The sequence below is a fragment of the Myxocyprinus asiaticus genome, chromosome 45, assembly GCF_019703515.2.
Source record: "Myxocyprinus asiaticus isolate MX2 ecotype Aquarium Trade chromosome 45, UBuf_Myxa_2, whole genome shotgun sequence".
In the NCBI taxonomy this organism is placed as follows: Eukaryota; Metazoa; Chordata; class Actinopteri; order Cypriniformes; family Catostomidae; genus Myxocyprinus; species Myxocyprinus asiaticus.
Genome location: NC_059388.1, coordinates 1 through 209,877, shown reverse-complemented (window position 1 = coordinate 209,877; position 209,877 = coordinate 1). Strand labels below are relative to the sequence as shown.

Below are 209,877 nucleotides of genomic sequence, written 5' to 3'. Positions count from 1 at the left end.
TCTAATGTTTCCGGCCAAACTGAGAATAGAAATGAAGGTCGGTCACAAAGTATTTACATGTTCAAATCAGGCAATATCTTTTATAGAATCAATGTCTGAGTAAACCATTGGATGTTTCTCATGTGAGTGGGTCTGACTCACTGTACTTACTCTTGAGGAAGCTGGGCAACATTTTAGGTTTTTTGCATTGGCTCCGCCGAGCGGCTGGAGCTTGTTTTGTGAATAACACTTTTCCTTAAAGAAACTTTTGCATTGATGGAAGATTACTTTTGCATTGAAGTTCCCGGACAGATTGAGAGTGGACACTATGGATGACCGCAAAATATCTACATGCTCACACAAAGGATGTCTTTTATAAAGCTGACGGATTGTGTAAGTCATGGTATATACTTTTATGCAGCCTCCGAGTGAATTGACTCGATCATCCGGGGAACCAGGATGCTGGTTTTGTTTCTTTTTGTGTTGGTTCTGCCTAGCGGCTGGAGATTGTTCTATTGAATAACACTCATTGGAACAGCTGTGGATTAATCTATTCATTCTTCGTGCTTATTCCTCCTGCTGGCTGTAGTTTGTTTTGTTGAGTTTTTTTTATGGGACATTGGAATGATTACGTCATCCGCTGAACTCATAACAGCCGGCTCACTGAACATTCGTTTGTCTGACCGAGGAATCTGAACGGTTTTATATCAGCTGGAATTTGTTTTGTGGAAGATCACATCCATGAGACAGTTCTGTGAATGAATCTACACATTCTTTCTGTTCATTCTTCTTATTAACTGGGTTTATTTCACAAAGTATTTTCTGTTATGTAATTTTGCCTCACAAATTTGTGAGGCAAAATTGAGCAATCCGATGGCAAAGTTGTCATGGGGACTCGTGGGCGTTCATGGACCTTTTGAGTCTAGAGGGATTGTCGCCGGATGGCGCTCTCGTGCACGGGGTTAATGCTCATGTTTTTCTGTTTGTTTTGTTCTGGGGGATGTTCGGGGGTTGATTGTTTCACTAATGGGGAATGTGGTCTGTATAATTTTGTTTTTCACACACAATTTAGTTTTTTTTATTATATCAATATGTCAGTTGTTAATATGAGTGTACTATCTCTCTCCACATGGAATGTAAATGGGTTGGGGCACCTCATAAAAAGAAGGAAGGTTATTTATTTTCTTAAACGTAAGAAATATGATATAGTGTTTCTTCAAGAAACACATCTCTCCCCGCAGGAAGCTGAAAAATTTGGCAAGATGACATGTTTTCTTTAGTGTTGGCTCAAGTAAGAGCAAGGGAGTCATTATATTGATTAATAAACATCTACAATTCAAATGTCTCAAACAGACTAAAGATAAATTAGGAAGAGTCATTATTGTTTTAGCTGAAATTCAAGGGCAAAGGTTGATTTTGGCTAATATTTACGCACCTAACGCTGATGATCAGGGCTTTTTTAGAGATCTTGAAGGGATGTTGCAAGCTGCTGGCACCCCTCATGATATAATATTGGGAGGAGACTTTAATCTTTTGATGGATTCAGTCCTTGATCATAGTGAAGCAAAAGAGTGTAAACCCCCTAGAGCGACACTGATGCTTCACAGGATGTGTAAAAATCTTGGTCTTTCGGATATTTGGAGACTTTTGAACCCATCCGGTAGGGACTATACATTTTTTTCATCAGTCCATAAGATTTATTCTAGAATAGATTTTTTTTTTTTTATATCCAAATCCCTAATTTCATCTGTTGTTGATTGCTCAATTGGAAACATTTTAGTCTCAGATCACGCCCTGGTGAGTTTAGAGGTGATGCCACATATAGAGAAAAAGAAATCATATAGTTGGCGCCTTAATGTATCTCTTCTGCAAAATCCTGATTTCCAACAAATGTTAAAGACTGAAATCAATGTAACTGGTCCTCAGTATCCTCTGTGAACATGGCTTGGGAGGCACTTAAAGTGATTCTTAGGGGCCGGATCATACAGTATGCCTCATTCATCAAAAAATCCAAAGCACGAGAACTTGTGGAGTTGGAAGGAAATATTAAAAGTGCCGAGGCAGAGCTGAAGCACTGTATGTCAGCTGATGGCCTCAGAGAATAAACCCGATTGAAATATAGATATAACACTATTTTGTCGCGGAAAGTGGAGTTTTGGCTATTCAGGGCAAGACAGTCATACTTTGAGTCAGGTGACAAAGCAGGGAAGCTTTTGGCTAAATATATAAAGCAGAGAGAGTCTTTTTCTACTATTCCCTTAGTGAAATCTGCTGGTGGTGAAATATTTACCTCGGCCATTGATATTAATAATGCCTTTAAAGAATTATATATTGATCTTTATAGTTCCACGTCTTCATCTATTGATGAAGATATTAGAAACTTTGTGGAACCATTAGATCTTCCTAAACTGACGATTGAGCAAAAAAACTCTCTTGATTATGAGATAATCTTGGAGGAGCTTAGCGAGGTAATTAAGGCCTTGCCTACAGGCAAGGCTCCGGGGCCAGATGGCTTTGCTGCTCAATTTGTTTTTAGATCTTATTCTACAGAATTGGCTCCACTTTTGCTAGAAGCTTATACGGAGTCATTAAAGAATGGAAAGCTTCCGCCAACCATGACACAAGCCCGGATCAGTCTGATTCTTAAAAAAGACAAAGATCCAAGCGAGTGTAAGAGTTATTGTCTAATTTCCCTGTTCCAGCTAGACGTTAAAATATTGTCAAAGATTCTGGCTAACCGATTAAGTTATGACATCTCTTATACATATAGATCAGGTGGGGTTTATTCAGGGTCATAGCTCTTCTGATAATAATTGCATTTCATCAATATCATGTGGTCAGTGATGAATGATCAGACTCCGGTCGTGGCCATCTCACTTGACGCTGAAAAGGCGTTTGATATGGTAGAATGGGATTATCTTTTTAAGATTTTGGAAATGTACGCATTCAGGAGTACGTTTATTGGTTGGATTAAGTTACTTTATAGACACCTTGTAGCAGCGGTACAAACAAATGGATTCATTTCAGATTATTTTACTCTGGATAGGGGCACTCGGCAGGGTTGCCCTCTTTCCCCATTATTGTTCTGTCTTGCCCTGGAACCATTAGCAGCCACGATAAAAAAGGAGGATATTATTCCAGGGGTGGTGGCCGGAGGTATGGCGCATAAGCTTTTGCTCTATGCAGATGATATTTTGTTATTTGTGTCCGTCCCTACTCGATCTATGCCTTGCCTCCACAGAATTATTAATTCCTTTTCTAAATTCTCAGGATACAAAGTCAATTGGTCTAAATCCGAAGCTTTGGCTCTGACAGCGTACTGCCCAGTAACGGCTTTCCAGCTGGTCGCCTTCCAGTGGCCCAAACAGGGCATTAAGTATTTGGGGATTTTATTCCCAGCAAATTTGTCTGATTTAGTAAGAGCTAATTTTGACCCCTTAATTAAAAGGTTTTCGAGTGATGTGAGCAGGTGGTATTCATTACATTTATCTATGAGTGGGAAGGTTAATGTTATGAAAATGAACTGTATTCCAAAATGTAACTACTTGTTACAATTTCTCGCCGGGGCAATGGTGGCTCAGCGGTTAAGGCTCTGGGTTATTGACCAGAAGGTCAGGGGTTCAAGATGCCACTGTTTGGCCCTTGAGCAAGGCCCTTGACCCTATCTGCTCCAGGGGCACTGTATCATGGCTGACCCCAGCTTAGCTGGAATATGTGAAAACAAATAAATTTCACTGTATGTATGCAAAAATGTATGTATAATGTGTGACCAAAATAAAGGTTTCTATTCTATAGATGTCCCCCTCTCTTATTTCAAGTGATTTGACAGTATAGCGAAGTCCTTCATATGGAATGGTAAACGTCCCAGATTACATTTTAACAAGTTTGACAAAGGTGGGCTAGGCCTACCCAAGACTGCATTCAGTCTCAGATATTTGACTCATTGGTTGCTTCCACCTGAGAGACCCCCTCCCTGGTTTTGTATTGAACAGGAAGTTTTTGCCCCTATTTCGCCATTGCAAAGCCTTTCTATTAAACTAACCGGAGTAGTTAAGTCACACCCTGTTATCCTGCATTTGCACTCGGTATGGACAAAAGTGTCCAGTGTGTTTAATTGGGACATTTATTTAATGTTGCTCAGAGCATATGGCAGAACCCTAAATTATGTATTGAAAGGTCCCCTTTCTGCTGGTCAGAGTGGATTGTGAGGGAGGTTACTACACTCGGTGACCTATATGAGAGTGGAGTGTTGAGATCCTTTTGAAAATTTGGTTCAACACTTTGAGATGCCCAGATCTCATTTCTTTAGGTATTTACAGCTGCGCCACCTGCTTTGTAATATTTTTGGGAGTAGTTCATACCCCCCTAAAGCAGCAGATACTCTGGGAGAGGTGATTACTGCTTTTGGAAAAGGTCATGAGGCATCAGTGTATTACTCCCTGTTAATTCAGAGTCTGGGGGATGGAGCTTTAACTTCTATCAAGAGATTATGGGAGAAAGATTTAAACTTGGTATTGGAGGAGGAAGTGTGGGCTAGGATTAAAAAAAAAGTAAAGTCTGTATCTAGAGATGCAAGTGTTCACCTTATGCAATTTAAGATTTTACATAGATTCTATTGGACCCCCTCTAGATTATATAGGCTTGGTCTTCTAAAACACACCTACCTGCTGGTGATGCTAGTCAGAAGATGGAGACACAATCAATGTTTTTGGGGGTGTGCTAAGATTCAAGAATTTGGTTGAAAGTTCAGAGTTGTATGTGTGACGTTTTAAGCATTCAAATTTTACATTGTCCCAGACACTGTATTTTGGGTGATGAGGCAGTCATAAATTTGGGGGATAATCACATTAAAAATTGGGTTCTGACCAGCCTCATGATCGGCAGGCAAATAATTTTAAGGGGTTGGAAGTTGAATGGAGCACCCTCTTTTTCGGAGTGGTGTGGAAATGGGGAGGGTGGCTGCATTTGCAGTAGTGGTAAGTAGAAGGCTGGGGTTTAGGGACTTATTTGTGGCTGAAATCATTAGTGGGGCAATTATTTAGTTTTTTGGGGGGACTCTCTTAGAAAGGATGTGGAGAGTGTAGTTTAGTTTAATTATGTACGTATGTTTATTATTATTATTATTTTGGGTTGTGTGTGTTATTATGTGGGACCACAAGGGTGTTCGTTGGGTGTCAGGGTGGGATTGTATTAATAGGGTTTGAATGTACAATGTTGATTCCTTGTATATGCATTGGGTTTTTCTTTGTCATGTATAAATTAATGAATAAAAAATGTTAATTAAAAAAAAAAAAAAAAAAAAAAAAACATTTGTTAGTGAAAGTATTCAACTTATCAATATGGAGAAGAGATTGGGTAAACCCACCCCTTCAGTGTTAACACATGGAAAATCATGTGTTAAGCAGAGGTGTATTACAACAAATTGCAAATAGTTTGTTACTGTACTTAAGTACATTTTTTGAATATTTCTACCTTTTCTAAAGTATAAATATTTCTGTTGAATTTCACTTTTACTTCACTACATTTTAAGAGAAAATTTATACTTTTTCTCTGATTAATTTCTCCAGACCCTTTCATTACTTTTGCAACTGAACGCCTCAAAAAATGACACAATTGTAAATGTAAACCGAATGCAGCTTGGTGAATTAGATTTTTTTTGAATCGGTCAAATCATTTAAAAAAGCAAAAGGAACTATTCTGAACCAAAATCATGAGGGGAAACCTGGACAACGTGCGCTGTCCCCACATCAGAATCTAAAGAGAACAGACTGTTCATATAAGTTTTAATCTGTGTTTTTATGAAATTAATTGATACGTTGTCTTTAACATTATGAACGTTATCAAATACTGAAATTATGTGCAAAAAGATTTGCTCAAGTCTCCCACCTTCCCTCAAGAACTGTTCATATGTGTAACATTTAGTCGTTCATCAAACGATATCATGCCATTTAACATCTATATTTAATAAAGGTATCATAAATCAATAATGATCAAATGTGCTCATGAAAATGTAAAAAAAACAAAAAACAAAAAAAACACATTTAACCTGAAACAATTCACCTAACAATAGTTTAAAACTTTAATACTTTTACTTACTTTACTTATTTGACTTAAGTCAATTTCAGTAAAGGTATCTTGACTTTTACTTAAATATTACAATTGGGTACTTTAAGGTTGAATAATTTTGAGGACTTGTGCTTGAATAAGAAAATTTTTGCATACAACATTAAATTGGAGCATGTGTGAACAGAGTTTATTGTGTGAGTTGACACAAACACAAAAAAACAGATCATGTTTAAGGTTGCAAGTATTTATACCTCATAGAAGTATTTGTTGTACTGAAAAATGGGAATTTTGGGTTAAAGGCTTAAACGGCTTCATTTTCTCTATATACATATTTTTTTGCTAATATTTTGGGTGAAATTCACCCACATTATAAAATTTAAAGGATGTTTCAAACAGGACACAAATAACTGTGCAGGTGCTTAGAATAAACAGGTGACATTTCTTGACACACTTTGATTTGTGTGCTCTCCTGACATCTCCCAAGATCTTACTTATGTATTTCGTAACAATCATCTGAACATTGTCATTACAAGACTATATGTAAGCAAAATATTCCCCATACTGCACACACTCACTATGCCAACTAAAATTCATAAAAAATGTCACACATCGAAAAGACTTTATCATCATCACGATCATTATTTATTTGAGTAAAGGTGAGAAACATTTTACTCGTCATCATGAATAGCTTAAAATCCATTTAAATAATAAACAGATTCACTAAATACAACCATTAAACCCCGCCCTGCAAATGGAACCATATCAGCTATGGCTGTGGGCACAGGAAGTGGTCCAACAGAAAGTTCATTTGCTGCACAATCTCATGTTGACCACCAGTGGACTTGGGCTGGTTAGTTTGTGAACAGATTCTCCTGTGCGTGTTTACTCAGTGGTAGTTTTCAAACCGTTCCTTGAGCCTCTCCAGCACTGCACATTTTGGATGTCTCCCTCATTGAACACACCTGAATGAACTTGTCAGCTTAAATTAGTAACTAAAGTACTCCATGACCCAAACTGGGTGTGTAAAATAAGGGAGACTTCCAAAATGTGTAGCACTGTGGAGGCTCCAGGAACGGTTTGAAAACTACCACTGCGGTAGATAAAAGAGTCATGCATCCCCACGCTACAATAATAATGAGCTAAATCTATCAGACAGAAATTATGTCATTCACACTGTGTCCCTTGTCCGTGTTGATGCACTAGCTCATGTGTAGTGTTTCAATGTCTGTGTGTTTGCAGGTTAACTAATCTCCTGCAGGTCGGTTTGGGGTAGCGACGTGACAGACTGACTGCACATGGGTGATGACATCACTGCAGTCTCTCCAGCGGCTTTCCGTGAGCACGTAGAGCATATGTAGTCTTCATTCTCGGCCATTTCACAGGACACACCCACACACACCTGATGAAACCACTCGTCACAGCCACCGTCACACTGCACCCAGTCCACCTGAAACACAACACAACCACTTCATACATGCATTTAGAACACCAACACAATCTCAGCGTTTCGCTGTCCAACCCTGAGCGTTTTGCGGGAACAGGACACTGCACCGGCACTTATTCGAGGATATATGGGCTGCCCTGTGAAGGTCCACAATGATTGAAAGTCTTCTGATTGGCTAAACAAAGGATCTGACTGCGGACATCTTTTCCCCCGCTGTTTACCGAGCCTAGGGCGGTTACAGAGACAGGTGTGATATTTCATGGCACTTATTTCAGTGCAGTACAAAAGGTTTAAAACTACTGGATGTCATGGACTAGATGTGTATTTGCAATATTACAGTCCTGCGCTATTGAATACACAGTGATGCTCTCCCAGCAATCCAGTTACACTGAAGCGCGTCATTCTGCGTTCAGGATGCGCATAAGCGGTTTTGTGCCACTATGCATTGGAGCTTTTCTTATTGCTTTTCTTTGACAATTGTGCAATAAGAGTTAAGAGTTATTTAGCCTGTTTATTTGTTGAATATCTGTTAGATTCCATGTTGAAGTGCTGTGCTTAGTGTCCGTATATCCCTCTGAAACAGTCTGATCAGGGTCACGTGATCACAACAGAGTCTTTATTATACATTATTATCCATAATAACAACTAGTTAATTATGAAAATTGGTAGTTTTGCACATCCCTAAACTTGACTGACCTAAATAAAGTCAGGACAGTGAAAATCAGTAGACTACGCCTCACGTGTTCTCAACTTACATGGGCATAATGCAGAAGCAGCAGTGGGTTAGAAAATTAATTAATAATTGTTTTTTAAAAGAAGCAGATGATAACAGATGATAAGTGCATTAGTAGGATTGAGTCAAGTGCTCACAGAAGATATGTCTTTAGCTGCTCAGATGGAGTTGGGAAGGTCGTTCCACCAGTAAGGAAAGGTGGAATTGAATATCTGGGAAAGTGATTTTGTGCCTCTATGAGAAGGTACAAGGCGCCACTCATCTGCCAATCACAGGTTTCTGGAGGGCACATAGAGTTGTATATGGTCATTGAAAATAACCACAACAATCCTAGGTATCTATTCAGTACAGTGGCTTAATTGACAAGGAACAAGTAAGCATCGACTGAACCAGATATTCCCTCACAGCATAGTAGTAATGACTTTATGAAATTCTTTACTGATAAAACTGAGACCATCAGAAAGAAAACTGGAATTATGCAACCTTGTGCCACAGCACTTCAGAAGACAGTGTCTTTTAGTATTCCCTACGAGCAGCTTCAGTCCTTTGCTGTTATAGGACAGGAAGAGCTAAGAAAATTTATTAAAGCGTCAAAAGCAACATCATGTATGCTAGACCTTATACCTACTAAGCTCCTGAAAGAGTTGTGTCCTGTAATCTCAGAACCTCTTCTCAATATTTTTAACTCCATGTGATCTTTAGGGCAAATCCCCAGAACTTTCAAGCTGGCAGTTATCAAACTGCTTATAAAGAAACCACAGCATGATCTTGGAGAGTTGGCTAATTACAAACTGATCTCAAATCTCCCTAGAAAAGGTAGTGTTCTCCCAACAATGTTCATTTTTTATAGAGAAATGGTAACTGTGAATTATTTCAGTCAGGATTTAGGCCTCATTACAGAGACTGCACTTATCAGAGTTACAAATTACTTGCTCCTACTGTATCATCTGATCACGTATGCATCTTTTTTCTAGTGCTTTTAGATCTTAGTGCTGCCTTCGACAGATCATGACATTCTCTTGGATAGGCTTGATAACTATGTTGGCATTTGTGGACAGGCATTAGCATAGTTTAGGTCCTATTTATTCAACCGCTACAACTTTGTGTAAACGAGGTATTGTCAAATCAAGTATGGAATGACACAGGGCTCAGTATTAGGTCCTCTACTTTTCCTATTAGGTCCTCTAGATTTTTTGTTTTACTTTTACTGATTTAGAAAATTTGAAAACTACATTTGGAAAAACAGTGACTAATAGAATTTATTAATAAATGAGTGATAAAGTTTTACGTGAACAAGAAAATTCTGATTTGATTTAGAACGTGGTCATATTGAGATTATGTATACCTAATGTAAATGCTTTATTTTGGAAATCCATAATAAATTAATTTTGAGACCTACAAGATAACAAGCAGGTGTAATATACAATGTAATATGTCAAGCACATTTTTGGAGGGAGGAAGAGAGATTATATTTAAAAGCTCTTAAAACAATTGCTAAATCAATAGATGGTTGAAAGCACTGAAAACCATCTCATATTTAAAACATTTTTTTTTTTTATCAATTCATCCTTCAGCCATGTACACAATGCAAATTTCATTATATGTAAAAGAGCATGTAAACCTCTTTTTGGACTTAAGGTGTAGAAAGAATTTGGACATTGGTTGAAGAATGGTGTGGATGTTCAGTAAATGCAGTCAATGAATGGATTTATTATTAATAAATATAATGTATAACTGATGATGAGTTGTTGAATAGGCTTAATTATATGGACAGAAACCGGTCAATGCACTCACTTTTTAAGGAAACCTTGCCAACCGCACAAGAACATTCCTCATGAATGAATGAATAAATGAATAACTTGCACATGCACTTTTATTGTTTTCTGTCTCACTATTTGATGATGTTTTTGGGCGTTCTGTGGGCGAAGTCCACAGTTAACATTTAGCAGTATGTTAACATTTTAGATCATTCCAGGAATGTCTTCTTTAGGTACCAGTTTGATAGCAATCTGTTCTTTAAAAATCACATTAACAATGTTTGTAGAACAGCATTCTTCCACCTCAGAAATATTACTAAGTTACGACACATGCTCTCCATTTCTGATGCCAAAAAAAAAAAAATCATGGTTCATGACCTCAAGACTAGATTATTGTAATGCATTACTAGGAGGATGTCCTGCAGGTTCAATAAATAAACTAACTGGTTCAAAATGCAGCAGCCAGAGTGCTGACAAGAACCAAGAAATATGATCATATCAGCCCAATTTTATCATCGTCACATTGGCTACATTTTAAGTTTCGTATTAATATTAAAATTCTGCTTATTACTTACAAAGCATTGAATGGTCCAGCTTCTCAGTACTAAAGCGACCTTGAATACCTAGAATATCCAAATCCACAAAAGAAGGTAAATCCTTTTCCTATTTGGCTTCTAAACTATGGAATAGTCTTCTGAAGATGGTTTGGGACTCTAGACTAAAGACTCATCTATTTAGCCAGGCAAACATCTAATTTATCCCTCAACCTCCAGTTATGCTGCATTAGTTTGGTCTGCCAGAACTGGAAACACTTCTCATATTCTATAACTCTGCTTAAAGTGAATGGCATCTACGCTAATATTAGCGAGGTTAACAGAGCCTGCCAAATCCAGCTCCAGTCCAGTCCGATGTTCGACTCCCACTGCTATGTGTCTCTGAATGATGACTACTAACTGCTACTCACTGTCTACATCACTTCAATCTATTACGAAGGACTTTACAGAGAACGAACTGCTGCCAACTCCAACCGTACAACAAGGGATACTTCACTGGCCACTACCTACACCTCAGACTTAGGATGGACTTTATGGACAATGAACCGCTGCCAACTACCAGCTAGACTGCAAGGCACACCACACCAACCACTGCCTGCATCATCTCGGTCTTTAGGATGGACTTCACAGAGAATAAACTGCTATCAACAGCAGCATATGCCAGTTCAAAAAGCGAGTAACACTTCTCTGACCACTTCTTCAATCACTTCATTCTCCCAAAATGGAATACATAGACAATAAATGACTGCCAACTAGTTTTAAACATTGCCTATCAAATAGTTTCATCACTTAATCTGCTTAATTAATATATGACATGTACTACACAGATAATATACGTAGTTAACTAATATGTAGTGTATGTATAACATAATGTGTCTCAAAAGTCTATGTTCACTTGTGAAAATGCATTTATCCATTTTTCTAATTAAATTGTATTTATTTTTTTATTACAAATTATATAATGGACATAACAGTTTAAGTGAAAAGTTTAATTGAACGGGCAGTTTGCATCCCTGATCATCAAATACAGGCTTACTGTTTTCAAAAATAATAAGATCTATACATTCTTAAAACCAGATTCATTTAATTGAGAAGCAAAATGACAAAATAGTTTGTCTTGTTTTGTAACAAAATGTATTAATGTTTATGCTTTTAACAAAAAAAAAAAGTTTTTGCCAATGGGGTAGGAAAAAATGTTCTTACTCAATTGACAGTTTTTTTCTTGTTTTAAGCAAAAACCACACTAAATTATGTTAGATTTCTCAAAAAATCTAATGCCATTCTGCTTCAAGTAATTTTTTCTTATTTTAAGAATGTTTAGATATTTTTACCTTAAAATTAGACAAAATATGTCCAGACTGAAGCAAACAACATCAGAATCATGTATCATCACTAACCTTATCCTTGCACGGTCGCTGGCAGTTCTTGGCCGCACAAACGGCATTCTCGTCATTGGAGTCCTCCGCTCCTGACCAGTCGTACTTTGAGGGAATGTCCAGAATCTTCCTAGTCTTCTTCTCCAGCCCCTCCTTGTAAAACTCTGCCTTGGCAGCGGCTTTCTCCTTCCTCTTGCGCTCCTTCTCCTCTTTAGCGAGGCGTTTGGCAAGCTGCTTGAGTTCACGGGATTTGTCCGGGTTCAGCTTCAGTCTCTTCTTCTTGGGTTTGAGCTCCAGAACACGTTTCATGTCTTTAGTCTTGGGTCGGCCCTCCAAGCTGCTCGCGGCCAGTAGCAGCTCGGCTCTCTCCAGCTTCCTCTTCCTCTTCTTCTCAACATCTTTAACCTTCAGCTTGATGGGTTTGTCCAGCTGAGCATCTTCAGTCTGCAGGAGAACAGAAGAACCAGGGTGTGAAAGGACTGATTTTCAAGATATCAATGAACTGTTGAGAAACATCTGTGGCCAAATGTTTGCCTTCAGAAGACTTGGCATATGACGCAAGGTCACATGGACAACTTTCATGACACTATTGTATGAAAATCAGTGAACAAGAATTACTCAGCAGATGAAAGAACGTCATACAGGATTAAAACGAAACTTTTCAGGAGTTAAATGGGTTGCAGAATGTGCTTGTCAGTCCTGTTTATAAATGAGCTCTGGGTGAACAGAACAAAATGCATCACTAAGAAATGGAGTAACAATTGGATTTATTTGCAGTGTGAACGTGGGCTATTAAAAGGGAAGAGCGCCGCTGACCTCCATGAGCTGCAGGAATTTGTCTTCAGAGGGAGGGTGTGTGGCCTGCAGGATCCTCCAGATGTGCTGCGTCTCATCCAGAGAAACCTCCAGAAGATCTCCCTCCATCATCAGCTCCTCCAGCTGAGCTTTAGCCGTGGCAGACAGCTCCAGCACCGGCGGCTCAAGACTGCGCGGAACCAGCTGTGTTTTCCTCGGCTGCTTGCGTGAAGCGGCCGGATCTGAAGAGGAAAAGACAATGAGGCAGAGTCACAGCTGTTATGCTTTCACACTAAACTACACTGTGAGCTGTAGACGTATGTACTGGGCAGTGTTGGAGGTAACGCGATAAAAGTAACGTGTGCTACGTAATCAGATTACTTTTTTGAGTATCAAACTTTTTTTTTTTTTTTTTTTCAAAAAGTTTAGACCATAGTATCTGAGTTACTTTTTAAATAAAGTAACATGTTGCTTTTGTACACCTCTACTGTCCCTGTTTTGCAAGAAATCAGGAGTAAAAGTGTGAAACTTTAAGGAGGAGACATAGTGCATGATGGCATTGTAGTTCTATAGAGTGTGAGGCCAGAGACTATTTAGCAGAGAGAGACGAGTCACTTCTATTTAAATGAATGGGAGAAATCAAAATGCCCAACCACGAAGCTCTATAACCCAACAGTCAATGGATGTAGAAAGAAAGTCCCGCCTTGCAGGTAAAAGAGCCAATCACCTTTTAGATACAGACATCACCTGTCATATAATAATAAGCATTTCGTGTTTTAACGTAATATGAGGTCAGCAACATTCAGTTGAATGAAACGTGATTGATTCATGTGTTAATACACACTGCATAAAAAAAAAATAAATAAAAAAAATCAGTAAACATATTTAGGCAGAGGGATTATAAGACTAGTCTTCCACTGGCCACGACATGATACACAGGGTGAAATACTCGCTCAATTCACTGACTTATGCAGCCGAACTGCTCCGTGTTACAGCTCCCCTGTAACTGGGAGAATGGGATGAGAAAAGACTCTGGATCAGCGACTCCAAGCAAGGTTCTACATCGATTGTGTATGCAGAGAAAATGTCTTAAGTTTCTAAACATATTCTACACTTGTGTTTTATAATAAACAAGTAGTTTGATTCATGAAATAAACTGTTTTTATGACATTTTGGTAGCATTAAAACGATTCCATTCAAGTTGTATCAACATGTGCCTTTGAAGTTGTGGCGTCCGTACGCACCGTGGATCAGCTCAAAGCAAGCTTACACTGAGATGACTTAAGTGAAAAATATTCTTTTATTATCAGACACATTCCTTGAGCATGTTAGACTGGCATTCCCCACTGTGACTTTTGAAAATCATCTCAAGTTGACTCTGGCATTGTCGATGGGCACAGCACATGATGACATATCTTATGCAGGTTCAAGTGTTGGACTTTGCTGATTTAGGTAAGACAGTGGTTATTCTTCATTATTCATATTGGCTGTCATGTTGATGGAAAAACAAATCATGCATATTCCTGTTATTGATTCTTTATTATAAATATGACGTGAAGACCTACTTTCTAAATATCTGTTTGTTTACTATGTTGTTTTGACATGATTGTTGTACAGTATCTAGCATGACCTGTAATGTCTCAATATGCAATGCATGACATATTTGTATGGAATGCATAGCATAGCTGAAGAGAGAGTGGCTGTGAGAAAAAAGTAACGAAAAAGTAACGCTTTACATTCCATAAAAAATAACTTTAATAATAAAATAACTTTGTTACTTTTATAAGGAGTAACGCAATATTCTAACGAGTTACTTTTAAAAGAAATGTTACCCAACCCTAGTACTGGGTGTCTTACTCTGAGCGCAGGACTTGGATGCAGACGAGTATGCATGCTCAGCACAGAATGACGGTGTTGTTGGCCACATGTGACTGACCACCTCCTCCGATTTGACTGGAATCTCCTCATCACAGAACAAATATGGCTTCACTTCTCCTGAATCCTGATACACACAAACACATGAGACAAGAGTGAGATTAGACAGAGAAACTAAATCATATATATGAATTTCAGGAACTGTTTTTGAAGTCGTATAACTGCTCTAAATAACCTTGACGTCATATCCATAAGTCTCTCTGATGTCCTCGTCTGAGTCCGTCTCTTCATCGTCGTAGTCCATCGAGGGTCGTGATGTGGCCCTGCTGAAACCTGCCTGCTGAAACGTCTGGATGTGACCCTGACAATCACACAACAATCAAAAGTGATGCAGCACCCTCATCATTCATAATCCACAGTTCAACAACATACAGTAACCACCAGAAGACTGTTGTACAATCAATGGCTTTGCTCCAAAAACTAGTGAGCTGCCTTGCTGTCTACATAGGTCAATTCACACTTCCCCATCAAACACAGTTTTCCTGTCTGTTGTTGCAGTGACAATGACAATTTTATATTTACCAACAGCAAATTTTACAATGTTTGAAATGTTGCTGATTGCTGGTTGGTGCAGTGTGAATTAGCCTTAAGGGGCCGTTCAGACCAAAAACAAATTTTGTGCTAAAAAAAAAAAAAAAAGATGCAGCACAATGAGTAGAAGACAAAGCAGGTGTGTTGAGATGCGTTTGTTTGTTTGTTTTAACTTGACATGGCATCTAAAAAATCTGGTGCTCCTGTGTGAGATTCTAAAAAAACACTAAGATGCGGTGCGATTACCAATGACGTTCATCTAACGTACGTTTACATAGAAAAACTGTGCAGATGGACGTGTTCGTGTGAACGGACCCCAAGGCAGCATCCTAACTGAAATGGAACCTCATGAGCGACACAATGCACGATCGAATATTTTACATTGCACGTTACGTCGCAATCTCAGCGTTATCTGCTGTCTAAACGTGAAATTTAACGTCATAGATTTATTACCAGTATATCAAACGTTTGTATGTATAATCATAAACCCCTGCAGATAGAGTCCAGACATCAGACAATTTCTAGTCTAGATATGTTTTTTTTTTTTTTTTTTTCAATTTAGATCGGGAAATGGACATGGAAAAAGGAAAACCATCCAAAATGCTTTGAAACTGCAGACTTTGGCCGCTTGGACATCGGTATGGTCTCCATTAGGGCTGCACAATTGATTGGGTCCCACTATATATTAGATGTCTTTACTGTGTTCTAACATTAAAATACATACAATACAATGTACTTATTGTGTAACAAGATGTTGTGCAGCAATATTCTCATAAGATTCACATTTTCTGCTTCTGAAGTTGAGGTACGGGTAGGTTTAGGCGTTAGGGTAAGGGTTGGGTTAGGTTTAAGGGTTAGGGTTAAGGTTAACAGTAACTACAAATGTAATTAAATTCAGATACTTTAAATGTAAGTGCAATGCAACAACACATATGTACATAATAAGTACATTGTATCAAATGCTTAATTACATAAAGTAGTTAAAGACACCTGATATAAAGTGGGTCCACTGATTGAACTAAGATGGCTAAAATGCAAAAGGCTATATTTTAAAATATAGTCTGCATTCAGCACTGCATGAGCGAGTGCCGCTCTCTAGCAGCTGTGTGCGGCATTATCAGATGATAAATGTTTATCATATTACAATTCAAACCGCAAAGCTTGTCAAAATGATCCTTTCCCAAATGTTGGCTTGAAACAAGTCACATATCAAAGCAATACTCTGCAATCTATCTGAATCATCGTAGTAAAAGAACGAGCGGTGGAGGTTTGTGATTCTCCATATTATTTGATATGAAGCGTGTATAACGGTCACGTCCGTAACGCATTCTAATGAGCATTTAGAGTAAAAAATGGAGACGGTTTGTTCATGATACTTAACATGCGCACAACACCAAGATGGTCTAATTAATGTATCTACATGCTTGACAAAGTCGAACCATAATCGCATTAAAAGACGAATGATTGTTTTATTCTGACTTTTAAAGTGCTTGTAACATACTGACTGATTTGGAACACTCTGCATAAGCAGCACCTCTGTGTATCACAAAAGAAGTGTTCCTCACGCAAAGTGCATCAGAGACACTACTGATTTCAAAAGAGTTTGAGGTTAGCATGTTGCTAAGCTAATGACGTGACACTCTAATAAGAATAAAAATACATAGCACACACAAATATTGAGTAAATTGTTTAGCTTTTTTGCTATTGATATAGATGTCCTTTGATATCGAATAAATAGTTAAATAATCAACACTTCTCTTCATCCCACATCGTGGATAATTTGTTTCATTAAGCTTAAGAATTTGGCCAAAAAGAAGGCGTCTTGGAACAGTCTTCACGTGGAAGAGTGCCCATCATGGCTTAAATGTGGCTTTTGTAGGCAGCTCACAAATTTATGGAAGAGAGTTAATATATCATCAGTATTTGAACTCTTGCCTGCAGGTCAGGGTTGGCTGCTGCCTTCTGCAGCTCTGCATTGATGATCTTCTCTGTCTTTTCTCGAGCGGCGAGCTCCACCATGCGTTGGCTGAGCACTGACAGCTTAGCAAGGGCTGAGGAGAGCTCATTGGTGGCGAGGGCTTGCCGAGCACGATCCTGCCAGCCCATGGCTCTCTCGGTCAGGCACTGTAGCGCCTCGCCCTCCGGCAGACGCACCGGAAGCTTCTGCAGTGACACCAGCAGTGACAGAATGGTTTCCAGTCTCGGTCGCCTGGAACGCTGGCACAGAGGGCAAAGAAACTTGGAGTCTTTGCTGGAGCCCTGCCAGCCCGCCCCCGTCTTCTTCTGAGTGCCGGCTTTGGGCAGGGGAACGCAAGCGCCATGGAACCAGTCTTTACACAGCTCGCACTGCAGCATGAAGCCACTGGCTATCTTACGACACAGACAGAACTTCACCTCCTCGATGTGCTCCACCATCGCCATCTTGGCTAGGTTGGCAGCGCGGAGCGAATGGATGGCCTCCACTTCCTGATGTTCTCTGGCTTTGAAGGAGGCAACGACTGTAGCTGGGTCACGGGTTTCCTCCAAACTGTCCTCCAGGTCGCACAGAGTCTCCAGCTCCAGACCACGATCCTTCTCCAGAAGCTCTTTCACACGTTTGCGCTTGCTCTTACTGGTGCCATACACGCCAATGTCAACACGCGGACTGAGAACCTGAAAGAGTCCGCCACCAGATGAATGGAATAACATATTTACTCAACTGTACAGGGGTGTAGGTGGAGTTGTGTGTTACCTGCAGTAAGGTGTAGGTGGAGTTCTTTTTCAGGAAGGTGCGAGCAGTTCTCTCTCTCCAGGCTCTTGCAGACGCCACCTGCGACTCCACCTGTGGTAGGGCTTCTAACCTCACAGGAATGGAGCGACCCCTCGCCAACAGACCCTCCAACTGCTCCAGGTAGGCGTAGTTACTGCCGTTCTGCTCATGATGGAACAGAGACATAAATCATATTACTTGCTACAACAGTGTATGTGCTAAAATTAAATAGATTTGGGCATGATTTTGATTATAGTAAAGTGAAATGTTGGAAATTCACCCAATTATTCACCTGTTTCATGTGCAATTCATATTTTAGTTCATATTTGATTAGAAAAGGCTTACACTTGATAAACTGGCAAAGAGAACACACATTAAATTCACTTTATCCAACATGTTTTTAACCAAAACTAAAACCCAGCATCACCTGAATGGCTTCCACTTTGACCGTCCACTCTTTGGCTTTGTGCAAGGCATCTTTGAGGGCAAGCACATTGGGCAGGTATGCTGGGATATTCTTCGCCTCCATTACGATACTCTCCAGCGTGAGTAAACTGTGGCGAGGCCTGTAGAGATGACATTTACAAACCACCATCTGTGGTGCTTGAAATGGTCATTCAGGCATCTTATTGCGCAAGTTGCAACCAAGACAAATCACAGTCATTAAGTTAGCCGGTTAGGAAGAATTAGCTGGCTAGCGGCTACATATAGTGCATCATTTGGGACACATCTATAGCCCTGCTGTCATATAAACCAGTAATAAGGCTAGGTAGCTGGCACCTATCTCTTTGGCTAATATGATATAGTTGTGTACCAAACAGCTATCAACTAAACACAACAGCAGCTCCGACATCAACACCATTGCTGTATATTTATATACTATTTAGCTAAAAACATTTTTATGTTCCATAGCACTGTCACATTCAACCAACAAGAAAGTATTTCTTCTTCTTGTGATGTTTATTGGTGGTTGACAATCCATCTTATAATGCATTCCCGCCACCTACTGAGCTGGAATGTGGAGCATCACAAGAAAGTCTTCAGTGGAGTCAAACATCCACTGAAGATGATGAAATTGGCTATATTTAATCGAAAAGAGGTAATAGACCTTATGTAAGATTAAATCCTAAACTGAGTATACTTCTTGAATTTACAATTAAAAGGTAGCTTACCCTGTGCAGTTTACTTGCAAAGAAACAAGTTATGTTAGGATAGGAGGTCTAACAGGAATGTGGACTGCATTAATGGCATGAAATTTATATTGTGATAAATATCAATATCGAACAATATGAAAATAAATACTGTGGTAATATTTTTGACCATAATGCCCAACCCTACATTTAAGATTTTTATATTAAATGATAAAGATGTTGTTAGCTGTTCATGAAGTCACACAGGTGACTTCATGAACAGCTGAAAAGTAGGATCACAGTGCCTTGGATTTCGTAGAGCAAAACTGGACCTGGCTCTCTGTGACACATCATCTCCTCCTCAAACCCTCATGTACCTCTACGATCTTTTTGAAATCAATCAATTATCAGCATTCTCTGAAGCAGTGTAAACTCTTTAGCATTTGGTGTGTTTGCACAACAATACAAAGAGTACAAATTTTAATGAGAGAGTTTAGATCAGATTATGACGAAGACTGCAGGACTGTTACCTAGCCTGCAGGCATGCTCGCGCCCGCTCCTCCCAGTGCTCTGACACTGTCAGCAGCTCCTGCAGTTCCGCCATGGCCTTCTCCACAGCGTGATGGGGAGCCAGACCCACGCCAGAGTCGATGAGGCGCTTCATGAGCTCCAGAGTCACGCGCTGCGGCTCCATCAGAGTGAGCCTCACCTCGTCCAGCCAGCGTGCCTGCTGCAACTCCTGCTTGAGTCTCGGCAGCTCCGGCAGCTCCACGTCCAGACCCGAGCCCAAATCCACCAGAGCCTGCAGCTTACTGGAGTCAGGAGTCACATCTGCTAGAGCAAACTGAGCGCGCTCGTGAAAGTACTCCACGTTCTCCAGCAATTCCTGCGGCAGGGGAAAACAATAATGAGTCTCCTCCATAACTGCACAATAACTCTATCTATCCATCCATGCAACCAACTCTTTCATTTCAGAGCACATGCATAACAAGATACATACAAAATATGTTTAAAAGGCTAAAGTATACTACTAAAATGGCAAGAAAAAGTATATGAACCCTTTGAAATGACCTGCATTTACTATATATAAATTGATCTGGTTTGATCTTCATCTAAATTACAATAATGAACAAACACAATCTGTTTTAACTAATAACACACACATTATTGTTTTATTCTTGTACATACTGAATACATAATTCAAACATTCAGTGTAGGTTGGAAAAAGTATGTGAACCCCTAGGCTAATGATGTCAACAAAAGCTAATTAGAGTCAGGAGTTGGCAAACCTGGCATCTAATTAATTAAACGAGATTGAAGGTGTGGGTTAGAGCTACTTTGACTTATAAACAGGGTCTGAAATTGACTTTTTAGCCCACCAGCCAAGGTGGCTGGTAGATGAAAAAATGTACCAGCCAGTAAGATTTCTTACCGGCCATTTTTTTATGTAATGCATTTTACAAATGGAATTTACAGACTTAAGACAAATAAACAATACTGTAAGCACATGTAAAAGTGAACTGCTTTTTTTAAGAATTGTATTGTTTTATTATTTATTAAATATGTATTTGCCTGATAGTCCATTTAGAATTATTTTTCTTATTATTTACTTATTACAACAAAACTAAATTTGTATTTTAAACAACTTGTTGTCATATGAACAACCAATAAGTGAATCTAACCATGAGCCTCAAGTATAACACAGTGACAGTTGTTGGTTTATTTGGAGTGAATCCAACTGATTCATACGTTTTTTTTTTTTTGTTTTGTTTTTTTGATTCACTAAAAAGACCCGGCACATAGATTTACTGCTAACTACGAATGCCCTCATACCATTTTTTTGGAAAATGAGTACCGATACTTCCCTTTCAGTACTCGCCGATACCGATACCTATTTTTTTGTTTTATTTTTTTTTCCTGAAATCCATATCAACAGTTTATTTAAATTTTATCATCAAAATGGTGTCTACATAAATTCATGAATTAAAACTTTAATCAAATGAAAATAGGACAATTCATTTTCAGCATAATATTGTATTATTTTTATCAAATGAGGTTTTATTCAGAACCTCTCAGCACAATCCAAAATACAACACTGCATTTATTTTTGTCAAATAAATTGCTGCATAACAGAGCATCACAGGTGTGAGATACTGCTTGAATATTATACAATTATAATTATTATATAATATAATATAATTGGTAGCAGTAGTAGTATTACAGTGAATATTACTTAAACATACAGTAGTGATATATTTCTGTGGTACTTTTTTCCATTTAAATGGAGCTTTTATTTAATGGAGCCCTTTCCATTTTTGTGTGTTTTAATGGAAGTTTTCACCTCCGGAAAAGCCGGTTGCTACGTGACTCAAAGTGATTATTAAGCTGCAAATGGGTGCTATTTAATTAAATAAATATGTAGTCTGTATGAAGTGAATTAGCGCTCTGCTCGCGGTCATCTGCTACAAACAGAGCATACAAGTGTGAGCCAAGGAGCACGTAAGAGCAGCCGGCGTCAGCACAACACCAGCTCCACACATTCAAAGGCACTCACATTTGAAATATATATAAACTCAGCAAAAAAAGAAACGTCCTCTCACTTTCAACTGCTTTTATTTTCAGCAAACTTAACATGTGTAAATATTTGTATGAACATAAAAAGGTTCAACAACTAAGACATAAACTGAACATGTTTCACAGACATGTGACTAACAGAAATGGAATAATGTGTCCCTGAACAAAGGGGGGGTCAAAATCAAAAGTAACAGTCAGTATTTGGTGTGGCCACCAGCTGCATTAGGTACTGCAGTGCATCTCCTCCTCATGGAATGCACCAGATTTGCCAGTTCTTGCTGTGAGATGTTACCCCACTCTTCCACCAAGGCACTTGCAAGTTCCCGGACATTTCTGGGCGGAATGGCCCTAGCTGTCTCCCTTTGATCCAACAGGTCCCAGACATGCTCAATGGGATTGAGATCCGGGCTCTTCACTGGCCATGGCAGAACATTGACATTCCTGTCTTGCAGGAAATCACACACAGAACGAGCAGTATGACTGGTGGCATCGTCATGCTGGAGGGTCATGTCAGGATGAACCTGCAGGAAGGGTACCACATGAGGGAGGAGGATGTCTTCCCTGTAATGCACAGCGTTGAGATTGCCTGCAATGACAACAAGCTCAGTCCGATGATGTTGTGATGCACTGCATCATCGCGAGGATGATCAGCTGTCCTTCCTGTCTCCCGTCTCACAGTACGGACATTGCAATTTATTGCCCTGGCCACATCTGCAGTCCTCATGCCTCCATGCAGCATGCCTAAGGCACGTTCACGCAGATGAGCAGGGACCCTGGGCATCTTTCTTTTGGTGTTTTTCAAAGTCAGTAGAAAGGTCTCTTTAGTGTCCTAAGTTTTAATAACTGTGACCTTGATTGCCTACCGTCTGTAAGTTGTTAGTGTCTTAACGACCGTTCCACAGGTGCATGTTCAGTAATTGTTTATGGTTCATTGAACAAGCATGGAAAACATTGTTTAAACCCTTTACAATAAAGATCTGTAAAGTTATTTGTATTTTTACAAAATGATCTTTAAAACACAGTGTCCAGTGAAAAAGGGACATTTCTTTTTTTGCTGAGTATGTATATATGTATATGTATATATGTATATATGTATATATATATATATATATATATATATTAGAGGTGTAACGGTACACAAAAGTCACGGTTCGGTATGTACCTCGGTTCGATACGAGTTCAGTACAAAAGATAAAAGCAACACATCCCAAATGCTATGTTTCTTTTCATTTATTTTGAACAGACAGTAGTGCAAATAACAGTTTGTTCCACCTAGCGGCATTTAGTTCCCCCTGAGGTAGTTGGCACAGTACAGCCTCCTTTAGTCAATCGCTATAGACCTCCAAAGTTCATGTGGCCTTAAGATTAGCTCAAGAACAGTGCGTAGAGAGCTTCATGGAATGGGTTTCCATGGCCGAGCAGCTGCATCCAAGCCATACATCACCAAGTGCAATGCAAAGCGTCAGATGCAGTGGTGTAAAGCACGCCGCCACTGGACTCTAGAGCAGTGGAGACGCGTTCTCTGGAGTGACGAATCACGCTTCTCCATCTGGCAATCTGATGGACAAGTCTGGGTTTGGCGGTTGCCAGGAGAACGGTACTTGTCTGACTGCATTGTGCCAACTGTGAAGTTTGGTGGAGGGGGATTATGGTGTGGGGTTGTTTTTCAGGAGCTGGGCTTGGCCCCTTAGTTCCAGTGAAAGGAACTCTGAATGCTTCAGCATACCAAGAGATTTTGGACAATTCCATGCTCCCAACTTTGTGGGAACAGTTTGGGGATGGCCCCTTCCTGTTCCAACATGACTGCACACCAGTGCACAAAGCAAGGTCCATAAAGACATGGATGAGTGAGTTTGGTGTGGAAGAACTTGACTGGCCTGCACAGAGTCCTGACCTCAACCCGATAGAGCACCTTTGGGATGAATTAGAGTGAAGACTGCGAGCCAGGCCTTCTCGTCCAACATCAGTGTCTGACCTCACAAATGCGCTTCCGGAAGAATGGTCAAAAATTCCCATAAACACACTCCTAAACCTTGTGGAAAGCCTTCCCAGAAGAGCTGAAGCTGTTATAGCTGCAAAGGGTGGGCCAACGTCATATTAAACCCTATGGATTAAGAATGGGATGTCACTTAATTTCATATGCGTCTAAAGGCAGATGAGTGAATACTTTTGGCAATATAGTGTGTATATATATATATATATATATATATATATATATATATATACACACACACACACACACACACACACACACACACACTGCCTGGCCAAAAAACAAAAGTTGCAGTTTGGATTTAAGGCAGTGTCATGATCTGGGGTTGCTTCAATTGGTCAGGTTTTGGCTCAGCAAAACTAAAATGAAGTCAGCCGAGTACTTGACTGTACTGAATGACCAGGTTATCCCATCAATGGATTTTTTCTTCCCTGACGGCACAGGTATTTTCCAGGATGACAATGCCAAAATTCATCAGGCTCAAATTGTTAAAGAGTGGTTTAGGGAGCATAAGGAATCATTTCACACATGAATTTGCCACCACAGAGTCCTGATCTTAACCCCACTGAAAGTCTTTGGGATGTGCTGGAGAAGACTTTACGGAGTGATTTGACTCTCCCATCATCAATACAAGCTCTCTGACAAAAATTAATGCAACTCTGGACGGAAATAAATGTTGTGACATTGCATAAGGTTGTCAATGCCATGACAAATGCACGCCATAATCAAAGCTAAAGGCAGTATTGACGATGGGAGAGTCTGATCCTCCACCAAATTTCACAGTGGGTTCGAGACACTGTGGCTTTAAGGCCTCTCCAGGTGGAGGATCGGTGATGATCTGGGGGTCCTTCAGCAAGACTGGAATCGGGCAGATTCGTCTTTGTGAAGGATGCATGAATCAAGCCACGTACAAGGTTATCCTGGAAGAAACCTTGCTTCCTTCTGCTCTGACAATGTTTCCCAACTCTGAGGATTGGCTTTTCCAGCAGGACAATGCTCCATGCCACACAACCAGGTCAATCAAGGTCTGGATGGAGAACCACCAGATCAAGACCCTGTCATAGCCAGCCCAATCTCCAGACTTGAACCCCATTGAAAACCTTTGGAATGTGATCAAGAGGAAGATGGATGGTATCAAGCCATCAAACAAATCCGAGATGCTTGAATTTATGCGCCACATTACAGCAATGTGAAAGACTGGTAGAGAGCATGCCAAGACACATGAAAGCTGTGATTGAAAATCAGGGTTATTCGACCAAATATTGATTTCTGAACTCTTACTAAGTTAAAACATTAGCATTGTGTTGTTTAAAAATGAATATGAACTTGTTTTCATTGCATTATTCGAGGTCTAAAAACACTGCATCTTTTTTATTTTGACCAGTTGTCATTTTCTACAAATAAATGCTCTAAATGACAATATTTTTATTTGGAATTTGGGAGAAATGTTGTCAGCAGTTGATAGAATAAAACAAAAATGTTCATTTTACTAAAACACTTACTTATAAATAGTAAATCCAGAGTAAATGCAGTGGTCTCTTAATTTGTTCCAGAGCTGTGTGTGTATGTGTGTATAAATATATATACAGTGGTGTGAAAAAGTGTTTGCCCCCTTCCTGATTTCTTATTTTTTTGCATGTTTGTCACACTTAAATGTTTCAGATCATCAAACAAGTTTAAATATTAGTCAAAGATAACACAAGTAAACACAAAATGCAGTTTTTAAATGAAGGTTGTTATTATTAAGGGAAAACAAAATCCAAACCTACATGGCCCTGTGCGAAAAAGTGATTGCCCCCTAAACCTAATAACTGGTTGGACCACCCTTAGCAGCAACAACTGCAATCAAGCGTTTGCGATAACTTGCAATGAGTCTTTTACAGCGCTGTGGAGGAATTTTGGCCCACTCATCTTTGCAGAATTGTTGTAAATTTTTGCCACATTGGAGGGTTTTCGAGCATGAACTGCCTTTTTAAGGTCATGCCACAGCATCTCAATAGGATTCAGGTCAGGACTTTGACTAGGCCACTCCAAAGTCTTCATTTTGTTTTTCTTCAGCCATTCAGAGGTGGACTTGCTGGTGTGTTTTGGATCATTGTCCTGCTGCAGAACCCAAGTTCGCTTCAGCTTGAGGTCACAAACAGATGGCCGGACATTCCACCACCATATTTTACTGTTGGTATGATGTTCTTTTTCTGAAATGCGGTGTTACTTTTATGCCAGATGTAATGGGACACACAGCTTCCAAAAAGTTCAGCTTTTGTCTCGTCAGTCCACAGAGTATTTTCCCAAAAGTCTTGGGGATCATCAAGATGTTTTCTGGAAAAATGAGACGAGCCTTAATGTTCTTTTTGCTCAGCAGTGGTTTTCGTCTTGGAACTCTGCCATGCAGGCCATTTTTGCCCAGTCTCTTTCTTATGGTGGAGTCATGAACACTGACTTTAACTGAGGCAAGTGAGGCCTGCAGTTCTTTGGATGTTGTTGTGGGGTCTTTTGTGACCTCTTGGATGAGTCGTCGCTGCGCTCTTGGGGTAATTTTGGTCGGCCGGCCACTCCTGGGAAGGTTCACCACTGTTCCATGTTTTCGCCATTTGTGGATAATGGCTCTCACTGTGGTTCTCTGGAGTCCCAAAGCTTTAGAAATGGCTTTATAACCTTTTCCAGACTGATAGATCTCAATTACTTTCTTTCTCATTTGTTCCTCAATTTCTTTGGATCTCGGCATGATGTCTAGCTTTTGAAGATCTTTTGGTCTACTTCACTTTGTCAGGCAGGTCCTATTTAAGTGATTTCTTGATTGAGAACAGGTGTGGCAGTAATCAGGCCTGGGTGTGGCTAGAGAAATTGAACTCAGGTGTGATAAACCACAGTTAAGTTATGTTTTAACAGGTGGGGCAAACACTTTTTCACACAGGGCCATGTAGGTTTGGATTTTGTTTTCCCTTAATAATAACAATCTTCATTTAAAAACTGCATTTTGTGTTTACTTGTGTTATCTTTGACTAATATTTAAACTTGTTTGATGATCTGAAACATTTAAGTGTGACAAACATGCAAAAAAAATAAGAAATCAGGAAGGGGGCAAACATTTTTTCACACCACTGTGTACATATATATATATATATATATATATGTGTGTATATATACACATACACACACATACAAATCAAATCACTTTTATTGTCACACAGCCTTATACACAAGTGCAATGGTGTGTGAAATTCTTGGGTGCAGTTCCGATCAACATAGCAGTCGTGACAGTGATGAGACATATACCAATTTACAATAACATCAAATTAACACAGCACAATTTAAAGTCTAATATACACAATTACACACAACACAATATACAAATAATAACATACACTGTACAGTATACAATACACACAATACAGATACACATTGTTCAAAAAAAGAGTATATATAGTAGTATATATAGAATGTACAGTAGGTTGTATTGTACTGTATTGACATGCAGGCTGTCGGTTGATAGTAAGTTGTTAAGAGAGAATATAATATAATAATAATATAATTTATGACAGTCCGGTGTGAGATATAAGAGTAAGAGTAATAAAGTGCAGTGCTGATGTATTTTGATCATGGGAGATCAAGTTCAAAAGTCTGATTGCTTGGGGGAAGAAGCTATCATGAAGTCGGCTGGTGCGGGTCCTGATGCTGCGATACCGCCTGCCTGATGGTAGCAGTGAGAACAGCCCATGGCTCGGGTGGCTGGAGTCTCTGATGATCCTCCAAGCTTTTTTCACACACCACCTGGTATATATGTCCTGGAGGGAGGGAAGCTCACCTCCAATGATGTGTCTGGCAGTTCGCACCACACTTTGCAGTGCTCTGCGGTTGTGGGCGGTGCTATTGCCGTACCAGGCGGAGATGTGAGTTCCTCAGTGATGTGGACACCCAGGAACTTGAAGCTGCTGACTCTCTCCACTGGTGATCCATTGATGGTGATGGGACTGTGTTTTCTGTCTTTTCTTCTGAAGTCCACCACAAGCTCCTTTATATTACTGATGTTGAGGGAGAGGTTGTGCTCCTGACACCAGTGTGTCAGAGTGTGCACCTCCTCTCTGTAGGCTGTTTCATCATTGTCAGTGATCAGACCTACCACCGTCGTGTCATCAGCAAACTTAATGATGGCATTGGAGCTATGTGTTGCCACACAGTCATGTGTGAACAGGGAATTACAGGAGTGGGCTGAGAACACAGCCCTGTGGGGCTCCAGTGTTGAGGGTCAGTGATGAGGAGATGTTGCTGCCTATTCTTACCACCTGGTGTCTGCTTGACAGGAAGTCCAGGTTCCAGCTGCACAGCGAGCTGTTTAAGCCCAGAGCCCGTGAGTTAAGTGAGTTTCTCAACAAGCTTGGAGGGCACTATGGTGTTGAATGCTGAGCTGTAGTCTACAAACAACATTCTCACATAAGTGTTCTTTTTTTTCCAGGTGGGAGAGAGCAGTGTGTATTGTAGATGCAATGGCATCATCAGTGGAGCGGTTGTTGCGATAAGCAAACTGCAATGGGTCTAGAGAGAGAGGCAGCACAGAGCAGATGTAATCTCTGATTAGTCTCTCAAAGCATTTGCTGATAATGGGGGTCAGAGCAACAGGACGCCAGTCATTTAAGCAAGTGATTTTTGATTGCTTTGGAACAGGCACAATGGTGGATGTTTTAAAGCATGTGGGGACTACAGACAAAGAGAGGGAAAGGTTGAAAATGTCCGTAAAAACACCAGCCAGCTGGTTCGCGCACGCTCTGATGACGCGGCCCGGAATGCCGTCTGGACCCGTGGCTTTGCGGATATTCACCCGTCGGAAGGATCGGGTTACATCCGCTACAGAGACGGAGAGTGAACTAACCTCTGTAGCTTCAGCCGCGAGAGCTCTCTCCACGAGGGTGGTGTTATTTCCATCAAAACGAGCATAAAATGTATTTAGCTCATCCGGGAGAGAGGCAGCGGTGTTCATGGCAGAGTTTTTATTCCCTTTAGAGTCCGTGATGATGTTAATTCCCTGCCACATGCTTCTAGAGTTGGTGGTGTTAAACTGTCAATCTTGTTCCTATACTGCCATTTTGCTGTTCTGGCATAACTGGCTTGTTTATGCTCCTCCACGTTCCCGGAATTGAAAGCGGAGGTCCGCACATTAAGTGCCGCGCGAACATCGCTATTTATCCATGGCTTCTGGTTCGGATAGATCCGTGTTGTTCTGGTCAGAACCACGTCCTCCACACACTTTTTGATGTAACACATTACGCTATCAGCGCAAAGCTCGATGTCGTCATCAGAGGCGGACCAGAACATCTCCCAGTCCGTGTGATCAAAACAGTCCTGTAGCATAGAGTCTGACTGGTCCGACCAGCACTGGACCGTTCTGAGGGTGGGTGCTTCCTGTTTCAGTTTCTGCCTGTAAGCGGGCAGAAGCAGAATGGAAGAGTGGTCCGATTTGCCAAATGGTGGGCGGCGGAGGGATTTGTAGCCATCCCGGAAGGGAGAGTATCAATGGTCCAAAACCCGGTCCCCTCGTGTGTTGAAACTAATGTGCTGGTGGTATTTTGGTGCGACTGATTTGAAACTGGCTTTATTAAAGTCCCTGGTCACAATGAACGCGGCCTCAGGGTGCGTGGTTTCCTGCTCACTTATACTCCCATACAGTTCCTTGAGTGCCCGGTCTGTGTCGGCTTGTGGCGGGATGTACACAGCAGTGATAATGACCGCTGTGAATTCCCTCGGTAGCCAGAATGGTTGACACAGAAGCATGAGAAATTCCAGATCAGGAGAGCAGAAAGACTTGATAGAATGTACGTTCCTCTGATCACACCATGATTTGTTGATCATAAAACATACACCACCACCTCTGCTTTTACCTGAGAGGTCTTTCACTCTGTCTGCTCGGTGCACGGAGAACCCCGCGGGTTCAATGGCTGAATCTGGAATCTCAGCAGACATCCAAGTTTCCGTAAGGCAGATAATGCAGCAGTCCCTCGTCTCTCATTGGAAAGAGATCCACGCTTTCAGCTCGCAGAGCTTGTTGTCCAGAGACTGAATATTTGCCAGTAGAATACTGGGTAGCGGGGGTCAATTTGCGTGGCGTCTTACTCTGATGAGAACGCCGGCTCTGTTCTGGATGTGTCTGGACTGCCCAGACAAAGGGCTCCGCTTGCGTGTTTGTAAACAGCGGGTCGGCATTGAGGAATTTGAAGTCCGGTTTACGGTGTGAAATTGCTGAACGAATGTCCAAAAGTGTTTGTCTGTTGTAGACAATAAGGCAGACAACATCCAAGACAAAAAACATAAGAATTGTGAACAAAACACTACCATGATGTATCGGAGCACGCAACGCAGCAGCCATACTCGGCGCCATCTTGAGTCCAAAAAATAAATAAATAAATAAATAAAATAATGTATGTGTATACATACATACACACACACACACACACTCACTGGCCACTTTATTAGGTACACCTGTACATCCACTTATTCATGCGATTATCTAATCAGCCAATCGTGTGGCAGCAGTGTAATGTATACAATCATGCAGATATGGGTCAGGAGCTTCAGTTAATGTTCACATCAACCATCAGAATGGGGAAAAAATGTGATATCAGTGATTTAGACAGTGGCATGATTGTTGGTGCCAGATGGGCTGGTTTGAGTATTTCTGTAACTGATCTCCAGGGATGCAACAGTTTCTAGAATGTATAGAGAATGGTGTGAAAAAAAAAGAAAGAAAAGCTGAGCAGCAGTTCTGTGGATGAAAATGCCTTGTTGATGAGAGAGATCAACGGTGAATGGCCAGAATGGTTGGAGCTGACAGAAAGGCTACGGTAACTCAGATAACCACTCTGTAATGAGTAGAATAGCATCTCAGAATGCACAACACGTCGAACCTTGCGGCGGATGAGCTACAACAGCAGATGACCACGCTGGGTTCCACTTCTGTCAGCCAAGAACAGAAAACTGAGGCTTGCAGTGGGCCTACCATTTGTGTACCTCAGCAGAAATCCAGATTTGTCAGACCAGGCGATTTCTTTTCAGTTTTGGTGAGCCTGTGCCCACTGCAGCCTCAGTTTCCTGTTCTAAGCAGACAGTAGTGGTACCCGGAGTGGCCTTCTGCTGCTGTAGCTCATCCACCTCAATGTTCGACATATTGTGTGTTCAGAAATGCTTTTCTGGATAGCACTGTTGTAACGCGTGTTTATTTGGGTTACTGTCACCTTTCTTTCAGCTTGGACCAGTCCTCTGACCTCTGTCATTAACAAGCCGTTTTCGCCCACAGAACTGCTGCTTGCTGGATTTGTTTTGCGCACCATAAGCTTTACACTCTAGAGACTGTTGTGCGTGAAAATCCCCGGAGATCAGCCCATCTGACACCAACCATCATGCCATGGTCTAAATCACTGAGATAACATTTTTTCTTCATTCTGATGGTTAATGTGAACTTTAACTTAAGCTCCTGACCCATATCTGCATAATTTTATAAATTACACTGCTCCCACACGATTGGATGATTAGATAATTGCATGCATAAGTAGATGTACAGGTGTATATAATAAAGTGGCTGATGAGTGTATATATATATATATATCATTAAATAAGTCTTTGTGGTTTAATAATCACACTTGGAGATAACATGATTTTAATTTGTGCACTGAATGTTTACGAAATGTCACTCGTACATCAGATGGTATCTGAGCATTTTTACGATCATTAGTACAAGTACATGTGCATGGTATCCCTACTGTTAACTGAGACTTTCGAAGAGCAGCGGGACTAGCTAATGAGATCCGTCCCATGTAAAGACCTGAAACCTTACTGACTGAAGACCAACAGAACCCCCTTGATGACAAAACTGACAAAAAAGCACCCGCCAGGGTGGCGTATGACACCGCAAAATTCACCAGCCAAATAGAAAATGTACCCGCATTTGGTGCTTGGTGGGTGTTTTTTCGGACCTTGCTTATAAATAGCACCAAAACATTTTACATTTGCTATTCACAAGAAGCTTCTGCTGATGTGGACCATGCCTTGCAAAAAAGACATCTCAGAAGACCTGCAATCAAGAATTGTTGCGTTGCATAAAGCTGGAAAGGGTTATAAAGTTATCTGGAAGAGCTTAAATATTCATCTGTCCACAGTTAGCCAAACTGTCTATAAATGGAGACGATTTAGCACTGTGGGTACTCTACCAATAAGTGGCTGTCCAGCCAAGATGACTCGAAGGGCACAGCGCAGAATGCTCAATGAGGTAAAAAAGAAACCTAGACTAACAGCTAAAGACTTGAAGGAATCATTGGAACTGGTTAACATCTCTAATCATTAGTTTACCATATGGAAAACATTAAACAAGCATAGTGTGCATGGCAGGACACCACAAAGGAAGCCGCTGCATTCCAACAAAAATATTGTTGCGCACCTGAAGTTTCCCAAAGACCACCTTGATACGTTACTGGGAAAAAGTTTTGTGGACTGATTGAAGGTTGAATTGTTTGGGAAGAACACGCAGCACTACATATGGCATAAAAAGTGCACCATATACCAACATGAAAACATCATCCCAAAGATGAAGTACGGTGGAGGGAGCATCATTATTTGGGGCTGCTTTGCTACTTCGGGGCCTGGACTGCCTGCCATCATCAAGGGTAAAATGATATCCCAAACTTATCAAGATATCCTACAGGATAATATCAGGGTGGCTTTTCGCCAGCTGAAGCTCAGTAGAAGTTGGGTAGTAGGACAATGACCCTAAACATTGAAGTAAATCCACTACAGAATGGCTTCAAAAAAGAAAATCCACCTTTTGGAGTGTCCCAGTCAGAGTCCAGACCTTAACCCAATAGAGATGCTGTGGAATGACCTCAAGAGAGCCGTTCACACCAGACATCTTAAGAATATGGCTGAGCTGAAGCAGTTCTGTAAGAAAGAATGGTCCAAAATTTCTTCTGAATGTTGTGCAGGTCTAATCCGCAGCTACCGGAAATGCTTGGTTGAGTTTATTGTTGCCAAAGGAGGATCAACCAGATATTAAATCCAAGGGTTCACTTACTTTTTCCCACAGCACTGTGAATGCTTAATGGGATGTGTTCAATAAAGACATGAAAGATTATCTTAAGCATATTGTGTTTGTCTATACTTGTGACTTTGATAAAGATGAGATCACATTTTATGACCAATTAATGCAGAAAACAAGCTAATTCCAAGGGTTCACATACTTTTTCTTGCCATTGTAAGTAAAAAAAAAAAAATGTAATACTAATACTAGTGGCTCTAATGGTACTAATGTATACGTGGAAGGTCCGTCAACTAACTTTAACTTGTCGAGCCTGACTGATGATGCAGGGCAGACGGTACAGCTGCTCCACAAACACTTTCAATTCCTCCACGCTCAATTTGCTGCGAGCTCGCTGTGCGCTGCTGTCAGGACGTTCTCTTCTTTAAACACACACAAAATAAAAAATAAAACAAATTAAATCCTCTTTACACCAGTTATTACCATGTCTCTTAGGTGATTTGATCTCAAGAGTTTAGTGTAAAGGGGTCTTCAAAATGTATTGTAATCCAATAACCACAATTGCTAATGTTTTTAAGACTAGGGCTGGATATAACCATCTACTTCACGGAACACCTCATGACACATATATCATGATTAATTACACCAATATGCACTATGTATATAACTGTATTGTGATTGAAACAAATGCACAAATTATTGATATAATATTTGAGATGTGTAACATCTGTTTATCTGTTTGATCCCGGCAACATATCTGGGCTGACCACTGTGATCGGATAACCCAAGATGCATGTTAATAGCAGGTGTATCAACATCTGTGAAATATTTTCAAAAATTTTCATCTTCATTCTACCAAGCACTGCACTGATGATGTCACTATTGACTGACTTGTGTCTGTGTTTGTGGCTGAGCAACAGTTGAGCCACAGAAGAACACGTCTCGGCCTCTTTCACCGTGTCTCTGAGACCACGGAGCAGATTGTTCTCGGGGTACTTCCGATCTTCAGCGTCCTCCAGCAGAACTTTCAGCTCGATCAGATCTGTTAAAACATCATTCATCAGTTTGGACTGATAAGACTGTCAGGACTATGGGAGTCCAGAATTTGTTGAGGTACACAAGACAAAAAAGGTTCGGAAATAGTGGAATACACCTTTCTTGCTCTTATTATCAGCTGCCAGTGCTTCAGTGACTCTCTTTGCCCAAGTGTCGTAAGATTGAGCACGTGACCTCACACCATAAAGCATTGAGGGAAACTCGTCCTGATTATACCGGTACCTGTAACAAACACATCTCACAGTAAATAAATGCAAATGACATAAGCAATGCTAATGTACAGTAGAGCTGTGCAGTCTTACCGCAGACATTTGTTGCTGGCTGCACAGCTGCAGAGCTCTGCTGCGTGGTGCAGACACGCCAGGCGCTCCGGGCTGCAGGCACAGGTAACAGCAGACAGGAAACAGGTGGTCTTACACCTCCAACACTGACGCTCATCATCAGGCAGTAGTTCAAACACTTCCTGCTCTGAGGACAGCACACCCTGCAGGACAGGAAGTCAAAATAAAATTGCCCAATGAAGATGAGTTAAAGAAGGGTCATATTTCTCTTGGTTTTCCAGTGGGTGATCTCTCACCATCTCCAGCACGGCTGCTCTCAGTCTTGACTCCTCCTCCATCATGTCGGCGAGCTCTCGGACCACTGCTGCGGCCAGCTCCACGTCTAGGCTGTCGGGATCAGTCGCCATCTTACACACCAACTCCTCGTGTGAGAATACACAGTATCGCTGCAGACGCCGGTAATGTGCCACACACTGACGCCCCATGGGCAACTATAAATTCAAATAATCGCAAATCAATATATATAATTACGTACAGTCATATGGTCGTTATCAGAAAATAAACATCATCTTTCATCACTTTGTGTCCTGATCACCCTATCCGGTTTATTTTGCGATAGCAATCAGCTAACTGTTCATTATCCCTTACATATTAAACAGTTTCAGTAAGAGCTCTAGAGAATGTAGATGTACCCAGTCTGCCGTGCAGAAATTCACTGCTTCAGCAAAGTTGTAACCCTGATTGAAACCACTGTGATAGGCTCTTGGGAAGGTCACGACAAACTCTCCTGCACACTGATTGGTCCGATACACCTGTTTGATAAAGAAAGCAGCACATGACTTGTGAAGGACAACTAAAGTCTTTTATTTGGAAAGAGAGACTTTGAGCAAAGAAGTGACGAGTGTTTTACCGGGACGCCGTGCTCCATGAGAACATTGGGGTTCATGAGTGTGACGAGTTGATGCAGAAGATCCGGCTGCGAGTCAAAGAGTTCTGGAGCCACTTTCTTCATTACAGACTCCAGCTGCTCTGCTGCATGTGCTGGAACTCCATACCACGTCTTCGGTTCACCCCTGAGCCACAGACACACGTGATATGTATTACCCTAAATCGGTGCATTCATTTATCGGAGCAATTGTTTTGAGATCTGTCTCACCAGTGCAGGAAGTTGATGGAGTAGCTCCAGTGGTCCTCTATGTGCCAGCAGAAAGATGAGAAGCACATGCCCACATACAGCCAGGGAACCTTCATCCCAGAGATGTCCCCATTAATGTGAGAGAGGACAGACTGTTCCAACACTGGCATGTTGTTCAGATTCCAGCCGGAGTTAGCGTACTCCTGTATGGAGAAGACAACATCAATGACCTCAACATTCACACAAGACAGTTTTAGAATTACTGCTCATATTTCACCTCAAAATCAAAAGACAGTATATTTTATAATACATAAACACACACACTCTTGCTTTTGTATAAGATGCAGTCTTACGTCCTCATCTCCAAAGAGTTTTCTCTTTCCGTCTCGTACAGGGAATCCACTTCCCACGTCTTTAGAGCTTATATCAGCACCGTACTCCACAATCACATCCTCCTCAATACTGCTCACTAAACGCCAGAACTCCTTCTCCACCAGTTCTGTGGGCACCATCTGCAAAGAAAATACACACACCACAGTGTACATCTACAACATACTAATGAAATGTGTGCAATCACAACGGTCTGCATTATGCAGAAAAAACCTGTAAAAGTGTCAAACTTGAGGTTAGACTTTTTGTTCTAGGTGGATGAACTTCTGGTTATGATGTTATTCCTGAGAATGGAGTTTACAGTAGGGCTGTGCAATATGGACAAAAAAATCATTTTGCAATTTTGTGACTAATTTTACTTCCAATTTTTGCAAATGTTTTTATTACAATTTATAAAATGCATTTCACTGTTCAAAAATTAGGGATGTTCCAAAACCATTTTTTGTGGACGAGTATGAGTACCGATACTTCCTTTTTGGTACTCGCCGATACCTATTTTTATTATTTATTTTTTTATTCCATATTCAGTTTATTTACATTTTATCATTGAAATGGTGTCTAAATAAATTATTAACTTTAATCAAATGAAAATAGAAGAATTTATTTTCAACATAATATTGTATTATGTTTATCAAATTAAGTGATTTTATACAGATTCTCACCGCACAATCCAAAATACAGCACTGGAGTTAAATCCAATTAAATAAAGTGCTGCATAACAGAGCATCACAGATGTGAGATATTGCTTAAATATAATGTAATTACAATTGATTTATTTTTATTATTATTATAATTAGTAGTAGTGGTGGTGGTGGTACAGTGAATATTACATACCTATACAGTAGTGATATATTTCTGCCATACTTTTTCCTATTTAACTTGAGCTTTTATTTTGGTGGAAGTTTTTATTTTGAAGCCTTTTCTGTTTCTGTGTGTTTCTGACGTTAGCTTCTCACCTCTGGAAAAGCAGGTCACCATGTGACCTAATGTGATTATAAAGGCTGCTATTAAGTATGTAATAGGGCTGGGGTGTGAAACTAGCACCCGCCACCCGCCAAATGCGACAAGGCAGAATCTAGTTCGAAGCTCCTCGTCCAAATGTATTTCATGCGCGGGTAATTTTGCTCATCTACCCGCAACAGGTGGGCAACCTGTAAGACGTCTCAGAGTGACACGTGACAAGAAATGCTGTTAGTCAAAAAGACACGCACTTGAAGAAACACACTTTATTATATTTTTAAGAACAGACAAAAGAAAAGCCGTCAATGCTCGTGTATGATTCGCTGTTTATTCAGAGGCGTGCAGCACGAGCTGGAACAGGTCTTGTGTCTCGAGGAACAAGCGCATGTAAAGAGTTATCACTCCTTTTTCTCTGTTTCATTCCTCTGAAAACGGTTTGCGAGAATAATGTCCTCTACAAGAATGCTGCAAATGATCTCCGATCATCTCGTGAGGTGCTGTGAGTTTAGTTTGCTTTATTTCCACGGAGCAGTTCTCTCTTACACATTGTGAACGCAACAGTAATATATAGTAATATATAAAGAATCAAAGACGAAAGTGATTAAATCATAAAGTAATACAAGACATGTTCACCTTGAACCTAAAATTGAGTTTTATTTTATTTTCTTTAGACAGCATAAACTGTATTAATGAAATGCAATACAAACACATTCGATATGAACACACATTTGGCAGCATTTTTTGGGAACACAAGGGAATTTATTAGGCTTATTTATTTTGATCATTATTGTCTTTACATTTATAATTGTCTTTAGTTCTTAATCTGTAGGCTATTAGTAATTTCCCATCTGTGTTGATGGATGCTTGCGTGATGGCAAATGGAGCGGTTGAAGACAGTAAATGTTTGGATTTGGGGAGGTGGTTAAATAAGATTTTTTGATCACTTTGTTATTTTATTGCTTTTTTCATTTAGTTAAAAATGCAATTTGAATTTAGAAATGTCTTTTATGTTTTTCATGTTTCAATAAATTAATTACATTTAAGCAAAACCAATAAAGTAAAAAATTCACCGACCCTCGGCAGGGGGGTTGACGATGTAATCATATATCGTGATTTTGTATGTAACTTTGTCTGTGTTCAAATACTTTCTTCTATCTCAGCTTAATATGCACAGACATCTATAAGTAAGCCATTCATAGGTTAATTTTGTTGAAAACTGTAAACACTGAGTCTCTGTGGCTCTATAAACATTCCTGTGTTTATATGTAGTCTGTATGTGCCTCACGCTACAAAGTGAAGTAGTGCTCTGTTCGCTGTCATCTACTACAAAAAGAGTGCGCAATGCTCATGATGTTTTCTGTGGATGAAACAAGGAGCTCTAAAAGGTATGAGCAGACAGTGTCAGCACAACACTGGCGCCACACATTCACTTTGAAGCATGCAGCACATGCAAACTATATATATTTTTCTCATTAAATCGCAGCTTTTACGGTTTAATTATCATACTAGGACAAAATGTGATTTAAATTCGTGTGCTGAATGTTTACAGAATGACATTCTTATGTCAGACGGTATCAGTTTTTGGTATCGAGCATTTTTACAAGCACAAGTAACATGTAAATGAGCGCTGTATTGTACCCGATTCTGAAACCAGTATCGTATCGGGACATACAGTACCTATAAAAAATACATTTCTATGCATAAATAATGGTGCTAGTTATTTATTTGTGCCTTTTTGTTTTTCTTTATTTACATTTCCGATTTTCATTTTGTTCTATTACCAGTACCTTTTTTGGTCACTGCATTCTGATTGGTGAGATCTTGTCAGTGTACAAAAGATGAGCACCAATCAGAATGGTGATTTAAACATCACAGAATTTAGGAGTTGAAAAATAATAAAATTACATCTAGCTGTGATTTAGAAATTGCACATGCTCATATCGTGATTTTATTGCATTTGCGATAAACTGTACAGCCCTACTCAACTGATAGTTATGTCACGTCCCTTCTTGGTATACTTACTGTGTGAACATTACCATGCTGACTGGCTCGATGTGGTCATGACATGGAAGTTCTGGCAATCTTTGGCAAGATTGGAACTCGTATTACAATAGTCTCATGTTTAGATAAATAATGTTTTGTGGCAATAGTTCAGAAACAGTGCTATTGTAATGTTTATTGCCTGGCACAATTTACTTTTTCATTTAAAAATACAAAAAATTAAATTTTTCCACTTTTTCCATTCACTGAATGCAACGGTTTCTGAAGGTTTTTGTGTTCCACTGAATAAAGTTCGTTTTGGAGCAACATCACAAAATGTTCCTTTTTTTGGGTGAACTGAACACAGAACATTCATTGAAATAGCTGAGAAAATTAGTGTGAGACTAAACCCTATTTTGTTCCTGAAGGATGTTGTTTGCGTGTGCAGCTCTTACATGAACGGGCATGTTGAAGTAATCTGATTTGAAGTGGTCGGCCATCTCGCCAAAGCTCTGGAGGGTGTATTCACGGACGGCCTGCTCAAAACCAAATGCCTCCCGAGGCTTGTTACACTCCTGCGAAGCAAAACCAATTATTAAATTTCCTTATTTATGAAAGTGTCTGCATTTCTTGAGCAGTGCAGGCTACCGTACCTCCGCCACACATTTGGGGCAGCGCCAGTCTCCTTTAGGCACGTCCTGCAGCGGCGGGATCAGACAGAAAGTGTGGTAACTGTCATCACAGCCATCACAGAGGAGGAGGCGTTCCTCTTCATCACCCCGCCCACACGCCATACACATGTACATGTCAATCTAGAAAACACATCATCGTCAATCAGTCATGTGTCCATTCTAGAACTCATTCAACCTCACTAATAAACTAGTCTGTTCATGGAAAGATTCTCAAAGCTCAAGTGTAAGAACTAAATCATGTTATAACGCACACAGCAGGGCTCAATACTCACATAATTGACTTCCAGAATCTCTTTACATGGACGCATTTTAAGAGCAAATGCTTGAGCCTTCATGTGTTTCTGTCTCCTGATAAAACCTTCATCATCTATATCAGAAGACACACACACACTTTACATGCAAATATCTCTTTAATAGCAACAAACAAACAAACACATCCAAACATAATTTATTTTTAATAGAGGGCGACTGATATATCACTATTTTTTGCTGATTAATCGGCCAAGTCCTTTAATGCACCATTGCAACAGCCATTAAAGCGCCGCTTATTCGGACGTCAAATCCTCTGCTGTGATCAATGATCCTGTTATTATGCATAATCCACAGATTTATTTGTGAGGTGTTGTGGAGGAGTCGTTCTGTAGATTCTGTCTGACACTGCATCAATTAATAATTTACCCAGTACAAAAGGCTCATCAAACTGTTGGATGCAGTAAACTACATGTACTGCAATATTTAGATTCTAACAGCTTTGTGCTTTTGAATGCAGAGCAAGGATCACCCTGTACTTCAAGCGCTCTGGTAACATTGAAGGGCGTCATTCTGCGCCTGGCATGCGCATAAGTGGTTTTGTGGCACTCGGTTATGGAGTCTTTCTTGTTTAACTTTGTTTTATGTGTTGAGGTTATAGTTATTTTGCCAATATATTTGCTGAATATCCATTAGTTACCCTATTAAAGGGCTGAGTATAGCATTCAAATGTCATGTGTCATGTCAGACACAACTGTTCTTCAATAAACATTCTTTCTAAGAAAGAAATGGGTTAACACAGCTAAAAACTATATATCAAATCACAATAATAAAAAGAAATTGCAATACAGATTGAATCTTCATCTAAATATCGCTGTAATATCAAATCTATCTCTGGAGGTCTGTAGCAATTCCCACCCCTACTGGGCACACAGACATTTCAAAAGAGTGCCTGGTGTATTTTGGGATTGTTTATAGTTAAAATATTTTTTGTGGCTATTATTGGGATTTTGTATGCATAATAAACTGCATCTGTGATTTCATTAAAAATGGAGCCTATGTCTGTGCCTGTCACAGTAAGGAAAGACTAAATAAATGTGTAGAAATCGATTTTACAAACAATCGACAAATTAATCGGTTATCTAGCATTTTCCACCACCTTTGTTAGTTATCATTTTGGTGAAATCCAATATCGGTCGACCTCTAATTTTCAAGCCAACATGAAACAGCATTCAGAACCCATTTGACTTCCATAATGTGATGTATTTCTGATTGAAACAGGATATTCAACAAGTTTCTTTTTCTGATTAACATATTTTTTGATTTTTTTTATTGCTTCATATAAATAACAAAGAAAAGCAAAACATATATACACAGAATCAACATTTAACCCCCACTATTACCCCTCCCCCTCCCAATCCCACGCTGACCCTCAACAACATCTCTATGGTCACACGATTATAGACACACACATACACACAAAAACATAAAATAATAATAATAATATTATATAAAATAACACACACATTTAAAGCTAAACTTCTCTCTCCACTGCCCCTCCCCGAGAGACCTCCAAAAACGGCAAATAGCTGCCCCATTTCCCATCAAATGAATCCCAACTCCCCAGCCTTCTACATGACGCTTCCGCGAAAGCCGCCACCCTCCTCATCTCCATACACCATTCTTGAAATGAGGGCACTCCAGCCAACTTCCATCCCCTTAAAACAATTTGTCTGCCGATCATAACACTGGTTAGAACCCAATTTTTTGTGTGTTTATCCCCTACATTGATGACCGCCCCATCTCCTAAAATACAGAGTCTGGGGCAAAATGAAATCTGAGTGCCTAATACATCACACATAAAACTCTGAACCTTCAACCAAAATTCTTGGACCAAAAAACATGAGTTGTGTCTCTATCTTCTGATTGGCATTGCCAGCAGGTGGGTGTGTCTTTAAGACCAAGCCTATACAATCTAGAGGGGGTCCAATAGAATCAATGTAAAATCTTAAATTGCATAAGGTGCACCCTTGCACCTCTAGATACAGACTTTATATTTTTTAGAATCCTAGCCCACACTCCTTCCTCCAATACCAAGGTTAAATCTTTCTCCCATAATCTCTTGATAGAAGTTAAAGCTCCATCCCCCAGACTCTGAATTAGCAGGGAGTAATACACTGATACCTCATGACCTTTTCCAAAAGCAATAATCACCACTCCCAGAGTATCTGCCGCTTTAGGGGGGTGTATGCTACTCTCAAAAATAGTACAGAGCAGGTGGTGCAGCTGTAAATACCTATAAAACTGAGATCTGGGAATACCAAAATGTTGAACCAAATTTTCAAAGGATCTCAACACTCCACTCTCATATAGATCACCGAGTGTAGTAACCCCCTCACAATCCACTCTGACCAGCAGAAAGGGGATTTCTTCAATTAAACTCTCTGGACACTTTTGTCCATACCGAGTGCAAATGCGAGATAATAGGGTGTATCTTCACTTCTCAGATTAGTTTGATAGAAAGGCTCTGCAGTGGCGAAATATGGGCAAGAACTTCCTGTTCAATACCAAACCAGGGAGGGGCTCTCTCAGGTGGAAGTGACCAATTAGCCAAATGTCTGAGACCGAATGCTTAATAATAAAACAAAGTCTTGGGTAGGCCTAGCCCACCCTTGTCAATTGGCCTATGCAACTTACTGAATTGTAATCTGGGATGTTTACCATTCCAAGTGAAAGACTTCGCTATGCTATCAAATTGCTTGAAATAAGAGAGGGGGAACATCTACAGGGAGAGACTGTAGCAGGTAGTTGAATTTTGGAATACAATTCATTTTAATAACATTAACCTTCCCAATCATACATAAATGTAATGAAGCCCACCTGCTCACATCGCTAGAAAACCTTTTTATTAAAGGGTCAAAATTAACTCTAATTCATACGAATTTGCTGGGAATAATATACCCAAATACTTAGTGCCATGTTTGGGCCACTGGAAGGCACCCAGCTGAAAAGCCGTTACTGGGCAGTACGCTGTCAGAGCCAAAGCTTCAGACTTAGACCAATTAACTCTGTATCCCGAGAATTTAGTAAAGGAATGAATAATTCTGTGGATGCAAGGCATATATCTAGTAGGATCGGAGATGAATAATAAAATATAATCTGTGTAAAGCAAACGCTTATGCGCCACACCTCCCGCCACCACCCCTGGAAAATCATCCTCCTTTCTTATCGCGGCTGCTAACGGTTCCAGGGCAAGACAGAACAATAATGGGGAAAGAGGGCAACCCTGCCAGGTGCCCCTATCCAGAGTAAAATAATCTGAAATGAATCCATTCGTTTGTACCGCCGCTACCAGATGTCTATAAAGTAACTTAATCCAACCAATAAAAGTATTCCCGAACCCGTATATTTCTAAAATCTTAAAAAGATAATCCCATTCTACCATATCAAACGCCTTTTCAGCGTCAAGTGAGATGGCAGCGACCGGAGTCTGATCATTCGCCACTGACCACATGATATTGGTGAAACGCCTAATGTTATCAGAAGAGTTACGGCCCCGAAAATAACCCATCTGATCTATATGTATAAGAGATGTCATAACTTAATCAGTTAGCCAAAAGTTTTGACAATATTTTAACATCTAGCTGGATCAGGGAAATTGGACGGTAACTCTTACACTCGCTTGGATATTTGTCCAATCAGACTGATCTGGGCTTGCATCATGGTTGGCGGCAGTTTTCCATTCTTTAATGATTCCGTATAAACTTCTAGCAAAAGTGGAGCCAGTTCTGTAGCATAAGATCTAAAAAACTCAGCGGCAAAGCAGTCTGGCCCAGGAGCCTTGGCTGTAAGCAAGGCCTTAATTACCTCGTCAAGCTCCTCCAAGTTTATCTCAGAATCAAGAGAATTTTTTGCTCAGTCGTCAGTTTAGGAAGTTCTAATGGTTCCACAAAGTTTCTAAAATCCTAATCAGTAGACGAAGACATGGAACTATAGAGATCAAGACAGAATTCTTTAAAAGCATTATTAATATCAATGGCCGAGGTAAATATTTCACAACCAGCAGATTTCACTGAGGGAATGGTAGAAAAAGACTCTCTCTGTTTTATATATCTAGCCAGAAGTTTTCCTGCCTTATCTCCTGACTCAATGTATGACTGTCTTGCCCTGAATAGCCAAAACTCCACCTTCCATGACAAAATAGTATTATATCTGTATTTCAATCGGGTCAATTCTCTAAGGTCATCAGCTGACATTCGGCGCTTCAGCTCTGCCTTGGCACTTTTAATATTCCCTTCCTTCCAACTCCACGAGTTCTCGTGCTTTGGATTTTTTGGTGAATGAGGCATACTGTATGATCCGGCCCCTAAGAACTGCCTTAAGTGCCTCCCAAGCCACGCCCACAGAGCATACTGAGGACCAGTTGGTCTCCTTATAAACATTGATTTCAGCCTTTAACATTTGTTGGAATTCAGGATTTTGCAAAAGGGATACATTAAAGCACCAACTATATGATTTCCTTTTTTCCATATGTGGCAACACCTCAAAATTCGCCAGGACATGATCTGAGACTAAAATGTTCCCAATTGAGCAATCAACAACAGATGAATTGAGGGACTTTGATATAAAAACAAAAAATCTATTCTAGAATAAATCTCACGGACTAATGAAAAACATTTATAGTCCCTACCAGATGGGTTCAAAAGTCTCCAAATATCTGTAAGACCAAGATTTTTACACATTCTGTGAAACGTCAATGTTGCTCTAGGGGACTTGCACATTTCTGCTTCACTATGATCAAAGACTGAGTCCATCAAAAGATTAGTCTCCTCCCAATATTATATCATGAGGGGTGCCAGCGGCTTGCAACATCCCTTCAAGATCTATAAAAAAGCCCTGATCATCAGTGTTAGGTGCGTAAATATTAGCCAAAATCAACCTTTGTCCTTGAATTTCTCCTAAAACAACAATGACTCTTCCTAATTTATCTTTACTCTGTTTGAGACATTTGAATTGTAGATGCTTACTTATCAGTGTAATGACTCCCCTGCTCTTACTTGAGCCAGCACTAAAGAAAACATGTCCACCCCATATCTTCCCAAATTTCAGCTTCCTGCGGGAAAGATGCGTTTCTTGAAGAAACACTATCATATTTCTTACGCTTGAGAAAAAAATAGACTGTGTGTGTCAAAAACAAACCCCGAACTTCCCCCTGAACCAAACAAACAGAAAAAAGAAAAACGTGTGCATTAACCCAGTGCACGACAGCGCTAACTGGTGTCCATCTCTCTAAACTCAAACAGTCCATGCACGCCTACGAGATCCCCCGCGTCAAATTTGCCATCGGATTGCTCAAGTCCAGTGTTTCTATACAAATTTTGTGAGATAGAATTACACATACAAACAGATAATCTATAAAACAAACTCTAGCCAATAGGAGGCATAAGCACAAAGAACGTGCAGATTCATCCACTAAACAGTAACGAAGGAGTGTTACTCCACAAAACAAACTCCAGCCGCTAGGCGGAACCGGCACAAAAAAGGCGCTCAGTTTCTTCGGACAGTCAAGTGAATGTTCAGTGAGTCGGTCCTTTCGGCTACAACGTGAGTACCACAAAATAACTTACTCCATTGACTTTATGAAAGACATCGCTTGCTGGGGACATGTAAATGTTTTAAGGCCATCCTTAGCATCTATTCTCAATTTGGCTGGGAACATCAGTGCAAAAGCGAACTTCCATTGATGTAAAAGTTTCTTGCATTCCTTGAATTGATCACGTTTCACTCTTGTCAAATTCGCAAAGTCTGGGAACAACAAAATGCTGTGGTTCTTCCAAAAAAGCCTTCCTTTATTCTTCGCCATGCACATCACATGATCTTTATCCAGTGATCTCAGAAATTTGGCCAGAATTGATTGGGGCCTGTCTCCCTCAGCGGATCTCCGAGCTGGAACCCTGTGTGCTCGCTCGATTTCCAGCTTATGGCCTGTTATGTCGAGCAGACTCGGAAAGAGCCCGTCCAGGAATTTCACCATATCCTGACCCTCTTTGGCTTCAGAAATTCTGACGATTCTGACGTTATTCCGCCGGTTGCGGTTCTCCATGTCCTCCAATGTCTCCCAGATGCGCTCCAAATCCACCTTTGTCACTAGCAGATTAGCAGCTAATTCCCTCTCTGATGACTCCAGATAATCGATCCGTTTCTTGACATCCCCTACTCTTTTGACCACCTCAGTGAATTTCGTCTCCATGGCAGTGATTGATCGATGTACTACAGCAAGATCTTCCAAGTCAGCAACGACCTTTGTCAGCAATGTTCAACATTTCACCGGCCAAATCGGCTCCCGGGCTTGCGGCCTTCTCAGGGGCGTCAACTTGATCATGTAAGTGTCTTTTAATGTCTCCAGAGCCTGAGGTTTTTGAATTCTTTGACATATTGACCTCCTAGAACAGTTATGGAACAGAGTGTATCGAATCTCACCGATTTATATCATTAAAAGTGTTAAAACTAGCAAAGTGCGCAGAGCTTGCTGTTCACACATCCGAACCTCGCATGGCGTCACGTCACTATTCCAACAAGTTTCTTTTTCAAATGTATCATTATTTACAATTATTCCTGTAACCTATATTCCATTTACATAATCAGACATTAAATTACTGCATTGCTGATTTTAGAAATATGCATTACCTATAACAGTGGCAAAAATGGCCTTTGCACACCTGAGGCGACGAGTTTATATGAAACGTATCACAGACGATGTGGATGAAATGGCCTTTCACATTAAAAGTGATGCGAAAATTTGGCGCTAACCGACAAGCAATTTTACACCTGTATGGTAGGTGACGCAAAGCATCTTTCAGCTCATTGCCCTTTCACACATCACGGATTAGAAGAAATACCATGGCATCACAATATAATAAACAAGCAATCAATTTCTCTAGTGAGCTAGATGAAATAAAACGCATCTCTCTACAAGCTAAGCCAAGACTGTGTTGTTGATTTGCTCAACAAGGAAGAAAAGATTCAAGACACTTTCACAAACTATTTCAGTTCACCTGCTGGACACAGTCTGAGGTTTTAAAATCACTGCGTAACGAACACACATAATGACTGTTAAAACAATTGTTGTCAATTGGAACAATACTGATTGTATCTTATTGCCATGTAGTTCTACTTGTATTAAACATTTGTTCAAATCTCTGCATGTTATGAATTAAACGTGACTACTTCTAAACACAAAACCCGTCTTCAGTCTGACCCATAGTAATTAGATACATTACTGTTAACGGCTTTAACTGCAGTGGCTCCTGACATGTGATTCAAAGCAAATTTTTTATTGGTTAGGGCATTTCATTGGCGGACAAGAAAAAAAAAATCATTCAGTAGAAAAAAAGAAAAAAAGAAAAAAAAACAAACAAAAAAAACGTGCTTTGTCAGCGTGCTCCAGGTGACGCTTAATTTAAATCCATAGTTTCTATTCAAAAGGTTCATTCCATTTGTTGTGCAAAGGCCTTTACACTGTGATATAGAAACCAAATGTTCTGTCACTAGTCACTTTATTGTGTAAATTAATGCCAAAATAGCTATTTGACTAATGGTTTACTTTGATCACTAGTCAGCTGAAAAGGAAAGACACAGAACAACATGCACTGATGAAAGGTTGACAATAAGACCAGTATTGTGTATAAAGACAGTAAATGCTGTTAATCGTGCTGTCACGTTGACACTAATGAGTAGAATGAGAGTTTAAAGTGAAAGTGTCACCAGGTGTGATGAGCTCAACAGTGAGTATCTGTGGAGCACTGCTGAACATCTGCACAGCTTTAGGTTCAGTGTTTTCTCTCTGAAACACACAACATACATCGAATCATTCAGTGTTCATCTGTTTTCTAACATTTGATTACAGTTGTATCAAGAGATGGTTTAGTGCATCTGCAAACACTAATGATATCTGTATTCACCGTCTCAGAGACTGGTGTGGTAAAATGTGGAGGTTTTTGATGAAAAAATAAAAATACACTTGCTGAATACAGTAGAGAGTGGTATAATCGAACATGGCGATGCCAGATAATTATTTTCATTTAACTGATTCCGTTGAGGTTAAAGGTCATACGTGTTTGGAACAACATGATTATGTTGGTGAGTAAATGACGGCAGACTGAACTATTCTTCTGACATAAATGTAAAGTTCTATTCTGATGCACTGACACGACTTTAAAACGCTGAGCTCTGCTGTGACGTGACCAACAACAGTTCTGTGTGTGTATTTGGTACGTTTTGAGATTGAGTACCTCAGAACAAGAACATTCGTTTGTAAAACCTCATGTGGATTTCATTCTGTCAGTCTAGATGTCAAATAGAAAAGTACAGAAGTAGTCACGCAACGCTTGTGTACTTGAAGACATGAAGCACATCTGAAGCTGACATGTGAAACTGACCTCGTCTTTCAGGTGTCGTGGAGAGCGTCTCTCAGCTCTTCTCTCCTGTTCATCCTCCTCTTCCTCTCCAACACCTTCATCAACAGCATCAAGAGCTGCTGGATAAAGCCTGTGAACAGTCTACACACATACACAGACACACACAGGTATTTTGTGTCATTCTTGAGGCTTGATCCAGTCACCATTCATTGACATTATGTAAAAAACAATGACAAGTATTTTCTTCAAAATATCTCTTTTTGGAACAACGTGTTGGTGAGTAATTGATAGACATTTGATGACAGAACATTCACTTAAAGAGACACACTCACTGTTAATGAAGCTCCGGACTGGAAGAGTTCGTATGGATACAGGATCCGCTCAAAGTGAGAACGCAGCAGAGATCCGATTCCCCTCCCGGACGGGAAGCCCATGCGACTGCTGATCTTAGACCAGCGCTTCTCCTTACAGACAAGCTCAAAACCGCCTTCTGCAGACACAAGCTACCAAACACACACACACACACACTACGTGACTTCAGCTTTTAGAAAACAGATCGCTGCGCTCCTGAATGCTGATTGGTCGGTATAGTGTTCCTTATGGTATTTACTTAATAAAATAATTTTTTAATGAAACTTTGTCCTTAATATTTGTAATACGTAGCAGCTGTTTTATAATATATCACTCGAGGTGGTGTTATATTGTGAATATAGTCACTCTGCTGTGTCTAACAACAGCCTTGAACTGTGACGATATTCACAATATCACACAACCTCTCATACATTATTGCTTCAAGGTCCCATGAAATCAAAATAAGAGTACCCCAGAAGTTTTCTTGCTTCAACAGGAAATACGTAGAAATGACTGCAGCTGTCAAGCCACTTAATGAGGTCTTTAAATGTATTTGATATGTGTGTGTGTGTTTCACCTTGCTCAGCAGGTACAGATCCAGCACTTTTCTCTCCACATGAGGAAAAAACAGTTTACAACCCTGAAGCTCCCAAAACTTGGCGATCTGATCCAGGAAATTGAGCTTGACTCTGGTGAGTGCCTGAACAGAGGACGACAGATTGAAGTACAGTGTTTCCCCTAGGATTTTTTGCAGCAGTGGTGCTGTTGTGAGTTCGTCAACAAACCTGCAACACCGGACCCTTATTAACGCATGTTGGTCAAAGAATAGATTAAAATGGGTGTCAAACTCAATTTCAGACTGGGCCACATCAGGGTTTATTTGTGCCCTCAAAGGGCCCTGTTAAAAAGTTGGCATCAGCACCTGTGCTTTGGTAGCACCCATGCAAATATTATTATATGTTATGTGCATTAAAATGCACATTTGACAGTACAGCATTGATTTTGAGGTTGGGATGCAGATGAAAATTATTATAATTATTATAATCATAAATAAATTGAAATATTCTGACAGTGTGAGTAAGTTGGGTCTTCTTTACAGATTCCTTTCATCAGGCTCCTACTGATTAAACTACAGTCATCCCTTGGAATTTCTGAAGGCAAACAAAACAACTTACATTTTCCTAAAATCAGAGAGCATTACAAGAGTACAGATTTTACACAGATGGAAAACTGATATCTTAGCCCGTAATGCACTATAGTTCTTCCATTGTATCCATAGTTTTAACAATATTTGTAATAGTTCATGGTAACCATGTAAAACTATGCTTGGCTCCTCACTATGTGTTACACCTGCAGCGCCTGCTATCTCTCCTGTATGCCGCCAGAGGTCGCCATCCCCAGAGTACTAACTTCTCACGAACTGCATTTCCCATAATCCTCCGCTCAGACTGATTACTCTCACATCTGGTTCACATTAACTCTGGTTATTTAAGTTCCCTGTTTTCTGGCATTCAGGGCGAAGTCTTGTTTGCCTTGTCAACATTTCTGAGCGTTATTTACCCATCCTGTTTTCCCTGTGTTTTGACTCCTGCCTGTTTCTCGTATTTCCCAGCCTGCTTGTGAGTTTTGTGGATTTATTGCCTGTTTACTGGATTTCCCTTCTGCCTATCGGATTTATTTGGTTTGCCTTTCTGGACTGTTTACTTGTGTATCGAACTATTGCCTGTTTACTGGATTACCCTTCTGCCTATCGGATTTACTTGGTTAGCCTTCCTGGACCGTCTGCCTGTGTACCGAACCACTGCCTGCCTTTTTTCTCTGTTGTTTTGTTACTTTGTTTTACTAAAACTGCATATGGATCTTAACACTCCTGCCTCGGCGACCTTGCTACAGAAGACTTCGCCAAACTTAGATCCAGCAGCTTTCCAACAATTACACAAGCTTGTTTCAGCTTGTGTCCTTGCTACACTAGGATTATTAACCAGGATTACTAACTATGGTTTCTATATTAAGAACTATGGCATTTTTGTAATGAAAAAAAAAAAAACAGCAGCCTAAATACATTTAGAAAGTTTTTCTGCCACAACTACCATAGTTAATACATTACAGTTAGTATTACTGCAGTAAATCCATTGTACATTTTTGTAAGCATTGTGATCTGTGAATTGAAAAGCCTTCTAATTTATGTTTTGCATTATGTTTAGAATGTGGGGGCTGTTTGTTTTAAACTAGTTTCATCACTGAGACATAAGAGTTTTGCAACATTCTGTACAGCATTCAAATGGGTTTCACAATCCCCACCGAGTATCTCACAAGCACATTTACAATAGTCTGTGTGGTTGAGACCAGTCCGCGAATTACCGCACCTTCTCTGCCCTCGTGCTGCTATGATTAAGCTGTGTTGATAATTGACCCATGTAGTGCTGTATTATTCCGCTTTTGAAGCGAGCAAAATGCACTCCAAATCATACAGATGACAGTGGAAGGCTCATTTATATTCACAAGGAAAGTGCTAACTGATTATTCAGTGAAACGTTGCGACCCCTGCCATCCTACGTTTTAGAAATGAGCTCTCGGGCCACATGAAATGAAGTGAGTTTGAGTTTGACACGTGTGTCATGTGACGACATCACTGTGAGTATGTGTGTGTATTTGAGCGTGTATGTGGTGGGGTCTCTTGCGCAGTGTAGAAAGTGCACAGCTGACTGGGGCTGGCACACATTATGTTGCGTCAAGAAAATTAAATGAAACATGTGAAATCCCACGAGTGGCACTCATAATTGCAGTGCCGCTGCAAAATGCAAATAGGGGAAACACTGGAAGTATACATCATCGTTAGAAGTGTTTATTACATCTGTGTGTTATAAACGTTTAATAAACTCACCTCTAGTTCATTGAGTCGCTGGATTCGTGGAGTGAAGCAGAAACTCCGAACGTCACAGGCAAAAGGAGGCTGCCAACCCTACAAATAGGTAATATTTGTGGCTTTATGCATTTGGGTCATTGACATAAGTTTTTCCGAAATTATAAAAATTTAAATCTAGTTTAAAACACGTGTCAAGTTTGTAGAAATTTAATATTTGTGTCCATGTTGGTTTCATAAACTTTTGAAAAAATATTTATAGCATTTTCTACAAAACAATTATTTAATGACTATAAAAATGTCATGTAAAAGGTATTAAAGTACTTTCCTTGCACCTTGCAAACATGTGAGTGTACCCAACTATCATTTAAACAATGTTATTTTAAGTATATATACACTGGCAGCCAAAAGTTTGGAATAATGTGCATATTTTGCTGTTTCAGAAGGAAATTGGTACTTTAATTCACCAAAGTGGCATTCAACTGATCACAAAGTATGGTCAGGAAAGTCTATAGTCACAAAGTCATTTTTGATCAAATCTAGACAGCAGCCATCACTCCAACACCTTATCCTTGAGTAATCATGATAAATTGATCATTTGGAACAGAAAATCACTTGCCATTATATCAAACACAGCTGAAAGTTATTTGGTTCATTAAATGAAGCTTAACATCGTGTTTGTGTTTGTTTTTGAGTTGCCACAGTATGCAATAGACTGGCATGTCTTAAGGTCAATATTAGGTCAAAAATGGCACAAAAGAAACAGCTTTCTCTAGAAACTCATCAGTCAGTCATTGTTTTGAGGAATGAAGGTTATACAATGCTTGAAATGGCCAAAAAACTGAAGATTTCATACAAAGGTGTTCACTACAGTCTTCAAAGACAAAGGACAACTGGCTCTAACAAGGACAGAAAGAGATGTGGAAGACCAGATGTACAACTAAACAAGAGGATAAGTACATCAGAGTCTCTAGTTTGAGAAATAGACGCCTCACATGTCCTCAGCTGACAGCTTCATTGAATTCTACCCGCTCAACACCAGTTTCATGTACAACAGTAAAGAGAAGACTCAGAGGTGCAGGCCTTATGGGAAGAATTGCAAAGAAAAAGACATGTTTGAAACAGAAAAACAAAAAGGTTAGAGTGGGCAAAGAAGATGGAAGCAGAAGAATCTATATTAACCCAGGTTTTTAAAGGTCTTTGAAATGCATGATAATATGATTTAAAATCAGGAAATTACAAACCCCCGTCGAGTTTCTTATGTTGCATTGTTCCGAGTCGAATTCTGGGTTTTTTCTTATTCCATATCAATTTAGATATTGCCATATTAAGCTCTTTGAAAAAGTATTCACATGCTGCTAGTGGCAACATAGAAAACAGAACATTTACTCTAGAAGTACATTCATTTTAATAGTAGAAATTCTACCGTGAAGCGCTAAGCAGAGAGGTGACCACCTATCTAAATCCTCTTTGATCTTATGTAGGAGAGTTTGAAAATTATATTTAGAAATAGAATTTATTGGTGAAGATATTGTGATACCCAGGTATGTAAACTGCTTAACAATGGGAATCAAGGGAGGTAAGCCAAAGGATTCTTGAAACGCTGCATCAATGAGGGGCATTACTGCTGATTTATTCCAATTAATTTTGTAGCCCGAAAGAGTACCAAAGGCATGAAAGAGATTTAAGCATTCGGAAACGGACTCAGAAATATTTGAGACATAGAGCAAAATATCGTCTGCGTAGAGAGAGATTTTATGTGAGGTGTTTAAACAAATAATAGGTTGTATAGTTGGTGACTGACACACCACTTGAGCCAGTGGCTCTACTGATAAAATAAAAAGCAAAGGCGATAATGGACAACCCTGGCGAATACCTCTACCAGGAGTGAAAGAAGAAGACAAAGTGGAACCTGTAAATACGCAAGCTGAACAGTTGTTATAGAGTGTCTTGGCCATTTTTATAAATCCCTGTCCAACCCCTACATGCTCAAGAACTGTCCAGAGAAAACTCCATTCAATCCTATCAAAGGCTATCTCCGCATCCAATGAAATGAATGTGGAGGAAGCCAAACAGGAGCTAGATCTATGAATGATGTGTAATAAATGCCTGATATTATCTGCAGAAAATCGGTCTTTGAGAAAACCGGACTGGTCATAGTTGATTACCTTATCTATACATTTATTCAATCTTAATGCCAGAGTTTTAGTGAAAAGTTTTGCATCAGTGGTGATTAGACTGATTCTAAAGAATCCTTGCCCTTCTTAAGTAGGGGGGTTATAAGGGCTGTGTTTTGGTCCCTATGAAGGGTTCCATTTTCTAGAGCAAAATTAAATGAATTTAAAATAAGTGGAGCCACAATATCCCAGATAGCAGAGATTAATTCCGGTGGAATTCCATCAATACCTGGAGGTTTATTTTTAGACAGAGTCCAGGGCAAGTTTCAGCTCCTCAACTGATAAAGGGTAGTCAAGCATATCTTGATGATAATCGTCGATTTTAAACTGTTCGAGAAAAGACATATGTTGCGGATAACTGGCAGAAAAGTTAGAAGTATATAACTGTTCATAATAATTCTTAAAAATCTGGTTTATATTTTCAGGCTGGGTGTATAAAACATCTTCTTTCCTTATAGTATGTATATTTGCTCTAGACACATTCTGTTTAATCCGTAATGCTAAGAGTTTGCTAGGTCTCTCGCCATTAAAATAGTATGACTGTCTGGTGCATAATGAACTCAGCTTTGTATAAAAGTAGCCCCTTTAGTTCTGATTTAAGTGCACACAATTCCTCCGCTTTCTGTTGGCAACAGGAATTTTTAAGGTCCTGTTCCATCATCTGAACCTGCCTCTCCAGCTTGTCCTTGCGGCTATTCCTAGATTTCTGATGAAAAGAGGAAAAAGCAATACATTTTCCCCTAATAAACCCTAACCCTCCCACAGAGACTGGGGATTATTAGCAGAACCGTTAAATTTAATGAACTCCACTATCGAGGTACGCAATTGCGGTAAGAATTTTTTATCATGAAGTAGAGATGTATTGAATCGTCAACGTATGTTCCCTGAGGACAGAGAGAATGGAAGAAGGCACAAAGTTACTGGGGAGTGATCAGAAAGAAGGAGAGGTAAGATGTTAACGTTGTCGATATATGGTATATAAGCCGGTGATATGAGCAGATAATCGATGCGTGAGTAACTCTTGTGATGAGCTGAAAAATAAGTATAGGCAGAATCAGACAGTGAAAACTGGGACCTGTCAAATAAGGGATCGTGCACCACATTGAAGTCATCATCTATCACAAGGTGATAATCGTTGAGACATTGAGTATAATACTGGTGAGCTGTTGATGTTCGTTTGGAGCATATACTGAGATAAACGCACATTTAATATTAGACCAAGTACCAAGAACATACGCAATGCGACCATTTGTATCACACTTGGAGCATTGTATGGGAAAAGGCAAGGCGCCGGGCTACCAAAATCATAACCCCCTTATTTTTCATTATGGATGAGGAAGAGGAGACTAGTGCCCGACCGATATATCGGTTGGCCAATATTATCCTTTCACCAATATATCGGCGTATATTTTACCGATATGAAAACTTTTTTTCAGAACATATAATGCAGAAAACAATGCTTTAGAATTGGTGTCATTACGTAGTTTGTCCAGCAGAGCGCGCTCCGACTCCATTGTTTACAGAGCTGATCTGACGGTGGCTCTGCAGACAGGGCGGAGTTCAGCGGTGTCTCTATGTTAACTAGTTTGATAAATACATACTGGAAACTTAATAAACAATGACCCCATCATTTTCCCTTTTCAATATACAGTTGCAATCGAAATTATTCAACCCCCCCAAGACAGTAAGGATTTACAAAGGTAATCTTTTCTGATGACCCAGAATTTTTAAACTTTACATCTATATCAGTTGAGTGACACATTCAAAGTCATAGTGTGATTATATAACCTAATATTTGTAAATAGCAGGATTTTTTTTTAAAATACAGCCATGTCATAATTATTCAACCCCTATTGCATGTAGCTGTTTCTTAAATATGTAAGGCTACAAAAGTAATTGTTTTAAAACAAAATTAAATCATCAATCTGCAATGGCACTTAAGTTTTAAAATTTAAGTTTAGCTTTTAAGCAAAAATGTATTTCTATGCAAAAAATGCACTTAAAAATAAGCTGTCTCAAAAGCTAATAGAGACTAATTTAAAATATCTATTCTGGAAACGATGTACATCACAGGCTTTTAAATGGGATTCCTGTATTAGTGCTACAGAAGCCCATTTAGATCTTAAATAATCCAAACATTTATTTCTTTTAATTGCGCCATTTAAACCATTAACATTCCAAGATACTATATTAAGAGCCATAGACCAGTCCTAAATGTATCAAAAGACCCATCCCTGTCAGTGATCTATATAAATTATTACCAAAGAAATAGCAATATTAACGTATATCAAATTGAATTTGTAACAAAATAATGTGGACTTACATAGGTAGATCATGGCATCTGGAACATTAAAGGAACAACAACAAGACCTTAATGAAAAGGCAGTAAGCAAAGAGGTAGAACAAGCTCTACTGCCTGCCTGCATAATGTTAATGTCTGGATACATGGCCGCTATAACAGTCGATCGCTTCAGTCCAAAGTCCGACTCGGCATTCAAGTTCAGCGGTGTAACGTTCGTCAGAATACAATACAGTGATGTCTTAGTCGGCTCCTGGGTCCTCCGTATTGACGTCCACTATCATTCCAGGCGGCGCATCAGCCGATGCGGACGGAGGCGATGCAGATCCCTGATACTGAATGGCATAAGACTCAATCTCAGCCGGAGTTTCAAGCAGGGAAGTAGATCCGCGATGAGTTACCTTGATCGTAGCGGGGTAGATCATGAACGAGGGGATCCCAAGCTGTGTGAGTTTTTTCCTAGACTGGTTCATCTCACACCTTTTCATGGCAGTTTGGTTACTGTAGTTGGGAAAAAGAGAAGTAGGCTGCCCTTATGGAGTATTTGGCCAGCGGCTCGGGCTCCTTTGAGGATCACATTTCTATCCTGACAACAAAGCAGTTTAATGATCAGTGTGCGTGGACCCTTCCTGTTACTATCGCCGGTATAGATGTGATGAACCCTTTCTATCTCTACTGATCTGCTTTTAAGAGAGGGAATCCACTGAGATAGATGTGCTTGCATGAAACCAACTAGGTCACTGCCTTCTTCACCTTCTTTAAGGCCGACAAGACTGTTACATTGACGACGCTTATCTTCCAGTCTCGCCATTTTGTCTTGAAGCATGTCTACGGCTAGCTTAACTTCGACTGAATCCTGCTTTACTTTCCGAACTGCCGTCTGAATGTTTACAAAGTTGTTGTTAATCGATCTCATCTCCTTCTCCAAAAAAACAATTCTTTCAGCAACTGGTTGAAATTCCTCCTTTAACATTTCCCAAATGATGCCAAGTTGAGCCTTTAGTTCGTCAGCCACCATGCTGCGCAGCGCCTCATTACCCGGCTCTTTTAGCCGTTTTTTTCTCCGGGGAGGATGGTATAAGTTGGCATTTAGACATCATACACTGACAAACAAACCCGAGAAGCAAATATAGTTAGTTCATGACGAAACGATAACTTAAAAGGATGACATATAGGCACCGAGTTGGATAGCTCCAGACTTAAACGGCCATCTCTGTCAGCAGGTCACGTGATCTCCCCCGTAATTTTTCATGCTATTAATGTCCTGACTATACATTGTGATCAGTTGAATGACACTTTGGTGAATAAAAGTACCAATTTCTTTCCATAAGAGCAAAATCTGTACATTATTCCAAACTTTTGGCCACCAGTGTATATATACAGTTGTGCTCAAAAGTTTGCATACCCTTGGAGAATTGGTAATATATGTACCATTTTTAAAGAATACAAGTGAGCAGGCAAAACACATTTCTTTTATTTCTTATGGGATTCATATTCAACTGTAGGTTATAACAGAATGGCACAATTATAAAACAAAACATGGCAACAAAGAAAAAAAATGAAATGACCCCTGTTCAAAATTCTGCATACCCTTAGTTATTAATACTGTGTATTGCCCCCTTTAGCATCAATGACAGCGTGCAGTCTTTTGTAATAGTTGTCTATGAGGCCCCAAATTCTTGCAGGTGGTATAGCTGCCCATTCATCTTGGCAAAATGCCTCCAGGTCATGCAAAGTCTTGGTCGTCTTGCATGAACCGCACGTCTGAGATCTCCCCAGAGTGGCTCGATGATATTAAGGTAAGGAGACTGTGATGGCCACTCCGGAACCTTCACCTTTTTCTGCTGTAACCACTGGAGGGTCAATTTGTCCTTGTGCTTAGGGTCATTGTCATGCTGGAAAGTCCAAGAGCATCCCATGCGCAGCTTTCGTGCAGAAGAATGCAAATTGTCTGCCAGTATTTTCTGATAACATGCTGCATTCATCTTGCCATCAATTTTCAAAAGATTCCCCATGCCTTTAGAGCTCACACCCCCCCAAAACATCAGTGAGCCACCACCATGCTTCACAGTGGGGATTGTATTCTTTTCACTATAGGCCTTGTTGACCCCTCTCCAAACACAGCGCTTATGGTTGTGACCATAAAGCTCTATTTTGGTCTTGTCAAATTACAGTGTGACAGAAGCTGTGAGGCGTGTCAAGGTGTTGTCGGGCATATTGTAACCGGGCTTTTTGTGGCATTGGCACAGTAAAGGCTTCTTTCTGGCAACTCGACCATGCAGCTCATTTTTGTTCAAGTATTGTCGTATTGTGCTCCTTGAAACAACCACACCATCTTTTTCCAGAGCAGCCTGTATTTCTCCTAAGGTTACCTGTGGGTTTTTCTTTGTATCCCGAACAATTTCTCTGGCAGTTGTGGCTGAAATCTTTCTTGGTCTACCTGACCTTGGCTTGGTATCAAGAGATCCCCGAATTTTCCACTTCTTAATAAGTGATTGAACAGTACTGACTGGCATTTTCAAGGCTTTGGATATCTTTTTATATCCTTTTCCATCTTTATAAAGTTCCATTACCTTGTTACGCAGGTCTTTTGACAGTTCTTTTCTGCTCCCCATGGCTCAGTATCTAGCCTGCTCAGTGCATCCATGTGAGAGCTAACAAACTCATTGACTATTTATACACAGACACTAATTGCAATTTAAAAAGCCACAGGTGTGGGAAATTAAACTTTAATTGCCATTTAAACCTGTGTGTGTCACCTTGTGTGTCTGTAACAAGGCCAAACATTCAAGGGTATGTAAACTTTTGATCAGGACCATTTGGGTGATTTCTGTTATCATTATGATTTAAAAAGGAGCCAAACAACTATGTGATGATAAATGGCTTCATATGATCACTATCCTTAAAAGACAGTTTTTTTTTTGCATGATCAGTCCTATTTTCAAAATCAATGCCAAAATGTCACAATTTCTGCCAGGGTATGCAAACTTTTGAGCACAACTGTGTACATATATATATATATATATATATATATATATATATATATATATATATATATATTGCAAGCCGAAGAACACTATCCCAACCGTGAAGCATGGGGGTGGCAGCATCATGTTGTGGGGGTGCTCTCTACTATTATTCTGACATTTCACATTCTTAAAATAGTGATCAAGACAGGGAATGTTTTCTACGATTAATTGCCAGGAATTGTGAAAATAAAAAAAAAAAACAGAGACGACCCTGTAAGAAATTTTGTTCAGGTCATGTGGTTTAACCCTGAGAAAACTTCTTGATATTCATGACTCGAAAATTTATGATATATACAGTTGAAGTCAGAAGTTTACATACACCTTAGCCAAATACATTAAAACTCCTCCAATTTCACAACTCCTGACATTTAATTGTAGAAAACATTCCCTGTCTTAGGTCAGTTAGGATCACTATTTTAAGAATGTGAAATGTCAGAATAATAGTAGAGAGAATTCTTTATTTTAGCTTTTATTTCTTTCATCACATTCCCAGTGGGTCAGAAGTAGTGGCTGGATATATCGCTGAGGCCGATAAATCAGCCGATATTCTGACTTTAATTTTCGGCATCAGCTGATAAATGTTCCCCTTTGGCCGATTTGTTTCTTGAGGGCGCCGAAAATCGCCTGCTTGCATGTGAAGTGACTGAGACATGTAAACGACCAGTCACAGTTCATTTTGTTATTATGTGCCATCCTGTTACTACAATAATAGACCGGTGTGTAACACAGTCTCATTTAAAAGGCCCGCATATCAGAGCCGCAGCAGACACGTTTGAGCTCATAATGTTAAAGTGCTCGACTGTTTTATTCTCCCTCTCTCCCCTCAACAGTTCCCTGTAACTTTTAACTGACTTGTCTAATGATAAAAAAGGCAAATATCAATCAAATTAATATAAATCTTCCTCTGAAGCACGTATTATAACAGTCTCTCCTCAACAGTTACCTGTCACTTTTCTAATGATAAAAGGCAAATATAAATAAAGCTTCTATTATATACCATCTGCAAATATGCAGATATTTTGTTTAAACAGATGTCATTCACGAACCTCACAACAATCCAGCGTTTTCTTCCCATCGAGCACTCATCTAATAGGTTCCTCTGAAATGCGTATTCTATCAGCCAGAAAGAATCAAAACTTCAGGTTCAGGATCAAAAGTTCCTCTGATTCACAAATCATGATGACAATCCAACCTGGCGATCCAGGCCATTTAAACTGTCAGGAGACTGCTGCTCGTGCTGCTTTCTAGCAAGTGAGTCCACTGTTGGCCATGATTGGAATGATCTCAGGAGGCTATTTCTAGTCCTGAAAGTGCAGCTCCTATCTACTTGAATGGGGAAAGACCAAAATCTCCAAAACGAGTGGTCAAGATTATGATCAAAGAACATATTTAAAATCAGCAATAAAATCAGACAAAACTGGTATCATAAATTGTGCTTCTTTACCTCAGATAACACTAAAAAACAAACATTTCCCAGCTTTTATAGCTAATGCGCATGCACGTTCTCGAGTTGATAGACAGGGGATGTCTGTATCTAAAAGGCGATTGGCTCTTTTACCCGTAAGGCGGGACTTCCTATCTACATCCGTTGATCATTAGCTGCAGTTGGGCATTCTAATTTCTCCCATTTATTTAAAATAGTCTCTGGTGCAACTTCAAGGTAAAAGCGCTTCATGTGCACTATAAGTAAATGTCTTATTCACTATGCACTGTATGTTCAATTGGTTTGATTAGGTATTTTTTGAGAAAATGCAATTGCTAACGTGGATATGCCATCCATGGTTGCTGGACTACTGTGTGTACTGTTATTTCCTTCCTAATATATTAACAATTTCTTCATACGCAAATAAATTACAAAAATTTGATGACTAAACAGAAATCAGAAGAAACTGCTATCTACCATTTAAAATACAATATTCTTTTTTTTAGATACTTTTTTAACAAGTTAAAATTTTGTGTGAAATTGAGTAAATATAGTGCTGAATAAGAGTTTTTTTTATTTATTTGTTTTTTTAGTAACTTTATGTTTATGTTATTTACTACATAAATGTGTGTTATAGCAGCATTGTATCGACCTATCAGCCACCCTCTGGATACTGGCAATTAAAAAACCCATATTGGTCGACCACTAGTCAGAAGTTTACATACGCTTTGTTAGTATTTGGTAGCATTGCCTTTAAATTGTTTAACTTGGGTCAAACATTTTGGGTATCCTTCCACAAGCTTCTCACAATAGGTTGCTGGAATTTTGGCCCATTACTCAAGACAGAACTGGTGTAACTGAGTCAGGTTTGTAGGACTGCTTGCTCGCACACGCTTTTTCAGTTCTGCCCACAAATTTTCTATCGTATTGAGGTCAGGGCTTTGTGATGGCCACTCCAATACCTTGACTTTGTTGTCCTTCAGCCATTCTGCCACAACTTTGGAGGTATGCTTGGGGTCATTTTCCATTTGGAAGACCCATTTGCGACCGAGCTTTAACTTCCTGGCTGATGTCTTGAGATGTTGCTTCAATATATCCACATAACTGTCCTTCTTCAATATGCCATCTATTTTGTGAAATGCACCAATCTCTCCTGCAGCAAAGCACCCTCATTCTTCACGAATGGGATGGTGTTCTTTGGCTTGCAAGCCTCACCTTTTATCCTCTAAACATAACAATGGTCATTATGGCCAAACAATTAAAGTTTTGTTTCATTAGACCAGAGGACATTTCTCAAAAAGTAAGATCTTTGTCCCCATGTGCACTTGCAAACTGTAGTCTGGCTTTTTATGGCGGTTTTGGAGCAGTGGCTTCTTCCTTGCTGAGCAGCCTTTCAGGTTATGTCGATATAGGACTTGTTTTTTTGTGGATATAGATACTTGTCTTCCTGTTTCCTGCAGAATCTTCACAAGGTTCTTCGCTGTTGTTCTGGGATTTATTTGCACTTTTCGCACCAAACTACGTTCATCTCTAGGAGACAGAATACGTCACCTTCCTGAGCGGTATGATGGCTGCGTCGTCCTATGGTGTTTATACTAACATCCTATTGTTTGAGCAGATGAACATGGTACCTTCAGGCATTTGGAAATTGCTCCCAAGGATGAACCAGATTTGTGGAGTTCCAGAAATTTTTTCTGAAGTCTTGGCTGATTTCTTAATTGATTTTCTAATTATGTTAAGCAAAGTGTCACTGAGTTTGAAGGTAGGCCTTAAAATACATCCGCAACAGTGCTTAAACTGTGCTTAACTGCGTCAGATATAAATAAATAAAAAAAACTCTGTCATCTTTTGCCCTTGCTACAGTATATAGATCACCTGGGCCTTATTCTGATTTCCTTGGTGAATTTGCAAATTTTTTATCAGATCTTGTAATTACTGTAGATAGAGCTTTTTTGTTATTAACATTTTATTGATTCCATACACAAAAACCAATAAACACAACATAAAATACGGAATAAGTTATATAAATTAAAATCCCTCCCCCCACCCGACACAAACACGCATTACAGTGGTCTCTTACAATTATAACAAAAAATTTGAAACAAACTAAAAAAATGCTTTCAAAAAACAAGGAGTGCACATACACATCAAACTAAAAATTAAAAATCAAAAATCCCTCTCCACTGCCCCTCCCCGAGAACCCTCCAAAATATCCAAATATCCACCCCACTTCCTATTAAACAAATCCCACTTTCCCAACCTTCTGCAGATCGCCTCCTCAAATGCCGCAACCTCACTCATCTCCCCGCACCACTCCCGAAACGAGGGTGTCCCAGCCGTCTTCCACCCCCTGAGTATTATTCTCCTGGACACCATAACTCCGGCCAGGACCCAACCTCTCAAGTGGCTATCCCCAAAATTAATGACCTCCCCATCACCCAGAATGCAGATTCTGGGGCAAAATGAAAACGATGTCCAACACATCACACATAAATCCCTGAATCTTCAACCAAAATTCCTGTATTTTAACACATCCCCAAAAAACATGGGTTGTGTCCCCGTCTTCTGATTGGCATCGCCAGCAGGTGGGTGTGTCTTTAAGACCAAGTCTATACAATCTAGAGGGGGTCCAATATAATCGATTCAAAATCTTAAATTGCATCAGATGCACCCTTGAATCTCCAGATGCAGACTTGATGTTTTTTTTTAGAATCTTAGCCCACACTCCCTCCTCCAATACCAAATTTAAATCACTCTCCCATAATCTCTTGAGAGAAGTTGAAGCTCCATCCTCCAGACACTGAATTAACAGGGAGTAAGTAATACACTGATGCCTCATGACCTTTTCCAAAACAGTTATCACCACTTCTAGAGTATCTGCCCTTTTAGGGGGTTGTATGCTACTCCCAAAAATAGTACAGAGCAGGTGGCGCAGCTGTAAGTACCTGAAGAACTGAGATCTAGGAATCCTGAAATGTTGGACCAAATTTTCAAATGATCTCAACCCACAACTTTCATATAGGTCACCGAGTGTATTAACACCCCTCTCAATCCACTCCGACCAGCAGAAAGAGGACACACCAATACGCAACTTTGGGTTTAGCCATATGCTCGAGGCAACATTTAAATAAATGTCTGAATTAAACACTCTGGACACTTTTGACCATAGAGCGTGCAGATGCGAGATAACGGGGTGCGACTTAACTTCTCCAGTTTGTTTAACAGAAAGACTTTGTAATACTAAAATAGGGGCAATAACTTTGTTCAATTCCAAACCAGGGAGCTGCTCTCTCAGGTGGAAGTGACCAATGAGCTAAATGTCTGAGACCGAATGCATAATAATAAAACAAAATCTTGGGTAGGCCTAGCCCACCTTTGTCAATCAATCTATGTAACTTGTTGAAATGTAACCTGGGACACTTTCCATTCCAAATGAAGGACTTCGCTATACTATCAAATTGCTTGATTTAAGAGAGGGGGACATCTAGAGATTGTAGTAGATAGTTGAATTTTGGAATACAATTAATTTTAATAACATTAACCTTCCCAATCATCGATAAATGTAATGAAGCCCACCTACTCACATCACTCGAAAACCTTTTTATTAAAGGGTCAAAATTTGCCATTGAAAGGCGCCTGGTTGAAAAGCCGTTACTGGGCAGTATGCTGTCAGAGCCAAAGCTTTGGATTTAGACCAATTAACTCTGTATCCCAAAAATTTAGAAAAGGAATTAGTAATTCTATGGAGGCAAGGCATAGATCTAGTGGGGTCGGAGATGAATAATAAAATATAATCTGCGTAAATTAAATGCTTACGCGCCACGCCTCCCGCCGTCACCCCTGGAAAATCATCCTGCTCTCTTATCACGGCTGCTAAATGTTCCAGGGCAAGACAGAACAATAATGGGGAAAGAGGGCAACCCTCCGAGTGCCCCTATTCAGAGTAAAATAATCTGAAATTAATCCATTTGTTTGTACCGCCGCTACAGGGTGTTTATAAAGTAACTTAATCCATCCATTAAAAGTATTTCCGAACCTGTATATTTCCAGCATCTTAAAAAGATAATCCCATTCTACCATATCAAATGCCTTTTCGGCGTCAAGTGAGATGGTAGCGACCGGAGTCTGGTCATTCGCCACTGATCACATGATATTAATGAGATGCCTAATGTTGTCAGAAGAGCTGTGGCACCTAATATACCCCACCTGATCTATATGTATAAGAGATGTCATAACTTTACTTAATCGGTTAGCCAGAATTTTTGCCAACATTTTTACATCTAGCTGGATCAGGGAAACTGGATGGTAACTTTTACACTCGCTTGGATCTTTGTCCTTTTTAAGAATCAGACTGATCCGGGCTTGTGTCATGGTTGGGGGAAGCTTTGCATTCTTTAATGACTCTGTATAAACTTCTAACAAAAGTGAAGCCAATTCTGTAGCATAAGATCTAAAAAATTCAGCGGCAAAGCCATCTGGCCCCAGAGCCTTGCCAGTAGGCAGGGCCTTAATTACTTCATCAAGCTTCTCCAAGTCTATCTCAGATTCAAGAGAATTTTTTTTGCTCAGTTGTCAATTTATCAAGATAGAACTCTTTAAAGGCATTATTAGTATCAATGGCCGAGGTAAAAATTTCACCACCAGCAGATTTCACTGGGGGAATGGTAGAAAAAGACTCTCTCTGCTTTATATATCTAGCCAAAAGCTTCCCTGCTTTGTCCCCCAACTCAAAGTTTGACTGTCTTGCCCTGAATAGCAAAACTCCACTTTCCGCGACAAAATAGTATTATATCTGCATTTCAATCAGGTCAATTCTCTGAGGCCATCAGACGACATTCAGCACTTCAGCTCTGCCTCTGCACTTTTAATATTCTCTTCCAACTCCACAAGTTCTCGTGCTTTGGATTTTTTGGTGAATGAGGCATACTGTTTACTGTCAGTCTGTAAACTTTATAAAAGACATCCTTTGTGTAGGCATGAAGATATTTTGCAGTCATTCTTAGTATCCATTCTCAATCTGGCCGGGAACTTCAATGTAAAAGCGATCATCCGTCCATGCAAAAGTGTCTTGAAGGAGTCATGCTACAACCAAACTCCAGCTGCTAGGTGGAGCCAACGCAAAAAGAAACAAAAATGGTGCCCAGCTTCCTCAGACAGCCAGAGTAAGTACAGCGAGTTAATCCACTCTGGAGCTACATTAAAAACCCCCAAATGGCTTACTTACCCATTGTTTTTATAAAAAGACAGTGCTTGCTTGGGACACGTAAATACCCTGCGACCATCCTTCGTTTCTATTATCAGTCTGGCCGGAAACATCAGTGCAAAAGCAATCTTCCGTTGATATAAGAGTTTCTTACATTCCTTGAATCGATCGCATTTCTCTCGTCGAATTCGAAAAGTCCGGGAACAAGAAAATATTGTGATTTTTCCAAGAAAGCTTTCCTTTGCTCCTCGCCTCGCACAACACGAGATCTCTATTGGATGATCTCAGAAATTTGGCCAGAATTGATCGGGGCCTGTCTCCCTCAGCAGATCTGCGAGCAGGGACTCTGTGAGCTCGCCCGATTTCCAGTTTATGGCCTGTTATGTCGAGCAGACTCGGGAAGAGCTCGTCTAGGAATTTCACCATATCTCTGCCTTCTTCATGCTCAGGAATTCCAACAATCCGTATGTTATTCCTTTGGCTCCTATTTTCCAAATCTTCCAGTTTTTCCAAGATTTTTTCCACGACTATTTTGGTCGCGGGCGGATTAACGGATAATTCCCTTTCTGATGACTCCAGATAATCGATCTGTTTCTCAACATCCGACACTCTTGTAACCAACTCAGAGAACTTTGCTTCCATTGCCGTAATCGGTTGACGTATTACAGCGAGATCCTCCAAGTCAGCAACAACCTTCGTCAGCATCACCGAGATGTTGGACAGTTGACGCTGAACCTCTTCTCCCATCGCGCCTTCCAAATCGAGTCCCCGGTCTGCAGGGCCGCCAGAGGTTTCATCTTGAGCATGTAAGTATCTTTTAATGTCTCCAGAGCCTGAGGATTTTTACTTCTTTGCCATGTTTACCTCAAAGAATCGAATCTCACTGGATTATAACATGGAAATAATAAAAAACCAGCAAAGTGCGCAGAACTCGTGATTCACACGTCTGCTTCTCGCATGGCATCACGTGATCCCTTGTAGATAGAGCTTTAATTGTTGGTGACTTCAACATTCACATAGATAATGAAAATGACACTTTGGGATTAGCATTTATCAATATTCTCAACTCTCTTGGAGTCAGACAAAATGTGACAGGACCAACTCATCGCCATAATCATACGCTAGATTTAATTCTGTCATATGGAGTTGATGTTGATACTACAGAAATTCTACCGCAGAGCGATGACATCTCAGATCATTACCTCGTCTCTTGTATGCTGCGATCAGCTAATGTTAATCTACACCACGCTATCGTTCAGGTAGAACTATTCTTTCGACCACTAAAGATAGCTTCACTAATAATCTTTCGGATCTATCTCATACACTCAATAAGCCCCGAAGTCTATAAGAACTTGATGAAATAACAGAAAATATAAATACAGTCTTCTCTAGCACTTCTGATAGTGTCGCCCCCTTCGATTAAAGAAAAAAGCCCCGAACCATGGTACAATGATCACACTCATGCTCTCAAGAGTTACTGATCAGAAGGTTGGGGGTTCAAGCCCCAGCACTGCCAAGATGTCACTGTTGGGCCCTTGAGCAAGGCCCTTGACCCTATGTGCTCCAGGGGCGCCGTATCATGGCTGACCCTGCGCTCTGACCCCAGATTAGCTGGGATATGTGAAAATGTATAATGTGTGATAAATAAATAAAATTTATTAAATTAAAAGAGAGTAGCTCGGAAAATGGAGCGAATACAAAATTAGAGGTATTTTGCAGTGCATGAAGGATAGTGTCTGTAGCTACAGACAGACACTAAAAGCTGCCAGGTCAGCATATTTTAGCAATAGAATAAGCAATAGAATAGCAGTAGAAAGCAATAGAAAATAACCAAAACAATCCTAGGTGTTTATTCAGTACTGTGGCTAAACTGGTTAGGAATAAAGCCTCAGCTGAACCAGATATTCGCGGCACAATAGTAATGGCTTCATAAATTTCTTTACTGATAAAATTGAAATAATCAGAAATAAAATTGGAATTATGCAATCATCTGTCACAGTAACTCAGAAAAAAACTGTCTCGTAATTTTCCTCATGTGCAATTTCAATCATTCGCTGTCATAGGTCATGAAGAGCTAACAAAACTTATCCAAACAAAAGCCACAACATGAATGTTAGATCCAATACCAACTAAGCTCTTAAAAGAGGTATTCCCTGTAATCTCAGAAACTCTTCTTAATATTAACTCCTCGCTATCCTTAGGACATGTCCCAAGAAACTTTAAAATGGCAGTTATCAAACCGCTTATTATGAAGCCACAACTTGATCCTGGAGAACTGGCTAATTATAGACCGATTTCAAATCTCCCATTTATGTCGAAAATACTAGAAAAGGTAGTGTCCTCCCAACTATGTTCATTTCTACAGAGAAATAGTATGTATGAACAATTTCAATCAGGATTTAGGCCCCATCACAGTACAGAAACTGCACTTATGAGAGTTACAATTGACTTGCTCTTATCATCTGATCGTGGCTGCATTTCACTTCTAGTGCTTTTAGATCTTAGTGCTGCCTTCGACACGATAGATCACAACATTCTCTTGAATAGGCTAGAGAATTATGTTGGCATTTGTGGAGTTGTATTAGCATGGTTTAGGTCCTATTTAGCAGACCGCTACCACTTTTTCTATGTAAATAAGGAATTGTCAAACCAAACGAAAGTATGTAGTGCCACATGGATCTGTTTTAGGGCCTCTGCTTTTCTCATTGTATATGCTTCCCCTGGGAGATATTATCAGGAATCGTGGAATAAATTTCCACTGTTATGCCGACGATACCCAACATTATGTTTCTTCAAAACCTGACGAAATTTCACAATTCTCCAAATCAGCAGAGTGTATCAATGAAATTAGAGACTGGATGGCCAGAAATTTCCATCTACTCAATTCCGACAAAACAGAGGTACTAATTATTGGACCAGAAACCTCTAAAAACAAGCCACTAAAATATAATTTGACTCTCGATGGATGTACTGTTACACTGTCTTCAACAGCGAAGAAATCAGGTGTTATATTTGATACTAATCTGTCCTTTGAAAATCAAATTACCAATGTTTGTAGAACAGCATTCTTCCACCTAAGAAATATTGCTAAATTACAACACACGCTCTGTTGCTGATGCCGAAAAACTAATTCATGCGTTCATGACCTCAAGACTAGATTATTGTAATGCATTACTGGGAGGATGTCCAGCAATATCAATAAATAAATTCAATTGGTTCAAAATGCAGCAGCCAGAGCACTGTCCAGAACCAAGAAATATGATCATATTAGCCCCATTTTATCGTCGTTACATTGGCTACCTGTTAAATTTCTCATATTAATTTTAAAATTCTGTTAACTACAAAGCTTTGAATGATCTAGCTCTGCAGTACTTAAGTGACCTTCTACCACGCTACATCACATTCATTACGATCACAAACTTCTGGCCTGTTAATAGTTCCTAGAATATCAAAATCAACAAAAGGAGGTAGATCCTTTCATATTTGGCTCCTAAACTATGGAATAGTCTCCCTAACACTGTTTGGGACACAGACACACTCACTGAGTTTAAGTCTAGACTAAAGACTCAACTATTTAGCCAGGCATACACCTAATTTATCCTTCAACTCACAATTAGGCTGCTTTAGTTAGGTCTGCCGGAACCAGAAACATTAATCATGATCTATAACTCTGCAATAAATTGAATGGCATCTATGTTAATATTATTATATTTGTTTCCCTGTGTCAACCTCGGGACTCCTATCCTGAGGTCACCAGAACCGGCTGGATCCAGCTCCATTCCTGCTTTGTGTTGGACTCCACTGCTACGTGTCTCTGAGTGATGATGACGAAATGTAGCCGGTTCCAGCCAAACATAACTTCAGTCTATTACGATGGACTTCAGAGGATGAACTGATGCCAACTCCAACCATAAGACATGGGATACATCATATGCCACTGCCTGAACCTTGGACTTAGGATAGACCTCACCGAAACTACCGGCCGGTTGAACTGCGATGCACCTCACTGATCTCTGCCTGCATCACCTTGGTCTAATGATGGACTACACTCTTGAAATGGAATACATAGACTATCACTTAATTGCCAACAAAATCCTTCATCAGCCAACTAACAAAGGACAATGCATCTGAGTGAACTAATGCAGTTAATCCAGGATGAACTTTAAAAACATTAGTCATTAATCTTACAGTTCTTACAAAATCTTTGTTTAAACACTGACCCTTAACACTTCAAATCAAATAACTTTATTGTCACTAAACCATATACACAAGTGCAACAGTGGGTAAAAGTCTTGGGTGCAGTTCCAAGCAACATAGCAGTATGACAGTGATGAGACATATACCAATCTACAATAAACATCAGGTTTACACAACATAATTTACAAAACTAATATACACATAATTACTCAACAAAATAAACAAATAATAATATACAATATACAGTATACAATACACACAATATACAACAAAAATAATATATATAAATCTGCAGTAAGGTTGTATAGTGTTGTATTGACATTCAGGCTGTCGGTTGATTGTCAGTTGCAAGTGTGTTGTTAATAGAAATATAATTGTGACAGTCCAGTGTGAGATTAATAAAGTGCAGTGCTGATATATGTTGATCATGAGCGATCAAGGGTTCAGAAGTCTGATTGCTTGGGGGAAGAAGCTGTTGTGAAGTCGGCTGGTGTGGGTCCTGATGCTGCGATACCGCCTACCTGATGGTAGCAGTGAGAGCAGCACATGGCTTGGGTGGCTGGAGTCTCTGATGATCCTCCGAGCTTTTTCACACACCGCCTAGTTAATTAAGTTAAACTTACTTAGCTTAATAATTTTAAACCATGATTTGCACTATACATAATTAAGAAATATTGGCATTATATTCATGATGTTAGCCAGAGGGGAACTGGCCCCCACAGTGAGCCTGGTTTCTCCCAAGGTTATTTTTCTCCATTAACCAACATCTTATAGAGTTTTGTGTTCCTTGCCACAGTCACCTTTAGCTTGCTCAAATACAATTTGGGTTTCTAAATACAAATATTATTTAATTACTTATTTTTAAACACAATTCACAATCGTATTTTATCAAACTACACAATGATGACTCCAAGACATTATAGATATTACAGTTTCATTTTTCTGTTAATGCATGATTTTCTGTAAAGCTGCTTTGAAACAATGTGTGTTGTGAAAGGCACTATGTGGAAAAATGACTTGACTTGATCTAAAGGCACAGTTAGTGTATGTAAACTTCTGACCCACTGGAATTGTGATACAGTTGTGCTCAAAAGTTTGCATACCCTGGCAGAAATTGTGACATTTTGGCATTGATTTTGAAAATAGGACTGATCATGCAAAAAAACTGTCTTTTATTTAAGGATAGTGATCATATGAAGCCATTTATTATCACATAGTTGTTTGGCTCCTTTTTAAATCATAATGATAACAGAAATCACCCAAATGGCCCAGATCAAAAGTTTACATACCCTTGAATGTTTGGCCTTGTTACAGACACACAAAATGACACACACAGGTTTAAATGGCAATTAAAGGTTAATTTCCCACACCTGTGGCTTTTTAAATTGCAATTAGTGCCTGTGTATAAATAGTCAATGAGTTTGTTAGCTCTCACATGGATGGACTGAGCAGGCTAGATACTGAGCCATGGGGAGCAGAAAAGAACTGTCAAAAGACCTGCGTAACAAGGTAATGGAACTTTATAAAGATGGAAAAGGATATAAAAAAGATATCCAAAGCCTTGAAAATGCCAGTCAGTACTGTTCAATCACTTATTAATCACTTGGGGATCTCTTGATACCAAGCCAAGGTCAGGTAGACCAAGAAAGATTTCAGCCACAACTGCCAGAAGAATTGTTCAGGATACAAAGAAAAACCCACAGGTAACCTCAGGAGAAATACAGGCTGCTCTGGAAAAAGATGGTGTGGTTGTTTCAAGGAGCACAATACGACGATACTTGAACAAAAATTAGCTGCATGGTTGAGTTGCCAGAAAGAAGCCTTTACTGTGCCAATGCCACAAAAAAGCCTGGTTACATGTTATATGCCCGACAACACCTTGACACGCCTCACAGCTTCTGGCACACTGTAATTAGGAGTGACGAGACCAAAATAGAGCTTTATGGTCACAACCATAAGCGCTATGTTTGATTAAGGGTTAACAAGGCATATAGTGAAAAGAATACCATCCCCACTGTGAAGCATGGTGGTGGCTAACTGATGTTTTAGGGGTATGTGTGCTCTAAAGGCATTTTGCCAAGACGAATGGGCAGCTATAACAACTGCAAGAATCTGGGGCCTCATAGACAACTATTACAAAAGACTGCATGCTGTCAATGATGCTAAAGGGGGCAATACACAGTATTAAGAACTAAGGGTATGCAGACTTTTGAACAGGGATCATTTCTTTTTTCTTTGTTGCCAAGTTTTGTTTTATGATTGTGCCATTCTGTTATAACCTACAGTTGAATATGAATCCCATAAGAAATAAAATAAATGTGTTTTGCCTGCTCACTCATGTTTTCTTTAAAAATGGTACATATATTACCAATTCTCCAAGGGTATGCAAACTTTTGAGCACAACTGTATAGTCAATTAAAAGTGAAACAATCTGTCTGTAAACAACTGTTGGAAAAATTACTTGTGTCATGCATAAAGTAGATGGCCTAAATGACTTGCCAAAACTATAGTTTGCTAATATGAAATCTGTGGAGTGGTTAAAAAATGAGTTTTAATGACTTCAACCTAAGTGTATGTAAACTTTTGACTTCAACTGTATATGTTTTAATAAGAAATAATAAAGGATTATTCAGCACTACTCATGGCAACATTTCTTTATTCAAGAATTTCGGCTTTTAACCCTTTAGCTCGAATGGGCCAGAGAAAAAGCAATAATTGTAAAAATATTAATAGATACAGTCTTGGGAGTCACGTGACGCCATGCGAGGATAGGACGTGTGAACAGCAAGCTCTGTGCACTTTGCCAGTTTTAACACTAATTAAATGACAAAAACCGGTAAGATTCGATACACTCTGTTCCATAACTGTTCTAGAAGGACAATATGTCAAAGAATTCAAAATCCTCTGGCTCTGGAGACATTAAAAGACACTTACGTGCTCATGCAGACACCCCTGAGCAGGCTGCGAGCCTGGAAGTCGATTTAGACGGGGAAGTGCGGGAAAAGCGGCAAGAGATGTTGAACATGTCGGCAATGCTGACGAAGGTCATTGCTGACTTGGAGGATCTTGCTGTGATACGACGATCGATCACTGCCATGGAGAATAAATTCTCTGAGGTGATTACAACAGTGGGGGATGTCAAGAAACGGATCGATTATCTGGAGTCTTCGGAGAGGGAATTAACTGCTAATCCGCTAGCGACCATGGTGGATTTGGAGCATGTCTGGGAGAAGTTGGAGGACATGGAAAACCGTAGCCGGTGGAATAACGTCCGTATTGTCAGAATTCCTGAGGACGAAGAGGGTTAGGATATTGTGAAATTCCTGGACGGGTTTCTTCTGAATCTGCTTGACATAGCAGGTCATAAGCTGGAAATCGAGCGAGCTCACAGGGTTCCTTCTCGGCCAGCTGAGGAGGGAGGCAGGCCCCAATCAATTCTGGCTAAATTTCTGAAAATCATCCGATAAAGATCTTGTGTTACACAAGGTGAGGGAGTAAAGGAAGGCTTTCTTGGAAGAACCACGGCATTTTCTTGTTCCCAGACTTTGCGAACTCGACAAGAGAGAAATGTGATAGATTCAAGTAATGCAAGAAACTTTTACATCAATGGAAGGTCACTTTTGCACTGATATTCCTGGGCAAATTGAGAATAGATGCTAAGGATGGCCATAAAACATTCACATGCCCACAGCAAGCAATGTCCTTCATAAAGTCAATGGAGTAAGTCACCTTGTGGTACTCACGTTGCAGCCGAATGGACCAGCTCACTGAACAGTCTGAAGAATCCGCATGCTCTTTTTGTGCTGGTTCCACTTTGCGGCTGGATTTTATTTAGTAGAATAATACACCTTTAGGACAGTTTTATGGATGAAGCTACACGTTATTTGTGTTTATTCTGCCTATTGGCTGGAGTTTGTTTTATAGTTTATTTTCTGTTGTGTAATTCTGTCTCACAAAATTTATATAGAAACACCAGACTTGAGCAATCCGACGGCAAGGCTATCATGGGGGCTCTCGTAGGCGTGCATGGACTGTTTGAGTTTAGAGGTAGTTGGCTCTGTCGTGCGCGAAATTAATGCGCACGTTTTTCTTTTTTATGTTTCTTTGGTTCTGGGGAATGTTCGGAGTTTGACTGTTGCACTAATCTTGGAAAGTGGTCTTTATAATCCTGTTTTTGACACACAATCTATTTTTTCTTACGTCCAGATGTCAAATGTTAATATGAGTGGACTGTCTCTCTCCACGTGGAATGTGAATGGGTTGGGGCACCCCATAAAAAGAAGGAAGGTTATATCTCTTCTTAAGTGTAAGAAATATAGTGTTTCTTCAAGGAACGCACCTTTCCCCGCAGAAAGTTGAAAAATTTGGAAAGATATAGGGTGGGCATTTTTTTATAGTGCTGGCTCGAGTAACAGCAGTTGAGTCATTGCACTGATAAGTAAACATCTACAATTCAAATGTCTCAAACATAGTAAAGATAAATTAGGAAGAGTCATTGTTGTTTTAGCAGAAATTCAGGGGCAAAGGTTGATTTTGGCTAATATTTACGCACCTAATGCTGATGATCCGGGCTTTTTTATAGATCTTGAAGGGATGTTGCAAACTGCTGCCACCCCTCATGATATAATATTGGGAGGAGACTTTAATCTATTGATGGACTCAGTCCTTGATCATAGTGAAGCAAAAGAGTGTAAACCCCCTAGTGCGACATTGATGCTTCACAGGATGTGTAAAAATCTTGGTCTTACAGATATTTGGAGACTTCTGAACCCATCTGGTAGGGACTATACATTTTTTTCTTCAGTCCATAAGATCTACTCTAGAGTAGATTTGTTTTTATATCTAAGTCCCTCATTTCATCTGTTACTGATTGCTCAATTGGAAACATTTTAGTCTCAGATCACACCCTGGTGCGTTTAGAGGGGTTGTCACATACAGAGAAAAAGAAATATAGTTGGCTCTTTAATGTATCCCTTTTGCAAAATCCTGAATTCCAACAAATGCTAAAGGATGAAATCAATGTCTATATGGACACTAACTGGTCCTCTGTATCCTCTGTGGGCGTGGCTTGGGAGGCACTTAAGGTGGTTCTTAGGGGACGGATCATACAGTGTGCCTCATTCACCAAAAAATCTAAACCACAAGAACTAGTGGAATTGGAAGGGAATATTAAAAGAGCTGAGGCAGAGCTGAAGCACCAAATGTTGTCTAATGGCCTCAGAGAATTGACCTGATTGAAATACAGATATAATACTATTTTGTCGCGGAAGGTGGAACTTTGGCTATTCAGGGCAAGACAGTTATACTTTGAGTCAGGGGACAAAGTAGGGAAGCTTATGGCTAGATATATAAAACAGAGAAAGTCTTTTTCTATCATTCCCTCAGTGAAATCTGCTGGTGGTGAAATATTTACCTCGGCCATTGATTTTAATAATGCTTTTAAAGAATTATATCTTGATCTCTATAGTTCCACATCTTCATCTACTGATGATGATATTAGAAACTTTGTGGAACCATTGGAAACTGACGACTGAGCAAAAAAATTCTCTTGATTCTGAGATAACCTTGGAGGAGAGCTTGGCGAGTTAATTAAGGCCTTGCCTACAGGCAATCTCTTATGTTACAGATCTGGCTCCACTTTTGCTTGAAGTTTATACGGAATCAATCAAGAACAGAAAGCTTCCGCCAACCATGATGCAAGCCCGGATCAGTCTGATTCTTAAAAAAGATAAGGATCCAAGCGAGCGTAAGAGTTACTGTCCAATTTCCCTGATCCAGCTAGACGTTAAAATATTATAAAAAATTTTGGCTAACCGATTAAAGTTGCTATATGTAAGATTGACAACAAGTGTTTGAAATGGGTACTGCAGTCCAAATTCAAAATATTGGAGAGTTGTCTGTCCTGCCCCAGACTCTAAGCTCATGTGGGTTACCAGAATGCTGACATGCAAATTAGCTAACTCAGCATCTGTTTTAAAGAATTTCTGGGCTTTAAGCTGTCTCTATTTTCCAAAGGCATCTCCAATATTTATCCTTGATTTACTACGCCTCTCATCATGGTGGTACTTAGATGGATGGCAAGGCTTTTTAGGTCGGGTGGAATCTGTTATCTCTGATCCAGTTCGTTTGCTGGCTTCCATGGCTGCAGCACGCAGTGTTTTTTGCAGGCAAACTTGTTCAAATCTGGCAACTCGGTGGTGTCGAAATACTATTGGTGAGTGGGCAATGGGCGGGATCACATAGGCCAAAACATAAACAGAAATTCCGGCCCGGAATGGAAACTTCAAAAGTAGAATATACTGGCTGTAGCACTGTTATCATAAGAGACAGTATTTCAACTTCCTAATCTTCTAATGACATATTATAGTAATTGTATGATTTAGTACAGTAAAAATATTACATATAGCACCTATAAGTAAAGTTATGACATCTCTTATACATATAGATCAGGTGGGGTTTATTCGGGGCCTTAGCTCTTCTGATAACATTAGGCGTTTCATCAATATCATGTGGTTAGTAGCGAATGATCAGACTCCGGTCGCTGCCATATAACTTGATGCTGAAAAGGTGTTTGATTTGGTAGAATGGGAATATCTTTTTAAGATTTTGGAAACGTACGGATTCGGGAATAATTTGATTGGATGGATTAAGTTACTTTATAGACATCTCGGTAGCGGCGGTACAAACAAATGGATTAATTTCAGATTATTTTACTCTGGATAGGGGCACCCGGCAGGGTTGCCCTCTTTCCCCATTATTGTTCTGTCTTGCCCTGGAACCATTAGGAGCTGCGATAAAAAAGGAGGATGATTTTCCAGGGGTGATGGCGGGAGGTGTGGCGCATAAGCTTTTGCTTTACGCAGATGGTATTTTATTATTCGTCTCCGATCCTACTAGATCTTGCCTCCACATAATTATTAATTCCTATTCTAAGTTCTCAGGATACAGATTTAATTGGTCTAAACCTGAAGCTTTGGCTCTGACAGCGTACTGCCCGGTAACGGCTTTTCAGCCGGGTGCCTTCCAGTGGCCCAAACAGGGCATTAGGTATTCGGGTATTTTATTCCCAGCAAATTTGTGTGATTTAGTTAGAGTTAATTTTGACCCTTTAATAAAAAGGTTTTCGAGTGATGTGGGCAGGTGGGCTTCATTACATTTATCTATGATTGGGAAGGTTAATGTTATTAAAATGAATTGTATTCCAAAATTCAACTACCTACTAAAATCTCTCCCTACAGATGTCCCCCTCTCTTATTTGAAGGAATTTGATAGCATAGCAAAGTCCTTCATTTGGAATGGTAAACATCCCAGATTACATTTCAGAAAGTTGCATAGGCCGATTGACAAAGGTGGGCTAGGCCTAACCAAGATTTTGTTTTATTATTATGCATTCGGTCTAAGACATTTGATTCATTGGTCGCTTCAACCTGAGAGAGCCCCTCCCTGGTTTTGTATTGAACAGGAAGTTCTTGCCCCTATTTCGCCATTGCAAAGCCTTTCTACCAAACTAATCGGAGAAGTTAAGTTACACCCCGTTATCTCGCATTTGCACTCGGTATGGACAAAAGTATCCAGTGTGTTTAATTCGGACATTTATTTAAATGTTCCCTCGAGCATATGTCTGAACCCAAAATTATGTATTAATAAGTCCCCTTTCTGCTGGTCAGAGTGGATTGTGAAGGAGGTTAATAAGCTCGGTGATCTATATCAGAATGGAGTGTTGAGAATCTTTGAAAATTTGGTTCAACATTATGGGATACCGAGATCTCAATTCTGTAGGTATTTACAGCTGCGCCACCTGCTCTGTACTATTTTTGGGAGTAGCATACACCCCCCTAAAGTGGCAGATACTCTGGGAGTGGTGATTACTGCTTTTGGAAAAGGTCATGAGGCATCAGTGTATTACCCCCTGCTAATTCAGAGTCTGGGGGATGGAGCTTTAACTTCTATCAAGAGATTATGGGAGAAAGATTTAAACTTGGTACTGGAGGAGGGAGTGTGGGCTAGGATTCTAAAAAATGTCAAGTCTACATCTAAAGATGCAAGGGTGTGTCTTATGCAATTTAAGATTTTACATCGATTCTATTGGACCCCCCTCTAGATTGTATATGCTTGGCCTGAAAGACACACCACCTGCTGGCGATGCCAATTAGAAGATGGAGACACAACCCATGTTTTTTGGTTGTATGTTAAGATCCAAGAATTTAGGTTGAAGGTTCAGAGTTTTATGTGTGACGTATAGGGCACTCAAATTTTTGCCCCAGACTCTGTATTTTAGGCGATGGGGCGGTTATTAATATATGGGATAAACACATAAAAAATTGGGTCCTAGCCAGTGTTATGATTGGCAGGCAGATTGTTCTAAGGGGATGGAAGTCAGCTGGAGCTCCCTCATTTCAAGAGTGGTGCACAGAGATGCGGAGGGTGGCAGCATTCAAGGAAATGTCATGTAGAAGGCTGTGGAACTTAGATTCATTTGATAGGAAATGGGGCAGCTATTTGGCCTTCTTGGAGGGCTTTTGGGGAGGAGCAGTGGAGAGAGAAGTATAGTTTTAAATGTGTGATTATTATTATTATTATTATTATTATTATCATATATATATTTCTTTTTTCTCTCTTTTTTTGTGTAAGTATACACATGTGTGACCACAAGGATGTTTGTTGAGGGTCAGGGTGGGTTTGGGGATTGGGAGGGGGAAGGGGTAATAGTGGGGATTAAATGTTTTCTTCTGTGAATATATGTTTTGCTTTGTCAACTGTATGAATCAATAAAAAGTGTTAATCTGAAAAAAGAAAGTACCATACAGATATTGGTTAGATTTGTCATCCAGAGCACTTCCTGCCCTACCAGTGATGAAAATAAGCCTACAGGAGCTGCACATCTAAATAATGCCATTTTAAAATCAAACACAAATGGCAATCGCAACACATTTTTCTTTCATGATGTGCCACATTTATTAGTGAAACAGTATATTCAAAATATTGATCGGAAAGTAAAACAAATCTGACGTGGTTGGATGAAATGGGTTGAAAAATAAGACAAAAAGGAAAATTGTTACAGAGTCTGAGCAAGTTATTATATTTTGATGAAAGGCTATGGAAACAAACTTGTATCTTCTTTGGTATAACACGCACTGGTGAATCACACACCAGGAACAAGTGACCAGGAACATTTATTATAGGTGTCAGCCAATATATCGGTTTTACCGATATGCCGGCGCTATAGTTGCTTCTTGGAATTATTGGTTATTGGCAAAAATCAAAGCCGATAGTTACCGATATAATTTGTATAAGGTTATAAAAATTAGCATTCCGAACAGGTTTTGTAGTTAAGTAGATATATGTTAATCATAAGTTAATGTTAATGTTCATGTTGATTTTGACTGACAGCGTCCTTAGAGAAAAGGGGAAAAGTCTGTTTTTATTACCGGATTGCTGATGACATACTATTGATGAATGATAATCTATTATTGATGAATTACTGCTCATACAGTATTTATTAGCCTATATGACAATGCTTACTATATAGTGTTTGTATTGTAATACATTGTAGATGATTGAAATTCAGGGCTCCAGACTAAAAAATGACTTAGGAGCCATTGGCTCCTAAACTGAAACATCTAAACTGAAACATTAAGGAGCAAATGGCTGTGTTAAGTCACCAAATCTTGCTGTTTACTGTTCAAAAACAAGATAGAAAGCAGAAGAAAAGGAAGACAGCTATTAATCAGAGGTTTAATAAAGAGTATATAGCTACAGTATATAGTTGAGAAGATAAATTTGCATTCCCTTGTCTCATAAATGTTCACACCCCTTTCATAATTTATACAAATATAAGATAAATGTTTTATTTTATTTAATACTGCTCTTCACAGTATTACAGATAATTACATAACATATTGTTATTGTTATGCATATAGTAGTGTGTTGTCTTCTTGAGCATCAATGAATGTTTGCACCTTGTGTAATAGTTGGGAACAAGTCCCTCAATTGTCCTAAGTGTCAAAAGCTTGATATATATACAGTATATAAATAGTTTTACAATATTGCCTTAGTCTTTAACTGTTACCAGATGGCCCAGACACAGAGACTACAAGAGTGCAAATTGAATGAAATCCTAGATGCAGTTTATTGTGCTACTCCAATCCCAATCAATAATTACACAATACGGGACTTTTAATTATAAAGAAGCCCGAAATACACATGGGACTCTTATTTTGAAATGTCTGCACTCCCAGATGTGAGCTCACTGACGGCTGATTCGCTGAGAAAGTGAATCTGATTCAAACTGCTAACCTGAGCTCCTGAGTTCAAACACTCAGTTCTTTTCGGGTGATTCATGAAAAAGATCTGGTTCAAAAGAGTCATTTGGTCACGACTCTCTTGCGCTGGGTTTGTTGTTGCGTGTGGTGCAGCTAGCTCGTCAGAAACAGAATGGGTGAATAGTGGCGCGTGACACACTGGCACCCTATACATGTATTCAATAACTCACAAGATGATATCTGACAAAACTGCATATGAACGCACACAACCCGACTGTTGCCAATGGCGACTAGATTTTAAATTACAGTTGCAATAAATTATTTTTGGTCGCATTTGTGACCATTTTAATCGCAGTCTGGAGCCCTGTGAAAGACTACATGTTTTCTTCCCCCTATTGTTTGTGTGAGCTGGGAGCACAACCCTTTTCAAACTAAGAGTCCTCAGGCTTGTATTTCCAGCTTGTTTACAGTTATGGACCAAATTTGTTTTTTTGGTTTATGGTTATTGTTGGGATTTTTAATTGCAAAATAAACTGCACATGGGATTTAAGACAAATAAATAAATAAATAAATACAGTCTTGATCATCACACAAAATAGGTCTTGTTTGAAAGCTTAGAAGCTCTACCTTCCAGTGCATGTAGGCATTATGACTTTGAATTTTAAGTGCTTTGAAATTTGCTGACAAATCAGAAGCGTTACATTTTGATAATTTATTTTTAAAAATTGCACTGTACATATTATTGCAATCAGTAAAAACATCAAACTCATCAAATAGCCATGCGTCTTATGTTGTTGGAAAGCTCTCAAAAATGAGAATGCAACCAGCCTATTTGTTTTACTCACAGACAAAAACTATAGCGAGTAATAGAGGTCAGCCGATAGTGGATTTTGCCGATATGATAACTAAGGTGGTTAAATAAGCCGATAACTGATTTATCGGTCGATAGTTTTTAAAAATAGATTTAGAGAATGTTAAAAACTTTTCTTAATCTTTCCTTACTACGACAGGCACAGAAAGAGGCTACAAGAGTCCAATATGAACAAAATTCCAGATTCAGTCTATTGTGCAACCAAATCCCAATAATACCCAGGAACATTTTAAAATACTTATTACTATAAATTTTTAATTTATTACAAATTTATTTCAGGACTCTTATTTTGAAATGATGGAGAATTGGCTTATTTAGAATGCTCTATATTTAAGTATTGACCAAATTAAGCTTTTATAGCCTATATTCACCAGATTAAGGATTTTATATATCACTAGGTGAGTTTTTTAAAATTAGTATTGAGATGTTGGAGACATGATGTATGTGCCGCAGGACACGTTTCTATATAGTCGCATTTTTCTTTGCATGCTCTTGCTTCAATTTAGAATACTTGTTGATTTATCTAATCAAAATAACAAAATATGCATTGAAGTGAGGATAAAAATATGGATGAATATTATCAATGATGAAAGATGTAGATATAATAAATCCACGCAAGGTGTCAGTAATTGTTTTGTATTTCACTTCTAGAGGCTGCTGTTATATTGTAGGAATAAAAAATTAAAATAAAAAATAAAAACTATCGGCAACTATCAGCTTACATTTTTGATGATAACCGATAGTTCCAAAAGCAACTATCGGCACTGATTAATCATTAAAACCAATATATCGGCAGGGCTTTTCCTGGCTCAAAATGAGGCCTGATCATGTGCACACATACACTTGTACCATGCCTTTCACTGGCTGAAGCAAACACTTAAGCAACATATTTTAGGTGTTCTAATAATTAGATGATTGAAGAAAATGACAATTATCAACTTATAACATATTTAATTAAAAAAGCTAACCTGTTCAACATTAAATTAATTAAATACAACATAACAGCTAATGTGTTCATTTATAGTTAACAAACAGCAAACTTGATTAATCTCTAAAACCGATAATAAGATCATCTCTGATCTCAGGTATGTGGGTAGGTATGGTGGGAAGGGACGATGTGTAGAGACCAATCGGCCACTGTTTTACAGCTTGGATTGGACTGATCGCTTAGATTGAGAGGTCTTGATTTACCATGCGCACAACTGAAACAGTGCTGGATCTTATTACTTGTTCTTATTCTATGTAATTATGTTTCTGGTTTATTGTGGCATTTACAAATGTAAGTAGATCTTAGGTTCAGTAAAACCCTCAGGTCACCTGTTTGATAAAAAGGCTACCTTGGTTCCAAATGCCAAAACTTGCTTTGAGATAGCAATACAAAATTTTGCCCAGATACAGTTGACATGATTGTAGTCATCATGTCAAGCATGAATAATTCACAAAATGAATAAATAAACTGCATCACTTTCTCAGCATTGTAACAAGTGCCTCCAAACATGAGATGTACCTGTTTGCATTTTTGAGAAAATCAAGATTATGCATGGTTAGTCATTTTTAAGTCACTGAAATAAGGCCATGAAACACATAAAAGATTTTGTAGACTCCAGTTTTTGCTCACAAAATTAACTTTTGTGGGACACTTTTTGTGTTAGAAAGGCCGTATCGGATCACGCTCTTCTTCTGAGGTAAATTCACAGCGTGTCTTCTTCCAAAAATTATAATGAGCTCAAACGGGAAAGACTGTACCTCTCGTTGTTTTCATACAGATTACACAATCAGAGAATATTTGTTTTCAATTTAAATTGGTTCATTTAAAAGTAGGGCTGCCCTCTGATAGTCTACCAAAGGTTAGTTGATGAGAAGAATCTTTGTCGACCAAGTTTTGATTGGTCGTTGGTCGCAGAAAAAAACTCCACATAAAAACAACGAACACCGGTATTAGTGCTGGTTGGACGCTAGGTGGTACTATGGGGTAATTTTCGTTAAGCAGGGTTAAGGTTAAGCCTACACAATAAAGCAAGACACCTTGATTTCAAACATAGAACTTTATTTTTTATTTATTTTAACTAAAAATTCAAATGAAACTGGAAAAAAATAAGTGCAATTAAAATGTGTGTTCAACTTTTTGAAAGACAGTTGTGAAGGGCAACATCTCTCTGGCAAAGAACCTACTTCATCTGTGCATTCTCTACTTTCTATTTCGATGTTTGGGAAAATACATCATGTGTGTGAATACATTCGTTTTGTTCCCTCATTCACGATATATATATATATATTGCAATATCCAACTACATCGGCAACCCCTGGGCTGAGGGATCGGAGAATATTCTTGCTTTAGTGATTTTGCATTGAAAATTTAATTAATTTATTAAAAAAAACGAAAAACTTAAAATCAAATACATTTCTAAATTCAAATTGCACTCCAAACGAAATGAAAAAGCAATTAAAATAATGACGTGATAAAAGAATTATATATATATATATATATATATATATATATATATATATATACACACACACACACACACACACACATATATATATATATATATATATATATATATATATATATATATATATATATATATATATACACACACACATATATATATACACACACACATATATATATATATATATATATATATATATATATATATACACACACACACACATATATATATATATATATATATATATATATATATATATATATATATATATATATATATATATATATATATATATATATATATACACACACACACACCTTTCCATTTACCGTCAGGCAAGAATCCGTCTTAACATCATGGCAGAAAATTACTTACACAAATAAAGACATAAAAACAGTTATAAATGTAAAAATAATAATGATGATAATAATCACTGAAATATAAATCATGGTTCGAGGTGTTTTTTTTATTATTTTATGTTTTAATCACAGATGTATAGAGTTGCGTTCACAATGAACTGTTCTGTGGAAATAAAGTGAACTGAACTCAAAACACCTCCTGATCTGAGATGTCTGAGGTCATTTGCAGCACTCTTAGACGATACTGTTCTTGCAAAAAATGTTCAGAAGACAGAAACAAAGAAAGAGTGAGAACCCTTTACATGCGCGTGTTCCACGAGACTGCACGCCTCCGTATCGGCGTGTCATACATGCGCATAGACGGCTTTTCTGTCATCTGTTCTTAATAATATAATAAAGTGTTTCTTCAAGTGTCTGTGTGTCTACGGGCAAATCATTTGTAATATTAATTTGATAATAATAATAGCCTAATAATAATAATTAATAATATTAATAATTTAATACATTAATGGGAAAATGAGGCAAATATGGTCTTGACATGGTTAAAAGCATCGGGGATCACTCTGACCATCGTGGATCCCCGAGATCATCGTCTGTCGGCACAATCCTAATGTGCATTTCTCTCTATAAATTAAGTAATGTCCGGACAGTCTGCTTGCTGGTTTTTCCGACACATTCAGGATCATTACCGCTTTTGCCGGTGTCGCTGCGGCTCGCTTCGTGCGTGCGCTTATTACTCTCATTATTACGGTTTAGTATTTCTCTGTAATGTAGAACAGTGTTAGCAATGTTACTTATAACATGCTTTCTCAGCCCTGGAACTCAAACCATTTTCTGATGCCCGCCCAAAAAAATATATAAGTAATTAAATTAATATCATAAACGTGCGACTAGTCGACTAATGGCTTAAACTAACGACTACTAGTCGACTAGGAAAATCTTTGGTCGGGGGCAGCCCTATTTAAAAGTAGACAATTCAAGCTTTCTATAGACATATTTCTCATGTCTGCGAGGCAAGTATACGCTGAGTTTCGGTTCATTTTCGTGACGCGCTCCAGACAGAAGTTCACGGAGACCGAGACGGCAGAAAGCGCATCCTGTATGATTTCTTTATTTTACAAAACCACAAGGTTTTGCTGTTATTGTAAGTGTACACAAATAAAAGTAAACCCATTCTAGTTTCGAATGATGTCTTACTCTTATCTGTATGACCAAATATGACGGAGTACTTCTTTCTGCTGTTATCAGGGAAAAAGTCAGGTGATCCCGCCGGCGCCTCTAGTGACCACAGAGGATTGGCTATATTATCAATATAAAAAAACAACTCAAACAGGAGCAATTCAAATATTGAATTTTGGGGGCATTCCCGACCCTGCACGACGTTATTTTGAGCCAACGCCTGATTAGCTTGCTTGTTGTTAAGCTTAATGGAGGGCTATTGCCTAAGTTCTGCTGGCTCTATGGAGATTTTTATATAGTGGTTTAATTTCACAGCAGTGGCAATGTTGAAGTTTAGGGCAAACATTATCTTTACCTGGCTGTCACAAATGAAGGCTGGTCAGGTGGACTTCGGTGTTGTGTGGAGGCTGTGACACAGAATGTCAAAGAGAGGCAGGGGCTTGTGTGGTCTCGCAGAATTACAACTTAAATGCAGATGTCAGGCACACGTTTAATTGAGAATTGATGCCAAGGGCCAAATTTAAATTAAAACTAAAATATACATAAAAAAATAAGAAATGACTTGCAAAAAGGGCACTTATCTAGTGAAAGAGGCCGGGTGCTTGAGCACCACTTGGGGTCTATTTGTGCACTTGACTGCCTGCCTGAGTTTCGTCGACAGTCGGAGGCAGCATGAAATTTGATGGAGGCGGCCGCCTCATAATTCTCTATGCAGGAAAAACCCTGTATCTGTCTACCTCTTGTAAGTAATAGCTAAGTTTATGTCTTTGACAATTATGTTAATGTTGCTTATATGCCTATATATATGTTTACAATTCATTGTAAAAAATGTTAAATAAAAAATAAATAAATAAAAAATTTTGCTTATATGCCACATTTCACTTATAACTTCAAAAAACGGAACATAAAATATCATACCATTACTTAGAGGAGGCGATTATCTTTCAAATGAGCGCACACACAAGGTAATGAGATGCATAGATCATTAGATAATCCACATGAAGCACAATGTCACAAATGGCCACCAGGAGATGGCGCCAAATACATGACACTGACTCGATGACTCAAATGACACAGAATGAAACTCATTCTGTGAAATCTCATTACTAAAATCATGTCTGCATGCTATGCAAACCTTTAGTCACTGTTGTGTTAGCATGTGTAATTAGTTCTCATGTACAATTATTCTGTTCTATTTGTTTGGAGAGGCTTTTGGACACATGGACACGTTTTAGGCAACTAGGATAAATTATTTTGTAAGCTGTAACTTTTGATTGCTTTTGATTTTAAATATTAAAATGACTCTGAACTTAGAAATTAAAAACATGTTCATCATAAAAGAGCTGTATTCAGTAACTGTTTTGTGTGAACTGCATTTCTAATGTATTTCTGAATAATTTATTCGATCCTGACAAAAATGTCATCATTGACACATTTAACAACATTCACTTTAAATTATTAATAACACAATAACAAAAAATGACAAACTGATTTTTATCTGTTTCATCATTGTTTAGCACAAAATAAAAAAAATATTTGAATATATTGTAAAATTAATCTACTCTATAGTATTATGATGTAATAACCCTGATAACACAAGTACATCACCCAGACATCTATTTGATGTGTGTCTGCATCTGGAAGACGTATTTTTTTAACGTTATTTGTTCATCTATAAAACGTCTATACGGCGAATGTCAATAAGTATGTCTTGGATGTCAATAAGACATTCATCAGATGTCTTTAAGACGTTTATGATTTAGACTGTTTGTAAAAACCGATCTTTTTAAGATGTTTAACAGATGATAATTAGATTCCCAGAGAGCACATGTGCATCTCTGAGATGTCTGTTTAAGAGTGTTTCGTCTGGAAAGCATCACAATCTAACGTCTTATAGACGTATTGTAGATGAGCAAACAACGTAAAAAAATACATCTTCCAGATATAAACACACACATCAAGGTAATGTACGTGTGCTATCATGGAAGTGAGTGTTTGTGAGGACATATCTTGAGTTTTAACGTGTTAAAAATGAGTGTTTATGTACCTGTGGCGGTCTGATCTTGCAGATGCCAGTGTTCTCGGCGATCTCTCTGATTTTATGAATGAATCCGAACGGGTCACTGAAGTCCTGCCAGCTGGGCTCGAACACCGGACACTCCGGCGGAGCCACAAACTCACTGAACACCGACATCTCAGTAACATGTGAAGAACACACTGATCATTTCATACAGTGTTTTATATCACCGTCTGGAAGATGATGTCTGTCCATTCAGCGACTACAGTCCAGTTGGAGAAGGGCGCAGATCATCCGTGTGTGTTGTATTATTGTTATTATTATTATTATTATTATTGATGATGATGATGATGTAAAAACAGATGAAGAGCATCAGTTCCATCACTTCATTATTAAGCGATCACATCCGTCCGATTATTGACTGATCCGTCAGTTCAGTCGATTGCGGATTAATCTTTGATAATCAGATGAATTCATCATATAAAAACTGTTAGCTTCTTCAACTGCCTGCGATCTATTTCCGGAAGCGTCACCTTTGTACTTCCTGCAACAGTACTTCCGCTTAACGCCCTGTTGCGTTAAAATAAAAGCCGCAAAAGACTTCACAATTTTGTTACAATAAAATACCATTTTCACAAATATCTCAGAAATGTGTTCATTTAAGGGTCTGCTCTTACTTATTTCTGATAGATTACTGACATTTAAACACTTTTCCCATGTTTAATGCTAGTTCAGGGTTATAAATATACATTAAAGGTGCTTTAATATGACATCTTGGACTTACAGTAACACCTCGTGATGTGGATGCAGCATCATTTAAAATCAATAGTTTTCAGTTTCAGATGCCATTGTAGAAACATTCACAGTCAGCCATGATTACTTTAATCAATGAGTGAAAGTGTCACATAACAGGGCTCTTACCAGTGTTGGGCAAGTTATTTTCAAAAAAGTAATCCACTACTGATTACTAATTACTTTTTGGAAAATTGTAATTAGATTACTAATTACTTTACTTTGAAGTTACTTTCTTAAACCAATCAAACCCGTGGAAAAAAAACAAATGTGACACTAATAGCTCTTTTAGTACTTTAATATTGACTGAAAACAATAACACAATTACAGCAATATGACAAAGACAGCAACTTGGCTAAAGAGATCCAATGCATTTCTAAATATGCAAATTAACTTTCTTATCTCAAATATGCTGTAGTCGTATCTTCCGGTGTGTGTGTGTCCGCCTGTTGTCTACAACCTGCTTGGCTGTGTGTGGCATGTATGTGTACAGTATGCTTGTTTACCTGTGTTTGTGTTGGTGTGAAAGACAGAAAAAGAATATTAAATACAAACACATTTGCAGACAGATTTGATAGTGTATTTGAAAGCTTGTTTCTTTTCAGTGTGAATATACAGGTTTGCTTGTGTGTTGCATCATGCATGTGTATGTGCAGGGTTGGGGAGTAATGGGATACATGTGACGGGATTACGTATTTAAAATACAAAATATAAGTAACTGTATTCCACTACAGTTACAATTTAAATCATTGGTAATTAGAATACAGTTACATTCAAAAAGTATTTAGATTACTGAAGAGATTACTTTGCATTTTATTGTCATTTGTTTCATTTAATATTTAGTCCTTTCAGATGAAAAACATTTATACATATAAATGATGCGATCCAAAGTGCATTTGAACAGCGGTGAAACACTTTCTTATGATGTGTTACATTCATACGAGCAGACAGAGAAGTAAGTTTGAAGTAAGTTTGGAGCAGAAGAAATAGAAATAAACCTTGTGCAAACTGTCAGCTTTATGCTAAGATAAAATGCTATTTCTAGCCATTTTACATGCACATGTTACCAGGCACGATCATGTTTTTTTTATCAAGAAAATTCACATTGCATCATAATATCTTTTTTCTAGTGAGACCTTTGATATTAGGGCAAAAATCATATTCTTGTTAATAATTTTTTTATTGTTTTCCTGTAAAAAATATCAAAAAATTCTTAAAACAAGATAAATTTGATTGATCTTGTTTTAGAAACAACACTGCATAAGATATTTAAAAACTTCGTTTTTTAGAGAATGTATTTTTAACATGTGTATTTTGTCTTACTGTACTGGCAGAGTTTTTATAGTCAAAACAAGTGAAAAAAATCTACCAGTGCTGAAGAAATAATCCAAAGTATTTAGAATACATTACTGACCTTGAGTAATCTAACAGAATACATTACAAATTACATTTTACAGCATGTATTCTGTAATCTGTAGTGGAATACATTTCAAAAGTAACCCTCCCAACCCTGTATACAATCTAGAGGGGGTCCAATAGCATCGATGCAAAATTTTAAATTGCGCACCCTTGCATCTTTAGATGCAGACTTGTATAGAATCCTAGCCCACACTCCCTCCTCCAATACCAAGTTATATCTTTCTCCCATAGTCTGTTGAGAGAAGTTGAAGCTCCGTCCCCCAGACTTTGAATTAACAGGGAGTAATACACTGATGTCTCGTGACCTTTCCAAAAGCAGTAATCACCACTTCCAGAGTATCTGCCACTTTAGGGGGGTGTATGCTACTCCCAAAAATAGTACAGAGCAGGTGGTGCAGCTGTAAATATCTATAAAACTGAGATCTGGGAATCCTAAAATGTTGAACCATATTTTCAAAAGATCTCAATACTCCACTCTCATATAGGTCACTGAGCGTATTAACCTCCCTCACAATCCACTCTGACCAACAGAAAGGGGACTTATTAATACGTAATTTTGGGTTCCGCCATATACTTGAGGCAACATTTAAATAAATGTCCGAATTAAACACTCTGGACACTTTTGTCCATACAGATTGCAAATGCGAGATAAAGGGGTGTGACATAACTTCTCCTGTTAGTTTAATAGAAAGGCTTTGCAATGGTAAAATAGGGGCAAGAACTTTCTGTTCGATATAAAGCCAGGGGCTCTCTCAGGTGGAAGTGACCAATGAGCCAAATGTCTGAGACCAAATGCATAATAATAAAATAAAATCTTGGGTAGCCCTAGCCCACCTTTGTCAATCGGCCTGTGTAACTTATTGAAATGTAATCTGGGAAGTTTACCGTTGCAAATGAAGCACTTTGCTACACTATCAAATTGCTTGAAATAAGAGAGCGGGACATCTACAGGGAGAGACTGTAGCAGGTAGTTGAATTTTGGAATACAATTCATTTTAATAACATTAACCTTCCCAATCATAGATAAATGTAATGAAGCTCACCTGCCCACATCGCTCAAAAACCTTTTTATTAAGGGGTCAAAATTAACTCTGAAAGGCACCCGGCTGAAAAGCCGTTACTGGGCAGTACGCTGTCAGAGACAAAGCTTCGGATTTAGACCAACTGACTCTGTATCCTGAGAACTTAGAAAAGGAATTAATAATTCTGTGGAGGTAACGCACTGATCTAGTGGGGTCAGAGACGAATAATAAAATATCATATGCTTAAAGCAAAAACATATGTGCCATACCTCCCGCCACCACCCCTGGAAAATTATCCTCCTGTCTTATCGCGGCTGCTAATGGTTCCAGGGCAAGACAGAACAATAATGGGGAAAGAGGGCAACCCTGCCGGGTACCCCTATCCAGAGTAAAATAATCTGAAATTAATCCATTTGTTTGTACCACCGCTACCGGGTGTCTATAAAGCAACGTAATCCATCCAATAAAAGTATTCCTGAACCCATATATTTCCAAAATCTTAAAAAGATAATCCCATTCTACCATATCAAACACCTTTTCCGCATCAAGTTAGATGGCAGTGACCAGGGTCTGATCATTCACCACTGACCACATGATATTTATGAGACACCTAATGTTCAAAATCAAATAAAAAAAATCAAAATCAAATCACTTTATTGTCACACAGCCATATACACAAGTGCAATGGTGTGTGAAATTCTTGGGTGCAGTTCTGATCAGCATAGCAGTCGTGACAGTGATGAGACATATACCAATTTACAATAACATCAAATTAACACAACACAATTTAAACATCTGTTATACACATAATTACACTCAACAATATACAAATAATAACATACACTGTACAGTAAACAATTCTCTTTTTTTTTTTTTTTTTGCTATATAGATACACATTATTCAATAAAAATAAAAATATATTTAAAAAAGTATATATATATATATATAGAGAGAGAGAGAGAGAGAGAGAGAGAGAGAATGTACAGTATTGTACTGTATTGACATTCAGGCTGTCGGTTGATAGTCAGTTGTTAAGAGAGAACATAATATAATAATAATAATATAATTTATGACAGTCCGGTGTGAGATATAAGAGTAAGGGTAATAAAGTGCAGTGCTGATGTATTTTGATCGTGGGAGATCAAGAGTTCAGAAGTCTGATTGCTTGGGGGAAGAAGCTATCATGGAGTCGGCTGGTGCGGGTCCTGATGCTGCGATACCGCCTACCTCATGGTAGCAGTGAGAACAGCCCATGGCTCGGGTGGCTGGAGTCTCTGATGATCCTCCGAGCTTTTTTCACACACCGCCTTGTATATATTTCCTGGAGGGAGGGAAGCTCACCCCCGATGATGTGTCTGGCAGTTCACACCACCCTTTGCAGTGCTTTGCGGTTGTGGGCGGTGCTATTGCTGTACCAGGCGGAGATACAGCCAGTCAGGATGCTCTCCACAGTGCAGGTGTAGAACCATGTGAGGATGTGGCGGTTCATTCCAAACTTCCTCAGCCATCTCAGGAAGAAGAGGAGCTGATGAGCCTTCTTCACAATGACTTCAGTGTGGACGGACCATGTGAGTTCCTCAGTGATGTGGACACCCAGGAACTTGAAGCTGCTGACTCTCTCCACTGGTGCTCCATTGATGGTGATGGGACTGTGTTCTCTGTCTTTTCTTCTGAAGTCCACCACAAGCTCCTTTGTCTTACTGACGTTGAGGGAGAGGTTGTGCTCCTGACACCAGTGTGTCAGAGTGTGCACCTCCTCTCTGTAGGCTGTTTCATCATTGTCAGTGATCAGACCTACCACCGTCGTGTCATCAGCAAACTTAATGATGGCATTGGAGCTATGTGTTGCCACACAGTCATGTGTGTACAAGGAATACAGTAGTGGGCTGAGAACACAGCCCTGCGGGGCTCCAGTGTTGAGGGTTAGTGATGAGGAGATGTTGCTGCCTATTCTAACCACCTGGCGTCTGTTTGACAGGAAGCCCAGGATCCAGCTGCACAGCGAGCTGTTTAAGCCCAGAGCCCGGAGTTTCTCATCTAGCTTGGAGTGCACTATGGTGTTGAATGCTGAGCTGTAGTCTACAAACAGCATTCTCACATAAGTGTTCTTTTTTTCCAGGTGGGAGAGAGCAGTGTGTATTGTAGATGCAATGGCATCATCAGTGGAGCGGTTGTTACGGTAAGCAAACTGCAGCGGGTCAAGATTGAGTGGCAATACAGAGCAGATGTAATCTCTGATTAGTCTCTCAAAACATTTGCTGATGATGGGGGTCAGAGCAACAGGACGCCAGTCATTTAAACAAGTTATTTTTGATTGTTTTGGTACAGGCACAATGGTGGATGTTTTAAAGCATGTGGGGACTACAGACAAAGAGAGGGAAAGGTTGAAAATGTCCGTAAAAACACCAGCCAGCTGGTTCGCGCACGCTGTGATGACGCGGCCCGGAATGCCGTCTGGGCCCGCGGCTTTGCGGATATTCACCCGTCGGAAGGATCGGGTTACATCCGCTACAGAGACGGAGAGTGAACTAACCTCTGTAGCTTCAGCCACGAGAGCTCTCTCCGCGAGGGCGGTGTTATTTCCCTCGAAACGAGCATAAAAAGTATTTAGCTCATCCGGTAGAGAGGCAGCGGTGTTCATGGTGGAGTTTTTATTCCCTTTAAAGTCCGTGATGATGTTAATTCCCTGCCACATGCTTCTAGAGTTGGTGGTGTTAAACTGTCCTTCAATCTTGCTCCTGTACTGGCGTTTTGCGGTTCTGACTTGTTTATGCTCCTCCGCGTTCCCGGAATTAAAAGTGGAGGTCCGCACATTAAGTGCCACGCGAACATCACTACTGATCCATGGCTTCTGATTCGGATAGATTCTTACAGTTCTGGTCGGAATCACTTCCTCTTCGCACGTTCTGATGAAACACATTACGCTATCAGCGTAAAGCTCGATGTCGTCATCAGAGGCGGACCGGAACATCTCCCAGTCCGTGTGATCAAAACAGTCTTGTAGCATAGAGTCTGATTGGTCCGACCAGCACTGGATCGTTCTGAGGGTGGGTGCTTCCTGTTTCAATTTCTGCCTGTAAGCGGGCAGAAGCATAATGGAAGAGTGGTCCGATTTGCCAAAGGGTGGGCAGGGGAGGGATTTGTAGCCATCCCGGAATGGAAAGTAGCAATGGTCCAAAACCCGGTCCCCTCGTGTGTTGAAACTAATGTGCTGGTGATATTTTGGTGCGACTGATTTTAAACTGGCTTTATTAAAGTCCCCGGTCACAATGAACGCGGCCTCAGGGTGCGTGGTTTCCTGCTCACTTATACTCCCATACAGTTCCTTGAGTGCCCGGTCTGTGTCGGCTTGTGGCGGGATGTACACAGCAGTGATAATGACCGCTGTGAATTCCCTCGGTAGCCAGAATGGTCGACACAGAAGCATAAGAAATTCCAGATCAGGAGAACAGAAAGACTTGATAGAATGTACGTTCCCCTGATCACACCAGGATTTGTTGATCATAAAACATACACCACCTCCACTAGTTTTACCTGAGAGGTCTTTCGCTCTGTCCGCTCGGTGCACGGAGAACCCTGCGGGTTCAATGGCTGAGTCTGGAATCTCCGCAGACATCCAAGTTTCTGTAAGGCATATAATGCAGCAGTCCCTCGTCTCTCGTTGGAAAGAGATCCGCGCTTTCAGCTCGCAGAGCTTGTTATCCAGAGACTGAACATTTGCCAGTAGAATAGTGGGTAGCGGGGGTCGATTTGCGTGGCGTCTTAATCTGATGAGAACGCCGGCTCTGTTTCCCCTTTTCCTCCTGTGTTTCCGCGGTCGTGCTGCCCAGACAAAGGGCTCCGCTTGCGTGTTTGTAAACAGCGGGTCGGCATTGAGGAATGTGAAATCCGGTTTTCAGTGTGAGATCGCTGAACCAATGTCCAAAAGTGTTTGTCTGTCGTAGACAATAAGGCAGACAACATCCAAGACAAAAAACATAAGAATTGTGAACAAAACAAACAAAACATTGCTATGTTGTGTCGGAGCTCGCAACGCAGCAGCCATACTCAGCGCCATCTTGAGTGAATTAATTAGAGGGAATTAACCGCTAATCCACCCGCGACCAAAGTTGATTTGGAACATCTCCTTGAAAAGCTTGAAGATTTTGAAAATAGAAGCCGCAGGAATAACGTTCGAATTGTTGGAATTCCTGAGCATGAGGAGGGCAGAGATATGGTGAAATTCCTGGACGAGCTCTTCCCGAGTCTGCTCGACATAACAGGCCACAAGCTGGAAATCGAGCGAGCTCACAGAGTGCCGGCTCACAGATCTGCTGAGGGAGACAGGCCCAGATCGATTCTGGACAGATTTCTGAGATCATCCGATAAAGATCTTGTGTTGCGCCAGGCGAGGAGCAAAGGGAAGTTTTCTTGGAAGAACCATAATGTTTTCTTGTTCCCAGACTTTGCGAGTTCGACAAGAGAGAAACGCGATCGGTTCAAGGAATGTAAGCAACTCTTACATCAGAAAAAGATCTCGTTTGCTCTGATGTTTCCTGCCAACTGAGAATAGAAACGAAGGTCGGTCGCAAAGTATTCACATGTCCAAATCTGGCAATGTCTTTTATAGAATCAATGACTGAGTAAACCATTGGATGTTTCCCATGTGAGTGGGCCTGACTCGCTGTACCCAACTCTTGAGGAAGTTGGGCGAAATTTTGGGTTTTTTGTGTTGGCTCCGCCTAGTGGCTGGAGCTTGTTTTGTGAATAACACTTTTCCTTAAAGAAACTTTTGCATTGATGGAAGATTACATTTGCATTGAAGTTCCCGGCCAGTTTGAGAGTGGACACCACGGATGACCACAAAATATCTAAAATATCTACATGCTCACACAAAGGATGTCTTTTATAAAACTGACGGATTGTGTAAGTCATTGTATATACGTTTATGCAGCCTCCGAGTGAATTGACTCGATCATCCAGGGAACCGGGATGCCTGTTTTGTTTCTTTTTGTATTGGTTCCGCCTAGCGGCTGGAGCTTGTTCTATTGAATAACACTCCTTCTGTTCATTCTTTGTGCTTATTCCTCCTGCTGGCTGTAGTTTGTTTTGAGTTATTTTAATTTTTTTTAAATTTTTTTACGGGACATTGGAATGAATACGTCATCCGTTGAACTCATAACAGCTGGCTCACTGAACATTTGTTTGTCTGACCGAGGTATCTGAACGGTTTTATATCAGCTGGAATTTGTTTTGTGGAAGATCACACCTTTGAGACAGTTCTGTGAATTAATCTACATGTCCTTTGTGTTCATTCTTCCTATTGACTGGGTTTATTTTACAATGTATTTTCTGTTATGTAATTTTGCCTTACAAATTTGTGAGGCAAAATTGAGCAATCCGATGGCAAAGTTGTTGCAGGGACTCGTGGGCGTTCATGGACCTTTTGAGTTTAGAGGGATTGTCGCCGGTTGGCGCTGTCGTGCACGGGGTTAATGCGCATGTTTTTCTTTTTTTTGTTTGTTTTGTTCGGGGGGATGTTCGGGGGTTGATTGTTTCACTAATGGGGAATGTGGTCTGTATAATTTTGTTTTTGACACACAGTTTTTTTTTATTATATCAATATGTCAAATGTTAATATGAGCGGATTGTCTCTCTCCACATGGAATGTGAATGGGTTGGGGCACCCCATAAAAAGAAGGAAGGTTATTTCTTTTCTTAAACGTAAGAAATATGATATGGTGTTTCTTCAAGAAACACATCTCTCCCCGCAGGAAGCTGAAAAATTTTGGAAGATATGGGGTGGGCATGTTTTCTTTAGTGTTGGATCAAGTAAGAGCAAGGGAGTCATTATATTGATTAATAAACATTTACAATTCAAATTTCTCAAACAGATTAAAGATAAATTAGGAAGAGTAAATATTGTTTTAGCTGAAATTCAAGGGCAAAGGTTGATTTTGGCTAATATTTACGCACCTAACGCTGATGATCAGGGCTTTTTATAGATCTTGAAGGGATGTTGCAAACCACTGGCACCCCTCATGATATAATATTGGGAGGAGACTTTAATCTTTTGATGGATTCAGTCCTTGATCATAGTGAAGCAAAAGTGTGTAAGCCCCCTAGAGCAACACTGACACTTCACAGGATGTGTAAAAATCTTGGTCTTACAGATATTTAGAGACTTTTGAACCTATCTGGTAGGGACTATACATTTTTTTCATCAGTCCATAAGATTTATTCTAGAATAGATTTTTTTTTTTATATCCAAATCCCTAATTTCATCTGTTGTTGATTGATCAATTGGAAACATTTTAGTCTCGGATCATGCCCTGGTGATTTTAGAGGTGATGCCATATATAGAGAAAAAGAAATCATATAGTTGGCGCCATAATGTAACCCTTCTGCAAAATCCTGATTTCCAACAAATGTTAAAGACTGAAATCAATGTTTATATGGAGACCAACTGGTCCTCAGTATCCTCTGTGGGCGTGGCTTGGTAGGCACTTAAAGCGGTTCTTAGGGGTCAGATCATACAGTATGCCTCATTCATCAAAAAATCCAAAGCACGAGAACTTGTGGAGTTGGAAGGAAATATTAAAAGTGCAGAGGCAGAGCTGAAGCACCGTATGTCATCTGATGGCCTCAGAGAATTGACCCGATTGAAATACAGATATAATACTATTTTGTCGTGGAAAGTGGAGTTTTGGTTATTCAGGGCAAGACAGTCATACTTTGAATCGGGTGACAAAGCAGGGAAGCTTTTGGCTAGATATATAAAGCAGAGAGAGTTTTTTTCTACTATTCCCTCAGTGAAATCTGCTGGTGGTGAAATATTTACCTCAGCCATTGATATTAATAATGCCTTTAAGGAATTCTATATTGATCTTTATAGTTCCACATCTTCGTCTACTGATGAAGATATTAGAAACTTTGTGGAACCATTAGAGCTTCCTAAACTGACAACTGAGCAAAAAAACTCTTGACTCTGAGATAACCTTGGAGGAGCTAAATGAGGTAATTAAGTCCCTACCTACTGGAAAGGCTCTGGGGCCAGATGGTTTTGCCGCAGAATTTTTTAGATCCTATGCGACAGAACTGGCCCCACTTTTGTTAGAAGTTTATACTGAATCATTAAAGAAGGGAAAACTTCCTCCAACCATGACACAAGCCCAGATCAGTCTGATTCTTAAAAAGGACAAAGATCCAAGCGAGTGTAGAAGTTACCGTCCAATTTCCCTGATCCAACTAGATGTAAAAATATTGTCAAAAATTTTGGCTAACCGATTAAGTAAGGTTATGACATCTCTTATACATATAGATCAGGTGGGATTTATTCGGGGCCGTAGCTCTTCTGATAACATCAGGCGTCTCATCAATATCATGTGGTCAGTGGCGAATGAACAATCTCCGGTCACTGCCATCTCACTTGATGCTGAAAAGGCATTTGATATGGTAGAATGGGATTATCTTTTTAAGATTTTGGAAATGTATGGGTTCGGGAGTACATTTATTGGTTGGATTACTTTACTTTATTAACACCCTGTAGCAGCGGTATAAACAAATGGATTCATTTCAGATTATTTTACTCTGGATAGGGGCACAATGCAGGGTTGCCCTCTTTCCCCATTATTGTTCTGTCTTGCCCTGGAACCATTAGCAGCTGCGATAAGAAAGGAGGATGATTTTACAGGGGTGACAGCGGGAGGTGTGGCTTCTGCTTTATGCAGATGATATTTTATTATTTGTCTCTGAACCTACTAGATCTATGCCTTGCCTCCACAGAATTATTAATTCCTTTTCCAAGTTCTCAGGATACAAAGTCAATTGGTCCAAATCCGAAGCTTTGGCACTGACAGCGTACTGCCCAGAAACGGCTTTCCAGCCGGGCACCTTCCAGTGGCCCAAACAGGGAATTAAGTATTTGGGGATTTTATTCCCAGCAAATTTGTCTGATTTAGTTAGAGTTAATTTTGACCCTTTAATTAAAAGGTTTTCGAGCGATGTGGACAGGTGGGCTTGTGATTGGGAAGGTTAATGTTATTAAAATGAATTGTATTCCAAAATTCAACTACCTGCTCCAGTCTCTCCCTGTAGATGTCCCCTCTCTTATTTCAAGCAATTTGATAGCATAGCGAAGTCCTTTATTTGGAATGGTAAGTGACCTAGGTTAAATTTCAATAAATTACATAGGCCGATTGACAAAGGAGGGCTAGGCCTACCCAAGATTTTGTTTTATTATTACGCGTTCGGTCTTAGACATTTGGCTTATTGGTCGCTTCCACCTGAGAGAGCCCCTCCCTGGTTTTGTATAGAAAAGGAAGTTCTTGCCCCTATCTTGCCACTGCAAAGCCTTTCAATCAAACTAGCCAGAGAGGTTAAGTCACACCCTGTTATTTTACATTTGCACTCGATATGGACAAAAGTGTCCAGAGTTTTTAATTCGGATATTTATTTAAACGCAGCCTCAAGCATATTGCGTAACCCTAAACTATGTATTAATAAGTCCCCTTTTTGTTGGTCAGATTGGATTGTGAGGGGGGTTAATGCACTTGGTGACCTATATGAGGGTGGAGTATTGAGACCTTTTGAAAATTTGGTTCAACATTATGGCATTCCCAGATCTCAGTTTTATAAGTATTTACAGCTTTGCCACTTACTCTGCACTATTTTTGGGAGTGGCATGCACCCCTGTAAAGCAGCAGGTGCTTTGGGAGAGGTGATTGCTGCTTTTGGAAAAGGCCATGAAGCATCAGTGTATTACTCCCTACTAATTCAGAGTCTGGGGGATGGAGCCTTGACTTCTCTCAAGAGAGTATGGGAAAAAGATTTTAATTTGGTATTGGAGGATGGAGTGTGGAATAAGATTCTTAAAAATATCAAGTCTGTATCTAGAGATGCAAGGGTTTGCCTTATGCACTTTAAGATTTTACATAGATTTTATTGGACCCCCTCTAGATTATATAGGCTTGGTCTTAAAGACACACCCACTTGCTGGCGATGCCAGTCAGAAGTTGGAGACACTACCCATGTCTTTTGGGGGTGTGTTAAGATCCAGGAATTTTGGTTTAGGGTTCAGAGGTATTTGTGCGACATTTTGAACACTCAGGTTTTGCTGTGTCCCAGACTCTGTATTTTGGGTGATGGAGCGGTCATACATTTAGGCGACAATCATATAAAAAATTGGGTCATGACCAGTCTCATGATCGGCAGACAAGTAATTTTAAGGGGTTGGAAGTCAAATGGAGCACCCTCTTTTTCAGAGTGGTGTGTGGAAATGGGGAGGGTAGCTGCATTTGAAGAGGCGGTAAGTAGAAGGCTGGGGTTGAGGGACTTATTTGCAAAAAAATGGGGCAAATATTTAGTTTTTTGGGGGGAATCTCGGGGAGGGGATGTGGAGAGTGTAGTTTAATCATGTAAGTTTATTATTTTATTTATTTGTGTATATGTATATGTGTGTATGTATATATATATATATATATATATATATATATATATATATATATATGTATATGTGTATGTATGTGTATATATATTTTGTGTGTAGTGTGTGTATATATATATGTGTATATATATATATATATATATATATATATATATATATTATTTTTTTGGATTATGTGTGTGTTATGTGGGACCACAGGGGTGTTCGTTAGGGGTCAGGGTGGGATTGTATTAGTAGGGTTTAAATCTAAAATGTTGATTCATTATATATGTGTTGAGTTTTTTTTTTTTTTTTTCACTGTCATGCACATGAATCAATAAAAATGTTAATTACAAAAAAAATTACATGAAAAATTACTATTACAATTTGGAAAATAAATTCAGAACTTCTTAAACTACTTCAAAGAGTTCTCATCAAAAAATCCTTTGCAGATCCTTGGCATTCTAGCTGTCAGTTTGTCCTGATACTCAGGTGACATTTCATCCCACACTTCCTGTAAAACTTGCCATAGATGTGGCTGTCTTGTCGGGCGCTTCTCACGCACCTTACAGTCTAGCTGATCCCACAAAAGCTTAATGGGGTTAAGATCCATAACACTCTTTTCCAATTATCTGTTGTCCAATGTCTGTTTCTTTGCCCACTCTAACCTTTTTGTTTTTCTGTTTCAAACATGTCTTTTTCTTTGCAATTCTTCCCATAAGGCCTGCACCCCTGAGTCTTCTCTTTACTGTTGTACATGAAACTGGTGTTGAGCGGATAGAATTCAATGAAGCTGTCAGCTGAGGACATGTGAGGCGTCTATTTCTCAAACTAGAGACTCTGATGTACTTATCCTCTTGTTTAGTTGTACATCTGGTCTTCCACATCTCTTTCTGTCCTTGTTAGAGCCAGTTGTCCTTTGTCTTTGAAGACTGTAGTGTACACCTTTGTATGACATCTTCAGTTTTTTGCCAATTTCAAGCATTGTATAGCCTTCATTCCTCAAAACAATGACTGACTGATGAGTTTCTAGAGAAAGCTGTTTCTTTTGTGCCATTTTTGACCTAATATTGACCTTAAGACATGCCAGTCTATTGTTTACTGTGGCAACTCAAAAACAAACACAAAGACAATGTTAACCTTCATTTAAAGAACCAAATAGCTTTCAGCAGTGTTTGATATAATGGCAAGGGATTTTCTAGTACCAAATTAGCATGATTACTCAAGGAAAAGCTGTTGGAGTGATGGCTGTTGAAAATGGGGCCTGTCTAGATTTGATCAAAAATGACTTTTTTCAAATAGTGATGATGCTGTTTTTTACATCAGTAATGTCCTGACTATACCTTGTGATCAGCTGAATGCCACTTTGGTGAATTAAAGTACCAGTTTGTAATCTGTACATTATTCCAAACTTTTGGCCACCAGTATGTGTGTGTGTGTGTATATATATATATATATATATATATATATATATATATATATATATATAGATAGATAGATAGATAGATAGATAGATATAGATATAGATATAGATATATAGATATACATAGCCATATACAGTACTGTGCAAAAGTCTTTGTCTTAAAATGGTTATTTATATCTTCAGCTTTAGTGTGTCAATAGGAAATATAAATGTTAAACTCACAAACATTTCTTTTGCAAATAGAAAAGATTAGAATCGAAGAACAGAGAGCCCTGCAACAGATGTCATGGCTCCCACAAAGCCCCCCTCTGAACATCATGTCAGTCTTGAAGCTTGGTACATCCTATCTACCAACAACCAAGAAAACTGCATCTAGGTGTACCTAGGAGAATTGGTGCTGTTTTAAAGGCAAAGATGGTCACACCAAATATTGATTTAGCTTTTTTATGTTTACCGGACTTTGTATGACATGAAGTGATAAATGAAAACTATTTATGTCATTATTTTTGAAGACATCCTCACTATGCAACATTTTTCACAAGTGCCTAAAACTTTTGCACGGTACTGTGTGTGTGTATATATATACACAGTATAAAACATATATAGAAGAATTACTATTAAGAAAAATTAAGAATGTGGCCCTCAAGGCTATAGGGATCCAGCTTTGTGGCCCCTGAGTTTTCCAAAGATAAGTACCCCTGCTGTACTATGACACAGGCATTATTTACACTACTGCTGTACGAGGAAACAAATTGATCATTCTGTTAATCTTTATCAAACCTGAATCCAAAGTCACATTCATCTCCTGGTATAAATGGATGCTAAATTGCATTCAGAAACAAAACTGCTTATTTCATGCAAAACAGTAATTTCAATAAGAAAGAGAGATGTTAAATCTGATTTTGATTATTCTGACCTCAGACATTTTGTGTGTCTTGGGGACAAATTTAATTCATGTTCCTTGCAATGACAAGATTGTGGAGAAGTTGTCGCGACTGGCTGTCACATACATAAATGAAGACAGACAAACAGGCTACAAATTTGCCCTTAATAGAATCTCAAACGTCCAGGTTCATCCACAGGTTGGTAAGCAGTGATGTTATTTTTACCAGTGAAAATGCAAACACAACATTAGGAGATTTACTCAAATTATCAAATTAATTATTAAAAACACAAGTCATATTTCATCCAGTTTTTTCTTTGTACTGATAAAGATTTCCCTAAAAAAACATGGCAAATATTCTGGAATATTGTTATACACTTTCAAACCATTGCTCTTATTTTTAGATTTTGCTAGAATTTTTGCTCATTTCCACTTTCATGTGTTGTAGGATCTAGCTGGAAAGGTCTATTATCTGGATTTAGACATCCTTGAGACCAAGTGCCATGTTCTCAGTCCTAAATCGTGGAAACAATGTGATATAAGACCTTTCATGGAAACAGTAAGATTGACACTAAGATAGTTGTATATCTACTGCATCTCAAGGGAATTTTGGTGGAATTTATAGTCTTTTGTGAGACAGCTGGCTGTTTACAGCGTACACTAATGTACGTACACAAATATTGATTAAGGGTCAGCAGGACTTTGCAGAACATTTATTACTACATTACAATTTTTAACTACATGCAAACCTATAATTTAGTAGTTATTGTAGATGCTTATGTTAGTGTTTGCCCCATTCTGAGTTTAAAAACGCTGTGTAATTTACGATGTTAAAAATGGTTACATGCATTTGTTACCTTAAGGTTCCATTTCTACATCTGACACTTAAAATTTCTTGGTGTAATTTACTGTATTCAGGTTGATTTAGTCATTTTAAAGGGACACTATGGAATTGCTGACTTTCTGTCAACATGGTTGAAACATAAAATTGCAAAATACTTACGGAGGAACATTATTATGTTTTGTTTTTTTAAGTCAGTTGTGCTTTGGCACTGCGCTTCTGTGTGAAAGTATATGATTGTTTGATATATGTATGCATGACTCAGGGTAACATAAACTAGTGAGGCTTTGAACACAGTTATTATTTTAAATGTACTGGCTCAATAATGGTATTTTGTTAATGTTTAAAGAAAAAAATTAAAAAGAAATCCTCCATAGTATACTCCATGGTTAAATTATTTTGACTTGAATTAAACCAGTTAATTTAGATGTTAACACATGAAGCACATATTTAGCTTTTTTAGCCTGAGAAAATATTTTTTTACAGTGGATCATTGCACCATAAAACTTGCATTTTGCATCCTTACATCTAAGTGGTATATATATATATATATATATATATATAGAGAGAGAGAGAGAGAGAGAGAGAGAGAGAGTGCCTTGCAAAAGTATTCAGACCCCTGACCAATTCTCTCATATTACTGAATTACAAATGGTGCAAGGAAATTTCATTCTGTTTGAAATTTTATTTTAAAACACAGGGACTCAATCAATTATTGTTAGGTGACATTGGTTTTATGTTGGGAAATAAAAAACATTAAAAAAAAAAACTGAAATATCTTGCTTGCATAAGTATTCAACCCCTGTGCTGTGGAAGCTGCCAGGTTACACCGATGAAAGAAGTTGCCCTAATGAGGACACAGTTACTTTACCATTGGCATCCACCTGTGAATCATTAAAGTTGTTATCACATTTTCTGGATAAAAAAAACACATGTTGAAGGATCATTGGTCAGGCTGTGAATCTGATGGAAAATGCATTCCACAGAAGTTATAGATAAAGTAATAAAAATGCATAGATTCGGGAAAGGGTACAAAATAATCTCCAAATGTTTGGATATCCCAGTGAGCACAGTTGAATCAATAATCAGGAAGTGGAAGCTGCACCACACCACCCAGGCACTGCCAAGAAAAGGCCGTCCCTCAAAACTCAGCACTCTAACAAAAAGGAGACTTGTGAGAGAAGCCACAGAGAGGCCAACAATCACTTTGAAGGAGCTACAGAGTTCAGTGGCTGGAAGTGGAGTAATGGTGCACAAGTCAACCATATCAAGAGCACTGCATAACGCTGGCCTGTATGGGAGGGTGACAAGAAAGAAGCCATTACTCAAAAAGTACCATCTGAAAGCACGTCTGGAGTTTGCCAGAAAGCATGTGAGTGACTCAGCTGCGATGTGGGAGAAGGTTTTGTGGTCAGATGAGAGCAAGATAGAGCTTTTTGGCCAAAACTCAAAGCGCTATGTGTGGTGCAAACCTAACACTTCCTATGCCTCAAGACACACCATCCCTACAGTGAAGTATGGTGGTGGCAACATCATGCTGTGGGGATGCTTCTCATCAGCAGGGACTGGGCATCTTGTTAGAATTAAAGGAAGAATGGATGACGCAAAATATAGGGAAATACTGCAAGAGAACCTGCTTCGGTCTGCTTAAAAACTGAAGCTTGGGAGGAAATTCACCTTTCAGCATGATAATGATCCCAAGCACAAGGCCAAAGCAACATTGGAGTGGCTCAAGAACAAAAAGATAAATGTCCTACAGTGGCCCAGTCAAAGTCCTGATCTCAATCCTATTGAGAATCTGTGGCACTATTCGTAAATTGCAGTCCACAAGCGTCACCCAACCAACCTGGAGCAAATCTGCCGAGAAGAATGGGCCAAAATCACTTCATCACTGTGTGCAAAGCTGGTACATATGTACCCCAAAAGATTTAAAGCAGTAATTGCAGCAAAAGGTGTCTCGACCAAATATTAATGTGTGGGGGTTGAATACTTCAGTTTTTTATTTTTCATAAAAATATTTCCCAACAAAAAACAATGTCACCTTACAATAACTGAGTTTGAGTTTCAGTGTTTTAAAATAAAATATCAATCAGAATGAAATTTCAATGTACCATTTGTAATTCGGTAATATGAGAGAATTGGTCAGGGGTCTGAATACTTTTGCAAGGCACTGTATATATACTGAAAAGTGACAAAAGATGACTAATCCATGTCCTACCTCAAGTAAATATATTTGAGTAATAATGCAGATATTTTGCAGAATTTCTGATAGTTTCTTTAGAAAATATAAGGTATGAGAAAAGAGTGTTTTAGATTGGTGTCTGTAGAATGTTTGTGTGTTCCTTGTGTTGTAGCAAATATCTGGAAACTGCAATACCACGGTACTGCACACACCTGATGGCTTCACTTACCTCTACAGCTATGTCTGCACGCTGGTTCCAGGTCCACAATTCATTTCCATTTGTCATTTTACCCATTTGGTGAAGTTCACATTTCAAATTCATGACAATTACAAGAAGAGCTCACTGCATATTAGAAAGCTCAAGACATGGACAGCTTAGGTGAAACTGGATACCCAATTTGTCATAAGATTGTAATCTGGCACTTCACTCAAAAAGGGTACACTTTGGTTTCCCACTACTTATTTTAAAGTAACAGAGGCACAAATTATTCTGTAGTGGTGATACAATATTATCTAACATAAAATTAACATAACATGAAAAGTAGCTAGTTTTATTTCACAAATTATGAAATTGATGTTTTACATTTTTTTTATTGACTGTTCTTGCATAAAATCAGAACATACATTACTACATACATACATTACATTACCTGACCTCATTACTAAAAAAAAAAAAAAAAAAAAAATGTTGCTAACTATTTGGGGGATCCTTTTTAGGTGTGTTACTTGAAGACAGCATTGTGCAACAATGAAAAGGAAACAAATAGAGGAGTTTATTTATTTAAACATTTATGGTGAAAGTGAGTAACATTTTGCAGATGTTAGAATACTAAAATGTTAAAAACAGCAGTTTGATGTTAAAGACATCAAATATGACTGTAAACAAAAACGTCTCGGTTACTGTCATAACTTCCGTTCCCTGATGGAGGGAACGAGACGTTGTGTTGATGTAGTGACACTAGGGGGTCGCTCTTGGGAGCCCCAAACACCTCAGATCTTTGAGAAGAGGCCAATGAGAATTGGCAAATGGAATTTGCATGCCACTCCCCAGGACATACGGGTATAAAAGGAGCTGGAATGCATCCACTCATTCAGGTTTTGTGCTGAGGAGCCGAGACAAGGTCCCGGACATTTCAGCGGGTAGTACAGCATTGTGGCAAGAGGGACACAACGTCTCGTTCCCTCCATCAGGGAATGGAGGTTACGAAAATAACCGAGATGTTCCCTATCTGTCACTCACTCGACATTGTGTCGATGTAGTGACACTAGGGGTCCCTATACAAAATGCCACAACTAGCTGAACTGTGTTACGTGAACTGCCAATGCAGGTGCAAGCAGGCTACTGCGTGCGTAATAGCAGATGCACTCAGACTGCACGTAGCCTCCCCCAATGCCCCAAAAATCATTGTATAGTTCCCCACATCCCAGAGGGGGGGAAGAGACATATCTAGTATGGGAGCAGGCCGCGCCAGCCGCGGCCTTTTCTCTATATATTTTCTCTCCACAGAGTTTTTAGTTACTCGGCTGGGGCTTTTTAACGCTCAATATATGCGCCGGGGAAGGTGTTCTTTTCCTTTCCTATTCTTTCAGTGGGAAAAGACCCCACGGAGACCACATCCTGCCCGAAGGAGAGGTAACATGTGGCAATACGTCACGTGGGCTCACCAGCCGCACATGGAAGAGGCGCAGTGGTAGGTCCTAACTTGAAGGGGAGGAGCTCTACAAACACAGCAACCAGGGCAGAGAGAGCTCTGCCCAAGGGAGACGCGGGTCTGCTGACAGGGAGACCGTAGCGCGGAGAATACATCACAGGGGATTACCGGAGTAACCAGCACCTGTGGAGCACCTATCCCAGTACAGTATATTAACACACGTACTGGGTCCGGCTGTGAATTCCTCCGCTGAATTTGTGAGCCACAGGGCTAGGGAGGATGGACATCTAGGGTTCACGGTTCGTGAACTCACATGGGAGAAAGAGCGCACGTCTATATGCAAACGGTACACTCGGCCAGCTGTCCTGCATTACCAAACTTACCTGTTCGTACCTGACAAAACACGGGATGAGACCGGCTCAACCCGGATATCTCGCGAAGGTATTCGGTGTTGCCCAGCCGGCTGCTCTGCTGATGTCTGAAAGAGAGGTGCCATTGGCCAGTGCCCATGAGGATGCCACACTCCTTGTAAAGTGTGCTTGTATTCCCAAAGGGGCGGGCACGGCCTGGGTCTGGTATGCCAAGGCGATGGCATCCACGATCCAGTGGGAAAGCCTCTGTTTGGAGACAGTGTTCCCTTTCCGCTGTCCACCGAAGCAGACGAAGTGCTGCTCAGAGCGTCTTAAGCTCTGCGTGTGATCCAAGTAGATGCGCAAAGCACACACTGGACACAGCAATGATAAGGCTGGGTCTGCCTCCTCCCAGGGCAGCGCTTGCAGGCTCACCACCTGATCCCTAAAAGGGGTTGTGGGAACCTTGGGCACATAGCCCGGTCGGGGTCTCAGGATCACGTGAGAGTACTCCGGACCGAACTCCAGGCACACTTCGCTGACAGAGAATGCTTGCAGGTCCCTGACCCTCTTGATGGAAGTGAGCGCGGTCAGGAGGGCGGTCTTCAACGAGATGGCCTTCAACTTGACTGACTCTAGGGGCTCGAACGGGGCTCTCCGAAGGCCCAGAAGGACCACGGAGAGGTCCCTTGAGGGAAAGAGGCACAGCCTAGGAGGGTTCAGCCTCCTGGCGCCTCTCAGGAACCTGATTATCAAGTCGTGCTTCCCCAGAGACTTACCTTCCACTGCGTCATAGTGTGCCACTATAGCAGCTACGTATACCTTCAAGGTGGAGGGGGACAGCCACCCCTCCAACTTCTCCTGCAGGAAGGAAAGCACTGACCTGACTGTGCATCTCTGGGGGTCTTCGCTTTGGGAAGAACACCAATTCATGAACACACGCCACTTCAGGGCATACAGCTGCCTTGTGGAAGAAGCCCTGGCCTGAATGATCGTGTTTACCACAGCGGGTGGTAGACCACTTAAGTCTTCCGCATCCCATCCAGGGACCAGTCATGTAGGTTCCAGAGGTCTGGGTGTGGGTGCCAGATGGCGCCCCGTCCCTGAGAGAGGAGGTTCTCCCTCAGGGGAATCTGCCAGGGAGGTGCTGTCGCGAAGAGCATGAGGTCCGAGAACCAAGTCTGGGTGGGCCAGTATGGTGCCATGAGGGTGACTTGTTCCTCGTCCTCCCTGACTTTGCACAGGGTCTGTGCAAGTAGGCTCACTGGGGGAACGCGTATTTGCACAGCCCCCGGGGCCAGCTGTGTGCCAGCGCATCTGTCCTGAGGGGGGCTCCTGTCAGGGAATACCAGAGTGGGAAGTGGGAGGATTCCCGGGAAGCAAACAGGTCAACCTGTGCTTTGCCGAATCGACTCCAAATCAGCTGGACGACCTGGGGGTGGAGTCTCCACTCTCCCCTGAGTGTCACCTGCCACAACAGCATGTCTGCTGTGGCGTTGAGGCTGCCTGGGATGTGAGTGGCCCCCAGCAACCTCAGCTGTTGCTGACTCCAGAGGAGGAGATGGCGGGCGAATTGCAACATGCGATGAGAACGTAAGCCACCTTAGTGGTTTATATACGCTACTGTCACTGTGTTGTCCGTCCGGACCAACACGTGCTTGCCCTGGATCAACGGCAATAGCCTCCGCAGGGCGAGCTGTATTGCCAGCAACTCGAGGCAGTTGATGTTCCAACGCAGCCACGGTCCTGTCCAGGAGCCGGCGGCTGCGTGCCCGTTGCACACGGCACCCCAGCCTGACTTGGAGGCATCTGTCATAACCACGACGCGCCTGGACACTTGCTGTAGGGAGACTCCTGCTCGCAGAAATGCAAGCTCTGTCCAAGGGCTGAACAAGTGGTAGCAGCCCGGCGTGATGACCACGTGATGTGTGCCACGGCACCATGCTTACCTCGGGACTCGAGTCTGAAGCCATTGCTGAAGCGGTCTCATATGCATCAGCTTCTGGAGAAGGACCACGATTTCCACGCGCTGGACAGTGGCGTTCTTGCCCTTCACCAATGTGAAGCGGACACCACGGAACCGGGGTGGTCGCCTGTTGAACTGAATCGCATAGCTGAGTTGGATGGTCCTGGCCAACCAACGCGACGGGTTGGAAAGCACTAGCCACGCGTCCGAGCTCCGGGCGAGGGGCACTACAGGGAAAATCTCACCTGACGTACCTGGGGGTGGGGCCTCGTGGTGGGGGGGAGCAGGAAACGCAGCGTCGAGAAGTGTCGCTTCGACCTGAGGTGGCTGCGCTGAGGGAACCCTCGAAGCACTTATCTTGCTCTGCATACCCGGCGTAGACTCATCACAACCGGCTGGCAGGGGGTGTAGTTTATGCAGTGCAGCCGGATGTGTGAACACGGGGGGCCGCATTCGCATGGTCCTGGCTGCGAGTGCTCGGTGTCCGCTCGCCGAGGTAACGGCGGCCGTGGGCACCAGCTGTGTGACACAAGGAGAGAGGAAACTGCTCTTTTTTTGAAAAAGTGGGTACTGCAGCCCATCCCGGGTGTGGCAAACACAGAACAAAAGGGGAACAAAAGATTCTCATCCCGGCCCTCCACTGGGGGACGGAGTGGTCTGGTCACCAGCTCCCGAGTTCCAGCAGACATCTTCCTCCTTGGGTCGTCCATCTCAGGGGCACTTAGGAGCCTTCTTGGGGGGCTCTACGCCGGGGCCAAGGACTCAGCTTGGGCTGGGGCGGAGCCGCCTGGGCTTTCGCTGCCGCAGGGGGACGCCCTCTGCGAGCAGACGGGGTATGCACTCTTGAGCCATGCCGTACACTTGAGGTGTGCTGTATCACCTCTGTCTGCTTCCTCACTGCCGAGAACTGCTGGGCGAAGTCCTCGACAGTGTCGCCAAAAAGGCCGACCTGGGAGATGGGCGCGTTCAAGAAGCGTGCCCTGTCAGCGTCCCTCATCTCGACCAGATTCAGCCATAGGTGGCGTTCCTGGACCACAAGAGTGGACATCATCTGCCCTAGTGCCCGCGCTGTGACCTTCGTCGCCCGGAGGCCTGACCAGCGGCGCTGTAGGCTTTGGCCGCCAGAGACAATGTAGTCCTACAGGCCCTGGAAGGGAGTGCCGGGCGACTCCGCCAGGTAGCAGCGCTTTGCGGGCACAAGTGCACCGTGAGCGGCGCCCTGACCCCAGGAACCAATCGTCAAGGCGCGAGTGTGCAGGGGCGGGTGGAGGGTTCCACTCCAGCCCGACACTCATGGTGGCCCGGGCAAGCATGTCGGTCAGCTCCGCATCGGCATCAGACTGAGCCGGCACACCCGAAGGCGCTAGCCCAATCGAGTCCTCGGCATCTGACATCACCAAGGGGCTCTCTGATGCAGCGATCGACATCTCATCCATCTCGTGAGCTCCAAAAGAGACATTAGGCTGGCACTGAGGCGAGCTGTCTGTCTCATCCCAGAACTGGACGGGAGCAAACGAGCGTGCTTGGGGATGAGAGGTCCGCGGGGGATTACCCGGTGGAACCGAACCCATTGGGGTCCCCAAATCGCCTCCAGCATCAACTGGGCCAGCCTCATACCCGTAGGTAGAAGGACTGGCGCGGGGAATGACTGAAGTGGCTTTCCCTCGGAAGAAAGAAAGCCACGACCACAACATTGCCATGGTCATGTTCTCGCAATGAGAACATGAACCATCCGCGAACGCTTCCTCAACATGATTACGGCCCAGACACGTGAGGCAGTGATCGTGGCCGTCAGAGGTGGAGAGGTAACTGACCGCACCCAGAAACTACACAGAGACGGAAGGGCATCTTTAAAAAGACGCATCTTTAAAAAGACGTTCATGTCAATGTGTTTGCTCAGAATATATACCCTTCTAGCGCTATCGAAGCACCCAGGGGTGTACTCTGCACTGATCATGCAGACGGAGAGAAAGCCGCTGGAATGCGCCGTATATCCAACAGCAAATGCTTCTCGTTGAGATGTGAATGGATCGGCAGTGGAATTCAGCTTGCTGACACACAACTGCTCGGCTCTGAAGAAAAAATCTGAATGAGTGGATGCATTCCAGCTCCTTTTATACCCGTATGTCCGGGGGAGTGGCACACAAATTCCAATCGCCAATTCTCATTGCCCTTTTCTCAAAGATCTGAGGTGTCTGGGGCTCCCAAGAACGACCCCTAGTGTCACTACATCGACACAACATCGAGTGAGTGACAGATAGGGAATCTTAAACAACAGCATATATAGTAATGTACTGTAATTAGTGCCATCTAACCATGGACCATGTTACTAGAAATGCATATCAAAATAAGTTAAATTTATCACTCTTGATTCATTTATGACAATTCTAGACTGTGTCATTTCTTTCCTACTTTAAGATGCTAATCACTTTGGCCCACATTCTCCTCTTTTCAAGACCCTCCAGAGAAGTTGCAGTTGACCTGTCCAGACTGCCCTCTGCTGCTACAGATAGACAGTGCAGAAGCCATCTCAAGCGCTAGAACCACCCTCCTCAAATACAACAGACAGAGCACATTTCCTATTAGCCTCAGAGTGGACACCATCGCTAGAGCCTCACATCAGGTAACAATGGACATAATCACACAAACTCAAAAAGTAGACTGTCGTTAAGCCTATTGTCATAATGTTTTACTATTTCTGTGTTAATGCCATGGTATCTATCATGCCAAAATTGCATTATTATCAGACGTGCCGATGGAAGGTGAATTGAATAAACTAGTCAGACATCGACATTTCTTACAAAACATTTCTTACATTAAATTGTGTTTTTCAGTAATTTTATTTATTATATATGTCCCTATGACAATCAGATCAGTTAGCAATTTTCCTTACTTTTTAGGTTTGTCAACATGCAGTGCATTGGCCTATTTCACAAAGCTGAATTAAGTGGCTAGCTAGATACATTTAAATTTTGTTTGAGAAAACTGAATTTGCGGTACCAGTAAGGTGGATATGTTTTTATCAGGGTTCATCGTCATACTAACATACGCTAAATGGCTAACCTGCTCCAGGGCAGGTTAAGTTCTCAATCACAGATCACACACAGATACTGAACCAATCAGCTGTGAGTAAAGTGATATCTCTGATTAATAAGGTACCTCTCAGGTCACATGATACCATGTGAGGATTGGACGTGTGAACGGCAAGCTCTGCGCACTTTGCTAGTTTTAATACTTTTTATGATATAAACCGGTGAGATTCGATACACTCTGGACAATATGTCAAAGAATTCAAAATCCTCAGGCTCTGGAGACATTAATAGACACTTACGTGCTCAGGCTGATACCCCTGACAAGGCCGCGGACACGGGAGCCAATTTGGTCAGAGAGTTTCGGGAATTGTGGCGAGAAATGTTGAATATGTCGGCAATGCTGACGAAGGTCATTGCTGACTTGGAGGATCTTGCTGTGATACATAGATCGATCAATGCCATGGAGGCTAAATTTACTGATGTGGTCACGAGAGTTGGGGGATGTCAAGAAATGGATTGATTCTCTAGAGTCATCGGAGAGGGAATTATCTGCTAATCCGCTAGCGACCAAGGTGGATTTGGATCGTGTCTGGGAGAAGTTGGAGGACATGGAAAACCGTATCCGGCAGAATAATTTTGTGGGAGTCCCGGAGGGAGTGGAGGGACAGGATATGGTGAAACTCCTGGACGGGCTCTTTCTGAATCTGCTTGACATAACAGGCCATAAGCTGGAAATTGAGCAAGCTCACAGGGTTCTGGCTCAGCAATCCACTGTGGGAGACAGGCCCCAATCAATTCTGGCCAAATTTCTGAGATCATCCGATAAAGATCTTGTGTTGCGTGAGGCGAGGAGTAAAGGAAGGATTTCTTGGAAGAACCACAGGATTTTCTTGTTCCCCGACTTTGCGAACTCCACAAGAGAGAAATGGGATCGATTCAAGGAATGCAAGAAACTTTTACATCAATGGAAGGTCACTTTAGCACTGATATTCCTGGCCAAATTGAGAATAGATGCTAAGGATGGCCGTAAAACATTTACATGCCCACAGCAAGTGATGTCCTTCATAAAGTCAATGGAGTAAGTGAGTGGTTTTGTTGTACTCACGTTGTCACCACGTGGACTGACTCGCTGAACATTCGCTTGAGTGTTTGAAGATTCTGCACGCACTTTTTGTGCTGGTTCCGCCTAGCGGCTGGAGTTTATTTTGTAGAGCAACACTGAGTGGGCTGGCTCACTGAACATCCGTTTGACAGTTTGAGGAACCTGCAAAAAAAACGTGTGTGCTAGTGCTCCCTATCGGCCGGAGTTTATTTTGTGGAGTATTTCTTGAAAAGTTATTGGAGTAAGTCATTTGCTTGTACTCATGTTGCAGCCGAATGAACCGGCTCACTGAACATTCATTTGACTGTCTGAAGAATGCCCACAGCAAGCGATGTCCTTCATAAAGTCAATGGAGTAAGTGAGTGGTTTTGTTGTACTCACGTTGTCACCAAGCGGACTGACTCGCTGAACATTTGCTTGAGTGTTTGAAGATTCTGCACGCTCTTTTTGTGCTGGTTCCGCCTAGTGGCTGGAGTTTATTTAGTAGAATAATACACCTTTAGGATAGTTTTATGGATGAAGCTACACGTTGTGTTTATTCTGCCTATTAGCTGGAGTGTGTTTTATAGATTATCTTTTGCTGTGTAATTCTATCTCAAATTTTTTTTATAGAAACACTGGACTTGAGCAATCTGACAGCAAAGTTGTTACACAGATTCTTGTAGGCGTACATGGACTGTTTGAGTTTGGAGGGAGGGTTAATCTGCACATTTTATTTTATCTGTTTTTTTTGTTTTTTTGTTCTAGGGGATGTTTGGGGTTCGATTGTTGCACTAATGTTGGAATGTGGTTTTATAATCTTGTTTTTGACACACAATCTATTTTTTCGTACATGTCAAAATGTCAAATGTTATGTAGGGCTTTACTGGTTGTTTAGATCAGTGATACTATCAGAAATAATTGGTAATTATGTCTGTAGTTATTAATCAATATTTAAATTAATTAATTGGATCTAACTCATTAAAACCTCATATGGGACTCCAGTAAATGTAGTGCGCTACGTTTAGGAGCAAGTTTGGTTATTAGCAATAATTAATAATTATCAAAGATATTTATTAATTACAAAAATCAATAGAACATTGATGAGAATCAATGTTAGCTTTTTTTAATCCTTTAAAATCAACACTTATCAAAGATAATCGTTAATTGTTAACGTCGATGAAACATTAATTACAATTAACACTAGCTTATTGATCATTCAAATTCAATCAAAGATAATTATCAATTATCAAAAATCAATAGAATATTAATAAGGATTAACATTGACGGGGCACCACCCTGAAATCAGGGACTAATAACCGAATATTAAAACAGTCTCAATATTAGATTGTTTTCTTAGGAAAATCGACATCCGAAGAATATCGATTTTCCGGAAAAAAAACAATGAATGAAGGTTTGAATCCGAGCACTGACATCCCGTCAGCATGACACAGGCGTATGCAAAACAAACCAAAACACTTCTCTTTGTAATATAAACAAAGTTTATTTATGCAGTAATATCAATTAATAATTAATACAATGCAGTCAATAAACTTCAGACTTGCAACTACAAACTAAACAGTGATATGATTAGATATGGAAATAAAAAGAATCCTATAACACATAAGGTGTGTGTGTGACAGTGTGTGTGTGTGTGTGTCAGTGTGGTTAGTGAGAGAAGTGTCATTAAGTGACAGCCCGAAAGCTGATTTCGCGGTAGCTGGAGATAAAGCAGCCGTGTTCATCACTCAGAGACGCGGTTTTACGAGCGGGGCTCATAAAAGTCCCTTGTTATTTGACTCTTTAATGGATGAACTCAGTTGCTGTCTCACCTATGATGGCGAAAATGCACAACAGTCCAATTTGGTTGGACCACAATACAGCAAAACAAATTCGTGATAATTAATACCCTGAGTATTAATAATGAGCGGACATGGCGGTCCGTAAACTGTACAAGCAAAATCCTTGAAACACAAGAATAACACACTATAATATTCTATCTCTGCCCAGACATAACCTCTTACTTGAATCGCATGAGGACACAGGTAGAATGTGTTTTCCTCCGTCCTTTAACTTTGACCCGGTTCCTTGAGGCTCGTGTGATGACGAAAGGTCGTTTCCTCGTGCTGTCGGCGGGCAGTACGGCTGTTGGTTGTCGGCGGCCGGTACGGCTGTTGATTCTCAGAGGGCGGTACGGCTGTTGATTCTCGGCGGGCTGGCGGAGAACTCAGAAATGTCGACTTGATTGAAGATGGAAGAGAAATCTTTAATCTCTTCACTTCTGTAGGCCAACGGATGAAGATGCGAATTGCTCGGCGGTCTCCTTCGGATCCGTTAGAGTGTTCGGTTGAACACAGAGTAATCTCAACTCGTCCAGCGAGATGGAGATTGTATGGCTACAGTTTCAAGTCGGACATTACTTCCTTATGCCACGAGGCTGCACCGGAGAGCAGCAAAAAGCTACGTCCGTATTCGCTGGAAGCAACTTTGGAAGCATTTCAGAATTATTTGAAGTCCTGATGATGTCATGTTTGTGGGATGTTCTGTGGTGTCGATCCTTTAGAGGGCAAGGCTTCATGGATCTGTAGTCTGTTTTGGACTCCCATAGTTTGATTTTGGCGCGATGTTTGTCAGTAAAATTTACAACTTAGAAGGAGGGGGCTTGAGGAATGTTTTTTTATGACTGTTAGGCCTGCCTTTGTCTTCTAACTGAATACATGAGGCCCAACAGTTAATATGAGTGGATTGTCTATCTCTACGTGGAATGTGAATGGGGTGGGGCACCACATAAAAAGAAGGAAGGTTATTTCTCTTCTTAAGTGTAAGAAAAAATTCATCTTTCCCCGCAGGAAGCTGAAAAAAATTGGAAAGATATGGGGTGGGCATTTTTTTTATAGTGCTGGCTCGAGTAAGAGCAGGGGAGTCATCATATTGAGAAGTAAACATCTACAATTCAAATGTCTCAAACAGAGTAAAGACAAATTAGAGTCATTATTGTTTTAGCTGAAATTCAGGGACAAAGTTTTATTTTGGCTAATATTTATGCACCTATCGTTGATCATCAGGGCTTTTTTATAGATCTTGAAGGGATGTTGCAAACCGCTGGCACCTCTCATGATATAATATTGGGAGGAGACTTTAATCTTTCGATGGACTCAGTCCTTGATCATAGTGAAGAAAAAGTGTGCAAGCCCCCTAGAGCAACAGTGACAATTCACAGAATGTGTAAAAATCTTGGTCTTACAGATATTTGGAGACATTTGAACCCATCTTGTAGGGACTATACCTTTTTTCATCAGTCCATAACATTTACTCAAGAATAGATTTTTTTTAATATATCTAAGTCCCTAATTTCATCTGTTGTTGATTGCTCAATTGTAAACATTTTAGTCTCAGATCACGCCCTGGTGTGTTTAGAGGTGATGCTACATACTGAGAAAAAGAAATCATATAGTTGGCACTTTAATGTATCCCTTTTGCAAAATCCTGAATTCCAACAAATGCTAAAGGCTGAAATCAATGTTTATATGTAGACCAACTGGTCCTCAGTATCCTCTGTGGGCGTGGCTTGGGAGGCACTTAAGGTGGTTCTTAGGGGTCGGATCATACAGTATGCCTCTTTCACCAAAAAATCAAGAACTCGTGGAATTGGAAGGGAATATTAAAAGTGTTGAGGCAGAGCTGAAGTGCCGAATGTCGTCTAATGTCCTCAGAGAATTGACCCGATTGAAATACAGATATAATACTATTTTTTTCACGGAAAGTGGAGTTTTGGCTATTGAGGGCAAGACAATCATTCTTTGAGTCGGGGGACAAAGAACGGAAGCTTTTGGCTAGATATATAAAACAGAGAGAGTCTTTTTCTACCATTCCCTCAGTGAAATCTGCTGGTGGTGAAATATTTACCTCGGCCATTGATATTAGTAATGCTTTTAAAGAATTCTATCTTGATCTTTATAGTTCCATGTCATCGTCTACTGATGAAGATATTAGAAACTTTGTGGAACCATTAGAACTTCCTAAACTGACACCTGAGCAAAAAATTCTCTTGATTCTGAGATAACCTTGGAGGAGCTTTGCGAGGTAAGGCTCGATGCTACAGGCAAGGCTCCAAGGCCAGATGGCTTTGCCACAGAATTTTTTAGGTCTTTTGCTACAGAACTGGCTCCACATTTGCTAGAAGTTTATCCGTAATCATTAAAGAATGGAAAGCTTCCACCAACCATGACATAAGTTCGGATCAGTCTGATTCTTAAAAAGGACAAAGATCCAAGCAAGTGTAAGAGTTACCGTCCAATTACCCTTGTAGGTTCTACTGGTTGTTTAGATCAGTGTTACTATCAGAAATAATTAATAATTATTTCTTTAGTTATTAATTAATATTTAAATTAAATAATAGAATCTAACTCATTAAAACCTCACACGGCGCACCATTAAATGTAGTGCGCCACGTTCAGGAGCGGTTTTGGTTATTAGCAATAATAATAATTATCAAAGATAATTATTAATTATTAAAATCAATAGAACATCGATGAGAATCAATGTTAGCTTTTAAATCAAGCTATTAAATCAACAATTATCAAAGATAATCACTAATTATTAACATCGAAGAAACATTGATTAAAATTAACACTAGCTTATTGATCCTTCAAATTCAACAATCATCAAAGATAATGATCAATTATCAAAAATCAATAGAATATTAATAAGGATTAATATCGCCAGGGCACCACCCTGGAATCAGGGACTAATAAGCAAATAGTATAACAGTCTCAATATTAGATTGTTCTCTTAGGAAAATCGACATCCGAAGAATATCGACTTTCGAAAAGAAACAATGAAGGCTTGAATCCGAGCACTGACATCCCCTGCCAGCATTTGACACAGGTGTATGCAAAACAAACCAAAACACTTCTCTTTGAAATATAACAAAGTTTATTTATGCAGTAATATCAATTAATAATTAATACAATGCAGTCAATAAACTTCCGACTTACAACTACAAACTAAACAGTGACATGATTAGATATGGTAACCAAAATAATCCTATAACACATGAAAGGAAGGTGTGTGTGTGTGTGTGAGAGAGAGAGAATGGGTGTGTGTGTGTAAAGAGGGACGCACACAAAATGGCGGACGTGACTCTCATGGAGAGTACGTCACGCAAGATTTCCAGCCAGAGAATATGGCCGCGAATGTGGGTGGAGAGAAGCCAGGAAATGGCGTCTGCCCGTATACCGCGTGTCTCCGCTTGTACGATAACTTAGGGACAAAGCTGAGCTTTATGACGAAGTTATCTACTAGCCAAAAGTGTGTGCGAGAATGTTTGTGAGGGGTCACGTGTGTGTGTGGTTAGTACGAGAGAGAGAGATAATAAATTGGCGGCACCAAAGCTGGTTTCGCGATCGTTGGGGAGAAAGCAGCTGTTAGTTTATCGCTCAGAGTCGCGGTGGAAGGCTCGTAAACCGTCCCGTGGTCTTTGGTTCATGAATGCATAAACTCAGTTTGCCGGTCTCACCAGTGATGGCGGAAATAAACAACATTCCAATGTGGTTGGACTACAACACAGCAGATCTCATTCGTGATAACAGTACATTACAGTAATACCTCGAGTATTATTAGCAGCAATGAGCGGACTCGCGGTCCGTAAACTGTACAAGCAATAACCTTGATACACAAGAATAACACACTATAATATTCTATCTCTGCCCAGACGTAAACCCCTTACTTGAATCGCATGAGGACACTCACTCCTTTAGTGAGCAAGACTTCATGGGATTTGTAGTCTGTTTTGGACTCCCTTTATTTGATTTTGGCGTGGTTTTTATCAGTAAGATTTATGACGGAGTGTGTGGGCCTCAGTTAGGTTTTACGACTGTGTTAGGCCTGCCTTTGTCTTCTATCTGAATACATGAGGCCCAACACCCTGTTTAACCAATTTTGGCTAACCGATTAAGTAAAGTTATGAGATCTTTTATACATATTGATCAGGTGGGGTTTATTCGGGGCTGTAGCTCTTCTGATAACATTAGGTGTTTCAACAATATCATGTGGTCAGTGGCGAATGATCAGACCCTGGTCACTGCCATCTCACTTGATGCCAAAAAGGCATTTGATATGGTAGAATGGGATTATCTTTTTAAGATTTTGGAAATATATGGGTTTGGGAATACTTTTATTAGATGTATTAAGTTACTTTATAGACATCCTGTAGTGGCGGTACAAACAAATGGATTAATTTCAGATTATTTTACTCTGGATAGGGGCACCCGGAAGGGTTGCCCTCTTTCCCCATTATTGTTCTGTCTTGCCCTGGAACCATTAGCAGGTGCGATAAGAAAGGAGGATGATTTTCCAGGGGTGGTGGCGAGAGGTGTGGCGCATAAACTTTTGCTTTACACAGATTATATTTTATTATTTGTCTCTGACCCTACTAGATCTATGCCTTGCCTCCACAGAATTATTAATTCCTTTTCTAGGTTCTCAGGATACAGGCTCAATTGGTCTAAATCCGAAGCTTTGGCTCTGACAGCTTACTGCCCGGTAACGGCTTTTCAGACGGGCACCTTCTAGTGGTCCAAATAGAGCATTAAGTATTTGGGCATTTTATTCCCAGCAAATTTGTGTGATTTAGTCAGTCAATTTTGACCCTTTAATAAAACGTTTTTCGAGCGATGTGGACAGGTGGGCTTCATTACATTTATCTATGATTGGGAAGGTAATGTTAAAAATAAAATGAATTGTATTCCAAAATTCAACTACCTGCTACAATCTCTCCCTGTAGATGTCCCCCTCTCTTATTTCTAGCAATTTGATAGCATAGTGAAGTCCTTCATTTGGAATGGTAAATGTCCCAGATTACATTTCAGTAAATTGCTTAGGCTGATTGACAAAGGTGGGCTAGGCCTACACAAGATTTTGTTTTATTATTATGCATTTGGTCTCAGACATTTGGCTCATTGATTTCTTCCTCCTGAGAGAGCCCCTCCCTGGTTTTGTATTGAACAGGAAGTTTATTAGCAAGAAAAACATTTTCTGCAGTCTCAAATTTTATGTTGACACTTTAATTGTTTTCCTGATTATTTACCCACTCTTGACATAAAAAGTATATGAAAAATAAAACTAAAATAAATCAATGAAAAAGCAAGTAAGATGGATTAATACATTGAGTGTCAATAATGATTGATTTTAATCACTCTGCATGCAATATATACAGTATTTAAACTGTATATAGCACTTCAGTGAGTGAGGTGATCCTGGCCACTCGTGTTCAAGACTACACAGCTTCTCTGCGATGCTGACAGAGGGACAAAGATATGCGGTGAGATGGTATGCGCTGATAGTCTGATAATTTTCAGACACAAATGCTATCGGTCGATTAATCCTTAGTGTGAGTGTCTTAAGCAGTCTAAACACTTATATTTGTGAATCAATGTCTTGGAATAAGTCTCAAAAGTTTTCTTTTTTTTTAAGCAATCACATATTTTCAATACAGAGTACAGTGGCTTGGCATTTATTTGCACATTGAATTACAGATATAAAATGACCAGTGTGTTTCTGTGTAATGTTTACAAAACAGTGTATAATTTATTTGTGCATTTTACTACAAGCAATTGTGAGAATCTTTGCTGTTAACTGCTTTAGTGAAATAAAGCTGAGTGACTGGATCTGATTTTTTTGTTTTGTTTACTCCCCCTTTTCCCCTCTACTCCACTGCTGACCATGCCCACTCTCCCTAGCATTTTTTAAAATTCTGGTGAGAACTCAACTGCACTGAAACATGGGATTTCGTGACCTTTTAAAGACACATAATTGGCTGAGTTTGATAGAAAAAAGTACTTAAAGTAACAAAACTGAAATATCATAGACTTTACAGAATACAAATGACAAATAACATTCCTTAGACAAAACAAGCAAGGCCCATCTCATTGATTCATGCCCCAAGGAGCTAAAGGCCTCTTTCTGTAATAATCTTTTGTCTCACACTGTACATTCGTAAACCCCGAATTCATGTTTTTATTTGCATATTTGCGATGTCAGTAACAATGTTTGACTGCTTGATTGGATGTATACATCTTGCGATGGACAGTCAATGTGAATAGGGCGGCTTTTTTGTGGAAATGTTGCCAAGCAAATTAGCTCTGTTTGTTTTTTGTCTTCATCCTTAATAGAATTCAAATGAGATTTACAACAGAAGAAGATAAGAAAATTCTACAGGGACACTATGGAATACAAGGAGAGCAGAGTGTATCCTTGACTTTACCGCAATAGTACCTTCAAGCCATTGTATAAGGTCCGTGTTGAAAATGAGGTCCTCCATACTTCAGCATGTAATGAAGACAGTGTTGGTAATTTTAAAGCAGATCAGTCAGGCGACAACTACAACCACTCAAGGGCATCATGCAAATTACCCACTGCATCAAAAAGGACCCGTTGTGGTAGACTGGTTGGCAAGAAGCTGGCTTGAAACTGCCCTTGATAGAGCTTGTTCTTCATGTGATTCAGAACCTACAAATTAGATTTTTAAAGAACAAAAATAACTTTTCTTTTCAAATCCGCATTACAGTCAACACGGAAGAGGGGAACTTGCCAAAGGACAGCTCGATCTTCAATCTAACCAGCCAGGAACTGTGTCCACATGCAGTAAGCCTTTGAACAAAGGCCTTTGCTTTATAGAACTACTGATAATTTTGTCACTAAAATTTGTCATTTAAAATTTTCTGGACTCTAAAATTGAAATGTTTCTGAAAAAATACAAAAACCAGTTACATTACAAATTAAAACTTACTAAAGAGTTCTTCCATCAGATCCTACTATACAGTTAAAAAAAAAAAGAGACTTTTCAGACTTTTCTTAAGGCAGCACACTCCTGGTCACTGATTTCTGACAAAGAATTACAGTCAATCAATCTCTCCCACCAAGTCCAAAAAGATTTGGTTAACCCACCTGGGCGACCACAGTGGCGGGTATCAAAGGTCTTACAGAGCCCCTTCCAATTTTGCTGATTTTGTTTTGAGACCCCAGTAACATCTCTTCTCAGATATCTCAGAGATACAACAATTTTTCTACAGTACCTGTCAGCAATAAATAATCTCAGTCAATATGTTATACAGTACTTGCTACTATAAATCTCCTCTCTCCATATACAAATATACCTCACATTGAGGGCTTTTTGGCTCTAAAGCATTTTCTTGATCTGTATACTGAGGGGCTACGTTATAGCCAGTTTAAAAACTTTACCATATTTGTTCTAAGAAAGATGACTTTGAAGCCAAAGCTCAGACCATATATAGAGAATTCAGGTCATGTGGGTATCCTAACAATTTAATTGGCTTGAAACTGCTATACCATCAATTAACTGGCTTGAAACTGCCCTTGATAGAGCTTGTTCTTCATGTGATTCAGAACCTACAAATTAGATTTTTAAAGAACAAAAATAACTTTTCTTTTCAAATCCACATTTAGTCCTTTAAGTTACGAAATAAAAAAGATCATTAACAATCATTGGCAAATTTGGCAAAATTCACTGATCCAACACTTTTTTTTTCAAGAAGCTGTAATTTAAGGGACAAACTGGTTCATGACAACAACCCCATCTCCTCTTCCATAACCCTCACCAATGCCCACAGGGCAATTGTTCATGTAGCACTTGTATTTTCTGTTCCTATTATGTTAATTGCAATCATTTACAAATATTCTACAATAACTATATATAAAACATACAAAATCAGACGACTGATTACTTGCAACACTACATTTGTAATATATTTAAGAATCTGTGTTCTGTAAAGTCTCTAATATTTAATTTTTGTTACTTTAAGTACTTTTTTCTATTAAGCTCAGCTGGTCTTAATCCCCAATTATGTGTCTGAAGAAAGCTATGCGTTGAAACGATTGCTTGCTAATCTGTTTTTTTTAACTCTCTGCACAATGCTCTTTTTTAATATGCTACTTTTTTTTTTTTTTAACTTTACTAAGTTTAGAAAATATATATTTTTGCTAGAACTTTCTTCATTCTGGTTGTCATTCAGTGTGTGGACAGCAACCTTTGTAACTTTTGTCCAGCACCTGAGGCCTGTTTAACGAAGCTAGTTGATCCAATTTTGAGTTTCAGAGTAAGTTGCAAGTAGACAAAAGCAGACAGAGAAACATTGTTTTAAATTGGGTTCAGCAATCTCAAGATGCTCGCTATAAATGTTCTCTGTCAACTCTTGAGTTCATGATTAACCCTTTTTCTGAGGTTCTTAGCATCACGCACTGCACACAGGTACAGTATGTAAAGAAATGCAAAGAAACTCAATAATACATTTTTAAGGGGGAGGTCACGTGATGCCATGCAAGAAGCAGACGTGTGAACGATGAGCTCTGCGCACTTTGCTAAATATTTAATTATTCTTATGTTATAATCTGGTGAAACTCGATACACCCAGTTACACATTTGCTCTTTGAGGTAAAACATGGCAAAGAAGTCAAAATCATCGGGCTCTGGAGACATTAAAAGACACTTACGTGTTCAGGATGAAAGCCTCGACAGACCTACAGACTGGGGACTCAATTTGGATGGCACGGCGGGAGAGGTGATCCAGCGTCAGTTGTCCAACATATTGGTGATGATGACGAAGGTTCTTGCTTACGGCGATGGAAATAAAATTCTCTGAGTTAGTTACAAGAGTGTCGGATGCTGAGAAACGAATCGATTATTTGGAGTCTTCAGAGAGGGAATTAACCGCTAATCCACCCGCGACCAAAGTTGATCTGGAACATCTCCTTGAACAGCTTGAAGATCTTGAGAATAGAAGCCACAGGAATAACGTCAGAATTGTTAGAATTCCTGAGCATGAGAATTGGTGAAATTCCTAGACGAGTTGTTGCCGAGTCTGCTTGACATAACAGGCCACAAGCTGGAAATCGAATGAGCTCACAGAGTCCCTGCTCGGAGATCTACTGAGGGAAATAGGCCCCGATCGATTCTGGCCAAATTTCTGAGATCATCCGGTAAAGATCTCGTGTTGCACCAGGCAAGAAGCAAAGGAAAGCTTTTTTGGAAGAATCATAATATTTTCTTGATCCCGGACTTTGCAAGTTCGACGAGAGAAATGCGAACGGTTCAAGGAATGTAAGAAACTCTTACATCAGCAAAAGATCTCGTTTGCTCTGATGTTTCCAGCCAAACTGAGAATAGAAACGAAGAATGGTCACAAAGTATTTACATGTCAAAATCAAGCAATGTCTTTTATTGAATCAATGGCTGAGTAAACCATTGGATGTTTCTCATGTGAGTGGGTCGACTCACTGTACTTACTCTTGAGGAAGCTGGGCGACATTTTGGTTTCTTTTTGCGTTGGCTCCACCTAGCGGCTGGAGCTTGTTTTGTGACTAACACTTTCCTTAAAGAAGCTTTTGCATTGACGGAAGATTACTTTTGCATGGAAGTTCCTGGCCAGTTTGAGAGTGGACACTACGGATGACCGCAAAATATCTACATGCTCACACAAAGGATGTCTTTTATAAAGTTGACGGATTGAGTAAGTCATGGTATATATAGTTTTATGCGGCCTCCGAGTGAATTGACTTGACCATCCGGGGAAACGGGATGTTGGTTTTGTTTCTTTTTGTGTTGGCTCCGCCCAGCGGCTGGAGCTTGTTCCGTTCACGGGACACTGGAATGATTACGTCATCCGCTGAACTCATAACAGCTGGCTCACTGAACATTCGTTTGTCTATCTGTGAAACTGAATGGTTTTATTTCAGCTGAAATTTATTTTGTGGAAGATCACACCTTTAAAACAGTTCTGTGAATTCATCTACATGTTCTGTGTTCATTCTTTCTTTTGGCTGGGGGTTATTTTACAAAGTATTTTCTGTTATGTAATTTTGCCTCACAAATTTGTGAGGCAAAATTGAGCAATCCGATGGCAAAGTTGTCATGGGGGCTCGTGTGCGTTCATGGACCTTTTGAGTTTAGAGGGATTGTTGCCGGTTGGCGCTTTCGTGCGCGGGGTTAATGCGCACGTTTTTCTTTTTTATATTTGTTTTGTTCGGGGGAAGTTCGGGGTTTGATTTTTTCACTAATGGGGAATGTGGTCTGTATAATTGTGTTTTTGACACACAATTTAATTATTTTTATCATATCAATATGCCAGTTGTTAATATGAGTGTACTATCTCTCTCTCCACATGGAATGTGAATGGGTTGGGGCACCTCATAAAAAGAAGGAAGGTTATTTATTTTCTTAAACGTAAGAAATATGATATAGTGTTTCTTCAAGAAACACACCTTTCTCCGCAGGAAGCGGAAAAATTTGGGAAGATATATAACATTTTGGCATTCCCAGATCTCAGTTTTATAGGTATTTACAGCTGCGCCACCTACTCTGCACTGTTTTTGGGAGTGGCACCCACCCCCCCGGTGCGGCAGATACTCTGGGAGTGGTGATTGCTGCTTTTGGGAAGGGTCATGAGGCATCAGTGTTTTACTCCCTGCTAATTTGGAACTTTGAATTCTCTCAAAAAATTATGGGAGAAAGATCTAAACTTGACATTGGAGGAGGGGGTGTGGGCTAGGATCCTAAAAAAATTAATGTCTGCATCTAGAGATGCAAGGGTTTGCCTTATGCAATTTTAGATTTTACATCGATTTATTGGACCCCCTCCAGATTGTATAGGCTTGGTCTTAAAGACACACCCACCTGCTGGCGTTGTCAATCAGAGGTTGGAGACATAACTCATGTTTTTTGGGGGTGTGTTGAGATCCAGGAGTTTTGGTTGAAAGTTTAGAGTCTTATATGTGATGTATTGGGCACTCGGCTTTCACTTTACCCCAGACTCTGTATTTTGGGCGATGGGGTGGTCATCGACGTTGAGAATCGGCACATAAAGAGTTGGGTCCTAACGAGCATCATGATCACCAGACAGGTTATTTTAAGGGGTTGGAGGTCGGTTGGAGTGCCCTCATTTCATGAGTGGTGCTTGAAGATGGGGAGGGTTGCGGCCTTTGAGGAAGGGATCTATAGAAGGCTGGGAAATCTGGGGTTATTTGATAGGAAATGGGGCAGATATTTGTCATTTTTGGAAGGCTTTCGAGGAGGGGTAGTGGAGAGGGATCTTTAGGTTTAAATATGTGTGTGCAATTTGATTGTTTTTTTGTTTTTTTAAATATGGTTTTATTAATTTATTTATTGTGTGTGCATGTTTTTTTAATATATATTTATGACCACTGGGGTGAGTGTTTGTGTCAGGTGGGGGTGTTCGGGGGGAAGGGTTTAATTGTATAATTTGATTCCACATTTTCTGCGATGTTTATGTAATTTGTTGAATGGAATCAATAAAAATTGTTAATATCAAAAAATAATAAATTTTTAATGTGCTGCTCAAAAGATACAACGTTCCCTGATCTCTCAAATAAATTATCTTATGATATCTTAATATATAGGTGTAATATATGATCTGATGCTAGGGGACTACACTTTGGAGGCCGTACCTTGAAACCCTATACCCTCACACCAATCTGATTGGCTGGTGACATTTGGCACTCCACCCACGCTCAATTACTGTGCGAATATAAGGCAGCATCAATGTCACATCCCCAGATCTAATTGAATGTAGAAGAGCATATCTTTCATTGTACTGAGAGGTTATCTGAGTTACCATAGCCTTTCTGTCAGCTCGATCCAGTCTGGCCTTTCTCCATTGACCTCTCTCATCAACGAGGTGTTTTGTTCTGCAGAACTGCCGCTCACTGGATGCTTTTTGTTTTTGGCACCATTCTGAGTAAACTCTAGAGACTGTTGAGTGTGAAAATCCCAGGAGATCAGCAGTTACAGAAATACTCAAACCAGCCAGTCTGGCACTAACAATCATGCCACATCGATATCACTGAGATCAAATTTTTTCCCATTCTGATGGTTCAAGTGAACATTAACTGAAGCTCCTGACCCGTATCTGCATAATGTTATGCATTGCACTGTTGCCACACGATTGGCTAAGATAATCACATAAATACGTATATGTACAGGTATTCCTAATAAAGTGCTCAATGAGTGTTGTGTTAGTTGTTTACCTCTGTCTAGTGATAATGTTGTGTTAATTGTATAAAGTGTATACAGATCTATAGAACTAAGCAAAACTACTATTTAGAAAAAGATAAGCTGCAGTACTAATCATTCTAAATACTATTAGTCATTCACTCTGGCTAGACCCAAAACTGATGAGTTTGTGATGTGGGACCCAGCATGAGACCCTAATTGACATGATGCCAAATGAACAAGCACAATTTAAAGTATAGAATTAACTAGAATGATCAAGATAAATTCTCAAATAATGATCAATAATAATTGGAATCTCAACCTAAATTCGAGATCTAATTCAGTTGGAGTCTGATTAAATTAATAATGGAGTCAGATTCAATCTAAACTAAATAAAATAGTTTAGATGGCAAAACCACATGCGCCCGAAAGGACGAATGCGCAGAAAATTTGACCACTCTGCTGGATACCGTCGTTGGACTGTTGGAGTGGCCCTTACACCCCCAAGACAAGACATACCAGATATCCCCAAATAAACAAGACATACAAGATACAGTATGTCTAGTACACAAGACAAACAGGATATCCCCATATGTTCCTCCTGGGAGGGAACTCATACATTTTTCTTTCCTTTGATTATTTGCATGGGTCATTTGGTTTACACCTTTACAGACAAAGAGTCACAGTCACAATGTAAACACATCTGACTACAGATAATTAAAAGTACACATAATCTTTCACAGCTTATGTTGTTAATTAAACAGGGATTATATTAATTAAAAAAAACAATATCATTAGTGTTTCATAATATTGGTCACATTTATCTTTTTAAAAATGTTCAAATTCCATGTATTTCATCAGTAAATATGATGTATTGAAATTGCGTGTATTGGGAGGAACACGTGATGCCATGCAAGAAGCAGACATGTGAATTACGAGCTCTGCGCACTTTGCTAGTTTTTTTTTTATTATTGTTGGGGTCATGTATACCCCCATGTATTCATGTATAAAAAAAAAGCTAACATTGATTCTCATTAATGTTCTATTGATTTTAATAATTAATAATTATCTTTGATAATTATTAATTATTGCTAATAACCAAACTTGCTCCTAAACATAGCACACTACATTTACTGGAGTCCCATATGAGGTTTTAATGAGTTAGATCCAATTAATTAATTTTAAATATTGATTAATAACTACAGAAATAATTATTAATTATTTCTGATAGTAACACTGATCTAAACAACCAGTAAAGCCCGACATAATAATTGGTGCCCCGTGTGAGGCATCCTATGTGCCAGTTCTGTCACAGTGTGTATGCATAAGAATCCAAAGTAATAATTTGAATCATTGGTTCTGTTTGACAGTTTACTTCTCACAACTTGCCAAACATAAGCCAGTGTGGTGTGAAAGTGCTCTTAAGAGTGAATTAGGGGTTGGTAAATTTACTATAGTCTGCTTAAAACCTGCTGTTGTTGTTATTTAACTCCTAACGCTTTCATCTAAATGTTACAGAGAGGTGCCAAGTCACTTCATTGACGTCCACCAAAGAGAGAACACAGTGAAGTTTGCACATTACATAACAGTAGACTGTAAGCCACAGGTCGAAGCCTCTCAACTGTGTTTTCGTGTTAGCATTATATCAACTGTAAAACAACAAGCTGTCAGAGCCACTATCACAAGAATTTTTACGGCCCCAGTAAAATGAGTCACCAATCGCCCTGCGTGACTGGAGCTAAAGCTCCACAGAAGTTAGTCGACCCAGCACTGCAAGATGTAGTTGCTGCTGTCCTCCGTCTCTCCATAGAGGAGAGAAATAACCTTAACGGCTACAATGTTAGTCGTTGTGATGAAGCATTACAGGAACTAGTTGATTATGTCAACAACCCGGTCGGGAAGCCAATGCACACAATCCTGGACCTTGTGGGCCAAATGTTCCTTCTTCATCACCGCAAAACCCAAACTGCCGAGCACCAGGCCCAGTTCGCACAGCTGCAGAGCAGCTACCAAGCGGTGCAGAGGGAAAATCTCAGCCTGCACCAAGAAATTAGGTGCACTCAAGCTGAGAAAGTCCAGGCACAGGAAGATAATGCCCGGATGCAGGAGGAAAACGAAGCCCTGTGCAGGCAGCTTCAAGCTGCCCAGCTAAAAGTAGAGTCAGATCAGGTAAGTGCAGCTGAAACGCACCGCACGACATCTGACATAGAAGAGGGCTCCCTTTTTAGCGATACACGTAGGAATGTGCCCCTGAGAAACCCAGGGACACACGCTAGGAGCTGAGCTGCCCCTAGTGGTACAGTCTCTGACTTCGTCCTCCAAGACACCTTTCAAAATCCTCCAGTGGCCCGCTGGTTGGATGCAGGTGCCCCTCCTTATAGTTGCCCTCCTCAGTCAGTTTTCAGTCATGCCACCGTGCATTTCAAACCAACTGATTCCACACCACGGAGGGGGGACAATTATTTTCAAGCCCAGAGTGGTGTAAGCGGCTCAAAGATCCCATTAGTCAGGGAGCTGTACGCAACCCGGGGTCCACCCTCACGCGTCGACTGGACTCCTTCCCCACCACGAAGGGGAGGAAGTCATCCTCATCGCTATAGCGATCCGACAACTCGAGTCCCTCTCAGGGACATAGAATGCTTTGACCCAAGTAATCGAGATTCAAACATCGACAATTATCTTAGGGAAATTGAGCACTGCCTGACTGACTTGCCTTACGCTTCATCGCGTGAAAAACTCAAGCTCATATGGAAGACCACGGTAAGGAGTGTCCATGCGTTCATGGAAACGCTATCGACTGGTACACGAAACCGATACTCAGCACTGTGTAAAGCCCTACGCGAGGAGTATTCGCTGTATATCGACGAAGCCTCCGCTACCATTGCCGCTTTCACCATCACCCAGAAGAGGCACGAGCCTCCGCGTGAGTATTATAGACGCCTGAGAACCACGTACTTCCAAGGAAGTAACGTACCAGGTCTGGAGGAGGAACGAGCTTTCAAGTCTCTTTTCCTTCACAACCTCCACGAGTGCGTGCGATATGACGTCACGATGCACTGCAGAATGGGCAACCCCACCATGCAGGAAATCAGAAAGTACGCGCAACTGGCATGGGAGACACGCGTGCGCCCTGCCTGAGGGTATGAAGGCGACGCCAGAGCCCTGGGGATCCAAGCCTCATATGCAGACCTAGCGTTTGAAGGCAACGAAACGCCTCGCGTTAAGGTGAATGCTAGAACGGGAGCCCAGAGGCGCCGATCACCCCACCAGCAGGGTAGGCAACAGAACCAGGGGGGTGGTGAACAGACATACCCCCAAGGTCACGGCAGGCCTAAACAAAAAAACGTTCGCCGGCCAAAAATAAATGCGCATTTCGAACGAAAACCCAAACAAGAAGGTGAGTGGGTAGAAAAGGTTTCAAATCCACTCAGAGAACAAGATTTGAGAGAGGAAATGGAGGATATTAGGAGACGTCAAGTGAGTTAGTAACTAAGCTTGACGTGCTCCGTTGTTCACCAGGTCTGTCGACCTCCTCAAAGGAACACGGCGCTGAAACCTTGTCAGTATGACTAGACGATGTACCCCCTCCTGTTAACGCCAAAGTTTACTTTGTAGGTCGGGAAAAGGGGAACAGTGTCCAAGTTGCTCCTCAAAACAGTCACTCCTAACATGCCACACCCTCCTTTTCTGACCTTCTTGGGCAATCTGTACCGTAAGGGCAACACCTGACACATGGGTCATTCCGCTCCCGCACTACTCAACACCGGTTCCGAAATAGTCTAATGGGTTCCAACACCTTCGCAGAGGTGGCTAGAGCAAAGCTCTCCCTTGGCAAACCGTTATAGACTGAGACCTGCAACGTAAGCATCACAAGCTACATGCAAGATAGGTTGTCTATCACAAAATGGGCCTGGATTGACACCTTTCAAGGGATGACGCTAGTACACCCTGTTTACATATGTCCCATTAATACAGAACCACTGTTAGTTGGCCAGGACCTACTGAACCGATTGGCTCCACTCATTGACTGCCGTCGTGGACACATGTGGGCTCAGGTGGACATACCGAGACCACTTGGTCCAGAAAACAGTTCGCCAGCTTCAGATATACACGTCGCCATCGTCCAAAAATCCAGCAGAGACTACGACTCCAATAAGAACAATTACAGGCCTGGGTAAAACCCTTCAGGGTACTATAGTCACTGTAAATTTGCAATCCGTTCTTATCAATAACACTTTGCACACTTTAGGGATTTGGCAGAGAAAACAACTTATGCGTGTATCGTTAGAGATCTAATGCAGGACCTCAGGGAAATTAGCTCCTCAGTCAACAGTCTGAGTGGTGGAAGGATTCCAGCTTACCTGGTCTCCCTAGACCTTGTCGAACAAATCCTTAGATCTGCTACTATCTCCGTTGTGCAACCTTCACAGATACACTTGGCATATAGTTTTGGCATTGAAATTCCAATCCATGTAAATCCTCAGAACCTCAAAATAGGATTTATCCTCAATCTACCGTCATAGGCAGAATATATATAGACTAAAATCTGTATTTAATGTTAGTTTTCAGAGAGGTAATGCACACATTCACCTCAAAACACCACCAACACTCGCCTACCATGATGAGGACCCCTCGCTCTACCTTATCCCTAACCTAAACATGTGTACCAAGACAAAGTACATTCATTGGGTTTGTCAAAACGCAACCCCTTTGTTAGAGAGGTGACTAACTACCTCCCTGAACAAGTGTCATGGTAGCATGTCCATCAAAGATGAAGGAACAGAGACAAAGGTAGAGCGAGCAGGCAGTCGCTGGCTCATTAGCACACCAGCCACCGAAGTCATACGACTGCCATGATACAGCCACTAAGCTAAGGCCACTAAACTAAGGCTACCAAACCAAACGGTGTTTTTAGCGGTTCCCCAAGGAGCCATCGTGCACACTGACGATATTGTCCTCCATCATCTCAACGTCGACAAAAATGACGCAGAAATTGAGTTCATGGATGCATTTAGAGGTCACAGCCTCAACGTTGATGACACCCTTCAACAGCAGCTTCAGGCTGAAGGGATGGAATTAGTGAAGTTCAGTCTTAAACCGACTGGCTTGACCACTATGTTTCATAGTCACATAAGCAGATCGTCATCTTACCAAGAACACCCTATCAGTTTGATTGCCATCTGGCTCCTCCTTAGTGGTTGGATCATCATCGCAATTATTGCACACGCCATGTACAGGTACATTCGACACCTACAGGCCAGACTGGACTCACTTCTCATACAGCCGCGTTTTACACACCAGTCTGAGCCCATCCCACAGGTTAACCCCAATCATTTCCAAGGATAAGCCTTTTAACCTTTAACCCTCCTTTCCTCTAACATTTTGTTCCTAGTAACCAATGTCAGGTTCTACTTTGATTTTGTGTTATGACCAAAGAACAACAAAGGATTGTGTTATGGTTAATGCTGTGCCTTCCAATAACTTGAAATGTTTATGTGTAATGAATGTAGTTTTAGAATTAGCTAGAAGTTCTATGCCCAGATGTGCCTCAATCTCTGTCCAGACGATAAAGCCTCTGTGAACTCTAATGAACTGTATGGACTGTGCAACCATTTCTCTTTCCTATCAGGAATACATGGATTGCATAACCCAGAGGTTACTGTGAACCGACAAGAACAGTTCGGCCCTTCAGTTGCTCTAAAGATGCTGGACAACAACCAAATCTTCAGAACAAAGGGGGGAATGTTGGGCCTCATGTATTCAGATAGAAGACAAAGGCAGGCCTAACAGTCGTAAAACCTAACTCAGCCCCCACACATTCCATGTCGTAAATTTTACTGATAAAAATCGCACCAAAATTAAACAAAGGGAGTCCAAAACAGACTACAAATCCAGGAAGCCTTGCTCACTAAAGGATCGAGCTCTCAACTCCTATTGGATGAGGCACACAACAGAACGTCCCTCAAACATGACATCATCAGGAGTTCAAATAATTCTGAAATGCTCAAAGAATTCGCTTCCAGCGACTTCGTTCACCGAATAAAGACGTAGCTTTTGCTGCTCTCCGGTGCAACCTCGTGGCACAAGGGAGTAATGTCCGACTTGAAACTGTAGCCATACAATCTCCATCTTGCTGGACGAGTTGAGATTACTCTGTGTTCAACCAAACACTCTAACGGATCCGAAGGAGACCGCCGAGCAATTCGCATCTTCATCCGTTGGCCTACAGAAGTGAAGAGATTAAAGATTTCTCTTCCATCTTCAATCAAGTCAACATTTCTGAGTTCTCCGCCAGCCCGCCGAGAATCAACAGCCGTACCGCCCGCCGACAATCAACAACCGTACCGCCCGCCGACAGAGCGAGGAAACAGCCTCCCGTCATCATCCGAGCCTCAAGGAACCGGGTCAAAGTTAAAGGACGGAGGAAAACACATTCTACCTGTGTCCTCATGCGATACAAGTAAGAAGTTACGTCTGGGCAGAGATAGAATATTATAGTGTGTTATTCTTGTGTTTCAAGGTTTTTGCTTGTACAGTTTACGGACCGCCATGTCCGCTCATTATTAATACTCAGGGTATTAATTATCACGAATTTGTTTTGCTGTATTGTGGTCCAACCAATTGGATTGTTGTGCATTTTCGCCTTTGCGGGTGAGACAGAAACTGAGTTCATCCATTAGAGTCAAATAACGCAGGACTTTTACGAGCCCCGCTCGTAAAACCGCATCTCTGAGTGATGAACACGGCTGCTTTATCTCCAGCTATCGCGAAATCAGCTTTCGGGCTGTCACTTAATAATCTCTCTCTCTCTCTCTCTCTCTCTCTCACTAACCACACTGACACACACACACACACACACACTGTCACAAAGCCCGACATTATTTTCATGTTATAATCCAGTGAGATTTGATACACCCAATTACATATTTGCTCTTTGAGGTAAACATGGCAAAGAAGTTAAAATCCTCAGACTCTGGAGACATTAAAAGACACTTACATGCTCAAGCTGACACCCCCGAACAGGCTGCGAGCCGGGGACTCGATTTGGAAGGCACGTCGGGAGAAGAAATTTAGCGTCAACCTTCCAACATCTCAGTGATGCTGACGAAGGTTGTTGCTGACTTGGAGGATCTCTCTGTAATACGTCGATCGCTTACGGCGATGGAAACAAAATTCACTGAGTTGGTCACAAGAGTGGCAGATGTTGAGAAACGGATCGATTATCTGGAGTCATTGGAAAGGGAATTATCCGCTAATCCACGTCCAAAACAGACTTGGAACACATTTTGGAAAAACTGGAATATCTTGAAAATATGAGCCGAAGGAACAATATACGGATTGTTGGAATTCCTGAGCATGAAGAGGGCAGAGATATGGTGAAATTCCTGGATGAGCTCTTCCCGAGTCTGTTCGACATAACAGGCCATAAACTGGAAATTGAGCGAGCTCACAGAGTCCCGGCTCACGGATCTGCTGAGGGAGACAGGCCCCGATCAATTCTGGCCAAATTTCTGAGATCATCCGATAAATATCTTGTGTTGCACCAGGCGAGGAGCAAAGGAAAGCTTTCTTGGAAGAATCACAATATTTTCTTGTTCTCAGACTTTGCAAATTCAACAAGAGAAAAACGCGATCAGTTCAAGGAATGTAAGAAACTTTTACATCAATGGAAGATCGCTTTTGCATTGATGTTTCCGGCCAAACTGAGAATAGAAACGAAGGATGGTCACAAAGTATTTACATGTCCAAAACAGGCACTCTCCTTCATAAATACATTGGAGTGAGTAAGCCATTTGACGTTTCTTATATTAGTGGTTTGACACGCTGAACATACTGTACATCTTTTACAAGATGGCGCTGCGGATGGCCGCCTTGGTGTGTAGCTCTTCAGTTCTTTTGTTGTTTTGTTTGTTTGTCCTGTGTTTAGTAATATTTTTCCAGTCAGTTTTACCAGGGACGAACTGCTGAACATTCGGCAGCATATACCAGACAACCTTTTCCTGGTTTTTGAATATTCTGATGTTTTGCTGGACATTTTAGTCAGAGGCACGGCTGTGTTGTTCAAGAGATGCAGGCGAGGGAGATGAGCAGGCGCGCTGGTCAGGCTCTGTCGGCATGGCTTTTGAACAGCGCTGCCGAGTATTCATCTAGCGAATCTCCACTCTCTTCCTAACAAAATGGATGAACTACATCTCCTCACCCACACAAACAAGGACTTTTCAAACTCTGTTGCCTTGCGCTTCACAGAAACCTGGCTGAGTGAAGCCATTCCGGACAGCACGTTACATCTGCCAGGCTTTCAGCTGTTCAGAGTGTAGGTGCTACTGGTTGTTTAAATCAGTTTTACTATCAGAAATAATCAATAATTAATTGTTATTAATTATGGAATAATCAAATAACAATTAAATAACTAAATAGTAATTAAATAGAATTTAATTCATTAAACTATTCTCGGGGCACCACTCTTTGAAAAGAGAAAAATGATAGCAAGTTACTGATTGGGTCTCATAAAACAAAATCTACCTTGTAGGTTGAGTATCTTAATTGTTAATCAAAATAATCAACAAGGGGAAAAAACTAGTTAAATTATTGGTATACAAATGTAATAGTAATCTAGTTACAGTTAGTTTCTAACACCAATAACATAATAGTACTCTGAGGTAACTTGGGAGTTCTTCACGTGGCAGAGGTTGGCTTCAACACAACATTCAAACAAAAACAAACAGGAGTATTTATTATAATATAACAAGATTTATTATAATCAAGCAGTAGTGAACACAGCCAATACTATCCGAATATAATCCAAAAATAAAATCAAGGATATCCTAAGCTAACAGTGGAGCTATATGCTAGTGTGTGTGTGTGTGTGTGTGTGTGTGTGTGTGTGTGTGTCCAGGTGTGGTGACAAAGGAATCAAAATGGAGGATCAGGTTCAAAATGGAGGGTTAAATCCAAAATGGAGCTAATACCACGTGCGGGTGGAAATGACCGGACACACAAAAAGGAACTGATGGAACAGGCGGGAGAATTTGGTTCGCCAGCCAGTGAACACAGCCAATACTATCTGAATATAATCCAAAAATAAAATCAAGGATATCCTAAGCTAACAGTGGAGCTATATGCTAGTGTGTGTGTGTGTGTGTGTGTGTGTGTGTGCCAGGTGTGGTAACAAAGGAATCAAAATGGAGGATCAGGTTCAGAATGGAGCTGATCCCACGTGCGGATGGAAATGAGCGGACACACAAAGGAACTGACGAAACAGGCGGGAGAATTTGGTTCACCAGCCTGAGTCGAACACAAACCGAGGCGCCGCTCACTCAATGAATATCAGTGAGAGAGAGAGAATGAGAGCGAGCGGGAGTGAGGAAAAATGCATGCAGTTTAGTTAAGGGTAACCGCTCGTAACAGCGGGACTGAATTACTAGTTCAAATCACTCAACAAAACAAACGTAACCCCAAAAGAAACTAAAACAAATCTCCCAACTCGAAACAGCGAGCAGAGTTTAACATACAAATATATACTCAAAACATCAGCATTTAGAATCAAAAATACGAATTAGATTCACAAGAAAAATCACAGTTTCTAAACTAAATCTGCCCAGATATCAAGCCTTACTTGGGAAATCCTGTGTGATTTCAGTAGGTTTGTCCATTGGAATTCCTGTTGCATTGAGCGGTCAGGAGAAATGGTCTGGATGGTTCCTTGTCTTACGCTCGTCAGTGAAAAGACGCGTCTCTGCTTTATTCTTCGGATCCAGCGATGGAGAAGAATGTAGAAAGTAGTCAACATTGAATGAAAAAGAGGGAGAAGGGAAACTGGTCGCCTTTCCGTTTTTCAAAATAAATTCACTGTTGCTTTAGTGAAACTGAACCAGTTGATATAAGTATACTATAAGACTTGAACAAAGCTAAGTTAATCTTACTCTACCGTGGCCAAATGGCAAGGTTAGAAAAACGTGGTCTCTTTGTTCTCAGTCTAAACGGAGGGAAAACTCCTTCAGTACGTGCACAGTACAGATGTCCCTTTACAGCCAGGCAGAGCTTAGCACAGAGAGACCGAAATTCATCTGTCCGCGGGTTTTGTTGACGAGATGACGTCATCGGTCATGGGCCGCTGGACCAATGGCGTTTAAGACTGGGTCCATGGGCGGGACTTCGCATCCAGTTGTGAATTTGTGAAGGATCCTGGGAAACTGAGTTCAATGTCTCTCCTTTTGGTCATAGAACAAAGGGCCATGTGGTCTCTGCTGCCATTTTAAGTGGGCCAAGGCCCTACAAGAGCGGATCGCATCGTGCAGTTAACGGGGAAAATGAGAGGCGGTGGAACATGCTTTTACATCAATGAAAGTTGGTGTACAGATGTAACAACATTAAAGAAGATGTGCTGTCCTAATTTGGAAGCGCTCTTTATTAAGTAGAAAGGCTTACAGTTTTTCTCATTTATTCCAGTGAGTGTGTATATTGCGCCAAACGCATGTGTGAACGCAGCGCTGCAACAGCTGACTGATCAAATCACAGACACAGAACAACAATACCCAGAATCAGTTATTATTATTCTTGGTGATTTTAACAAAGCAAATCTCACAGGTGAACTGCCCAAATACAAACAGCACAATACATGCCCCACCAGAGACAGGAACATACTGGATCATTGCTACACAACAATAAAGGATGCATATCGCTCTGTCGTAGAGCAGCTTTGGGATTCTCTGATCACTGTCTGGTTCATCTTCTTCCAACCTACAAGCAGAAATTAAAATCAGCCAAGCCAGTAGTAAGGATTGTAAAGAGATGGACCAATGAAGCAGAGCAGGAACTACAAGCCTGCTTCGATTGCACGGATTGGAGTGTTTTTGAGGCTGCAGACACCAATCTGGATGAGCTCACATATACTGTTACATCATATATCAGTTTCTGTGAGGATATGTGCATTCCTACTAGGACTTATTTAAAGTTCAACAACGACAAACCGTGGTTTACAGCAGAGCTCAGGAAGCTTCGTCAGGCCAAAGAGGATGCTTACAGGGGTGGGGATAAAGTCTTGTACAATCAGTACAATCAACACACTGAACAAGGAAATCAGAGTGGCTAAAAGAAGATACTCTGAGAAGCTGAAAAACAAGTTTTCAGCTAACGACCCTGCATCAGTGTGGAGTGACATAAAACAACTAACAAATTACAGGACTCCTACCCCCAACCCTGTGGTGGACCAACAACTGGCTGACGACCTGAATGTGTTCTACTGCAGATTTGAAAGGCCCAGTCTCACACCCCACACCCACTCTGACCTTCACTTCACACAAACACCAACACCTCCTGCAACCCCCCTCCTCCCCCCTCTTGCTACTCAACCTGCACTTAAGATCTGTGAAGATGATGTGAGCCGGGTCTTTCGGAAAAAAAAGACGAGGAAAGCTTCAGGCCCAGATGGCGTCTCACCAGCGTGTCTTCGATCCTGTACTAACCAGCTGGCCCCCATCTTCACACAGATCTTCAATAGATCACTGGAGCAGTGTGAAGTCCCATGCTGCTTCAAATGCTCAATCATTATTCCTGTCCCAAAGAAACCAAAAATCACAGGACTTAATGACTACAGACCCATCGCCCTGATGTCTGTGGTCATGAAATCATTTGAGAGACTGGTGTTGGCCCACCTGAAGAACATCACTGGACCCTTTCTAGATCCCCTTCAATTTGCTAATTGAGCAAACAGGTCTGTGGATGATGCAGTCAACATGGGATTGCATCATATCCTGCAACATCTGGACAGATCAGGGACATATGCAAGGATACTTTTTATGGACTTCAGTTCAGCTTTCAACACCATCATCCCAGCTATACTCCAGAATAAATTACACCAACTCTCTGTTCCCATGTCTATCTGTCAGTGGATTACCAGCTTTCTGACGGACAGGCAGCAGCTTGTGAAACAGGGGAAACTCACTTCCAGCACCTGTACAATCAGCACTGGTGCCCCACCCAGGGATATGTGCTCTCCCCACTACTCTTCTCCCTCTACGCCAATGACTGCATCGCCAAGGTCCCCTCTGTCAAACTCCTGAAGTTTGCGGACGACACCACTGTCATTGGCCTCATCCGAGATGACAATGAGTCTGCATACAGAAGGGAGGTTGAACAGCTGGCTGTCTGGTGCAGTCAAAACAACCTTGAGCTGAACACGCTCAAAACGGTGGAGATGACTGTGGACTTTAGGAGGAACACTCCAACACTGACCCCCCTCACCATTCTAAACAGCACTGTGGCAGCAGTGGAGTCATTCAGGTTCCTGGGCACTACCATCTCACAGGACCTGAAGTGGGAGACACACATTGACTCCATTGTGAAAAAGGCCCAGCAGAGGTTGTACTTCCTTCGCCAGCTGAGGAAGTTCAACCTGCCACAGGTGCTGCTGATACAGTTCTACTCAGCAGTCATTGAGTCTGTCCTCTGCACTTCAATAACTGTCTGGTTTGATTCAGCTATGAAATCAGACATCAGAAGACTACAAAGGACAGTTTGGACTGCTGAGAGGATTATTAGTTGCCACCCTTGAAGAACTATACACTTCCAGAGTGAGGAAAAAGGCTGGAAAATTTACTCTGGACCCCACTCACCCTGCCCATTACCTTTTTGAACTGTTGCCTTCTGGCCGACGCTTCAGAGCTCTGAGCACCAGAACCGTCAGGCACAGGAACAGTTTTTTCCCTCAGGCTATCCATCTCATGAACAGTTAAATTGCCCCATTGAGCAATAACTATGTGCAATACACAGTTTAGTCTTTCTTATATTTATCCAACACATCCAACCTCTTCTGCCATTTCATTCCTCTGAAAAAAAAACAAACAAACAAAAAACATTTGCACTGTACATAACAGATTTGTACTTTACTACCCATGTGTATGTGTGTATGTGTGTCTGTACGTATGTGTATAATTATTTTTTATTTTTTATTATTATCTATGTCTTACTGCTGTTTTTGTATATTGGAAGCTCCTGTCACCAAGACAAATTCCTTGTATGTGTAAGCATACTTGGCAATAAAGCTCATTCTTCTCTTCTGCTGATAATGACGTTGTAAAATTGGCTATAACTTTACACAGAAAAGGTTAGTAAGTGATTCTATCACATTAAAATCATGTTAACGCGCACATTGTTTATGTCTTGTGGCTATACTTTTGAAACAGTGAGTATTTTAATGGTAAAAAACTGGCCAATTGTAAGTGTCTCACTGTAACACAGATTTTTGCTTTTTTAAAGAAAAGAACGGATGAGTCTAAATAAATGTTTGTGGTAATCAATATTATGCAACAAACACTGAATTCAGAATATTCCTTTAAAGAGATCTCTGTGCTGCTTTGGAATTCCTTTTAACAAAAGAGGCTGAGGGGAAAATTAGATACGTATGCTAAACAAAAACTGTACGAGCATGGCGATAAAGCCGGGAAATATTTGGCATATCTAACAAAGAAATATCAGACTCAAAGTTTTTCCTCAATTACAGATACAGTAACTATGGTAAGCAATCCTTTGATACACTAACCATTAATAATACATTCAAGGTTTTCTATGAAAATGTATTTAAATCTGAGTCACAAGCATGGGGGCCTGGGTAGCTCAGCAAGCAAAGATGCTGACTACCACCACTGGAGTCACTGTGCTCAGGTGTGCTGTGTGACTCCAACTCACTCATTTCTCTTAATGCTCCTATATATAGGGAAGAGGTGCTGGATGCTATTAAGGGATTGCAGTTAGTGAAAGCACCCTGACCAGACGGGCTTAGCAGCAAGCTTTATAAAGAATTCTGGAAACTCCTAGTCGACCCTTTGCTAAATATTTTTATTGATTCATTTGGAAAGGGTCGCTTACCCCAGTCTCTGAGGGATGTAAATATTTCCTTAATTTAAAAAAAGGTAAACAACCCATGGACTGCTCAACCTACAGAACAATTTCATTATTGAATGTAGATCTGAAACTCCTCTCAAAATCCTAGCGACACGACTGGAAAGCTTACTTGCTTCCCTCATCAATGAGGATCAGACAGGTTTTACTGCGGGTTGTAACTCTGCTAACAATATACGTAGATTGTTGAACACAATTAATTTTTTTCACCAGCAATCAGCAGATAATCGGGTGGTTTCGTTGGATGCGGAGAATGCGTTAGACCGCGTTAAATGGCCTTATCTCTTTCGCATGCTACATAAATTCTGTCTAGCCGAGCATTTTATTAGATGGGTTAAGCTACTTTATCAGGATCCTCTGTGTGCAGAGCTCACCAATGATCTGCGATTACTACCCTAATCTCTAATCAAGACGTTTCGTTTACAAAGAGGCAGCTCTCTTCACAGCAGGACAATTCCATAAGTTCATTTTATAGCACTCTTAAAGAGTGTGACAAGGTCTCTGACTTTCTTCTCAAGGAGGAAGTGAGGGCCAGGTAAACATTCAACACAGGTCTTTTAATTTACACATTTTTACATCTAACACAACAAGGTTTGCTTTTCAGCAAAACACAAAACACACAGAACACTCTGCTGTGTGTCTCTCTCTCTCTCTCTCTCTCTCTCTCTCTCCTCCGGCGGACTGGACTGCTCTTTTATATCCCTCTCAGCTCTCACTGCAAACACAAACAGCTGTTAGAGATAATTTCCCAGAGGTGTCAATCCTTACCATTGTTCCTCTCGTGGTCTCGCTCTCCATGCCCCCATCACCACACCTCAACACTTAAAAGAGGTATGGGAAAGGGAACTCGCTGTGGAGATCACAGATGACAAGTGGGAGGATGCTTGGAAGAATGTGAGGACTCTTAGTGTATGTAATAGGGTGAAGGCAATCCAATATAAGATTCTACACAGATCTTATATACCCCACTCCCAATGGTATAAGTTCAAAACTGATGGTTCCCCAATATGTCCAAAGTTTAAAACTGATGTGCATAATCTCACTCATTGCCTACAAGAAATTAATAGATTTTGAACTCTCAATGTAGTATGTGATCCATAACACATGTTTCTGGGGATACAGTGTGGTGTTATTACAGATAAATACAAAGGGAAACTTTAGAAATGTTAACATTCTGTGAAAGAAAATGTATTTTGCTTAATTGGATAACAGACACAGCCCATTCAATAAAACTTTGGCGCAACATTTTACTTTAATATGTATCATTGGACTATTTAACTTGTATGCTACATAGCAAAGATTATGTATTTTGTAGAACATGGGAGACTTTTGTGTCATATATTGGATTAAGTATTTCTACTATTCTTAAAGAGGGTTTGTGTAATATAGACTTCTGTAGTCATTTATTTGTCAGTTATTTTTCTTTTTATACCATGTGATTTTTGAGTCACTGTCTGTATAGATGTGGTGTCTGTGAGCCGAGTTGTTGTTTGATTTTGTCTTTCTATTTGTCTTGTTTATAAAGATTGAAAATTAATAAACATAAATAGAAAATAACAAAAAGAGACATTATTCTGTGACAAATGGATTGCATGGATATCGTCTTTGGACACACATTTTACAGAACAAGTCAAAACAAACCTTTTCTCTCAACACGCAGTGATGGTCTTGGCGCCTAACCTTGCATAGAGTAAAAGATCAACATTGAGATTCTTCAAATGAAGATTGCGATTAATTGGAAAATCAATGTTTTCACCCGTCCCTATTATTATTTTTATTTTAAGCCATACATTCTCTTAAATTTAACATTGCTTAATCTAATTCTTTTCGAGTACCCTCTGGACCCTGCTTACATACCCACATTTGGGTAATGTAGTAAGTTACTTTTTCCATGTAGCCTGTAGTGTAACTTGCTACTTTCTCTAAAGTGAAAGCTTTCAGCTTAGCTTAACAAATTTCAGCTTAGCTTAACAAATGTTTCTGATGAGTAGTTGATAGATTATTTTTTTAAGCAGCTTTTCCAACACTGATAGATAGCCACGAGGGGTGTAAAAATGTATCAGTGCATTGCGGCGCATCGATCTGTCAAATACATTTTGATCCATTGATTACAGAATTTAAGAATCAATTATCATTACTTTATTAATACCCAATGTGACCATCTCATATTACACAATCCTTCTTGCAACAGACACAGAACAGAGCATGTGAGATTGAAGGGAAAGCGCACTTTGAAATTAAGAAAGTTTGTGCTGGCGAGTTCACCCTGCGAACCTACATAAGATAAATGGCTGGAAGGCCACAGGGAATAGGGAGTGATTTCAGACTGTTCTAAAGGGAACTAGCCAGTTGATTACAGTCACCAGTGATTGGTCAATGACACGTGGCAGCCGCAAAAATATAAAACATTTTTATCTTTCTTGGTGTTTCACAAACAGGCGGTGGCGCCTTCGTTTAGACGCCTGATGCCTCTTTCCCTATCCCAAAATGAATAGGGAACTCATGTTTACCAAATGACTTCATGACCACAGACATGATAGCAACAGGTCTGTAGTCATTAAGTCCTGTGATTTTGGGGACCAGAATGATGGTGAAGCATTTGAAACAGCAGGGAATTCACACTGCTCCAGTGATCTATTGAAGATATGTGTGAAGATGGGGGCCAGTTGGTCAGCGCAGACTTTCAGACAGGCAGGTGAAACACCATCTGGGCCTGAAGATTTCCTAGTCTTTTGTTTCCGAAAGACCCGGCACACATCCTCCTCACAGATCATAAGTGCAGATTGAGTAGAAGGAGGGGGGTTCCTGGAGGTGTAGGGTATGTGTATGTGAAGTGAAGATGGTAATGAAGATGGGAAGAAGTGATCTATCTACAGGAGTCTGCAGTTGCGTGTAAGTGTGTGTTTATTTAATTGTTTCACTTTGTTTTAGAGTAGTATTCATTGCTAGACTTGTGCTGTTTGTTTACTGTGTTGTACAGTGTTGAACTTGTGTCGCTTAAACGTGCGTGTGTGTGTGTGTGTGCTACAATGTTTTTGACTTGTCCTAGGGTATTCACTGCTAGGTTTAGAGTTGTTTGTTTACTGTGTATTAAACTAGCATTATTTTTAGTGTGTCTCTAAACAGTGCTTCACTTGTTTTAGAGTATTATTTATTGCTAAAGTTTAGCATTGTTTGTTTGCGGTGTTCTGAAGTTGTGTTGGTTCCCGTGTGTGTCACCTAGAGTGACCCTTAGTTTCGGTTACCCATGTAATTAGCTTTGTTGTGCTAAGCAACATTAAGGCATGTCCAGCACCAGGTAAGATATTTAAACTGCGGGATCCATAGTCATTTCAGGAGAAGCGATCTATCAACAGGAGTCTACAGTTGTGTTAGTGTGTGTTTATTTAATTGTTTAACTTTGTTTTAGAGTAGTATTCATTGCTAGACTTGTGCTCTTTGTTTACTGTGTTGTACAGTGTTGCACTCACGTCACTTAAACGTGTGTGTGCTACATTGTTTTTGTCTTGTCCTAGGGTATTCACTGCTAGGTTTAGAGTTGTTTGTTTATTGTGTATAAAACTAGTGTTAATTTCAGTGTGTCTCTAAACAGTGCTTCACTTGTTTTAGAGTATTATTTATTGCTAAAGTTTAGCATTGTTTGTCTGTGGTGTACTGAAGTTGCGTTTGTTCCTGCGTTTGTCACCTCACGCGACCCTTAGTTCCTCCTGTATGCAGCTCTTGTCTCTCTATGTTCTCTTCTCTGACTGACACTGAGGTCTCTAAACTCCTCCTCTCCAACCACTCCACCACCTGTTCCCTTGACCCAATTTCTTCCCACCTTCTTCAAGCCATCTCTCCGTCCATCCTACCTGCACTCATACACATATTTAACACATCTCTACTTACAGGCATTTCTCCCACAACATTTAAGCAGGCTTGAGTAACCCCGGTGCTTAAAAAACCTGCACTTAACCCCACACAAGTAGAACAATGCAGACCAGTCTCTCTCATCCCATTCATGGCAAAAACACTTGAAAGGGCAGTTTTCAATCAGATCTCTGCCTATCTCTCGCAGAACAAGCTGCTTGATGACAATCAGTCAGGCTTCAAAAGTTGACACTCCACTGAGACTGCTCTGCTGTCTTTGACAGAGTCGCTGAGACAGGCGAGAGCTGGATCCAGATCATCTGTCCTGATTATACTGGACCTTTCTGCAGCCTTTGACACAGTCAACCATCAGATTCTACTCTCCACCCCCTCTGTTCTGGGCATCACAGGAACTGTGCTTGACTGGTTTAATTCCTATCTCTCAGGTAGGTCCTTTAAGGTAGCCTGGAGAGGTGAGGTGTCCAAATCACATCAGCTACTTACTGGGGTACCTCAGAACTCAGTGCTTGGGCCACTTCTCTTCTCTATATACACAACATCACTTGGACCCATCATTCAGGCACATGGTTTCTCTTACCACTGCTACGCCGATGACACACAGCTTTACTTGTCTTTCCATTCCAACGACACCATGGTGACTGCTTGAATCTCAGCCTGTTTGGCAGACATATCAGCCTGGATGAAGGAACACCACCTGCAACTTAACCCAGAGAAGACTGAGATCCTTGTCTTTCCAGCCAACCCTGCTGTTGAACACAACATCACCATGCAACTGGGTTCAACTACAGTAACACCTTCCAAAATGGTCAGAAATCTAGGGGTAACCATCGATAACCAACTCAATTTCACAGACCACATCTCAAAGACAGCACAATCATGTAGATTTACACTTTACAATATCAGGAAAATCCTTCCTCCCTGAACACGCCACACAACTTCTTTTTCAGTCACTTGTCATAACTAGACTGGACTACTGTAACGCTCTCATTGCAGGCCTCCCTCCATGCGCAGTTAGTCCCCTGCAAATTATCCAGAATGCACCAGCACGTCTGATCTTTAATTTACCAAAAAGAGTGCATGTTACACCACTCTTTGTCTCTCTTCACTGACTGCCGGTTGATATATGCATCAAATTCAAGGCTCTGATGCTGGCATACAGAACAGTCACTGGGTCTGCTCCAGTATACCTAAAATCATTTCAAATCAGTCAAATCACTTTATTGTCACACAACCATATACACAAGTGCAATAGTGGGTGAAAGTCTTGGGTGCAGTTCCGAGCAACATGCAGTGCATCCGGAAAGTATTCACAGCGCTTCACTTTTTCCACATATTGTTATGTTACAGCCTTATTCCAAAATGGATTAAATTCATTATTTTCCTGAAAATTCTACAAACAATACTCCATAATGACAACGTGAAAGAAGTTTATTTGAAATCTTTTCAAATTTATTAAAAATAAAAATGAAAAAAATCACATGTACATAAGTATTCACAGCCTTTGCTCAATACTTTGTTGAAGCACCTTTGGCACCAATTACAGCCTCAAGTCTTTTTGAGTATGATGCTACAAGCTTGGCACACCTATTTTTGGGCAGTTTCTCCCATTCTTCTTTGCAGGACCTCTCAAACTCCATCAGGTTGGATGGGGAGCGTCAGTACACAGCCATTTTCAGATCTCTCCAGAGATGTTCAATCGGGTTCAAGTCTGGGCTCTGGCTGGGCCAATCAAGGACATTCACAGAGCTGTCCCGTAGCCACTCCTTTGTTATCTTGGCTGTGTGCTTAGGGTCGTTGTCCTGTTGGAAGATGAACTCTCGCCCCAGTCTGAGGTCCAGAGTGCTCTGGAGCAGGTTTTCATCAAGGATGTCTCTGTACATTGCTGCATTCATCTTTCCCTCGATCCTGACTAGTCTCCCAGTTCCTGCTGCTGAAAAACATCCCCACAGCATGATGCTGCCACCACCATGATTCACTGTAGGGATGGTATTGGCCAGGTGATGAGCGGTGCCTGGTTTCCTCCAGACATGACGCTTGTCTGAGAGTCCTCCAGGTGGGCTGTCATGTGCCTTTTACTGAGGAGTGGCTTCCGTCTGGCCACTCTACCATACAGACCTGATTGGTGGAGTGCTGCAGAGATGGTTGTTCTACTGGAAGGTTCTCCTCTCTCCACAGAGAAACGCTGGAGCTCTGTCAGAGTGACCATCGGGTTCTTGGTCACCTCCTTGACTAAGGCCCTTCTCCCCCAATCGCTCAGTTTGGCCAGGCGGCCAGCTCTAGGAAGAGTCCTGGTGGTTCCAAACTTCTTCCATTTACAGATGATGGAGGCCACTGTGTTCATTGGGACCTTCAATGCTGCAGACATTTTTCTGTACCCTTCCCCAGATCTGTGCCTCAATACAATCCTGTCTCGGAGGTCTACAGACAATTCCTTGGACTTTATGGCTTGGTGCTGTGACATGCACTGTTAACTGTGGGACATTATATAGACAGGTGTGTGCCTTTCCAAATCATGTCCAATCAACTGACTTTATCACAGGTGGACTCCAATCAAGTTGTAGAAACATCTCAAGGATGATCAGTGGAAACAGGATGCACCTGAGCTGAATTTTGAGTGTCATGGCAAAGGCTGTGAATACTTATGTACATGTGATTTTTTTCGTTTTTTATTTTTAATAAATTTGCAAAGATTTCAAACAAACTACTGTCATTATGGGGTATTGTTTGTAGAATTTTGAGGAAAATAATGAATTTAATCCATTTTGGAATAAGCGCTGTGAATACTTTCCGGATGCACTGTAGCAGTCATGACAGTGATGAGACATATACTAATTTACAATAAACATCAGATTTACACAACACAATTTACATATCTAATATACACATAATTACACACAACACAATATACAAATAATAATATACAATGTACAGTATACAGTACACACAATATAGAATACACATTATACAATAAAAATAGTATATATAGTATATATAAAATATCCAGTAGGTTGTATTGTACTGTATTGACATTCAGGCTGTCAGTTGATAGTCAGTTGCCAGTGTGTTGTTAAGAGAGAATATAATTTATGACAGTCCAGTGTGAGATAATAAGATTATCTCTGCAGAGCTACGTTCCCACCAGAAGCCAGCGGTCGGCTAATGAGTGGCGCCTTGTTGTACCAACACAAAGAGGCTCCAAAACACTTTCCCGGACTTTCGGTTTCACTGTACCACGTTGGTGTAATGACCATCTCAACTCCATCCGTGAAGCAGATTCGATCTCTGTCTTCAAAAAACAACTAAAAACACACCTTTTCCATGAACACTTAACCATTCACTCATAAAAATAAAAAAATAAAAAATAAATAATTATATATATTGTGGTTTCACTCTAATCTGTCTTGGGTACTACTATTCTGATGCTAGTGAAACATTGTAATGCAGCACTTTTCGTACCACTGTCTCCTTAAGATGAATCACTTATGATGTATTATTCCTCTTTTGTAAGTCGCTTTGGATAAAAGCATCTGCAAATGAATAAATATAAATGTAAGATAAGAGCAGGGGAGGGGTGTGAGACTGGGCTTTTCAAACCTGTAGTAAAACAGATTCAGTTCATCAGCCATTAGTTGACTCTCTACAGAGCGAGTGGGAGGTGTCTTGTTCTTGGTGAAGCTTTTCAGCCCTTTCCACACAGATGCAGGATCACTGGCTGAAAACTGTTTTTTCAGCTTTTCAGAGTGGCTTCTTTTAGCCACGCTGATATCCTTAGTGTGTTCCTGGCATGGTTGTACAATGTTTTTCTGTAAGCATCCTCTTTGGCATGACAAAGCTGTCTGAGTTTTCCTGTAAACCATGGTTTATCGTTATTGAACGAAAACAATGTCCAGGTAGGGATGCACAGTAACTGATATATGATGCCACAGTATCTGAGCTCGTCCAGGTCTGTGGCTGCAACCTCAAAAACACTCCAATCAGTGCAGTCAAAGCAGGCTTGTAGTTCCAGCGCTACTTCATTGGCCATCTCTTTACAGTCCTTACTACAGGCTTAGCTGATTTTAGTTTCTGCTTGTAGGTCGGGAGAAGATGAACCAAACAGTGATCAGAGTGTCCTAAATCTGCACTTGGGGCAAAGCGATATGCTTCCCTTTACAGTGGTGTAGCAGTTTTCTAGTATATTTCTGTCTCTGGTGGGGCATGTGAAGTGTTGTTTGTATTTTGTCAGTTCATGGTTAGCTTTATTAAAATCTCCCAGAATAATAATTAGTGAGTCCGGATGTTGTTGCTCCATGTCTGTGATGTGATAAGCCAGCTGTTGCAAGGCTGCATTCACGCATGCTTGTGGCGGGATATAATCCCTTACCAGAATGAACGATGAAGAGTGCTTCTAAATTAGGACAGCACATCTTCTTCAACGCTGTTACATCTGTATACCAACTTTCGTTGATATAAAAGCAGTTTCCACCGCCTCTTGTTTTCCCCAATGATCCCGCAACGCGATCCGCTCTGAACAGCTGGAAGCCCAGCAGTTGTCCGGGATGGCTTCATTCAACCAGGTTTCCATGAAACACAGAGCAGCGGAGTTAGAAAAGTCCTTATTTGTTTGAGTCAGCAGAAGCAGTTCGTCTGTTTTGTTGACGAGGGAGCGGACATTTGCCAGATGAACACTCGGCCCTCAGAGTCCTAAAACCGCGTTGACAAAGCTTCACAAGCGTGCCGGTTTGCTTCCCTTGTGTGCTTTTTTTGGATCGCTTGTAGAGCACTGCTGCACCTCCATCTAAGATGTCTAATAAAACGTCCAAATAATCAAACACTGGCAAACAAATTCAGGTATGCTCTGTCAAATGATCAAGAAATAGTGACAAAAAACACGACAAACAAACAAAAGTATCAAAAATGCTGATAGAGCTCCACACCGAAGCAGCCATCTGCGGCGCCATCTTGAAACATCTGGAAAGGGGTGAATGCTACCCAAACCCCTTCTTTCATGGATGAGAGATGAGCATACTGTTACTGAAATTCAATAAAAGCTCATTGGGGCACCAAAACCTGTACATCTTCATTGCTTGACATGTTGCTAGAAAAAGAGCAAATTGGTTTTATTATTGCATACCATCTTTTCATGTTCCAAATTCTCACTTTTTAAGTATTCAACTGTATAGTAATTTCTAAATTTCTAAATTACATATTATATATTTAAAAAAAAATCATATACAGTACTGTGAAAACATTTTAGGCACTTGTGAAAACTGTTGCATAGTGAGGATGTCTTCAAAAATAATGACATAATTAGTTTTCATTTATCACTTCATGTCATACAAAGTCCAGTAAACATAAAAAAGCTAAATCAATATTCAGTGTGACCACCTTTGGCTTTAAAACAACACCAATTCTCCTAGGTACACCTGGACACAGTTTTTCTTGGTTGTTGGCAGATAGGATGTTCCAAGCTTCTTGGAGAATTCGCCACAGTTCTTCTATCTATTTAGGCTGTCTCAATTGCTTATGTCTCTTTATGTAATCTCAGACTGACACGATGTTCAGAGGGGGGCTTTGTGGGGGCCATGACATCTGTTGCAGGGCTCCCTGTTCTTCTATTCTATTCTAATCTTTTCTATTTGCAAAAGTAATGTTTGGGAGACTAACATTAATATTTCCTATTGACACTAAAGCTGAAGATATAAATAACCATCTTAAGACAAATGCTTTTGTGAAACATCTTATGTGTCTAAGACTTTTGCACAGTACTGTATATTTAAAGAATTTAAACTTTAAAATGAATAAACATGTATGTTCTCTTTGTGGATCTATATTAATTCACTTTCATTTAATTTATCAGCTGTATTGATTCATCAATATTTTTATATTTGTATCACATTCAGATTTTTTTTCCAGCAGTTGTCTTAAGCTCTTGCGGCAGCAGTGGTGTTTCTTCTTGCTGTGTAAATGTCTTAAAATTAATTTTTATCAAAATAATTTTCATCTTCAGCAGGAAAGTAAATTGCGCTCTCTCTTTCTCCATATTTCATGTGATTGGCTGCTAGTCGCAAACGTTACTTATTCATGTGCACACGCTCATTAACTAATCATGAACTCAGGATCAAACTCTGAGTTGACAGAGAAGGTATAGGACATTGTTGTAGCATTTAAACTGCGTTGGATTGGTTTGGTTTTGTCAACTCAAAACCAGTCCTGTAACCCGGAGTTTGTTTGGCTAGCCTTGTGGCACAAACCCGTGGCAGAAATGGTGGTCAAACACAGTCTATGCAGACAAAATTGCAGAAGACATGTTTATTAGTCATCCACAAAGGTAAAAACAAAGGGGGTTAAACGCAGGGGTAAATAGGTTTATATTAATAAAAAGAGGCAGATTTACTGAATCTTGTTCATTTTTTTCTCAGAGTTCCCCTGTTTCCGCAAGTTTTGTGGAGTACACCGTTCAGGAATGCTCCACCGCTCCATTCCCAGAGAGTCTGTGTGAGCCAGGACATGAAGGTAAAGAGGTGGGTTCCTGCAAGCATCCATTACTAACAAATTCCCAGCCTCGTTTGACTGGATGTTTTTATGTTGGCTCACAGACGATTAACAGAACATTCACCATTTATATTTACTTAACTGTTTTTCTGACAAAATGAAACATTTAATTGATTGCTTTTCCCTTAATTTGTCAAATGGTGTGCTCTCTGTCATTATTGCCATTATTTTTTTTTGTCTCTCTGTCATTAGTGTAGTTACAGATGTTACGTCAAGAATGGCCTAAACTGCCGTAGTTGTATGCACTTGCTGCTCTAAACCACTAAGTGACGCTATAATCATACTATTATATTATTATTATTATATCATAGTAGTTGTGACATTACTCCCCCCCCCCCCATTAAAAAAGAAAATCTGCTCATCCACCAATTACATTTTACAGTATACTACAATAGATAGATGCACATTCACTACAATGTAATGGGTTTTTAGCTAGTTAAATGGAATAAAAAAAAGCAATGTAGCTACAAGCCATCAGGCATTATATAGCCAGCTAGGGGGTGCTGCTAGTAGTTTGACCAGAGATTATTTTATACTAAGATAACAACCTCTGTGACTTTAGCATAGGAGAGAGTGTAACGGTCAACTAGAATGTTTCGACAGTAAGTCACTGTTTGCGGATACAATACAAATGAATGAGGAGAGACATAAACTGACACCCACCTGTCTCAAAATTGTCAGTGACTACTCTTATAAAACAGAAATTTTATCGTAGTAAACTTCACACATAGTTCACTCCAAAAAGATTGTTTAGTGTAAAACATGTTGAACATAAGTGGACATTCATTAAATAGTTCTCCCAAAAATGAAAATTTGCTGATAATTTAATCACCCTCAGGCCATCCAAGATGTATCTGAGTTTCTTTCTTCATCAAAACAGAATTTAATACTTTTAGGATTTCATTTCAGGCCTCCTCCTCTAAACAATGCAAGTGAATGTCTCCATTTTTTGACGGTCCAAAATGCATATTTAGAGTGCATAAAAATAATCCACAAGACTACAGTTGACAAATAAAGTTCTTCTGAACCAAAATGATTGATTATTTTTAGAAACAAAACAATACTTATATACTTTTTAACTACAAATGTTCGCTTCCGTACATCTCTGTGACATGCGCTCATGAGAGGGATGACGTAAGTTCATTGGTAAGGTCACGTGTCACGTGGAGGAGGAGTCAGGAAGCGCATCATTGTTTACATCATTTTTTTATTATTATTTGGAAACGATTTTTTTATTTTATTTTATATTGTTTTGAAATTGTTTTGGACTGTTTTGGTTTGTGAACGGCACAAGATTCTCTTGTAAACAGTGACGCGCTTCCTGACTCCTCCTCCACGTGACGCGTGACCTTACCAATGAGCTTATGTCATCCCTCACATGAGCGCACGTCACAGAGATGTACGGAAGCAAACAGTTAAAAAAAAGTTTTGTAGTTAAAAAGTATATAAGTATTGTTTTGTTTCTCAAAATAATCAATCGTTTGGGTTCAGAAGAACTTTATTTGTCGACTGGAGTCCTGTGGATTATTTTGATGCACCCTAAATATGCATTTTGGACCGTCAAAAAATGGAGGACATTCACTTGCATTGTTTAGAGGAGGAGGCCCGAAATGAAATCCTAAAAGTCTTACATTCTGTTTTGATGAAGAAAGAAACTTAGATACATCTTGGATGGCCTGAGGGTGAGTAAATGATCAGTAAATTTTCATTTTTGGGTGAACTATTCCTTTAAGTGATTAGCTGTGTCCTCACAAAAGCAGTTTATTTAGCACACTGATGTGTCTCCACCATTAACATCCATTCAAAAAGAACAGCCTCTGGTCTCCTCGTCAGTGTACCACCGCATTACGCTTTGTTTTGATAACCTTGAAGGCTCCCCCTTGGTAGAGAGGTTCTAGTTTGACACCTGAGGGGAAAATTATGAGCAACGTTCTGAGTGTTGTTTTGTATGTGAATGGATCGGATGGAATAAAAATTAACCATTATGTTATCTCATAAACAGCTTTTTATTAGAAAAGTGCAACTATAGGCAGCCATCCATCGAGCTGTAATGTTAACAAAAGTGTCTGAACACATTAGCCTAGACTACCTGTATCTGGAGGTGGTCCCCCCTCTTCTTGCAGCTGCTGGTTCAGATGATTATGGGCAGACACAGGATCTAGTGTGCAGAATGGGGATACATTCCATCATGGTATTGCACTAAAAACTTGAAGCACTTTTCTAACTGTCGCTGAATCGCTTTCTTCACGGAACAAACAACAACCAGGTCAGATGTCCCAACACACAACGTACTGCTAATCATGTTGAAAATGCACCCGCTGTATTTCCCATAGATGTGTTTTTAAATCACATGTAAAACAACTAGTCAACATCAAGCTGACAGTGTCGACTTCATTAGTTTCAGTTGACTTGTCGACTAATCTGTGAAACCCCTATCACACATTCTGGCTATTTGCACTCCAAGTCAGATGGAATCAGACAAAACTGTCGAAAAGTCTAAATATTCAGTCAGATAAGTGGGATGAAGTGTAAAGCATTTGAATTGGACTTTTATTGTGAGCAACCTAAGTTTGAATCTGCCCTTTTCTGATCCCATTCTTCTTTCAACCCCCATTTCATGTCAGCAAAGACAGACACTTTAATTTAAGAACATTAACATTATTTTAATAAACAGTAACATATAATATCTTAAAGGTGGAAATGATTGTAAGTGTCTCTCTGTCACATATGTGGGGAACTTTAGTTTTAATTTTGGACACTTATTTTGAAAATGGTTTTGGTTTCCTGTTGTGTCTCTGTTCTCTGTGTTTCCCTTGATTGTTCCCAACTGTGTCTTGTTACCCTTGTTAGTTCTTGTGTATATATTGCCCTCGTGTTCTCTCTGTCATGGTGAGTTCTTATCCTTAGTTGGTTTTAGTGGTTTGTTTTGGTTTTCAGTGTTCCTTAGTTTCTTGTGTTTCCCGTGTTTATTTTTTTTATCTTTATTAAAAGCCTGCATTTATGTCCTCTTTCTCATGTCTCGTCCCTGCAAACATTACAGAAGAACTCACTGTACTATGGATCAAGAGTCATTGCAACTGTTTTCTCTCAGGCAAGGAGGCAGTACCATCGAGCAGTATACAGAGCAGTTCTGCAGTCTCACCCAGGTTCTCAATTGGGGAGATATTGAGCTCATGGACTGCTATCGGTTCGGACTCATCAAGCCAGGAGGCAGATGTGAACTTTCCTTAGTTGACTTCACTGACTATGTTTGAGACTGACATTCTCCCCTTACACTGTGGGGTATAGCAGTAATCCCATGCCAGTGCCCACGCCTGCCATGGTCAATGAGCCAGTGCCCACGCCTGCCACTGTCAACAAGCCAGTTCCTAAAGCTTTTGCCATCCCAGAGCTAGAGTTTGAAGCTCCGTCTGTCCAAGAGCCCACGCCTGAAGCCTCAACCGTCCCAGTGCCAGCGTCCTCGGCCACAGAGACCATTCCCGCAGCAGTGCTCCTGGCCGTTAGGAAGAGGAGGAGGAGGAGGGCCCCTGCTCATCAGGCGCTGCCCGCACTCACAGCCACAGAGGCTGTTCACCTGCCACTGCCAGTGCTTACGGCCACAGAGGCCGTTTCCTAGTTGCTGCCAGTGCTCCCGACCACAGTGGCCGTCGACAAGCCTGTCCAGTTCCCCGAGGCTGTCGACGAGCCTGTCCGGTTCCCTGTGCTCGTTGAGTCTGTCCAGGCCCCTGAGGCTGTTGACAAGTCCGTCCAGGCCCCTGTGACCATTGATGATTATGACCAGCCCCTGGTGACCTTCCAGCCTGTTCTGTCCCCTGTGACCATCAACGATCCCCTCCAGTCCCCAGCAGCCATCAATCAGTCTGTTGCTCATTCCAGTGGTCAGCACCTGTCAGACACCAGTCTGTTGGTCAGCCTAGTAACCAACACCTAACACACAAACTACCAATCTACTGTCCCCTGTCCAGCCACCACCACCCTGCCTGATCTCCTACTGTTCCCAGCAGCTGCCATTGTCGTGGAGTATTGGAGTCTCTTTCCCTCTTAGCAAGAAAACTCTCAAAGTCCAGGGGTTCCAGTTATCAAAGATTAGACTTGATTGAACAAAGCAACAAAGCCAAGATGCCAGTTGATCACCTAGCATCTGAAATTACACTTCAGAATCATGCATCCTTTATACAGCTTCTGTTCCATCCTCTCTCGAGTGATGGCCTCTTCATCCAATAAAATCATCTTATGCCCTCTAGTTTCGTCATCACCATCTCCCTTCCAGATGGTCATCCCGAACCAACTTGCTGTTTAATCTCAGTGCCTTGGCGTTATCAGCACCAGTTCTGCTAATTACATTTTCCTTTTAATTTACTCATGCGCACCTCCATTTGGGTCACACAAAGTTTAATAGAAAAATCCCTACTAATTTGCTTGACACCTGCATCCCGTCACCTGTTTCCCAAGGTCTCTCACTGTCTGTATCACATCAACTAATTTTCCCTTGACCCAGAAAAGCCTTACACCAAGACAGACTGCAAGCTAAGCTGTTTTCCATAGTTTCAAACTACATCAGAGTAAATCAGATACTTATTGATCAGTAAATCAATAAAAGAATAATTAAATATGTAACATATAGAATAACATTGATAATAAAGTTATTCATAGTACATTGATTACACATTGTCATTTTTAGATCACCACATATTGCATACATATTAATTCAATTATTAACTGAATGATTAACTAAGTACTTTTTCTAAATTTGATATATAAAAATATACTATAATTTATAAAAATATACTATACCATCCACTCTGTTCAGTCCCAAGTGACCACCACTTGCCTGAAGTCCTACCTGCCTTGACCCTTAGGTCCCCAGCTGCTTCGCTCCCTAGTGCTATGCTTCCCTTTTCAATGCCCCCTAATGCCTTACTCTCCGAGTCCCCTAGTGCCTTGCTCTCCGAGTCCACAGCTGCCCTGACCTCTGAGCCTTCTGAGTCCACAGCTACCCTGACCTTACAGAGAGCAGTGCCTAAATCCTTGTCCGTAACAGATATACATAGAGCATTACATTCTGTGTTTTCTTCATTTCCCCCATCTTAATCATTAGTTAAGCCCAAATGATTAATTAAGCAAGCATACATTCATAACATACTAATTATTCAATAAAGGGGGTGGTGGTCAGTCCACACTAGAGGTCTGCACAAACCTTAAAATGAAACCCGAACCCAATCCAAACCTGAGACCGTGTGGCCTGACCCTACCCGGCCTGAACCCAACCCCAACCGAAATCACTTACTATCTAATTTCTTCTCCTAGCAAGTACTGTTGCAATGGGCTGTGTTTTATGTAAGCATATAGGCAACATTCGTAACAGTACTGAAACAGTAAACATACACAGTTTTAACAAGGCACAGCAGCCCCTCAGCACACTAGAGCAGAAGGGGAAAAAAGCATTGCCTTACTGTTTATGTGCTGAAACTTCACCTGGTGCAGAACAAACTGGAATAAAATCTGCAACAGTACCCTCTTTGCTGCCTGAACTTGTTTAGAAAGTTGAATCTTTGGGGCAACTGTGCTGAAAACAATGAAACAGAGCACAGGTGTCTCAACATGCGCTTTTGAAAATCTGAAGTCCTTTTTAACTTGACATGGTGTTTAAACAATGGCGGTCCTGCATGGGACGCGGTGTAAATGTCAAAGACATTCGTCCAGCATGTGTTTAAACAATGGGAAAACAGAACAGACATGCACAAAAACACATTCGGTGTGAATGGCCCCTAACTCGTCCATTTGAGCATGTGTGTGAGTGAGAGCGTGTGCGCGAACCCAACCCAAAGCCTGTTGGGTTCTCAGGTCCTGTTGCAGATTTCTAGTCCACACTCTTTCCTTCTACATGTCTAAGCAGACAGGTCATAACCTTCATTCTTTGTATTAGCACTTGTAACAGTACTAACACTGTTACAGTTTCTGATGAACTTTGTGACTCATTTCTGCACCTCTTTCAAATAATTTGTTTCCATTTACCAAACATTCAAGTCAACCATTTCTGAAGATCCTCTGCAAGAATGTCTGTCTGAACACCCTATCCACCCTTTCTCCTCCTTCACTCCCACTAGCCCATCATCAGTCAGTGATCTAATTTTACATTCCAACTCATCATCCTGTCAGTTGGACCCTGCCCCAACCTCCATTCTTAAACACTGTGAGTCAGTCATTTCGGCACCCATTTTGCATATGATAAACACATCTCTTTCATCTGCCATTGTTCCTACTGATCTTGAAATTGCCAGTTACACCAGTCCTTAAAGGTCCCAACTTAGATCCATCTTCCCTCTGCAACTATTGTCCTATCATTCGTATCGTTCTAACCTGCCTTTTATATCTAAACTTCTGGAAAAATTTGTAGCCTCCCAGTTACAATCACATCTTGCAGCCAATAATCTCTATAACCCTTTCCAATCTGGTTTTTGCCTATTCCTCAGCACTGAAACTGCTCTGTTGAAGGTTATTAATGATCTCCTCCTCTCTGCTGACTCTAGATTTCTTAGTATTCTGATCTTGCTTGACCTGAGCTCTGCTTTTGACACTGTATGCCACAAAAGACTCCTTTGCTGACTTTCAGACTTTGGTATTACTGGCACTGTTCTATCCTGGTTTTCTTCCTACCTCACTAATAGACAATATTTCATTTCGATTAAGAACAACAAATCCCCTACTGATCCTCTCACTCAGGGTATCCCCCAGGGTTCTGTACTGGGTCCACTACTGTTCATAATGTATGTTCTCACACTAGGTCAGATCATCCATCATCATGGTCTCAGTTATCACTGCTATGCTGATGACACCCAGATTTATACATCCGCACATTTTGATGAAACACATGCCATCAGCTCATTAACTGCCTGTCACAATGATGTAAAAATTTGTTTAAACAGTAATTTCCACAAATTCAATGCTGACAAAACTGAGATCATGATTTCTGGGCCACAAACACTTATAAGATATATTGACATTTGTGTCAATATTGATGGAAATATGACCAAACCCTCTAAAACCATTAAGAATCTGGTAATCACATTCGATCCATCTCTTACTTTTAAAGCACACATCAGAACCATCACTAAAACTGCTTTCTTCCACCTACGTCGCTGTAAGGAGTAAACGAGAAGCAGCTTTCCTGGTTCAGGTAAGGATTTATTTTCTCTGTCTGCAGCACAATTACAGTCTCACAGTCTTGTGTTATGCACTAAATTAATCTACTATCACACACCACTTCACAAAATAAACTCTCATTATTTGTAATAAAAACTCTTTGCTTCTGGTTCGGGTCTGTCGTGCCCAGGCTCTCTCTCTCTTCTATTTGCGGTGTGTCTCTATTTATGCTGCTCTCCCCGTGCTCACTGAAATTAGAGACAGGTGTTAGACATAATTTAGCTCAGGTGTAAGCGCCCTTACCGCTTTCTCTCTCTCCGGAGAGATGCTTGACCACGCCCCCACTGCCACATATCCCCACCTCCCGACTCAGGCCGGGGCGGCATCCGGCCTGCCTACCACTCCCCCCCATTCCTGGAAAGGAAGTCGGTGACAGCCATCTGCGCCCCCGGTCTGTGGACCACCTTGAACTTAAACGGCTGAAGAGCCAGGTACCAACGGGTGATCCGGGCATTGGTATCTTTCATGCGGTGGAGCCACTGGTGTGGGGCGTGAATGGAACAGAGGGTGAAGGCCCGCCCCAACAGGTAGTATCGGAGAGTGAGGACCACCCACTTGATGGCGAGACACTCCTTTTCTATGGTGCTGTACTTAGTTTCCCTCAAGGAGAGCTTACGGCTAATGTATAACACCGGGCGCTCCTCCCCCTCCACCACCTGCGAGAGTACGGCCCCCAGCCCCCTGTCTGAAGCATCTGTCTGTAAAACAAAAGGGAGAGAGAAGTCAGGTGAATGTAAAAGCGGCCCCCCGCAAAGTGCAGCTTTAACTTGCGTGAACGCCCGCTGACACTGCTCCGTCCACTGGACTGGATCTGGAGCTCCCTTTTTAGTGCGATCAGTCAGCGGGCTGGTGACGTCTGAATAATTAGGCATGAACCTTCTATAATAGCCAGCCAGCCCCAGGAACTGTCTCACCCCCTTTTTGGTCTTGGGTCTCGGGCAGGTCGCAATTGCCACTGTCTTATCAATTTGGGGACGCACCTGCCCATGGCCGAAGTGGAACCCCAGATACCGTACCTCCACCCGTCCAATCGCGCACTTCTTTGGGTTCACTGTGAGTCCCGCTCGGCGTAGCGATCTCAGAACCACTCTCAGATGTTGCATGTGCCGCTGCCAATCATTGCTATAAATTATGATATCATCTAAATAGGCAGCGGCGTAAGCTGAATGCGGTCTGAGGATTCGGTCCATGAGACGCTGAAATGTAGCCGGGGCCCCAAACAAACCGAACGGAAGTGTCACAAATTGGTGTAATCCAAACGGTGTGGAGAAGGCGGTTTTCTCACGGGAGATTGCTGTCAAGGGGATCTGCCAATAACCCTTCGTCAAATCCAATGTTGAGTAAAATCGAGCAGTGCCCAACCGATCGAGCAACTCATCAACGCGAGGCATTGGATATGCATCAAATTTAGATACCGCATTGACTTTTCTATAATCCACACAGAACCGTACAGACCCGTTGCTCTTAGGCACTAGAACAACTGGACTGGACCAATCACTGTGGGATTCTTCTATTACCCCCATATCGAGCATTGCATCCAATTCTTCCCGAACAATTTTTTTTTATGTTCGGGTAATCGATAGGGGTGGCTATGTACCACGACCCCCGGCTCGGTCTCGATGTGGTGGTGGATGAGGTTCGTACGTCCCGGTAGAGGGGAGAACACGTCCGCAAACTCCTATTGCAACCTAGCAACCTCCGCGAGTTGACTCGGTGAGAGGTGGTCTCCGCAAGTGACCGGGGTGAACTGTTTATGTTTTGAACTCACCTCCGGTCCGAGCTCTGCCTTCTCGGGAACTACCGTAGCCAACGTTATGGGAACCGCCTCCCTCCACAATTTCAGGAGATTGAGGTGGTATATTTGACGTGTGCCCCCTCTATCGGTTCGTTTAACCTCATAATCGAGATCTCCCACTCGTCGTGTGACCTCAAAGGGTCCTTGCCACTTGGCGAGTAATTTAGAGCTCGATGTGGGAAGCAATACAAGCACTTTATCTCCCGGTGCAAATTCCCTTAGCTGAGCTCCCCTGTCATACAGTCGGCGCTGTCGTTCTTGGGCTTGGAGCAAATTCTCCTGTGTTAGCTGTCTCCTGTGTTAGCTGTTAGCTGTGTGGAGTTTTGCTCTAAGATCAAGAACGTATTGAATTTCATTTTTGCTGTTTGAAGGTCCCACCTCCCAGGCCTCTCGCAATACATCAAGCACGCCACGTGGGCATCGACCATACAGCAGCTCGAATGGGGAGAAGCCAGTGGAGGCTTGCGGGACCTCTCGTACTGCAAATAACAGGGGGTCGAGCCATTTATCCCAATTTCTAGCATCGTCGTGCACGAACTTACGAATCATGTTTTTAAGGGTTTTATTACATCGTTCCACCAGGCCATCCGTTTGAGGATGGTACACGCTGGTGCGAATCGATTTAATACTCAACAACTCGTACAGCTCATGTTGTGTCCGTGACATAAATGTTGTGCCCTGATCGCTGAGGATTTCTTTCGGAATCCCCACCTGGGAGATTATTTTGAAGAGTGCCTCCGCAACACTGCATGCTGAGATGTTGCGAAGAGGCACTGCTTCCGGATATCGTGTTGCATAGTCCACTAGGACCAATACAAAGCAGTGCCCGTGTGCTGACCATTCTAATGGCCCGACGAGGTCCATTCCAATTCTCTCAAAGGGGACCTCGATCAAAGGGAGAGGGCGCAATGGCGCTTTTGGGGTGGCCGGTGGGTTAACCAGTTGGCATTCGCGGCATGCCGCACACCACCTGCGGACATCGCCGCCAATGCCTGGCAAATAGAAACGGGCTATTAGACGGTTCAGTGTTTTCCTTTCTCCTAGATGACCCGCCATGGGATTATAATGAGCCGCCTGGAATACCATTTCCCGACGGCTCCTTGGAATCAAAAGTTGGGTTGTATCCTCTTTAGTTTGAGTGTCCTGTGTTACTCTATACAACTGCTCATTTATAATCACAAAATAGGGGTATGAAAGGGCGATGTCTGGCTGGAGTCATTGACCATCGATGACTCTCACTTGGTCGAAGGTGTGTTTGAGAGTTTTGTCTCGCGACTGCTCCAAAGGGAAATCCCCCTCAGGGAATTCCCTGAGAAGGGGAGGGGTTGCAGCCTCTCCCCCTCTCTCATCATTATGACGTGGAGCTGTCGAGGACAGCCCCGGCTCCGCCTCCCCTGCCAGAGCATCGCACATTACACATCTCCCTAACTTCGTACAGGACCCATCCACACAAATTCCCTTTAATAAAACTCTCAATCAGCCAATCAGTCCCCAAAATCAGCGGATGGGTGAGGCGGGAACTAACCAAGGCCTCCGCTCTATGCTTTTTCCCCCGGAATTTAATTGTCAGGGTCACTACCAGATACTTGTGAATATCCCCATGTACACATTTCACATTCACCATTTTAGTTGTGACCAATGCCTCGGGTTGAACCAGGCATTGGTAGATAGTGGTTTGATTACGCCCGGTGTCCACCAACGCTTGGTGAGTACCCCCCTTGACACTTACCGGTATCTGGTACGCTCCAGCCCGGTCGGGGGCAGCCTGTGGGAGGTCAGAGACCCGCACCACCGTCCCCAGCTCCATCAGAGGGCACTGATCTCGGAAGTGGCTTGGGTCTCCGCACCTCCAGCAGGCCGGCCCAGGCGCTATGCCCGCACTTGCGTCGGCGGGCGCCCCCCCCTGAGGGGCAGAGCGGCGGGGCATTGGAGTAGGGGAAGGTGTCGCCTCCCACACCCGGGGAACTAGTCTCAGTGGTTGAAGTCCTCCTCATCTGCGTGGGGCAGGAACGGGACCTGGAGAGAGAGCAGAACGAGAGGAGAGAGGGGAGGGGGAAGAGACAGAGGGAGGAGAGAAAATGTAGGAGGGCTCTTCCGCCCTCAGAATCGCCGCCATGTGGTCCTCCACAAGCCAGACAGCTTCCTCCAACGACGCCGGGCGGTGGCACTGGACCCACTCCGCCGTCCCTTTTGGCAGTCGATGTGTGAATTGCTCCACTACCACCTGATCGATAATTCCATCGACGTCGCGGTCCCCCGCTAGCAGCCATCTTCGGCAGGCGTCACGGAGCCGCTGGGCGAAGGCAAACGGGCGGTTGGAGCTCTCCAACTTCAAGCTCCGGAAGAGTTGATGATTTTCCTCCAGAGTGCGACCAACCCGTTGCAAGATGGCTCTCTTTAAATCTCTGTAGGCCAGGAGGCTCGTCGCTGGCAGTTGTTGAGCCGTGAGCTGGGCTTCCCTGGACAATAGTGGGATCAGTCGGGCCGCCCATTGGCTGAGTGTTTCTCGGTGGATCTCGGCGGTCCGCTTAAACAAATCCAGGAAGGCCTCGGGGTCGTCCGCCACCCCCATTTTCTGTAATGCGGGCGGGGGTAACGGCGGGGGAGTGTCCGGGGTCACGGCTGAGGATGTCTCCTGGCTGAGGAGGCTCCGGATCACCTGCCAGTCCTCGGCTTGAGCGTGCAGGAGCTCGACAAACCAGCAATCTTGATCTTGTCGGAGCTCAAGCAGTGTCTGCTGATGGCTCTGATGTAGGCCAGCGAGGGCTTGGAGGATCTCCGCCAACTGGGAGGACTCTACGGGACGACTTCCATCCATCTTCAACCCAAGCTTCAATTCCCGGGTTTCGGCACCAGTGTAAGGAGGAAACGAGAAGCAGCTTTCCTGGTTCAGGTAAGGATTTATTTTCTCTGTCTGCAGCACAATTACAGTCTCACAGTCTTGCGTTATGCACTGTTAATCTACTATCACACACCGCTTCACAAAATAAACTCTCATTATTTGTAATAAAAACTCTTTGCTTCTGGTTCGGGTCTAGTCGTGCCCAGGCTCTCTCTCTCTTCTATTTGCGGTGTGTCTCTATTTATGCTGCTCTCCCCGTGCTCACTGAAATTAGAGACAGGTGTTAGACATAATTTAGCTCAGGTGTAAGCGCCCTTACCGCTTTCTCTCTCTCCGGAGAGATGCTTGACCACGCCCCCGCTGCCACAGTCGCATTGCATGACTTTGCCCCATTCTCAGATTGAAGGATGCAGAATCACAAGTTCAAGCTTTCTTGTAACTGCCTCTATACTGGTCTACCAGCTAAAACTATTGCCCGATTACAATACATCCAAAACTCTGCAGCTAGAGTTCTCACTAACACCAAGTGTTCTGCACACATTACTCCCATCTTGTTTAGTCTTCACTGGCTGCCTGTCTTATGCCGTATTAAGTTTAAAATTCTTCTCCTGACATACAAAGCTCTCAATGATCTGGCACCTCGTTATATAAGTGATCTGCTGCATCCATACACACCAGCACGAACTCTTCATTCTTCGATTCCAAATTGTTGTCTATCCCCAGATTTTGTCTATTCACTTTTGGTGGGAGATCCTTCAGTGTAATTGCACCTAAACTGTGGAACTGTCTACCTCAGAGCCTCCATGACATCTCCTCTATTTCTGTCTTTAAATCTCAGTTCTCAGACATCTTTCCTCAGCGCATTATCTATCTATTACTGATTGATGTTTTCTTTCCCCCTTTGTAATTGAGATTGTAACTTCTGTTGAAATGTACACTACCATTCAAAAGTTTGGGGTCACTTGCCTGAAATGTTTCTCATGATCTTAAAAATCTTTTGATCTGAAGGCATATGCTTAAATGTTTGAAATTAGTTTTGTAAACAAAAATATAATTGTGCCAACATATTAATTTATGTTATTAAAAAAAAAAGTTTTTGAAATGGATGACTTGGACCGAATAATAAAGAAAAGCAGCCACTAAGTGCCCAACATATAGATGGAAATACTTCCATACTGTTTAAAAAGCATCCCAGGGTGATACCTCAAGAAGCTGGTTGAGAAAATGCCAAGAGTACATTTCTGCTAAATCTAGGCAAAGTGTGGCCACTTTGAAGATGCTAAAATATAACAAAGTTTTGATTTATTTTGGATTTTTTTAGTCACAACGTAAGTCCCATATTTCCATTTATGTTATTCCATAGTTTTGATGACAACTATTATTCTCAAATGTGAAAAAATAAATAAATAAATAAAAAAATAAAGAATGAGTAAGTGACCCTAAACTTTTGAATGGTAGTGTATATTGATATACTTTTGTCCTGTTAAATGTATATGTAGTGTAAAGTGTCGTTGAGCTTAGAGAGTCCAGATTGAGAAACATAATGTTCCCAACTCAATCAATAAGGACTCTTTATTAGTAGTAGTGAAAAAAAAAATGCTACTGATATTTGCATCAAGTGGGAATAGTAGATTTCACTTCATTCCTTTATCACCTCATCACCTTGTGGATTAGTAAAGATCCCAAGTACAAGGATTATCGTGGTGGACTATTCTTTTTCGTTGGATTATTTGAAGAGTACGTGAAGGACTATAACCAGTTTGGATTATATATTTTTCTTTTACTCACGGGATTTGTTATCATCAGCGGGACTTTTCATCATCATAGACATCGACTATTCCATTGCTTAGTGCATTCACTCCATACTTAAACACGGACATTCAGCTACAACGCTGAACCGATCAGATAAGCCTTTTTCATTTTGTCATCATTGCTTTTATCTCTCTATTGATTTATGCTCATTCATCTCTTTCATGCGTGTCTGATTAAGTGTCTTATAGTTTTATTTATTGTATTATTTTCATTTTGTTTCATTTCAAGTCATGCTCATTTCCATGGATTATCATTGATCAATTTATTCATACCGGGGTTCAAACATTTGATTTTACATAAAAAATACAAAACCCATTTATTTGTTTCTGTGAGTTTGTGACAGAACGCTGGGATAAAGTACAATTTATATTAGCAACATAAAAACAATAGTTGGGTGGTTCCTTCCCAAAAATCAGATATATAACTGTGCTCCGCTAGGCGGTTGTACACTTATTAATAATATAATTTTAAGATTACAAAGTAAATAAAGGATCACGCTTAACATTATCCATATTTGATGAGTTGGTTTTGTCATGGAAATTCTCCACCTGGAACTCACACGAGTGAGAGTGTTTCAAACACATTACAGGACACAGTGCAGTCTTTTCCTCATCGCTTTATTGATTACTTGTTCATTCTTGACACCTCATGACCATTCAGATAAGAAGGGGAACCATGTACAATTCTGGGTCACACTTTGGGCAGTTCAGTGTTTGTGTCCGAAAAGTTTATACCACCACATCCTTGGTATGTTTTCCCTTCTCTGTTGTGGTTATATTGTGTTTTTGTCTGATCTTCGCCCTACTCCCAATCCAAGGGCCCCCTCAATTTTCCTTACCCTCATTGGTCCCCCTAAGGGACTCTTCTGCCTCTGCCAAAGTTAGGCACGCCTGGTGTGAGCTGCGTTTACTTGGCCAAGCACTGAGGTGCTCACCGATCCTTCCCACTCCTCCAGGCCATCCTGCAGTGGCTGGCGTGGATCCAGGTAGCCCTCTCCACGATTTTTACCGTAGAGTTGATCACTAACAGCACCTGGTAAGGCCCGGTCCACCTAGGCTTCCTCCACCCAGTCTCCCAGCTCCAGATCATGCAATTTCCCTTTCGCCCCCACATGGGGAGCACTGCTTTCACCTGTCTATGAATATCACAAAGCACAGCAGAGAGGTTTGCACAATAACGCAACATTTCATCCTCACACTGGTCAGTATCTATTTTTTGTGGTCCAAGTCCCAAGTTAAGAGGCCTGTTAAACAAAATTTCAAATGGGCTCAAACCATTTCATTTCCTGAGCCTTGCCCGCATCTGCATTAACACCAATGGTAATGCTTGAACCCAATTTAGTCCAGTTTCAACCGAACATTTGAGCAATTTGTTTTTTTAGTATGCCATTTTCTCTTTTGACTGCTCCCCCACTCTTAGGGTGGTAGGCGCAGTGTGTTGTCATATAAATTCTCAAATACTGACTGGTGTGATGTAGGGCTCCATTGTTACCACAAATTTTCCCTGGAATGCCCCATCTGGGTATCATTTCTAGTGTTAGAATTTTTGCTACTGCACTCACATCTGTCATTCTGTGGGGTACGCTTCTACTTACTTGGAGAACATGTCTGCAATCACCAGGCAGTACTTTTGCCTTCTTAATTTGACACATATTACACATTTTTGACAAACCCCTTTGTGAACCAGTAAGTATTTATTTGTGAACCAGTACCTATTTATTTCACTCAACATCCCTCCTTTTGACACATGGTCTACACCATGTGTCAGTTTGGCATAATGTGGAAATAAATGATGTGGGAGGCATGGTTTACCATTTGGACCGACCCAAATACCATTTTGCTTTGAACAGTGAGTGTTCTTGAGGCAGCTTTCTCCTCTGCTGTGGCTCTGCTCTGTAAATCATTTAAATTATTTGGTGTGTGTATGTCAGTTTGTGGAACAGAAACAAAATTGTGGTTTTGAACTTCCTGTTGATCAGCTTTCTTTGCTGCAGCATCTGCTGGTGCATTTAACCATCAACAAATAGTTCAAACTCAGCATTGGATAGTGGTTTATCCTTGCGATCTGGCCTGGGGGAGCAAATGGCTGTTATTGAAGCAATCAGTCATGTGGATCACCATCATCTGCTGTGGGGAGAAAAGTGTCAGGGTTAAGAACTGTACATCTTTTAACAGTAATGTTTGGCATTTCCAATAATACAGCATTGTATCTTAACCATCGTGCTGCAGACAGGTGAGCTGTTTTTTGTTCTAACAGTGTGATAGATACTGCATGTGGGACCAATAGGGTCAAATGTTGATAACCCACCAAATCTCTGGAAGCGAGCACTGCTTTTTCTGCAGCACCAACAGCTCTAACACATTTGGGCAGCCCAGTTGCCACTGTGTCTAATTTAGATGAGAAATAAGCTACTGGCTTTAATTTCCCCATGGTCTTGTGACAGAATAGAAGTCATGTAACCTCCTTTTTCATCCACAGTCATGTCAGGCAGTCCCAGTGTGGGTATTGATTGAAAAGCTACCTTCAGAGAAGAGAAGGTTTCATGTCCGAATTCAGTCCAAACTACTGTCATGTGCTGTCAGTTTTGTATGGACAAAAAGTGTTTTTTTGAGTGATCACAACTGGTTCAGTGCCTTTCATTAATCCCACATCATATTTACTTTGGGCCCAAAGAGATCTTGGTATTTCAGAGAGCTCAGGAAGGTCTTCACCAGACGTGTGGTTGACCATTAAACATGTCTCCTCAACAATCTGAACAGTTCTGTCTACAGTTATGCCTAAGGGCATCTGTAATCTGTGAGTAGCATGCTTAACATTGTATTGAACCCTTTTTTTTTATTTTTTATTTATTTATTTTTTTTTTTAAGAGTTGTCTTGCCAATCTGTTTTAAATACACAATTATGCACCCACAATCCTAAATCTTCCCATCTGATGTCAGCTGATTTAGATAATGAAATATGTGGGCTAGCCCCTGGAACATTGTAAAATTTGGCTCTTAGATGCTCTGATAGCTGAACACCAAACCATTTTTTTTCTCAAAATCTTCCTCATTTCCTTCTGACACATAAGCAGTACAAACAATCGCCCTCTTGTAGTGTTACCTGTGGTGTGTGTTTGTGTGTGTGTTGCAGTAACTGTCTGCCCACTGTTTCTTGTGAGGCTTCTGTGAGGTGCCATTCATAAGCCTAGAGAATGGTGGTGGGGACAGGGTTCGTTAGCATGGTGTAAGCATGTGAGTGCTTTTCAGAGTCAGTACTACCCCTGCTTCATTAGCCTTTAACATAATGCCTAGAATACACATTAAATCTCATCCCAAAAAAATTATTGGGCAGCATTTTGAAAGTAGGAACGAATGTTTTATGGTGCCCTTCAGAAAGTGGCACTGTATAAAACTCTTTTACTGAATCACCAGTCACCCCAATCATTCTAATGTATTGACCACTAAATTTGGGAGGGGGTGTCAATTCTTTGTTCATGATTACAGATTCTATGCCAATGGAAACCTCACCAAAAATATTTTTCCAACTGTCAATGTGATGGTAGGCATCATTTTATAGGCTGAATTGGAAAGTATTGCATACATCATGTTCATGTGTGTATTTGTTAGATTATGTCTCACATGCCCTTGGTTCACCATCCCCTGTCCTCGGCCCCCCAGGGATGGTGTCTGGTGGTGGATGGGGACAGCTGTTGGGGGGGGGGATGGGGGGGCTGCATCCCAGTCTGACCGGCTGGTTCTCTGCCCGCAGCCAATTGACCATCATGTTGGTCCTTGTCCTGGTCCCAATGTCATCTGAAGGGGGTCGAGTCCAGGTCTGGGTCACCTACATATTTCAGACACTGATAGATTTTTTAGAGTGCTCTGTTCCTTCCTGGTGCATTTTTCTGTCCCTCAGGTTTGTTTCAGTTAGCCAATCAGAAAATGCTTTCCAATCACCCTTAAATAACTCATGCTTTTTCTGTTCTTTCTTAGTCATTGTCTCATGTTTCTCTTGACTTGCTTTTTCCCTCTGTATCAGTTTTTCCTTTAACTGTTTCATCTGTCTTGTGCTAAAACTTCCAATCTTTGGAAAACCCCATTCAGCTACCCAGATCTCTAGTTGAGTGCAGCTACTTGGTCTGTAATTAGTTAACATGTATTTACAATTTGGAGCATCCATATCTGGACAGAGGTCTGAACCTCTATTAATGTCATTACTTTTGCTCAAATTCGATCCCATTTTCCCTTTTTAATGCAGTTAGGTGATTCTCTAGTGGTTCCAAACCTGCCCTAGTAACCCGGCAGTTAAAATAATTTTATCAATTATTTAGAATCCCTTTTATTTCAGCACTGGTCTTTTCTTAATTAAAGATTTAAATTTCCCTAATTAAGAATAACAGTGGAATTTTTGTTGCGGTCCCAGTCTATTCCGACCCTGGTCTTTCCTCAATTAAATAACAATTAAAAAATGATCAACTATCGAGAATCACTGTGGAATTTTCTTACCAGAAGGGTCACCTTTGTTGAGGCCACCCCATCCTCAGGCTTCAGGTTCCCATTTCTCACCCTCTTTTATAGGGGAAGTTCATGTTTCATAGGGACTGTAACCCCAACTCAGGAACTTTAACCCCGACTGTAATCACAGCTTTATCCTTCAGCACTGAGTCCATTGTCAAGTCAGCCGACCATCCTGTAAGTGTTTCTTAAGCTTTTTTATGTTTCAGGCTAAAACTACCATTTTCTGGAAACATATATTCTTCCTATAATTGTAATTGTGCACACAACCTGTATATATAATTATTATATCAATCTATATGGTCCCAGACCGCAACTCAAGTTTTGTTGTTCCAAACAGCCAGTCGAATTTTATCTTATACTGTCTCAGACAGTCACTCCACCAATGTGTCTCGGACCATCATTGGTAGCTCGTCAGCTGACGCAAGTTTTCCCTATTGCTGGACTGTGTCCTCTCCCATGCCAGAATTCTCTTATCCTCTGGATGCCTTATCAGGAACTCCATGATCTACACATTAACGGGTGTCCATCTCCACAAACCCCTTCGACTATGTCGAGGTGTGACTCAGACTCAGGGACCCAGTCCCTGGCTGCGCAGCTTTACCTGTCATTATATATCAGGGCGAACCTGAGTTAGGATTCCATCCACGTCACACCTTTGTCATGGAAATTCTCCACCTGGAATTCACACGAGTGAGAGTGTTCCAAACACATTACAGAACACAGTGCAGTCTTTTCCTCAGTGCAGTCTTTTCCTTTATTCATACCACCCGGCCGGGGGGAGAAGCTCCTGTGGCTTCTCTCGAACACACATACATGGCCGGCTTATATAGGCTGTTAACAAGTTATACGTATGTGATTTGACCTCAGATTCTCAGCAAAATGTTTTCTTGGGATGTATTGTATATCCTTGAGCAAACAAGTTGGTACACGATCAGAGCCTTAGCAGTATGAACAAAAAGATATTGTCTTCTACCTGAAAAACAGACTGGTCATCCATTTCAACTCATAAGCACAACACAGGGCTGCTCCAACACTGCATTTTCTTGAAGTATTTTATACATAAATAGTAAAGAATAACTATGATAATTTATTTCACAGTTGCAATTTGACATAGGCCAAAACATCTCTTGAGCATATTAATGAAGTGTAATACAATGTATTTAAAAATAATTGTAGAACAAATAATACAGATTAGTAATAATATAACTATAACAATAATATAACAATTTCCCAAAACTGTGGACTCAGCTTATGATGAGACTGAAACCTTCAGGTTTAACATTTGAATTCAGAGCTTGTATTTCATTTCTCAGTGCTGTCATATGGGTTAATACATCTGTCAGGTTTTGTTGAACATCTGGAATATACATACAACATTGATCACCTATCAATGCACAAACGCCACCTTCTTTAGCTAAGAGGTAGTCTAAAGCTGCCCTATTTTGAAGAGCTACTAGTCTGATGTTTTGCATTTCTTGTGTCATAAGCGAAAAACTGTTAATTGTTAAATTAGCAAACTGTTCTAATTCAATACTAATATTGTCGATTGCATGAGCATTGTATACGATACCATACCACGGATATAGGCTGTGGATATGCTCCATCACGTTTAGAAGATTTATCCAGTAGTTTGCGCTTATCACATAAGGATGAACATTCTTGACAATGATTTCTGCTAGAATTTGTATTTCTCAGGATTATTAAATACTGAGAACAGTCAATGTGATCGGCAGCATGTAGTACTACACTTGCACAATAAGTGCAATTGATTCCTACAGGAACAGGTTTCATTCTAAATGTGTGAATGTGGAACATCAGCACACACATAGCAGTTAGAGACACCATTAACGTTTGACGAATGATTTAAAATTTTCCACCAGTAATTGCTTTGATGAGCATACATCGTAGCATTAGGTGGATGTTAGCTATTGGCAAGGTCAGTTGGGATGGTAATACTTTTCAACATTTTTAGAAAGAAATATAACACCTATCATAGAGATGATAAAGAACATAGCCTCAGTTAGGATAACGACACACTTATCATAGAAAATGGTGATTATCTGGAAAACTTGGAAAATGGTGAATTGTCCATTAATCAGTTTTCATTGTTAGAGGAAATTTTAGTGAGTTCCTTCACAGGTGCAATCTCCAGGTGTCACCAGGATTTAGGATGTCACCTATAAGGAGAAAGAAGATACACACAAGTAACTAGGAAATGATTATATATTAAGTCATATGCTATCTCAAGGTTGAGATGAATTTGAGATATTATCCTAAGATTTAAAAAGTTCTAACTAAGATTTAAAAAAGTTCTGAGAAGAGCTAGGGAGACTAAGCTATAGACAAAGCTATAAGCTATAGGGTGACCCCCATACTACTAAAAGGTATAGTTCTTCTCATGACTCCAGTCTACAGCGATTCACCCTGTTCATTCTCAGTCCTTGTTACAATTTTACGACTAACATGTATCCATCTAGGTTTACCCATTAATTTAACTGCTGATGGAGTGACTAAAATGACTATGAATGGACCTTCCAATCAAGGTTCTAAATCTGCATGTTGTAATTTCTTAACATACACTAATTGTCCTGGCACAATACTGTTGTGGAGGAGGTCCCCATGCATTTAAAACTTGACGCTGTGCTGTTGCCACTGCTTTTGTAAGTTGGCAAGCAGTATGAAAGCAGCATGTCTGACATTAAGTGTACATCTGCAGTAGATAAATCAGGGGTTCCTGGTAAAGCCATTGGCCTTCCGGTGATTACTTCAAAAGGACTACAGTTTCTTTGTTAGCAGAGGCTCGCATATTACATAAGACAAAGGGAAGAGCATTCACCCCTAGGGTGCTGGAGGAATTATATTTCGCCAGGCGAGTTTTCAAAGTAGAATTAGCATGTTCAACCATGCCTGAGGATTGTGGATGTCCTGGACAGTGAAAGTGCCATTGCATGCCTAATAACTTGCATAACTCTTGACAGACCTTCCCTGTGAAGTGTGTCTTGATCTGAGTCAATACTGTGTGATATTCCCCATCGCGGAATTATATCTCTCACTAAAACCTTAGCAGTAATGCCAGCAGTGCCTTTCTTTGTGGGAAACGTTTCAGTCCATCTATAAAATGTGTCAATAATTACTAGTACATCCTGGTAGTTTTTACATCTAGGTAATGTAATCACATTGTAGCTCTTGAAATGGACCTGGAGCAGGTGTGCGGAGCATCACAGAAGGAACAGAAGGAGCAGAATTGTGTTTTTGACAAATTACTCAATTCCTCACCACTGTATCTGCATGTTTCTTAAATCCTTTAGCACACCAGATACTATTAAATTGAGAATACATCTGGCTTGTACCTGTGTGTCCAGTGCTATATCAAAATCAAATCAAATCACTTTACTGTCACACAGCCATATACACAAGTGCAATGGTGTGTGAAATTCTTGGGTGCAGTTCCGATCAACATAGCAGTCGTGACAGTGATGAGACATATACCAATTTACAATAACATCAAATTAACACAACACAATTTAAACATCTGTTATACACATAATTACACTCAACAATATACAAATAATAACATACACTGTACAGTATACAATACGCTGTTTTTTTTTTTTTTACTATATAGATACACATTATTCAATAAAGATTAAAAATAAAAATATATAAAAAAAAGTATATATATATATATATCTGTGTAGTGCTGTAAGGTAGTAAAACTTTTGGCACTACCAGACAATGCTGTTTTCTCCATACGTTGTCATCTGATAGTTTACAACCATTTTCAAACCACTCCCATTTCTCTTCTCTGGAACATTTTTCTTGCATCTTAGTTATCTCAGCAAGTTGAGAGGGATGAGTAATTACTTGTAACTGGCACTGAGAAGAAATGTATGGTTGTGTAGTTGCAGATTTTTCTGCTGCATCTGCCAAAGCATTTCCCTTAGCCTCTAGAGTGTCAGTCTTAGCATGGGCCTTTAGTTTTTAGAACAGCGACCTGCTGCGGAAGCTGCAAAGCTTTAAGAAGTTCTTCAACTTCATGGCCATTCTTTATTGGCATTCCAGCTGCTGTTAGGAAACCTTTGTGTTGCCATGCCACTCAGAAGTCATGTAATACACCGAAGGCATATCTAGAATCTGTATAAATGTTAACAGTTTTTCCTTCAGCCATTTTGCATGCTTCAGTATTAATTCTGCTTGTTTGGCAATGTTCCTGCAGGTAAGGAATCCTGCTTTTCATTCTCCATCCACCACAACAGATGACCCGTCAGTGTACAGAGTTATTTCTGCATTGGTTATGGGAAGTGTATCTAAGTGTTAGACTATTATCATAGCTTGCACTATTTCTACACAATCATGATTATCAGGCAAAGGATCTGAGGGTGTGATCAATGTTGCTGGATTTGATAGAGTAGCTTTTCCAACAATAATATTTGGCAGTTCTAAAGCAGTTGACCGCTTAGTCCATCGCAGAAGAGTTACCCTTGCCGTGCATCCTAATGTAATTAGAGCGTGTACTGAATGTGGGCAACAAATAATTAGTTGTTGATCTAGCACTATAGGTGTGACACTTTGAAGCGCTAGGTAGACTACTTGTACTGATCGTAAACAAGGCCCCCAACACTGAGCTACTGCATCTAGCTGTCACAACTAATAGCCCACATGTTTAAACTGATTTCCCCATTCCTGAGTTAAGACTGCAGTCATGTAGCCATGTTGTTCATTCACATAAGAATTAGAATCTGAATCAGAATTGACTTTATTGCCAAGTAAGTTTTCACATACAAGGAATTTGCCTTGGTGTTTGATGCATACAATAACAATAAACATAGTAAGATAAATAATAAACTATATTTCAGATACAATATATAGAGAAGTAAACTGGAAGCATAAATTGGACTCAAGATGGCGCCGAGTATGGCTGCTGCGTTGCGAGCTCCGACACAACATAGCAATGTTTTGTTTGTTTTGTTTACAATTCTTATGTTTTTTGTCTTGGATGTTGTCTGCCTTATTGTCTACGACAGACAAACACTTTTGGACATTGGTTCAGCGATCTCACACCGAAAACCGGACTTCACATTCCTCAATGCCGACCCGCTGTTTACAAACACGCAAGCGGAGCCCTTTGTCTGGGCAGCACGGCCGCGGAAACGCAGGAGGAAAAGGGGAAACAGAGCCGGCGTTCTCATCAGAGTAAGACGCCGCGCAAATCGACCCCCGCTACCCACTATTCTACTGGCAAATGTTCAGTCTCTGGATAACAAGCTCTGCGAGCTGAAAGCGCGGATCTCTTTCCAACGAGAGACGAGGGACTGCTGCATTATCTGCCTAACAGAAACTTGGATGTCTGCGGAGATTCCAGACTCAGCCATTGAACCCGCGGGGTTCTCCATGCACCGAGCGGACAGAGCGAAAGACCTCTCAGGTAAAACTAGAGGAGGTGGTGTATGTTTTATGATCAACAAATCCTGGTGTGATCAGAGGAACGTACATTCCATCAAGTCTTTCTGTTCTCCTGATCTGGAATTTCTTATGCTTCTGTGTCGACCATTCTGGCTACCGAGGGAATTCACAGCGGTCATTATCACTGCTGTGTACATTCCCCCACAAGCCGACACAGACCGGGCACTCAAGGAACTGTATGGGAGTATAAGTGAGCAAGAAACCGCGCACCCTGAGGCCGCGTTCATTGTGACCGGTTTTGGACCATTGCTACTCTCCGTTCCGGGATGGCTACAAATCCCTACCCCGCCCACCATTTGGCAAATCAGACCACTCTTCCATTCTGCTTCTGCCCGCTTACAGGCAGAAATTGAAACAGGAAGCACCCACCCTCAGAACGATCCAGTGCTGGTCGGACCAATCAGACTCTACGCTACAGGACTGTCTTGATCACACAGACTGGGAGATGTTCCGGTCCGCCTCTGATGACGACATCAAGCTTTACGCTAATAGCATAATGTGTTTCATCAGAACGTGCGTAGAGGAAGTGATTCCGACCAGAACTGTACGAATCTATCCGAATCAGAAGCCATGGATCAATAGCGATGTTCGCGCGGCACTTAATGTGCGGACCTCCGCTTTTAATTCCGGGAACGCGGAGGAGCATAAACAAGCCAGTTATGCCCTCCGAAAAACTATCAAAACAGCAAAACGCCAGTACAGGAGCAAGATTGAAGGACAGTTTAACACCACCAACTCTAGAAGCATGTGGCAGGGAATTAACATCATCACGGACTTTAAAGGGAATAAAAACTCCGCCATGAACACCGCTGCCTCTCTACCGGATGAGCTAAATACTTTTTATGCTCCTTTCGAGGGAAATAACACCGCCCTCGCGGAGAGAGCTCTCACGGCCGAAGCTACAGAGGTTAGTTCACTCTCCGTCTCTGTAGCGGATGTAACCCGATCCTTCTGACGGGTGAATATCCGCAAAGCCGCGGGTCCAGACGGCATTCCGGGCCGCGTCATCAGAGCGTGCGCAAACCAGCTGGCTGGTGTTTTTACGGACATTTTCAACCTTTCCCTCTCTTTGTCTGTAGTCCCCGCATGCTTTAAAACATCCACCATTGTGCCTGTTCCATAACAATCAAAAATAACTTGTTTAAATGACTGGCGTCCTGTTGCTCTGACCCCCATCATCAGCAAATGCTTTGAGAGACTAATCAGAGATTACATCTGCTCTGTGCTGCCTCTCTCTCTAGACCCATTGCAGTTTGCTTACCGCAACAACCGCTCCACTGATGATGCCATTGCATCTACAATACACACTGCTCTCACCCACCTGGAAAAAAAGAACACTTATGTGAGAATGTTGTTTGTAGACTACAGCTCAGCATTCAACACCATAGTGCCCTCAAAGCTAGATGAGAAACTCCGGGCTCTGGGCTTAAACAGCTCGCTGTGCAGCTGGATCCTGGACTTCCTGTCAAGCAGACGCCAGGTGGTTAGAATAGGCAGCAACATCTCCTCATCACTAACCCTCAACACTGGAGCCCCACAGGGCTGTGTTCTCAGCCCACTACTGTATTCCCTGTACACACATGACTGTGTGGCAACACATTGCTCCAATGCCATCATTAAGTTTGCTGATGACACGACGGTGGTAGGTCTGATCACTGACAATGATGAAACAGCCTACAGAGAGGAGGTGCACACTCTGACACACTGGTGTCAGGAGCACAACCTCTCCCTCAACATCAGTAAGACAAAGGAGCTTGTGGTGGACTTCAGAAGAAAAGACAGAGAACACAGTCCCATCACCATCAATGGAGCACCAGTGGAGAGAGTCAGCAGCTAAAAGTTCCTGGGTGTCCACATCACTGAGGAACTCACATGGTCCGTCCACACTGAAGTCGTTGTGAAGAAGGCTCATCAGCGCCTCTTCTTCCTGAGACGGCTGAGGAAGTTTGGAATGAACCGCCACATCCTCACACGGTTCTACACCTGCACTGTGGAGAGCATCCTGACTGGCTGTATCTCCACCTGGTATGGCAATAGCACCGCCCACAACTGCAAAGCACTGCAAAGGGTAGTGCGAACTGCCAAACACATCATCGGAGGTGAGCTTCCCTCCCTCCAGGAAATATATACAAGGCGGTGTGTGAAAAAAGCTCGGAGGATCATCAGAGACTCCAGCCACCCGAGCCATGGGCTGTTCTCACTGCTACCATCAGGTAGGCGGTATCGCAGCATCAGGACCCGCACCAGCCGACTCCATGATAGCTTCTTCCCCCAAGCAATCAGACTTTTGAACTTTTGATCTCCCACGATCAAAATACATCAGCCCTGCACTTTATTACTCTTTTATCTCACACCGGACTGTCATAAATTATATTACTATTATTATATTATGTCTCTCTTAACAACTGACTATCAACCGACAGCCTGAATGTCAATACAGTACAATACTGTACATTCTATATATATATATATACTTTTTTTTATATATATATTTTAATTTTTAATTTTTATTGAATAATGTGTATCTATATAGTAAAAAACAAAAAAACAAAAAACAAAAACAAAAACAGCATATTGTATACTGTACAGTGTATGTTATTATTTGTATATTGTTGAGTGTAATTATGTGTATAACAGATGTTTAAATTGTGTTGTGTTAATTTGATGTTTTAAGTTGAGTGTAATTATGTGTATAACAGATGCTTAAATTGTGTTGTGTTAATTTGATGTTTTAAGTTGAGTGTAATTATGTATAACAGATGTTTAAATTGTGTTGTGTTAATTTGATGTTTTAAGTTGAGTGTAATTATGTATAACAGATGTTTAAATTGTGTTGTGTTAATTTGATGTTATTGTAAATTGGTATATGTCTCATCACTGTCACGACTGCTATGTTGATCGGAACTGCACCCAAGAATTTCACACACCATTGCACTTGTGTATATGGCTGTGTGACAATAAAGTGATTTGATTTGATTTGATTTGATTTGATTTGAGAAGTAAACTGACTGGTTTTAATATAGGAGCTGTACGCTTGTGCAAAATATGTGCAGTTGTGCAGGGATGTGCAAAATATGTGCAGAATATGAACCATAGAACGTGCAAATGTTCACTGTTCACAGTTGTTCACAGTTCACAGAAAAGTTCACAGTTTGAGTATAATAAAAAGTGCAATAGACCAGATAAATGTTCAAGTTGACGCAAGACAGATGTGGAAACTATGTTAATGTAACGTGTAGTGTCTATGGAGGTGGGATAAGAGACAGTGTCAGGGGGGTCCTAGGCCTTGTTTATGAGGCCAGCTGCAGACTGGAAGAAACTGTTCCTGTGGCATGAGGTTTTGGTCCTGGTGGACCATAGCCTCCTGCCGGAGGGGAGTGTCTCAAAGAGATTGTGTCCTGAGTGTGAGGGGTCGGCCACAATCTTTTCTGCCCACCTCAGTGTCTTGGAGGCATACAGGTCCTGGAGAGATTGCAGATTGCAGCCAATCGCCTTCTCAGCAGAAGGAATGACATGCTGCAGTCTGCTTTTGTCCCTGGCAGTGGCAGCAGATTACCAGATGGTGATGGAGGAGGTGAGGATGGACTCAGTGATGGAGGTATAGAAGTGCACCATCATTGTCTTCGGAAGGTTGAACTTCTTCAGCTGCTGCAAGAAGTACATCCTCTGCTGTGCTTTTTAAATTAGAGAGCTGATGTTCAGCTCCCATTTGAGGTCTTGGGAGATGATGATTCCCAGGAAGCAGAAGGACTCCACAGTGTCAACTGGAGAGTCACACAGGATGATGGGGGTGGGTGGGCCTGGGTTCTTTCTGGAATCTATGGCCATTTCCACTGTCTTCACAGCATTGAGCTCCAAGTTGTTCTGATTGCATCCCCACCAGAGATGAGCCCAATGAGGGTGGTGTCATCTGCAAACTTCAGGAGCTTGACAGACTGGTGACTGGAAGTGCAGCTGTTAGTGTACAGGGAGAAAAGTAGAGGGGAAAGAACACAGCCTTGAGGGGAAACAGTGCTGATGGTCTGGGAGTCAGAGACATGTTTTTCTAGCCTCATGTGCTGCCTCCTATCAGGAGTCTGTGATCCACCTGCATGTGGAGTCAGGCACACTCAGCTGGGAGAGCTTGTCCTGCAGCAGAGATGGGATGATGGTGTTGAAGGTGGAGCTAAAATCCACAAACAAGATACTGGCGTAAGTTCCTGAGGAGTCCAGGTACTGGAGGATGAAGTGGAGGGCCATGTTAACTGCTTCATCTACTGACCTGTTAGCTCTGTAGGTGAACTGCAGGGGGTCCAGGAGAGGATCAGTGATGGCTTTAAGGTGGGACAGCACAAGGTGCTCAAATGACTTCATTACCACAGAGGTCAAGGTGACAGGTCTGAAATAATTAAGTCCTGTGGTCCTTGTTTTTAATAAACTGTCTGTATTTGGGGAGTTCAGGAGGATGAAATGAGGACATGTAGGATGAAAGGCTTTCTGCTATCAGGAATGCCTAAAGCTGGTGCTGAACATAGAGCTTGTTTTAGGTCTTGAAATGCTGATTGGCTCTCAAGATCCCATGTGCCATCATCTTGTGCTCTGGGATTACCCTTAAGCATTCTAGTTAAAGGTTGTGTCCTTTCTGCATATCCTTCTATCCAGTTAGAGCAGTAGTTGCATAGGCCTAGAAAGGATCTCAAATTTCGGACTGTTTTTGGTTGCAGATGAGCATTAATAGCCTCAGTGCAATTCAGAGTGATTTTACACTCACCTTAAGTTAAGCATTGTCCCAAATACACAACCTCCAATTGACAGCTGTGCCCTTTTCAAACTTGCACTATGTCCTTTAATATATAGAAAATCAAGCAAATGTTTCACATCAGCTTCATGTAGTTCTGAATCTTCTGAGCATATCAGAATATCATCCATATACTGATAAAATCAGTCTTTTTAATGCCTGGTGATATATAGTAGGGGAATTGTGAAGCCCTTGTGGTAAAAGTTAACTGTTGACCTTGAACTGTAAAAGCAAACCAAAGTTGAACTTCCATAGAAATTGGAACTGACCAAAAAATATTGGCCATATCTATTACTGAAAACCATTTGTATTTTGGATCAACAGTGCTAAAAATTGTTGAAGGATCAGCCACTAAACGAGTTATGTTGTCTATGTATTGATTAGCTATACGACAGTCTGTCGTAAGTCTCCATGATCCATCAGGCTTTCTCACAGGATACAATGGACTGTTACTGGAGCTGTTAATTTTTATGACAATTCCTTTTTATTCTAGTTGCTCAGTCACTGGCAGAATACCAGTCACTGCAGTTGGGTTTAAAGGATATTGTTTTGTACAAGGCAGGGATTTGCCATTAAAAATTAAAGGTTCTACATCAAGAAGACCAGAGTCAGTCTTGTCATCAGTCCAGATGGGGTGGTTTTGATCACTATGTTTAATGTTCTCAATTTCCATGTTGCTTTCCCATCTCTGAATTCTAGGTTGGAGTTGAGTGACATTAAGACATCCATACCCTGTAAAGCTTGAGTAACGTCTCCTATCCAAATAGGCATTGAACTTTCAACTAGCACAATGTTCAAAGTAATTGGTTGAGTTTGCCTTAGCAAAGTTTTTATTCCTGTATCTCCAGTAGCATGTATTATCTCTGAAGATAATGGTAGAGAGTAAGTGTAAGGCAACACTGCCAGTTGAGCTCCAGTATCTATTCAAAAGTTGATATCAGCTTTAATGTCTTGAATATGTGCCCTTACATACAAGCCATCAAGCTTGCAGATTACCACTCCCTCAAGGGAACTGAGAGAGGGATGATCTAGTTTCCCAATTGTGTTGGCCCCTTGGCTGTTGGGACTGCCCTCAGCAGTTGCTGCTGGATGTCAGGCGACTGCTGTACAAACTGAGGAATCGTGTCAGAGTGAGAAGGATTGTAAGGCAAAAGAAGATAGCCTTGTGCAGCCTGGTCTCTTTCTTTTTACATTTGTTAGCCCAGTGACATTTTTTACCACAATATGTACATATGTCAGTTAGTTAGTTGAGGTCCTTTTTGTTGAGGGTTTGGAGTAACTTCACCTCTTCCTATTTTTACTGATTCAGGATTGCCAGAAACTGTACCTCTAATTTGTTTAGATGTTTGATTATCAATTAAAGCAACATCTCTAGCAGTAGGAAGTAACTGTTTCACACTTAAAGCAGAGTCAGATGGAGTACCCAGACCGGCATGTTTCAAACAAACTCCTTTCTGTATTTCAGGCCTTAACCCATTAAACAACATTGACAAGAAGGTTCATTCTTTGCCAGCTAATTTTATAAATGTTTCTGGTTCCCTATGAGAAAGGATCCCAGAATGCATAGAAAATGTCTCACACATTCTTTCAGAGTAGTCTTCAGCACTCTCATCTGTTTTCTGTTCATAAGCAGTTATTTGTCCCCAGTCTATTTTTTGTTGTTGGGCTTTCCTACACTTGCTCTTAGTGCTTTCCACCCTTGCTTTTCAGCATCCATGTCTATTTCAGTCATGTCTAAGATTTCTCCTAGAAGTTCTTTCTATTCTCTCCTGTCTACCACTGACAAATTGACAGCCACAATGCTATATCCATCTTTTACAGATAGACTATAGATATCTTTTAGTGCTTCTAATTTGATCAGTGTAGAGAGAGGATCTTTCTTAACATTTCGTACTTCCTTAGACCAATCATGTATTTCTTTTGGAGTAGGAGGCTCATATATGTATTCAGTTGAACTAGGAACTTGAACTTCATGTTGTTTAACTTGCTCCTTTCCATCATCACCCTTTATTACTAGAAGATGTTTCTTTTTCGTGCCTCTTTGAAATTTGATATGGAATGGACAAGGGTTTATGACATCATCAGCGTCACTGTCACTGAAACTATCACTGTCAGAATCAGATTCAAATGCTTGTGACTTTTTAGTTATGTCAGGAGATTTCTGTTTCAGTTGATCTTTTAATTCTTCACATCTGCTTTGAACCCCCTTTAACCTGCTTTCCCAAGACTGTTTATCTCTTTCATAATTGTCTTTAGTTGTTTTATTTTCCCATTTCTACAGTGTGATAAAACAAACATAATCCATGGAGTTTTTCTTGAATCTCTATCTTTCATCCGTTGAATTTTCCTCCATGCTTTTGTGATATCAACTGGACACCACATATCACCCTTTTGGACTTTAATTTGATATTTTGCAATAATTTCTGCCTCAACTTTGTCCAGTTTCATGAATTCTCTTAAATGCTTTGATAAAACATCTGTCACCTCAGATAGAGTGACATCAGGAACACCTCTACCACCTTTCTCTGTAGTTGGATCTGAATCCTCAGCTACTAAAACCTTTCCCTTTACCATTATGTCTCTAACAAAAATTCCTATACTGTAACCCAACCAATGTAGTTCCCAAAATGTCTCCGGTTGTCACTGTGACTCAAAACACAAATGTTTTTTTATTTGCACAAATATATCAGGTGTGCCCTTAGCACCCAAAGGTTTTTTAATGGAGATGACAAATAACCAACTCACACTGTTCTGCACAGCAGGCTTGATAGGAGGAAGACCTACAGAATTTGATTTGTTCCGATGTCAAACACCCAGAGTACGGTTTCTTTCAGCCATCATTCCATCCCATCCTCATTGCCAGAAATGTCAGATTCTTAAGTTTTTAGTAGCCAGGGTTGAGAGGTGTTCGAGAAGAAGAGCGGGAAATGGAAGTTGGACTTCAACAGCTTTTATTAGAGTTCATCAGATTGCATAAAGTTCTAATTGGAGATACACAGAGATGTTTATCTGTGTCTTCGTCATCATAGTTGTTGACTTTGTCTGTTGTCCATTGTTTCCGTACATCTAATGCTTAAGTGAGAATAGGTGCTTTATATACACAGGTTTATGCAAGCCTTTGCGACTCTCTTCTTAGCAAATGTACAAACAAGGTAAGACGCAGAGCACCCTGATGCAGGGATGTGCAGGTTCTGTTTTGGAAGCTTCTGAAATAGGATCAGAACCCTACCTGACCCTTTTGACCCTGACCTTACAGAGAGCAGTGCCTAAATCCTTGTTTGTGACAGATATACATAGAGCATTACATTCTGTGTTTTCTTCAGCCGGTTCCCGCCTCCTCCTTGCCCATCCTTTACCTGTTACAATCAATTATCAAAATAATCATTTGCATCACTAGTTGAGTCACTAGAGGCCAGACATTGTTAAATTAATGAGCTAGAACTTTAATGCTACCATTAATTCATTGCATTGTTTGATCCCCTTTTAAAAATTGATACGTAAAAAATGAAAATAATAATAATAATATTAACATTGTTAATAATAGGATCAACTCTCACTTTCCTCACACAAAGGTGCAAAAAAGTGTCCCTACTGTGTGCGCCACCTAGTGGTGATTTGTGAATGAGTCGCACGTGACTTGAATTTACAGTTTTACATGTGGCAATAAGGGTCATTTTGGTCTAGTACCAAATGTATTTTGTCTCATTAGTGTAGTCATTCAGTCTTTCTGTTTTCATTGCAGCCTGTTGGCTTTTGTGTCGGAGTGGTTATTGGCACCGATCACAACCAGCAAGACGTGAAGGTGTCCTGTGAAATATTTCGCCCACAGGTACTCTAAATATCCTCTTTTATTTGTCAAGCTTTGTAAAGTGTGAATTTTACAGCTGTATAAGTGATGACCACAGGAGCAAGATGACTGAGGTAAATCAACACCTCAATATAACAGGAGGGTCATTCCTGGGAGTCTGTAATATTTCAATTTGGGAATAAATTTTGTAACTATATATATATATATATATATATATATATATATATATATATATATATATATATTATTATTATTATTATTATTATTATTGTTGTTGTTTTTTCTACCTCAGGCATTAAAGCCCTTTTATTATTTATATTTTTTTTTATTATGATTTGGACAGACATAATGGAATATGTTTGAAAATGATTCTACACAATACTGGTTGTGAAAAAACATCTACCTAGTGCTCATGTTTCCCTCATACCAATTTAATGACCACAAAATATAACATTTTTGACAATTTTCTCATTATTATGTGATGAAGCTACAAAAAGACAAATTGTTTGTCTGTGGTCTCATTATTTTTGTTAAAACTGTTTTGAAATCAGATATTTAACTAAAACCCCAACGTTTTTGTGCTCACCCTTAACATGTCAGGCTGTGCTCAGTAAACAACACACTGATTTTTTAATATGTACACAATTTAATTATCCAATATTGTCACTCATCTCAACCTCTTTACAACTCTTCCACCATGAGGCTACTTGAACCCACCTATTTTTAACACCATATTTCATTCAAGTAAATATACAGAATTTGGGATGTATTGTATAATATATTGACTCTTCATAGCTCCTGAGCATGCATTAAATTAATAAATTCTATATATATTTAAAATATCATTTTGAAAAGTAATGATTTAATATCTTATTTCAAGTGATGGGTTTGAGTTGTTAAGCTTGACCATACTCATCTGACTATAATACACTTCAAAATATGAATACAAGTTATGATATTTTTTACCTTTTTCTGCACTACGCTGTTGAAGAAAGCTGAGTGTCACTTCTGGTTAATAATGTCACATATGTGTGGAACCAAATTTTTTTATGGCTGAAAATGGTTGGTGTGACAGGTTTGAGTTTAAACTGAGGGACAACACTTTATAGCCTGGTTTTAATAAAAATCATGCATTTCTATGTATTTTTTCATTTCTTTTGTTGGTTAGCAAAGGAACAGAAATAAATGTTAACTTTAATGACAAAATTTATAGACAGTGTGCACATTTTATTAAATTATTTTCTATGTACAAATTCAGTGAAGTGCCTTAGAGACATGACAAAATTGCTCGGTAAATGATAGAAAAAGACATTCTTTAACCTTTAAACACATAACTCAGGTCTATAGTGAACCAGGACCCCATTCCACCCCCTGTACCTCATCCATTTTTTGGAGTTATGCACACATCTTTAGTATTTCTCAGTCTTTCTCTTATAAATATTGCTTTTTAGAATGGCTAAAGTGCAAAAGTGTTTAGGGTCATTAAAGACCCTAGGTACGTAATACTGTTTTGTTTTGTTTTTTTACTTCCAAGTGAAGTCATTTTTATTTGTATAGAGCTTTTTTTAATAACACATGCTTTAAAATTATGCTTTAACAGAAAATGAAGCTGTAATATCTGTAAAGTCTTGGAGTCAGTATTGTGCGGTTTGATAAAATAGTGATTGTAAATTATGCTGTAAAATAAATAATTAAATACAAGTAAATAAGTATATAACATTTGTATTTAGACCCCCAGTGAGGAAGCTAAAGGCAACTGTGGAAAGAAACACAAAACTCCATAAGATGGTGGTTAATGGAGGAAAATAACCTTGGGGGAAACCAGGCTAACTGTGGGGCTAGTTCCCCTCTGGCTTATACAGCACGAATATAATGCCAGCGTCATTCTTTATGTATAGTACAAATCATGTTTTAAAATTAATGACTAAAGTATTTGAAGTCAATTCTGAATTAACTGCAGAAGTGCACACAGATGCATTGTCCCTTATTCCAAAAATTATGTTTTTATGATTATTTCTAGTGTTGGGTTCACCTTAGTTGAGTCTCCGGCTCTGGAGACATTAAAAGACATTTACGCGCTCAAGCTGAAGCCCCTGAGCCACAGGCCAAAAGCCCGGGAGTCAATGTGGATGGTGAAGTGAAATTCCTAGATACTGTGAAATTCCTAGATAGGATCTTCCCAAGTCTGCTCGACATAACAGGCCATAAGCTGGAAATTGAGCGAGATTACAGACATCCACGGAGGGAGACAGGCCCCGATCAATTCAGAGATCATCCTATAAAGATCTTGTGTTACGCGAGGCGAGGTGTAAAGGCTTTCTTGGAAGAACCACAGCATTTTCTTGTTCCCAGACTTTGCGAATTCGACAATAGAGAAACGTGATCGATTCAAGGAATGCAAGAAACTCTTACATCAACAGAGTTTGCTTTTGCACTGATGTTCCCATCCAAATTGAGAATAGATACTAAGGATGGCCGCAAAATATTTACATGCCCACAGCAAGCGATATCCTTCATAAAGTCAATGGAATGAGTAAGTCATTGTGTGATACTCTCGATGCAGCCGAGTGGACCGGCTGACTGAACATTCACTTACGAGGAAACTGAGCGCCTTTTTTGTTCCGCCTAGTGGCTGGAGTTTGTTTTGTGGAATAACACTCCTTTGGGACAGTTTGTGGATGAATCTGCACATTCTTTGTGCTTATGCCTCCTAATGGTTGCAGTTTGTTTTGTGGAATATTTCTTGCAAGACATTGGAGTGATTAGGGCATTTGTTGCACTCATGTAACAGCCGATTGGGCCGGCTCACTGAACATTCGTTTGACTGCCCGAGGAAATTATAATTTTTTTGTGTGTGCTGGTTCCGCAAGAGGATGGAGTTTGTTTTGTCAAGGAACACACATTTGGGACAGTTATGTGGATTAATCTACATGTTCTTTGTGTTTATCCTGTCTATTGACTGGAGTTTGTTTTATAGATTATCTTCTGTTGTGTAATTCTGTTTTATAAATTTTGTATAGAAACACCGGACTTGAGCAATCCGATGGCAAAGTTGTCAAATGGGCTTTCGTAGGTGTATATGGACTGTTTGAGTTTAAAGGGATGGACGCCGGTTGGCGCTGTCGTGTGTGGGGTTAATGCACACATTTTTCTTTTTTCTGTTTGTTTGGTTCAGGGGGAAGTTTGGGGTTTGATTGTTACATGAATGTTGGAATGTGGTCTTTATAATCTTGTTTTTGACACACAATCTATATTTTCTAATATGTCAAAATGTCAAATGTTAATATGAGTGGATTGTCTCATGGAATGTGAATGGGTTGGGGCACCCCATAAAAAGAAGGAAGGTTATTTCTTTTCTTAAACATAAGAAATATGATATTGTGTTTCTTCAAGAAACTTATCTTTCCCTGCAGGAAGCTGAAAAATTTGGGAAGATATGGGGTGGACATGTTTTCTTTAGTGCTGGCTCAAGTAAGGGCAGGGGAGTCATTACATTGATAAGTAAACATCTAGAATTCTAATGTCTCAAACAGATTAAAGATAAATTAGGAAGAGTCATTGTTGTTTTATCAGAAATTCAGGGGCAAAGGTTGATTTTGGCTAATATTTACGTACCTAACATTGATGATCAGGGCTTTTTTATAGATCTTGAAGGGATGTTGCAAACCGCTGGCACCCCTCTTGATATAATATTGGGAGGAGACTTTAATCTTTTGATGGACTCAGTCCTTCATCATAGTGAAGCAAAAGTATGTGAGCCCCCTAGAGCAACAATGACGCTTCACAGGATGTGTAAAAATCTTGGTCTTACAGATATTTGGAGAATTTTGAACCCTTCCGGTAGGGACTATACATTTTTTTAATCAGTCCATAAGATTTATTCTAGAAGAGATTTTTTCATATATCAAAGTCCCTCATTTCATCTGTTGTTGATTGCTCAATTGGAAATATATTAGTCTCGGATCACACCCTGGTGAGTTTAGAGGTGTTGCCACAAACAGAGAAAAAGAAATCATATAATTGGCACTTTAATGTATCCTTTTTGCGAAATCCTGAATTTCAACAAATGTTAAAGGCAGAAATCAATGTTTATATGGAGACCAACTGGTCCTCAGTATCCTCTGTGGGTGTAGCTTGGGAGACACTTAAGGCAGTTCTTAGGGGTCGGATCATACAGTATGCCTCATTCACCAAAAATCCAAAGCATGAGAACTCTTGGAGTTGGAAGGGAATATTAAAAGTGCAGATGAAGAGCTGAAGCACCGAATGTCATCTGATGGCCTCAGAGAATTGACTCGAAATACAGATATAACACTATTGTGTCATGGAAGGTGGAGTTTTGGCTATTTAGGGCAAGACAGTCATACTTTGAGTCGGGGGACAAAGCAGGAAAGTTTCTGGCTAGATATATAAAGCAGAGAGAGTCCTTATCTACCATTCCCTCAGTGAAATCTGCTGGTGGTGAAATATTTACCTTGGCCATTAATATTAATAATGCTTTTAAGGAATTCTATCTTGATCTCTATAGTTCACGTCTTCGTCTACTGATGAAGATATTAGAAACTTTGTGGAACCATTAGAACTCCCTAAACTGATGACTGAGCAAAAAAATTCTCTTGATTCTGAGATAACCTTGGAGGAGCTTGGCGAGGTAATTAAGGCCTTGCCTACAGGCAAGGCTCCGGGGCCAGGCGGCTTTGCTGCTGAGCTTTTTTTAGATCTTATGCTACAGAACTGGCTCCACTTTTGTTAGAAGTTTATATGAGTCATTAAAGAATGGAAAGCTTCCTACAAACAATGACACAAGCCTGGATCAGTCTGATTCTTAAAAAAACAAAGATACAAGCAAGTGTAAAAGTTACCGCCCAATTTCCCTGATCCAGTTAGACGTTAAAATATTGTCAAAAATTTTGGCTAACCGATTAAGTAAAGTTATGACATATCTTATACATATAGATCAGGTGGGGTTTATCCAGGGGCTGCAGCTCTTCTGATAACATTAGGCTTTTCATCAATATCATGTGGTCAGTGGAGAATGATTAGACTCCGGTCACTGCCATCTCTCCTGACACCAAAAAGGCGTTTGATATGGTAGAATGGGATTATCTTTTTAAGGTTTTGAAAATATGTGTTCTGGAATACTTTTATTGGTTGGATTAAGTTACTTTTTTCTTTTTAAAATTTTTATTCCCTTTTCTCCCCAATTTGGAATGCCCAATTCCCACTACTGAGGTCCTCATGGTGGCATGGTTACTCACCTCAATCCGGGTGGCGGAGGACAAGTCTCAGTTTCCTCCGCTTCTGTGACTGTCAATCCGTGCATCTTATTATGTGGCTCGCTGTGCATGATACCGCAGAGACTCCACACGTGGAGGCTCATGCTATTCTCCGCAATCCACGCACAACTTACCATGCACCCCATTGAGTGCGAGAACCACTAATCACAACCACGAGGAGGTTACCCCATGTGACTCTACCCTCCCTAGCAACCAGGCCAATTTGGTTGCTTAGGAGACCTGGCTGGAGTCACTCAGCACGCCCTGGATTCAAACTCCTGAATCCAGGGGTGGTAGTCAGCGTCAATGCTCGCTGAGCTACCCAGGCCCCTGGATTAAGTTACTTTATAGACACCCAGTAGCGGCGGTACAAACAAATAGATTCATTTCAGATGATTTTACTCTGGATAGGGGCACCCAGCAGGGTTGGTTTCTTTCCCCATTATTGTTCTTGCCCTGGAACCATTAGCAGCCTCGATAAGAAAGGAAGATGATTTTCCAGTGGTGGTGTTGTGAGGTTTAAGCTTTTGCTTTAAGCAGATGATATTTTATTATTCGTCTCCGACCCCACTAGATCTATGCCTTGCCTCCACAGAATTATTAATTCCTTTTCTAAGTTCTCAGGATACAGAGTCAATTGGTATAAATCCGAAGCTTTGGATCTGACAGCATACTGCCCAGTAAAGGCTTTTCAGCCAGGCGCCTTCCAGTGCCCAAACAAGCATTAAGTATTTGGGCATTTTATTCCCAGCAAATTTGTGTGGTTTAGTTAGTTAATTTTGACCCCTTAATAAAAAGGTTTGAGCAATGTGGGCAGGTGGGCTTCATTACATTTATCTATGATTGGGAAGGTTAATGTTATTAAAATTAATTGTATTCCAAAATCCATCTGCCTGCTACAGTCTCTCCCTGTAGATGTCCCCCTCTCTTATTTCAAGCAATTTAATAGTATAGCAAAGTCCTTCATTTGGAATGGTAAACTTAAACTTCTCTCAAGAGATTATGGTAGAAAGATTTAAACTTGGTATTGGAGGAGGGAGTATGGATTAGGGTGTATGGACTAGGATTCTAAAAAACGTCAAGTCTACATCTAGAGATGCAAGGGTTAGTCTGATGCAATTAAAGATTTTGCATTGATTCTATTGGACACCCTCTAGATTGTATAGGCTTGGTCTTAAAGACACACCCTCCTGCTGACAATGCCAATCAGAAGACGGGGACACAACCCATGTTTTTTGGGGATGTGTTAAGATCCAAGAATTTTAGTTGAGGGTCCAGAGCTTTATGTGTGAATATAAGAGATAAATATATAAAAAGTTGGGTCCTAACCAGTGTGATGATTGGCAGACAAGTAATCCTCAGGGGATGGAAGTCAGCTGATGTGCCCTCATTTCGTGAGTGGTGCACTGAGTTGGGTAAAGTGGCAGCATTTGAGGAGATGACTTCCAGATGGCTGGGTAATCTGGCAATTTATGGCAGGAAATGGGGCAGTTATTTGTCTCATTTGGAAGGCTCCTAGCGTGGGGCAGTGGAGGGAGACCATTTTTTATTGGTGTGTCCTTTTTTCTATTTGTTGAATTTTGTATTTTTTTATGTACTTATGTATTTCTATTTTTGTGTCTGTTTATATGTGTGTATGGAGTTATTTTGTATTTGTGCACTGGGATGACCGTTGAGACATGGGGGGAGGAGTTATAAAGGGTTATAAATTGATTCCGTATGGATAATTCTGTTGTAAAATCTATTCTTGTCTTTGTTGGAATCAATAAAAAATGTTAACAAAAAAGATTACATTAACATACGAACTACTGAACTAGTGGAATGAGCCTTAAAGGAATAGTTTACCCAGAAATGAATATTCTCTCATGACTGATTCACCTTTAAGCCATCCCAGATGTGTATGTCTTCCTTCTTCAGCAGAGCCGAAATGAAGATTTTTATAAGCACATTTCAGCTGTGTGTCCATACAATGCAAGGGAATGGTGCCAGCTGTTTGATGGTCCCAAAGTCATATTTAGGCAGCATAAAAGTAATCCACATGACTCCAGTCAATCAGTTAATGTGTTCTGAAGCAAACTGATAGGTTTGTGTAAGAAATAAATTGATAATTAAAAGTTTTTCACTTTAAATCTTTACTTCTGGCCAGCGCTGGGAAGCTGTTTGAAATGAACTAACTGTTGTCATGGAGTCATGTGGAATACTTTTTTGCTGCCTAAATATGCCTTTTGGACTGTCAAACAGCTGGCACCCATTCACTTGCATTATATGGACATACAGAGCTGAAATGTGCTTCTAAAAATCTTAACTTCGGTTCTGCTGAAGAAGGAAAGACAAACACATCTGTGATGGCTTAAAGGTTAATCAGTCATGAGAGAATTTTCATTTTTGGGTAAAGTATCCCTTTTAACACCCATGGGACATTGAATGTCTTGCAAATCATAAGCAAGCACAATCGCATCCACAATTCAGTGAGAAAGTCTTGCTTGGAGATGACCAGACCCATGAATGGCTTCCAAAGCATACAAAGAACTATTCAGACAGCTTGAATTGACTCGTTCAGGAATAGAGAGAGAGAGAGAGAGAGAGAGAGAGAGAGAGAGAGAGAGAGAGAGAGAGAGAGTGAGTGAGTGAGTGCACACATGTGAGATAAGCTGAATATATATCAGGTAAATATGGATAAAATGAAAACTGATATTATAAATTTAAATGGTTTAAACACCAAAATGTTTCTCATGTTTTCAAAATGGTCTTAGAAGTGCCATAAACAGCATGTGCAACCACATCATTAAGTTATGTACTCTGAATAATGAAATGATGACACTAAGTACTAGTATTTACCCTCCAGTATCAGCCATATACAAGTAGTATCAGTGCATCTCTACTTGCAAGATAACAACCTGAGCCCTAAAGGGGCATAACCCTCTCTGGGCTTGAGAGAACAGCTTTTGAAAGCCCAGTCCAAACTCTAAGGAAGAGTCATTGACAGACAAGGCCTGTTGGTCCATGACACGTTTGACTGAAGCCAAAGCAAATAGCAGCACAGTCTTCAAAGAGAGTATGGATAAGCTTACGACCTCCAGTGGCTCAAATGGGAAGCCTGTAAGTGCACAAATTTAGCCAGGGGTGTCACTCCATGGACACAGAGCTGCTCATAGACCTGCCAATATCCTGGGCAGAGATCTTGGTGGCCAAGGCGCCAATTCCTGGTGTGGCATGTTTGACAAGCATCGCAAAAGTGGCAGTGCTAGAGATTTATAGGAATGTGACAGACTTCTGGCATGCAGCCAACAGCAACACAAACAGTGAACACACTCCGAACATATTCTTGTTCCAGTCATGGAATGGCCAAGAGAACAAAAACAAATTCCTGACAAATTTAGACAGGGGTGTTACTCCACGGACACTGGGCCTTGTTTCTCCCAAGGTTGTTTATCTCAATTAACTAACATCTTATGGAGTAATGTGTCCCTTGCCGCAGTTGCCTTTGGCTTGGTCACTGGGGGCCTAAAGACAAAACATTTTAAGGCATGATTTTTATCGCTTTATTCATTTAAACCACACAATGAGGACTTTAAGACATTTCAGCATTTTCTGTTACAGCATACTTTTTTTAAAGCTGCTTTGAAATGATGTGTGTTGTGAATTGTGAATTAAAAAAAATGACTTGACTTGATTGGGCCGCTTGACAATATCCTGGGCAGAAATCTTGTGGCACGGCCACAAATGCTGTGACTGAGCGAAACTTGTATTGAACCCCGAATATTTCTTTAACATGCTATTCTTCATTATAATGACATCTTCAACCATTTTCCTTAATTCTTTCTATGTAAACATGATAAATGAGAAATATTTACATTTCAAAGCAATAAAAAGATTTAATTCTTAAAATTTTCTGTCAATAATATTAATAATAATTAAAAAAATGTCACTATGTAACTTTAACTAAACCTTATTTGCTTAAAAATGATAAAAGCATTATACTTCTGGACGAAAGGGAACCACAGCTTATAACAAAAACACCAGATATAACAAATTTTCCCAACACCAAGTTATCCCCTCTTTTTTTTTTTGTTATTAAATTTTTTTTATTGATTCATAAATTAACACAAGAAATACAACAACATCTATATAATGAATCAAAAACTTTTAACATTAAACCCCCACTATATCCCCTCCCCCTACCAAACTCTCAAACCACCCTGACCCCCCCACGAACACCCCTGTGGTCAATAGAACATAGACACACACACACAGAAAACTAAAACAACAACATAAAATAACATACAATAATCAAGTATAATAATAATAAAAAAAATTTAAAAAAAAATATAAAAAAATAAAAAAAAAATTTAAATTACTCCCTCCACCGCCCCACCACGAGATTCCCTCAAAAATGCTAAATAATTGCCCCATTTCTTATTGTAAGTTTCCCTAACCCCCATCCTAATACTCGACCCCTCCTCAAAGGCAGCCACCCTCCCCATCTCCGTGCACCACTCTGGGAACGAGGGTGCTCCATTCGACTTCCAACTCCTCAAAATAACCTGTCTACCAGTCATCACACTGGTCAAAACCCAGTCCTTCATGTGCTTATCTACCAAATCCATGACCTCCCTATCACCCAAAATACAGAGTCTGGGGCAGAACAAGACCTGAGTGCCCAACACATCACACACAAAACTTTGAACCTTCAGCCAAAATTCTTGGATCTTAAGGCACCCCCAAAAAACATGGATGGTGTCTCCATCTTCAGTATGGCATCGCCAGCAGATGGGTGTGTCCTTAAGACCAAGCATATACAATCTAGAGGGGGTCCAATAAAATCTATGTAAAATCTTAAATTGCATAAGGCGAACCCTTGCATCTCTAGATGCAGACTTTATGTTTTTTAGAATCCTTGCCCACACTCCCTCCTCCAATACCAAGTTTAAATTTTTCGCCCATAATCTTTTAAGAGAATTTAAAGCTCGGTCCCCCAGACTCTGAATTAACAAGGAGTAATACACTGATGCCTCATGACCCTTCCCAAAAGCAGCAATCACCACTTCCAGAGTATCTGCTGCTCTAGGGGGGTGTATGTTACTCCCAAAAACAGAGCAGTGCAGGTGGCGCAGCTGTAAATACTTATAAAACTGAGATCTGGGAATCCCAAAATGTTGAACCAAATTTTCAAAAGATCTCAATACTCCACCCTCATATAGGTCACCAAGTGCATTAACCCCCCTCACAATCCAATCTGACCAACAGAAAGGGGACTTATTAATGCATAGTTTAGGGTTCTGCCATATGCTCGAGGCAACATTTAAATAAATATCAGAATTAAACCCTCTGGACATTTTTGTCCATATCGAGTGTAAATGCAAAATAACGGGGTGCGACTTAACCTCTCCAGCCAGTTTAATCGAAAGGCTTTGCAGTGGCGAGATAGGGGCAAGAACTTCCTTTTCAATACAAAACCAGGGAGGAGCTCTCTCAGGTGGAAGCGACCAATGAACCAAATGTCTAAGACTGAATGCATAATAATAAAATAAAATCTTGGGTAGGCCTAACCCACCTTTGTCAATCGGCCTATGTAATTTACTGAAATTTAACCTGGGTCACTTACCATTCCAAATGAAGGACTTCACTATGCTATCAAATTGCTTAAAATAAGAGAGAGGGACATCTACAGGGAGAGATTGTAGCAGATAGTTAAATTTTGGAATGCAATTCATTTTAATAACATTAACCTTCCCAATCATCGATAAGTGTAATGAAGCCCACCTGTCCACATCATTCGAAAACCTTTTTATTAAGGGATCAAAATTAACTCTGACTAAATCAGACAAATTTGCTGGGAATAAAATTCCCAAATACTTAATTCCCTGTTTGGGCCACATGAAGGCGCCCGGCTGGAAAGCTGTTACTGGACAGTACGCTGTCAAAGCCAAAGCTTCAGATTTAGACCAATTGACTCTGTATCCCGAGAATTTGGAAAAGGAATTAATAATTTTGTGGAGGCAAGGCATAGATCTAGTGGGGTCGGAGACGAATAATAAAATATCATCTGCGTAAAGCAGAAGCTTATGCGCTACACCTTCCGCAATCACCCCTGGAAAATCATCCTCCTTTCTTATCGCGGCTTCTAATGGTTCCAGGGCAAGACAGAACAATAATGGGGAAAGAGGGCAACCCTGCCGGGTGCCCCTATCCAGAGTAAAATAATCTGAAATTAACCCATTTGTTTGTACCGCTGCTACACGGTGTCTATAAAGTAACTTAATCCAACCAATAAATGTATTCCCGAACCCATACCTTTCCAAAATCTTGAAAAGATAATCCCATTCTACTATATCAAACGCCTTTTCGGCGTCAAGAGAGATGGCAGCAACCGGAGATTGTTCATTTGCTACTGACCACATGATATTGATGAAACGCCTAATATTATCAGAAGAACTACGGCCTCGAATAAACCCCACCTGATCTATATGTATAAAAGATGTCATAACTTAATCGATTAGCCAGAATTTTGGACAAAATTTTTACATCTAACTGGATCAGCGAAATTGGGCGGTAACTTTTACACTCGCTTGGATCTTTATCCTTTTTTAGAATCAGACTGATCCGGGCTTGTGTCATGGTTGGTGGAAGCTTTCCATTCTTTAATGAATCAGTATAAACTTCTAACATAAGTGGTGCCAGTTCTGTAGCATAAGATTTGAAAAACTCAGTGGCGAAGCCATCAGGCCCTGGAGACTTGCCTGTAGGCAGGGACTTAATTACCTCATCAAGCTCCTCCAAGGTTATCTCAGAATCAAGAGAGTTTTTTTGCTCATTCGTCAGTTTAGGAAGATCTAATGGTTCCACAAAGTTCCTAATATCTTCATCAGTAGATGAAGACGTGGACCTATAGAGATCAAGATATAACTTTTTAAAAGCATTATTAATATCAATAGCCGAGGTAAATATTTCACCACAAGCAGATTTCACTGAGGGAATGATAGAAAAAGACTCTCTCTGCTTTATATATCTAGCCAAAGGTTTTCCTGCTTTATCACCTGACTCAAAGTATGACTGTCTTGCCCTGAATAACCAAAACTCCACTTTCTGTGACAGAATAGTATTATATCTGTATTTCAAATGAGTCAATTCTCTGAGGCCATCAGATGACATACGACACTTCAGCTCTGCTTCTGCACTTTTAATATTTCCTTCCAACTCCACGAGTTCTTGTGCTTTGGATTTTTTGATGAATGAGGCATACTGTATGATCCGACCCCTAAGAACCGCCTTAAGTGCCTCCCAAGCCACGCCCACAGAGGATACTGAGGACCAGTTGGTCTCCATATAAACATTGATTTCAGTCTTTAACATTTGTTGGAAATCAGGATTTTGCAAAAGGGACACATTAAGGCGCCAACTATAAGATTTATTTTTCTCTATATGTGGCATCACTTCTAAACTCACCAGGGCGTGATCTGAGACTAAGATATTTCCAATTGAGCAATCAACAACAGATGAAATAAGGGATTTGGATATTAAAAAAAAAAAATCTGTTCTAGAATAAATCTTGTGGACTGATGAAAAAAATGTATAGTCCCTACCAGATGGGTTCAAAAGTCTCCAAATGTCTGTAAGACCAAGATTTTTACACATCCTGTGAAGCATCAATGTTGCTCTAGGGGGTTTACACACTTTTGCACTGAGTCCATCAAAAGATTAAAGTCTCCTCCCAATATTATATCATGAGGGGTGCCAGCGGTTTGCAACATCCCTTCAAGATCTATAAAAAAGCCCTGATCATCAGCATTAGGTGCGTAAATATTAGCCAAAATCAACCTTTGCCCTTGAATTTCAGCTAAAACAATAATTACTCTTCCTAATTTATCTTTGCTCTGTTTGAGACATTTGAATTGTAGATGTTTATTTACCAATATTATGACTCCCTTGCTCTTACTTGAGCCAACACTAAAGAAAACATGTCCACCCCATATCTTCCCAAATTTTTCATCTTCCTGGGGGGAGAGATGTGTTTCTTGAAGAAACACTATATCATATTTCTTACGTTTAAGAAAAGTAATACCCTTCCTTCTTTTTATGGGGTGCCCCAACCCATTCACATTCCATGTGGAGAGAGATAGTACACTCATATTAACATTTGACATTTTGATATAGAAGAAAAAATAAATTGTGTGTCAAAAACAAAATTATATAGACCACATTCCCCAATAGTGAAACAATCAACCCCCGAACAAAACAAACAGAAAAAAGAAAAACGTGCGCATTAACCCCGCGCACGACAGCGCCAACCGGCGACAATCCCTTTAAACTCAAAAGGTCCATGAACGCCCACGAGTCCCCACGACGACTTTGCCATCAGATTGCTCAATTTTGCCTCACAAATTTGTGAGGCAAAATTACATAACAGAAAATACTTTGTAAAATAAACCCAGCCAATAGGAAGAATGAACACTAAGAACGTGTAGATTCATTCACAGAACTGTTTTAAAGGTGTGATCTTCCACAAGACAAATTCCAGCTGATATAAAACCGTTCATATTCCTCGGACAGACAAACAAACGTTCAGTGAGCCAGCTGTTATGAGTTCAGCGGATGACGTAATCATTCCAATGTCCCATAAAAAAATTTTTAAAAAAATCAACAAAACAAACTACAGCCAGCAGGAGGAATAAGCACTAAGAACGAACAGATTAATCCACAGCTGTTCCAAATGAGTGTTATTCAATAGTACAAGCTCCAGCCGCTAGGCGGAACCAATACAAAAAGAAACAACACCGGTATCCCGGTTCCCCGGATGGTCGAGTCAATTCACTCGGAGGCCGCATAAAAGTATATACCATGACTTACACAATCCGTTGGCTTCATAAAAAACATCCTTTGTGTGAGCAGCATGTAGATATTTTGCGGTCATCCGTAGTGTCCACTCTCAATCTGTCCGGGAACTTCAATGCAAAAGTTTCTTTAAGGAAAAGTGTTATTCACAAAACAAGCTCCAGCCGCTCGGCGGAGCCAACTCAAAAAACCCAAAATGTCGCCCAGCATCCTCAAGAGTTAGTACAGCGAGTCAGGCCCACTCACATGAGAAACATCCAATGGTTTACTCAGTCATTGATTCTATAAAAGACATTGCCAGATTTGGACATGTGAATACTTTGCGACCGACCTTCGTTTCTATTCTCAGTTTGGCAGGAAACATCAGAGCAAACGAGATGTTTTTCTGATGTAAGAGTTTCTTACATTCCTTGAACCGTTCGCGTTTCTCTCTTGTCAAACTCGCAAAGTCCGGGAACAAGAAAATATTATGGTTCTTCCAAGAAAGCTTCCCTTTGCTCCTCGCCTGGCGCAACACAAGATCTTTATTGGATGATCTCAGAAATCTGGCCAGAATCGATCTAGGCCTGTCTCCCTCAGCGGATCTGTGAGATGGGACTCTGTGAGCTCGCTCGATTTCCAGCTTGTGGCCTGTTATGTCGAGCAGACTCGGGAAAAACTCTTCTAGGAATTTCACCATATCTCTGCCCTCCTCAAGCTTAGGAATTCCAACAATTCTAACGTTATTCCTGCGGCTTCTATTTTCAAGATCTTCAAGCTTTTCAAGAAGATGTTCCAGATCAACTTTGGTCGCGGGTGGATTAGCGGATAATTCCCTCTCCAAAGATTCCAGAAAATCGATTCATTTTTCAACATCAGTCACTCTTGTACCTAACTCGGAGAATTTTATTTCCATCGCCGTGATCGATCGACGTATTACAGCGAGATCCTCCAAGTCAGCAAGAATCTTCGTCAACATCACCGACATGTTGGACAACTGACACTGGATCTTCTTTCTCACCGCACCATCCAAATGGAGTCCCCGGTCTGTAGGCCTGTCGGGGCTTTCATCCTGAACACGTAAGTGTCTTTTAATGTCTCCCGAGCCCGAGGATTTTGACTTCTTTGCCATGTTTTGCAACAAAGGGCAAATGTGTAACTGGGTGTAACAAATTTCACCAGATTACAATATGAAAATAATCGAAAATTCAGCAAAGTGCGCAGAGCTCGTCGCTCACACGTCTGCTCCTTGCATGGTGTCCAGGGTGTCCCCAAGTTATCCCCTCTTATTAAATCCACAACATTTTTAAACTTGAAAAGAGTAGATACATTTGAAGAAAAAAGTGTTTGTGTGCAAAATTTTCATGATTTTCATAAAAAACAATTATTTATTGTTTCAGTATGTCTATTTAATGACAAATTTTAATACATACATTACTGTCCTCATATACAACTACCACTGTCCAAGTCAACCACTTTTAGCCTGTGCTTTGTTGTTTATATCCTTTAGATGTCAACCGTACTGTCATGCATGATTTTGAAAAAGTTTAACTTCCCCATATTTACATTTTCTCACCCTTCGTTTGTGTGAGGCACTGAAGTTTGTGAACTGCTGCTGTCACAACCACCAACAGATCCCTCCCCAACCCCTTCCCCATAAACCATTTTTATAATCAAACTAAGGTATACCGTACAGCTGAGAAGTCAGTTAAAGGGTTTAGATAAATGTCTCTTGCTTTGATATTGTGTGATCTAATGTATTGACATTCATACATTTTGAATGTGGCTTAAGTGTCCAAATACATTTTATGGACACTGTAGTTTATTGATATCCAATTTAAAGCAGGACATGTATGCAGATAAATAATGACAATAAGATTAGAAAGCACAGAGTAAGATTTGTGAAAGTGTAAATTAAGTTGCAATCCTAAAATCAAGTTCCAAGCGTAAAATTATTGTATTCTTCTTAAGTTTTTTTGCACTTTTGTAAAGTTTTTTAATTTTTGGCAAACCTAATATTGCAAACCTGTAAACAATGGTTTGAAGAAAAGGTGTCAAAAATTACAAAAACGTATTGACTGCGTAGAATCAGTCTGTATGTCTAAGAATAAACTATTGCAAAAGTGCAATGATTTGTTGTTTGATGCAAAAATATTTTTCAGAAAATATCTGATATACATTGTTCCATTTACCTTTCTGCATGCATTTTGTTTTCCACTTGCAATTTGATGTACATTTCACAAACCTTACACGTTGTTTGAAAATCTTTTTTGCATTACTTTCTCTTCATATAAGTTTGTAATTTCACAGATATAAAATCATGCATGACACTGCTAGTGTCACATAAATTACACACTGCAGCTTTAATGAATGAGAATTGTAATGTACTTACCACTTTTGAACACTAATGAACACTATTATTTTGCTTCAATGGGTGCACTGACCCACAGGTGCATGTTGTGACATCAAGAAAGCAAGAGGAAAAGTCCAACACACTTTCCAAGTCTCCAGCCAGTGACATTCATATTCCTCACATCCCTGCACCCTCATTCCAAAATGTTGTTCCAGAAACACTTCCGCTAGTTGACTCTGTGTATCAGGTCGTCGCAACTTTGCCCGAACCAAGCCCAGCATCAGACCCCACCCTTCCCACCTCCTCCAGTGAATCCAGTGAGTCTGTAGAGGCTGGATCAGACTCATCCGAGGAAATAAAAGGTTCTGTTCGTGTTGCTAAACCTCCACTGAACTTCCGTTATGTGCCACGCCGTCAGAAGAGGAAGACGTCCACAGGCACCACAGCCCCTTATACGCCCATGTTCTTGAGCACCTTCCCCAGTGTCCTCTCTCCTTTCCACTCCTGTCCAGGAGTCTCGCGCTACACCACTGTATAAAGATGCTTTACAAGCACACTATCTTCAAATCAATGAAATATGTAAAAGAAAATCTAATATATAAGTTCTCTTAACAAAGCTTCTCAAAATCAAAAAAATTAATTCATTATTCTATCTTTGCATGACACTATAAATCTCTTGTGTCCTAATGGCATATTACTGATATGATACTGAAGTCAGAATTTTTAGTAATTTAACTTAATAATAATAATTATTATTATTATTCTATCAGGAAGACTTGCAGACTTGAATTTAGTTTAAGATGACATTTATTTGATGAATATGAAACAGGAATGTAATGTCTCTCTTTCGTGTATGCCCCGTCTGGCAGTCTAAAGAAGTTGTACTCGGAACCATCAGATCCTACCTAAGATAGGAGGCAGGGGCGAGGAGTCTACCCCCGTGCAGGATGGGACACTGATGGCAGTGGGGTGGTGGAAGTTGCCATGTTGGCACACTGAAACAGCAATGTGATAGATTGTAAGCAGACTTATAAGGTGATGGCTGACGCATGATTGGCTAGGAGTTACCTAGCTAATGGTGCGATGATGTACAGCTGCGAGTCTTCCTGCTAGAACTACGCTGTGCTTACATTTATTATTATAACAATAATACTAAAACTAATTTTATAAAATGTTTATCAGAATATCTGCCACGTGCATGTCTCCATTCATCACATGTACATTTAATAGGTTATATAGAATTAAAATAAAATAATTCAACCTTTCACTGTCTGTTTTTTTTCTAAAATGCTTTATGCATTTTTCAAGAATACACAGAGGGGTGAATTCACTAAACAGTTGCAGCACTTTTACGCATGATATTTCACTGTAACAAGTCTTATTCACTAAACACCCACAATCTAGTTTAATCAGCCGCAATCAGCACTGAAATACATGTAATGCTGAGTCTTGAGCATTTAAATTAAGTCAATGTCATTCCTTTCTGTGAAAGTGTTAAAGAGATGCTTGCGTACATTTTCTACCAATCATTGTTGTACTAATTCATCAAATAATGATCAAATGATGGAGAAGAGCATTATAACCTGGCATATATCCAGATGTGCAGTGTTGTCAAGCACAATTGATCACAATATTGGAGTGGTGCTGTACAGTCCAGAATGTGGCGGTCTGCTGCATCTTCTGCAATATAGCACTCAGAACCGCTCTGGAATTTTGTGTGCAGATTTGTGGCAAAACCCATTATTAGTGAATTCTCTCCAGAACTTGTCATTTGTTCCTACATTTGCACAGTCCTAACTCCATTATGTGAGGAGAGGATGTAATGGTGATATGCAAGGACAAAGGACTCAATGCATGATATGTTTGTATGATGGAATATCCTAGCTCACTTGTCACATCAATGCATCATCTTTGTGAAGTTGTATAACCTCTGTGCACTTAAAGGGGTCATGCCATGAGGAATAAAAATGTTCTTGATATTTTGACATAATATTTTACTATAAAACACATCCTCACCAGTGGAAAAAGAGCATTTATTGAATCTAAGCTGTCAAAATAACTCATTTTCTATTACACCATTTTGTGATGTCACAAGGTGCCACCTCCAAAACATACTGTACCTGAACACCTTTATATCATCCCCTCCTTGGCCCGCCTACTGGAGGACAAATACTATTCCTGCACTCCAAAATAATACAAAAATAAAGACTTTTAAATAAAAATATTTGTTACAAAACCAATCCAATCAGGCTTAATTAGTACTATAATGCTGCTCATCAACTTTAGCCACTTTTCCACCATCGGAATGAACAGTTCTCATTGCAAAACCATACTTATTCGTGCCAACCCGAGCCAGTTGGCGCAGTTACAGTTTCATTTTCCACTGTGGTTCTGTGAAATCAGGAGAATGTACGTAACAGATCTGCCTGTGGCAGTGGAGTAAAAGGTAAACAATGGTGCGAATGTGCTATGTAGGATGATCACATGTTCCAGTTTTTAGGACTACCTTTTCCCCCTAGTTTGACTCTGCTAACAAACAGCAAAGACATGGATCATGTCGCGAAAAGGAAAGTGAAAAAGGTGAGAGGTTTACCATCATTTGCTAAGGGCTTGTGTTTGCCACCAGACACGAACATACAGAAAGGTAAAATTTCACAGACAAGCTAAAACAGATATATATTGACAAAATATTTTACAAGTATTATATTAAAATAGTATGAGAATATATTGATGTATTTTGAGTTTAAATGAGCTAGTAATCTACTTCCCTGTTGGAAAAGCCATTTAGAAAAATAAATGTCGGCTACAATGCTAATTAACCCTCTGGGGTCTGAGGGTGTTTTTGGCCATGGAGAAGTTTTGACATGCCTTGATATTTGTGCTTTTTTCAGTTGCTTAAAAACATATTAATGGCTAAAGTCTGATAACACTGTATTCAGCACAAACTGGGCTACAATAATATGTGAACAGCATGTATGTACGTGTTTATGTGTGGTTTTTGAAAAAACAAACATTTTAAGTAATTGAAATAAGGCCATATAACACATACTAAACATTTGTTCACAAGACTTTTGATAACTGGATCTTGTAGCCTAGAGTTTTTGCTACAAAATGATGTGAAAACCATCCTGATCACTCATTCATACAAAACAATATAGTCATTTAACATTTGTTCAGACACTTTTAGTGTTAGAAAGGCCATATGCGAGGAGGCGTGGATGATCATGAATACTGATGTGATTCACACCTGAGGAGACAAAGACCCCTCCCCTGAGAGAGAATGAATGTGAGGAGACTTAATGTTTGAATGTATTGTTTGTAGCTTATTCACAAAATCAAGTTTAAGTAATGTGACTGTACATTTTCTTTAAATAAAGACTTAAAAACTGTAGACATACACTACCATTTAAAAGTTTTATATCTGTAAGATTTTTTGTTTTTAAAAGTAATCTCTTCTGCTCACCAAGGATGCATTTATTTGATCCAAAATACAGCAAAAACAGTGATATTGTGAAATATTTTTACAATTTAAAATAACTGTTTTCTATTTGAATATATTGTAAAATGTGATTTATTCCTGTAATCAAAGCTGAATTTTCAGCATCATTACTGTAGTCTTCAGTGTCACACGATCCTTCAGAAATCATTCTAATATGCTGATTTTCTAATATGGGCATATTTACAGCACATTTTACACAATTACACCCAAACAGACATTTGCAAGCACAAGCTTCATTGATGATAATGAGGCAGCATAAACACTAGTTAAAATATGATGAAAAAAGGGTTAGGTTAGGGTTAGGTTAGGGACAAAGAACTCCAAGCTTCAGGCCTAGCGGGTCCAAGGTAAAGTTGCGCACGGGCCATCTCTCTCCCGAAAACAACACACTAGGCCTGGAAAATCCATGGAACAACAAACAAATATATATATCTTGATTTAGGTTCATAAACAAAAATATTAAATGCTAGATATCCCCTGGAATAACACACCAACCTATTCTCATTCAGGTTCACAATCAAAAATGAAAAACAAAAAATATAAAATATGAAACGTCAAGGTTAAGGGTACCTATAGTTAGGGTTATGGCAGGTCATTTCAGGGGTTAAACAGCCAAGGGTTCCTGTGTTAGGTTGGATTATTGTTGGTTAGGATATACGCCGTTGAAACAATGTTTAATTGCGGCCAACTTGGACGGCCATGTTGACACGGGCGACAGCCCTTTGGACGCGGAGGACGCGGCGTACGATATCTCGGGGACCCGGTGGGCTAGAGAGACGAGGCCGGGCTCGTTGGAAAGGTCTCGGGCGTGCCTTTCGAATGAGGCCGGTCTCTACCCGGTGGCACTTCCGGTTCTGGAGCTAGAGGCTCAAATGTGCAAAATGCTATCTCGGGCCCCCGAGGGGCTAGAGGGTCGGGGCCGGTGTCGTTGGAAAGGGCTCGTCGAGATGTGTAAGGTCCCCGAAATTGGTGTCCCGGGGCCTCTCCGTTCCGGAGATACGGCCGTCGAAAGAGTCGTTTTCCGGAGAGGGTGTAATCCAAGGCCCGTATCTCTGAGACCCGGAGGACTACAGAGACGGTCCAGGGCTCAATCGAAGGGTCCCTTCGAGCCGCGTCGGATGAGCCTGTAACGGGGTCCGGGGTCGGTCCGGTTCGGGAGGTAGAGCCCCAAACGTAATCCGTCACGTCCACCTGAAGGCTGGAGCGGCCGCCGCTCCGCGCGACAACGGAGTAGGGAGGTGGGGGTTGGCTCGTCTGAAAGGACTCAGAAGGCCGGTTCGAACGCGACCAACCCGGAGTCTGTGCTGTGTCCGGTCCGGGAGAAACGTCCGTGGGACGTCAGGCGGTCCAGAGCCACTGTATCCGGGAAGGAACCACCCAGGAACGTGGGGCTGGGCTCGTTGGAAAGGTCTTGCTCCCCTTCGGGAGATATGGCCGGCGGAAGAATCGGTTTTTCACGGGATCCTATCTCCGGACCACGGGCCACCTGGGCTGGAGAGTTCGAAGGTGCTTCAACAGCAGGTAAGTGTGACGGGGACAGTGACAGTGTCATAAGCCGGGGTGTGTGACACCTGCCTGGGCATGGTCAACTTGCCCCCAGGCCCCTGGATGTGCTGATACAACAGGTAAGTATGAAGGGTAGTGTGTCAGTGTATTAAGCCGGGGTGAGTGACACCTGCCTGGGCATGGACAACATGCCCCAGGCCCCTGGAGGTGCTTAAAGAACCGGTAAGTGTGATGGGCAGAGTGTCAGTGTATTAAGCCGGGGAGAGTGACACCTGCCTGGGCATGGACAACATGCCCCAGGCCCCTGGATGTGCTGATACAACAGGTAAGTGTGATGGGTAGTGTGTCAGTGTATTAAGCCGGGGTGAGTGACACCTGCCTGGGCATGGTCAACTTGCCCCCAGGCCCCTGGATGTGCTGATACAACAGGTAAGTATGAAGGGTAGTGTGTCAGTGTATTAAGCCGGGGTGAGTGACACCTGCCTGGGCATGGTCAACTTGCCCCCAGGCCCCTGGATGTGCTGATACAACAGGTAAGTATGAAGGGTAGTGTGTCAGTGTATTAAGCCGGGGTGAGTGACACCTGCCTGGGCATGGTCAACTTGCCCCCAGGCCCCTGGATGTGCTGATACAACAGGTAAGTATGAAGGGTAGTGTGTCAGTGTATTAAGCCGGGGTGAGTGACACCTGCCTGGGCATGGACAACATGCCCCAGGCCCCTGGAGGTGCTTAAAGAACCGGTAAGTGTGATGGGCAGAGTGTCAGTGTATTAAGCCGGGGAGAGTGACACCTGCCTGGGCATGGACAACATGCCCCAGGCCCCTGGATGTGCTGATACAACAGGTAAGTGTGATGGGTAGTGTGTTAGTGTATTAAGCCGGGGTGAGTGACACCTGCCTGGGCATGGACAACATGCCCCAGGCCCCTGGAGGTGCTTAAAGAACCGGTAAGTGTGATGGGCAGAGTGTCAGTGTATTAAGCCGGGGAGAGTGACACCTGCCTGGGCATGGACAACATGCCCCAGGCCCCTGGATGTGCTGATACAACAGGTAAGTGTGATGGGTAGTGTGTCAGTGTATTAAGCCGGGGTGAGTGACACCTGCCTGGGCATGGACAACTTGCCCCAGGCCCCTGGATGTGCTGATACAACAGGTAAGTATGAAGGGTAGTGTGTCAGTGTATTAAGCCGGGGTGAGTGACACCTGCCTGGGCATGGACAACATGCCCCAGGCCCCTGGAGGTGCTTAAAGAACCGGTAAGTGTGATGGGCAGAGTGTCAGTGTATTAAGCTGGGGAGAGTGACACCTGCCTGGGCATGGACAACATGCCCCAGGCCCCTGGATGTGCTGATACAACAGGTAAGTGTGATGGGTAGTGTGTTAGTGTATTAAGCCGGGGTGAGTGACACCTGCCTGGGCATGGACAACTTGCCCCAGGCCCCTGGATGTGCTGATACCACAGGTAAGTATGATGGGTAGAGTGTCAGTGTATTAAGCCGGGGTGAGTGACACCTGCCTGGGTATGGACAACTTGCCCCCAGGCCCCTGGAAGTGCTTAAAGAACCATTAAGTGTGATGGGTACAAAGTCATTGTCATAAGCCAGGATGAGTGACACCTGCCTGGGCATGGACAACTTGCCCCAGGCCCCTGGAGGTGCACTAAGAACCAGTAAGTGTGATGGGGACAGTGTCAGTGTCATTAGCCGAGGTGTGTGACACCTGCGGGCATGATACATAACACAAAGGGCCTGGAGGAATGATCAAAAAGTGTGAAACAATGACTAAGTAATTTTCGGGAGAGGGTGTAAGAACCAGGCCCTCTGCCGAACCGGCTGAGGCCGAGAGGGTGAGCCTTGGTGGGCATAAATCAGCTCTATGTAGTGCCTGGAGGTCCAAAAAGTGATGCAAAAATTTTTTTGTTGAAAAAACGACTAAGTATTTTTCGGGAGAGGGTGTAAGAACCAGGCCCTCCGCCCAACCGGCTGAGGCCGAGAGGGTGCGCCTTGGTGGGCATAAATCATCTCAATGTAGTGCCTGGAGGTCCAAAAAGTGATGCAGAAAAATTTTTTGTTGAAAAAACGACTAAGTATTTTTCGGGAGAGGGTGTAAGAACCAGGCCCTCCGCCGAATCGTCTGAAGCCGAGAGGGTGAGCCTTGGTGGGCATGAATTGGCTTCATGTACCTCCTGGATGTCAAAATAGTGATGCTGAAAATGTTTGTGCTGATTTAATTGATGTCCATGGGGGAAAGGGTCAGTTTCAATTGATTTCAATGGGGAGACAGTGTAAATGACCTTATTCGAGCTGTGAAACACCTATTTGGGCATGAAAAATAGCCCAAAGGGCCTGGAAGTATGATCCAAAAGTGTCAAATAATGACTAAGTCAATGCAGTCTGGATGATTTGTTGTTATATGGTGTTTGATTCAGTGACTGTAGCCGAGGAAGGTGTCTGTCACCGGATTGACAACATGCCCCAGGCCACTGGAGGTGCTTAAAGAACCGGTAAGTGTGATGGTACAGTGACAGTGTCATAAGCCGGGGTGAGTGACACCTGCTTGGGCATGGACAACTTGCCCCAGGCCCCTGGAAGTGCTGAGACAACCATTAAGTGTGATGGGTACAGAGTCATTGTCATAAGCCGGGGTGAGTGACACCTGCCTGGGCATGGACAACTTGCCCCAGGCCCCTGGAAATGCTGAGACAACCATTAAGTGTGATGGGTACAGAGTCATTGTCATAACCCGGGATGAGTGACACCTGCCTGGGCATGGACAACTTGCCCCAGGCCCCTGGAAGTGCTGATACAACAGGTAAGTATGAAGGGGACAGAGTCATTGTCATAAGCCGGGGTGAGTGACACCTGCCTGGGCATGGACAACTTGCCCCAGGCCCCTGGAAGTGCTGAGACAACCATTAAGTGTGATGGGTACAGAGTCATTGTCATAAGCCGGGGTGAGTGACACCTGCCTGGGCATGGACAACTTGCCCCAGGCCCCTGGAAGTGCTGAGACAACCATTAAGTGTGATGGGTACAGAGTCATTGTCATAACCCGGGATGAGTGACACCTGCCTGGGCATGGACAACTTGCCCCAGGCCCCTGGAAGTGCTGATACAACAGGTAAGTATGAAGGGGACAGAGTCATTGTCATAAGCCGGGGTGAGTGACACCTGCCTGGGCATGGACAACTTGCCCCAGGCCCCTGGATGAGCTGATACAACAGGTATGTATGAAGGGGACAGAGTCAGTGTCATAAGCCGGGGTGAGTGACACCTGCCTGGGCATGGACAACATGCCCCAGGCCCCTGGATGAGCTGATACAACAGGTAAGTATGAAGGGGACAGAGTCATTGTCATAAGCCGTGGTGAGTGACACCTGCCTGGGTATGGACAACTTGCCCCCAGGCCCCTGGAAGTGCTTAAAGAACCAGTGAGTTTGATGGGAACAAAGTCATTGTCATAAGCCGTGGTGAGTGACACCTGCCTGGGTATGGACAACTTGCCCCCAGGCCCCTGGATGTGCTGATACCACAGGTAAGTATGATGGGTAGAGTGTCAGTGTATTAAGCCGGGGTGAGTGACACCTGCCTGGGCATGGACAACTTGCCCCAGGCCCCTGGATGTGCTGATACCACAGGTAAGTATGATGGGTAGAGTGTCAGTGTATTAAGCCGGGGTGAGTGACACCTGCCTGGGCATGGACAACTTGCCCCAGGCCCCTGGATGAGCTGATACAACAGGTAAGTATGAAGGGGACAGAGTCAGTGTCATAAGCCGGGGTGAGTGACACCTGCCTGGGCATGGACAACATGCCCCAGGCCCCAGGATGAGCTGATACAACAGGTAAGTATGAAGGGGACAGAGTCAGTGTCATAAGCCGGGGTGAGTGACACCTGCCTGGGCATGGACAACATGCCCCAGGCCCCTGGATGAGCTGATACAACAGGTAAGTATGAAGGGGACAGAGTCAGTGTCATAAGCCGGGGTGAGTGACACCTGCCTGGGCATGGACAACATGCCCCAGGCCCCTGGATGAGCTGATACAACAGGTAAGTATGAAGGGGACAGGGTCAGTGTCATAAGCCGGGGTGAGTGACACCTGCCTGGGCATGGACAACTTGCCCCAGGCCCCTGGAGGTGCACAAAGAACCAGTAAGTGTGATGGGTACAGTGTCATTGTCATAAGCCGTGGTGAGTGACACCTGCCTGGGCATGGACAACATGCCCCAGGCCCCTGGATGTGCTGATACAATAGGTAAGTATGAAGGGTGGAGTGTCATTGTCATAAGCCGGGGTGAGTGACACCTTCCTGGGCATGGACAACTTGCCCCCAGGCCCCTGGAAGTGCTTAAAAAACCAGTGAGTGTGATGGGAACAAAGTCATTGTCATAAGCCGGGGTGAGTGACACCTTCATGGGTATGGACAACTTGCCCCCAGGCCCCTGGAAGTGCTTAAAGAACCAGTGAGTGTGATGGGAACAAAGTCATTGTCATAAGCCGGGGTGAGTGACACCTGCCTGGGTATGGACAACTTGCCCCCAGGCCCCTGGAAGTGCTTAAAGAACCAGTGAGTGTGATGGGAACAAAGTCATTGTCATAAGCCGGGGTGAGTGACACCTGCCTGGGTATGGACAACTTGCCCCCAGGCCCCTGGAAGTGCTTAAAGAACCAGTGAGTGTGATGGGAACAAAGTCATTGTCATAAGCCGGGGTGAGTGACACCTACCTGGGTATGGACAACTTGCCCCCAGGCCCCTGGAGGTGCTTAAAGAACCAGTGAGTGTGATGGGAACAAAGTCATTGTCATAAGCCGGGGTGAGTGACACCTACCTGGGTATGGACAACTTGCCCCCAGGCCCCTGGAAGTGCTTAAAGAACCAGTGAGTGTGATGGGAACAAAGTCATTGTCATAAGCCGTGGTGAGTGACACCTACCTGGGCATGGACAACTTGCCCCCAGGCCCCTGGAAGTGCTTAAAGAACCAGTGAGTGTGATGGGAACAAAGTCATTGTCATAAGCCGTGGTGAGTGACACCTTCCTGGGCATGGACAACTTGCCCCCAGGCCCCTGGAGGTGCTTAAAGAACCAGTGAGTGTGATGGGAACAAAGTCATTGTCATAAGCCAGGGTGAGTGACACCTGCCTGGGTATGGACAACTTGCCCCCAGGCCCCTGGAGGTGCTTAAAGAACCAGTGAGTGTGATGGGAACAAAGTCATTGTCATAAGCCAGGGTGAGTGACACCTTCGTGGGTATGGACAACTTGCCCCCAGGCCCCTGGAAGTGTTAGGGTTAGGTTAGGTAGGGTATAGGGATGAAAACCACCATGCTCATGCCAGATTGCCATAACTCTTGCCAGGAAGGTGATAGAGGCACAAAAGCAAGCCCTA

The 209,877-nt window shown here is 40.9% G+C and overlaps 2 protein-coding genes across 5 annotated transcripts; one reads left to right on the top strand and one right to left on the bottom strand.

Moving 5' to 3' along the window:
- Positions 1–6,268: 6,268 nt before the first annotated feature.
- Positions 6,269–87,008, bottom strand: LOC127435307 (lysine-specific demethylase 5A-like). 4 transcript variants are annotated; one of them, XM_051688676.1, is made up of 27 exons: positions 86,506–87,008; positions 51,028–51,105; positions 48,721–48,843; positions 48,125–48,295; positions 47,814–47,933; positions 47,140–47,218; positions 39,399–39,493; positions 39,088–39,246; positions 38,890–39,009; positions 35,458–35,616; positions 35,126–35,307; positions 34,880–35,042; positions 34,662–34,781; positions 34,266–34,460; positions 33,991–34,172; positions 33,786–33,910; positions 33,524–33,674; positions 32,931–33,054; positions 19,580–19,935; positions 18,347–18,485; positions 17,902–18,081; positions 17,106–17,822; positions 14,815–14,940; positions 14,562–14,706; positions 12,726–12,946; positions 11,931–12,353; positions 6,269–7,492 (listed from the first exon to the last, which is right to left on the bottom strand). In XM_051688676.1, exons 1-27 carry the CDS (start codon positions 86,650–86,652, stop codon positions 7,286–7,288), a joined length of 5,007 nt encoding a protein of 1,668 aa, XP_051544636.1. In that variant the 5' UTR covers positions 86,653–87,008; the 3' UTR covers positions 6,269–7,285. The 4 variants fall into 4 exon arrangements, with proteins under 4 accessions (XP_051544636.1, XP_051544638.1, XP_051544639.1 ...); XM_051688678.1 differs by lacking the exon at positions 51,028–51,105; XM_051688679.1 differs by lacking the exons at positions 51,028–51,105; positions 86,506–87,008 and having other exon boundaries at positions 48,125–48,319; positions 48,721–48,825.
- Positions 87,009–101,374: 14,366 nt separating this feature from the next.
- On the top strand, positions 101,375–200,753 carry si:ch211-262h13.5 (uncharacterized protein LOC571127 homolog). The gene is made up of 7 exons (XM_051688769.1): positions 101,375–101,616; positions 101,866–101,976; positions 104,613–104,700; positions 110,865–111,031; positions 150,715–150,816; positions 182,981–183,067; positions 199,584–200,753. The coding sequence occupies exons 1-7, from the start codon at positions 101,422–101,424 to the stop codon at positions 200,022–200,024; spliced, it is 1,191 nt and encodes a 396-aa protein (XP_051544729.1). The 5' UTR covers positions 101,375–101,421; the 3' UTR covers positions 200,025–200,753.
- Positions 200,754–209,877: the final 9,124 nt, after the last annotated feature.

Coding starts and splice junctions, on each gene's coding strand:
- LOC127435307 (XM_051688676.1), bottom strand. CDS start 86,652: ATGTCGGTGTTCAGTGAGTTTGTGGCTCCGCCGGAGTGTCCGGTGTTC. Junction 35,308..35,457: donor AACTCTTTGGAGATGAGGAC/GTAAGACTGCAT, acceptor TTCTCCATACAG/GAGTACGCTAACTCCGGCTG. Junction 14,941..17,105: donor CAGCCAACCCTGACCTGCAG/GCAAGAGTTCAA, acceptor TGTGATTGTCAG/GGTCACATCCAGACGTTTCA.
- si:ch211-262h13.5 (XM_051688769.1), top strand. CDS start 101,422: ATGTTAAATCTGATTTTGATTATTCTGACCTCAGACATTTTGTGTGTC. Junction 111,032..150,714: donor TCGCTAGAGCCTCACATCAG/GTAACAATGGAC, acceptor TTTTTTTCTCAG/AGTTCCCCTGTTTCCGCAAG. Junction 183,068..199,583: donor GTGAAATATTTCGCCCACAG/GTACTCTAAATA, acceptor ACTGACCCACAG/GTGCATGTTGTGACATCAAG.